Consider the following 232276-nt stretch of genomic DNA (forward strand, 5'->3'; position numbering starts at 1 on the left):
GTCTCAGTGTGAGTTATTGATGGTGCATCAATTTTATTGACTGGAAGTTTTAAAACATGGAAACCGTTTTGCGTCCGGACCGGTTGGATTTGGACCCTCAAGACCCTGATGCAGCTCTCGCTTTTGAACACTGGCTTGCATGCTTCCAATCGTACTTGGAGGAGGTTTGTGCAACTGAACCCGCCGTTATGCACAGAATTCTACTCTCGAGGGTCACCCCAAAAGTTTACTCCATTATCCGGGACCTGCCGACCTACGAAGGGGCACTGGACGCCCTCAAAAGACAGTACCTGTGGCTGGTGAACACCGTCTACGCAAGACATCGTCTAGCTACCCGGCGACAGCGGCCTGGCGAATCGTGCGCTGAGTTTCTCCGAGCACTACAGACACTCGTCCGAGCTTGCGACTGCAAGACGCTCACGGCAGAACAGCATGCGGAGCTGCTGGTGCGAGACGCTTTTGTGTCGGGACTGAGGTCAGTGTACATGTGCCAGCGGCTGCTGGAAAATGCCGACCTTACCTTAAGCTCGACGATGGAGACGGCCAACGCTCTGGAAGCTGCGCTGCACTACACCGACGCTGTCCAGTCGCGCGATTCCCCGCCGGTTCCGTGGACACCTCAGACCCCGCCGCCGCCGGCTCCCGGGAGCGAATTCGCCAACGCCGCTGCCAGTCGCGATTCCACGAGCTCCCCGAACCCGACCACAGCGGCAGCCCGTCGGAAGCCTGTGCTTTGTTCTTTCTGTGGCCATAAAAAACACCCTCGACAACGCTGTCCAGCGTGAGAAGCGACCTGCTCCAGCTGCAGAAAGCGGGGCCACTTCGCCAAGGTCTGTAAGTCTCAACCTTGAGCGGAGTGCAGCGCTGCGGGTGAAACGTGGGGGCCGCCATCTTGCATGCCCGGATGTGGGCGGCCATCTTTGTCGACGTCAGCATGCCCTGCCCCCGGCCCTCCGATGCTGACCGGGTCTCTGGCCACTGTAACTCTCGACCAAAGTGCCCCACACCAGCTTGCAAGGTCCATGATGGACATCCGGGTGGAGGGGCACAGGACTAGCTGCCTGTTTGACACGGGCAGCACTGGGAGTTTTATTCACCCGGACACAGTGCAACGCTGCAGACTCGCAACACGGCCGGTAAGTCGGAGGTTTCATTTGGCTTCTGGGTCGCAGTCCGCAGACATCCGGGCGGGTTGTGTAGCGACTTTGGTGGTGCAAGGCACAGAATATCGGAACTTTGAGCTGCTGGTCATGCCTAATCTGTGCGCACCTGTGCTATTGGGGCTGGACTTCCAGAGCCATCTCGAAAGTGTGACTATGGTGTATGACGGGCCCCTCCCACCACTCACTGTCAGGAATCCTCAGTTTTGTGGGACTTCTTCACATACCCCACTACTGACCACACACACACACGGGCACACACATCCCATCCAGAACCATGCCGACAGCTGCGCTACCGACACCACTTGCAGCCTCTCCACTCTCAAGGTCCCTCCCCCACCGCTGTTCGCCAACCTGACCCCCGACTGTAAGCCTGTGGCAACTAAAAGCAGGCGGTACAGCGCGGGGGACAGGGCCTTCATTCAGTCGGAGGTGCAGCGGCTGCTCAGGGAGGGGATCATTGAGCCAAGCACAAGCCCTTGGAGGGCCCAGGTGGTTGTTGTTCGGACTGGGCAGAAAAATAGGATGGTGGTGGACTATAGTCAAACCATCAATAGGTTCACGCAGCTTGACGCATACCCCCTACCCCGCATCGCGGATATGGTCAACCAGATTGCTCAGTACAAGGTGTACTCAACAATAGATCTGAAATCCGCTTATCACCAGCTCCCCATCTGCCCAGAGGACTGCCCCTACACCGCCTTCGAGGCGGGCGGCAGGCTCTATCACTTCTTGCGCGTCCCTTTCGGTGTCACGAATGGTGTCTCTGTCTTCCAGAGGGAAATGGACTGGATGGTGGACCAGTACCAACTGCAGGCCACATTTCCCTATCTGGATAACATCACCATCTGTGGTCACGACAGGCCAGATCACGACGCCAACCTCCAACGATTTCTCCAATTGGACGCAACTCTGAACCTTACTTATAACAGGGACAAGTGTGTGTTTGGAACCACCCGCCTTGCTATACTTGGGTATGTCGTGGAAAACGGGGTTATTGGCCCTGATCCCGAACGTGTGCGCCCCCTGTTAGAATTCCCTCTTCCCACCACTCTCAAGGCCCTCAGACGGTGCCTGGGTTTTTTTTCCTATTGCGCCCAATGGGTCCCCCATTACGCAGACAAGGCATGCCCCCTGGTCAAGTCTACCTCGTTTCCCCTCTCTGCTGAGGCCCGCGCGGCCTTCAGCTGCATTAAAGAGGACATTGCCAAAGCTATAATGCATGCGGTGGACGAGACCGCTCCCTTCCAAGTGGAGTGTGACGCCTCCGATTTTGCTCTGGCTGCTACCCTCAATCAGGAAGGCAGACCAGCAGCATTCTTTTTTCGCACCCTCCAAGGCTCCGAAATTCGGCACTCCGCGGTGGAGAAAGAAGCCCAGGCCATAGTGGAGGCTGTTAGGCACTGGAGGCACTATCTTGCTGGCAAAAGGTTCACCTTGCTGACCGACCAGCGCTCGGTTGCGTTCCTGTTCAGCAACCAACAGCGGGGCAAAATCAAAAATGATAAGATTTTGCGGTGGAGAATAGAACTCTCCACCTACACCTATGATATCCTGTACCGGCCTGGCAGACTCAATGAGCCCCCTGATGCCCTATCCCGGGGAACATGTGCTAGCACACAGCTCGATCAGCTGTACACCCTTCATGCACAACTTTGCCATCCGGGGGTCACCCGATTTTACCATTTTGTGAAAGCTCGGAACCTGCCATACTCCCTGGAGGACATCAGGACGATGACCAGGGACTGCCAAATTTGCGCTGAGTGCAAACTGCACTTCTACCGTCCTGACATGGCACAACTTGTCAAGGCCACCCGCCCTTTTGAACGACTGAGTGTTGACTTTAAGGGCCCCCTTCCCTCCACTGACCGCAATGTCTATTTTCTCAGTGTTATCGACGAGTACTCACGGTTCCCCTTTGCCATCCCCTGCCCCGACACCACTGCCACGTCCGTCATAAAAGCCCTGCGCCAGCTTTTCACTCTGTTCGGGTATCCCTGCTATATCCACAGCGATAGAGGGTCCTCCTTTATGAGTGAAGAGCTGCGCCAGTACTTGCTAGCTAGGGGCATTGCTACCAGTTGGACCACGAGTTATAATCCCCGGGGTAATGGCCAGGTGGAGCGGGAGAATGCCACAGTGTGGAAGGCCACACTTTTAGCCCTTAAGTCAAAAGGTTTGCTGGTCTGTCGATGGCAGGAGGTCCTCCCTGAGGCACTGCACTCTATCCGCTCTCTGTTATGTACGTCCACCAATGCCACCCCTCACGAACGCCTATTCTCTTTTCCCAGGAAGTCTGTCACTGGGACCACCCTACCAGTTTGGCTGACGTCCCCGGGGCCAGTGCTGCTCCGGAAACATGTGAGGAGCAATAAATACTCCCCGCTGGTAGAGAGGGTTCACCTTCTACATGCGAACCCCCAGTATGCTTACGTGGTCTTACCTGATGGGCGGGAGGACACGGTCTCCATCCGCGACCTGGCACCCGCAGGTGCAGCAGACCACTACCCTGAAGGCTCTCCGGTAACTATGAACCCTGCACCTGAGGTGACACCGTGCTCACCAGGCCCTACACAGACTCCTCACGACACTTATATACCGGGCGTTTCGTACGCATTTATACCAGGCGCCTCGCACATGCGTGAGGGATCACCGGCGCCTAGTGGGCAGGAACAAGCGCAACCTCCATCCCCTGTGCAATCACCAATGTCGTCGGCATCCATGCGATCACAGCCGGTGCTACGTAGATCGCAGCGACAGATTCAACCACCTGATAGACTTGACTTGTAAGAAACTTCGCCACATGGGGACTTTTTCAAACTAAGGGGGGGGGGTGAATGTGGTGAACTATGTGCCTGTCTGGACACGCCCCCTGCTGAATGCCCCTGTGGCTCCTCCCACAGGCCCCTGTATAAAGGCGATCTGAGGCCTGACGCTCGGCCTCAGTCTCCAGGACATAGTATGATGGACACTCACTCCTGGTTCCTTCTTCCAGTCAATAAAAGCCGATATCTCGCCTTACGTCTCACCTGGTGCCCCCGACCAGACAGTAACCACTGCTAAGTTTTAGCTATCAGAGAGTAGAAGGGTGAAGATGAACATGATTAAACTGTAATCAACCAGCAGGGAAGGAGGGAACAGGCATGTGAATGGCAAAGCCGCATTTCAATGACAGTTGGTCAAATTTCTGGAACAATCTCTGCTTATAGATTTGTGAGTAGCCATTTGGGATGATAGTGTAGATGTAGATACACAGAAAGATAGGACAGGTAAATGGCAAAGAAGGGGGGGGCAAAATACAGGGCATCTCTTCTGTCCTCTTTAATTAGATCCTCCTTTGAGTTTGGTCTTTCCTGGAACTAAGTTATTTTTGTGCAGGAGGACCAAGAGAGGGACTATTAGGGCATATTAAGGAGATGCAATATGGAAAATATTAATTCAACAGCAACCAACCTTCAGACCTGAATATGGATTGTAGTTTAAATTTCAAAAGCAGCTGCCGTTTGGAACAGGAAATATCCAATTGACTTGAGGTGTTTCTATGTGCATGAATGCAATCAACATGCTATTGCACCAATAAGACTCAAAGACCACAGTAATTAACACTCATTTTGGGTGTGTTGGTGGGAAGATCCAGGCATTTGAAAGTTGTGTGCATCTCAAAAGAAGCATTATGAAAGCATTGTAACTATAGACAACCATCATTACCTTTGTTCTTTAATATATAAAAATGCGCTGTAATGTTACATTGGAGAGTCTGTCACTCGACTCCAAAGACTATCAGCTTGTGTGTGTCACAAACAAATACTTTTATTTCTACCAGCTGAGTCTATCTGGTAACATGTACAATGCGTACAGCACCATCCAGCGTGTTGTATGTGTTGCTTTGACCACAGCATCTGCAGTGTACTTTGTGTTTATGAGTCTATCTGGTGACTTTGTTCACAGTTACAACAGCCACAAGTCTGGCAAGATGAACCAGCAAGACAGTGGTGACTGGAGTAGTGATGGTGAGAAAGCAGAGAACTAGGGCAAGTGGTTATGTAGAGTGAGGAAGCTGAGAACTAAGGTTAAAAAATACAGGTTTCTCATAAGTTTTGCTGGGTATTGCTTTAGATTGTAAATCTGTCTTCTCCTTAAAAAAAACTTGTCCATCACTGTTTCAGAACAAAGAATTTCACAATCATACCAGCTTTAGATATAGTGGAATATAGTAAATCCTGCAGAAACATTCATGCAAGTTGTTGTAAAGTTGAATTTGTGCCAAGAGAATGTTTTTCTTGAAAAGCATTATTTGGAATTGGGGAGCAATTCTCTTTGTTGAAGACATCATCGTTATGTGTGGATAGCTTTGTATTCTAAACTTATTTTGAAAACTTTATCTGGCTTTGTACAGCACTGGATTTCTGTAAAATTTAGGAATCAAGGAAAACACAGCATGGACATTCCAAATGTTTTTGTGGCATTTTCCAAACATAATTTCTTGATATATTTTTCCACCTTCAAGATTTTCATGGAGAAAAGATAAAGTTAGTCTTTGAGATAAGATCTGAAATAGCGAAAAGGCAGAGTCAATAATGTACTCGGTGAAGATAGGCTAAAAGGGAAAGAAACAGAGCTGATAAATGGGTTCAGAGTCAGTATTTCCCTGAAGAAAAAATGGTAGTTAATAGGGAAACTTGATTAACAGATGATATTGATTAGGGAACATAAGGAAGTCATGTTGCCACTGTACAAAACATTGATTAAACTGCATTCAGATTGTTTATTGTTCTAATCAATTCACCACTGGAATGATTTGGCAACAAAAGAGAAAATGCAGAGGAGATTCACTAGCATTTTGCCTGCAATGGAAAGGCGTAGTTAGGATTATCTGCAGGTGAATTTGTAGGGTTTTATGATGGGATAGATGGTAATCTCTTCCACAGTGTAGGGTGGTCTAAAACTAGGGGACACAGGTTTAGGGTGAAAGGGGAGAAATTTAAAGTAGAGGAGTAAGATTTCCCTAGCAGCTTGCTAGAGGAGATGGTGAAGACATATAGAGTACAAAGCATTTGGACAGGTACTTAAATAGGAAAGATATAGAGGTGTAGGGACCTAGTGTAAGCCACAGAGTTTGCCCCAGTTGGACAACATGGGCAAACTGGTCAAAAGGGCTTTTTACTGTGCTGTACATTTCTATGAGTCAAAACATTAAATTTAACAAAAGAGTTTGCTTTATGTCATATTACAAATTGACATGTGCCAGGTAACCAATAACTTATTATGCAAATAAAAAGTAAAGTAACACCTTAGTACATAATTCCATTGGTAAGATCATTAACTACATTGTGAAGGGTTGTAATCTCTGCCACAATGTCATTCCATCAAGATCTGAGATACACTTGAAGACCTGTTTGGCATTACAAGCTTGCAACTCCCACAAATATCAGAAGGAGTTACAGAAATTGAATTCTAGTTGGTTTCATTTCTTCTCTGGTACTGTCCTACAGTTTAGAGATCAAGCAAACAGAATATAAGTGTTATTCAACATTACTACCATCTTTGGAGACAAGAGACTGCAGATGCTGGAATTTGGAGCAACAGACAAAAGCTGGAGTAACTCAGCAGATCATCTAGAGAGGGAAATGGACAGACACTTTTTATTTGGTTTGAAGCCCTTCATTTGGACTGAATCATTTAACCCTTACTACAATCCTTCATTTTATCTTCATGTCAAGTTGATCAGAACATTGCTATGGAATAGGAGATCTGGTGATAGGTATTGTTATGAACACTAATCCTTGTCAAGAGGCTGAAGGAAACGTTCTGAAAGGGGTGAGGTTAGTAACCTTTAAGGCACTGTTTTGAAGCAAGGGTTTAAAATATCCACCTTTGACTTATAATTTTCCACTTGACATGAAGTTCCAAGCTTCAATCAAATAGATTGACTGAGGTATGTTTACCAGTCTTTCCATTCAAAAGGAATTCACTATATTCAGACCATTAAATGCTGCAGATATAGCAGACTGGATTCAGTCACTGATTTCTAAAGTTACTGGACAATCAACTGGCCATCTTGCATGCCACTGCAGAGATCAGTGCCGCCCCTCGACTGCTGCCTTCATTGGACTGAAGGAAAGTGATGTCACAGTAGGGTGCAAGTTCTCTAACCATCGCATGAAACCTGTGTTTGAAGCTGTGGAAAAAGTGAGACAAGAACATACCATTAATACTTCAGGGAAAAAAAAACATTTGAGTATGAAACTGCAAGCTTAGCTCTCACTGGGCATATAGATGGCTCACACATACAGTACAACAAATTTAATTCAATAATCATTCTAGAAAGAAATGAATCTTTACGCTCCCTCAGAAAGATTAGATATTGCAATATGTTGTAAACATTACCTTATCAATTCATACAAAATCCAGTCCAGTGAAAAGCAGAAAATCTTTCCCTGGGGCACTTGATTTTTTAGTAAATTAGATCTTTACTTTGGCTTTCAGACCAGTCCCTTTATTAAATATAGACCATAAGATATAGGAGCAGAATTAGGCTATCTGGCCCATCAAGTCTGCTCCACCAAACAATCATGGCTGATCCTTTTTTTTCTATCTCCTCAACCCCACTCCCCTGATTTCTCCCCATAACCTTTGTTGCTGTGCCCAATCAAGAACCAATCAATCTCTGCCTTAAATACATCCAATGACCTGGCCTCCACAACTGCATGTGGCAACAAATTCCACAAATTCACCACCCTTTGGCTAAAGAAATTTCTCTGCATCTGTTTTGAAAGGGTGCCCCTTTATCCTGAGGCTGTGCCCTCTTGTCCTAGACTCTCCCACCATGGGAAACATCCTTTCCACATCTACTCTGTCTAGGCCTTTCAACATTTGAAAGGTTTCAGTGAGATCCCCTGCACATCCTTCTGAATTCCAGTATGTTCTCTAACCATCACATGAAACCTGTTTGAAGCTGTGGAAAAAGTGAGACAAGAACATACTGTTAACACTTCAGAACCATCAAACCTTCCTTATATAACAATTTCATTCCTGGAATCTTCCTTGTGAATCTCCTCTGGACGCTCTCAAATGCCAGCATGTCTTTTCTAAGATGAGGGCCCAAAACTGTTCACAATATTAAAGGTGAGGCCTCACCAGTGCCTTATAAAGCCTCAGCATCACTTCCTTGCTCTTGTATTCTAAACCTCTTGAAATGTATGCTAACACGGCATTTGCTTTCCTCACCAGTGACTCAACCTGCAAGTTAACTTTCAGGGTGTTCTGCACAAGGACTCCTAAGTCCCTCTGTAACTCAGCTTCCCGGATTTTCTCTGTTCAGAAAATAGTCTGCATATTTACTTCTACTACCAAAGTGCATGGCCATGCATTTTCCAACATTGTATTTCATTTTCCACTTTCTTGCCCATTCTCCTAATCTGTCAAAGTCCTTCTGCATCCTACCTGTTTCCTCCACCAATCTTCGTATTATCTGCAAACCTGGCAACAAAGCCATCTATTCCATTACCTAAATAGTTTATATACAGCATAAAAAGAAGTATTGACCCCTGCAGAACACCACCAGTCACCTTCACCCAACCAGAAAAAGATCCTTTTATTCCCAGTCGCTGCCTCCTACTAATCAGCCAATGCTCTAACCATGTTAGTAACTTTCCTGTAATACTATGGGCTCTTAACTGGGTAAGCAGCCTCATGTGTGGCACCTTGTCAAAGGCCTTCTGAAAGTCCAAATATACAACATCCACTGCATCCCCTTTATCTATCCTACTTATAATCTCCTCAAAGAATTCCAACAGGTTTGTTAGACAGGATTTCCCTTGAAGGAAACCATGCTGACCATCTTGTCCTGTGTCACCAAGTACTCCCATCACCTCATCCTTAACAATTAGTTCTAACATCTTCCCACCACTGAGGTCAGGCTAATTGGTCTATAATTTCCTTTCTGCTGCCTTCCTCCTTTCTTAAATATATATACACTACGGATCAATATATACATGTTCTTTTTCAGATAAGTGTTAGCTCCACCCACGTGACTGCTCTGTATAGTAGCACAATTGTAGATACACAGAAATTAGCTAATGTGTTCACCATGGAAGTACAATTCAGTAATTCATATTAATTCACCAATGAGTTCCAATCCATGATCCACAACTGTAGGAACACAGAAAGGGAATCAGGAGTACGAAACACAAGCTACACATTATAGTGTCAGAGAACTACAGCCCAGAAACAGTCCCTTCAGCCAATCTAATCCATGCCAAACTGTTATTCTGCCTCAACCTCTCGACCTGCATTTGGACCCCTCTTCATACCCCTCCCATCCATGTACTTACCCAAACTTCTCTCAAATGTTGAAACTGAACCTACATTCACTACTTCTGCTGGCAGCTCACTTTACACTTGCACCACCTCAGAGTGAAGAAGTTCCTCCCTATATTCCCCTTAAATATTTCACCTTTCACCTTTAACCCATTACCTCTAGTTCTAGTGTCATTCTGCTTCAGTGGAAATGGCTTGCTTGAATTTATCTTATCCATACCTCATAATTTTGTATACTGTCAAATCTCCCCTCTTTCTCCTAAGCTCTAGGGAATAAAATCCTAACCTATTCAACCTTTCCCTATAACTTCGGTCCTCAAGTTCCTTCAACATCCTGATAAATTTTCTCTGTGATATCCTTCCTGTAGGAAGGTGACCAGCGTTGCACACAATACTCTAAATTTGGCCTCACCATAATCTTATACAACTTCTACATAATATCTCAACTCCTGTACTCAATAGTTTGATTTATAAAGGACCATGAACCAAAACAACACACACACACACACACACACACACACACACACACACAATGCTGGAGGGACTCAGCAGGTCAGGCAGCATCTACGGAATTGAATAAACAGTCATTGTTTTGGGCCGAGACCTCCTTCAGGACTGAGAAGGAAGAGGAGAGACACCAGAATAAATCACAGAGGGGGAGCAGTGAGAGGGTTTCACTGAACTCCCTTCGAAGAAAAGATATACATTTCTTTGGGGTAGACATCCCTTAGAAACTTCGCAGTGGAGTAGTAAATCATTAACTCGAGCAAGTCTGTAGATGCTGAAAATCCAAATCAACACACAAAATGCTGGCAGCAGACCAGCATTGTAAATATGTAAATAAATAAATAGTTGATGTTTCGGGCCAAGAAGCTTCTTCAAAATTGAGAAGTAAAGAGGAAGATACCAGGACTGAGAAGGGAGAAGACAGGACCAACCCAATAGCTCTCTTTACGATGATATCTATCTGTGTTACCACTTCCAAGTAATTATGGATCTTTATTTTCAAATTCCTCTGTTTTACCACACTCCCCAGTGTCTTGCCATTCATTGTGTAGTCCTGTGCTGGATTCCTCCCAAAGTGCAACACCTCATATTTGTCTGCATTAAATTCCATTTGCCATTTTCACCCCATTTTTCCAGCTGATCCAGGTTCCACTGCAAACTTTGATAGCCTTCCTCTCAGTCCACTACTCCACCAATACCTACTTTCTTAACCAGGGCCTCAAATTCCCTCAAAAATTAAGGTTCCCTAAAGTTCCATGCTGATACTCATTAAAAAAAACCCTGTTTATGTCCATGCACTGTGTCATAAGATCCTCACCATCAAGTTACCTGGAATAATGAGGTACAAAAATGCAGAAATATATTAGATGTTGTTTTGGAATGAAAGTAACCTCTAATGTCTCAATAATACACTATAGATCAGAATTTTGTGTTCTTTTTCTTTGAAAACTATTACTGTTACACTTGTGCAACATTTTGTTGGACTTTGTCTTTGTATTCTGCATGAAGGTCAGTGACCAGTGGTGTTCCTCAGGGATCTGTTCTGGGACCCCCTTCTCTTTGTGATTTTTATAAATGACCTGGATGAAGAAGTAGAAGGGTGGGTTAGTGAATTTGTTGATTACACAAAGGTTGGGGGTGTTGTGGATAGTCTGGAGGATTATCAGAGGTTACAACGGGACATCGTTAGGATGCAGAACCAGGCTCAGAAGTGGCAGATGGACTTCAACCCAGATAAATGTGAAGTGTGAAGTTCATTTTGGTAGGTCAAATTTGAAGGCAGAATATAATATTAGTGGTAAGACTCTTGGTAATGTGGAGGATCTGAGAGATCTTGGGGTCCATGTCCATTGGACATTCAAAGCTGCTGTGCAGGTTTGCAGTGTTATTAAGAAGGTGCATGGTGTGTTGGTATTCAGCAACCTTGGGACTGAGTTCAAAAGCCGTGAGGTAACGTTACACTTATATAAGACCTTGGTCTGACTCCACTTGGAGTACTGTGTTCAGTGCTGGTCACCTCACTGTAGGAAGGATGTGAATACTATCTAGAGAGTGCAGAGGAGATTTACAAGGATGTTGCCTGGATTGGAGGGCGTACCTTATGAGAACAGGTTGAGTCAACTTGGCCTTTACTCCTTGGAGCAATGGAGGATCAGAGGTGACTTGATAGAGGTGTATAAGATGATGAAAGGCATTGATCGTGTGGATAGTCAGAGGCTTTTTCCCCAGGGCTGAAATGGTTAATATGAGGGGGTCAGAGTTTTAAGGTGCTTGGAAATAGGTATTGAGGGGATGTCAGGGGTAAGTATTTTCACACAGAGAGTGGTGGGTGCATGGAATGCACTGCTGACGGTGGTGGTGGAAGTGGATCTTTTAAGAGCATCTTAGATGGGTACATGGAGCTTAGGAAAATAGAGGGCAATGCACTAGGGAAATTGTAGGCAGTTTCCAGAGTAGGTTTCATGGTCAGCACAACATTGTGGGCTGAAGGGCCTGTAATGTGATGTAGATTTCTATGTTCTATGTTCCATGCTTCTCCATACCTGATCTGGAACTGGAGATGCAGGACATGATCCTAACACAGTCATCCTACTTTTATGTGCTTATACTTAAAACTCCAAGATCACCATCCTCTTAAAATCACTTACTGAGGATGTAACTTGTAAACTGATCCATCAATTCCAACTGTGATCTTCATCATTCCTCTGTTCTTGTTCTCCCACATCCGATTTATGACACCTGCCAATCCAGCTGCACAAATGTGTGCTGCCCGTGTTGACACACTCGTGCATGCCAAATGGACAATATCACAGTCTACCTTGGAGGGCATCAAACCTAGTGTAGTCAGTATATTATAGATTTGCTTCTGGTCACCTGTATCACTTGAATAAAAGAAGAAAAAGTAAGACAATATTAAACTGTCTCAAACTGCTTGGTAGAAAACAGCTAACATATGATGTGAAGTGGAAAAGCAAATACCAGACTAACTACACAAAAGGTTATTCAGAAAGTTGATGCATCTTTGACTGACACTCTGGTACCGCAGTTCCAATTCTTAAGCTCAGATTTCCACAGCTAAATGTTTAACATGAAGATAGCAAAGTTGTGAATCTTTTCAATTGCTGATAGTGATTAACAATTGAAGCCAAAGTTCCTTGCTTAATTATTATTAAACTGGTTATGTGCAATTGCAGTGTAAAAAATAAATGTGCTCCAGTACAAAAGGGGAAATAATAAATGTAGGTCCTCTCCAAGGTACGATTTATGAGCACAGGCTTCCATAAATATAATTAAATTCAAACAAGAGTCAATCTTAAAAAGAAAACCTGACTACATATAATTTTCTTGCAGTAATCAGACACCATTGTATCTAAAGAATACAGTTTCAGCATGGAAGGCAACTTAAGAAATGTTATGGATTTTCTAGCCATTAATCATTCGACAAGCAGAAGAAGATAAATGGATTGAGTCCATCATTGGTAAACCAAAAATTGCAGTAATAGGATGAGGTTGTAAATCAATGTTCAATACCATGGAAATAATATCGAAAATATATTTTTAAAAGTGGACATGACCAAAACATATGAGTTAAAGATGCTATCTCAGAATGATATCTGTCACATATAGGATTTATATGGGAATAAAAATGAGCCAATTTATACTTGGACTTATGAGCCCTGTGCACAACTTTAAACTGTATTAATGAATGTTTAGCACATATAGATGATAAGTTAACTAACTGAAGAATTTTATCCCAATTCTCATTAGGGATAATAAAGTTAAGTTCTCTTTCCCAATCACTTTTAATCTTATAGAAGGCCTCTGAACGTATTTTCATAATTATATTGTAAAGTTTGTAATATTGTAATCTATTTTGTTGAATTGGAAAGAAATTAATCCCCCTACTGTATTTCATTGGCTTTCTCAAACTTTGTTATGTCTAAATTTGGAGAAAATTAGAAGAGTTGTATTTGACCCTTCTATTAATTTTGAAAAGACATGGCGACCATTTATTCAATATTTTCATATGATGTAATTTGACCCTGTTCCAATCCTATTCGTTTTTTCGGTTTTGATTATACATACGTTGAGAGGATCGGAGTTGGCGACACCGATGATTTTGTACTTTTTTAATAGATACTATAAACAGCCCATTATTTAATTTTTTTTTCCTTTTCTTTTTTTTCTCCTTTTTTCCCTCTTTATTAGCATTAGGTTGTTAGATTAGTTTTTCTTAGGGTTAATTTTTTTTCTTTTCTTTTGCTCTTTTCTGTTTTATATATATATGATATATCTAGATTTGTTCTGTTTATATGATATTTGTATCATCCATGATTTGGGAAGACTTAACTATATTGTAATTATTGCTTGTGTATCCCTTCATGTTCAGTGCAACTTTGTAAGTTTGTAATCCCACTATCTATGTATTAATCTTATCATGTTGATATAAATAATAATAATAATAGAGATTGAAAAAGAAATATTATGGAAACTGATAAGCAATGATTTCTATTGACATATACAACAAAACTCTATTAAGCAATATAACATCAACTGATAATTCAAACCCATCAAAACCATTGAGCATGGGGCACCCTGACTCTGTATCATAATACATAGGCAAGAGAAGGCAGTAAATGTTCATGCTGCTTGGCCCTCATCAATACCATTCATCACACACTGTGGAGATGAGATCACACAAAGAAAGATGAAGGATCTCAGGAAGTCAGACAGCATTTTATAGAAGGAATTGAACAGTCAACGTGTTGAGTTGAGATGCTTCATCTGGACTAAAAGATAGAGGGGAAATAGTAATCATAAATAGGTGGTAGGAAAGGATGGAGCAAGAACTGACAGGAGGTAGGTAGACTCAGGTAAGAAGGGGTGATAGACAGATGGGGAGGGAAGAGAGGGAATAGCAGCAAAAGCTATAAGATGATAAATGGAAGAAATGAATGATGATGAAGTTAGGAGAGGACAGTTTTGCATAGAATTGAGCAAGGGAAGGAGGTGAGAAGGACAGAGAGGAAGGGAACCAGTGGTCAGATGAGCAGATGGAGATGATGGAAGAGGTGAGAGAAACAGGAGCTAGGTGGAACAAGAGGAGATAGAATTGGCTCAGCCAAGGAGGAGTTTTGGCAATGTTCATGCTGCCAAATAGTAGACTAAGCCGAGGAACATTAGCTGCTGTTCCTGAAGGAGGTACAATTACCATATCAAATAATTTTATGTATGATCTGACAAATTTACAGATGTCCCTAAATAACCCATTTGTTATTTTAATTTTGACATCTGATATGCAACAAAGGTGCTGATATATTTTGGTTAATTTTATGGTACTGTAAACCAATGTAACTCTTGCCCCTAACGAGGATGTTTTTGCCAGAGTTTTAATATAGAATTCCTAACACCTTAATTTAGCCTATCACATACAAAAAATATCCTTTTTTTCTTTGCCAGTAAGGCTTTTCAGTTCTATTTCAAATACATCTCGTTCCTTTTTCAGCACTCTTAATCATCAATGGTTCTGACCTTGTGACACTCTACCTAACAGTAGTTCTTCAAATATATTTCAATTTGTTGGTAGTTCTTCAGCTTTATGCCTCCTATGATAAAACTACTACCACTGAAAGCTATGGAAGAGAAATCTGTCTTGGGTACCTGTGCTAGACTTGTGAACAAGTGTACTTACCCTTCAAACATTTGGCTTCACTGACTTCAATATTTGCATACAGTTTAGCACGGGCAACCAAAGATTTATTTCTACCCATGTCTCCCTCTGAAATACGTACAAGACAACAGACTGCAAATTCCTATGTAAAGATAAGAAATCTGCATTTGTTTTGGTTTCTGTGCTGTTTATTTACCCTCAGTGTCCTGCATTGAATAACATATTCATGTTAAATATTTTTTAATGTGCACATTCATGAAATAAATGTAAACAGCTGATTGAAAAAAAATTGAAAGTCTGAAAAAGTTTAGTGGTATCCAAAGCAAATAAACTGGCATATACCTCTGAAGTCATGTGATATAGTACCATAAAAATGTGGATCCAAGGCTTTTATTAATAGAATTTATTTAGTTTTTTGTGATTGCTAACACTGTTGGCACAAAGGGTATCAAAGCACTAGAAAGCTGAAGACATTATAGAATTCATTACATTTTTTTATTTTACCATCATGTTGAACTCATGGATGACAGAACATCAATATCACTGACATCAGCCACTACCAATATAATGCTGTTTTCCACTTATTGGGTGGAAGAAATAAAATTCTTAAAAAATGCAAAGGAAACAATCACCTGAGAAAAGCTGAAACAGAAAATATTGGAAATACACAGCATCTAAAAAGGGAAAGACTGAATAACATTTTGTACATTGAATACTAATCTGTCCTTCCTCCTTATAAATGGTGAAATGCCTGCCATGCATTTCTTGTATTCACAGTTTTAGATGCTGAAGAGAAAATTCCTTAATGTGTACCAATTACAAATTGTGGGACATTATAGTTAAAATTTTTAAAAATTCACACAGTGAAATAATATCTGGCAGTCCTTTTGTGTCAGAACCATTCAAAATACAAGTATAAAAAGGCTGTCAATTTATACAAGGGAAAGGCAGGATACATATCGTTCAATTATCTCTGTATTTCCAGGATTTTAAACCATGAGGGGAGTAGAAACGCACACCTCTTACACCCTGTTCACAAACAGTTAAGGTGTTCTGTACCTTTCTATTTGTGAGAGGAATCTTGTTTCAAAGCTCCCTCGTGTTTTTAGCTGCTCAGATGCCTCTCCATTGAAGAGCAGGTTTTGATTTACCAGCTTCAGTAACACAAGTCGTGTAAGCTCACCCATATACTTCCCACCAACAATCTTCTCATATCTAATTAAGAAAAAGGACACATTTAATCTTTGTGCAGTAAAATCTATGTGCTTTCCAAGCTCCAATAGTATCTTGAAGTATTTATTCTGTAACAGGGATAATCAATAATACATAAAGCTTCAATTAAGATATCCTAATAATTACTTAGTTTTTTATATTCATATTAATTATGTTTATTTGTGACTGTGCTTTCCTAATGCATACTGCCAAAATTCTGTTCTCCAGTGTTGCTGTTGAGATCTTTCATTGCAATATATTGTTGCCATGCTAATTTCATCTTCCTACACCGCCATGCTGTTCTCCCGACCTAGATGATAACTCTCACCTTCCTCCTGAGATCCCAATCATCACAGAAGCCAGTCTTAAAACAATTTAATTCAGTCCATGTGATACATCTGAGAAGCTAAATACAGCAAGTCCTTGCTGTGGTATCAAAGACCTACACTCCAAATCTAGCCAGGCCATTCTGGTACAAATTACATCACCTGAGTCTAAATATGGCATTGCAACATGGAAAGAATGTATAGGATCAGTTCACAAAAAGCAGGACAAATTTAATCAGGCTACTTATCTTCCAATCAATTTTCTGTAGACATCAACAAAGTAATGAAAAACATCACTGACGCTGCTATCAAACCACACTTACACAGTTTGGGTATCATGAGTGTCATCCTGCTCCAGTGTCAAAGAGGGATGGCCTTTGACACTGAGAAACATTTGACCAGTACAGCACCAAGAGAGTCTGGTAAAACAGAATCACTGGCTGGAGTCATATCTTACTCAAAGAAAAATAGTTGTGATGATTGTAAGTTAATTATCCAAGTCCCATGACACCTCATCAGGAGGTTCTGAGGCCCAACCACCTTCACTATTCACCTGTGTGCAGCAAGAATAGTTTGTTAGAAGAGCTACCAACAAACAATTATCTCTTTATTTCCAGTGTTTTCTGTTTTAAACCATGTGAAGAGTGGAAATGTACACTTCATATTCTGTTCACAAACAGTTAAGGTGTTCTGTACCTTTCTATTTGTGAGAGAAATCCCTCATGTTTTAGCTGCTCAGATGTCTCTGCACTGAAGAGCAGGTTTTGATTTCCCAGACAACTTAGGTGGCAAGCAACATTCAGAAGTGCCATTCAGTGACAAACTCCAACACAGAGTCTAACCACTGACCCTTGATATTAAATTACATTATGTTCACTGAGGACCATCAACGTCCTGGGATTATGTTTGACCAGAAGTTCAAAGTGAAGCTATACGGAGTGCTGTAGCTTCAACAGCAGGATTGAGGGACCGCCTCCTGACATCACAAAGTCTCTCCACCCTCCAGGATTATGATGGAAAAGTATTCAATTGCCTGGATAAGTGCAGCTCCAGTTAATGAAGCTGAATGAAGCAGCTGGCTCAATTGTATCCCACCTACCTAAATATTCAATCTCATCTACAGAGGCTACAGTTTGTTCTATTTACAAATTGATCTCCTAGCCTATACCAATATCAACTCCAAATCCTTGACTTCTAGCACTAAGAAGGACAAAGGCTGGGTTAACATAGAATTATGGACATAAAAATGTACTAGATAAATCTGATGGGAATTCTTTGTGATTGATATGATGAAACCAAAGGAAAGTATAATAGATTTTCAAAAGGCATCTGATAAGGTAACAGCACAAAATAAGCATTCACTCGATTGTTGTAATCCTCTAGCACAAATTGTGGATAGGTTAATCAAAAGAAAGCAGCAGGACAAAATGGGCCATTTTCAGGTTGCCAGGCCAACTGTTTTACAATCCATATTAATAACTTATATGAAGAGACCAGGTGTAATTAACTCAGACCTGCTGACAATACAAAGCTGGAGGGGAAAAAAGAGGCTGCAAAACAAAGGAGAGTATGCAACCACATAGCAGATGAAGACTTAAATGGAGAAATCATGCATTTTCAAGGGAAGATTAAAAAACTGTTTAAATCATGAAAATTTATCAAGTATTGTTTTTCAAATGTATGTTAATATCGGCGGCATCGTGTAAATACATGAACTTCACATAAAGATTCAGGAAACGGGAAATAAATAATATATTAACCTTTGATGTAAAGGGGCCGAGTGAAAAAGAAAGTACTTTGCAATTATACAAGAGTTTGGTGTCACTGCAACCTGCAGCAGTTTTATTCTCTTTTCTCCAAATGATCCACTTGCCTTGGAAGCAGTGCCACTGGATTGACAGGATTGATTGGGTTGAGGGGATTCTGAAAAGCAAGAGCCACCATTTTCTGTAATAGAAAGAAAAAACTAACAATAAAGTAGATGTTGGGGAAAATAGATGCTGGGAGGCTGTTTCCCATGGTGAAGAGTCTGGAAAGAGCATAGTCTCAGGATAAGGGGATAACCATTTTGAAATTAGATGCAATTTCTTCACTCTTAAGATATTTTTGAATCTTTAGAATTGGCTGTTCTATAGGGTTATAGATACATAATTATCGAGACTATACAAGGCTAAGATCAATAGACCTTTAGAAGGGACTTTTGGAATTTGATAAAGCCAGGAGATTCTACAGATGGTGGAAATTCAGAGCAGAGCTGGAGAAATTCAGCAGGTTAGGCACCATCTACGGAAATGAAAAAACAGATGAGGTTTTGGGCCAAGAAAACCTTTCATCACGCCAGGTGAGGGGCCTTGGCCCAAAAGAACAAGTGTTTATTCATTTCTATAGATGCTGCCTGACCTGCTGAGTTCCTACAGCATTTTGTGATTTTTAGAATATGAAATGAGATCGAGAACCAATCATGACCTTGGTGAATGATCCAGCAAGCAAAGGAATCAAATGGCCTGTCTACAAAACTCAGCATACAATCCGTCCACACTCCTTACATTAGGAAATACACTTCATGTTGTGCCATTTAATACAATGTAGGGATCCTGCTGCCCTATGACATAAAGTGTAACACATTATGTGAGCATCGTTGCATTTGTTTAAAATGCTTTGTATCAATACATATTGATCTTTTAACTGCTGTATTACCTTGCAGGAGAAATTAACATTTTAGAATTGGACACTGACCAACTTTAAACTGCTGAGGCTGTGACACGGTCCTCCCAGTTGCTGGGAATTCAAAGCCATTGAACAGCTAATGAACTTTGACTGCAGCATTACAAGACGAAATTGTAAACAATTTAATTCAGATCCTGTCCATCATATGAGGCAATATCAGCCATTAGCTGAATGGGTAATAGCAGTTGCTGTAGGTCAGTTTGGACTGATGGGCACAAGCTGCGTAATGGCACATCATTACTCCCATACAATTAAGATTTATTGTTGAATTATGGAACAGGGCACACTTTAAACACCAGAACAACAACCTGCAGCAGTAATACAAAGGAGGGAGAAGACTATTGTTTTAGAAACGTCTGTTTTGTGTTGCAGATGTAAAGGTAGCTTAGCTAAACCATTCAAAACATCACAAAAAGATGATAGCATGATCGCCATCTGCATCTAAAAGTGTTAATTTAAAGTTGTTTGAACAAGGAGTAAAAATTCCTTTTTAGATTACTTATGAAAAGTATTTGTAATGATGTTAGCAGTGAACTTCTTATCCAAGTTCCCTCTACTGAATATACCTTCCTGAGTGGAAACATAGTTTGCTATTCTTTTATCACAGGTGGAACAAAATATTGGTCTTGCCTACTTCATATAGTAATTCGAGCACCATCATTGCAAACACTGCAGCAATTCAAGAAGAATCCTTATGGCCATGTCAGCACAACTAGGGATCAGGAATAACTGTGCTCAATCAAAGCGAAACAGATGTATTCCAATCCCAGTAATTACATTTGTGACATGCTCCATATCACCCAGAACCTCAGGATTTTGCGATGATGCAACTATACACATTAATATTAACGGAATATTATACTTACAGCTGATACCCTGGGTTGACAGACGTTTCGTCAACAATGCAGTCATATTCCAGGCGGAACTCCTCAAGCTCGCCCGTGTCCCCAAACCCTCCCAGTTCTGTGTTCACACACATTCTTCCTTCTTCTCCTTCCACTAACTCCACATTTTTCATTTCCTCCATGTAGCATGCATTACAGCCAGTGCCTGGAAACACAAAAACAGCTACATTACCAAATCAAAATGGATTTAGCCAGCCCTGTAATTCATTTATTTATTAAGAGTAGGCCCTTCCGGCCCTTTGAGCTGCATTATCCAGTAATCCCCCGATTTTAACCCTAGCCTAATCAGGACAATTTACAAAGACTCAATTAACAGACCAGCTGGTACGTCTTTGAACTGTGGGAGGAAACCGGAACACCCGATGGAAACCCACACTGTCATCGAAAACCTACAGCACAATACAGGCCCTTCGGCCCACAAGGTTGTGCCATACATGTCCCTACCCTAGAAATTACTAGGCTATAGAAACATACAAAAAAGTCATAGGGAGAACATACAAACTCCTTACAGACAGCAAGAGAATTGAACACTGCTTGCTGGTATTGTAAAGTTTTGGGCTAACCACTAACCACTGTGCTGCAAAAGAAAAAGCTATTTATTTTACTTGAGGATATTTTCTGGAGAAAAGCAAAAAGAAAACTATAGACAACACACACTGTAGATGCAGTTTAAGGAAATCTTTAATTTGATCTCAGCCAATACTTGAAGTCGAAGATGATTTCCTCCTATTACAATTGTACCCTATGTGTCCTAAGTAGGATCTAAATGGAACAAGTGGAGTTAGAGAGGGAAGATGGATCAGTTAGTAAGATTATTTCATACTTTTTCTGCCATTTAGACATAGCTTTCATGTGGTCCTGACAGAGAAACACTAAGTGTAAACACCTTCCTGATATTCCACCAGTTTGAGGAATTTTGTGCCAGGTAGCTGTTTCACAAAGTCTTGAGATTTCTCCCTCTCCTCTGAACAAACTGATTCTTCTCTCTCTGGATGCCCTCTGTTGGTCAGGCACATTGTGTCCTAGATGTCTGCATGATATGCAAGCTAAGGTAACACGATATGGAGAGCAAACTGTTACCCATTCAGCAGACCCCACCCCCATCCACACAAATGATGAACCCAAAGGTATGGTAGAGACCGATACAATTTGGCACCATTCGTATCGCAGGAGTTGCCAGTCAGCATTGAATTCAACATAAGACTGCCTTAGGGACTTATGCTCTGGAATTTTCCTTGGGGTTTACTCCAAAGCTGTCCCCATGATTGGGTATAGTCACAAGGAAGGGGAGTTTTGAGATCAGAGTTTTCCTTCTCATAAATGAGCTGCCAATCATGGCTGATGAGCCCCATGCACCCGAAGGCACCAGTAACCCATCTTTGCCCCTTCTCCTTTCAGTAGAAACAATTCTGCCAGGCTTAGTAGTTAAGCCACACATGAAGGCCAAGAGCTGGACTTGGTTGTCAGAGACTATTTGAGGCACACACCATTGGGAGCATTTAATAGATAGTGGGAACTTATTCTGCACTCCTCCCCCCAGCTATAACAGCTTTGAAGATTCCTATGGCCTATGCAACTAGATTACACACATTATCTGAACTCTGAATTCACAAGATATTGACTGAGAGGCATGTACTAACAACTAAGCTGAGCTGACATTTTCTGACAGTCAGTTACCACTGTCATACACTGAATATGAGGCGCACTCTACTGGTTTCATCATTAAATCATGTTTGTATAAGGTGCATACTGAACAGCTTTTATAGCAATTATGCAATAATTGGAGGTTGTTGGTACAAAAATGCCTCGCTGGCTGTGGACTATTTCAGCATTGTAGTACTTATCGAATGGTAATCTCTCTATGGGTTTAACTGATAGCTGCAACTATGTAAGTTTTACTCTTGCAGTTTATAACAACTACCTGAATCTTTTCAAGAGCTTGTTTTATGATATTCACTCACTGATGGTGGTTACTTACATAAATTCCAGAACCTTTACTATCCGCTCTTCCATTTGGTGTTACACTGCAGCACCATGGCAACGTAAATTTCTTGTGCTATGGGGCACATCGCTATTTGACAGTCTTTTCTTTACTTCTGCTCAGTACACACTTGAGTAATCACAATTGATACTGGAAACTCATGCCGATGACCTCAGACATGATAGCACAGGTACAGATATAGCTGTTACATCACACTGCCAGAAACCCAGCTTTGATACTGACCTCCAGTGCTGTGTGTGTGGAGTTGTCATGTCCTCACTATGACTGTGCAGGTTTCTTCCACTTGGTCTTGTTTCCTCCCACATCCCAATCATGTACTGGTTGCCGGGTTAAAGAACTACTGTGAATACCTCCACTGTGGATGGCAGTAGGAGTATCAGGGTGTGATGGGTATGTGATAGAGAACTGGCTACAAGAAAGTAAACTTAAGAATTGGATGTAAGGATTGTTCTAAAAGCCAGCAGAATCTGGATGGGGCCTCTACGCTGTGAAAAAGACAAAAGGAATCTGCAAGCAACATACACAAAATGTCAGAGGAACTCAGCAAGCCAGGCAGCACCTATGGAAAGGAGTACAGTCGACATTTCAGGCTGAGACCCTTCAGCAGGACTGGGAAAAAAGATGAGAAGTCAGAGTAAGAAGGTGGGGGGAGTGGAGGAAGAACCACAAGGCGATAGGTGAAACCATAAGGGGGAGGGGTGAAGTAAAGAACTGGGAAATTGATTAGTGAAAGAGATACTGGGCTGGAGAAGGGGTAATCTGATAGGAGAGGACAGAAGGCCATGGAAGAAAAGAGGGAGGTGATGGGCAAGTAAGGAGATAATGTGATAGAAAGAAATGGGAATGGGGAACAGTGAGGGTGGGGGTGGGGGAGGCTTTACTAGAAGTTCAAGAAATCTATGTTCATGCCATCAGGTTGGAGGCTATCTAGACAGATATAAAATGGTGTTCCTCCAACTTGAGTGTGGCCTCATTGTGACAGTAGAGGAGGCCTTAGATTTGTATTCTAGTGGAACGCAGCAAGCCAGGCAGCATCTATAGGAAGAAGTACAGTCATCGTTTCAGGCTGAGACCCTTCATGAAAAGTCAACTGTACTTCTTCCTATAGATGCTGCCTGTCCTGCTGTGTTCCACCAGCACTTTGTGTCTGTTGCTTGAATTTCCAGCAGCTGCAGAGTTCCTCATATTTGTATTCTATCTGGGTAGCCTCCAATCTGATGGCATGAACACTGATTTCTCGAACTTCCGGTCAAGAACCCAATCCCCTTCACCATTCTCCATTCCCATTTTCCTCTCTCACTTTCACTCCTTACCTTTTACTTCCCCCTGGTGCTCCTCCCCCCTTTTCTTTCTTTCATGGCCTTCTGTGCTCTCCAAACAGATTCCCCCTTCTCCAGCCCTGTATCACTTTCACCAATCAACTTCCCAGCTCTTTACTTCACCCCTCTCCCTTCCGGTTTCACCTATCACCTTGTGGTTCATCCTCCCTGTCCTCCTTTCCAGTCCTGATGAAGGGTCTCGGCCCCAACTGTACACCTTTCAATAGATGCTCCCTGGCTTGCTGAGTCCCTCAGCAAGCCCTCTTGTGTGTGTTGCTTGGATTTCCAGCATCTGCAGATTTTACCTTCTTTGTGAAAGGAATCTGTCATCAACTTTTCTACTCCTTGCTTTTGCCTTGGGGTGTATAATGGTCTTTTCCCAAATTTGTACAAGATTTCACTCCCAATACATTTCTAAATCTAGTATGCTTCAATTGAAGCAGTTAGTTTCCTTACCTACTATCATTCCAACCTCACAGCTGTGGTCTTCGTAGTAACAAGAAATCATTGTTGCAACTGTGTCATTCACCATGGCAACCACGTCCATTTCAAAATCCTACAACGCAAGAAAAGTTTATACTCTCCAATTTAATTTATTTAAATATAGGAGATTGAGTAATATATGTATTATAAGTGGAAAAAGGTTTATGTTAGATTAGAAGATTACATATCAGGAACCAGAGTTCGATATTGCACTGAACAATCCAGTTGCCACCAGAGAGAGGAAACATTAACTTCCCAACTCAGTTCAAAAGGTGAATATTTGTATAGTAAAAGCATTCTTCAAATCTAAGTTATTTTAGTCATGATAATATGATAAATTAAGTATTGCTCATAGTTGGAAAACAGACCTTTCAATATTAAATCAGTGCTACAGTGCTAATTTCCAAGTTCAAGATGTGGGAAAAAATTCATTTATTTATTTTTACTGAGATATAGCACACAGAAAGCCCTTCTGGGCCTTCAAGCCAGCAATCCCCCAATTTAATCCTAGTCTACTCATGGGACAATTTACAATTAACCTACCAACCAGTACATCTTGGGGCTGTGTGAGGCAACCAGAGCACTCAGAAGAAACCCACACACGTTCATGGGCAGAACTTACAAACTCCTTACAGGCAGCAGCAAGATGTGGCTTTGGATAATTGATATTCTAGTGCCATTGGTGTAGATGTATCTTTGCAGACCGAATTTTTATGCCACTGAGAATGAAACATATTTCATATATCTTGAAAAAGATATACAAGAACATAAGAAATAAGAGCAGGAATAGGCCATCCATTCTAAGTGTCCTCACACATTCTGGTGCCAACATAGCATTCTCCACAATGTTCAAAACAACACAAGCAGCAAACACAGATTCTGCAGATACTGGAAATCCAGAAGAACACAGATACAATGCTGGGGGAACTCAGCAGCTCAGGCAACATCAATAGTGAGGAGTAAGATTCGATGTTTAGAGTATCTTGTATGTGCAACAGCAAAACAAGCCCCCTTCCTCCCACCCACTCACACACACCGATAGTCCTCCATCCTCAGAAGAGGCCGCCTCCAGGCCTCTAGTCCGCAGTGAATTTGTGGACTCACAAGCATCAGTCTGACTACTACAGTGGTCTAGCAGACCCAAGACTTCGGCCATCGGGGCTTGACATCCAAATAACCTACAGGCTTTGATTTTCAGTATCAACCCCAGAACTCTCTGGTATTGGGACCTCAAGCTCACAGGCTCAAACACCGGACTGGCTGATAACAGAATCCTCACTGACTCATGTACCTCGGGGACCCTCTGACTTTGGGGGAGTCACTGATCGGTGCAATACTTTCCCTAAATCTGCAAACAAGTCCCTTGTTTTCTCTCTCCCCACATTCTTAAATAGTGCTATCACACTACACAGTCTCCAGTCCACCGGTACAATACTTTCTCAGCTCTGATTATTCAAGGATTCAGCCTCTACACCTTCCAGGGCAAGGAATTCCAAAGGCTCACAACAATTTGAGAGAATAAATCCTTCCTCATTTCAATAATAAATGTGTGCTCCTTATTCTGAGACCTTTGTTCCTTGGCTCTCCTACAAGGGAAAACATTCTCCTAGCATTTACTCCATTATCTCAGAGAATTTTGTATATCCAATATAAGACGATCTTCATACTCAGGGGATAGTTGGGATTTGGTACTGCCAGGAAGGACAGAGTCAATCAGGGATTTCATAAGGGAATGGGGTAGGCTCTCAAAGGAAAATTATTTTAAGAATTCAGGACAGGGAAATGTAGTAGAGGAGTTTCTTACTCAGCAGTTGACACGGACTTCTTGGCAAAATGGCCTCTGTTTGTCCATAATTATTCTATAAAGTATCTTAATTTATTTATAAACAGTAACTGATCACAACATTGTATAACAGGATGCTCAGAATTCCCAACTCACCCCTCTCCTTTTAATTGCATCACGAAGCAGTCCTACCACATTGTTTCCCTCAGCTCCTGATGCCTTAAATCCTTTGGTCCAATTCAGAAGGATCCCCTGTAAAGAAAGGGAAGTGTGAAAACAATGCATTATTCTGCACAAGAAAATCCAAGTCATCTGTTCGGATGGCTATACATGGTCTTTTCATTTGAGACTGCAGGCATATTGCCAACTATTATGGACTGGTAAATGGATCCAAAGGGAGAAAACTTAAAGCACCTTCCTAACCAAATGAAACTTGCATTCCCTTTGATGTGAATGTATTTAAAGGCAGATCCCAGAGGTGAAATCACAATTTTATGAATAATCAGAACCTTTGCGGATAAAGGAAGTTGTTAAAGATTGCAGTGCTACAGGCCATACCAGTCCCACTAATGATATCCATGAAGTCTCTCACCTTGTCAATATCTTCATGTCGGACTGGGAATGAAAATGTAAATCCAAGAGGCAACTTCTTGTCTTTCATGTTGTATTGATCCAGGAATTTGGAAATACACTCAGCAATGTAATCAAAGAGCTAACAAGAACATGCAAGCAATGTTAGTAAGAATGATTATAATCACAGAAAACCCAATTGATACAGAAGCACTGAAATAAAATTAAGAACCAGTTGCCTCAGAAAAATTTTGATCCATCTATCATTCCTATCAATCTGAAGCAATAAGTTTGTAAAACCCTTACAATTTCTGCTGTGTCTGTCATAACATCAGTGGGAATGGAATACATTTGGTTGTTGGTAGCAATTTTCCAACTTTTAGTTTCATCTTCTTCTACTTTCACCAACATCACACGGAAATTTGTGCCTCCTAGATCCAGTGCCAGGAAATCACCCACCTCTAGAAGACAAGGTAATAACATGTCATACAAGTATGTATATGGACACATTTTAAAGAAAAATCAATGTTAATCAAAGGTTAAAAATATTCACTTTCAGGCCCAAAGTTCAACTTTGTGAGATTCCTGAACAGAAGGCTTACAAGCTAAAGGGAGGTAGACTTAAAGTGTTCTCACCATTATGTCTTCTTTGTTCCCCTGTGTGATGTTTCATCCTTAGTGATTCAAACCACATCTCAAAAAATTTTGCTATCTGCCCTCCATCTTCACTTCCTTTCTATCCGCACTCAACCATCTGAATAATCCAAAGCATATGATCAAATAACCTGCTGGCCTTGATACTTATCATAAATCATGCCATCTCTAGTCTTTGCATCACACTCCACCTTCTTCCTTCTGCCTCCTTCTTCATACCCCTCCTTCCTTGCACCACCTCTCTTCTTTACGTATCTGTCCCTGGGAAAAGCTTCCTCCCATTTCAACAAATGTAAAATTTTGCAGATTCCATAGATCTGAAATGAAATTTGAAAATGCTAGAAATATTCACGAACAACAAACAATGGGAAGAGAAGCTTAGTTCATAAGCCAGGTTGGTGTTCTTTCATCTAATAAGTTGTAAACAAATCAAGTTTTAAGGTGCAGAGAAAGGATGCGAGAAGGATAGGGAGATTGAGTGAAAGAGGATGCTGAGGCTACTGAAAAACTACGGTAAAAGGAGATGAATGAAGTGAATGAGCAAGAGGAGGATGTAAAGAGGTCTCTAGAAGATACAGACATGCTAAGTGAATAAGGCAGAACATTTCAGATAAAATATACAAAACCATTTATCTACATGATGAGGTGAGATTAAATAGGCCAGGATTGTGTTCTCCAATATTCATAAAAATAATAGGTGATTTCTTTGGAAATGACAGAATGTTTCAGGATACTAGAATCAGAACCACAGTTTCAGAATTACTTTGGACCAATATAGGAGAAATTTCTGCACTAAGAATGAGTGAAGAACCTTTGCAGTTCTCTACCCCAGAGGACAGTTGCAAAATAATAAGTTTCATGACATATCAGTGATATTAAACCTGATTTTGATTCAGTTAAGATTTGGTGATCAAGTTCATCCAAAACAGAGATCAACAGATTTCTAGCTGTTAAAGGAACCATTGGATGTAGGGATACTGCAGGAGCATGATGCAGGGGTTAGAAGGTTAACCATCCATGGCTCAAAGAGCCATATGCCTTACTCTTGCTCCTAGTTCTGATGTTATCTCAGTAATCTTATTAGGAGGGAGCAGAAAAAATAAACAGTGAAAATGTAAGATACAAGACTGGAGTAGCCATAATTGCCAAGTGGGAAAATGAGATCCTATTCCTGATGCTTATGATTAGCTTCATTGATAAACTGTAGGAGGACAAAGTCAGAGAGATCAGAGTGGGAGTAAGATGCATAATTAAATAGATGGAAAACTGAAAGATCACATTCATTTACGTGAATTCATTCACTCGTTCTCATCCTCACCAACTCACTCACTTGAAACATGGCTGCATAAGTTAATAGTTTATCCTCCTTTATATCATGATTCTGAGCACCTAGACAACAGCAAAACATACATCAGACTGTTTATTGATTACAGTTCAGCATTCAATTCCATCATCCCCTCAGTATTCATCACCAAGATCCTAACCTGGCCCTTTGTACTCTCCTCTGCAACTGGTTCCTCGACTTCCTGACCGGGAGATAACAAGAGGTATGGATCAGTAATAACATCTCCTCCTCATTGACAATCAACACAGGCACACATTAAGGATGCACCAAATGACATGAATAAATTTGAAGATGACACCACATTTGTTGCTAAAATCACGGATGGTGACATACAAGAGTAATTATAATTGCTGGTTGAATGGTATCGTAACAACAACCTCACACTCAACGTCAGCAAGACCAAAGAACTGATTGTGGATTTTAGGAAACGGAAGTCAGGAGAACACATACCAGTCCTCACTGAGTGGAAAGGGTGAGCAGATTCAAGTTCCTAGGTGTCAGCGTCTAAGGCCCAACATCTTTATGCAATGCAATCATGAAGAAAGCATGCTAAAGTTCAAAATAAATTTATTATCAAAGTGCATATATGTCACCATATACAAGTTTAAGATTAATTTTCTTGCCGGCATACTCAGCAAGTCCAATAACCATAATAAATCAATGAAAACTGTTCAACCAGAGTACAGAAGACAATAAATTATGCAAATAGAAAAAAAAAGTAAATAAACAAACAATAAATATTGAGAACATGAGACGAAGAGTCCTTGAAAGTGAGTCAGTTGGTTGTGGGAACATTTCAATGATGGAACAAGTGAAGCTGAGTATTAATAACACTTCATTAATAATAATCAATGCTAACAATGGAGTGCAGCGGGGGCGGAGGCAGAGGACAGATGAAAAAATAATTGAGGAAAGTGAAGGCGAGCGGTGGCGGAAGAGGAGATGGAGTGAAGGGATGGTCGAGGCAAATGAAAACGGAGGTGGAGTGGAAGCAGAGTCAAGGCAGAGTCATAATGCCCCTGACAGCGAGGAAAGTCCCGATACCTGATCAATTTAAGTACCAGGCTGGATTGGAAAGGTGAGAAATGGGTCGAATCATGACAGTGAGGTTCAAGCCCTAGTGCGGTCCGAGAGCGAGGAACAATCCGATGTCTGGAGGACTTAAGTGCTGGGCCAGATTGAAAAAGTCCGGGTGCCAGACTGGAGACAAGGGCCTGTTCAGCTTGCTGCTCCACTACATGGAGCTACATTTACTGAGCTCCACACTGAACTGAAGGTGTAGCCTGCTCTGGCTACAGTGATGCCTGGCTTCGCGTCTGTGGTCTTGTAACATTTACCTGGTATTGCCATGAACTGAGGCTGTAGCTTGCTCTGGCTACAGTGATGCCTGGCTTCGCATCTGTGGTCTTGTAACATTTACCTGGTTTTGCCATGAACCGAGGCTGTAGCTTGCTCTGGCTACAGTGATGCCTGTCTTCGCGTCTGTGGTCTTGTAACATTTACCTGGTTTTGCCATGAACCGAGGCTGTAGCCTGCTCTGGCTACAGTGATGCCTGGCTTCATGTCTTTTGAAAAACTTCATTTCTGAAGCTGTTTGCTTACTTTTATTGTTTATACAATTCGTTTCTCTCTCTCTCTCTCTCTCTCTACACACACATTTGGTGTTTGATGGTCTTTTTTAAAAATCGCTTCTTTTGAAGTTTATTTGTTTTGTGGCTGTCTGTAAGGAGACACGTTTCAAGGTTGTATAATGTATACATACTTTGATAATAAATGTACTTCGAAATGTGCTTAGCCACCCAGTCATAAGCGTAAAATGAGTAAAGCAGGGGACTAAGCACACATACACCTGTGCTGATGGAGATTGTGGAGGAGATGTTGTTGACAATCCGAACAGACTGAGGTCTGCAAGTGAGGAAATCCAGGATCCAATTGAGCAAGGAGGTATTGAGGCCAAGGTCTTGAAGTTTATTGATTAGTTTTGTGGGGATGATGGTATTCATTGCTGAGCTGTATTCAATAAAGAGCATCCTGATGCATGCACCTTTGCTGTCAAGATGTTCCAGGGTTGAGTCAAGAGGTAATGAGGTGGCATCTGCTGTGGACCTGCTGCTCTGGTAAACAAATTGGAAGGGATCCAAGTCATCTTTCAGTCGGGAGTTGATACGTTTCATCGCCAACCTCTCAAAACACTTCACCACTGTGTGTTTAAGTGCAACTGAATGATAGTCACTGAGGCAGATCACCACACTTGGGCACTGATATAACTGAAGCATGCTTGAAGCATTTGGGTACCATACACTGCTGAAGTGAGAGGCTAAAGATCTTAGTGAACACTCCAGTTGATTGATACAGGTCCTTAGCACTTGGCCAGGTACCCCATATAGGTTGGATGCTTTTTGTGGGTTCATTCTCCTAAAGGCTGCTTACACATCAGCCTCAAAGACTGAAATCAAAGGATCATTAGAGGATTTGGGAGTTTGTAATGGTTCCTCCATGATTGACAGTCAAAGTGAGCATAGCCAGCGGCTGTACTTCATTAGAATTTGAGATTTGATGTGTCACCAATGACTCTTGTAAATTTCTATAGATGTAGGGTGGACAGCAATGACAGGTTGCATCACAGTTTGGTATGGAATCTCCATGGCATAAGATTGAAAAAGGGTACAGAGGGTCGTAGTCAGCTCTATCATGGGCACAACCTTCCCCACCATTAAGGACATCATCAACAACAACAAACTTCATGTCATATATAACAGTGATAATAAACCTAATTCTGATTCATTGTCTGAAGATGGTGCAGTACAGCAAAGGCAGGTTGGTAAAGGACTTTTAACCTGCAGATGTTGAAAACAAGGCCTAATCTCTCATTTGTTTCACTGAATGAGTTGACAATGACTTCGCGATCAGCTTCTGACTATGCAATTTCAGATGTCCACTACACACTGCAACTGAACTAATAAGGTTGGGGAGATTCTGGTTGTAAAGTATAGGCACCATTAATGCTGCAGAAAAGTTTTACTCCAGTAGGAAGGTCTTTGGATGTGAAGTGTAACATCAAGGAAAGAAATGAAAATAAAGAATGAGAGCAGTCGTACAGTTTGTTTGATAATGGTCTTTACTGCAATTGCTTGTTGTGATTCAGATCAATTCCAATATATGTTTGTATATGTGGCTGGTCAGCTTTGTTCTTGTCTCCAGAGCTAGGCTTATTCAAAAAAACTGCAACCTGTTCCCCCAATTGCCATATCCTGCTCAGCCAATATTGCTACTTGCTGTCCTATACTAGCTCCTGTTAAGCCACATTACATTTTAAATTTTTTTTATCCCTGTTTTCTGATCCTCCTTCTCATTTGAATCTGCTTCAACCTTATAATCACTGAGAATTCAAGTTTCTTGCTCATCCCCAAATTTAATTGTTCCACCATTTGTACAATTCTTTCACCTCTGAAATTTCCTCCCTGGACATTACTCCCTTCTTATTCTTTTTCCTCCTTTACAACTCCTTAAAAACTTTCACCAAACCAGCTACCCAGATACAGGCAGAGCCTAAAACACAATGCTTCAGAGATGAGGACAACTAAGAGGTGGTCATGGGAGGCAGAGGAATGATTACAGGATGCTTTGAGTCAGTGGACTGGGTGTTCAAGCACTCATCTAGAGATCTGAATGAACACGCCATGGTTGTAATGCACTTCATTAAAACAGCTGTAAATGAACATGTTTCCACTAAATTATTCAGTCTTCCCCAATCAGACCCCCTAGATGAACCAAGAGATCCTAAATTTGCTGAGAGCCAGATCGAAGGCATTCAAGTCTGGAGGCCAAGAAAGCTACAAGAGGTGGATTTATGATCTTCAGAGAGCCATCTCATGGGCGAAGTGGTGATCTTGGATCAAACTGGTATCAAAGAGGGATACTTGACAACTGTGGCAGTGTTTGAATGCTACATGGGAGACAGCAGGGATGTGTTTCTAGATAAACTCAATGCCTGCTATGCTTGCTTTGACCATCAAAACATGGAGGAATCATCACAAACCCTTTGATCCTTTGATCAAAGATCCTTTGATCTCAGTGTCTGAAGCTGATATGTGGGCTGCCTTCAGGAGGGCAAATCCAAGGAAGTGACCAGACTAGATGGGGTACCTGGCACATACTAAAGACCTGTGCTCACCAACTAGTTGGTGGGTTTACTGAAATCTTTAACCTTTCACTTGGGCAGTGTCTGGTACCCACCTGTTTCAAGCAGGCTTCAATTATACCAGAGTCCCAGAAGAGTGTGGTGATCTGTCTGGATGAGTATCACTTACATTCATAGTGATATATGAATTGAAAGGATGTTGAAATATTTCAGCTCCTGCCTGAGAGGCGACTAGGATCCACTACAATTTGCATACCAGAGCAACTCGTCCACAGCAGATTGGCTCTTCATTCAATGCTGGACAGCAAAGATGTGTACATCAGGGTACTCTTAATCAACTACAGTTCAGCATTTAATACCATCAGCCCCTCAAAACTAATCAATAAGCTCCAAGACTTTTGTCTCAATACCTCCGTTTTCAATTGGATCCTGGATGTTCTCATTTGGAGACCCCAGTCAGTCTGGATTGGCAACAACATCTCTCCACAGGTGCACCAAAGGGCTATGTGCTTAGCTCCCTGTTCTACACTTATAACTATATGACTAAGCATAGCTCTAACAATATATTCAACTTTGCTGATGACACCACTATTGTGAGCCGAATCTAAGGTGGTGATGAATCAGCATACAGGAGGGAGATTGAAAATTTCTGGCTGCTACTATTTCAGAGGACCTGTCCTGGACCCAGCACATAAGTGCAATTGTGAAGAAAGCATGGCAGTGCCTCTACCTCCTTAAGAGTCTGCAGAGATTCGGCATGACATTTAAAACTTCAACAAACTTCTACAGATATGTAGTGGAGAGTGTATTGATTGGCTGCATCACAGCCTAGTATGGAATGGCCAATGCCTTTGAATGGAAAATCCTACGAAAGGCCCAGTGCATGACAGGATTTGGCCTGGTACAAGACAGGTAAAACCCTCCCAACCATTCAGCACATCTTCATGAAATGCTGTCATAGGAAAGCAGCATCCATCATCAGAGATCCTCATCACCAGGCCATGCTCTTTTCTTGCTGCTGCCATCAGGTAGAAGATAAAAGAGCTCAGGAATCACGCTATTATGCTCAAGAACAATTAATACCCCACAACCATGAGGCTCTTGAACAAAGGGGATAACTGCACTCACTTACCCATCTACTGAGATGTTTCCACAACCGGTTATTTCACTTTAAGAGATCTTTATCTTGTTATTTCATGTTCTTACTATTTCATTCTATTTATTTATATTTGCATTTGCACAGTATGTTGTCTTCTGCACTCTACTTGATCTTTTATTGATCCTGTCATAGTTACTATTCTATAGATTTGCTGCATATGCCCACAGGAAACTGAATCTCCAGGTTCACATACAGGAGCAGAATTAGGCCATTTGGTTCTGCAATTTCATCATGGCTGATCCAATTTTCCTCACCCCCAATCTCCTGCCTTCTCCCTGTATCCCTTCATGACCTGACCACTCAAGAATCTATCAATCCTTGCCTTAAATATAAATAAATATACATAAAGACTTGGCATCCACAGAGCCTATGGCAAAGAATTCCACAGATTCACCACTTTCTGGCTAAAGAAATTCCTCCTCATCTCCATTCTAAAAGAACACCCTTCTATTATGAGGCTGCGTCCTCTGATCTTAGACTCTCCCACCATTTAGGAAATATTCTACTCTTTCATCATTCAAAAGATTTCAATGAGGTCAGCCTTCATTCTTCTGAATTCCAGTGAATACAGGCTCAGAGCCATTAAACACTCTTCAAATGACAAGCCATTCAATCCTGGGATCATTTTTGTGAACTTCCTTTGAACCCTCTCCAGTTTCAGTGTATCCTTTCTAAGATAAGGGGTCCAAAACTGCTCACAATACTCCAAGTGAGACCTCACCAGTGCTTTATGAAGCCTCAGCATTATATCCTTGCTTTTATATTCTAGTCTTCTTGAAATAAATGCTAATATTGCACTTGTCTTCCTCAACACAGACTCAACCAGCAAATTAACCTTGGGGAATCCTGCACAAAGACTCCCAAGTCTCTTTATACCTCAGATTTTGTATTTCCTCTACATTTAGTGAATAATCAGCCTTTTCATTTCTTCGATCAAAGTGCATGACAATATACTTCCCATCACTGTATTCCATCTGCCATTTCTTTGCCCATTCTCCTAACCTGTCTAAATTCTTCTGATGCCCCTCTACTTCCTTAAAACTACCTGCTCCTCCACCAAGCTTTATATCATCTGCAAACTTTGCAACAAAGGCATCAATTTCATCATCCAAATCATTGACATATAACGTTAAAAGAATCATTCCAAACGCAGGCTCCTGTGAAACACCACTAGTCACCAGCATCCAACCAGAAAAGGCTCCCTTTAATCCCACTCTCTGCCTCCTGACAATCAGCCACTGCTTTATCCATGCTAGGATCTTCAAGTCAAGTCACTTTTTATTGTCATTTCGACCGTAACTGCTGGTACAGTACACAGTAAAAATGAGACAATGGTGCTACATGAAACAACACAAAAAAAACTACACTGGACTACAGACCTGCCCAGGACTGCATAAAGTGCACAAAACAGTGCAGGCATTACAATAAATAATAAACAAGACAATAGGCACAGTAGAGGGCAGTAAGTTGGTGTCAGTCCAGACTCTGGGTATTGAGGAGTCTAATGGCTTGAGGGAAGAAACTGTTACACAGTCTGGTTGTGAGAGCCCGAATGCTTCGGTGCCTTTTCCCAGATGGCAGGAGGGAGAAGAGTTTGTATGAGGGGTTTGTGGGGTCCTTCATAATGCTGTTTGCTTTGTGGATGCAGCGTGTGGTGTAAATGTCTGTAATGGTGGGAAAAGAGACCCTGATGATCTTCTCAGCTGACCTCACTATCCACTGCAGGGTCTTGTGATCCGAGATGGTGCAATTTCCAAACCAGGCAGTGATGCAGCTGCTCAGGACACTCTCAATACAACCCCTGTAGAATGTGATGAGGATGGGGGGGGGGGTGGGAAATGCACCTCCCTCAGCCTTCACAGAAAGTAGAGACGCTGCTGGGCTTTCTTTGCTGTGGAGCTGGTGTTGAGGTACCAGGTGAGATTCTCCGCCAGGTGAACACCAAGAAATTTGGTGCTCTTAACAATCTCTACCAAGGAGCCGTCGATGTTCAGTGGAGAGTGGTTGCTCCGTGCCCTCCTGAAGTCAACAACCACCTCTTTTGTTTTGTTCACATTCAGAGACAAGTTGTTGGCTATGCACCAGTCTGTTAGCCACTGCACCTCCTCTCTGTATGCTGACTCGTCGTTCTTGCTGATGAGACCCACCATGGTCGTGTCATTGGCAAACTTGTGGTTCGAGCTGTGTGTTGCAACACAGTCGTGGGTCAGCAGAGTGGCCCTGGGGGGCCCCCGTGCTCAGTGTGATGGTGTTGGAGATGCTGCTTCTGATCTGAACTGACTGAGGTCTCCCAGTCAGTAAGTCTAGGATCCAGTTGCAGAGGGAGATGTTCAGGCCCAATAGGCTCAGCTTTCCAGTCAGTTTCTGAGGAATGATTGTGTTGAATGCTGAAATGTAATACCAAGGGCTCGCAGCTTGTTAAGCAGCCTCATGTGTGGCACTTTGTCAAAGGCCTTCTGAAAATCCAAGTACAGAACATCAACCGATCCTCTTTTGTCTATCCTACTTGTTATTTCTTCAAAGAATACCAACAGATTCCTCAGGCAAGATTTTCACTTGAGGAAACCTTGCTAACCACGGCCTATTTTATCATGTGCCTCCAAGTACCCTGAGACCTCATCCTTAATAATCAACTCCAACATCTTCCCAACCACTGAGATCAGACTATCTGGCCTATAGTTTCCTTTCCTCTGCCTCTCTCCCTTCTTGAGTGGAGTGACATTTGCAATTTTCCAGTCTTCCAGAATCATTCCAGACTTCCAGAACCATTCCAGAATCTAGTGATTCTTGAAAGATCATTACTAATGCCTCCACAATCTCTTCAGCTACCTCTTTCAGAATCCTGAGGTGTTCACCATCTGGTCCAGGTGACTTATTTACCTTCAGACCTTTCAGTTTCCCTAAAAACCTTCTCTCTATTAATGGTAACTTCACACACTTCATGATCCTTGACACTTAAAACTTCCATCATATTTCTAGTGTCTTCCACAGTGAAGAATGATGCAACAAACTTATTCAGTTCATCTACCTTCATTATCCCCCATTACTACCTCTCTAGCATAGTTTTCCAGCCGTCCAATATCCACTTACACCTCTTTATAACACTTTATGTGTCTGAAGAAACTTTTGGTATCTTCATTAATATTATTGGCTAGCTTACTTTCATATTCCATCTTTACCCTCTTAATGACATTTTTAGTTGCCTTCTGTTGTTTTTTAAAACTCTATCTAAAAGTTGAACAAAAAGTTTGGACAATCAGTGCAATCTTTTAGTAACCCACTCCATTTGTCATTTAATTGAGACTCCAACAGCTCTCTTAGTAGTCCTGTTGAACAACAGGATGTTTCTCCCTGCTAGCATGGTTGATTTTAATCTGGCTATCATCAAATTCCCCATCGTGGGAGAGTACCAATATCAGTACTATTACTGTGCAACACACACAAAACCTGGAGGGAACTCAGCAAATCAGGCACCATCTATGGAGGGGAATGTGATCCGATTTGATTCCGGGTTTATTAACTTTTTAACAAAAGCAACATTTTGAAAGTACTTCTATTTACAGAGATATACTCAGTGGTCACTTTATTGGGTACAGGAGTGGAACCCGGTGTGGTCTTTTGAGGCTGTAGCCCATTCACTTCAAGGTTCAATGTGTTGGCATTCCGAGATACTCTTTTGCACACTACTGTTGTAACACACAATTATTTGAGTTACTGTCACTTTTCTGTCAGCTTGAACCAGTCTCCTCTGACCGCTCTCATTTACAAGGTGCTTTCGCCAACAGGACTGCTGTTTTTTTAATGTTTTTTGCACCATATTCTGTAAACTTTAGAGACAGTTGTATAGGAAAAGCCCAGGAGATTAGCAGTTTTTGAGAAACTCAAACCATCCGTCTGGTACCAATAAACATTGCACCATCAAAGTCACTTAGATCTTAATTCTCAATTCTGATGTTTGATCTGAACAAAATTTAAGCCTCTTGACCATGTCAGCATGTTTTGATGCACTGAATTGCTGATTTATGATTGGCTGATTACATATTTGCATTAATGAGCGGGTGTAAAGATTATACCTAATAAGGTGGCCACTGAGTGCATATTAAAATGACCATTTATATAAAAATCCTGTTCATCGAATTGGTGATCATTAGACCATTTTGACTCTCAGCTTATTTAAAAATTACCACTTAGTTTTCAATGCATTGCATATTTTTTCCTATAATATTTTCCAACCATTTTTTAACCAGCAATTGCAACATTGAATAGAAATTTGGATAGGTACATCAACATGAGTATGGAAGGCTATGTTCTGAGTATAGGTAGATGGGGCTAGGCAGCAAGGACTCGATGTGCTGATGGGCTTGTTTCTGTGCTGTAGTGCTCTATGACTCAATAACCATCCTTGTTATCTGTACCTTAATTCTGGGCTCTGATGAATTCCTAATTTTAAGAAATCTATCATTACCATTTTTGCCTGTCCTTCAAGTACTAGAGTCCATTCCGTCAATTTCTCTGCCTCACAACCCGGACCTTTCAGATAATTCTTAAAACCTACAGCTTTAACCCTGTCCAAATACTTTATCATGGGCTTGGAGTTATATTTTGTATGATATACACTCCTGTGTATCACCTCAAGAAATTAAAGGGAACACATAAATATATTTTGTTGTTAATTGGCTATGAAATGTATTTGGACACTCAATACAGTACAAGTTAAAAAAGTCATGGCAAGTAATGCACCATCAATAACTCTCGGATATGGGAGGCGAACGACAGGGGGGAGCAGTGCCTCCAATCGCCTTTATACAGGGGTCTGTGGGAGGAACCACAGGAGCAGTCAGCAGGGCAGGGGCGTGTCCAGACAGGTATATGTAGTTCACCACAGCAAGTTCAATAATGCATTTGGCATATAAGGAAATTGGGAGTATGAGGGGAAAATAGTCAATATTTTGACTTCCAAAATGTTCATTCCTCTAATCTTAAAGGGCTATGGAATTATCAACATTATCAGGTAGCTCCCTTTGGTAGTGAAAACAACAAGCTGTGTAAAGACAGGTGTCATAACCAGGTTCAAATTCCTTATGGCAGATTTTATACTGCATTTATTGGACATATCTATCTTATTATTTTTAGAATGTGTTGACACATAGTTATTCAGGATATTAGTTTTTCTACCTGAGCCATCTGGAGTTGAACGTACATAAGTAGGTAACATCTTCACACTGGCTGTATTATGAGTTTCCAACTTAAGGCCTTTCTCCATCTCCTGCTGTATTCGCCGTTTCACTTCCAAGAGCTCTTCTTTCCGGAGATGAAACTCTGATAAAGTCTGCTGTACCTATTAAGTTAAAAACACCACAGAACATATGAGGGAGAGGTATCTACAGGTTTATACATATGGTTATGTATAGGGCACACTCTATGATTCATATGTGTTGTAATCGTAGTAATTACGGGTAAGTTTTCCACTAAAATTTCTATTTCTTTATTGCTTTAAGGTGAAGTTGGGGAGGGGGGATGTTTAAAGGAGATGTGCAGGACAAGTTTTTTTTCTACAGAGAATGGTAGGCTCCTGGACTGTGTAGCCGGGGATGGTGGTGGAAGCATAAATATTAGTGGTGTTTAAGAGGCTTTTAGTTAGAAATATGAATGTGTAGTGAATGGAAGCATATGGATCAAGTGCAGGGAAAGGAATTGGTTAATTTGGCATTTTTTTTCAGAACAGATATCATGCGCTAAAAGGCCTATTCTTGAGCTGTACTGTTTTATGTTCTATATTCCTCACTCACAGCTCCATATATTTCCCCATTTCAAATATTTATCTACTCTTTCATTAAAAGGAGAAATGAACATAATGTCAACAACTTTCTTTGGTAAATACTGCATATGGTATGCTTAAGATCAACATGCATTACTAGTTAATTAGAAACATAGAAAACCTACAGCACAATACAGGCCCTTTGGCCCACAAAGTTGTGCTGAACATGTCCCTACCTTAGAAATTACTAGGGTTACCCATAGCCCTCTATTTTTCTAAGCTCCATGTACCTATCCAAAAGTCTCTTAAAAGGCCCTATCGTATCCGCCTCCACCACCGTTGCCGGTAGTCAATTCCACGCACTCACCACTCTCCGTGAGTAAAAAAACTTACCCCAACATCTCCTCTGTACCTACTCCCAAGTACCTTAAACCTGGGCCCTCTTGTGGCAGCTATTTCAAGGGAAAAAGCCTATGACTATCCACACTATATAATAGCCAATTAACATGATATTTATTGCATATGTGCAGAAATAATTTGAAAGTAGGTATATGCTAGTATGCATTGTATATAGAGGTGATAAGTACAATCAGGATTTGTGAGGTATATCACGTGTGCTGTATATGTGACAATGGTTATTTATTGTCTGGATAAAGTATGTGGTAAAAAGCAACATTTGGATTCATTAATGCCAGATAAGCACAAGATGAAATGTATTTTAGAAGCGATTTGTTCACTTGAGTTGAGATGGAATTCTAAAGCAGCACTTGGGCATGAATATTGGTTCTGATCTAATCCCTGGTCAATATAAAAGCAAGCTTGGAATGAATATAATTTATACTGACTGTATTATTTCAAATCAAATTGGATATGAAAAATTGGGTGGCAAACCTTTACTTTTGACCTTAGGGTGCAGATTCAATTACCAGACTAAGATTCAGATTCATTTATTTATCGCATGTACATCAAAACATACAATGAAATGTCCCGTTTGCATGAACATAACCTAAGGATACATTGGTAGTAGCCCGCAAGTGTCGCTACACATTCTGGCACTAACACCACATGCCCACAACGTTCAGCAAAATACTAGAAGCAACGACGACTGCTACCCACTTACACACATAGATAGGCCCCATGGACGAGGACCAGTGACATTCCTCCCACATATAAACAGCCCTCTGAGCCAAGGGCTTTGATTTCTGGATGCCAACTTCAGTCTTCGACCTTCAAGCTTCAACCACTGAACTTGCAGATTCCTGGATTCACCCACCAGCTTCAAACTCTGGGTATTGCCTCCAGAAATTGACTTCTGGACAAGGTATTTGCCTTTCAGGCTTTGATCTCTGTAGTTGCACAGACTTCTGACTCTGGGGCTTAACAACCTAGGGATCACCAGTCCTTGTGCCTCCTGCCCAGATGGACCTCTGACAATGGGACTCAATGACCTGGGGGGAGGATGTCACTGGCCCTCATCCTCAGGGCCTGCTGACCTGACCTGGCCCTTGACTGCAGAGCGGTCTGACCGGGACAGTGACCATCGGTTCCTGCCCCTGACTATTCATTTACTCTCCCAGACCTCTAACTAACCCTCATCCCTGTCCGTAAACCCTAATCTGACCATTAATCCCCTGTCCACAAAAACCATCTCTTTGAACTTAAAAATTAAGTCTGAGGCATAATTTTGACAGACTAAGACCGGTCTTTTGAGTATGAATTTACCCTCTCCTGCGAAGGGAAGATGTTGTTCCTCAAAGGACCCTAATGCAGATCCTAATCAGGGCTGCAGTGGTTTGGGGGAGCAACTCAGCATGACATTCTCAAGGACAATTAGAAACAGACAGTAAATGCTGGCCTTACCACTGCACCCACATTCTACACACACAGACACACACAGTTCATTGTGAGACATCCAGACCAGTACATCTTGTCCCAGTTAAACAGCTGCCCCAATTAGCCAAAGTTTCATGGAAATAGTTAAAAATGTATTGTTACGTACTCGTGACGCATGACAGTGGTACCCTTGTCACGTGACTGGGGTTGAAGCTATACTGGACTTGAGGTAATGGTCTTGTGATGGTGGAGTGACGTCATTTTCCCGCCAGCAGAGATCATGTGACAGGTTTTTTTTCAGGTTATAAAAGGAAGACCCCACGCTGTGAGGAGGGGCAGTTCGTGGCTGGATTTGCCAAGTTGACTTCATGCCACTGTTTGATTTAAGTGATGACGCAGTTTAGTTGAAAAATGAAGTTTTTATCTAATGCCTAAAGTTTAAAAGGTCATTGCCAGCAGGTTCTTTACAATTCTGTTAGTTCAAGAAATTAGTGGAGAGTGAAGATCGAAGTTTGGGAGTTAAAGATCGAGGAGACTCGCTTTCTACGGTGAAATGGGTTTCGACCTTTGTTTGATCTTTATTTGGAAGGATTTTGTTGGTTATCTTCGTGTTAATCCCTGGGTTTACCAGAAAGGATTGAGGATAGTGAGGAAGGAAAGGTCAGTGCCTTTAAGCCGTTTCTTTCATAAATTCTTCGTGGGAAATTCAACATCGGGGATTGAAGCCAAGCGACGTGAAAGAGAATTTACATCGTCTTATAAAGTCTCTCCTTTTAAATGGACTGTGAGCATATCGAACTTTTGGCAATACCACTTTAAAGAACTGTTTTTGCAATATCGCTTTAAGAACTGTTTGGGCTGCCGCACAGCAGCTGTTTCCGGTTACGTTAACCGGGGGGGGGGGGGGGGGGTTGTTTTCTGTGTTTAATAAACGTGTTGTTTGTTATAAAAAACCCTTGCTGAACTCATATATTTATTGTTGCCTGAATACGTAACAATATAAAAAAGACAAACGAGTAACAAATTATATATTTATATGAAAATAAATAAAAATTAGAACACTACCAATATTACTACAGTACTATAAAACTGAGTATTAGTTCCTAATAGATACCGACAATTAATTCATCCTGTGCACACAAAAAACAAAGTCAGCGCAGACACCTACTGCAGATAATGGACTGCCTTCAAACAACGCTATTGACAACTGCATCCTCCAAAGCTATAACTTCAATGTAACATTTAAGATGATTGTCGATACCTTCAAATTCTTCGTAGTTCTTAAGTTGTTGAAGTAGGGAAATCGTTTCATTTTCACTCCCGGCCGTTTCTGGCATCTCCAAACCTGAGAGCTTGAAACCGCAGTGAGCAAAACAGTTTAGAATTGTCTTACTGCTTATTTCTTGGCAACTATCAGTGACAAAAATCATTGTTTTGTTTTAAAAACACAAACACATCAACTGACACTATCTAAAACCTCTTTGCTCTAAGTACTGTGTAGCATCTGACGGCTACACAAGTGAATGTGACTGACACTAGTTAGAAACTGTTTACTGATAGTCGCCTGTCCCAATTCACTACGCAGCACAGTGTCCCAAATAAACAAAGGGAATCCCGGCAAGTTTCTTGATTAGATTTTGTTCTTTAAGAGTTGTCCCAAATAAGTGGCTGCCCTGATTAACTGATGGCCCAATTAAGCAGAATCCACTGTATTTAGGTTATTCAATCAGTACTATTGACAACAACAAGGCGCCAATTTGGAAATGTCAACAGCACAAGGTCAGCACTTTGAAAAGGACATTAATCTGCAAACAATATTTGTTAATAATCACAGAAATTTATTTATGTATTTAGTATGACTGTTCACCACCTTATTGTATTATCCAATTTTTCTCCCATAGTTACAGTAACTCTGTATCACATGCCCTGTGAAATGATGTCACAAATTCACTATCTCCAAACCTACCTGTAAAAACACAAGATCTGAGATTTTCATTATGATTGGCCACTGTTAATCAAAATAACAGAGATTCCTAGAAATCAATTGCTCAATTCCCCACAGTGGAATTATATTTACACATAACTTCTTGGTACACATCTGTTTGTTCCATGGGTAGGCATTATCTATCTGCAACTTGTCACTACACAGGACCCCAAGTTTGAGGTACACACATTCTGAAAACCACTATAGCACGGGTGATGGGTGAAATCTTCTTGTTGATTCACAAGAGTAGATAATAGCAATGATTCAGCACTGTAGTCTCGTTATTATGTAATACTCTCAAATTTTGGAAATAAATTTACTGTGTGGAAAAGAATATTATGGTGAAGAATGAGTAGAGTAGGTAACAATATTGTGGTCAGAGTCATGGAGTAACACAGTACAGAAACAGGCTCTCTTGCTCACTGTGTCCAGGCCAACTATCATCTATACTATGGAGATACAAGGGTGTTACATTCAATTCATTTCTGGTCACTCCTTTATAGGAAGGATGTGGAGGCTTTGGTGAAGATGCAGAAGAGGTTTACCAGCATTCTGTCTGGATCAGAGAGCATATGCTATGGGCAGAGGTTGGACAAGCTTGTGTTTTTCCATCCGGAACAGCAGAGGCTGAGGGGAGATTTGATAGAAGTTTATAAGAGTACAAGAGGCATAGATAAGTAGATAGCCAGTATCTTTTTCCTAGGATCAAAACTTATAATGCTAGAGTGCATTCGTGTAGCAGTTAGCACAGCACCAATACAGCCTGGGGAGTCCCAGAGTTCGGAGTTCAATTCTGGTGCCATTCTGTAAGGAGTATGTCCTCCCCATGGAATGCATGAGTTTCCTCTGGGTCCTCAGGATTCCTCACACAATCTACAGACATACCAGGCAGGTTAGTTGGTCATTGTAAATTGTCCCGTGATTAGGCTAGGGTTAATCATTAGGGTTTGTTGGGAGTTGCTGGAGCAGTGCAGCTTGAAGGGTAGCTTGTAGCTGTATCACTAAATGAATGAATAAATAACTTCAGGTGAGAGGGAGCAAGTTAACAGGAGATATATTGCTCAGGTCTTGTACACACAGAGTGGTGGGTGCCTGGAATGTTTGCCACAGATGGTAAATATGATAGAGGCATTTAAGAGGCTCTTTAGATAGGCACAGGAATGTGCAGAATGATTACGGACATTGTGTAGGCAGAAGGGATTAGTTTAGTTAAGTATTTAATTACAAGTTTAATTAGTTTTGTACAACATCATTGGCTGAAGGGCCTGTTTCTCTTCTATGTTCTAAGAAACTGCAGGTGCTGGAATAAGATCATAAGATACAGAAGCAGAATTAGGCCAATTGCTCCATCAAGTCTGCTCATGGCTGATCCATTTTTCCTCTCAGCCCCAATCTCCTGCCTTCCCCCTGTATACCAATCAAGAATCTATCAACCTCAGCCTTAAATATACATACAAAAAGACCTGACCTCCACAGCTGCCTGTGGCAAAAAACTCCACAGATTCACCGCTCTCTGGCTAAAGAAATTCCTCATCATCTGCATTCTAAAAGGAGACACCGGTACAAAAAAATGCTGGAGAAGTTCAGCAGGTCTGGCAGCATCTGTGGTGGGAAAGGAATTGCTAATGAAAGGGTTGAGATGCTGCATTTCCCAGTGTAGGGTCTCAAACTGAATCATCAACAATTGCTTGCCCCCACAAATGCTGCTCCAGCAGTTTGTCGTTAGCTCCTATCTACACCCATTCCACTTATCAGCATTTGATCTGTAGACTCCTATGCTTTGATGATTTAATTGCTCCTCCAGATACTTCATATATGTATGAGACCTGCTCAGGCAGTGCATTCCAGATTCCAACCATCCTCTGGGTGAAAAGGTTCTTCCTCAAATTCCTCCATGTCCCTTATGCTAAACCTATGCCCTCTAGCTCTGCCTTGGATTTACTCCAATGATTGAAACTCCACAATTCACAGGGACAGACTATTCCAAAAACTTACTACGTCTGGATCAAATTCCTCCTCATTTCCAGACTGAACATGTGACTCCCTAGTTCTAGATTCTTCTGCAGAGGAAATATCCTCTTGGCATCCATGTGCTCAAAATCATACATGTTTCGGTAAGATCACCTCTGAGTCTTCTAAATTCAAATCAGTTACTCACCTTCTGTTCCCATGACTGCCCTTCAACTCAAGAATCAAACTGTGACCCTTCACTAAAGAGCCTCCAATGCAAGAAACTGAATCTCTGTACAATACACCAGGTGGTGAAAGACTGAACTTTACTACATTAATTGGTTTACCATATTGGAAATACAGCAAGATATCATAACTACAGCGACTTACTACATCAGTACATCAGTGTTGTTACTTTGTTATGTGAGATTTCTGCCAACGTTTTTGCCTTTGCTTCAAAAAAATGATATGAAAAATCTTTCACAGTGCCTTTCATGACTCTAGACAAAATTCTGTTTATTGTAGATATTATAGGATTGCATTAAGTGTACAAAAACAAATTAAAACCTAGTGCATGCAGGATACATACTGAGTTGCAACTATTCATAGATATCAGTAACAAATTTGCATGCCGCTTTATGTCTCTTCGAATCAGATATTACCTATGGGTTCCTTGTTACAATTATATAGTCTAAATACTACATTTATCAAACTTAAAAGTGTTATTAGGTTCAATATCACAATATTAGAGCATTACTATAGAAATGAAATTGTTACCTTACACAACGGTCAAAGCTGCAGGAGATTTAATTTATTTATAAAACCTGCAAGTGGTACATACTAATGTTGGTACAGTAATAGCGTTTCACCAGTCCTCTTTCATCTGTCATGAATCTTTAATTGATGCATAATTTCTAATCCCACGATAAAATTCAGACACTATTGTAAAGTATGGTGTATAAGCAAAGGCCTAAAGATGTTTGTCACCTCTTTGCACCAATGAATCATATGAGCCCTGCCACAAATCTAATAAATGGTCCCAGAGATTTTACACCACCTGGTGAAAAGGAAATTGAAAATTGCTATCAGTTCAATCCTTTGAATCTGAAGCATGGTGTAGGGAGATATTAGCATCTACTTGATATATACTGGTACAAACAACACAAGCAGAATGAATATGGGGAGTTAGGAAAGAGATTAAAAAGTAGGACTTCGAAGGGAGTGATCTCTGAATTACAAGTGCTTGTGAAGGCAGAAATAGAAAGATAGTCCATATGAATGTGTGGCTGAGAAGCTGATACAGGATGCAGGGATTCAGATCTTGAATCATTGGGGCCTCTTCTGGGGCAGAGGTAACCTGTAGAAACAAGAGACAGCATGTACTTAAACTGGAAGGGAACCAGTTTGTTAGTTTAAACTAGTTTGTTAGGTTTATTAGTTTAAACTAGTCTGGCAGGGAGCTGGGACCCTGACCAATAATGGGGTGTGGTGAACTACATATACCTGTCTGGACATGCCCCTCTGCTGACTGCTCCTGTGGCTCCTCCCACAGACCCCTGTATAAAGGCGAGGTTTATACAGGATGTTGCGAGGTTGTTTCTTGCAGCTAATAAAAGCCTATCTTTTGCCTCCCATCTCCGAGAGTTATTGATGGTGCATCATGGGGCAGATGAGAAATTGGGAGTAAGTACTGTCAGCCAAAGCAAGTTTAGTAGACAAATAGCCAGGGACACAGCAATGAGAGATGAAAGGCTTTAAACTACACTTATTTTAATACAAGAGGTTTAACAGGTAAGGAAGTCAAATTCAGGTTGTGCATTTGCTCTAGGAACTGCCATAACAGAAACAAGGCCAAGAGAAGGCACCGCAGGCAGTTCAATGTTCTAGGATACTGTAGGTACAGGCTACAGACATGATGAAGCACCACACTCAAAATTCTGGAGGAACTAAGTAGACCAGGCAGCATCTATGGAAAAAAGTACAGGCCCATCGGCAGGACTGGAGGAAAAGGCTGAGGAGTAGATTTGAAAGGTGGGGGAGGGGAGAAAGAAATGCCAGGTGATAGGTGAAATTTGGAGGGAGGGCCGATGAAGCAAAGAGCTAAGAAGTTGATTGGTGAACGAGACAGAAGTCCATGGAAGAAGGAAGAAAGAAGAAATGGGGGGAGACGCGGTTTGGAACACCAGAGGAAGGCGATGGGTGGGCAAGGAGATAACATGTGAGAGGAACAAGGGGATCAGAAATGATGAAGGGGGGGTGGTTGGAGGCATTACTGTAAGTTTGAGAAATTAATGTTCATGCCATTAAGTTGGAAACTACCATAACAGAATATAAGGTGTTGTTCCTCCAACTTAAGTGTGGCCTTATCCCCACACTGTAGGAGGCCATGGATGAATATATCAGAATGGGAAGTGGAATTAAAATGGGTGGCCACTGGGACATCATGCTTGGTCTGCCAGACGGAGCATAGATGCTCGGTGAAGCAATTTCCCAATCTACGTCCGGTCTCACAAGAGGTCACACCGGGAGCACTGAACACAGCATATGACCCCAACAGACTCACAGGTGAAGTGTTGCCTTGCTTGAAAGGACTGTTAGGGCCCTGAATGGTAGTGAGGGAGGAGGTGTAGGGGCAGGTAAAGTTCTTGTTCTGCTTGCAAAGATAATTATCATTCCCTTGTCCATTCATTCCTCCTCACTGATCTCCCTCCTGGCAATCATCCTTACAAGCGAAACAAATGCTTCACCTTCTCAAAAACCTCTTCTCAAACAGTCTTCTGTCTCTTTCATCAATGAACTTCCTAGCTCTTTGCTTCATCTCTACCCCTCCAAGTTTCACCTATCACCTAGTGCTTCTCCCTCCCCTCCCCCCAGCCTTTCAAATCTACTCCTCAGCTATTTTTCTCCAGTCCTACTGAAGCGTTTCGGCCCAAAACGTTGACTGTACTTTTTTCCATAGATGCTGCCTGGCCTGCTGAGTTCCTCCAGCATTTTGTGTGTGTTGCTCAGATAGACAGTATCTACAGATTTTCTCTTGATTGTGCAGCATGATGAAGTCCAGGTTAGAGATGAAGGGGAGTTGCCTCTTTGACAAGGGAAGACATAATAAGTTCTTAGAGAGAATATTCTTAAGGGATTGTCCAGTGATGCTACATCAGTAAAACCTAGAAACAATTAGAGCATATGACTTTTATGGGACTGCATTATAGAACTCTCAGTAGTCTGTGCAAATTAGGACAGCAGATATGTAGAGAGGTTGCAGATAATTGAAAGAATAATAGGATAGCGGAATAGGAACTAGAACTCTAGGGTTGAAGATAGGGCAGTTGATATATTAGTCGATGCATTATGTAGTGAGACTGTGAGGAAGAACAGGCAGAAGAGAGGGCAGAATTAGTCAGTGGGATGAGTTGGTGTAACGTGTGAGCAAAATAGAAAAGGGTGACAAAACAGAACTAAAGGTGTTATATTTGAATGCATGTAGTATACGGAATAAGACAGATGATCATGTAGAGATTGTTAGGTATGATGTTGTGGGTATAGAGTCAGTCCTCCTTATCCGCGGGTTCCGCATGTGCGGATTCAACCAACCGTGAATCGGGAAAACCCAGAAGTTGAGCATTGTTTGCCTCAAACTTGTTCATTTGCTGCTTGTGTTGTGAGCGAGAGGAAGTAAGGCTAGTAAGGAATGGCTGGCTAGCTATGTAAAGCACTACAGCCTCAAGAACTTAAAGATCACAGGAGAATCAGGATCGGTTGATGCCAAGGTGGCATCAGCATTCCCAGAAGAGTACGATGGTTGCATCTGTACTGAACGTGTACAGACTTCTTTTTCTTGTCATTATTCCCTAAACAATACAGTATAACTATTTATATAGCATTTACATTGTATTAGGTATTATAAGTAATCTAGAGATGATTTAAAGTATACGGGAGAATGTGCGTAGGTTATATGCCATTTTACATAAGGGTCTTGAGCATCCGTGTTTTTTGGTATCTGCGGGAGTCCCGGAACCAATCCCCCACAGATAAGGAGGGCCGACTGTACTAGAGTCATGTTTGGAAGAAAATCATGGTGGTGAGCTTTAACATCAAAGCATACACATTGTATCGAAAGGACAGGCAGAGGGGGTGGAGTGGTTCTGTTGGTAAAAAGATTAAATCAAATCATTAGAAGGAAGTGCATAGGATTGGAAGATGGAGAATCATTGCGGGTGGAGTTGAGAAACTGCAAGGGTAAAAAGACCCTGATGGGAGTTATATGCAGGCCTCCAAACAATAGCCAGAATGTAGGATATGAATTACAATAAGAGGTAGAAAAGCGTGTAATGAGGCCAATTTTACAACTGTCTTGGGGGATTTCAAAATGCAGGTAAACTAGGGAAAAGAGGTTGGTGCCGGATCCCAAGAGAGGCAATTTGTAGAATATGTATGAATGGCTTTTTAGAGCAGCTTCACTAGCGGAAGGACAATTCTGAATTGAATGTTGTGTAATGAAACAGATTTGACTAGAGTGCTTAAGGCAAAGGAATCATCATAATATGATAGAATTCACCCCACAGTTTGAAAAGGAGGAGTTAAAATCCGATGTATCAGTATTACAGTGGAGTAAAAGGAATTACAGGGGCATGAAAGAGGAGCCTGTCAAAGTTGATTGGAAAGGAACACTACCAGGGAGGATGGCAGAACAGCAATGGTTGGAGTTTCTGGGGCAGTTCTGGTGCAGAATATATGCATCCCAAAGATGAAGAAGCATTCCAAAGGAACGGCTGATAAGGGAAGTCAAAGACAGCATAAAAGCAAAAGAGAGGGCATATAATATAGCAAAGTTAGTGGGAGGTTAGAAGAATGGGAAGCTGTTAAAAACCAACAAAGGCAACAAAAAGCCATAAGGAGAAAAGAGATAAAATATGAAGGGAAGCTAGTCGATAATATAAAAGAAGATACCAAGGGTTTTTGGTATCAGGGTTCTGAAAGAGGTAGCTGAAGAGATTTTGGAGACATTAGTAATGATCTTTCAAGAGGTACTTGCGGTGAACTACATATACCCGTCTGGACACACCACCCTGCTGACTGCTCCTGTGGCTCCTCCCACAGACCCCTGTATAAAGGCGATTGGAGGCACTGCTCCCCCTTCAGTCTCCAGGATGTTGTGTGGTGGGCTCTTGCTGCTGACGGTGCTTTCTTCCAGCTAATAAAAGCCTACCTTGACTCACGTCTCTGAGAGTTATTGATGGTACATCAATTTTATTAGCTGCAATTTTAAAACATGTAAAGTATTTTACATCTGGAAAAATTGGACATTGATCCTCAAGCCCCAGAAGCAGCTATTGCCTTTGAACTCTGGCTTGCATGCTTCCAATCATACTTGGAAGGGATTCCCGTGACTGAGCCTGCTATCATGCACAAAATCCTCCTCTCCAGAGTCAGTCCGAAGGTATACCCCCTTATCAGGGACCTGCCAACCTACCAAGGGGCACTGGACGCCCTCAAAAGACAGTACCTGCGGACGGTGAACACCGTCTACGCAAGACAATGCTTAGCGATGCGGCGGCAGCGGGCCGGAGATTCGAGCGCTGAGTTTGTCCAGGCCCTACAGACACTCGTGCAGGCCTACGACTGCAGGCGACTGATGGCGGAACAGCATGCGGAGCTCCTGGTACGAGACGCCTTCATTATGGGGATCAGGTCAGTGTAAGTGCGCCAGCGGCTGCTGGAAAACGCCGATCTTACCTTACGCTTGGCAATCGAGCTGGCAGACACGCTGGAGGCTGCTTTGCACAACGCTGATGCTGTCCAGCCGCACGATCTCCCGCTGACCCCATGGATGCTGCAGACCCCGCCACCCGGCCAATCGACCTCAGCTGCGGCCACTCACGAGTCCGCGCAGTGTTACTTCTGCGGACTCGAAAAGCACCCCCGAAAATGCTGCCCAGCTTGAGAAGCTACCTGCTCCAGCTGCAGAAAGAAGGGCCATTTCGCCAAGGTCTGTAAGTCTAAACCACGAGCGGGGATGAGCAGTGCCTTGTGCGAGGCATGGGGGTGGCCATCTTGGTTGCCGCCATCTTGCCTGCCCGCCTTGTGCGAGACATGGGGGCGGCCATCTTTGTCGGCGCCACCTCGCCCCGCCTCCAACCCATGGGTGCTTACCGGGCATCAAGACGGCAATTCAACTCTGGCCTCCGTAACCCTCGACCAAAGCACCCCACACCAGCTTGCAAGGTCAATGATGGACATCCTGGTGGAGGGGCACAGGACTAGCTGCCTGTTTGACACGGGCAGCACTGAGAGTTTTATTCACCCGGACATGGTGCAACGCTGCGGACTTGTGACACAGCCGGTAAGCCAGAGGGTCACCATGGCTTCTGGGTCGCATTCCACAGACACCCGGGGGGGCTGTGTAGCGACATTGGTGGTGCAGGGCACAAAATATTGGGACCTTGCGCTACTGGTCATGCCTCAACTGTGCATGCCTGTGCTATTGGGGCTGGACTTCCAGAGCCACCTAAAAAGTGTGACTATGGCATATGACGGGCCCCTCCCACCACTCACTGTCAGGAATCCTCAGTTTTGTGGGACTTCGTCATATACCCCGCTACTGACCACACACACACACCAAACCACACATCCTACCCAGCACCATGCCGACAGCCGCACTACTGACACTACTTGCAGCCTCTCCACCCTCAAGATCCCTCCCCCACTGCTATTCGCTAATCTGACCCCCGACTGTAAACCTGTGGCAACTAAAAGCAGGAGGTACAGCACGGGGGACAGGGCCTTCATTCAGTCGGAGGTGCAGCGGGTGCTCAGGGAGGGGATCATTGAGTAAAGCACAAGTCCTTGGAGGGCCCAGGTGGTCGTTGTTCGGACAGGGCAAAAAATAGGATGGCCATGGACGATAGCCAGACCATTAATAGGTTCACGCAGCTTGACGCGTACCCACTACCCCGCATCGTGGATATGGTCAACCAGATAGCTCAGTACAAGGTGTACTCGACCATAGATCTGAAATTTGCTTACCACCAGCTCCCCATCCGCCCGGAGGACCGCCCCTACACTGCCTTTGAGGCACGCGGCAGTCTCTATCACTTCCAGCGCGTCCCCTTCAGTGTCACGAATGGTGTCTCTGTCTTCCAGAGGGAAATGGACTGAAGGCCACATTTCCATATCTGGATAGCATCACCATCTGCGGTCACGACTGGCCGGATCACAACACCAACCTCCAACGATTTTTCCAAGAGGCCAAAGCTCTGAACCTTACCTATAACAGGGACAAGTGTCTGTTCGGAACCACCCAACTCGCTATCCTTGGGTATGTCGTGGAGAACGGGGTCATTGGCCCTGATCCTGACCGTATGCGCCCCCTGTTAGAACTCCCTCTTCCCACCACCCTCAGAGCCCTCAGACGGTACCTGGGCTTCTTTTCCTATTACGCCCAATGGGTCCCTCATTACGCAGACAAGGCCTGCCCCCTGGTCAAGTCCACCACATTTCCCCTCTCTGTTGAGGCCCGCACGGCCTTCAGCCGCATTAAAGGGAACATTGCCAAAGCAACGATGCATGCGGTGGACGAGACCATTCCCTTCCAAGTAGAGAGTGACACCTCCGACTTCACGCTGGCTGCTATCCTCAATCAGGCAGGAAGGCCAGTAGCATTCTTCTCTCGCACCCTTCAAGGCCCTGAAATTCGGCACTCCGCGGTGGAGAAAGAAGCCCAGGCCATAGTGGAAGCTATTAGGCACTGGAGGCACTATCTCGCCGGCAAAAAGTTCACCTTGCTGACTGACCAGCAATCAGTTGCGTTCATGTTTAGCAACCAACAGTGGGGCAAAATCAAAAATGATAAAAATTTTGCAGTGGAGAACAGAACTCTCCACCTACAACTATGATATCATGTACCAGCCTGGAAGGCTCAATGAGCCCCCTGATGCCCTATCAGGGGGTTAGAGTGTGCCAGCACGCAGCTCAACCAGCTATATGCCCTCCATGCAGATCTTTGCCACCCGGGGGTCACCCGATTTTACCATTTCGTGAAAGCCTAGAACCTGCCGTACTCCCTTGCCTTACATCCAGGACGATGGCCAGGGACTGCCAAGTCTGCGCTGAGTGCAAACCGCACTTCTACCGTCCTGAAAAGGCGCAACTTATCAAGGCCACCCGCCCCTTTGAGCGACTGAATGTTGACTTTAAGAGCCCCCTTCCCTCCACTGACCACAATGTCTACTTTCCCAACATTATCGACAAGTATTTGCAGTTCCTCTTTGCCATCCCCTGCCCCAACACCACTGCCTCGTCTGTCATAAAAGCCCTGTGCCAGCTCTTCACTCTGTTCGGATATCCCTGCTGTATCCACAGTGATAGAGGGTCCTCCTTTATGAGTGACGAGCTGCGCCAGTACCTGCTGGCTAGGGGCATTGCTAATTGAAGGACCACAAGCTATAATCCCTGGGGAAATGGACAGGTGGAGAGGGCGAATGCCACAGTGTGCAAGGCCACACTTTTAGCTCTTAAGTCAAAGGGGATGCTAGTCTCTCGATGGCAGGAGGTCCTCCCCAAGGCACTCCACTCCATCCGCTCTCTGTTATGTACGTCCACCAATGCCACCCCTCATGAGTGACTCTTTTCTTTTCCCAGGAAGTCTGCCACTGGGACCACCCTACCGACTTGGCTGACGTCCCCAGGGCCAGTGCTACTCCGGAAACATGCGCGGAGCAATAAATACTCCCCGCTGGTCGAGAGGGTTCACCTACTACATGCGAATCCCCAGTATGCCTACGTGGTCTTACCTGATGGGCGGGAGGACACGGTCTCTGTCCGCGACCTGGCGCCCACAGGAGCAGCAGACCACTACCCCGAACACTTCACGGTAACTACGAACCCTGTACCCACCGAGGTGTATACCCACCTGACACCATGCTCACCAAGCCCTACACAGACTCCTCACAACACTCCCATACCAGGCGCCTCGCACACGCATAAGGGATCACTGACACCTAATGGGCTGACACCTCAAGTCAGGCCAGAACCAGCACAACCACTGTCTCCGGTGCAATCACCGCCAGTGCTACGTAGATCGCAGCGACAGATTCTACCACCTGATAGACTTAACCTGTAAATATACTTGTAAGAAACCTCGCCCCACGGGGACTCTCTTTTAAAACAAAGGGGGGGTGAATGTGGTGAACTACATATACCTGTCTGGACACGCCCCCCCCCCCCGCTGACTACTCCTGTGGCTCCTCCCACAGACCCCAGTATAAAGGCAATTGGAGGCACTGTTCCTCCCTCAGTCTCCAGGATGTTGTGTGGTGGGCTCTTGCTGCTGACACTGCTGACGGTGCTTTCTTCCAGCTAATAAAAGCCTGCCTTGACTCACGTCTCTGAGAGTTATTGATGGTGCATCAGTACTAGATCCTGGAATGATTGCAGAGGACAGGAAAATTGCAAATGTCACTCCACTCTTCTAGAAGAGAAGGAGAAAAACAAAAGGAAACTATTGGCCAAATAGCCTGACTTCAGTGTTTGGGAAGAGTTGAAGTCCATTATTAAATATGAGATTTCATGATACTTGGAGGCACATGATAAAGCCGGTCAAAGTTGGCAAGGTTTCCTTAAGGGGAAATCTTGCTAACAAATCTGTTGGAATTGTTTGAAGAAATATCAGGCAGCAGATGAGAATGAGTAGATATTGGTCACTCAAATTTTCAGAAGGCCTTTGACAAGTTGCTGCACATGAGACTGCTTTATAAAATAAGAGCTCATGGTATTACAGGAACGATAATAGCATAGACTGAAGATTGGCTGACTGGCAGGAAGTAAAGAGTGAGAATAAAGGGGTCCTAGTCTGGTCAATTGCCAATGGCTAGTGGTGTTTCACAGAGGTTAGTATTAGGACTGCTTCTTTTCACATTTGGATTTGGATGACAGAATTGAAGACTTTTGGCCAAGTTGCAGATGATATGAAGGTAGGTGGAGGGTCAGGTCGTGTTGAGGAAGCAGAGCATCTGCAAAGGGATAGATTGGGAGCCTGCCCTACTGAGATCCTCCAGCATTTTGTGCGTGTTGCTTAGGCAAAGAAGTGACAGGTGGAATAAAATGTAGGGAAGTGTATGGTCATGCATTTTGATGGAAGGAATAAATGAATAAACTATTTTCTAAATAGGGAGAAAATTAAAAAATCAGAGGTACAAAGGGAATTGGGAGTCCTCGTGCATGATTTCCTATACGTTAACTTGCAGATTGAGTTGGTGGTAAAGAAAGCAAATGCAATGGTAGCATTCATTTCGGGAGGACTAGAATATAACAGCAAGGATGTGCTGCTAAGGTTTTATAAGACCACAAGACATAGGTGCAGAATTAGGCCATTTGGCCCATTGAATCTGCTCCACCATTTCATCAGGATTTCTTCAATTTTCCTCTCTGCCCCAATCTCCTGTCTTCTATCCATATCCCTTCATGCCCTGACCAATCAAGAATCTATCAACCTCTATGTTAAATATACATAAAGACTTGGCCTCCACAACTGCCTGTGGCAAAGAATTCCACAGATTCTCCACTTTCTGGCTAAAAGAATTCCTCCTCATCTCCATTCTAAAAAAGACACTCTATTCTGAGCATGTCCTCTAGTCTTAGACTCTCCCAACAGAGGAAACACCTTTTCCACATCCACTCTATCAAGGCCTATCACAATTTGATAGGTTTCAATGAGGTCACCCTTCATTCTTCTGAATTCTAGTGAATACAGGCTCTTCATATGACAAGATATTAGATCCTGGAATCATTTTTGTGAACCTCCTTTGAACCCTCTCCAGTTTCAGCAGATCCATTCTAAGGGCCCAAAACCGCTCACAATACTCCAAGTGAGGCCTCACCAGTGTTTTATAAAGTCTCAACATTATATCCTTGCTTTTATACTCTAGTCTTCTTGGATTGAATGCTAACATCACATTTGCCTTCCTCACCACAGACTCAACCTGCAAATTAAATTTAGGGAATCCTGCACAAGGACTCCCAAGTCCCTTTGTGCCTCGGTTTTTTGCATTATAATGGGGTGGCAGAACTCATTGAAACCTACCAAATATTGAAAGTCCTAGATACAGTGATGTGGAAAGGGTGTTTTCTATAGTGGGTGAGTAGGACCAGAATAGAGGGATGTCCATTTAGAACAGAAATGAGAAAGAATTTCTTCAGCCAGAGAGCGTTGAATCTGTGAAATTCATTGCTACGGACTGTGGAGGCCAAGACATTGAGTATATTTAAAGCAGGGGCTAATAGGTCCTTGATTCGTCTTGGCATCAAAGTTTACGGGCAGAAGACAGGAAATAGGGTTGAGAGGAATAATAAATCAGCCATGATGGAATGACAGAGTAGAAATAATGGGCCAAATGTCCTTATTCTGCTCCGATGTCTTATGATGCTTTTCGGGATAGATTCTACCTTCCTTAATATTGATTGGGCCACCCATTGTGCAAAGGACTTGGATTGATGAAATTTGTTAAATGGCTCCAAAGAAATTTCCTTTAATTGATGTATAGTGGGTTCTATTAGAGAGGGTGCCACAGCAGACCTCCTCTTAGGGAATGAAATAGGGCAAATGACTTAAGTGTCAGTGGGGGAGAACTTTGGGACCATAGTTACATTAGTTTTTAAGTAGTTGTGGAGAAAGATAAGACAAGTTCACAGGTTACGTTCTGAAACTGGGCAGGGCCAATTTTGAACAGGATCTTCTGGGGGAGAGACTCTTTGTGGGGTAAAGGGGCAACTGGCAAGTGGGAAGTTTAGGGAACCCTGGCTGTCACAATATGGTGAGACTCTGGTTAGAAAAAGGAAAGAGGCATATTTCCGATTTAAGCAATCAAGACCAAGCAAATCCTTTGAAGTGCATAGAGGGAAATCTAGAGGGCAATTGCAGAGCACAAGTGGATCTGGCAGGTTAGATTAAGGAAAATCCCAAGATTCTTCAGGTATACTAAGAGAAAAGAACAGAATAAGTCCCCTTAAAGATCAGCATAGTTACCTACCTGTTAATACATAGAAGATGAATGAGATTTTTGCAAGTTTTCTCTCAGTTTTTACAGTGGAGAATATCATGAATGCTAAGGAATTGAGGCGAGTTAAGATTTCTTAGACTTCCTCTCTGAATTAACAGGGAGGAGGTATTGGTGGCATCAAAGCACATTAAAGTGGATAGATCCCCAGAGCCTGACAGAGTGCATCCTCAGACCTTGCAAGAAGCCAGGGAAGCCTACGCAGAGACATTTGTTTCATCTTTATCACAGGCGATACTACAGAAGACTTGGAGAGTAGCTAATTTTGTACCATTATTTAAGAAGAGCAGCGAAGGCAAGCCAGGGAACTAGGCTGGTGAACCTGTAGCAGTGGATAAGTTACTGCAACCATCATGCTCCACCATTCCAGCATGGCTGATTTATTATCCCTCATTCTCCTGTCTTCTCCTTGTAATCTTTGGCACCCTTACTAATCAAGAACCTATCAACCTCCACTTTAAATATACCCAATGACTTGGCCTGCGCAACCATCTGTGACACTGAATTCCACAAATTCATCACGCTCTGGCTAAAGAAATTCCTCCTCACCTCTGTTCTAAAGGGATCTCAGTCCTTCTATTCTGAGGCTATGCCCTCTGGTCCCAAACTCTCCCACTATAGAAAACATCCTCTCTGTCCACTCTAGCTAGGCCTTTCCATAATTGATAGGTTTCAGTGAGAAACCCCCCCCCCTTTCGAAATTCCAGCAAGTTTAAGCCCAAGCCATCAAATAAACCTCTTGTGTTGACCCTTTCATTCCCAGGATAATTCTCATGAACCTCCCCTGGTCACAGCCCATCCTTTCTTAGGTAAGGGGCTTAAAACCGCCCACAATGCTCCAAGAGCAGTCTGACCAAAGCCTTATAAAGCTTCAGCATTATATCCTTGCTTTTATAATCTAGTTATCTCAAACATTGCATTTGCCTTCCTTACCATGGACTCAACCTGCAAGCTAACATTTAGAAAATCGTGCACAAGGACTCCCAAGTCCCCTTGCACCTCTAATTTTTGATCTTACACCCCAGTTATAAAAGAGCCAATCCCTCTACCAAAGTACATGACCATGCACTTCCCTACACTGTCTTCCATCTGCCATTTACTTGCCTATTCTCCTATTCCTTCTACGTCCTCCTGCAGACTCTCTGCTTCTTCATTATTATCTGCACCTCCACCTACCTTTGTATCATCAACAAATATCATTGACATATGTGAAAAGAAATTATCACAATAGCACTAGTATCACCACTAGTCACCAGCAGTTAACCACTAAAGGACTCCTTTATTCCCACTCTTTGCCTCCAGCCAGTCAGCTCATCTTCTTTGCATACTAGTACCTTACCTATCATACCATGACTCTAATCTTGTTTACCAGCCTTGGGTGTGGCATCTTATCAAAGGGTTCTGAAAATCTAAGTAAACAACATCCACTGTCTCTCCTTTGTTGACTCTGTCTATTATTTCCTCGAAGAATTCCAACAGATTTGTCAGGCAAGATTGCCCCTGATTCCAGCTTATCTTATCATGTGCCTCCAAGCATCCGAAAACCTCATCATCAATAATGGACTATTACTAACCACTGAAGTCAGGCTAACTGGCCTATAATTTCCTGTCATCTGCCTCCCTCCCTTCTTAAAAAGAGTAGAGTGACATTTGCAAATCTCCAGTCCTCCAGAACCATTCCAGAATCTAATGATTCTTGAAATATCATTACAATGCCTCCACAATCTCTTCAACTACCTCTTTCAGAACCCTGAGGTGCAGTCTATCTGGCCCAGGTGACTAATTCTACTTTCTGACCTTTCAGTTTCCAAGCACCTTCTTCTTAGTAATAGTAACTGACATCTGTACCATTCTGCCTCCTGGTCACACACGAATCACTAGCATACTGCTGTTGTCTTCCACAGTGAAGACTGACACAAAATACTAAGAGTTGCCCACTATTTCTTTATCCCCCTTTAGTACCTCTATAGTGTTATTTGTCCAGCGGTCTAATATCCACTCGTCTCTCTTTTACTCTTTACTATACGTATCTGAGGAAAAAACTTTGTTATCCTCTTTCATATTATTGGCTAGCTTACCTTCATATTTCATCTTTTTTCTCCTTATAGATTTTTTAGTTGCCTTCTGTTGGTTTTTAAAAGCTACCATCTAATTGTTGCTATTTTGTATGCCCTCTCTTTTGCTTTTATACTGTCTTTGACTTTCCATGTCAGTAACAATTGTTACTATCTATCCTGCACCTTTTGAACTGCTCCTGGAAACTCCAGCCATTTCTGCTCTACCGTCAACCCTGCTAGTGTTTCCTTCCAATCAACTTTGACCAACTCCTCTCTCATGCCTCCATAGTTCCCTTTATTCCACTGTAATACTGAGAATAATACTGCCTCCCAAGGCTTCCTTTATCTTCAGCGTACTTATCAAATCTGTTATATTACACAACATGCAATAGACAATAGACAGTAGGGGCAGGAGTAGACCATTCGGCCCTTCTAGCCAGCACCGCCATTCACTGTGATCGTGGTTGATCATACACAATCAGTACCCCGTTCCTGCCCTCTCCCCATATCCCTTGACCCCGCTATCTATAAGAGCTCTATCTAACTCTTTCTTGAATGCATCCAGAGACTTGGCCTCCACTGCCTTCTGGGCAATCCAGAATTGCCTTTCCCCTTGTGAGCTTAATCACAAGCCGCTCTAAAATTCCATCTCATAGGCATTCTAAAAAATTTGTCCCTTGAGAGCCAGCACTAACCTGATTTTTCCAATTTACCTGCATATTGAAATGCCCATGCCTATTGCAACATTGCCATTTTTACAAGCCTTTTCCTTATGCCATTGTAATTTATGCCCCATATCCTGACTATTGTTCAGAGCCCTGTATATAACTCACAGAGAGTCTTTTTACCCTTTCAGTTCCTTAACACTATCTCACAAAGATTCAACATCTTCCAATCCTATGTCTAAGGCTTTAATTTCATTTTTTTTTACCAACAGAGACATCCCACTCCTTCTGCCTACCTGCCTGTCCTTTTGATACATGTATATCCTTAGTTCCCAACTATGATCTTCTTTCAGCCATGGCACAGTGATGCCCATAACATCATGCCTGCCAAATTCTAACTGTGCTACAAGATCATCTACCTTATTCTGTATACTGTGTGCAATCAAATACAACACCTTCAGTCCAGTAGCCATCAATTTCAATCCCCCCCCACCCCCATGTTACAGGAAATTAAAATTCTTGTCTCTTTCTACATTTATTGTCTTTTTATTTATTCTGGAGACTTTCATAACCTCTACTGCACTCTTATTCCCTTTTAACTTATCCTGACTTTTTTGAACCATTGAACCACTATTTAGTTTAAAGACACACTTTAACCCAACCCACTGACTGCAATTTTGCTCTAGCATCTGTCTATCCTTCCTCACAGTCTAACTACATATTGCATTTACCTGTTCTAGCAATCCTGCCTGTAAGGATATTGTTCCCCTTAGAATTCTTTCATACCTTCCCCAGACAAGATCCCAATGATCCAGAAATCTGAAACTTTGCCCCCTGCAATCAATTCCTCAGGCATGCATTCATCTGCCAAATCATCCTATTCTTACCCTCACTGGCCCACGTGGCACAGGCAGTGACCCGGAGATTACTATCCTTGAGATCCTGCTTTTCAGCTTTCTGCCTAACTCCCTATATTCTCTCTTCAGGACCTCGTCCCTTTTCCTACCTATGTCATTGTTACTAACGTGTACCATGACTTCTGGATGTTCACTTTCTCCCTTTAGAATGCTGTGGACCCGAACCAAGATATCCCTGAACTTGGCACCTGGAAGGCAATTCACCATATGGGTATCTCTTTTACTTCCAGAGAATCCCCCGTCTGCTCCTCTAACTCCCTATCACTACTGCACTCCTCTTCTGTTTCCTTCTGAGCTACAGAGCCAGACTCAGCGCCACAGACCTGGTTGCTGCAGCTTTTTCCTGGTAGGTTCTCAGCAACAGTATCCAAAACTGTATGCTTATTGTTGAGGGAAACAGCCACAGAGGCACTCTGCACTGCCTGTCTATTTCCTTTCCCTCTAATAACAGTCACCCAGCTATCTGCCTCCTGTAACTCAAGGATGACCATCTCCTTGTAACTTCTGTCTATCACCTCCTCATTCTCCCATGAGTTGAAGGCTCTCCAACAGCAGCTGCAGTTTCATAACAAAGTTTGTAGTGCACTGCAACACTTCATACAGATGTACTGTAGTTATCAGGGAGAGTGGAGATCTCCCAATGTTCTCATTAAGAAATTGCCACTGACACTGGACCCATGCTCACCACACTAGCTATGTACCAACAGGCAAACAAAGGTAGAAACTTACCAGAAACTTATCTAGAGCCTTCACTCTTCTCGCTTAATTCTCTTAAGCAAAAGCCTGAAACTAACCACTCTAATACAAACCCACTCACACAATGGCTGCTTCCACAGTGAATGGAAGAGCCCAGGAGAACGTGTGGAACGAGGGAGCGAGAAGTACAAATACATAGCTCGCTGCAAGTGGTTTCACAGGTAGTCAGGGTGGTGAAGAAGGCTATTTCACTGGTCTTCATCAGTCTGAGCAGTGAGCATAGGAACTGAGATGTTATCTGGTAGCAATACAAAATGTTGGTGAGACTACACTTGAAGTACTGTGTATGGTTTTGATCTTCCTACCAGAGGAAGGATATTATTAAGCTGGAAAGAGTGCAAAGAAGATTTAGATGATCAGATAAGGGGCCCAATGAGTTGCTCTGCCACTTGAATCATGGCTGATTTTTTTTTTAGAAGAATGTTGCCAGGGTTCTGGAGCCTGAGTTACAGAGATGTCAAGCAGGGTAGTACTTTATTCCTTGGACTGTAGGAGAATCAGGACATTATACAAGTGTATAAAAAATGAGGCTTGGATAGGATGAACATACACAGTCTTTTTTCCCCAAGGGGAAGAGAACATAAAACTAGAGGGGAGGACGTTAAGAAAAGAATAAAAAGACTTAAAAGAGACCTGTGGGGACTTCATGCACTGGGTGGTGCATATATGAGATGAGTTACCAGAGAAAATAGTTGAGGAAGGTATAGTAACTACTTTTAAAAGCCATGACTGAATTGGCAGAGCAACTCAATGGGCTGAATGGCCTATTATTTTATCATCTAGATCAGGGTTTCTCAAATGGAGTTCCATGGAAGGCCAGGGTTCTGCAAGTGATCATGATACAAAAAAAAATAAACATCGTTTTTTGAACTTAGTGCAACAAGTGATGCTAGTGCTCGCAGTGGTGGGCAGTGACCGAGTAGCCCATTAGCAATCTCGTTAGAGATCTCTCAGACAATCATGGCGGTGTGCAGTAGGACCATTTTTATTTGGTAGAGTCCATTCTCAATTTTTGATGTGAGATAGGGAGGCCATTCATAAATGGTGAGTCACATATCGCATGGAGGGGAGGATGGTAAGCTGATAATTGGTGAGCACTGTATTGCATGGAGGGGAAATCAGTAGGCTGATAACTGGTGAGCACTGTATTGCACAGAGGGGAGGATGGTAGGTTGATGAGGACCGTGAAGTGTATTTTCTGAGCAAAGAATGGACTCACCCAACTTGGGCTGTGTTGTCAGCTCCCTCCTCCAACTTTCCCTTATATACCGCCGACTGACATATGGGAGCAAACAAACTCTACCGGTGTAGGAGAAAATTGGAGGGAAGTTTTCATTATAAAGGAATTTTAGAGTGCCACAGTTCAGCTGCTGACCTGCCGCTTTGCTGTTGTTGTAAATGTTGCAAAAGGTGGATTGTGTAGCTTAGAAGTGAATTGCATTGTGAAGTTTATGTATTTTTTGTGGTTTTCTCATTTAGTTATTTATTATGCTGTTCATATATGCAACAATGGACACAAAAAAGTCTATCTTTACAATGAAAGCCACTTATCAATGGGTTTTTCATGTACTGGTGATCCAAGTTGTCCTGTTCTATTGTGCCTAGTCTCCGGCAAACAAGTTACTAATGCAGCAGTTGCTCCAGCAAAACTGAAAAGACACAACTACAAATCACAGCCATGTGACATGTAAAAGTACTGATTATTTTAAACAGCTATTGGAATCTCAAAACTAACAGAGTAAAGCTTTTGTTAATAAAGTCACAGTCAGTAAAATATTCAGGAAGCAAGTTACCGGTATTTAGGAGCAGAACTTAATACCCGGAAAAGGAAAAGTCACACAGTTGGTGAGAACCTAATAATGCCACATGTAAAATGATAGTGGGTAAATTGCTAGGGCAAGATGCAGTATGAGAAATTGAAAAGGTTTCACTCTCAAACAGTATAGTAAGCTGAAATATTGATCACATGTCACATGATGCTAAAGAGGTTTTGTGTGATAAACTTAAAAACTACAGTTTCTCTATCCAGGTTGATGAGTCAACAGATTTTACCAATAAATGTCATGTTGTAGCATTTGCAAGATTTGTAAATGATGGTGAAGTTCAAGAAAACTTTTTCTGTTGCTAAGAACTGCCTATAACAAGCAAAGGCCAAGATATATCTAATGTTTGGTATTCATATCTGGAAACAAAAGGTCTGTCTTGAAGAAACTGTGTTGGCATCTGTACTGATGGTGTCCTATCAATGGTTGGCTCCATGAGAGGTTTCATTTCTCTTGTAAAAAAAACAAAATCCTGATGTCGTCACAATACACTGCTTCAACATTGCAAATGTTTTCATGCTGTAAATAGCATTAATTAAAATTAATTTACAACCTTTATTTAGCTTAAATCTACCAAGCCTACCTTTAGAAAAATTAAATCCCATTTTGGCTCAAGCTAGTTATTTAACAGAAATTTGGTATGTTTGTCTTATGAGTTTTTAAAATTTATAAAAGGGAAAGAAAGAGATTAATTTCAAGAAAGGTAAGCAAAGCTTATCGACCTGCTTGTTTCAAAAAAAGGTTGACTAAAAATTATTCTCTACTCAAAAGAGTATTGACAATTACTTTTGGATTATTATATCTACAGTTTACTCATCACGCTAACATACCGAGAGCAGTAGATATAATTTTTTTTATGCAGGGGTTCCCTGAGACCTGAAAATTATTTCAAGGGTTCCTCCCAGGGCAAAAGAATTGAGAAAGGCTGGTCCAGATCTTCTTTGCACTCTTTCCTATCAAGTATATTGATTAGAAGAGTTTACAGCGGGGGTTCTGAACCTTGGATCCACTGTTCGCTTGCTTAATGGGCAATGGCCCTGGCTTAGAGGGATATGGGTCAAACACTAGCTAATGTAAACTTGGTCAGCATGGACAAATTAGGTTGAAGAGAATCTGTTTCCATGCAGTATTACTCCATGGCTTCATAAGCAGCCATCAGAATTGACAGGCATATCGTGGCTGAATAAACTTAGCAATATTAAAGTTGCTGAAGTTATAAAGTAGACAACAGCTGGAAGAAATTTAGAAGCGCTTTTTAAAATATAAGGGTGACAGGAATACTGTACTGTTCCATAAATCATTAGCTTATAATAGTGTTTACACCGTCATATTTGCAGGGAAGTTACTAAGTGCAATTAGCAATGTGGCCAAGGTTACTTTGCCTTTCTCAGGTTAATATATTACAGAGGTCTGACAAATTATGTAATAAAGTGTTTTCAATTTAATCTTCTTCCCAAAATCCTGGTTAAATACACTAACTTATTAAGAGGATTTTGTCAGTCTTCATTTATTTTGAAATCACATCATTTGTTACAAAATGTCATCTGACATGTGGAATAAATGACCTCAATCAAGGAGTATGTATTCATGAAATATCTTTGCCAAAGTTTATTTTAATGTGATTTCCACTAATCAGAATTACTATGTAAAATTGTACACATAAAATTTGTAACATTTCTCAAGAAAAATTTCTTAAGTATATCTGTTTAATTAAAAGATTGTAGTACATTCCAGAACTTTGATCCAACATAATGATTGAAAAGAAATCCAGATGTTATTTACAGACAAATTTTGAAATACTGGTGTTCACATGCACCTGTCATTCCTGACCTTTTAGGATAGATCAGAGATATTTGGGAAATTCTATCAAAGGAGCATTAGAGAGTTGCTCTATGCATCTCTGACAATACAGAGATAACAGCAGTTGTGGGAATGAACTCGTGAATGGAATAGAATAGGATGTAGAGAGCATTCCATCTTTCAAAATAGTGCAACGTACAGGAATTGAGTAATCATATTGCAGAACAGTCCGTCTGACTTGCCCATCTAGCCAAGGTACAGTATATTACTCATACATTAAGTTCCTGGACAGCTGTACTCCTTGGTATGAAGATTTTGTATTTGATCACTGTAAGATTTCAGGAATCAGAACTCCTTTTCTTGCAATTGGTTATTCTGTGTCGCATAAATTACTTGACCCTCATCAGCGTAAACTTTAACATTGCCAAGGTCATGCCATTTATCAGTAAGGATTTTTCCATTATTTAATGAATTGCAAACTGAACAATGCAATCACCAGCAGATGTCTTCAGTTCAGGCTGTAAAATGGAGGACAGTTCACCAAGGAGCAAATATAGTTGGTTGCACCTAGGGCACAATCAAAAGAAGACCACTGATATCCTGTGTCTAAGATGAGTATCTAACAATTATTTTTATTTAAGTAACTCAATAGTGCTATTGTCTATCTTTCACCAACTTGTGATTGAAAGCAGATTTATGATGCAGTAACTGAACAGGATTTGTCCTGCATTTTCTTTTCTTCAAAGGAAATAAATATCAAATGGAGTGAATCAAATTAGCCAAAGGTTGGTATCTGTGAATGTGGATATCGCAGAAGTAGTCAAAGATAGGCTCCACAAAGCCTTCTCTTCCAGTTAGTTAGTTATTTAATTTTCAACAAGCCTTCTGGACTGGATATTATAGAAGCAGTGCTAATGTTTTTGAGCTGATTTAATGACCGTGTGGGATCTGCTAGCTCTGAATATAGCATGCTGCTTTCTCTGATTAGCATTCTCGGTCCTACGCTTAGCTTCATCATGTTAGCTCATTTTTAAACACATATCTAGTGTTCTTTTGCTCTGTTCAGAGGGTTGGTTTCCTGGCTTGTTGGTAGTGGTAGAGAGAGACAAGTGGCAGACCATGAAATTATAAAATTTACTCAAAGGATAATCTATCTTTTATTTGAACTGTCAGATCTGATTCCATTCCATTCAGAACAGAAAATGTGCACAACAGCAGCTCTCCTCAGAGTGGAAATGAGTCTTCCTTTCACAAGTACAGAGTTGTAGTGATACCCTCAACGGCAGATCAATCTGCATCCAGGGATAAGGTTAGAAAACAGTTTGACCCTCGTTTTGGCTTCCCATCACTTGCCACACATCTCCTCTTTCAGATCATGGAATTTCATGCAGATTAGAGTGAGATGTTTCACTTTGGGAGGCCAAACCAGTGTAGGACTTACACAGTGCATGGTTGGGCACTGAGGAATGCAGTAGGACAAAGGGATTTGAGAATACAGATTCATTATTCATTCCTTGAAAGTGGCATCACAGGCTGTATAGAGAGCTTTTGGCACAGGAGGGTTGGGATGTTATGTAAAAGTTGTATAAGACATTGGTGAGGTCAAATTTGGAGCTTTGTGTGCAGTTTTTGTTACCTACCTGCAGGAAAGAAATTAATGAGATTGAAAGAGTACAGAGAAGATTTACAAGGATGTTGTCAGGACTTCAGGGCCTCAGTTATAGGGAAAGGGTGAATAAGTTAGGATTTTATTCCCTGGAGCATAGGAGAATGACAGAAACTTTGACAGAGGTGTACAAAATTATGAGGGTTATTGATAGGATAAATGCAAGCAGGCTTTTCCACCAAGATTGGGTGAAACTAGAACTAATAAGTTAAGGGTGAATGGTGAAATGTTTAAGGGGAATCTGAGAGAGAACGTCATCACTCAGAGGGTAGTGCGAATGTTGAATGCGCTTCCGGGGAAGTAATGGATTTCAACATTGAACAGAAGTTTGGAAAAGTAATGAACAGAGGGGGTATGGAAGGGTCCAGAATGGAGGTCAATGAGTCTGGGTAGAATAACAGGTCATATAGACTAGATGGGTCAAAGGCCCTGTTTCTGTGCTGTAGGACTCTTACAGCTGTATGCCTTAAAGCTTTCTCTCATGGTTCCTCAAACTAACCATCTAAGACATATCCAAACTGTTTGCAACCTTAGTGTTATACTTGACCCCCAAAATTAGTTTAACATTCATACCATTGCTTTGGGAATCTCAGAGCTGCCCAACTATTTTATTTATTCCTCCCTCCTCTATTAAGATCCCCAGCTACGTCTTTGTTGTTTTACAATTTCAATGATATGGCTCCCCTCAATATAGTCACTGTAAATATCCCTATATTACAAGACTATTAATTCATTGCCCTGTTCTTATTCACCTGCACTGGCTGGTTTATTACCATAGAGAGCTGTCGTGACCAAGTACACCTAAAACAGAGGTTGTTAGGTTCTTGGTTAGTCAGGGTGTCAAAGGTTATGGAGAGAAAGCAAGAGGAACAAGAGGGACAATAAATTAACCATGTAGAATGGAGGAACAGATTTGACAGGCCAAATGGCTTAAATCTGCCCCTATGTCTCATGCTCATATGGCTACCCGATTCAAAAATATCTGATATTTAAAACTCTCATCCATGCTTTCAAATAACTAATAGCCTCCTCCTCCCTATTCAGTATTCTCCACTCTTACAACTCTAAGGTATCTGCATTCCAGATTCTTGGTCATCCTAAAATTTAAAATTGCTCTCCCACTAATGGCCAACTGCTGAAAGCCTAACCTTTGAGAAGTCTCCCTCAAAAACCACTGTGTCTACTTGCCCTCCTTCAAAGCTACCTCACTGAGCAAGCTTTTGGTTAGCTACCCCAATATCCCACCAAATAAAATAAAATGCTCGAAACAGGTGTTCAGCAGGTGAAGCCACTTCTGTGGGAACAGAAGCAGAATTAACGCTTCAGACTAACCTGAAACATTGGCTGTGTTTCTCTTCTCACAGACATGGCCTGGCCTGCTGAGCTTTGTTAGCATTTTGCTCTTTTTTATTTTAGATTTTCAGCATTGCATTTCAATATCTCACATACTGTAGCACATTACCTTGACAATGGCGCTGTTAAGCATTTTGCTGCATCGGAAGTTTAAATAATTGCATGGTCCCAGTCTTGCGCATGCTACAACCCCATTCGATGTGTGGATGGGCCTTCTGCCAACTTCCTCAAACTATAGGATATCCTCACTAGACCTTGCTTTCTTCTGTCTAATGTCATCTTCACTAACTCAATGTCAATTTGGCTGATTACACACTTTGAGCTACCCTAATGTATAAAAGGTACAATGTAAGATGTAAACTAATTGTTGCCTCTTATATTCAGTAAAGAATTTTGACCTTAATGCTTTCTTATAAACTTTAAAGATCAGAGGTTGGTGAATCTATGGAATGAACTGCCAGAGGGAGTGACTGAGACAGGTGCAATAACAACCTTAAAAAGTCATTCGGTAAAGTATTTGAATAGGAGGATTTAAGGGGTTATGGCCAAATTTGGACAAATGGGTCTAGCATAGTTGGCACTACTGCCAGCATGGACGAGTGGGCCAGAAGGGCCTTTTTCCTTTGTGTAACTCTATGACTCTCAGTTATTCTGCTGCATTCCTGCTCTACCACTCTGTTATCATTTTTGTCTGGCTCTTTCATCTTCAGTCAGAATTTTATACAGACCCCACTATTACAGAAATTGGTGCACAACTATGTACTGAGCTTAAAAATATAAAAATTGTACACTGACATAATGTAATATGCATTGTGTGCCCCATATGAAATACATTTTGTTAAATACAGTTCTCAAAAGTGGGCGATTTAATTTACCAGATTATTGTGCAGATAGTGAAGAGAACTCATTCTCTTATGATCAACCCTATTATGAGATCCACCTGTCATTTTGAAAGACCAAACTTGCAAGCTAAATTTATAATTTTACAGCACAACCTGCTTATCAGGAACACGAGGGAAGATAACGGTTTGAATTTAAGTAGGCACTTTAGAGGGAAGGGGTGAAAGTCTTGGGCAGATTTCCAGCACACTGATTTAAAATTGTTCCTGGTACTCTTTACAAGAGCAATTTTTATCTTTTCTGAAAATACATATAACATCATTAAAGAATCATGTCCTCTTGTTTTAATTACAGCTCCTTTCCGAAACTGAAATAGATGTTTATAATTTAACACGGAATAAAGTACTTCCACTTCAATTTAAGTTTTTGAAACTAAGCTAGGTTTAAAAAAGAATTTATTATTATCCCCTTCATCACGGTGATTTTCCTGAAGTGGAATAGTTTTGAGATTCTCCACTCCAGTTTTCATTTTGACATTCTTTAAAATAAATAAAGCACTTCCAAAAAGACTGTACGTTTTGATCATTTCACAACGAAGCGAACGGTCAGAGATTCATTTCTACCTCAGTCCCGCTGGCGGCCAGTGATCTCTCAGCAAACTTGAATAACTCAGTTTCAAAGTTAACACTCCCGTGTATAATATACAACGTGAGAAGATGCGATTTACCTTCTGCATCCTTCCGTGGTCTATCCTGGCTCTGTTGCTCGGCATAGGCATTGTTTGGTGTCACTCAGCCCCTCTCACATCTGAGATATTTTTTTAATTGTTACTTCTTTTTCCCCGTGTTTCCAATGTATTTTATCCCTGCCAATCCAATGAGAACACCCCTTTCCCTTCGTGGCGGAGGTGAGATGGTTTACTACTACCCTGGGGAACTGCTCCTTTCCTTCTAGTGAGGCGGCTGCTGCTTAAGTACCTTCTGTCGCCCGTTTCCATGGAAACGGGGCCCACCGCACTGTCCTGAAACCCGGGGCTCCTCCCACGAAAGGATCCCAAGTGCCAGGAGGAGCCTCAGGGAGCTTCCCGTAATCAACCCACGCGGAAGGCCAGTGCCACTTCTGCTGTCCAGCCCACTATTCCGTGCTGACAAATACGAGCGGGCATTTCTAGTAACAAGCAATGCTGCCTCTGCTTAATAATCACCTGCAAACACTGCCGGTCTGCATTAACAAACTTACTCAGATTAAGAAGCTTGTCACACTAATAGAACGGCAAGTTAGCAGTATTATCCCATCTCCCAGTTTAAAGATGAACAGAAAAAGTACTGGTTACTATGTCACAGTCTTGCTGATACTTTCAGAAGAGGGAATCTCCAACTCAAATTATTGTATTTTTGTCTCCATACTTACCCAGACATCAGCACCAAAATTTAAAGAGTACAGAAGATGGCACAGGAAAGTGAAACTTTCATGTTAAACCGAAACCTCAGGTGGAAAAGATTTCTGCATTCAAGTGTGAGGCATTGCACTTTGGGAGGACAGAGTAGGGCAGTGAACAGTAGGGCACTGAGGAGGGCATTAGAAAAGAGTGATCCGAGAATACAGATCTATATTTTCCTGAAAGAGGTGTCACAGGTAGATTGGGTCATAAAGAGACCTTTTTGCACATTAGCCCTCATAAGCAAGTTGTTGAAGTTGTATAAACCAGTTGGTGAGGCCTAATTTGGAGCATTATAAACTCCAGTCACCCACAGGAAAGATACATAGAAAGTTTACAAGAATGTGGCTAGGTCTTGAGGGCATCAGTTGTAGAAAAAGAGTGAATAAATTAGGATTTTATTCCCTAAAACATAGGAGAATGAGGGAAGATTTGATATTTATACAAAATTGAGGGGTATATAAATGCAAGATAAATGCAAGCAGACTTTTCAGCTGAGACTGGGTGGGACTAAAACTAAAGGTCATGGGTCAAGCGTGAAAGATGAAATATTTAAGGGAACAGGAGAGACTTCTTCACTCAAGTTGTGTGGAACGAGCTGCCAATAGAGGTGCTGGGTGTGGGTTTGATTTCAACATTTAAGAGAAGTTTGCTAAAGTTCATGGATAGGAAAGATATGGTGGGCAATGGTACAGTGACAATGGTTGATGAGACTAGGCAGAATAAAAGTTCAGCATGAACTAAGTAGGTTGAAGGGCCTGTTTCTGTGCTGCAGTGCTCTATGATTCTGACTCTAAAAGATACCCCAGAACTATCTGAAAAGCTGCAGAATTCTAGTGACCTGATCAATATTGACTGTACTAATCCTGGTTGTGAGATAGTTTCCCAATCAAGAGTTTACATGTCCACTGGAGTTCCATTTTGTTAGAATATATTCCAACAAAAATATTAATGTTATCTCTGCCACACTTACAAGTTAGTGAGCAAGCTAATCCAGTCAGTGGCCACTTTATTAGGTACAGGAGTGGAATCCAGTGTGATATTCTGCTGCAGTAGTCCATCCACTTCAAGGTTCGACATGTCATGCCCTTCTCCACACTGTTATTTGAAAGTGTGTTCTATTGGAGTTACTGACACCTTCATGTCAGTCTGATTCTCCTCAGACTGCTCTCATTAACAAGGTGTTTAGAAACAGAAAATCTACAGCACAATACAGGCCCTTCGGCCCACAAAGCTGTGCAGAACGTGTCCTTACCTTAGAAACTACCTAGGGTTACCCATAGCCCTCTATTTTTCTAAGCTCCATGCACTTGTGCAGGAGTCTCTTAAAAGGCCCTATCGTATCACCTCCACCACCGTCACCGGCAACCCATTCCACGATTGATGAAGGCCAATGCATCGTATGCTTTCTGAGTTTTGCCCACAAAATTGCCACTCATTGGCTGTTTGTTGTTTCTCACACCATTCTCTGTAAACTCTAGAGACTATTGCATGTGAAAATCCTAGATCAGTTTCTGAGATACGCAAACACCCCATTTGGGACCAACAATCATTCCACAGTTGAAGCCACTTAGATCACATTTCTTCCCCATGCTGATATTTGGTCTGAACAACTGAACCTCTTGACCATGTCTGCATGCTTTTACGCACTGAGTTGGCTAATTAGATTTTGCATTAACAAACAAGTGTATCTAATAAAGTGGCAACTGAGTGCAAGTTCTGCTCATTAATATTGGGACATAATATTATGTGATCTAATTCGATGACTAAAGCAGTCCTCCTATGATCTTTTGACTGCTTGTGGCTTTGTTCTTATTTTGCCTCTGGCGGACACAGCTAAATCAAAATGTGATCTACTTTTACAGCATAGCATATAGAAACGATTAAAATTTAAATACACTCTCAGAATCTTTGTAGCTTGCAAATATGTCTTATGTTAACATACATCAAAATCGTGATATAGCTTCTCAAATTGGTTGTACTCATCATGATTTTTTGTGAAACACTGTGCTGTAAATTGCTGTTTTCCCCTCCCCAAAGCTCAAAACATGCACCAAAGACTGACATGTTGAAATACATAGCTTTCAGAACAACAACTTTCTAAAATGCATATTAAGAATCAACACATTGTTCTGTTGACATTTATTTATATATTACTGATAAGTTAAATTTTAAACCAGAGGATTGATTATACACAGAATTGTGGAATGCATGGAATATAACAATTTAAACTTTACTTAAAGCATCTAATAAAACAATTTATACATCTTACTGAGCAAATCCAAGAGATAAATCAGAGTAGCTACATGACAGTCAGACCAACACTATCTGTATTCATAAGGGCTTTAATAGAACAGCACCATTAATACACAACAACTTTCAGGTAGTATGAGCACAGAAATAAAGACAATAGTCAATGTGTCTCACAGGCAATGTAAAAGGCCTGCATTTTCCACACAAGCAAAGTACTGAGATAAATACATTGGAGACAGATGACATTACACTCCAATTGGCTTGAAACACCTGCAACTGATGAGAATCCAAATACCCCATCCCTGACCTGGTCCAGATAAAGACAGAATTGTTCAGCCAGATGGAACGGAAGGCATCTTCCCTTTACATTTTAAATGACATTTTAAAAATATCATACTTAAAACAAATGAGACAAACATATGTAAACAGTCAAAATTTTAAACGGAAACTCACAGTGTCAGTTCAAACCCCCAGCACAAAAACAAGACCTGAGGCGAATATTGAAATAATTGCAAACTCTAGCCAGCCCAACAAAATTCACCAGCTGATAGTATCTTACCATGTTACTGCAGCAACTCATCAACACTGTGGTGAGAAGTGCGCCTCTGAAGCATTCTACAGCTTTTGTCAGAATTGCAAATGATAGTTTTAAATTCAGAATAATTGATCAATATACAAAAAAAAGACTTGCTATACTCTAAGTCGGGGAGTTGCCTTATCTTTAATCCAAATAAACTAAACAAGCAATTTGGACAGGGTCACTCCCTGCTTATATCAAGTAGTATTAGAAAAGTTTGCTGCTAAGTAAACATTAAGTAACATCTATTTCAAAATTCTATCACATAGCTTATCAACCCCAGAAACAACGGCGGAGATTAGAGCACAGGACAGCTCAAGCATGAGATTGTCATGAGAATGTTAGGAATTTGAACAACACATTTTAATTGTTGTATTTACTGGATTATCACTATTTGCAGGATGACAAACTAACACACAATAGCAATACAAGATGCAAATTATCATTTAGGGTATCAACTTGCGAGACAGACGAAATTTGTGTCCTTCACAGATCTGTAGTACAACTGCAAATGTCTATCGCCCTCAAAATAGTTTCTCTGTAATCTTTATGAATCTCAATTTGTGCAGCAAGTGCAACCCTACTTGTGGGCTCCTAATCCAGAATCAGCAGAAACCTAAACCAGGTGGTTCTAATTGTGTTCCACTTGAATGATCACAAAATAAAACACCAACACAGACAAATGTTCACCTTGTTCAAATATAACCTTCCAAGTTTATACACAAGTGAAAATAAATAAGTTACATAACAAAATAAAGAGCACACCAACACACAGTGAGAAGTTAATGCTTTCCACCAGAGTCCCTAGGGTAGAACTCAGCCAAGATAGTCTGTGGGATTCGTTTTAGCATTTCCTTGGGGAAGATACGCAGTAGCTGCCAGCCGATGTCCAGGGTCTCAAACACAGTGCGGTTTTCATAAGCACCTGAAGAAATAAAATCACAAAACTAAAGGACAGCTAATGGACAGACAACACTTTCCAAGGTTTTTAGGATACACAGTTCAAAGGTTTGAAGTTATCAGAATACAACGGTGGTGCGGTGTACAGTCAAGATGATTTTTTTTAATGCCCAAGATTACAAGAAGATCTAAATGTACTGCAGAAGAGGATCACAGAACGGTAAATGGAATTTTACTCAGAAAAGAGGGAGATAAGTTAACCAATAACAGGATTTTAAAAGTAAATGGTAGGCCCCACAGAATGCTGACAAGCAGAAATCTATTGGCACAAAAAATAGTTCATTGAAAGTGTAGACAGGTTGGTGAAGGCACTTGACACACTTGCCTTATCAGTCGGTGCATTGCGTACAGAAGTTGGAATGTCCCGCAATCCCACCCCCTCCCACAGTATAAAAGCACACAGGGTAGGTTAAATGATCATTGTAAATTGTCTCATGATTGGATTAGGATTAAATCACGGTTGTGGGGTGTGCTGGGCCTAAACTAAATAAACAGAATACTCCCTAGGACTTACATCCTAGTCTCATCAATACTCCCAAAATGCAACACCTCATATTTATCAGGATTAAGCTCCATTGCCATTTTTTGGCCCATTTCATCAACATATCAGTATCACCCTGTAGCCAAAGACAACCCTCAATATTGTCCACTGCTCCATTAATCTTCATGCCATCTGTGAAAATTTGTTGATTATTCCCTTTACATCCACATCTTTCAGGTGTATTACAAATAGCAAGGGTCCCAGCACCGATTCCTAAGAATGCTATTAGTCACTGGTATCTAATCGCAAATATACCTGTCCCCTATTGCCATACCAGTTTTGTATCCAATTTCCTAACTTACCCTGGCATTGGCATTATACCTTTGGATAAGTTCCCATCTGCGACCTTGTTGAACTCTTTACCAAAGTTCTTATAAACCACATTCTACTGCATTGCCTTTCTTGAAAAGGAGGACTATCCCTTAGTCATCTGGTACTTCATTTACATCCAAAGATGTAAAGATCTCAGATCTCTAGTAATCTCTTAATCTCCCATAGTAGCCTGGGACAACTTCGTATGACTCTGAGATTTATCTACACTTAAGCCTTCCTATTTATGAAGACTTACACTCAACATTTCCTCTTTTTTTAAAAACAGCTGCATGGACCAACCAAATTCCTATGAGCAGGATTTTTTTTTAAATATATAAACACAGCCTAAAACTGTGCAGCATAATGTTTTTGTTAAATGCGTTGGTTGTCGTTTAGCAGGCCAGTGGTTTATTAGCAATGAGCTACCAACTTCCATTCTGTGTTACCATTTGTAACAGTGCTGTAATTTGAAACACTGAAAATGTAAATAAGTTGAAGCTCTAAAATGTTTCAAAGTAAAGGTTGTGGTACATTTATAAGATATAGGAGCAGAATTAGGCCATTTGGCCCATCAGAGCTGCTTTGCCATTTGATCATAATTAGATCCCTTCTCATCTCAGCCTCAGGCTCCTGCCTTCTCCCCATAACCCCTCATGCCCTGACTAATTAAGGGTCTATCAGCCTCTGCCTTAAATATACCCGATGACATAACCTCCACTCCCATCTGCAGCAATGAATTCCACAGATTCACCACCCTCTGGTAAAAGAAATTCCTCATCTCCATTCTAAATGATTTAGGACTATGTTCAGTAACACAATTAATTACAGGGTATTTCATAATTACAGTGCCTATAAAAAGTATTCATCCTCCCCCCCCCCCCCCCGAAGTTTTCATGTTTTATTGTTTTAGAACATTGAATCACAGTGGATTTAATTTGGTTTTATTTGACACTGATCAATAGAAAAAAAAGGGACTCTTTCATGTCAAAGTGAAAACAGAACTCTACAAAATAAACTAAACTAATGACAAATATAAAACACAAAATAACTGTTTGCGTAAGTATTCACTCCCTTCAAGTTAGTATATAGTTCTGAGTCTCTGTGGCTAGTTCTCTTATCAGCATTGCACATCTGGACACTGCAGTTTTTCCCCATTCTTCTTTACAGTACTGCTCAGGCTCTGTCAGACTGCATGGGGATCGTGAATGAACAGCCTATTTCAAGTCCAGCCACAAATTCTTAATTAGATCGAGGACATCTCTGGCTTGGCCACTCCAGGACACTAAGTTTGTTGTTTTTAAGCCGTTTCTGTGTAGTTTTGGCTTTATGCTTGGGGTCATTGTCTTGCCAGAAAACAAATCTTCTCCCAAGTCGCAGTTCTCTTGCAGACTGCATCGGGCTTTCCTCCAGGATTTCCCTGCATTTTGCTGCATTCATTTTACCCTCTACCCGATTCAATGTTGTAAAACAATAAAACATGAAAACTTCCAAGGGTGAATACTTTTTATAGGCACTATATATTAACATAGATTTCAAAACATTATATAAAGAAAATTCCAGCTGCACAACAAAAAAAAAGCTCTGTGTGCAAGAGCATTTCAGTTACTGTGTGACTACACAGCTTAGAGGGGACAGTGCTTACACGAGAATTTCACCCTCCCCTCCACTAAATACTCCAAGTACAAAGTCTGCTTCCTTTGTGAATACCAATGAAAAGTATTTGTTTAGGTCCTCACTCAGACCTTTTGGCTCATGTGCTGAACATCCTCGTTACTCCTACTGGGCCTGGATCTGTGCTTTTTGTCCTTTTATATAAAGAAAGCTGTTAGACTTAATCCTATATGTTAATAATATTTGTGACCCCACTATGCCTTCCTAATTTTTTTTAAGCATTTTCCTATACTTGCTATTTATACAACTGACCTCCCCAAAATATACCTTTTTATTCTTTCTATCCAACCGTCAGTGTCCTGTGGGGTGGGGGCATGGCTTATCCTGTTTGTGGAAAGTAATCTTCGTCATGATTGGTTAGTTTAGAACTGCAGCTGCTTTTCCCATTGGTTAGTTGCCTGGTGTCCAGTTTCGAATATCCTACATATATAGAGAGCATATGTGGCAGGCTCGATCTCTTTTCTTTTGGTTAAGGCAAACGGTGCACATAACCATTGGGAAGACGAGCACTTTTAGCACATTTGTTGAGTATTCAACTTTGTAGTTTCTGTCACTTGGTGAACATGAATGTTTGGTCAAATTTTTACTGTTTGTAAATAAACGATTAATACATTTATTCGCAGTCAGTGTTTTTTGTCTCACTTGCCAGACCCGCGATCCTGATTCAACATTACACCTTGACATCCAGTATTCCCTGTACTTGTTACCCTTGATTTTCATCCTTACAGAAGCATGGCCTTGAACTCATGCTACTTCTTTGAATGCTTCCCGTTCTACAAGCCTGACTTAGCTGCAAGTAGATTCTCCCAAGCTAGCTTTTCCAGACACAATCTTATTTTAATAACATTGGCTTTCCCCAAATTTAAGATCTTTGCTCCTAACTTTCTCCATAACCACTTTGAAAAATACAGAGTTATGGTCACAACACTTAAAATATTCCCCCTCTGACACTCTGTCCACTTGACTGACTACATTTCCCAAGACAAATACCTGTAATGCTTCTTCTCTCAATCATCTATCTACATACCATGATAAAATGCTCTCTTGGATACACCTCAAAAATTCCACCCTTTTACACCAAGGCAATCTCAGTTTATATTTGGAAATCCCCTATCATGCTTTAAAATAAATAGGAATATAATCTATCTCTGCTAATTGCCTACATATCTTTGCCTCTGTTTCCTGTTGACGGTTGTGAGATCCTTAATAAACTCCTACTAAATACTGATACCTTTTCTGTTCCTAATCTATACCCACGTGGCCTCATTTCAAGTCGTCTAGGAGATCCTTTCTTAAAACCGAAATAATGCGTTCATTTACAAACAGTGCAATGCCCCCTCTTCTGCAGCCTCCCATCTAACTTGAAAATTCCCAGGATGCAGAGTTGCTAGTCCTGCCCGTTTTTCAACCACTCCTGCCCATTTCCTCACACACCCCTAAGAGACGTATGAGGTTGTGGGTAAATTGCCCCAGCTGTGCAGGTGAGTGGTAGAATTTGGGGATGGGGATGTCTTGGGAGTGGATAAGAAAGTGGAAATAATAGAAGTAGGTCTCATGCCCTGGATACTAAAATATCAGAGTAGGTTTAGTGGCCCAAAAAGCCTGGTTCCATGCTGTGTAACTCTATGACACAGTATCCAACATCCCATCTGTCATTTAACAGTAAAGTGATTCTCCCACTGAGGCATGAGATTGAAATACCACATGTACTGGGTTTCCAAATACACTGGCTCATACACAGCTTTATTAAAAGCTTAAAATGCTCATTTGAACTATGCTTTTTTTTTTGGGGGGGGGGGGGGAACAATGGAACTATTGCTTGTTATGGCCGGAAAATGAGCCCGTAGAACTCTGCTGTTTCATTGAAAAAAAACCTGGAGCACCTTCCCAACTCTGATTTTGAATGAAACTTTACCCTGAGCAATAAAGTTCTTCTCGAATTTCTGAAGGAATTCCAGAAATAGTAGGTCATCAGGAGTAAGAGCTTCCTCCCCAACCACAGCTTTCATGGCTTGGACATCCTTACCAATAGCATAGCACGCATACTGCAAAGAGAAAAACATTGGTGTGTTTCATCAGAATGCCAAGGTACCATCAACAAAGTTGAACATCTTGGGTACACATTATTCTTTGATCACTACAGCTTTATTACCCATCCATTATAATGCAAATTCAATGAAATCAAATACTGAAAGTGGAGTACAATAGTATGGCCAATTCCCAAGCCAATTTTTGTAATAGTAACCAAAAATATAAGGAAGAAATAATTAATCAGAAACTCAACACAATAAGTTCAGGCCTCAATGCTCTCAGATTCTAAGTCAATTTCCAGAAGGTTCAAACTTTGAGTTTACTGACAAGACCAGCTACTTCCAACTCTCAAAATAATGTTGTTTGACCTTATCCTCACTGATCCAGAATTACTCATGCGTGTTGTCATTATTACCACAAAAACCTTCCTTTTCCACTCAGGGTTAATATCCACTGAAAATGTTAACACTTATAACCTGAAGAAAGGAAAGGAAATACACTGATCCTTATCAGTCTGTACTGGTTTGCAATTGCAAAACTGTCATTCTCAAATACAGTTCATGGCCTTCTCTATGTACGTGATGAGGCCACGCTCAGGTTGGAGGAGTAACACCTTATATTCCTTCTGGGTAGCCTCCAACCTGATGGCATGAAGATCCATTTCTCAAACTTCTGGTAATTGCCCCTCCCCCAACTCTCCTCCACCATTCCCCTCTCTCACCTTATCTCATTACCTGCCCCTCAGCTCCCTCTGGTGCTCCTCCCCCTTCCCGTTCTTCCATGGCCTTCTGTCTTTTATCAGACTCTCCCTTCTCCAGCCTTGTATCTCTTTCATCTCCCAGCTCTTTACTTCATCCCTCTCTCTCTGCCAGTTTCACCTATCACTTTGTACTATCACTTCCTTGAGCTTCTTCCTCTTCCCCTCCCCCACCTACTTAGTCTGACTTCTAATCTCTTTTTTTCAGTTCTGACAAAGGGCCTCAGCCTGAAACGTTGACTGTTTACTCTTTTCCATAGATGCTGCCTGGCCTGCTAAATTCGTTTAGCACTGTGTGTGTTACTTTGGTTTCCAGCCTCTGCAGATTTTCACTTGCTTGTGATTCTCAAATACAACCCTGTAGCAGTGTGCTACACGCAGCGCTAAAATTACGACACGGAGTCGGTAACTGCAGTCGAAGGAAAAAACTTTATTCGAAAACTTCAGCCTCACTTTTAAGCCTCTGTCAACCGGCCCCCCATGGCGCAGAGGCTCCAAAGCTCTGTGCTCACAAACCCCCGTAGGCTATCTAATTGTGAGTCGGTTCGGATACGCTAGGAAATGGGTCGCCACAACCCCACCTCAATCCTCAGGTCTGCACTTCCCTGATAATTCAGACCCTATAAATGCTATACAACATCCCAAATTAATTATTTTCTTTCCCCCTCTCTCTGCTTAATCTTCCCTCCATTTTTGCTGAAGAATTTTAAAGCACTTTCACCCGACACTCTTGAACTCCCATCTCCACGCTGTGTTGCTACGTCTCTCAATAGACGCAAATTCCTTTTAATTTCTCAAGACTGCCCTGTGCTTTCCTCGGTTTACTCTTGCAGTAACAAATAGCTTGATTAATTATTATGCGCATGATAGCACTTTTTAGAAAAGGTAAAGGCCTATTTAGATCACTTACGTAGATTTAACTTGATCTATGATAAATTGAATCGTGGTTGCAGGAATTTGGGCAGAAAATGAAAAGAATTCAGCTACCACAAAATAATAAATTCCCAGGTACCCCACTTAATTGTAGGTTCATGCAAGGTATTAGAACTATGTTATTAGAATTACTACTCAAAATCTAAGCATTGATGAAATTGAGGCTTGCAAAAATGACATTGATTGTTATACAAGAGCACTATTGAGAATGAAACAAGTTCAGCTATCTAACAGGCTGTCCTGAAATGGCTTAACAAGTGACAACTGTTCCTCACCAGCTGGTTGGAAACATCCGCATGATCCTTCCGTGTCATTCCCTCTCCAATAGCAGACTTCATCAACCTCGACAGTGACGGAAGCACATTAATTGGTGGATAGATCTATGGGAAAGCAGCACAAAACAATAATAAAGACATAAATATGGAAGTGCTTAAACCAGAAGGGCTGCCTTACTGGAAGAGAGTCACAAAAATAAAAAAAAAGCCTAGAGGTGTTACAAATACTCAGCAGATCAGGCAGCATCTGTGGGAAAAGAAACAGAGTTAATGTTTCAGATCAAAGTCTTAACATCAGAACTGGAAAGGAGACAAAAGAACTTGCAAGTTGCAGGGAGAGGTGGGTTGTCTCTAATAAGTAAAAGGAAGGGGATAAGCTGTAGTCATAGAACATAGCACAGAAACCAGCCCCTTGGCCCATTTTGTCAATGTCTGCCTCATCCCATGAACCACAAACGTCCATACCTCTGCCATCCATGCACCTATCCAAAACTCTCAAGTGTTGAAATCGAGCCCACATCCACCATTTCCACTGGCTGCTTGTTAGATCCACCCCCCTTCATATTCCCCTTAAACATTTCACCTTTCACCTTAACCCATGAGTTCTAGTCTCACCCAACCTCAGTGGAGATCTGCCATCTGCCGAGAGCCAGATCAGAGGCATTCAAGTTTGGTGAACAAGAAAGTTACAAGAGGTCCAGGTACAATCTCTGGAAAGCCATCCCAGGGGCAAAGTGGCAATTCGGACTAAACTTGAATCAACAAAGGATGATCAACAGTTGTAGCAGAGCTTGAATACTATTACCTCTTATAAAGTTTAATCAAGGGACAACAGGGCTTTGCTTCCAGATTAGCTCTGTGCTTGCCATGACCATCAAAACATGGAGAAACCATTACGAACACCCACAGCCCATGAAGATCCTGTGATTTCAATCTCTGAGGCCGAAGTACAAACAGCCTTCAGGAGGGTGAACCCAGGAGGGTACCTGGCCAAGAACTAAAGACCTGTGCTGTTCAGCTGACTAGAGTGTTCAGTGAGAGATCTTTAATTTCTTGCTTCAGCAGTCAAAAGTATCCACCTGCTTCAAGCAGGCTTCGATTACCTTGGTGTCAAAGAATGTGATAACCTGTCTCAATGACCATCTTCCAGTGCCACTTGCATCCACAGTGATGAAGTGTTTTGAAAGGTTGGTGAGGAAACACACCAACTCCTGCCTGAGAAGCAACTTGGATCCACTCCAATTTGCCTACTGGAGCAACAGGTCCACAGCAGATGTCATCTCATTGGCTCTTCATTCAACCGTTGAACATCTGGACAGCAAAGATGCATACATCAGGTTGCTCTTTATTGACAACAGCTCAGCATTCAAAACCTTCATCCCCACAAAACTAATCAATAAACTTCAAGACCTTGGCCTCAATACCTCTTTGTGCAATTGGATCCTGGATTTCCTCACTGCAAACTCCAGTCAGTCTAGATTGGCAATATTTCGCCACGATTTCCATTAGTGCAGGTGCACCACAAGGCTTAGACCCCTGATCTATTCACTTTATACTTAAGACTGTGTGGCTAAGTACAGCTCCAATGCCATATTCAAATTTGATGATGACACCACGGTCGTAGGTGATGAACATAGGAGAGAGACTGAAAATCTGGCTGAGTGGTGTCATTACTCAATGTCAGCAAGACCAAGGAGTTGATTATTGACTTCAGAAGAAGGAAACCAGAGCTCCATGAGCCAGTCCTCATCTGAGGATCACCGGTGGAGAGGGTCAGCAAATTTAAATTTCTCGGTGTTCTCACTTCAGAGGACCTGTCCTGGGCCCAGCACTCAAGTGCCATTATGAAGAAAGCACTGCTGCACTTCTAATACCTTAGGAGTTTGCAAAGATTCATCATGACATCTAAAACTTCTATAGATGTGTGGTGGAGAGTATATGACTGGCTGCATCATAGCCTGGTAAGGAAAATCCAATGTCCTTGAACAGAAAATCCTACAAAAAGTAGTAAATATCTGGACCATCTTGGGTTAAGTCCTTTCCACCACTGAGCACTCAAAGTACTGTTACAGGAAAGCAGCATCCATTATCAGGGGCCCACAGCACTCAGGACATGCTCTCTTCTTGCAGCTCAGGAAGGTGGCAAGAAGCCTCGGGACTCACGGCACCAGGTTCAGGAACAGTTATTACCCCTCAATCATCAGGCTCTTGAACCAAAGGGATAACTTCACATGCTCCATCGTTGGACAGTTGTTCAATTGTCATTGAACAACAATGACAGTTATTGACATTGAACTGTCAATAACCTTTGGACTCACTTTCAAGGACTCGATATTTATTGCTTATTTATTTATTATTTCTTTCTTTCTGTATTGCAGTTTGTTGTCTTTGGCACACTGGTCTTTCATTGAATTCTGTTATGGTTATTATTCTATTATGGATTTATCGAGTATGCCCGCAAGAAATTAATCTCAGGGTTGTATATGGTAGCATCAATGTAATATGATAATACATTTTCTTTGAACTTTGGGGAAAAAAAGCCTGCTTACTTTTACCCTATTTATACCTCTCAATTTTATACAACTCTATCAACTCTCCCCTATTCTCCTATGCTCCAGGGAATAACCTTGTAAACAAGATCATCTGGTCAGTGAGTGAATGGGGACATTTAGAGAGTGATTAGATACTAAAAGGTGTGGTAGTTGCAAAATGAAGAGCAGAAAGTTACAAGTAGGTGACTTCTTTATCAAATATTTTATGCCAACTTAGCCCATTACTTCTTGGTGCAGAACTTGAGACTCCATTAGAGAAAACTGTCAATTATAACATTGTGGCGACCCACTTCCTAGCGCACTCGAACTGGCTCACAAATAGCCAGCGCGCCGGCACAAAGGCCAGACCCAAAAGGGCGCCAGGCCTGCTTCACCAACAAAGGGAAAAGTCTGCTGGGGATTGTGAGTACGTGCCCCTACAGCATCCGCGCCCGGGGAGGACAGGATCAGGGAGGCTTTAAAGCAAGGCTGTGAAGTTCGAATAAAATCTTCTTTAACTGCGGTTTACTGACTCCGTGTCGTTATTTTAGCGCTGTGTGTAGCACACCACTACAATTGGTGACCCCGATGGTCCAAACGATTTTTGGACCGGAGATGACCGACGCCGCATCTGTTCATGCGGTTTCGTTGAAACTGCCAAGCTTCTGGATGCTGCAACCACACCTTTGGTTCCAGCAAGCAGAAGCCCAATTCCACATTCGGCAAATAACCTCAGAGGGCACACGTTACTACTAAGTGGTGAGCTCCCTCGACCAGGACACAGCGGCCCAGGTTCAGGAGTTCATCTCCCCCAGCGGATGGCAAGTACACGGAATTCAAAGCCCTGCTCATAAGGACTTTCGGACTCTCACGGCGTGAGCGGGCTGCCCGTTTACTGCACCTGGATGGCTTGGGAGACAGACCTCCATCGGCTTTAATGAATGAGATGTTGTCTCTGGCCGGCAGACACAACACCTGCCTCATGTTTGAGCAGGCATTCCTGGAGCAGCTGCCTGAGGACATACGCCTGCTGCTGTCCGACGCGGATTTCAGCGACCCCCTGGAAGGTGGCCGCCCGGGCGGACTTGCTGTGGAACGCCAAGAAGGTGAGTGGGGCATCCATCGCACAGATCACCAGGCCATGCTCCCAGCAGCAAACCAGACCAGGCCCGGCCACAGAGCCTGCTAACCCCAGAGGCAGGGATGGGGAGCCCAACGAACAATGGTGTTTCTACCACCAGCAGTGGGGCGCAGAAGCCCGCCGCTGTAGCCCGCCCTGCAAGTTCCCGGGAAACGCCAAGGCCAGCCACCGCTGATGGCTACGGCCGCTGGCCATCGGGATAGCCTCCTGTATATGTGGGACAAGAGGTCGGGATGCCGTTCTTTGGTCGACACTGGTGCCGAGATCAGCGTCTTACCTCCGACGAGTCACAACACCCACGACAGGGCACTGGGTGCCCCCCGAGGGCTGTGAACGGCAGCACAGTAAGGACCTATGGCACCCGTACGGTGCATACCCGTACCCGTTCGGCTCCAGCCGGTTCATGTGGGACTTCACACTGGTCGCCGTAGCCCAACCGCTTCTGGGTGCGGATTTTTTGCGGACTTACAGCCTGTTGGTCGACCTGCCAAGGCAGAGGCTGGTCCACGCCGAGACCTTTCAGACGTTCTCCCTGGGAGAAGCCCAGTTGCCAGCCCCACACCTCGGCTCCATCACGCTGTCCGACAACGACTTCACCAGAGTCCTGGTGGATTTCCCATCAGTTCTGACACTGCAGTTCATGACAGCAAATGCCCTGACATGGCGTACAGCACCACATCCCGACCCAGGGACCACCCCTCCATGCCCGTGCTCGAAGGCTTCCCCCGGACAAGCCCCGACTGGCGAAGGAGGAGTTCAAGAGGATGGAGGAATTGGGGATCATCCGACGGTCCGACAGCCCACGGGCCTCCCCCCTGCACATGGTGCCCAAAGCGACAGGGGGCTGGAGACCATGCGGCGACTACCACAGGCTGAACAAGGCTACCACACCGGACCGCTACCCTGTGCTGCACGTTCAGGACTTTGCAGCAAACCTGCACGGCGCACAGATCTTCTCCAAGGTGGACCTCGTCCGGGGATACCATCAAATCCCGATGCATCCGGACGACGTCCCGAAAACGGCTCTCATCACCCCTTTCAGCCTTTTCGAGTTCCTCTGCATGCCGTTCAGCCTGAAGGATGCCACACAGATGTTCCAGCGGTTAATGGACGTGGTGGGACTCGACCTGGACTTCGCATTCATCTATTTGGACTACATCCTCATAGCCAGCAGCAGTCATCAGGAGCATCTGTCCCACCTCCATCAACTCTACGCCCGACTGAGTGAGTACGGTCTAACAATCAACCCAGCCAAATGCCAGTTCAGGCTTGGCACCACAGGATTACTAAAGACGGGGCAACCCTTCCACCCGCTAAGGTAGACACGGTCCACCATTTCCCCCGACCCAACACAATCAAAGGCCTTCAGGAATTCGTAGGTATGGTCAATTTCTACCACCACTTCCGCCCTTCAGCTGCCCGAATCATGCGCCCTCTGTTCGCCCTGATGTCGGGTTACCTGGGACGAGGAGTCCGCCGCCGCTTTCATTAAAACGAAAGAAGCCTTGGTGAATGCCACGATGCTAGTGCACCCAGAATGGACGTCCCTACCGCCCTCACAATGAATGCATCTAACACGGCAGTCGGTGGGGTGCTGGAGCAACTCATCGCGGGTCGCTGGCAACCCCTGGCGTTTTTCAGCAAACACCTGCGGCCACCCGAGCTCAAATACAGTGCTTTCGACCAGGAACTGTTGGTGCCAAAACTAGCAATCCGGCATTTCCGGTACTTCCTAGAAGGTCGGCCCTTCACCTCGTTCACGGACCACAAGCCGCTTACCTTTACGTTCACGAAGGTGTCCGATCCCTGGTCGTCCCACCAGCAGCGCCATCTGTCCTACATCTCTGAATACACGAGGGATGTCCGGCATGTCTCGGGTAAGGACAATGTCGTGGTGGACGCACTCTCTCGCCCAAACATTCATGCCCTTTCCCAAGGGGTTGACTTTGAGGCGCTGGCAGAGGCGCAGCAGGCAGACGAGGAGATCCTGAGTTACAGAACCGCAGTCTCCGGTTTGCAGCTCCAGGACCTCCCCGTAGGCCAGGGTGAGAGGACCCTACTCTGTGACGTTGCCGCCGGCCAGCCCCGTCCCGTCGTCCCGGCACCTTGGCGGCTACGCATTTTCGACTCCATTCATAACTTAGCGCACCCCTCCATCAGGACAACTGTTCGGATGGTCTCCAGCAGATTTGTTTGGCATGGACTCCGCAAACAGGTCAGTGAATGGGTCAGAACGTGCATGCACAGCCAGACGGCCAAGGTGCAGCGGCACACCAAAGCTCTGCCGCAGCAGTTCCACCCCACCCACCAGCGTTTCGACCACATTTATGTGGATATCATGGGCCCCCTGCCAGTGTCGCGTGGAGCGCGGCTCCTCCTGACTATTGTAGACCGGTTCACAAGATGGCCAGAGGCGATCCCGCTCACCGACACCACCTCTGAATCTTGTGCCTGGGCACTGATCACCATCTGGGTGTCCCGCTTTGGTGTACCGGCCCACATTACCTCCGACAGAGGCCCCAGTTCACCTCCAGCCTCTGGTCAGCTATGGCCAGCCTGTTGGGGACACAGCTGCACCACACCACTGCCTACCACCCACAGTCGAACGGGCTAGTGGAGCGTTTCCACCGTCACCTAAAGTCGGCTCTCATGGCCCGTCTGCGAGGAGCTAACTGGGTGGACGAGCTTCCCTGGATCCTACTCGGCATCCGCATGGTGCCCAAAGACTATCTGCACGCCTCGTCGGCCGGGTTGGTGTATGGCGCACCCCTGGTCGTCCCTGGGGAGTTCATACCAGCCCCAAGGGGGCAAGAGGAAGAACCCGCAGCAGTCCTGGGCAGACTACGTGACAGGCTCGTTGACCTGGCCCCCATACCCACTTCGCAGCATGGGCAGAACCCAACCTGCGTACCCAAAGACCTGCAGAACTGTAAGTTTGTGTTTGTACGAAGGGGCGGGCATCGGCCACCGCTGCAACGGCCCTACGAGGGGCCGTTTACGGTGCTCAGGAACAACTGGTCCACGTTCATGCTGGACGTTGTGGGGAGAGAGGAGGTTTTCACGGTGGACCGTCTCAAACCGGCCCATGTGGACTTGGTGCAACCGGTCGAGTTTCCGGCACCGCAGTGCAGAGGCCGACCTCCCAAACAGGGTCTGGCCCAGACTGTGGACATTGGGGGGTGTATCGCCGGTTCTGGGGGGGGGGGGTTACGTGGCGACCCACTTCCTAGTGCACTCGAACCGGCTCACAAATAGCCAGCGCGCCGGCACAAAAGCCAGTCCCAAAAGGGCGCCAGGTCTGCTTCACCAACAAAGGGAAAAGCCTGCGGGGGATTGTGAGTACGTGCCCCTACAGCATCCACGCCCGGGGAGAGCAGGATCAGGGAGGCTTTAAATCAAGGCTGTGAAGTTCGAATAAAATCTTCTTTAACTGCGGTTTACCAACTCCGTGTCATTATTTTAGCGCTGCGTGTAGCGCACCGCTACAACATTTTGTTTTGAAAGTGAGAGCTCTCACTGGGTGCTTGTGACTGCATAAAAGAGCTAAAAACTTACTTGTCTGTTGTGCAACTGACGGTCTACATAGATCTGTCCTTCGGTGATATAGCCAGTCAGATCAGGAATGGGGTGAGTGATATCTATCAAATAGGAGAAAAAGCATTGAAATCCATTACCACCAGCATCATACATTGTTAGATAAATCCTTCGTTATTGCAATTTTTTTAAAAACTGGATCCAATTAGATATATTTTTGGATAGTTTTCTTGGCCATAGCCAGTAGAGCGTATTTTCTCACCCGTAGCACCAGTTTATACAGTGTTGAACCAGCAGGTAATTAATCAATTTAATTAGTATGCAGTAAGTGCCCCTCTGCTTTGTCAGGAAGGCAAATATTTATTGTTTACTGGAACTCGTATTCACATTTGTGTTAGCCTGCAATTTCACAAAGTAACTGGTAATCCTGGGGATACTGCTCTACATTTAACATGCCTAAGCTCCCAGACTGAGTCACAGGGGAGTCATACTTCAGGAAACAACTATTTCACCACGGGGACAAGATCTACTAACAATCCAAACAGTAGAATTCTTTCCAAAGACCAAGCACTCCAATAATTCAACAGCTAAGATAGACTAAGACCCGCTATTTTGAGAATATCCTGAGAGAAAAGATTACAGAATAACTTTCTGATGTCATTTATAGGGAACTACGGAAAGTTTTTGCTAATGTTTTTACGCAAAAGAAAAAAAAATCAATAATAAATGTCCTTCTTCCTCTCTGTTACTTATCCTACAATTTAATCTGTGAGTTGAACAATATTACTCAACTACCTGACTCACTCAAAAGTTAATCAGTTTCTTTAATTTCCTTTTGCCTGCTTCCTTTTGGTCCAACTTCCTGGCTTTCTAAAATCTACCTAGTCACCAGACTTTACAAGAGACAGTGATAGTAATCATCTTCACTCTGATTTGCTCACCATCGTTAGGCATAGTCAGGATGGGGATCTGCGTGATAGAACCATTCCTACCCTCGACACGCCCAGCTCTCTCATAAATGGTAGCCAGATCAGTATACATGTAACCAGGAAAACCACGACGTCCAGGCACTTCCTCCCGAGCCGCTGAAACCTGCCATGATTACACAACAGGACAATATATTCTTGGCATGCCCAGCAGTGGGCAAACGTACAAAAGTATAACATATTGTCAGCAACATTTATTGTAGTGACTTGGAGTACAACAGAAAAGACACTACAGCTCTCTTCAATTTTATATATATAATACATTAAGTATAATATTTATAAATGATCATTTAACTCCTGGAATACAGCTTTGTAAATATAGCCAAATATATGTAAATATTTGTAAATATAATCCCCTTTGTAATTAATTAACTGTCCACAGATGCAATAATGTATATTACCTTACTGACTCACCCAATTTGCAGATGTAGAAAATTGAATATTTTCAATGAATTCATAAGAATAAATACCTCCTCTCTCTATAAGCTCCAACAATATGGTAGGTTTTGAACAGAATAAACCAAAATGAAGACAAAAAAACATTTAAGACAGGTGAGAGAAATGATAAGAGAAGCACATATCTGGGGAAGGATACAATATCATCTCAAAGGCACTGGACATAGCTCAGAGCTCAGTGCAGTCTATCGTCAAAAAGTGAAAAAAAAAAGCCACACCGTCTACATCAGGCCATCCCTCTAAACCTAGTCGCCAGAGAAGAATGCAACTTGTAAGACAGGTTATTGCGATGCCAACAGTCACTCTGAGTGAGCAGCAGAAGTCAGCGGCTGCAACTGGAGACTAAGTTCATCACTCCATAATCTCCAAGGCCTTGAACAAAAAGGGTATTTATGGACAAGTGGCAAGGAAGAAGCCCTGGCTTTAAAAAATGTACATCCTTGTCCATCAAGAGTTTACAAAGAGTCACTTAGAAGATGAAATAAAGATGTGGAAGAAGGTCTAGTGGTCAAGTGGGACCAAAGTGTAGCCTCAACGCTAAGCGATGAGTATAGCACAAATCTAATATAGCACATCAGCCAGGTCACACCATCCCTACTGTAAAATATGGTGGAGGTAGCCTCATGCTATGGGGATGCTTTTCACAGCAGGGACTGGAAATCTGGTCAGGATTGATGGGAAAATGAATGCCACTAAATACAGAGAGATCTTGGATAAAAACCTGCTAGCCTCTGCCAGGAAGCTTAATCTGGGGATAAGTTCATCTTTCAGCAGGACAACAACTCAAAGCACACAGCCATAGCAACGATGGATTGGTTTCAAATGAAGAAAATTAATTTTGTTGATTACCCCAGTCAAGTCCTTTACCCAATCAAATATCTCTGATACAGCACATCATCAGAAAAAGAGTACTAGCTATATTAGCTGCAATAGGTGGCTCAACTAGCTACTGCGCAGTTTTTGAATTTTGAGTCTGTCATGCTTTACAATTTTCCTTGTTTTTGGGCTTTATTGTGAAAAAAGGAGCATGTATTTCAAATAAAAATTCTCAGTTAAAATGATCAAAATCCCTGGTTGTAATACTCAATTATGTGAACAAAAGGGGGCTGAATACTTCTACAAAGGACTGGATTAAAAAAAAATTGTCATGCTAAACGTATATAACTACTAGTTTGATATTAGATATCAGTAACTTTCAAAAGTGGACTGGATATTGAGGAAAAACCTAAAACATGAACCTGGATTGCTCTTCAAAGGAACTATCAAAGACTTGATAATGCAGATATCCACATCCTCATGAGCAAAATCCTAAACCTAATATGCAAAACTAAATCAATACAATTCTGTGTATGCATTCTTCATCTGCAGAGGCACACAATGTCAATAAATAACATGGGCTACCTAAAAATCGCTGTTTCACAATATTGCAGCTTTTCAAAAACCTTTTAATATTATGTGGCATTCTTAGAAAGTTTATTAAAGTTTGTCTGAACTTACCTCTCGAAGCGCCTCAGCATAAGAGCTCATGTCAGTCAGAATAACCAGCACATGCTTCTCACACTGGTATGCCAGAAACTCAGCGGTTGTTAGCGCAAGTCGTGGAGTGATAATACGCTCAATACTACGGGAGACAAGTCAATAGTTCACTTTGGAGTTATCAATGTTTCAGTAAATCAAATGGCCAAGCCAGACGATAAACTTATCCAAATATCTTCAGCTTTACTCTCACCAAGATGACTTCAGATTGGCCCTTATCAGTTTAACTCCCTAATTTACAATATACATTTGCAAAAAAAACTTTGTGAACCCTTTGCAATTATCTGGTTTTCTGCATTAATTACTTATAAAATGTGGTTTGGTCTTCATCCAAGTCACAATAATAGACAAACACAATCTGCCTAAATAACACACAAACAATTGTCCTTCTCATCAATACTGAGTATACCACTTAAACAATCATAGGCTAGTTTCAAAAAAGTATGTGAGCCTCTGGGGTAATGCCTTCTGCAAGAAGTATTTGGAGTTAGGTGTTCCAATCAATGACATGAGATTGGAAGTGTGGGTTGGAGAGGTGCCCTGCCCTATAAACAAAAAAGACACACTAAGTCAGGTTACTGACAGAGCCTGCTCTTCTCAAGAAAGATCACAATTCCTCTTTAGATTAAAGGTTCATCTTTTTTCTTTTTAAATACTACAATCCCTTACTTTCAGCTTTTTTTTCCTGGTTAAGTTTTATGGGTTTTTTTGTGAAATACATTATAGTTTAGGTAGTAGGCATTATACTTCTTTAAACTTACAGCTCTGTGGTGATGAAAGCTTTGATTAACTTTTTTTTACATCGTAATGGTTGGATTGGAATTTTGTAGTGGGAGCGTGGTAAGGATACTAACTTTATATGATTTCATTTTGGGTGCTTTTTCTGTATTGTTATGAATTATATAAATCTCCATTTTATTGGTTTTTTTTCTGTTGTAGTATAGAAACTTATTAAAAAACTAATAAAAAGAAAGAAAGAAAGAAAGATCTGTACGTGCACCAGGCCTCGATCAAAACAACTTTCACAGGACCTTGGAAGAAGAATTGTAGAGATGCATGAAGCTGGAAAAAACTACAAAAAGTATTTCTAAAGACCTTAGTGTTCATCAGCCCACAGTAAGAGAAAATATCTACTGTAGATTCCGGACTACAGAGCGCACCTGATTAAAAGCCGCACGCTCTAATTTTAGAAAGAAAATCAATTTTGTACTTGTACAGGCCGCACCGGATTTTAAGCCGCAGGTGTCCCACGTTGTAATATGAGATATTTACACAGAAAGATATTACACATGAGGATTTTTTAACTTTTAATTAAATCCGTATGGTAACATAAACAAATACATATTGCAAATGCTTTTTTTCGAACCGTGCCTGTAACACAGCTACTTTTAAATATACATACGTATTGGTAACACACAAATTACGTTGCGTATACTATTTTACTGAACAGTGCACGAACAACATTCCAATATCTCCTAACGACTGGTAAAAAAAAATATATATACTGCAGCCTACCAGGAAAAGTTATTGATCGCCTTCTTCATCTTCCTCCTGCGCACTAAAACCATCAAAGTCCTTCAGTGTCCGAATTGAACAACCTCAGGATCTCGTCATTCACTTCAGTCTCTTCGTTGTCGCTCTCACTTGAGCGCATGCGATCCTCTTCATCACGCAGCAGTCCAGCCTTTCGAAACCCGCTGGTGATGGTGGAAGTTGTGACATGGCTCCACGCATTTAGGATCTACTGGCAGACTTGAGTTAAAGATGCTCTTCGCATGCGTCCTGTTTTGGTAAAGGATTTCTCGCCGCTTGTCATCCAAGCCTCCCACTCAACGCGCAGCGCCACTTTAAATGCCCGGTTCACGCTGATGTCCAGTGGCTGCAAATACTTCGTGCTGCCCCCAGGAATCACAGCTGGAATTGAGTTTGTACTCTTGATGGCAGCTTTCACTGAACTTTCATTGTCAGCCGCTTAAAAATCACCATCAGTGGAAGCTTTAATCCGGATGCTGTGCAGCTCAGAACACAAGTAAAATGCGTTCTCTCATGGCCACTTGTTTTCAGTGTGATGGACGAGTCACCTTTTTTATTAACAGTCCGAGTGAGAGGCAGGTCAAACGTCAAAGGTACTTCATCCATATTTAAGATTTCATCTGGCCCGATGGAATTCTCCGCTATCTTTGTTTGAGTGAATGTGCGGAAGTTAGCAAGTTTTTCCTCGTGGTCGGGAGGGAGCTGCTGACACAGAGTCGTGCGTACCCTGACGGACAGGCCTTTTCGTCTCATAAATCTAAAACACCACGATGGCCCATCTCTAAAATCTTCGATTTTCATTTTGGTGGCGATTGCTTTAGCCTTCAGTCTGATCTGCACGGTGGAAACACTGCGGCCGCCTGCTCTCTGTGTGTTAACCCAGTCTTCAAGAAAGTTTTCAAGTTCGGGCCATCTGCTATGATTACCTCTGAAAGCTTTTGTCGTCTTTTTGCATTGACTCAGTTCTTCACGCTGGCGTCTCCACCGTCTCAACATCGATTCATTTATGCCAAGATTATGTGCAGCAGCACAATTTCCTTCTTCAACCGCCAGATTGATCGCCTTTAAAAGCTGCATCATATGCTTTTCTTCGAGTGTTTTCCATGTTGGTGAGGGTGAGTACAAATGACTGATTTACAATAATTTAATTGTGAAAGTGCGCTTGATTTATCGTACAATTTCATTGGACCTCTGTGAACTACTCATCAATTTTATTGGTCTACTGTTACGAGGCAAAATGTTTTTGGCGGCATGAAAAAAAAACATGCATTAGCCGCAGCGTAGTACAGGCCGCAGTGTTGCCGCAGTGTTCAAAGCGTGGGAAAAAAGTAGCGGCTTATAGTCCGGAATTTACGGTACAAATGGAGGAAATTCAGTATTGTTGCTACTCTCCCTGGGAGTGGGTGTCTTGCTAAGATCACATTAAGAGAACAATGTACGATACTGAAGGAGGTGATAAAGAATCCAAAGGTAACAGCAAAAGACCTGCAGAAGTCCCTAGAACTTACTAAAGTCTCTATTCATGTGTTCACTATAAGAAAACCCCTGAACAAGAATGGTGTTCAAGAAAGGACACCACAAAGGAAACCACTGCTGCACATCTCAAGTTTGCAAAAGACCACCTGGATGTTCCACAACACCTCTGGGACAATGTTCTGTGGACAGATGAGACAAAAGTTGAATTTCTTGGCAGAAATGCTCACCGCTGCGTTTGGAGGAAAAAGGGCACTGCACACGAACACCAAAACCTCATCCCAACTGTGAAGCATGGTGAAACGAACATCAAGGTTTGGGGTTGCTCTGCTACCTCAGGGTCTGGACAGCTTACAATCATCGAGGGAACAATTCAAAATTTCATCAAGACATTTTACAGTAGAATGTCAGAGTAGCAGTCTGTCACCTGAAGCATAGGAGAAGTTGGATGATGCAACGATACAAAGATCCAAAACACAAGAGTAGATCAACAACAGAATGGTTTAAAAAGAAAATTCATATTTTGATGGACCAAGTCAAAGTCCAGAACTTAATGCAATTGAGACGCTGTGGCATTACCTAAAGACAGCTGTTCATGTAAGGTATCCCAGAAATATCGATGAACTGGAACAGTATTGTATGGAGGAATGCTCTAAAATTCCTCCTCGCCACTGTGCAAGTTTGGTCAGCAGCTACAGGAAATATTTGGTGGAGGTTATTGCTGCTAAAGGAGGTTCTACCAGTTATTAAATACAAAGGTTCACATACTTTCTCTAGCCTGGACTGTGGATAATTAAATAATGTATTCAATAAAGACATGAAAAGTACAATTGCTTGTGTGTTATTAGTTTAGGCAGATTGTGTTTGTTTATTATTGTGACTTAGATGAAGATCTGACCACATTTTATGAATAATTAATGCAGAAAACCAGGTAATTGCAAAGGGTTTACAAACTTTTTCTTTCAACTGTTAAATCTCATCATCTTCAAATATCAATTAAATCACCTCCAACTAAAAAATATTGCCTCAGGGAATCTAAGGTTCTGCTGGGTACAATCACAGTACTTACATTTTCTACTTCAAGCTATTGTAAAATAAAATGAAATGTAATAACTTTCTTCCAAACTTACGTTGGGTCATTAGCCAAATTCAGGAACAGGCACACATTATCCATTGAACCATTCTCCTCAAAGTCTGACTTGAAGAACCTGGCTGTCTCCATGTTTACCTAGAAGGAGTAAGTTGTCAAAAATCTCAATTACACAGTCTTTCTCCAAATAAGTTAACTAAATTATGCACACGTTATACATTCAGTGGCCACTTCATTAGGTGCTCCTGCTCATTAATGCAAATATCTAATCAGCAAATCATATGGCAGCAACTTAGCACACAAAAGGATACAGACAGTCAAGAGGATCAGCTGGCATTCAAGCCGAACATCAGAATGGGGAAAGAATGTAAGTGATTTTGACCATGGAGTGCTTGGTGATGCCAGACCAACAGAAGGGTGGTTCGAATATCTCCAAAAATGTTGATCGCCTGAGATTTTCACACACAACAGTCTCTAGAATTTACAGAGAGTGGTGCAAAAACAAACAAACAAAAAAAACTGCCAGTTCTGTGGGCAAAAACACCTTATTAATGAAAGAGGCCAGACTGGTTCAAGCTAACAGGAAGGGGACTGTAACTCAAATATCCACGTGTTACAACAGTGATCTGCAAAAGAGCATTTCTGAACACACGCCAAACCCTGAAGTGAATGAGCTACAGCCTCAGAAGACCACACTGGGTTCCACTCCTGTACCTAAAAAAATGCCCACTGAGTGCATGTTACTTTCCATATTCACTGTACACAGTAAAGTCGGCCCTCCTTATCCGCGATTCCACATGCATGAATTCAACCAACCGCGAAACGCGAAAACCCAGAAGTGCTCTTCCAGCACTTGTTGTTCGAGCATGTACAGACTTTTTTTTCTTGTCATTATTCCCTAAACAATGCAGTATAACAACTATTTTACATAGCACTTACATTGTATTAGGTATTACAAGTAATCTAGAGATGATTTAAAGTATACGGGAGGATGTGTGTGGCTTTTCGTGGATTGGGATCGAAAAAATTGGAAGTTTTCTTACTAAGTCAGTTACTTAGCGTCAGTTAGTCAAATGTTTGTCTTAGGATATAGTATATATTTTATCTTTCTATGCACATAAAACACTTAAGAACCTATGTTTCAGCGCCGGGTTCAATCTAGTGACAGATCGTTCCTGATTGCGCTCTCCACCGTGCCGGGTTGATGTGGAGGATCAAAAACCCAAAACCCAATAATTAAACCACTGCGTTGCTTCGTAATAATTGTAGCTTTCATTGGGGCAGAGCCTTTCTCACTTTATCCTTTAAAATTGTTCTGATCGTTGACTGGCGTAGCCTAACGCTTTTCCAATGATCGATGGCGTTTCACCTCTTTCCGATCACTTTATTATTTCCACTTTATTTTCAATCAAGATCGTGAGTACTTTCATGAACAGAAACACTGCGGATTCAGAGCTCTGACACCAGGTCCTAACGTCCACCACACTGAGGCAGATTAAATAAGGTCTGGGCTTCCGTTGGGTCCTAAAGTCCACTGCATTGACACAGGTTGAATAAGGACTTGAGCATCCACGAATTTTGGTATCCGCGAGGGGTCCCGGAACCAATCCCCCGCGGATAAGAAGGGCCGACTGTACATTGTAGTACTGAAAGAGCCAGTGCTCTCATCCAGTTTGTACACAGATTCTGGGTAAGGAATACTTTTAACACCTAGAAACTAGAATCTGGAGCAGCCCACTAAACACAGCAGGATCTCAGTTGGTGAGGCAGCATCTATTCAGGGGAATGAGCAGTCGACATTTCAGATCAAAGCTCTTCATTTGGATTCAAAAGATAGCCTATACATAGTGGTGAAGGATTAAATGGTTGTCAATTGAAGAACATTTGATGGCTCTGGGCCTGTATTTACAAGAATTCAGAAGAATGAGGGGCGACCTCATTGAAACCTATCGAATGGTGAATGGCCGTTATAGAGTGGATGTGGAAGGATGCTTCCTCTGGTGAGGGAGTCTAAGGTCATAGGAGTTAGCCTCAGAATAGAGGGGCACCCCTTTAGAACAGAAATGAGGAGGAACTTATTTAGCCAGAGAGTGGTGTATCTGTATTCTTTGCCACAACCAGCTTTGGAGGCCAAGTCTTTATGTATATTTAAGGCAAATGTTGGCAGATTCTTGAGTGGTCAGGTCATGAAGGGATATGGGGAGAAGGCAAGAGATTGGGGCTGAGAGGAAAATTGGATCAGCCATGATGAAATGGCAGAACAGACTCGACTGGCCAAATGGCCCAATTCTGCTCCTTTCTCTTATGGTCTTACAGAAGGGATGGAGCAAGAACTGGCAGGCAATAGGTGGATCCAAGAGAGGGAGGCAAAAGGGAAGTGAAGGTGAAAGTGTCCAAGGGTGGAAGATGTTGGAATCTTATAGGTGAGCAAGGTGGAGCATGGAATAAAGGGATGGAAGTGGGGAGGAGAACCTGTGGGATGCGAGTGTGAGTTAGGTGCAGAGGAACGATGTAATGAGGGGCAGGTGGACCAGGAGCAGCAATTAATGAATTCAATGTTCATGACACCAGTTTGGAGTCTACTCAGACCTGTTGTTTTAATATGCGTTTAGTCCTGAGTTGGCAGAAGAGGACAGCAAAGACATAAAATGTCAGTATGTGAATAGAAAGGAGAAGTAACATTGCACACAACCCAGGAGATCCAGACAGTCATAGCAGGTGGAATGAAACGGGATGTACCCCAGGCTACTGTGGGAAGTGAGGGATGAGACCTCTGAGCCTCTGACAATGATCTGTGTATCATCAACGGGGACAGGAGAAATTCCAGAGGATTGGAGGGTTACGGATGTTGTTCCCGTATTCTAAAAAGGGAATAGAGATAACCCAGGAAATATTAGACCAGTGAGTCTTACCCTCAGTAAGTTGATGGAGACTATCCTGAGAGGCAGGACTTATGCACATTTGGAGAGGCATAATATGATTAGCAATAGTCAGCATGGCTTTGTCAAAGGCAGATTGTGCCTTACGAGCCTGATTGAATTTTTTGAGGATGTGATAAAACATATTGATAAAGGTAGAGCCATAGATGTAGTGAATATGGATTTTGGCAAGGCATTTGATAAGGTACCCCATGCGAAGTTTATTGAGAAAGTAAGGAGGCATGGGATCCAAGGGGATATTGCTTTGTGGATCCAGAACTGGCTTGCCCACAGAAGGCAAAGAGTGGTTGTAGACGGGTCATATTCTGCATGGAGGCCAGTGACCAGTGGTGTGCTTCAGGGATCTGTTCTGAAACCCCTACTCTTTGTGATTTTTATAAATGACCTAGATGAGGAAGTGGAGGGATGGGTTAGTAAATTTGCTGATGACACAAAGGTTGATGGTGCTGTGGATAGTGTGGAGGGTTGTCAGAGGTTACAGTGGGACATTGATAGGATGCAAAACTGGGCTGAGAAGTGGCAGATGGAGTTCAACCCAGATAAGTGTGAGGTGGTTAATTTTGATAGGTCAAAAATGATGGCAGAATATAGCATTAATGGTAAGACTCTTGGCAGTGTGGAGGATCAGAGGGATCTTATAGTCCGAATCCATAAGACACTCAAAGCTGCTGCGCAGGTTGACTCTGTGGTTAAGAAGACATACAGTGCATTGGCCTTCATCAACCGTGGGATTGAATTTAAGAGCCAAGAGGTAATATTGCAACTATATAGGACCCTGGTCAGACCCCACTTGTAGTACTGTGTTCAATTCAGGTCGCCTCGCTACAGGATGGACATGGAAACCATGGAAAGGGTGCAGAGGAGATTTACAAGAACGTTGCCTGGATTGGGAAGCATGCCTTATGAAAACAGGTTGAGTGAACTCAGCCTTTTCTCCTTGGAGCGACGGAGGATGAGAGGTGACCTGATAGAGGCGTATGAGAAAATGAGGTGTTATTTGTGTGGATAGTCAGAGGATTTTCCCCAGGGCTGAAATGGCTAGCACGAGAGGGAATAGGTTTAATGTGGTTGGAAGTAGGTACAGAGGAGATGTCAGGGTTAAGTTTTTTTTTCCTTTTTTTAAAAAAAAATGCAGAGTGGTGAGTACATGGAATGAGCTGCCAGCGGCAGTGGTGGAGGCGGAAACAATAGGGTCTTTTAAGAGACTCCTGAATGGGTACATGGAGCTTAGAAAAATAGAGGGCTATGGGTAACCCTAGGTAGTTCTAATGTAAGGACGTGTTCGGCACAACTTTGTGGGCCGAAGGGGCAGTATTGTGTTGTAGGTTTTCTATGTTTCTTTGAAAGTGCTCAGTGAAGCGATTGCCCAATCTGCAGCCAGTATGTAAATTATACAGAGGAGGTCACATCAAGAGCACCAGATGTAGTAAGTAATGTCTGAGAATTCATATGCACAAGATTGCCTCACTTAGACAGGCTGTTTAGTGCCCTGGATGGTGTCAAGGGAAGTGATGAGAGGCAGCTACACAACTTTTGAAATTACAGGGAAGGGTGCTTAGGGAGAGAGGCAAACGGGTGCAGAAGAATGAGCAGACCAGGGAGTCACAGAGAGAGTGATCTTTGTGGAAGGATAAGAGAAGATGCAGCTGGTGGTGGAACTCTGTTGTCAATGGTAGAATGTACAAAGAATGACACATTGGCCGCATAGGCTGGTGGTGTAGCAGGTGAGGACAAGGAGATCTTCATCCCTGTTCTTCCTGTGGGGGGGGTGGAGGGGGGGGAAGAAATGAAGCAAGTCAGATATGCAGAAACTAAAGGACTCCTGCAATTACAGTGAGGGTGGTGTGGGGAGGAGGGTGCAACTTCCAAAAAAAATGACTTCTCAGATGTCACGGGAAGAAAGCATCTTGAGAACACATGCGGCAAATGAACAAACTGACATAGTGCCCTTGCTAGTGACTGAGTGGGCAATGGTGGAAATCAACTAGTTGTGAAAGTCAGTAGGTGTGTAGTAGGTTTTAGTGCAGAAATTATCTCCCAAAATGGAAACAGCAAGGTCGAGAAAGGAGAGAGAGATGAAGATAGACTGATGAATTTGAGGGTGGATAGACGCTGGCAGTGAAGTTGATAAAATTGATAAGTTACACGTGGGTGTAGAAAGTATCGTCATCTATGTAATGGAAGAGAGTTTGGGAGAGGTATTGTGGTAGGTCTGGAATATAGACTGCTCCACAGGGCCAAAACTGGGCCCCATGCGAGTTGCCATGGCTACACCTTCAGTGTGGAGAAAGCAGGATAAGTCAAAAGAGAAGAGAGGATTTGGTGCAGTGGAACTAGTTGGGTCAGTTTTCTAGACAGAAACAGGGAGCCCTGAGGCCTTCCTGATGGAATAAGAAGTGTACAGAAACTAGATTTCCATAATGAAAAATGAGGCAGTGCGGCAGGAAAATGAAAATTGTTGACGAGGTGGAGAGCCTGCGAAGTATCACAAATATAGTTGGTTCTGGACTAAAAAGATCAGAATGGAGTCACATAGGATGAGTTAAGTAGGAAGAAGTGGACCTACTGGGGCAGTAGTACTTAACACAATAAAGGAATGGGTGCTACTCCCAAACCTATCAACAGAGTAACAGGGCTGAGGATGGGGCAGTTGGTGTAGAACTAGATGCAGTATGAAGTGAGACAGCGAGTAAGGATGGGCAGATGATAGGGCTGAACTGCAGTCAGTGAGATGAGTTAAAGTGCAACAGGTCAAAATCAAAAAGGGTGATGAACACAGGACTGAAGGTGTTATATTTCAATGCACACAGCAGACAGAATAACGTAGACGATCTTGTAAGAGTTAGAGATCAGCAGGGTATGATGTTGTGTACAACTCTGAGTCGTGGCTGAAAGAAGATCATAGTTGGAAACTATGATCCAAGGATACACATTGTATCGAAAGGACAGGCAGGTGGGCAGAGGGAGTGGTGAGGCTGTGCTGGTAAAATGTGAAGTCAAATCCTTAGAAAGAGATGATAAGAGGGTCAGAAGATATAGATCCTCTTGGGCAGACTTAAGAAACTACAAGCATAAAAAGATCCTGACGGATGTTACAGTGCCTATAAAAAGTACTCACCCCCCTTGAGAAAGTTTTGATGTTTTATTGTTTTACATTGAATCACAGTGGATTTGATTTCGCTTTTTTGACACTGATCAGCAGAAAAAGATTCTTTCATGTCTAAGTAAACATAGAAACACAGAAATCTACAGCACAATACTGGCCCTTCAGCCCATAAATCTGTGCTGAACATGTCCTTACCTTAGAAATTACCTAGGGTTTACCACAGCCCTCTATTTTTCTGAGCTCCATGTACCTATCCAGGAGTCTCTTAAAAGACCCTATCATCTTCGTCTCCACCACCAATGCCCATTCCATGCACTCAGCACTCTCTGCACAAAAATCTACCCGACATCACCTCTGTACCTACTTCCAAGCACCTTAAAACTATGCCCTCTCGTGCTAGCCATTTCAGCCCTGGAGAAAAGCCAGGGTCCTATATAGCTGCAACATTACCTTTCGGCTCTTAAACTCAATCCCACGGTTGACGAAAGCCAATGCATCATTGCAAAGCCAATGCCATCCCCTGTCGTTCCAAGGAGAAAAAGGCCAAGTTCACTCAACCTATTCTCATAAGGCATACTCCACAATCCAGGCAACATCCTTGTAAATCTCCTCTGCACCCTTTCCATGGTTTCCACGTCCTTCCTGTAGCGAGGCGACCTGAATTGAGCACAGTACTACAAGTGGGGTCTGACCAGGGTCCTATATAGCTGCAGTATTACCTCTTGGCTCTTACAACAGAGTCAACCTGCACAGCATCTTTGAGTGTCCTATGGACTAGGACCCTAAGATCCCTTTGATCCTCCACACTGCCAAGAGTCTTACCATTAATACTATATTCTGCCATCATATTTTAGCTAACAAAATGAACCACCTCACACTTATCTGGGTTGAACACCATCTGCTACTTCTCAGCCCAGTTTTGCATTCTATCCATGTCCTGCTGTAGCCACTGACAGCCCTCCACACTATCCATTAACACTCCCAACCTTTGTGCCATCAGCAAATTTACTAACCCATCCTTCCACTTCTTCATCTAGGTCATTTCTAAAAATCACGAAGAGAAGGGGTCCCTGTGGCACATCACTGGTCACTGACCTCCATGCAGAATATAACCCACCTACAACCACTCTATGCCTTTTGTGGGCAAGCCAGTTCTGGATCCACAAAGCATGGATCCCCTTGGAGCCCATGCCTCCTTACTTTCTCAATAAACCTTGCATGGGGTACCTTATCAAATGCCTTTCTGAAATCCATATACACAACATCTACTGCTCTACCTCCATCAACATATTCAGTCACAACACAGTAAAAACAGATCCCTACAAAGTGATCCTTATTAATTATAAATATAAAATACAAAATAATTGATTGCATAAGTATTCATTCCCCCCCCCCCCTTTAATATGACACACCAAATCAACTCTGGTGCAGCCAACTGGTTTTAGAAGTCACATAATTAGTTAAACAGAGATCTGATTTGGAGACCCGTGTGCAGTCAAGGTGTTTCAATTGGTAGCAGTAAAAATACACCTATATCTGGAAGGTCCAAATGCTGGTGAATCAGTATCCTGGAAAAAACTATACCATGAAGACAAAACAACTTTCCAAGCAACTCCACAAAAAGGTTATTGAAAAGCTCAAATCAGGAGATGGATACAAGAAAATTTCCAAGTCACTTAATATCCAGTTAAGTCAGTCATCAAAAAACGAAAAGAATATGGACAAGCTATACTTCTGCCTTGAGCAGGCCATCATCAACTGAATGACTGTGCACGAAAGGGACCATGAGGGGGCCACCAGGAAACCTATGACAACTTTGGAGGAGTTACTAGCTTCAGTGGCTGAGATATGAGGGAGTGTGCATACAAAAACTGTTGATCAAGTGCTTCACCAGTCACAGCTTTATGGGACAGTGGCAAGGAGAAAGCCACTGTTGAAAAATCTCACATGAAATCTCAGCTAGAGTGATCATATCATGATAGAATTCACCCTGCAGTTTGAGAAGAAGCTAAAATAGAATGCATCAGTATTACAATGGAGCTAAAGGAAATACAGAGGCATGAGAGAGGAGCTCGTCAAAGTTGATTGGAAGAAAACACCAACAGGGATGACAGCAGAACAACAATGGCTGGTATTTCTGGGGGATGTTTGGAAGGCACAGGAAAGATACATCCCAAAGATGAAGAAGTTTTCTAAAGGGGGGATGGGGTGGCTGTGCCTTAAGTCAAAAACAGCATAAAAGCAAAAGAGAGGGCATATAATATAGCAAAAATAATGGGAAGTTAGGGAATTGAGAAGTTTTTAAAAACCAACAGAAGGCATGTAAATAAATCGTAAGGAGAGAAAAGATTAAACATAAAGGTAAACAGGCCAATCATATAAAGGGAATACAATTTTTTTTTCCAGATATATAAAGGGTAGAATAGAGACCGCTGGAAAATTATGCTGGACAGGTAGTAATGGGGGACAAAAAGTGGCAGACAAATTTAAGTATTTTGTCAGTCTTCATTGTGGAAGACACTAGAAGAATGCCAGAAATATGAGTGTCAGGGGGCAGAAGTGAGTGTCATTGGGAAGCCAAAAAGTCTAAAGGTAGATAAGTCACCTGAACTAGATGGATTCTGAAAGAATCCCCAGGATTCTGAAAGAGTTAGCTGAAGAGATTGCAGAGGCATTAACAATGATCTCTCAAGAATCACTACATTCTGGAACAGTCCGGAGAATAGAAAAATTACCAATGTCTCTTTTAAAAAGGGTGGGGGGGGGGGGGAGTGAAGAAAGGAAATTATAGGCCAGTTTGCCTGACTTCAGTGCATGAAAAGATGTTGGAGTCTATTATTAAGGATGAGGTTTCAGGGTACTTGGAGGCAGATGACAAAATAGGTCAGAGTCAGCATTATTTATCTAAAGGGGAAATCTTGCCTGACAAATCTGTTGAAATTCTTTGAGGAAATAACAAGCAGGATAGGCAATGGAGAGTCAGTGGTTAGTGTTTATTTGGATTTTCAAAGGGCTTTGACAAGTTGCCACATACAAGGCTGCTTAACAAGAGCCTATGATATTACAGGAAAGGTACTAGCATAGATAGAGGATTGGCTGACTGTTAGGAGGCAAAGAATGGGATTAAAGGGGGCCTGTTCTGGTTAGCTGCCGGTGACTAAGGGTGTGCACTTGGGTTGATATTGGGAACACTTTTTTTTCTCATTACCTGTCCATAATTTGGATGAAGGGATTGATGGCTTTGTGGCCAAGTTTGCAGACAATATGAAGATAGGTGGAGGGACAGATAGTGTTGAGGAAGCAATGTGTCTGCAGAAGCACTTAGACAGATTGGCAGAATGAACAAATAAGAGGCAAATGGAACATATTGTAGGGAAGTGTACGGCTCTGCACCGTGGCAGAAGGAATAAGGGCATGGACTATTTTCTAAATGAGGGGAAAATTCAAAAATCAGAGGTGTAAAAAGACTTGGGAGGCCCTATGCAGGATTCCCCAAAGGTTAATTTGCAGGTTGAGTAGGTGACAAATGCAATGTTAGCATTCATTTCAATAGGACTAGAATATAAAAACAAGGAGGTAATACCTTATATCCTATCTGGATAGCCTCCAACCTGGTGGTATAAATATCAATTTCTCCTTCCTATGTAAAAAAATGCTGCCCAAATGCTACAACTGCCCGTTCACCTCCTCCCTCACCTCTGCTCAGGGCCATAAAAAGTCCTTCCAGGTGAGACAACACTTCATCTGCAAATCTGTTGGGGTCATCTATTACATCAGGTGCACCCAAAGCACCTCCTCTACATACGGTGAGACACGTCATAAAATGGGAGACTGCTTCATCAAGTACCTCCACTCCACCTGCCAAAAGCAAAACTTCCCAGTGGCCAGACATTTTAACTTTGATTCCCATTCTGATGTGTTAGTCCACGGCCTCCTCTAGTGCCATGATGAGGCCACTCTCAGGGCAGAGAAACAATGTCTCGCATTTTGTCTGGGTAGCCTCCATCCTGATGGACTGAATATTGATATCTCCATCCAAGTAAAAAAATATGTAAACTTCTCTCCGCCCTCCGTTTTTCGATTCCCCACTCTGGCCTCTTACCTCTTCTCACCTGCCTATCAACTCCTCCTGGTGCCCCTCTTCCTTCCCTTTCTCCTCTTCAGCCCATTACCTTTCCCAACTACCTGGCTTCACCTATCACCTTCTGTCTATCCTCCTTCCCATCACCCCTTCCTTTCCAGTCCTGAAGAAGTGTCTCAGTCTGAAACATTCACTGTTTGTTCATTACAATAGATGCTGCCTAACCTGCTGAGCTACTCCAGTATTTTGTGTGTGTTCATGGATGCCTGAGGTAGAGTAGATTACTCTATTTGTACTCTATTTGACACTATTGTCAACATTGTTGTCTCTGGGACAAGACTGAACTAATCTCTAGACTTCACCATGTTTGTATTTAGGGGCATATTTAATGCACCTTGTTTGTTTCCATGGAAACAACAGACTATTCCAGCCCTACCTTACACACCCCAACTTTCTTTAGACCAGCTTTCCGAAAACAGTGGATTTAGAAGGTGATATCGCGGTGAACACTTACACCCATTGCAGCAAACACGATGGCAAAGTTCTCTTCACTGTAATCTAGAACATCTTTGGATTTCCTTACGAGACCAGCTTGTCGACAGATCTGAGCAGCAATCTGTTCACAGACAAATCAGGAATACACCAGTGTTAAATGTGCTGCAATCATCAGTGAGCATTCTAACAGGAGCTGGAGAATGGAAATTTGCATTTTCAATGTACTCATTTGCAATGTCCATGCTAAGTCTGTACTGTCAGCACAGTGTTACAATCATTGTATAGCAACTACAAATAGATTTGCACATAAAGATTGTCACTCAATATTTTCCTCTGGTTGCTTTGTGAGGAAACAGCAGGCTACTACGTACTTCATTGTGCGGTAAACCAGCCGCCGAAAAGATGGGTATTTTCTGTCCTCGAGCAATGCTGTTCATGCCATCGATAGCAGAGATACCAGTCTGAATCATCTCCTCAGGGTAGATCCGACACTGAGGATTTATGGGCTGACCTACAAAATGTCAACAGTGTTAAAATGCAATTAAATGTCAGCAGGTACAAGACTTGAGCACAGATTCTGCTGCTGTCGGTATCTTGCCGCTTAAGCAATGCTGGTAGCTCAGTTAACATGTGATCCTGAGCACACCATTGTTAAATGAATCAGATATGTAGAGGTGCACTACTGACAACAGTATTTTCCTACCTACAAACCACACATGAAAGCATTCCACACAAGAGGTATTACAATACTGTTTAGTAAATAGTAATGTGTACTTACAAAAATAAACTCAATAACATCAGGACAGCAAGAATAGGAGACTAAATATTATGGGGAAATACACCAGGTTGTGGCTGTTTTTGAAGGAGGAGATCATAGAATACCGCTCTGTAGCGACAGTTACTGGCCAGCACAATTTTCTTAACTAAGGAGCTGCACTCCCAATCAGGGACATTTTCCAATAATTGGGCTGTCTTTCTACAAAATTAATTACTGCATTCTCATTGGCCAAGCACTAATTACTAGCTAAAGAGAGTACTTGCAACTACACATGTTTTGATTATTTTCATCTTCTTGTCTTCACCCCACCCTCCCAAGGTGCCCAGCTATTCCTCTGCTCTAGCTTCATCACTTACATCAACGGCAGCCATTTAGGTCAATGCTGATATACTTGCAAATAAGCTTCTATTACAAGCTGTACTTTGCTTGACACGGATCTGTAGTCCAGTCCAAAACTAATGACGTGTATTGTGAAATGTTGCTTGAAGGATAAAAATCCTACTTCCTCTTCTGTCCCCAGTTCAAATGAACTAGATTGTAATGTGTGTAATTGTCTAAGAAGTACTCTCATTGGGAATTTTCATATTGCATTTGTATTGGTCAGTTGTCAAATTACAGTCGGCCCTCCTTACCCGCAGGAGACTGGTTCCAGGACCCTCGCGGATACCAAAATTCGCAGATGCTCAAGTCCTTATTTAACATGAATCAGTGCGGTGGTTTTTAGGACCCAGCGGAACCCCTGACTTTATTTAACCTGAGGACATTAGGACCTGATGGCGAAGCTCTGAATCCGCAGTGTTTCTGTTCACGAAAATAATCACGATTGCGATTGAAAATAAGGTGGAAGTAATAAAGCAATCAGAAAGAGGTGAGACACCATCGGTCATTGGAAAAGCATTAGGCTACAATCGGTCAACGATCGGAACAATTTTAATGGAGAATGTGAAAGGCCCTGCCCCAATGAAAGCTACGATTATTACTAGGCAACGCACTGGTTAAATTATTGAAATACGTATGTTTCTTAAGTGTTTTATATGCATAGAAAGGTAAAATATGTACTATATACTAAGAAAAGCGTTTGCTGAAGCTAAATGATACCAGATGTACCTGTTCCGACTTCAAATCCGACTTAAAGACGGACTCAGGAATGGAACTCATTTATAACCCGGGGACTGCCTGTACTCTTAAGTCATTTCTAGATTACTTATAATACCTAATGCTATGTAAACAGTTGTTGTACTGTATTGTTTAGAGAATAATGACAAGAAAAGGTTGTCTGTACATGCTCAAACGATGAGTGCTGGAGAGAGAACTTCCAGGTTTTCCCGATCCGCGGTTGGCCGAATCCGCGCACACAGAATCTGGGGATAAGGAGGGCCAACTGTACATGCTATCTATTGACCAAGTATCTCAACATTTAAACACTGGTGGATGAGATGGCAGAAAATTATCAATTGTTAAGCTGTTGAGATAAATTTTATCTATTGTGTTTTGTAAGCAAGCTCTTTTCCTCTGGGGCCAAGCAGCATGATACATGGTGAAGGCAATGGTGCCATTGGGCCCAAATGAACAGCAGGACTAATAATGTAAGGTCATTCAAATTGGTGGGAAAAAGAAGCATATTGTTAAAATTGTAAAAGTTTTAAAGGAAAGTTTCAGAAGGAAGTGGGTGCTTTTATAAGGGGATCACAAAGTTAACAAGCAATAGGTTGCTTTGCACTGCAAGAGAATTTGAGTACATGACACTGCAATTTTATATGGTCCCAGTGAGCATATGTAATACTCTAATGACATGTATTAAGTGCTGCTTGAAGGGTAAAAACCTCCCTCCTCTTCTGCCCCCAGTTAAATGAACCAGATTGCAGTACGTTTTATTGTTCAAGTGATAGTGTTGTGCCCTCACTGGGAATTTTCATACTGCATTTGCATTGGCCAGTTGTCAAATGACATGCTATTCATTGGCTGACTATCTCAACGTTTAAGCATTGGTGGATGAGACGGCAGAATACGAATCCATTTTCTTTACTTAACAGATACATTTGAGATGGAGGACAGTAAAAAAGTATCACATTGATATTGGACTTGATGGGGGGGGGGGGGGGAGGAGGGAATGGGATTTGTGTAGAAGGCTGGGATGATCTGTTCTGCAAAGAGAAATTAAGAATGAGCAAACACTGTCCTGTCCTGAGTTTAGAAAAATTAGAGATGATCCCACATAAATATTTCAAATTCTTAAATGCTTAACAGGTTGATATTTTACCTTGCTGGGTTGTCTAGAGCCAGGGTTCAAAAGTAGCACAAGCCATTTGAGGATTCAGAGTTTGGGTGAAGACATTCATTGAAATACTTTCATATAACTATAATAGATACAAGTGTAAAATTTAGAACAGAAATGTGCTCATACCCATAATGTCTAAGTAATCCTCAGCAAGGACAGTGGGACCTCTATCTATTGGTTTTCCAGATCCGTTAAAAACACGACCTGGAACAAAAGCAAATTTTTTTTTAAAAATTTCTCCACAAAGCAAGGCACGCTGGATATTATCAAATACATCTAGGTGATAGACAGTAACATGTACTGACATCATAGGTATAAAGAATGGTCAATTTGGCATTAACTTCAAATCCAATCTACTTGCCAGCTGCAATGAGTATAGGCTGCCCTTAGCTAATTTTAAACAGCAGTGATTTAACAATGTCTCCTTTTTTTTCTTAACCATGGCTTTTCTTCCAGCACAGTTAACATGAAGGGTCTCATTTCTGCCACTTCCTTTCCCTGCACTTCTCTCAGCTCTCTGCCACTGAAGAGCAGAGAAACTTTCCCGTTTCCTTACCTTTCACTACCAGTATCCATATTCAATAGATCGATGAGATGGCATCAGACACATCTTCCCCTCCTATTTCAACACTCAGAACCGTCTGTTCCCAAATTACTACCTGGTTTCTTCATTCACCTCTTGTAATCCCTTTCCCAAGGCACCTTCCCATGCAACCACAGGCAGTACAACACCCAAAGTATTACTTATTCTATCATCTAGCAAATGAAATAACTCTGAAATGAAGCAGCAATTCACTTGCACTTCTTGTAAGTTAACACACTACACTGGGTTGCAGAAGGAGGTACAGAGGCCCAGGTTTTGGAACTCATTGATTAATAGTGAGGGTATGATGGTGTTGAATACTGAGCTGTAATCAAAGAACAGAAGCTTGATATAGGAATTGCTGTTGTCTAGGTAGTTCATGGCCACGTAGAGAGCCAGTAAGACTGCATCCACCATAGACCTATTGCAGCTACAGGCAAATTGCAGCAGGTCCAGGTCCTTGCTGAGGCAGGAGATGGTTCTGGTGATGACAAAATTCTCAAAAGCACTGCCTAATCAACTAAGTATTCTCAGCAGTTTTTTTTCTAGTTTCAGTATGCGCATTTATTATAATGTTTGATCATATGATTATCTTTGACTGGGGGCATAGTGGAGAGCAAGGAAGGCTATCAAAGCTTGCAGCGGGACATTAGAAAAATCGGCTGAAAAATGGCAGATGGAATTTAATGCACGCAAGTGTAAGAAATTGCATTTTGGGAGGACAGACTAGGGTAGGGCTTATATGGTGACTGGTAAGAGCACTGAGGAGTGCAGTAGAATACAGGTTCGTAATTCTTTGAAAGTAGCATCACAGGTTGATAGGGTCATAAAGAGAGCTTTTGGCACATTTACCTTCATAAATCAAAGTACTGAGTACAGGAGTTGGGATGTTATGTTGAAGTTGTATAAAACATTGGTGAGGCCTAATTTGAAGTACTGTGTGCAGTTCTGGGTCACCACCCTACAGGAAAGTTATCAATAAGATTGAAAGTGTGGAGAGAAAATTTACAAGGATGTTGCTGGGACTTGACCTGAATTATAATGAAAGGTAAAATAGGTTAGGACTTTATTCCCTGGAGCATAGGACATTGAGAGGAGATTTGATAGAGTAAAGATAGGGTAAATGCAAGCAGGCTTTTTCCACTGAGGTTGGGTAAGAACTAGAGGTCATGGGTTAAGGGTGAAAGGCAAAATGTTCAGGAGGAACATGAAGGGAACTTCTTCACTCAGAGGGTGAAGGATGTTGTATATTTAATATTTCAGGAACATTTGAATAATATTGTAAATATTGTTTGATCAAGCATTTTTGTTCATTTAAATAATTTATTACAGGTTATACGTAAAAATAAGTGAATTGCATATGTCATGATGCTATCACATGATATGTGTGCACTTCGCTTAAAGTAAGCACAAAGTTAGACTCACATTTCGGACTCCCATGTCTTCCTTTGAATTAGTTTAACATTTTGAAGTTACAAAGCATAACAGTGGCAAAGAGGTATTTTTAAAATGAACCAGAGATGGCTACTGACCTGTTGAAGCGCAACAGAATGTTCAAGTTTTTAAAAAGTGCAATGAGGAATGGTAAGTAAAAAACAGTACAAGTGTACAGACAGTTGAGTTTTAAAAAAGAGGCAGAAAATGGAAGAATTCTTAAGTTCATACACAGTGAATACTTGGTGATGATAATCATTAAAAAAGCAGAATTAGCTGGCTACATCAGAAAGATTAATGCATTTGATTACACAACAGAAAATTACTGAGCAAATTGAACAGCATTTTAAAGTAAATGAAATAGGCAATGAGAAATAAGTGCCAATTTTGTTGAATGCATTGGGTTTAAAAGCATACAGTGTGCTTCAAAGTTTAACTGCTCCAACCAAACCAGTTGAAATAAGCTTTGTTGATATTGCTGAAGTAATGGAAGAATATTTAGAACTGAAACCATTATTGATTGCAGAATGTTTAGGTTTCATAAGCGAAATCAAAAGGAAGGAAAGTCAATTTCAGCTTAAGTGGCTGTATTGAAGAGATTAGCTGAGTATTGTCAGTTCAGTAATGGGGTTAATGATGCATTGAGAGATCGTTTAGTTTCTGGAATCTTACAAGATAGAATTCAAAAACGGCTCCTAACAGAAGCACAGTTTACATTTAAAAGAGCAGTTGAAATAGTTATATGAATGGATACAACAGACTGAGACACAATTGAGTTGCAGTCAGGAATGAAAGTGAGCAAGAGCACAATTGCAACATCTAAACAGAAACCAGTCTGACTGAACAAATTGTGTTACCATTGTGGCAGGGGATCACATACACCAGACCAAAGGTGAAACTTGCAGAAAATGCGGCAAAGTAGGACACATACAAAGAGCATGTCAGGCAGACAAAAATAAATTGGACTGCACAGAGAAGATAAAAAGTCAAGTTGCAGTTTCAAAAGGAACACTAATCTGCATGCTGTTGATGAAAAATCTGATAATGAAGACAGCGACACAGAACTGGCTAGCTTTGAGATTTTCAAAATGAAATCTAACAATAGATAAGCAACATGGTTTATGCCAGAAGTTTATAGCAAATTAATTAAAATGGAATTGGACATTGAATCGGCCGTTTCTGCCATTCCACAAAATGAGTCTGAACTGCATTTCTAAGATACTGAACTGAGGCCTGCAGATAGCCAACTAAGATCTTATACTGGAGAAAAATAAATCCTATGGGAATGACATTAGTATCAGTGAAATACAACAACCAACAAGCCACATTGGGCTTGTATGTGGTAAAAATAAATGGGCCAGCATTGGAATTCTATCCACAAATTGCATGCCACATCCCCTGCAATAAAGTCAACTGAAAGCAAATTAAAAGAGGAATTGGATAATGCCATAATTGTATCCATGCTCTACATCATGAACCATTGCTCAGAGGAATAACAGGTGCAACTTCTATGACTCTGATTGGAAAGCATGTTGGACCAAGGAAGGTCTATGCTGCCCAGTGGAAGCATGAAAGTGACAAAAAGCATTGGTCTGACAACAATTTTTATAGACAACATATCTGAGACAGTCTCTGAAAATCAGGCAGTTACTTGCGAAATGTGGCTCTGTTTTAAGCTGGAAAAGAGTTCAAGGAATTTCAAAAAAGTTGCAAGCATTCAGCTTTTGTGAGTATAAAGAACCAAAATCTACTCTGTGAGCATCAAGGTTATTGCATGAACTTAAACTGGGAGACAAAAAGCTGCTGGTAAAAGTGGATGCAAAGACCAAAGCCAAGCTGGATGAATGGAAGGCCAAAATGAAAGGAGCCAATGGAGATACGAAAACAGAGGATTTGTCAGATGATGTTGTGGTTGAAGAAATCAAGGAGAGATCAGATTGTACAGAAGGTAATAGAAGGATTAATAAGAGAATACTCCAGTGAACTAAATGAAACTACCGAAGATCGAGATGCACAAACTAGAAAAAGGAAGAAGAAAGGTGCCCAGAGCTGTCAAATTCAGTCTCCTACAACTCCTTAACTTAGTAGTTAACTCCTACAACTCAGCCCCAAGTCTTACCTACCAAGCAGAGTGATCCCCCGGTCAAGAAAGATGTTATCCCACAAGAGTAAGAAGGCCCCAACAGTGATTAAATCTTTAGGCCTGAATGGGCATGAAGTGAAACAGGAGAAGGCAAGAGATTGGGGCTGAGAGGGAAATTGTTCAGCCATGATGAAACTGCAGAGCAGATTCAATGGGTCAAATAACCTAACTCTGTTCCTATGTCTTATGGTCTTCCACAATACGACTATTTAAAATTTGACTAAACTGTGGATACCTGTATAGTAGTGGCATTATATAGTATACTGCGTATATAGTTGAGATGCATTGTCTATTGAGTTAAGCAGAAAGTAGTGTTGTGTATTTAATATTTTAGTATTTTTGAATAATCTTGTAAATATTATTTAAGCATTTACATTCATTTAAATAATTATACTGAATTGCATACATCATAAGGGAAGTCATGTTTGACAAATTTGTTGGAGTTCTTTGAGGACATAACATATAGGGTAGATAAAGGGGAACCAGTGGATGTGGTGTATTTGGACTTCCAAAAGGCATTTGACAAGGTGCCACACCAAAGATTATTACTTAAAGTAAAAAATCATGGGATTAGGGGTAATATTCTGGCATGGGTGGAGGATTGGCTCTCTAACAGTAAACAGAGAGTTGGGATAAATGGTTTATTCTCGGACTGGCAGTTGGTGACTAGTGGTGTTCCGCAGGGGTCAGTGTTGGGACCCCAACTCTTTACAATCTATATTAATGATTTGGAGAAAGGGACTAAGTGCAATGTATCTAAGTTTGCTGATGACACAAAGATGGGAGGGAGTGTAATGAGTGCGGAGGACATTGAAACCCTGCAGGGGGACATAGATAGACTGAGTGATTGGGTAGACATTTGGCAGATGAAATATAATACTGACAAGTGTGAGGTCTTGCACTTTGGCAGGAAAAATAATAGAGCAAGTTATTATCTAAATGGAGAGAAACTGTAAAGTGCTTCTGTGCAAAGGGATCTGGGGGTCCTGGTGCAGGAAACACAAAAAGTTAGTATGCAAGTGCAGCAGGTGGTCAAGAAGGCCAATGGAATGCTGGCTTTTATTGCTAGGGGGATGGAGTATAAGAACAGGGAGGTCTTACTGCAGTTGTACTGGGTATTGGTGAGACCACACCTAGAGTACTGCGTGCAGTTCTGGTATCCATATTTAAGAAAGGACATACTGGCTCTCGAGGCAGTGCAGAGAAGGTTCACTAGGTTAATTCCGGGGATGGGTGGGTTGATGTATGATGAGAGGTTGAGTAGATTGGGACTCTACTCATTGGAGTTGCGAAGAATGAGAGGCGATCTTATTGAAACATATAAGATTGTGAAGGGGCTTGATCGGGTGGATGCGGGGAGAATGTTCCCAATGATGGGTGAAACTAGGACTAGGGGGCATAATCTTAAAATAAGGGGATGCCGTTCCAGGACTGAGATGAGGAGAAATTTCTTCACTCAGAGGGTAGTGGGGCTGTGGAATTTACTGCCCCAGAGAGCTGTGGAAGTTACTACACTCAATAAAGTCAAAACGGAGATAGACATTTTCCTGGATAAAAATGGCATTAGGGGATATGGTGAACGAGCAGGTAAGTGGACATGAGGCTAGGTTTAGATCAGCCATGTGATCTCCTGGGCCAGTTTTCGATAGCATGGATGGGTTGGAGAGGAATTTTCCAGATTTTTTCTCCTCAATTGGCAAATCGTATTCCCCCCCCCCCCCCCGGGTGATCACATGGGTTTGGGCGGGATGAATAATAAAATAAAATGGGCGGCATGGTGCCCTGTTGGTTGGCACTGTTGCCTTCTGGGATTCGGTGATAACGAGAGTTAAGATTGGATCAGCCATGATCTTGTTGAATGGTGGAGCAGGCTTGAGGGGCCGATTGGCCTACTCCTGCTCCTATCTCTTATGTTCTTATGTTATAACACTAGCACAAGATACATACGCTCCTCAAACATAGTTAGACTCGTATTTCAGCCACCTGCATCTTCCTTTGAATTTGCTTAACGTTTTGAAGCTAAAAAACACAACAGTGAGAGTGTGAAACAAGCTGCCAGTGGAAGTGATGGTTGCAGGTTTAATTTTAACATGCAATGGATGGGAGGGGTATGATAGGCTATGGCCCAGGTGCAGATCGATGGGATTAGACAGAATAATATTTGACACAAGCCAGATGGGTAAACGTGCTTGTTTCTGTTCTGTAGTATGCTATGACTCAATATGCACCAGCCCAACACAAGCTTCTCCTCAATCTGTACAGATAGCTGGATCCATTTTGTTAGATGCAGGTCAGAATTTGAGAAAGCATTTTTTCCTAACACTGGTGACCAAAATGCTAAATGTTCTATATTCACAACCTGCACAAAAGTCACCATAAGGTAATAAACTCATTCAAATTCACAGTAAACAGTTTCTACTTTTGTTTTTTTTAAAATGAGGAAACAAGCTAATGATAAAAAAGCTGAATATAAATTTGAATTTATATATACCTCTCTAATATTTTAAGAGAATAAGTTGTTTTTCACATTCCAAATAAAAAGATATTGTCAGACTGCTTGTAACCAGAATTTGTGGCTGATTTTTTGACATCAAGTGTCCGAGCTTCATTTCAGAAACCGTCTAGACTAACTGGTAGCCTGTATTGGGGACAGTTCATAACCATACATGCACAGATAAAGAACAGAAAGCTGAATGCATCATCAATACCAATAGAGCTTTCCCAAGATCACATCTGCACAGACATTCACTTCCAACTTTGATTAAAAGCAATGACAACTTATAAATACAGATCATGCCAAAAATCAACATATTAATGACATTCCAATTTTGGGACTAACATTTCTATAAAGTTACACTTACCAAGCATATCTTCAGACACTGGGGTACGGAGGATATCTCCAGTAAATTCACAACTTGTTTTCTTCGCATCAATACCAGAAGTACCTTCAAACACCTTTTAAAAGGGAATGGAAAGGAGAGTGTACTGGTATCGGTATGCCTCACATTTCACAGACTCACTGGATATGATTTTTTGCCAATGGAAGATATTACTGATTTGCATTATATTACCTTGAACAAAGAAAAATGATACAACTGACATCACCAGGAACACATATTTTAATACAATTTTGCAGGAGGAAAAAAAAAGACCTCAGCTATTTCAATATCAAAATATATCAAGAGAATAGACAGACACCTTTGCCCGAAGCAGAAATGGCTAACATGAAGTGGCATAATTTTAAAATAATTGGACGCAAGTATAGAGTAAGTCCTTTTTTTAAAAACATAGAAGGTGTTGACTGTGTGGAATGTCCTGCCAGGGGTGGTGGTGGAGGCAAGTACATTAGTGGTATTTAAGCAAATCTTAGATAGACAAATGTTTAAAAAAAAGGAGGGTGATGCAGGAGCCAAAGAGCCTGTAACTATGCTATCATACTCTATGTATACAGTATAGGTTTGGCAGAAAGAAAGATAAAACCATGTAAGAAGAATTATTGTTTAGAGATCAGTAGCAGAAATTAAACTACAAAGACAATGTTAGTCAGTCAACTTGAGGAAAACAAAATTAATTCTTTTCCCCTTTTTTAGAACCAGAAGCCTAAACTTCTTTCAAAAGCTGAACAAGCTTGTGTATATGCTCACTGTTATATTCCCAAATAATAATCTGGTGTCTTAATGCTCCCCTTTAAATTGGTTATAGAGGAAATCAATGAATTGTCTTTACCTGAACTACTGCTTTCGAACCACTGACTTCCAGTACCTGCCCGCTGCGCTTGGTACCATCAGGAAGTGTGAGATGCACAATCTCAGCATACCTGGGAAACTGGAGGAAAATTAAATTACAAACAGCCTTCCGACAATTCTTTACATGGAACCGTTTTACAGAACTGTTTTCCTTCTAGTCAGGGGGCACAGCCTCAGAATAGAACAGAGATAAGGAGGAAGTTCCTCAGTATATTTAAACGCAGACATTCATAGGTTCTTGATTAGTAGGGGCATCAAAGGCTATGGGGAGAAGGAAAGAGACTGGGGTTGTAAAGGAAAATATCAGTCACATGCAAATGGTGGAGCACACTCAATAGGTCAAATGGCTTAATTCTGCTGCTATACATCTTATATACAACCTCATCCAGTATTATAGTATCAAAGAAAGCTCACCAAATGATTCTTTCTAATAAGATAAACATTGTCAATTAACATGAATATGCAAATTTCTAATATAGCAAAGTGAGTCTCAAGCACACAAGATTATTAATCAAGTCCGCTAAATGATTACTTTTGCAACTAAACTACTGCACTTTCACGCTGTTGAATCACCAAAGAGCTCATTTTGACCCTCAAAGGAGCATTCGTATTTGATTTTACAGTATACTATAGCTTTCTTATTGCAAACCTGCAAATTAGTTATTTTCAAGTACAGATTAATTACCATTAACAAGTTCTTGCACACTACACTTCAACCATCCACTCAGCCTGCAGATTAAATATTAAAAACATCTTTATAACATGAATTTCCTCACACTGACCAACCTATTTGCTCACTATTAAATTCTGTATCTCACTCTTGGGCCTCTCCTTAATCTTCTGTGTTCAAAGTCAACCAATCCCCATTTTTTTTAAAGCACTAACACAGAACTAATGATCTTCACAACATATATCACCCTACTTCAAGTATTCAACATTCTTGGAAAGTATCTACAATCTTAATTTCTTCCCAGCACACCCGTATCCCCCTCCCCCCCACACACATGGCAGCTATAGTAATGATTGAGTTAAGTTAACTTAACCCACCCCCCACAACCTCTGGATGCATCTTGTGTTTATCTGCTTGCCACATTACCAGTCACTAACCTCATCCAGTATTAGAGTAACTTGAAATCTTACCACTTTGGTTTCTGCTGCAGTCATGATGTAGCACAGAAACAGGTACCACCGTACACATGTCAATCTTTTTGCACATCTACACTAACCCCAATGGTACACTAACTTCAATCCCTTGACTATACAAGTTCCTGCTTAAACATTTCTTAATTGTAATAATTGTAACTGATTCCAGTATTTCTTCTGACAGCAAATTTCAGCCATCAACTATTCTGTGTAAAAATTGAGCCCATCATCAGGAAGCACTGTCACAGGAAAGCAGCATCTATCATCAAGGACCCCCACCACCCAGGCCATGTTCACTTCTAGCTACTGCCATCGGGCAGGAGATATAGGAGTCTCAGTTCCTGCACCACCAGATTCAGGAAAAGAGCTTCAACCTTCAGGCTCTTGAACCAACCCAACACTGAATGGGCTCTACGTACTCATTTTCAAGGATTCTTCATCTCATTTTCTTGATATGCATTGCTTGTTTTATGTTTCTTTGTATTTACTGTGAATGCCCACAAGAAATTGAATCTCAGGGCTGTATATGGTGACATAAATGTACTTTGAACTTTGGAACTTTGAACAAATCTCCGTTGAAGCTCCTTCCTCTCACCTTAAATCAATGTCATTATGATAGAATAGATAATCAACATTTTTTCCCCAACTATACCTCTCAATTTCACGTACTTCTATCAGGTCACCCATCAGTCTGTCTTGCTCCAGAGAAAGCAATCCAAGTTTGTCCCATTTCGCTTTATAGGTAGCACTTTCTAATCCAGGCAATATCCTGGTGAATCTCTTCTGTACCCTCTAGAGCCTGATCACATCCTTCCTATAGTGTGGCAGGTAGAACTACACACAGTTTACCAAGTGTGCTTAATCAGTTTTTTGTAAAGTTTCAATATAACATCCCAACTTTTATATTTTATACAGTGAGACAATATATGGAGAAAAGGATGTGGAACTTTTGACACCTTCATACTTTCTTGACCATTTTGGCAGTACATCTAAAATGGAAAGGTTGCTGACATTTAGTTGGAAGTAACAGAACAGATTAACCGCAGAAGTCAAATGTGCCTCTTCACCTCAGCACCGATGAGTTTGTAATTATACAATCTCACATGGAAACAGAAAACGCAAGGAAACATTGGAATCAACAGAACAGAGTTTGTAAAAGCAGTGGTTGAGAGGGGCAAGTGGAAAGAGAAAGGATTTGAAGTAAAAAATATTTTAAGTTGGACACAAAGTTGAATAAACATAAATCAACTAACAGTAAAACAGCACTTCAAGTTTCAGAAAACAATGTTATTGAAAAGGGAAATTTTATTCATCAGATCATCTCTCAATTATGAAAACATACATAGCAGTTGGACAGCTTCTGGTGTTTGAAGGGGACCAAGATTGAGAGTTCTCAGGCAAAAATTAATTCTAAAAGATTTTAGGCAAAGATCAAAACAAAATGCAGTAACACCCAGATCTCAATTAGTGATTAAAGTGTACCATTAGAGCAGAGCATGCTGACAGAGATTTAAGAACAGGACATGTATGGGATTAGGCTCATTGCTCACGTGAAGGATAAAACACAGGATAAGGTAAAAATCTCCATTGAAATATTTATGTAAATCTACAAAGAGAACATTAAACTCAGTACCTTTACTTGATCCAGGATTACAAGCGGCCCATTAACACCAGAAACCGTTTTATAAGCTGCAAAGTAGAAAACTTGATTAGTTCTTCTGTTAAATATTGCAAGATCCAGAATTTAGTTGTGGGGTGACAAAGTACATTTTGATACCATTTCTGCAATCTAAAATTATCACAGGTAGGATTAAAAGATTTACAAAACCTCTAAAAGATTGTTTACAAACTGTGCATGTAATACTGCACCATTGCATTATTTTATGGTTGCTACAGTATATAGAGATAGGTTATCAACAGTCAGAATTTATTTTTAATTTGGTGACTTGCATCAGAATTTGTTTGGAACATTAGAGTGATGTTAATGCGAGTGCAACAAAGACAACTGACTGTCAGTAATCATTTAATAACATGGAAAGGAATACAAACTTGAGGGCTCCACATTGGCTTGAAATTCTGGCTTTGTTCCACTGTGACTGCATTAAATACAAAAGTCAACTTTACAGAAAAGCTGTGATCAAACTGCAGTACACACTGTTGTGAAGGTTGATAGGTTCTTGATTAGTCAAGGTGTCAAATATTATGAGGAGAAAGCAAGAGAATGGGACTGAGAAGAATGATAAATCAACCATTCATTCATTCATTCATCAGGCAGATCAGCCTCAATGGGCCAAATAGCCGAATTCTTCTTCTATGTCTTATGGTCACACAAAAATGTTTCCTGTTTAGTCAGGTTTTTTTTAAACATTTGGGTAAACAGCTCTGATTATTTACGTTAAGATTCCTTGACATAATTCACAGGAAAAATTTTGGAAAAATATTAAAATTATTCATATTTGCTTTGGGGTGACAGAAGTGCAGCAACATGAACAACCAATTGTACAAAGAGATGCCTGCTTTTTGAAAAGATACAGCAAGATATGATAAATACGTTTAGTACAACTTGATTCTATTGCTAGTGGTAGAAGAAAACACTGCAACAACTCAGAATTAAGACGCTGAATGAACAGTAGAAGTCAGAGACGTGGAGAGCAAATTATATTGGGACAATTCCCACAGGAATGATTATCCCCATCATGTTCTAGCAAAGCCAAATTTGTTTCAATATTGTATTCATACGAATTTATATAGGCTTTGCTTCTGACAAAGATAGGATGGCATGTACAACGCACATACAGAAGAGTCTGTTTACTTCACTCTGTCCTTTATGAAATATATGGTATATTTTTTTTCGAAAACCACCCCAACTTTTATTCATTTTGATGATTAAACGGATGGTCACACATGCGTGACAATATGTGACATTTGGCAAGTAGATGCCCGCACCCTTCATATCCACCTCTGTTATAACCTGGCTTACCCATCTCCCAAATTCTACCAAAACTCAACATAGTGTAAAACACACAAAAAGATAACGGCGAACTCCTGACTCTATCAAAGATGCTGCCTGGTCTGCTGAATATTTCCAGTTGCCTTTTGCTGCAGTGAGTGGGTGCTCGTTTACTGAAGGTACTGCAGAGGGTGCAAGGGACTACGCGCCTGGGGGAACCATCACCTCCCCTATCCGTTTATTGCCTAGAGGACACTACAAGATAAAACTGTTTATCAAGCTTCCTATTCTGGGAGTAGATGCAGATCCATACAGTGGCTCCAGAGCGGATTCCCCTTCAACGGTCCCTGACTGGAAACGCCAAGTGCCTACCCGCTGTCTATCCCTCCCCCCTCCACACTGTGCAACTCACTCAGCCTTGGCTGCGACATGTAGTCCCGGCTGACGGCCTGAGCGTGCTCCCGGGAGGCCATCACGTCGCCCATGGCTCCATTCACCATCCGACCGACCGCTTTCAACGCCATTTTGTCCCTTTCCCCAGGAACCGCACACCGCGCATGCTCCCTTGTCTTACGTCCTCCCGGGCCACCCCCCCCCCCCCCTACGCCAACCTGCCGCGACGACAGAGCCGAGTGCGCAGGCGCAGCTGCAGGGTACGCCTGCAATCGTTGGCGCGCATGTGCAGTCTGCTTTCCCAGGTGCTGAAAACTTGTCTGAAAACTGTGAATGCAGACACAGACAGGGACTGATGCCCTGTAGGAAACGCACCGACAGTAGTTGTCTTAGATTTCTTCACTGTAGAGCGCAGCATTTTATTGTAGACAGTGTACCTGGAATTAAGATTCCGAAACTATTGCGATGAATGATTTTTTTTATCTCAAATGTTAATCCTATTTCCCTTTCCCCAGATGGTTACTGATCTAAGTGCTTCAGGCATTTTTCTGTTTCTGCTTCAGATTACTAACGTATTTTTTAAATTTCTCATAGAATTATGAAATGAAAAATAATTTAAGATATATTTGATTCAGTAATGTTTTTAAGAAAGAGAATCTGTCACGTTACCCAATCTTTCCATCTGTGACCTGAAACACAAAGGTGTCGTGAATTCTTAACTACTAACCGAAATGGCTTTGCGCAAATTGGGTGTACAATAAATACTGCCCTCAACAGCCTTTCCTGAGAAAATTTAGTTAAGCTGAAAAGGTGCCTGAGCTAAACACAATGTGCTGTAGATGGATTATAATCCAATAATTTAAAATGACCTGTTTTCACAAAAATTACACTGCTCTTTTTCCTAAATTCCATTTAACCTGCTGCTCTGAAGTATATATTTTATATATAATGATAGGCCATTTGGTTGTTTGAATTCAATTTATTTCAACTTTTAACTAGCACCAACAATCTTATATACAAGTAAAGCAGTTTTTGTTACAGTTCTATGCTCTTGTCATTTATTATTCTCCACTGAAAATGATATTCATATTTCTTATTTGATTGTTCATCAACTTATTTTAAAATTCATTTGAAATACAATACAACAAAATAAAATAAAGATTAAAACTAGCTTTATTTGTCACGTGTATGTATAGAACATCAAAACATTGAAACATGCAGATAAATAGATTTTTTTTGCTTCTGATGATTAAGTTGGGGGGCAGCCACGAGTGTTGACATGGTTCTTGTGCCAAAGCCCACAACTTACCACACTCCCTGTACATCTTTGGAATACGGTGGGGTGGGGAGACGGAAGCATCAGGAGGAAACCCAGGTAGTCACCAGGAGAACAAACAGAAGGAGGAATCAAAATTCAATCAATGATCCTTGACCCTGTAATGTAGTGTTCCCAAATTATGTTGAGCAATCCCCTTTTGAGGCGAGTTACTAGAGATTCATAAGGTTTTAATGCTATCACAAAGTAAGTTAGAAGGCTCATTAAAATGAAATAAAAACATAAGAAATAGAAGCAGGATTATGCCACTCAGTCCCTTGAATCTGCTTTATCATTTAGCAAGACCAAAGTTAATCCTTTCTCTCAGTTACCATTTCCCATTATCCCTTGATTATATTAATAGCCACTAATCTATCGCTATGCACATGATATCTGAAAGACAATCTGTGAAACTTTGCATTAGAATCAATTTTTAAAGTTACTGAAAAACAAAAACAAAATGGCAACTCTGCAAAAAAATTGCAGTTAATTAATAATCAAAACTTTGCTCTTACAGTTGCTCTGGATTAACTGCATTAAAGCAATAAATGGCCATGAGATGGCAGCAACAACTGTGAATGCCTATATTGCTATTAAAGAAATTATAAAGTGGATTTACACAAAGAGCATACTTGTTTAACTATAATACAACATTTTAGTAATGTTGCAGTCAGTAATGTTATTCATTTGCAAACATTCCACTTCTGTCACTTCTAAATTTAATGCACATCTAGATTGCCGTGTAACAGCTGTTAATTTTGCAAGGCAGTGGAAACATTTTTGAAATTGTTCATTAATTTTGTCATGTTGCAACACAGCAAGGTTCTGGATGTCACATAATTATACATTATAGAGCACTGTCTCTTCAAGTTTTCCAGCTTACAGATTTCTTTCTCCAGAGTCAGAATCAGGTTTATTATCACCAGCATGTGACATGAAATTTGTTAACTTAGCAGTTCAATGCAATACATAGTATAGAAGAAAAAATATAAAATAATAATAAATAAATCTTATTCCATATACTTTATTCAGCATATGTATATTAAATAGATTAAAAAATCATGCAAAAACAGAAATACTATGTATTAAAAAAGTGAGGTATTGTCCAAGGGTTCAATGTCCATTTAGGAATCAGATGGCAGAGTAGAAGAAGCTGTTCCTGAATCACTGAGTGTGTACCTTCAAGCTTCTGTACCTCCTACCTGATGGTACAGTGAGAAAAGGGCATGCCCTGGGTGCTGGAGGTCCTTAATAATGGACACTGAGACACTAATCCCTGAAGATATCCTGGGTACTTTGTAGGCCAGTACCCAAGATGGAGCTGACTAAATTTACAGCCCTCCAAAGCTCTTTCAGTCCTGTGCAGTAGCACCCCCTACCCCATTCCAGACAGTGATACAGCCTGTCAGAATGCTCTCCATGGTACATCTATAGGTTATTGAGTGTATTTGTTGACATGTCAAATCTTTTCAAAACCTTAATGAAGAATAGCCGCTGTCTTGCCTTCTTTATAACTCCATCGATATGTTGGGGCCAGGTTAGATCCTCAGGGATCTTGATACCCAGGAACTTGAAACTGCTCACTCTCTCCACTTCTGATTCCTCTCTGAGGATTGGTATGTGTTCCTTCATCTTACCTTTCCAAGAGTCCACAATCAGCTCTTTCATCTTACTGACGTTGAGTGCCAGGAGTGCCAGAATACCACAGATCTAGCTTTCAGCAGATGATGGTTTATCCATGGCCTTTGGTTTGGGAATGTACAGTAAGTCTTTGTAGGCACACATTCACCCACACATGAAGGCAGTAACAATTGCAGCATTCTCATCCAGGTTCGAAGATGAATCCCTGAATACAGTCCAGTACACCAATTCAAAGCAGTCCTGTAGGCGCTTCTGTGCTTCCCTTGTCCATACCTTCTTGTCCTCACTACTGGTGCTTTGTCACATGGTGTGAGCAGAATCATCTGCAGCTTCACGTGAAAAAGTCTAAGGAGCTGGTGGTGGGCCTGAGGAGGGCTAAGGCACCAGTGACCCCTCTTTCTATCCAAGGGGTCAGTGTGAATATGGTGGAGGATTACAAATACCTGGGGGTATGAATTGACAATAAACTGGACTGGTCAAAGAACACTGAGGCTGTCTACAAGAAGGGTCAGAGCCATCTCTATTTCCTGAGGAGACTGAGGTCCCTTGAAATCTGCCAAACTATGCTGAGGATGTTCTACGAGTCTGTGGTGGCCAGTGCTGTCATGTTTGCTGTTGTGTGCTGGGGCAGCAGGCTGAGGGTAGCAGATACCAACACAATCAACAAACTCATTCGTAAGGCCAGTGATGTTGTTGGGGTGGAACTGGACTCTCTGACGGTGGTGTCTGAAAAGAGGATGCTGTCCAAGTTGCATGCCATCTTGGACAATGTCTCCCATCCACTCCATAATGTACTGGTTAGGCACAGGAGTTCATTCAACCAGAGACTCATTCCACCGAGATGTAACACTGAGCGTCATAGGAAGTTATTCCTGCCTGTGGCCATCAAACTTTACAACTCCTCCCTCGGAGTGTCAGACACCCTGAGCCAATTGGCTGGTCCTGGACTTATTTCAACTTGGCATGATTAACTTATTATTATTTATTTATGGTTTTATATTGCTATATTTCTACACTATTTTTGGTTGGGTAAGGAGCCAGGACACTTCCTTGGAACGCAGGGCCGGGATGCTTGCCAAGAATACCCGTCAAAGAAAACTGCCAAGGATTCAGATGGGGACAATCCAGCATGAGATGAGGAATCTCCAACACTGGGCTATACAAGATACATGGACAGGCATGGGTTGCAGGCAAGGCTTCAGAAGGAAAGGAAGGGAACAGTCCAGCCACCTGAAGCTGAATCCTGAAGCTATTTATGGAGCCAGCCCAAAACAAGAATCAGGTGCCTCAATTAAGGCACCCATTGGAACCAGGGAAAACAGGAAAACCTGGAATAAGGATTGATAAGGGATAAACCTGGGATAAGCAAACCTCAAACCGGAATGCAGACTTCACGGACTGGACCATAACATTCACAAGTGATGGAGTTCTCAAAGGTCTGGAAACCAGATTTATTGAGAATGCTAAGACATTCAGAAAGTAAGTTAGGAAGAGGATATTAGGAGGTCACAGAAGAACACAGGTAGTTAACTGAGTGGACAAAGAGCTGAGTATACTGTGAGAAAATGTGGAATTCTTTTTGGCAGGAAAATAATATAAAGCATGTCAGTTTTCAGCACTTTGAGATCAGTATTAGGTAATGGTTTGTTGTTTTCACGTTACCAAGATACAGGGGGAAAAAAAACTTGTTGCTTGTTTACAAACCAGGCAGTGTCCCGTGCATTAGTTTGTAAAGACAGCAAATAATTAGAAAAGCTGGATGAATTAAGTTTGAATTTAGGTAGGCTTCATTTCAATTATATGGGGCATTAGTGAAACTATTTTTTAAGTACTGTCGACTATACTTGTCTCCTTATTTAAGAGAAGATGTTAATGTACTGGAAGCAGTTCAGAAAAGGTTTAGTAGAATATTTGTTATGGATGAATTGCTTTATTAGTAAAATTTGTAGAGGCCAGGCTTCTCTCTGCTAGAATTCAAAGAAGAGAAAGTTGACTTGATAGAGCCTGAGGGATCTTGACGGGCTGGGTGTTTAGAACTGAGAGAATCTGGAAACCGGAGTCAGTATTTAAAAATAAGCACTCACACTTCTTAAGTGAAGGAAAAATGTTTCTCTTCAAGGGTCTTTAATCTTTAGAACTCTCCTTCTGATGAAAGTGGAAGCAGAGCCTTTGACCATTTCTAAGGCAGAGGGAGGTTTATTTCTTTTATTACTGATAGGCAAGGGCCAAAACATTAATGGGGGGGGGGGGTAAGTGGAAATGCAAAGTTGAAGTTACCACCAGATAAGTCATGATTATGTGGCCAAGTGGCCACCCCAGCTCCAGACTGGAATGTTAGTAGGTAAGCAGCTGGGAGCTCCCAGGATGCACAACACAAGCTGCAACCCATCAGCTCTGAAAGCAGTGACCAGAACAGTAGGGTGACGATGGGAAGACTGCAACCTGCAAGGTTTGAGTATGGTTAAGGACTGACTCTGTGGTAAGTCAGTAAGATGAGCGTCAGGTACAAAAAGAGAAGATATATCCGGGAAAACAGTTTTCTCCAAGAGATCCGGGTGAGCAAAATGAGTAGGAAATTGAACAGTAAGGTTTTGAAGTCATTTTCATCCAGAGAGGATTAAATGCTTTTAGCTCATTGTCAATTGTTCCTGCTCGGCTCTGTGGCACGTGCTGAAGAGTTTGTTTTATCAAGTCAGGTCACTTTTTATTGTCATTTTGACCCTAACTGCTGGTACAGCACACAGTAAAAATGAGACAACGTTTTTCAGGACCATGGTGCTACATGAAACAGTACAAAAACTACACTGAACAACGGGAAACAACACAAAAACTACACTAGACTACAGACCTACCCAGGACTGCATAAAGCGCTCAAAACAGTGCAGGCATTACAATAAATAATAAACAAGACAATAGGCACAGTAGAGGGCAGTAAGTTGGTGTCGGTTCAGACTCTGGGTATTGAGGAGTCTGATAGCTTGGGGGGAAGAAACTGTTACATAGTCTGGTCGTGAGAGCCTGAATGCTTCGGAGCCTTTTCCCAGATGGCAGGAGGGAGAAGAGTTTGTATGAGGGGTGTGTGGGGTCCTTCATAATGCTGTTTGCTTTGTGGATGGAGCGTATAGTGTAAATGTCCGTGATGGCAGGAAGAGAGACCCCGATGATCATCTCAACTGATCTCACTATCCACTGCAGGGTCTCGTGATCCAAGTTGGTGCAATTTCCGAACTAGGCAGTGAAGCAGCTGCTCAGGATGCTCTCAATACAACCCCCATAGAATATGATGGGGGGGGGAGATGGACTTTCCTTCAGCCTGATCTGCTAAAGATTTCAAAGTTTGCCACTAGGGTTCCTTGTTTTAGATTGTTTCATTAGGAACAATCCCTTCCCCACTCATCTTATATACTTCAGCCATGGTTCTCTAATTCTTCTGAACTCTAGGGGGTACATCACAACAAAAGGCTGGAGGAACTCAGCAGCTCAGGCAGCGTCGATGGTGGGAAATGAACAGACTACGTTTCGGTACAAGGCCCTTTAACAGGACTGGAAGAGATGATGGCAAGAGGAGGAGGAGGGGAAGGGATGTCCTGGAATAGAAGGCCTCATTCTGAGAACTGATACAATGGAGACAGAGGTACTGTGAGGAGGGAATAGCATCCCAGCAAGGTACTATCATCCATGGAGCCTTCACCCATATCTCCTCCATTTTTGAACACATCTGCTCTCACCCCATTCTACCACCCCCTCCCAGATGTAACGGGGATAGGGTTTCCCTTGTCCTCACCTACAAACCTACCAGCATCCATATCCAACACACTTTCCAGCACCACGTTCTCTGCAACCTCCCTGCCCACTCACCCCTGCCCAGTGATCACTTCTCACACACTTGTCTTGCAACTGTGCAAAGCGTCAAGTCCATCTGACCCTTCCCCTCCTCCCTCAACACCCTTCCAGGTGAGATACCACTTCACACGTCAATCCTTTGGTGTCACTTATTGTATCTGGTGCTTGTAGTGTATCCTCATCTAAATCAGTGAGACCCCAAAGCAGATGGGGGTGGTGGTCACTTCTTTGACTCTGCCTGCTGCAACATCCAGGATCCTCCACTAATTCCACTTTGCATTCCCACACTGACATGTCCACCCACAGCAGCCTCTACTGCCAGGTTGAAGCCCGGCACAGATTAACGATGCAGCACCTCATATTTAGTTCTTGGTAGTCTCCAGCCTGACAGCAACAGCAATGGTTTCCATAATGTCCAGTGGACATACCCCTCCATTCTCCTATCCCCCACCTTTGATTTCTCTTATCCCTCTGATCCCATTACCCCTTCCTCACCTTCACAACCTGCCCATCACCCACACCTTTCCCCTTCTGGTTCCCCACCTTCTTCCCTTTATTCCTCTTCTGTCAGAGTCTTTCTTCAGCTCTTTGTCCCTTCCACCTATCATCTGCCAGCTTCTCTCATCGTTCCCATTCCTCGCCCTTCCCCACCTACCTACCTTCCCCTTCTCACTTGTATCCACCTATCACCTGTCAAATTGTGCTCCTCTCCCTGCCCCCCCCCCACCCTTTTACTCAGGCTTCTGTCCTCTTCCTTTCCAGATCGGATGGAGGATCTCAGCCTGTGCATTTCCCTCTGCAGATGCTGCCTGACCTGCTGAGTTCCTCCAGCATTTTGTTTCTGTTGCTCCAGATTTCCAGGATCAGCAGTCTCTCCCGTGTTCCTAGCCTATCCAGGTCAAAGGAAGGGATGGGAATGGGACTTAAAAGATTACGGAAAACCAGACAGAGGAATTGGTGAAAGAACAATGTTACAATATACCGAGAGAGAATAACTGAAAACTGGAGTTGCAGACAGTAAGGTACCTCACATAGTTTATCTTGAGATAGAAGATATAATGTCATGTGAAATTATTGAAAGAGGATGTAAGGAGAGACTATTAACACTGAGGAACTCTTGACAGGAGAGGACGGTAGACCAGGGAATAAAGGGAGAAAGGTGGGGAACCAGAAGGAGAAAGTGGTGGCTGATGGGCGGATCATGAAGTACAGCACAGAAACAGGCCCTTTGGCCCATCTAGTCCATGCCAAAACCATTTAACCTGCCTTCTCCCACCGATCTGCACCATGACCATAGTCCTCCATATCCCTACTATCCAAGTACTTTATCCAAACTTCTCTTAAATGTTGAAATTGGGCTCACATGCACCACTTGTGCTGGAAGCTCTTACACACTCTCTTGACCCTCTGAGTGAAGAAGTTTCCCCTCATGTCCTCCTTAAACTTCTCACCTTTCACCCAAAACCACTTGGTTTCCTTGGCTGCGTGAGTCTAGGGAATACACACTCTGGGCCCAACAAACCTGTGAGATTGAGACAGCTCTCCCACCCCAAACCACAGTTTGTGTGGATGCCGTGTAATCCACTACCCTGTTACAACACAGCGCCAAAAAATGATTGAAGGAATGATATTTATGAATCTTCACTGAAGGGTTAGTACAGAAAAAAAACAAAAGGGGCGCACTGTAATTAAACAGTCAAATGTGCTCAAGTTGGAGCTCATCTCTTCCGAAGGTCATACATATTCACTGAGCCTCAGTGAACCCCGGCACTTTGCTCCATCGAATCACGGTCCCCCACCAGGTTGAATCCTATAACTGGTTCTCTCCAGCGTCCCCACCCTTCATCTCCTGCTGAACAAAAGGACCCGGCTCACACCGGTGTCAGGCACACAACACGAAAACACACTCCCTCGGTGGACGGCTCACATCCCAAAGCAGCTGACTCTCCACTACATAGGGCATAGCCGCCCAGCCAATCTATGCTTCCCAGGTAGCCCCCAAATCTCTGACCATAACCAAACACTGCTGCTAGCGGCGAAACTTTTCCTAGGGTATTAAACTCCCCCCCCACCCAAAATTAGTCGTGTCCTCATGGTGGAGAGATTTGTCACCCCTTCTTACAAAGCACAAAGTCTAACCCAGTGTAAATGGCAGTGACATATCTCACCAAGGGGTAAGTGCCACACTCTGTTCCAGGTACGACATAGACTGGTCTGTCTGGGAGTTTCTTGACTCTTTGAGACCTCCTTACCCAATCATCTACTTCTTCAGCTTCAGACACTTCCTGTCTGCCTGGGGCCCCTCCCTGTCCATTACTCGTGCCTCCTGACAACTCAGGTCTCCCTGTCACTTGCCTGAGCTCACTCTCGTGCCCAGTTACTTTAGAGTCCAGCCTCCCGTCATTGTCTAACCACTAACCTGCCTGCCCTCTGCTAGTTCCCCCCATTTCACCTGCCTCAGCGTGAGAAGAGTTGGGAATCTCTTCATCAGTTTGGGAGTTTGAGAAGGACAGCGTATACCACACCCCCATTTCCTCATCCTCCGAGTCTGTATCACATTCAGGAGTGGGGTCCTGTCCAAACCTTCCTGCTGCTTGTCCTTCAGTTCCCCCACGTCACCGTGGAGTCCTCTTACTAGGTGTATGGTCCAGGTCAGGCTCTGGGTCAACAGGTATCTCTTGTCCCAGAGGTAGGTGGTAGTTCTGATGGAGAGTCTTGACAGATTCTTTCCCATCATTTGGTTTCACCTGGAAAACTGGTACGGTTGACATCTGACTCTCCACTATATACGGCGTAGCTACCCAACAGTCAGCCAGCTTGTGCTTCCCAGGTAGCCCCAAATTACTTATGAGGACTTGGTCTCCAGGCATTAGTTGGGAGGACCTAACCTCTGATTTCCTTGATTCTGCTTGGTAGTCGAGACCTCGGCTAGTTCATAAGCCTTTTTGCAGCTCCCTTCTCATATCAGACACATACTTCAGTTAAGTCTTCTGTAATAGATCTTCCCCACCAGTCCCAAATCAGAGGTCAATGGGCAACCTCACTTCACACCCAAACATCAGGTAATAGGGCGAGTACCCAGAAACTTCATTCTGTGTACAGTTGTAGCAATGGACTAGATTGTCCTTCTTATTGACTCCACTAGTTCTTTTTACTGATCTCCAACGTTCCAAGCATGTCCGACTGAACCTCTTGGACTGGGGATCACCTCAACTTCTCGACTCCTAGCATGCTCAGTAACACATGTATGAGCCAACTCTCGAAATCCCTGCCCTGATCGCTAAGTACCCATCTCTGGAGGCCATAATAAATTAAATACTTCTCCCATAACATTTTGGCCAGGGTGGACACCCTCTGATCCTTAGTAGGGAAGGCTTGCGCATATCTGGTGTAGTAATCTGTAATAACAATGACATTCGCCATGGTGCTGGCATCACGATTTCCTATTGATAGGAAATCCATACACACCAGATCTAATGGCCCCGCACTGTCGCAGGCAATATCTTCCCCCGTATGTGTCGAATGCACGACTCCGGCTTCATTCAGGGCCAGTAGAACTGATCTCTGAGCAACCCATAGGTCTTGTTAACCCCCAAATGACTGGAATCTTCATGAAGCAATTTCAACACAATCCTCCGATACTCCTCAGGCAGAACCAGCTGTGAATGCTGAGGCTTGCCTGGAGGCGATGTGACCCAGTATATAATCTGGTTACCCAACTCCAGTCTGGGCCATTCTCTCAATAGTAGAGGCACCGCTTGGGCCGTGCCCCCTTCCGCGACCGCTGACCAAGTGGGGCCTATGCACGGGTCATCTCGCTGAGCGGCTGCCACTTCCTGAGGACTCGACTCCAGCAACTGGCTTGTCTTCAGAGCAGCCAGGTTGCAGTGAGCCTGTACAATGCGCCATCAGAAGCTTCCAAATGATCAACCACGATCTTGCCCTTGCCTTTCCCCTGCCTTCCCCAAGACGGAAATCTGGCCCAAGGCTCTCACTCCTAGGGCAGGAATGCTCTCCCACTCTCCGTCGCTGTCCAGTCCTTCATGTGCACGTCGGGACAACGCATCCGCATCAATGTTCCAGCTGCCCAACCAGTACTTCAGGCTGAAATCATAGGCAGACAACTCCACCGACAACCGATGGCCTGTGGCATCCAATTTCGCCAAGGTCAGGATATAAGTTAGTGAGTTGTTGTCCGTCCTCACCTTGAGCTTGGCACTTAGCTTATCCACCGCAGTCCACTTTCATGCCAGGAACTCCAACTTGTGCATGGAGTAGTTTCGTTCAGAGGGTGACAGGCTCTGGCTGACAAATGTAACAGGTCTCAACCCAGCGCCCTGATCCCGATATAAAATGCCCCCTAAGCACTCTCTGCGGGCACCTGTATCCAGTACGTATGGTAATCGGGGGTCTGCAAAAAGCCAGCACAGGCGCTTTCATCAACAGCTCCTTCAGCGACTGAAACACCTCTTCACATTTCACATCCCATCTGAGTCCAAAAGGCTCTGAAGGGCTAAGATAATCTTTAGCATCCTCGCCTTTCGTCCTTCCTTTCTTCCGCAAGGGAGGGTAACTGCACAGAAGCTGATTTAAAGAATGACTCACTTTCGCATAGTCCTTCATGAATCTCCAATGGTAACTACAGAATCCAAGGAATGAGCGCAAAGTGCTTACAGTCCATGGCCTTGGCCATGTGGTCACTACCTCGATCTTAGACGGATCCGTAGTTACTCCATTCTATGATCCTATGTGCCCAACACAGTTGATAAACGTCTTGCAGAACTGGCATTTGTCCAGGGAAAGTTTTAACCCTTCAGCTTTCAGGCGGCCCAGCACCTTCAGTAGCCTCACTTTATGTTCCTCCAAGGTGGATCCAAACACTATGAGGTCATCCAAATACACCAATTCCTCAAGCAAGTTCATATCCCCCACCGTCTTCTCCATGACCAGCTGGAAAGTCGCAGGGGCTCCCAATATACCCTGGGGCCTTTCGAACTGGAAGAAACCCAGGGGACATATAAATTCCATTCTCTCTTTGTCCGCCTTACTCACAAGGATCTGGTAATATCCACTCCTCAAGTCCAGCACACTGAACCACTTCATACCACTCAGACAGGCCAACGCATCTTCGATCCTTGGGACCATATACTGGTCAGGGATTGTACAGAGTCCACACACATCCTTACCTTCCCACTCTTCTGCTTTCAATACTTTGATTTATGTGTCAAAAGCTCTCTTTATGACCCTTTCAACGAACTATGAACATGTATTCCCAGATCATTTTGTCCCTTTGTCTGTGAATGAGGTAGGGAACCAGGAAGAAGAAGGTGTGGGTGATGGGCCGGTCTTGGAGGAAGGATCATTGCCCCAAATGTTGACTGTTTTTCTCTTTCCACAGATGCTGCTTAACTCAATGAGTTCTTCCAGCATTTTTGTCTTTGTTCAGTAAAGGAACAGGCCCTTCAGCCCACAATATCTGCACCAACATGATGCCAAATCTCTTCTGCCTGCACATGATCCATATCCCCCCCCCCATTTCCTGTCTATTCATGTGTCTATCTAACAGCTTCTTAAAGTCTACTACCATATCTGCTTCCGTCACTTCCGCCACTCTCCCCGAGCCCATTCCAGGCACCCACCACTCTGTGTAAAAAAACTTTGCTCTGCACATCTGATTTAACTTTTCCCCCTTCACTGGTAATGCATGCCATCTAGTACTTGCTATTTCTATACTCTGAGGACAAAGATTCCAAGCCTCTCATAATTTTGTGAACTTTGATCGAGCCTCCCCTCAGCCCAAGCTTCAGAGAAAATAACCCAAGTTTGTCCAACCTCTCCCTCAGCATCCTGGAAAAATCCCTTGTTCCAAATCTTTCCTATAACAATTATTTCATTCTCCTTTACACTTGTGTACTGCAAATAACATTAGGCAATCTCTAATCTTGAATCTTAATAGGGTAATTGGAATTGTAGACAGTATTTCCAGTGTGGTCTGACCAGCATTTTTAATCCTGTAGCTGTGACATGACTTCATTACTTTTAGATTCGATGCCCCTACCAATGAAGGCACGAATCTCATATGCCTTCTCTACCATTCAATTTGCATGGCTACTTTAATTGAGCTATGAACTTGGACCTCTGTACATCAGTGCTGCTAAGAGCCCTGCTGTTAGCTGCATATTTTCCCCTTGCACTAGACCTTCCAAGGCACAATACCTCATACTCACTCAGATTTCTGTTCTGGCCGAGATAGTGGCAGTCAGACGCTGAGCGGACAGAGCAGACACCTCCTCATTAATGAACAGAACCACCTCTAACAGTAGCCAAGAGCGACAGATAGAAACACCACAATGTCCTTTTTCAGCTTTTAAAGATTAGGAAGTAGTCTGTATGTAGAAGAAAATTGTCGTACCCTTCGGTCTAATTCTATTGAGGCAGCATGGTAGTATAGTGGTAAATGTAACGCTATTGCGGCAACCTGGGTTTAGTTCCCAGGTTTAGCTGTCGGTAAGGAGGTTGTATGCTCTCCTTGTGACCATGTGGATTTCCTCCGGGCGCTCCGGTTTCCTCCCACATTCCAAGGATGTACAGGTTAGTGGGTTAATTGGACATGGGCGTAATCAGCCAGAAGAGCCTGTAACCGTGCTGTCTCCCTAAATAAATAAAATTTTAAAATAGAAGTGGTCGGGGTATTTTTTGTAATACCCTGGTAGATAGTTCAAAATTTCCACCTGCCTTGAGTACGTTACTAAGACAGCCTGGTTTCCTTGGCTACATAAGTGTGGGGAAGACACTCTCAAGTCCTGTCAAACCTGTGAGATTGAGACAGCACGATTCCACCCCGGTTTGTGTGGATGCTGTGCAATCTGCTACCCTGTTACAATTCAGTGTCAAAAAATAACAGACAGCACACTGCCTACGATTAAAAGAATTATATTTATGAATCTTAACTGAACTAAAGGGTCGGTAAAGAATAACAGAAAGAAAAGGGCCCATTCTAATTAAATAGTCAAAGGTGTTTGGCTTGCAGCTCATCTTGAACTTCTCTGTGACTCACGCGCTGGGTCCTCAGTCGACGTGAACGCACACACGACCTTACAAACGTTTGTAACCCCCTGGGTCGCCTCAGGCTCACTCAGCTCATTCTTGTCTAGGGGGAGCAGCCTTCGGCCCCGCCAAACTGGGTAATCAGCTGGTGTGGATGCTGTGTGATGTCCCCGCCTCGCCCAAAACCAGACAGTACACCATATGCGATTAAATGAGTACAATTTATAAAGGTTACTATAACTAAGTGATTAATAACGATACAGTATATATGAAGAGAAAATTAAAGAAAAGGCACCAAACTTATCAAAGTCCAAACCACTTCGTGCACAACCGTTGGAGCTCAATTACTGAAGTCTTCTGGCCACCATTCGATCCCCTCCAAACTCCTCGACTTGCAGCTCAGGATCCTCCGAACTCCTCGACTCTCCAAACAGCTCAGGACCCTCCGAGTGGTCAACCAAGCACATCTAGCTTCACCCCCCCCCCCTCCTCGGAGAATCTCCCGGCCTCGGACCCCCCTTTGGGGTCCGATCCTCGCCCAGCTTAGAGCATTGCGTCCTCTCTCTCGACCCCCTCGCGCCGATCTGCCCAAAAGCCCGTCAACAAAAGCTTACAGACTCAGAAGAAAGAACATTAATCCCCATTTGGTTTACAAAGGAATACCATTCTCGTTATCAGTAAATTAGCATTCCTTCTAGTTAACAAAAGGAAACCCTTTCCCAACAGTAACAAAGAAAAAAAAGAAACCCCCTTTACACGTTGCTCGCAGTCCATCTTGAACAAATGGGTCTCCCACCGGACCGTATGCTACCACTGGCTCTCCGCAGCGTCTTCACTCTTCATCTCCCCAAGCCCAACCTTAGTGTCCCTCACCAGAGAGACCTCCCCTTAATCCGACCATCCGAGCTGGATGGCAGACACTTCTCCTCACCTCTTACCTTCAATGGTAACCCAAACAAGCTGCTCTAACCGAACTGCCAAAATGAAATACGTACAGCATAACAGTAACCGTATGAAGCAGGGTGTCACATTACCATCACACATCCATGATCAACTGTGTTGTTACCTCCTTTATTCCACAATTCATACTAAATCAAATCTAATTCAATAGTTCAATTGTTCCCTTTAATATCAGAGAACATATATAACGCACAACCTGAAATTCTTACTCTCCGCAGACTTCCTCGAAACAGAAGAAAAAGCCCCCCAAAGAAAGAATGACAAAAAAGTCACTAGAACCCCAAAGCCCCCTGCCCCCTCCCACACACAAATAGCAGCTGGCAATATCAACCCTCCCCCCCCCCACTTATTCTAGCAGAAAGCATCAGCATAACTGTCTGAATTAAAAATAATATACCCGCCCACTCATGCTCAATGGCTTAACGACATCATGGCCTGTTTGGACCTCGAAAAAATTCATTATTCAGTTCTCAACTCGGATCTAAAGTTCCATAAGGTCTGGGGACCTTTTATCGAGTACTTTCATAACCTTCCTCTTGACTAGAGTTTTTTTTTTCTTTTCGGTCCCTTGCTTTCAGCTCCTTTTTTTTTCTGGTAGAAGGCATTATTATCCTCTGTTGCTGAGTGTATTCACAGTCTGGGAGTTTGGCTGTCCTGACTTATACTCTCTATATTGTGTTCTGGTTGGTCTGGAGTTGCTGTTGTTTTTTTCTTGTGTTGTGGGGCTTGGGGAGGACACTAAGCTTACTTGTCTTTAATTTAGGTGCTTTTTTCTTGCTAAATTCTCTTCCTTTGTAGCATATTGTTATTGTATGCTTAATTTTGCACTGTTTTAATGTTCCTCATTGGGATTTGGGGTTTTTAATTTGTAAAATGTTTTGAAAAACTAATTTTTTAAAAAAATAAATAAATAAATAGATAGATAATATACAGTAGGTTATCAAAAATTCTCTATTTTGGAAGTTGCAGTCTTCAAATAATCAGTGGAAGATCAGAAGTTATAAGGTAAATAGGTTTGAACACAGGTTATCTTGTTGAGCAAAGTAATTACATCAATGTTAAACTTCCCTTGTTCTGCCCAAAGGACAGCTCGCACCTGACTCATTTCCTCTTGCAATGACGCAGTGAAGATTGGACTTTTTGACTATGTTTGTTTGGAATCCTTAATTGTAATCTACTCATAAAGACACAGCTCTTTACTGATCTTTTCATACCCATCTGCTGTTGAAATAGCAGAGACCGTAAACTGGAGCTGACACCATCCGACAAACCTTCAGAGCACTGCGTAGAGTGGAGCTGGTGAGTGCAGGACTATTAAATGACACTGTTTTGCTAGTTAAATGTGAAAAGGTAAAAAATTCTTAAAAATATGATTCAAATGGCAACATTTAAGTTGGATTTTATCAGAGTGAATTATTGCAGTTGGGAAAATACATTCCGAAAGAGTGATAGAAGCAGATTCTAAAATAACTTTGAAAATAATTAGTTTATATAGATGGAAGGAAAAATTAGGGATTTGGAGAAAGACTGGAAAACAAATAGTTCTTTTATGGTACAATGAGCCGAACTTCAGTAGCCCTGTGTAATAACATTCTATCACTATCTTAGCCTCTGTTTTAGACTGCAACTCCGTAAGAGGTGATAAACATTTACTCCGAGAATATGATTTTCCTTAGCGAGGATGTTTCATGTTCGCTAATATTTCAGTATTCTATTTCCTCAGGCTGCTACCCTTTTATTCTCATTTCCAGCTTATCTCTTGCTTTAGCCACATCTGTTCCACACAGAACAAGTGAAACCCATTTCCATAAACTTCCAATGCCCATCTAGTAAGGTAAACGTCCTTAAATCCTGAGCACTTTATACCACGGATTCTTCAGCAACAGTCTGAAGATATAATTACCTTATAATTAGATCAACGTTTTGCAAAAGGAAAGCATTTCAGGATGTATATTGTATACATTTTTCTGATATTAAATTGGACCTTTGAACCTTGTCACCAAGATCAGGTGGCATTAAAGTCCTCCTCACAAGCCAGCTACAAATACTAGATTAGGAAAAAACTGTTCTATGAACTAATCAAGTGATAACCTGACACAGTCACGCCTACAGCACCATACCTTACGACCAACTCCTGGTACATCCAGCTCCACCAGAGATGGAGACAGGGTAAACAGCCGAGAGGCAGTATCCAGCATGCACCTCACACCTGATGCCAATTCATGGACAAGAAAACATGGACAAGAAAATCACTTCCTATTTATTATATATTTTCTTCCTTTAACTTCCTGCTCCTCCACGTTGAAACACACTTGGGGGAATCATTAGCAGTATCAAGGACACAACATGTAGGGTACGCTTCAGAGCCGAGGCTGGCTTCTTCAACTGAGCAACAGACTGAGAACACAATGAGAGATAAATACTCCTGACCTCAGCTGTACTAGCTTATCGATCTACAGCAGCACAGGTGGGAAAGATGAGCACACAGCCAGTGTCAGGACGAAGACATTGTGCAGCACTACCATCAGATTCAATGTAATCACAAAGTACACTGTGGATGCTGGGGTCAAATCAACACGTACAGAAGCTGGACTGCTCATTTCAATGATGCTGCCTGACCTGCTGAGCTCACTCAGCTTCTGGACGTGTTGATACACTAAATGTAATGAACTGACGGATCTGACAACTGAAAACCAACCAGCCGGGAGGCACCTTGACCGTCAACAACAGCAGAGCAGTGTTTTCAGCACAATCAGCAAACTCCTGTGTTCCTGTTAGAAATAACCCAGCCTATCCAATCTGTGCTTATAAGCTCCCCGCTCCAAGTAACATCCAGCTGAATCTCCCCTGCACTCTTACAATTGCTACCTCACCCTTCCTGTAGTGTGGTGACCAGACCTGTACAATGTTTTGTACAGTGGCAATGTGACAACCCAACCCTCGGGATATGAAGGCAAAAATACCAAATGCTTCCTTCACTACCCTATCCCCTCGTGTCACCATTTTCAGGGATCTATAGACAGGGCCCTCATTCCTGAGGTTACCACCAATCACTGTCTGTGTCCAAATAGTACTTGATGTCCCCAACTCCTCACACTTAAATTCCAGATGCCACTGCTTTGCCCAACTTTCCAGCTGACCCCTCTCTGTCCTTTCGCAACCTTCTTCACTGCCTGTCTCAGCCATTCCAGTAACTGCAAAGCGCAAGTCTCCATTTCACAAACAAAAGAAAATCCGCAGAGGCTGGAAATCCGAGCCACACGCACACACAAAATGCTGGAGGAACTCAGCGGGCCAGACAGCCTCTATGGAAAAGAGTAAACAGTCGATGGTTCAGGCAGAGACCCCTCACCGGGACTGGCGAAAAAAACGACGAGAAGTTCGAGTGACTACCCCCACCCCCCTGACCTTCTTACTCCGACTTTTCATCTTTGTTCTCTAGTCCCGATGAAGGGTCTTGGCCTGAAATGTCAGCTGTTAACTCTTTTCCATAGATTGATTTGGGCTTTATTTCAGAGTTCCAGCATTAACAGATTTCCTTTTTGATTGCAAATGGGTCCTGATATTCTATACTTCATAATTACCATTATCCTGTTGTACTTAATGTTGCTAGTTAGGTGCCAGTATCTGATAAGCAACATTTTGACACGTTTCAGGTTTTCTAAAGAGGTGATCAAATCTCCTGCCCTGCGCCAATATGGTGACATGGTTGCAAGAGCTGAGAACATGGCAATGGCTCAAGAAGGCAAGGCAATCCAAGAAGATGGTGCTGGTTATTGTTTATATAGCCCTCTTTCTGGACTATACTCTGCTAACTGTTGTTGGTAAGTTCTGGTTTGACTTTATCTGGGGAATGTCAACATCACATTTTGTGTTCAGCCGGAGGAGGAATAGTGAAGTGGGCCTGAGGTTTTCCAGCACTAAGTGGTCAGGTGAATTTATTGTCATAGTCACAAGTCTGCCAGTCGGTTCAAGGACCAAATGGTTGAAGGAAAATAGCCATTCTTGACCTGGTGGCGTGGGACTTCAGGATTCTGTAAATCGCGCCCTATAGTATTTGCAAAAAGATAGCTTGGTCTGAATGACGGGTTTTCCTTAATGATCGATGTTGCCTTCAAGAAGCAGAGCCTCGTGTAGATAGTTCTGATGGTCAGGAATAACGTGTGTGTGATTAGCCAGATCCACTACTCTCTGCAGCTTCTTGAGTTCCTGCACAATCAAATTGCAAACCAGACCATGATGCAACCAGGATGTGTGTTATATATGTGTATATAGGATATATATATATATATATATATATATATATATATATATCCTATATACACATATATAACACATATGTATATGTATACGTGTGTGTGTGTGTGTGTGTGTGTGTGTGTGTGTGTGTGTGTGTGTGTGTGTGTGGGTGTGTGTGGGTGTGTGTGTGTGTGGGTGTGTGTGTGTGTGTGTGTGGGTGTGTGTGTGTGTGTGTGTGTGGGTGTGTGTGTGTGTGTTTGTGTCATCCACAAACCTATAAACTGTAACTCCTACATTCATAAACCTACTAGGGATACAAAAGTAACATTTTAACACCTGTGAATAATTGAGAGCTTTTTTAAAATTTTATGGTTTTTTCCAAGAAACAATGCTGAGCCGATTAAGAATTCAATCCGCTATCTTCCCCTGGATCCCATTGAATCTAACTTTCTAGCCTGCCATGAAGGATCATGCCAAATAGGTTATTAAAGTTCACACGGACAACATCCACTGTCTTCTACCTTTTTGTTCGTCTCCTTGGAAACCTCCAGGAGATTTGTCGGACATGACTCCCCATGCAGAAAGCCACGGTGGCTGCCCTGTCTCTCCGAGAGCTGATAGATCCTGTCCGTTAGAATCCCCTGCAGCAACGTACCCACCACTGATGTCAGACTCACTGGCCTGCTTCTTTTTAAACATCATACCATATTGCCATTCTCTGGCCATTCAGAACCTCACCCTTGCCTAAAGATGAAGGAAAAGCTCTACAACGGCCCATGCACTTCCCACTCTAGCCTCCCACAAGAGTGCAACGACTCAGGCCCTGGGATTTATCCACCTGAATACAGTTTAAGGCCTTCATTACCTCCTCTCCGCTACTCCAGCTGTGGTCCAATTCACTACCGCTCATACCCCCCATTTCCTTACCTTCAATCATTTTCTCCACAGTAACAACTGAAGAGAATTATTCATTAGAAACCTGGCCCCATTTCCTTTGGTTCCATACACAGATAGCCAAGCTAATCTTGAGCGATCTTTACACATTCTCCAAGGCTTAAATTCCTTGGCTTAGCTTGTGTCAGAATCTGATCATCACCATAACTTTACTCAGAAAGAGAGCTTGAGGGAAACTTTGGTTAAAGTCTACATCCTCCAAAACCTGAAGCTGTCTTACGTAGAGAAATTTATGGTATTTAGTCATTTTCCCTCTTATGTCTATAATACACTTTTAGATATATCCAGTGAAAATTGTCTCCAAAAGGCATCCCATAACTATTGCAAAAAGCCATTGGTTAAAGTTGTATTCCAAAGTTTCAGAATGCTGAAAAACTTTCTCAGGTAATATCAAAAATGAGTCCTGCATGTAAATGGCAGCTTTCATGAACTTGAGGTGTCTCACAATCTTATTTCAAAAGGAAAAAGTTAAGACTGTTTAACTTGTAATTCTGTAGCCAGAGGATTGTTTAATGTGTGTTTACAGGACTGAACTGGTTCTCTTTCAGTGCCCATTATCCCCAGTTATTTGTATGAAAAGCATCAAGCCAAACTTAATACTTCAGCACCACTGGAGCTGCCACCTACACCTGCCCCCCTCGTTCCCCATTCCAATGAGACGGATCTTGCCCTTGGAAAGATTGAGAATGAAGGTTTGGAATGGGGGAACACTACACAGGGAATCGCTCTCGACTCAAAGCCAGCTACTGAAGCAGCCCGGTGCAACAGGAATGAATCGTTTCTTGCGGAGGAAAATGTCCACATTGGATTGTTGTTTGCTTCCAAGGCCATTGTTCAGCTCCTGGTAAATCCGTTTGTGGGGGTACTGACTAACAGGTAAACATGAAAGCATCTGAACCGGCAGCAGGGTGGTTCTCTAAAAACACTGCTGTGCTGTACGATGATCTGGTATCCCTTTATGTTGTTCCATGGATCCTCAAAACTGGGCTTCAGATCTCAGTGTCCCACGCAGCAGGTTATCAGTACAGTCAAAATGATGTGTTTGAAGCATCCACTTAGCCTCACTTGCCAAAATAAGCAGCCAGTCCTGACTGAAACGCAGCTGTCCTTGCCTGTGTGGAAGCGGCTGGTGTACAATTGCCACACAGAGAATTCACAGTGTGCTAAGTTATACCTGTGCTTGGGTTCTCTGAATCAGAATCAAATTTATTGTCATTGAATAAGTCACAAAATTTGTTGTTTTATGGCAGCAGATGTAACAAATCACTTTAAGTTATATACATACATATATATATATATATGTGTGTGTGTGTGTGTGTGTGTGTGTGTGTGTGTGTGTGTGTATATTATACACACACATATATATATGTATATATACATATTATATAAATTATGTGTAGATAGTGCTAAAGAATAAATTCATAATGCAAATACAGCGCAGGGCGTTTTGCTGAAGATTGCAAGTTATGTCACTCTTTACTTGACCATTCCTCAGTAGATGGAAAATTCTAGAAATGACTCAGCGAATCAGCAAGCTGCTCCAGCTAGATTGGAAACGGACAGTCCCGAAACGTTGACTGTTCGCTTCCACGGATGCTGCCCGACCTGCTGAGTCCCTCCAGTGTGTTGTACCAGTTGATTTGATCCCAGCATCTGCAGTACTTTGTGTCCAGCTAGTTTGCAACCTGATTTCTGTCCAGGTGATTTAGGTGAAAAGCTGAAATAAGGGTTGCAATTCCCTTCTTTCTGCTTTACAAGTCACGTTGGTGCACCTCCAAAACCTGAAGCAACTTCATCATTATGGAGTCAGAAATTTAAAAAGGTCTCCGCATTAAACAAACTGGTCAATTTGCTCAGTGAAGATAGCAAAGTTCATGGATTTGTACAGTACGGGAACAGGTCCTACGGTTGTTTCTCACAGCTCTTCTTACTTCATATAAAGTGCCTTTACTCACATTCCTGCAGAGTCCGAATATCCGATCTTCATTGTAGTCACTTATAACAGCAATAAAGTCTTCAACATAGGTAACAGTGTGGATTCTCCCTGATACTGAAATTCTTATAATTCTCTGAATAAACTAATTTCCTTTCTTTCAGAATTGGATATCATACTCCAATGTTCACTGGCCTTGTGATATTGTTTGTGTCAACAATAAGTGAGTAGCCTCTTACTTCAGTAAGTGTTAGGCATGGGATATTGTAGGGTGGTGAAGACGTGGCCAGTACTCGACACTCACTGTACAGGAGAGTACACAACCGGATCTTGAGATTAAGGAGGATGCTTTAAATAAATTAATAACTTGTGGAATGAATGGAAAATCAGGCAGGGGACAAGATAGTAACAGTCTCCAAGGTATCATTTCTAAGGGTTGTCGGAGCTTCTCAGTACTGATGTCAAAGGATGTACGTTAGCGGACAACACAATGGCAGAAGTAAGGCAGGGCGGGGAGTCTGGCAGGGGACAGAACAATGTTAGTTTTTGCCACTGTTGAGTTCATGTTCTCCTTGCTGTAAAAATGAGCTATGATGTGGGGGATAAGTTGCAGTTTAAAAGCTCTTTCATATTCCAATTCTTAATACATGAAAATTGCATGTTTTCTTGGCAGTGTATGCTTTCTCGAACACCTACAGCCAGCTATTCTTCGCTCGAGCACTTCAAGGGATCGGCTCGTCGTGTTCCTCTGTCGCAGGTACTTTTCTCAACATAGGTGAACTCGAGACGAAGTCAGTTGCAGGAAGAGAAGAACCGACCGCAGGGAAGTAACTGGACAATTCAGAGTCTGGGCTTCAGAGGCTGAACATTGCAGAGGGAAGAAATGACCCACAGGTTTAACAATTTTCAAGGTCTTACTAAAATTAAAGTGGCAGACTGTCAAAAGAAGTGATCACATTTCAGTTTGGAGACCTTGGAATCAAAATAATGTAGAATAGAAGGAAGCTACATTGAAGCATTCACCTAACCAAGAACGTCAACAATATAGTTGAAAGCTAGTCTCAGATATAGAAGCAGTTTTAAAAGTTTGAGATTTAGTATAAAAGATAAGAAATGTGTGGTTTGTGAACAGAATCTCACATTCTTGGAAATAGGGATGGTTAGGATGTAGTAGTTAGGATTATAACTGGACCTAAAAGTAATTGTTTAGAATTATGTAACAGAGGAAGACGCCCTTCAACCCAGCTCACCCATTCCAATCAAAATGTCTATGTGATCTAGTTCCATTTGACCCAAACCCCTCTAAACCTTCCCTATCCATAAGTATGTCTAACTGTCCCTTAAACATTGTAATTGTACCCACTTCTACAGCTTTCTCTGGCAGCTCGTTCCATACACCCACACACTCTGTTTCCTCTCATCTCCCTTTTAAATCTTTCCCCTCTGACCTTCAACTGACATTCTCTAATTCTAGACCCACCCACCCTGGGTAAAAGACTGTGACCATTCACCTTATCTTTGGCCCCCATAATTGTCTAGACCTCTAGATCACCCTTCAGCCTCCCACACTCTAGGGATAACCTGCTCCCTATAACAGATGTTCTCCAGTCCCAACAACATCCTTGTGAATCCTTCCTGCACCATTTCCAGTGTAATGACATCCTTCCTTTAACTAGGCAAACAGAGCTATATAATATACTCCTGGTGTAGTCTGATACAGTTGCAACATGATATCCCATCTTCTGTACTGAGCCTGAGCAATGAAAATGAGCATGCCAAATGCCTTCTCCATCTGTCCACCTGGCACTATTTTCAGGTAACTATGCCCCCCCAGGTCTCCCTGTTCTACAACGCTCTCTGGTGGATGATCTTCTGCCTTTAAGCCTGATCGTATACTTCAGGATTGCAGGCACTGAAGGAAGTTGCTGAATGTGAAGATGCATTCGGGCAAAAGGTGTCACTAGGTTTGGACACGGCCCAAGTGCGGAGTGAGAGACACTGAAGCAGGTTGATAGTTCACAGTTTTAATGCAAACAGTGTTAAAGGGAAAACAAGATAATAAACACTAGGCCAAACAGGGCCGTTAACTAAAACACTCAAATGGGAAACAAAGCCTACACGGCCGCCAAAAAGAACAAGGAATAAAACGAATACCACTAGTCTTCAGAGTCAGTTGACTCGACAGTCCAGTTTCTCAGGCAAGGCAGAACAGAGATAACGAAGTGTAGTTACGTCCTGGGTGCAAGTTTCGACAAACACTACGGTGGAAGGAATGGAGTTAAATACCATCACAACGAAATAATAGTTGGCTGACACGTGCGTATTCACAAACACAATTGCCGAATCTGCAGTGCGGCCGAATCCGTGGTTATGACAAAAGGTAGACATGGGGGTTGGTTATTGAGTAAAGAGTTTCTGAAAAGGAAGAGTAATTATGAACAGTAAAAGCAACTACAAGGTGAGCCAACAGCCACATCAGGGTTGGAATAATTTGAGGTATCAGGTCCATAATTTGGCGGGACGCAAAGTTCAGACGCCATTGACACCAGATTTGTCCAGAGGGAATCCAGGGGATTGTTGTCCTTGGAGCAGAGGGTCAGTGAAATTGACTGGAAAAATGGTTGATGGGCTGGGGAGAAAGTAGGGTTGGCGAATGTAAAAGAATGGTGTTAGAACGTAGAACAGTTCAGCACACAGACAGACCGTTTGGCCCACATCGGTGCTGAGCATGAGGTCAAGTTAAACTAATCCTGTACGTAATCCATATCCCACCATTCCATCCTTATCCTTTGGTCTATCTCGAACCCTTTGATTGCCACCATTGTGTCCACTTCCATTAACACTGTTGACCACCACTTTCAAATCACCTACCACATTCTGAGTGTTAAAAAAGAAACTTGCCCCACACGTCCTGTTTAAACATTCCCCCCCCCCCACCTCACATTAAAGTGATGCCCTCCAGTATTCAAAGTCTTTACCCTGGGGAAAAGGTGACGGTGGTCTACCCTATCTATGCTTCTTACAATTTTATAAACTCTGTTGACAGTCTAGTGAAAAGAATACAAATTTGTCCAACCTCTCATTATAGCTTCCCTCTCCAGAGGCTCCACATCCTTCCTGTCATGGGGCTCCAAGTGCAGCCTTGCTGAAGTTTTATACAACTGCTTCATGACCTCCTGACTCTTACAGTAAACTTTACGCCCCTTGTGATGAAGGCAAGCATGCCATGTGCATTCTTTACCATTCTATCCACTTGCGCAGCCACTGCCAGAGAGGTGAACTATCATCACCACTACCCTTTGGTCTAATCTTTGTAAAGATTAGAGTTCAAATTAGTTAGGTTATCTTCGCACCGCCAGGTTCTGGAACAGTTGTTACCTCTCAACCATCAGTCCCTTGAGCCAAGGGGATAACTTCACTCACCCCATCACTGAAATGTTCCCACAATCAAAGGGCTCACATTCAAGGATACGTCATCTCATGTTCTTAATATTCATTGCTTATTTATTATTATAATTATTATTTTATTTTGTATTTGCACAGTTTGTTGGCTTTTGCACACTGGTTGTTCGTCCCACCTGTTTGGTGTGATCGTTCATTGATTCCATTGTGTTTCTTTGAGTTATTGAGTATGCCTGCAAGAAATAAATCTCAGGGTTGTATACAGTGACATATATATACTTTGATAGTAAATTTACCTTGAACTCCTTTCGATCATAATATACCTCTCATCTGCCCGATTTTGCATGAATTAAACGTGACGTAAAAGTATTCAAACGGTGAACAAAACCAGATGGTTCTGTCCACCCCAACTCGGCCCACTTCAGCCAGCAAGGTTTGGTCAGTGGTCCCAAATAATCAAAGCCTTGAAATGTAACGGGTCGGTGGTGATTCACCAAAACTTTAATGTGGACAGGCAGACTGAGAACGCTGTCCCATCAGGAGTCATTCCACTGCATCTCTTTGAGGATTAAAGTTGTGTAACTGATGTTTTCTTTCCTTGTAGGTCTGGGAATGTTGGCCAGTATTTATACCGATGACAAGGAAAGAGGCAAAGCCATGGGAATAGCACTGGGAGGTGTGGCATTGGGGGTCCTCAGTAAGTAACTCACATCTTGAAGCCGGACTCAATTGTACATGGTTGCATTTCTAGGAACTAAAAAGATAGAATATTATGACGTGCTTCCTTGTAGGATGCACAATAAAAAGGCACAACTTCAGGATGGATGGATAATGGCTGTGGAATAAGGGAAGGGGAGTTAGGAAGAGGAAGGGGAGAGGAGAGAAGGTGGGGTGAGAGGAATGGCTGGGGAGAGAGGTGTAGCAGGGTGGACAAGCAAAAGGGGGAGTGCAGAGCTGGAGAGGAAGGGAAAGGGGAGGAAGGATGGAAAGCTATTGAAGGAAGCACAGGGAAAGGGAGGAGGGAGGAGAAATGGCAAGAAGGGAGACGTTGAGAGGAAGATCAAGAAAAGGATGGAGAAGGGGCAGGGAAAGAGGAATAAAAAGAGAGGGTGAGAAATCTGGAGAGAAGTATGAAGGAGGAGGGAGGAAGGAGGGTGGCTTTCCCCACATGGTGCAATTATTTCCCGACGCATAAGGTGATAATAAATCTGATTCTGTTCAATACAACTTAGAGGGACAGAAAGAGAGCTCAGAAGGGAAACCATGAGGCTGCCGGCCTGCATGGCACTCATGCATTTCCCAGAGTACTTTGCACACAACCACGCCAGCTTCCAGAATTTTGACTCTCCGGAGCGCGGCTAGCTGCCGCGGCCCCTTGGGTTGTCCTGCTAATTGACTGCCATGTTTTGGCAGCAGATTTTCAGTATTTCAGGAGCACCTGAACAGTGATTCAGTGCTCAATCATAAGCTCAATGTGGATAATCATGTAGTGACTTGTTCAATGATCAGTTCTTGTTTCAGTCTTGTGCTGTGTCTCGATCCTTGTGGTGAACTAGGTATACCTGTCTGGACACACCGGCCCCTCTGCTGACTGCTCCTGTGGCTCCTCCCACAGACCCCTGTATAAAGGCGATTGGAGGCACTGCTCCTCCCTCAGTCTCCGAGATGCCGTGCTCCGTTTTGCTGCTAGTTAAAGCCTATCGTTCGCTTCCAGTCTCCGAGAGTTGTTGATGGTGCATCAATCCTCCAGCACTGGGTCCTAACCATCCATGTTCAGGTCTCTTGTCACACAATAAGGGTACAAACAGAATAAAGTGAATGGCCTTTTTAATGCTCTTATTCCTAGAGCTGCTTTCCTGTCTAGATGTGGATTCACCAGTTATTTCATTGCTTGCAGTTGGGGCACCTTTTGGGAGTGTGATGTACGAATTCGTAGGAAGATCATCTCCTTTCCTGACTTTGGCTGCTTTGACTTTACTCAACGGAGGTCAGTATAATTTTGTTAAATTCTAGAGGGACCTGATTTATGAGGAAGCTTAGTGGACAAAATGGCTCCTACTAAATGTTCCTCTCCACCTGATAGGTGGAGGTCACCTGCCCCGCAACCTATTTCCTTCACTCCTCTCTGCATCATCCTTGCAGGAGGCAGCTCGGGCCTAGCCTGGACCAGAATTTGATCCAGTTTCTACATCTAATGGGGATTCTTCACAATCCCTTTTCAAAATTCTAATTTTCAACTGGTCAGCTAGGATTCTGTAGGCAATTTCAGAGTAAACACAGAGCCTGCCATGTTTAGCTATCTTTGTACTGCATTTGACTTTGTGCACCTCTCAAAACATAAATAGTACACACAGAATGTAGGACATGCAACAGTACAGCACAGGACTAGGCCATTCAGCCCATCATGTCTGCATTGACCATGATGCCAACCTAACTCATCCCACCTATCTGCATATGGTCCATAATCTATTCCCTACCTCTTCAAAATAGGTTGAGTAAAATATGATTAGTGTTGCTGTTCCCACTGCACTTACACTAGAAGCATAGAAAAACTACAGCACAATACAGGCCCTTTGGCCACAATGCTGTGCCGAACATGTACTTACTTTAGAAATTACCTAGGGTTACCCATAGTCCTCTATCTTTCCAAGCTCCACGTACAAACAAAACAAAAACTGGATCCATTCACAGACAGCTTTTCCACGCATAAGGTTTTGTCAATTACATAAATATTTGTTTATTTATTGAGATTCAGCACAGGATAGGCCCTTCTGGTCCTTCAAACTGTACCACCCAGCCACCCCCAGTTTAGCCCAGGCCTAATCACAGGACAATTAACCTATCAACCGGTACATCTTTGGACTGTGGGAGGAAACCAGAGCACCCGGAAGAAACCCACGCAGTCACGGGGAGAACGTACAGACTCTTTACAGAATTGAATCCGGGTTGATTCCCGCAGCTGCCTGTAAGGAGTTTGTAAATATGAGAACGTACGGAGAAATTGATACGATTAGACAAGTGCATTCAGAGGATCTTGGTTCTGACTCTGAAGAATAATCTCTTACACTGGTCGCTCCCATGGGAGATTCCATGGGAAGCTCTTTGTGACACAACTAGCCAGGTTCAGCTCTGGGCAATGAGATCAGGCAGTGCCCTGTACAGAGTCCATCCCCTATCTCTGTTGGGCCACCAGAACTGTCAGGTCCACACTGGTCAGGGACAGAGGACTGACAGCAAGTCAGCTCCTCTTGTCCTGAAGGAGTAATATAAAGGTTTCAGAAAGGTCCAAAGATGCATTATTGTCAAAGTAAGTATGCTTTGGGGATGTCAGAGGTAAGTTTTTTTTACACAGAGTGGTGAGTGTGTGGAATGGACTGCCAGCGATGGTGGTAGAGGCGGATACAACAGGGTCTTTTTAGAGACTCTTAGGTACATGGAGCTTCGAAAAATAGAGGGCTATGTGGCAGGGAAATTTTAAGCAGTTTCTAGAGTAGGTTACATGGTTGGCACCACATTGTGGGCCGAAGGGCCTGTAATGTGTTGTAGAGTTCTATTTTCTATGTTCAGTATGCAAATCTGAGATTCGTCTTCTCCCGATGGCCATGAGACAAAGAATAACCATGGAAACTATTCAAAGAAAAACATCAACCCCCAGCTTCTCACAAAAAAATCTGGCAAGTGGCCACACGATCTTCCAGATGATATAACGGAAGATGTAAAGTATTACTTACTTCCAAATTGGCCGGGCTGTTGTCGGGCCACTGCACGTCAGCTGCATTTTGCTGTAGCCAGTTGGTTGTACTCTGTGAATCTGAAGGAGGTGACTGGACACAAACATTATATTCAGCATGAATTCAGACACCTTGGAGCAACGTGTCTATTCAGAGGAACGTGGAAATGATACTGCACAGACTGCCTGCAGCTCATATCCAATATACAACTTCAAATTTACAAAATTAATTTCAAGGACAATCATCAGAAGAGATAAAGGCATATTCATCGTACATCGAAGTGATTGTAGTTTAAGAGCTTATCACAAATAATTCATTTTAACTAACAACTCATTTTAAATAACATGCTCAGTGTGGTAACTTGGTGAATCTGCTCATTCACTTTAAAACTGACTTCCTGAATTCTGGTACCATGTTTTTAGTTCTCCAGCTCTGTGTTCTTCAGCCCGCCATGCCTGCACCCGAGGTAAGTAACCAGTCTTTTTTCTACCTCGTCAGCAATCTATACTTTCACTGAATCACTGCAGCAATTTGCACTGGAATACCCACCTGGACTGGAAAAGCGTCCAAAGGTGATTCATATGGCCTGCTCTGACAATATTATAGTGTGGAGACAGGCCTTTCGGCCCATTGCATCCATGTTAACCATGGACCTTCCCGAGGTTGCACTTGGTCCCTATCTTTTTAAATCTTTCCGATCCATGTCCTTTAAAAGTTGTTCTTGTACTACCCCTACCACTTCCCTTGGCAACTCATTCAGTAAACCCACCAGCCTCTGAGGGAAAAAGTTGCCCCTCAGTACTATGTTTTGTAACTCCAAAAACCAATTGAAAGAAAAGTATGGGAACCCAGGGAAATGTGTGTAATTTATTTTACTTTATTTTAACTTGGTGAGGCACGCACATGTGACTGGTGGCGTAATGACATAGGCCATTCACGTACTTTTGCATATAACCTGTATTAAATAATGTAAGCAAAGATCACTTAATCAAACAATATATTTACAATATTACTCAATATTGCTGAAATATTAATTACACAACATTCCTCCCTGTTTAACTATAAACTCCAGTTCAATATAGAATGAATCTCAAATCAAAAATGTAACATATTGCTCTGTAGTTATTATATATATATATATATATATATATGTGTGTGTGTGTGTGTGTGTGTGTGTGTGTGTGTGTGTGTGTGTATGTGTGTGTATATATGTGTATATGTGTGTGTGTGTATACTATGTACTATACTCAGCATGCTATATAATACAATTACTATATGGACATCCACAGCATAGCAAACTTTAAATTGACCCATTCAGGCCTATAGATTTGATCGCTATTGAGGATTAGATGGGACAACATCTTTCCTGACAAGGGTTTGGCAGGTGAGACTTGCGGCTGTGAATCAGCTTCAGGTCTGGAGCCTCCGTGGTGGTTGCAGGAGTCGAATCTGCAACTGCAGGAAGTAGCTCTGACAGTTCTGGACACTTTTTTCCCCTCTAACAATCGACTTTGTTTTTCTCAGCCAACCGATGTGTCATCCCCTCTGTGTAGGAGGGTGGTCCAATTCTGTCCTTAATTTTTCCGAGTACTGACGTTTGATCAAGTCTGTAGTCCCTCGCCAGGACTGCTTTCCCAGGAGTGATACATCGAACCTCCTAGTTTGAGGAACCCTCAGTTTGTCTCAGCTGTTTTCCTCCAGACTCCTGAGATTGGGTTTGAGCGCAGGGACGACCCAGGAACAGCATGAACAGGGTAGCGAGTTGTTGGTTGTGGAGTGTGCTGCACGGAGGAGATTGGAGAGCTTCTGATTCAGTGTCAGTGTGGTGTGTTCTGCTGACATTGCTTACAGTGTGTTATTCAAACTCTGGACAAACCTTTCTGCCCACTTACTTCTAGCTGGGTGGTACGGTGCAGATGCCTTCTATTCATTTTCAGGAACGACTGAAACTGTTCCGCAACAAGTGCATTGTCACTGACTACGTGTTGTGGAACACCAGTCCTTAGGAAGGGACTTCCCAACAGTGTGTGAGGTCTAGCGGAGGCTATTGGGGACATTTCTGGCCACTTTGCAGCTGTATCCACTGCTGCCACAAAATTTGTGCCCAGGAAGTTTCTCCTTGGAGCAACGGAGGATGAGAGGTGACCTGATAGAGGCGTATAAGATGATGAGAGGCATTGATTGTGTGGATAGTCAGAGGCTCCTTACCAGGGCTGAAATGGCTAACACGAGAGGGCACAGGTTTAAGGTGCTCAGAAGTAAGTGCGGAGGAGATGTCAGGGGTAAGTTTTTTACTTGGAGAGTGGTGAGTGTGTGGAATGGGCTGCTGGCGACGGTGGTTGAGGCGGATATGATAGGGTCTTTTAAGAGACTCCTGGACAGGTACATGGAGCTCAGTATAGGTTTGGCAGGAACCTGTTTAGTAATTGAGAAATCCTAAAAAAAAAGACCACAGCTGTGATACATCCTTTGACCTTGGGGCATCCACCACTGCTGAATTTTCTCAGCACACTTGTGTAAATTCTTGCGTGTCAATGGTGTGACCACTGTAAGTGATGCTTGGTTTAAAGAATTCACCCTTGTTGTATCGTGCTCTGAACTTCTAATCTTTTTAACGCTGTTTTGAGATTTTTTTAGATGCTTCTAGTCATCCCCACTGATGACATTGATGTCACTCAGGTAACGCTGAGTGCCTGGGCTGTCTTGAGCACCTAGTCATTGTATTCTGCCGGAGTGCATGTGCAGATGCTTCTCCAAAAAGAAATGCAAGGCTATCCTCTATCCTGGGCAGAAGGCATTGACCTACTTTCAATACTGAGTTGGTGATAACCTTACAAACACCACAGGTCCTGACAAACCCATTCTTCTTGGCTACTGGGACCCGTAGGCTCCACTTAACCTTGGAAAGGATCCCTTCAGCCTCCAGGCAAACTAGCTCACTGGGTACTTTATCACAGATGGTATAGGAACCTGACGGGCTTTGTAAAACTTTGGTGTGGCATTTTAATTTTACATTATTTTACCCTTGATATGTTTGAGTTTTCTAATGTCATCCTTGAACACTGCCTTAATTTGCTTTCAGTTGACTTTATTGCACGAAAATGGTTGATGGATCTCCAATCAAGTTGCCTTTGTCTCAGCCATTCACAGCCCCGCAATGCTGGTCCCACTGGTTTTATCACATACAAGCCTGAAGTGACTTGATGGTTGTTGTTGTTACGACACGCACTCGACCGTGCCCGCCTCCAGGGTTTAGCTGCTCTAACTCTCCAGAATATGGATAGTTGGCAAGGTTCAATTTAAAGATCAAGACCCACCCCACTAATCGGTGACCAAGTTTCGGCACTGGGGTTTTAATATTTAAGGGCACCTGAACCGAGTTTCAGTGCTTAATCATTAGCTCAACTTTGGATTCTCTTCCAGCGTCTAGTTTAGAACCCTGTCTTCATTTCAGTCTCATTATGTCTCGACTCTAGTCTCAGACACTCCAGCACTTGGGTCATCCTCACCTAAGTCCCTTCTCATAGTTGTAGTTCACTGTTCAAAATGTAATTCCCAAAGGAGATTTTTTCCTCCAGTATAAGATTTTAGTTGGATACTTACTGGCTTCGGTTCAGTATCTTTGAAATGACATTCAAACTCACATTGTGGAACGACTGAAGCAGCTGGGTCAGTGTCCAATTCCATTTTAATTAATGCACTGTTCACTTCTGGTGGAAGCCAAATTCCTTTGTTTCCTGTTAGTTTTCACAATGTAAATCTCAAGGCTACTCAGTTCTGTGTCACTCTCGCCATTATCAGAATTTTGAAACAGCAACTCGACTTTCTATCTTTTTCTCTTTGCTTTGTGGTCCAGTTATTTTTGTCTGCCCAACATGCTTTTTGTAGGTGTCCTACCTTGTAGCCTTTTCTGGAAGTTTTGCCTTTAAATTTGCATTGGTCTGGTGTACGTAACACAATTTGTTTGGCCAGGCAGGTTTCTGTTTCAACATTGCAAATTTGTTCACGCTCACTTTCATTCCCGACTGCAGCTCAATTGTGTCTCTGGCTGCAGTTTCCATTAAGTATAGCTATTTCAACTGCTCTTTTAAATGTAAGCTAGGTTTCTGTTAGGAGCCATTTTTGAATGCTTTCTTGTAAGGTTCCACAAACTAAACAATCTCTGGTGTATCTTTAAGCCAAGACTATTTCTTCAATTTAGCCATGTAAACTTAAATGGACTCCCTGCATTTTGATTCCACTCTTGAAACCTAAAGTATACTGCAGTCAACAGTGGCTTTGGTTCTAAATGTTCCTGCATTATGTTCACAATATCAGCAATTGAAAGCTCATTTTGGCTGGTTTAGTTGGAGCAGTCATTCTAAGCAAACAGTCTGCTCTTCAATCAATGGCGCTCAGCAAAACTGACACTCCTTTCACATTGACTGTTCCATTTATTTTAAAATACTGCTCTATTTATTCAGTGCACAACACCCAGTTATCTGTGTGCAAACGAATGCACCTATCTTTCTGACGTAGTAGCCATTTCTGCCTTCTATGTATTTATTATTATATCACCTGATTCTCTGTGTTTATGAACCCATGGATTTTATCTAGTTTTTTGCCTTTTTTTACCTCAACTGTTTCTCTTCCTGTTCTGAAGAAACTTGTGCAGCACTTTTTTTTAAACTTGAAAGTTTTGCTGCGCTTCAGACAGGTAGTTACTCATCTCAGGTTTGTCTTACAAGTTCCTCATTGCCACTGTTATGTTTCATAACTCCAGAAACTAAATGAAAGAAAAACATGGGAGCCCACATTTCATTTACTACTTTTTTCCTTAACGAGGCATGCACATATGACATGGTGGCATAATGACGTATGCCATTTACATACTTCTTACATTTAACCTGTAATGAATTATGTAAACAAACAAAGAATGCTTAATCATATGATCTGTTTACAATATTATTCAAATATTGCAGAAATATTAAATACGCTACACTCAGGAACCTTTAAACCCTTCCCGTTACTTTAAACCTGGGTCCTCTGGTTTTAGATTCCGCTATCCTGGAATAAAAACTGTGGCAATCCATTTTATCTGATCTCTGCATTGTTTTTATAAACCTTTATAAGTCACCCCCTCCCCAGCCTCCCTCCCTCCAGGGAAAACAGTCCCAGCCTATCCAGTCAGTCCTTAGAACTCAAACCCACCAATCCCAGCAACAGCATTATGAATTTTGGCTCCACCCTCTCAAGCGTGGTTACATCCCTCCGATAGAGTGGATCAGAACTGCACACTATTCCAGATGCAGTCTCATCAGTGTTCTGTGCAGTTGTAACATGAAATCCCAAACTTTGTACATCTGGTGATAGGAAGCATGTCTTGTGCCTCCTTCACCACCCTGTATATGGTGCGGAAGTCTGAGTATATATAGTAGGCTGCCCAAGACATTTGCACAGTACTTTAGTAATTTTATTTTTTGCACTGTATGCTTGCTGCAAAAAAGTAACAAAGTTCATGAGACATGAAAATCCTGATTCTGATATGGAGAGTGGGATGTGGACAGGGGAAGGGAGAGGGGAGGGACTGGAAAGCACCAGAGGGACATTCTGTAATAATCAATAACCCAAGTGTTTGGAATCAAATGCCCTTGTCTCGTCTCTCAGGGCTGGATGTCTGGACCTGCGCCTGTCTCTGCCACCTGTCCCACACCCCTCCACCCTTGCCATTCCCTACATCTATCGCTCCTGCTAGATTTAGAAACTCGCTCTCTGCATGATAAATACACTACTATACAAAAGTCTTAGGCACCATAGCTATATACAGTGCCTATAAAAAGTATTCACTTTAACACGAAAGAGTCTTTTTCTGTTGATCAGTGTTAAAAAAGCCAAATTAAATGCACTGATACAATGTTGTGAAACAATAAATCATGAAACCTTCCAAGGGGGTGAATACCTTTTATAGGCACTGTACATGTGCCCAAGACTTTTGCACAGTACTATTTGTCACTGCTTTCTGGAAACTATGTACTTGTACCCCTTGGTCTCTGTCTTACAACACTCCCAGAGCCCTGTCTGTCACCAGGTTCAGACATGGCCCAAGTGCGGAATGAGAGACACTGAAGCAGGTCGATAGATCACAGACTTTAAAGCAAACAGTGTTAAAGGGAGAAGAAAACAATAAACTCTAGGCCAAACAGGGCCATTAACTAAAACTCTCAAATGGAAAACGAAGTCGACACTGCGGCTGAAAAGAACAACTAAGATTTAAACGAATACCGTTAGTCTTCAGAGTCAGTTGACTCGACAGTCCAATTTCTGAGGCAAGGCGAAGTACAAGCAGGCAGCGAAGTGTTGCTGTGTCCAAGTCTGGACAAATACTACAATGGAATGAATGGAGTTAGATACTATCACAATTAAATAATCATTAGCTGACATGTGAAAGCTCACGAGCGCAACTCCATATCTGCTGCGCTGCCGAATCCACGGTGTGACACTGTCATATCCTGATTTAGGATCTGGCAAGTGTGGATTGGGACAGGCAAAGGTGTACTTGGTAAGTGGGGGGGGGGGCCTTCAAAAGTGAAATTCTGAGAGTACAAAGCTCGTATGTGCCTGTCAAGGTGCATAGAAGGTTTAGGAGAGTAGTTACGGAGGATAGGAAATGCAAGAGAAACACTTAAGAAAGAAATCAGGAGGGCTAAAAGAAGGCATGAAGCTGCTCTAGCAGACAAGGTGAAGGAGAATCATAAAAGATTCTATAGATATGTTAAGAGCAAAAGGGTTACAAGGGACAAAATTGGTACCCGGAAGATCAGAATGGTAATCTATGTATGGAGACAAAAGAGATGGGGAGATCTTAATTTTTTGCATCTGTATTTACTCAATAGATGGACACAGTCTATAGAAGTGAGGCAAAGCAGCATCAACTTTATTAACCCTGTACAGATTACAGAAGAGGAGGTGTTTACAGTTTTAGGGGAGATTAGGGTGGATAAAGTGTTCCCTCGGACCTTGTGGGAGGCAAGTGCAGAAATTGCAGGAGGCCTAGCAGAGATATTTAACTCATCCTTGGCGACAGGTGAGGTACCGGAGAACTGGGGGGTAGTCAATGTTGTTCCATTGCTTAGAAATGGCTCTAAGAATAAGCCAGGAAATTATAGGCCAGTCTCCTGATGTCAGTAGTGGGAAATGTATTGGTAGGTATTCTAAAGGACTGGATATGAGTATGGGAATTGACATGGACTGATTAGGGAGAGTCAGCTTGGCTTCATGTTTGGTAGATCGTGCCTAACCAATCTTATAGACTTTTTTGAGGAAGTTACCAGAAAAGTGGATGAAGGCAAGGCAGGGGATGTTGTCTACGTGGATTTTAGCAACACATTTGACAAGGTTCTGTCTGGGAAATTGGTCAAAAAGCTTCTGTCGCTCAGTATTCAAGATGTACTAAATTGGGTTAGACATTGGCTTTGTGGGAGAAGCCAGAGAGTGGTTGTAGATGATTGAGCCTCTGACTGGAGGCCTGTGACTAGTGGAGTGCCACAGGGATCAGTGCTGAGTTTGGTTGTTTGTCATCTATATCAATGATCTGGATGATAACGCGGTTAATTGGAAAGACTATCAGAGCTTACAGTGGGATCTGGACCTGCTGGAAAAATGTGCTGAAAAATAACAGATGGAATTTAAAGCAGACAAATGTCAGCTGTTGCACTTTGGGAGGACCAGCTGGAGTAGATTTTACGCAGTGAATGTTAAGGCACTGAGGAGTGTTGTAGAACAAAGGGACCTGGGAATATAGGTCCATAATTCATTGAAAGTGGCTTCACAGGTTGATAAGGACGTAAAGAAAGCTTTTGGCACATTGGCCTTCGTAAATCAAAGAACTGAGTACAGGAGATGGGATGTTCTGTTGAAGTTGTATAAGACATTGGTGAGGCCTAATTTGGAGTATTGTGTGCAGTTTTGATCACCTACCTACAGGAAAGATGTAAATAAGATTGAAACAGTACAGAGAAAATTTACAAATATGTTGCCAGGACTGTAGGACCTGAATTATAAGGAAAGATTTAATAGCTTAGGACATTATTCCTTAGAATGTAGATGATTGAGAGGAGATTTAATGGAGCTGTACAAAATTCTGAGGGGTATAAATAGGATAAATGCAAGCAGGCATTTTCCCCTTGGGTTGGGTGAGACTCTAACCATACATCATGGGTTAAGGGTGAAAGGTGAATTGTTTAAGGGGAACATGAGGGAAACTTCTTCACTCATAGGGTCGTGGGAGTGTGGAATGAGCTGCTAGCATAAGTGGTGCATGCAAGCTCGATTTCAATGTTTAAGAGAAGTTTGGATGGGTACGTGGATGGTAGAGGTATGGAGGGCTATGGTCCTGGTACAGGTTGATGGGAGTGGACAGTTTAAATGGTTTGGCATGGACTAGGTGGCTGAAGGGCATGTTTCTCTGCTGTACTTCTCTTTGACTCTAATTTCCATCTTCCATTGCTTTTCCAACTTTCCCGGTTGATTTAGATCCTAGTGTAGGCTTCGCTGTGCACCGCACCACCATTTTTGGTGGTATCCACAGACTTACTTATCGCGCCCACCTAATTTTCATCCAAGTGTGATAAATCTTCAACCACCATCAACAATATCTTCAAAAGGAAATGCCTCAAGGGAGTGTCATCCAGTATGAAGGACCCTCACCTTCCAGGATATGCCACCTTCTTATTAAGTTTCTGTCCAATGCCATCATGCGCTAATCTATTAGGACAAAGAAGCCAAAAGAATGATAAATGAGGTAGTTATTAAGGAGTGAGAGAGCAGTGGAGTTGTACAGTGGTTTAGTGACATAATTTCAGAGCTGAACAGATGACAGTGCTTCTACCAATGGGAATGTGAAGAAAATCAGAAATCCACAATAAACTAGAAGTGGAGGAATATTCTTTGAGCTTACTGTGGGAAAGACTGCAGAAAGAGGAATGGGAGAGGGGTGCAGGGAATAGAACGCATGCTGTACAGGTGAGTTTGGAGGCATTCTTCAAAAAATAAATGTACCACAGCTTCTACTTTGAAACATTTCAAAGCTTCAACGTATTTACATTGAGATTCAACTGACATTTACACTGTCAGTGCTTCAAGTTGCAGCACTGTTACAAATTGTAACAATATACACAGAATGGAAGTCGGTAACTCATTGTTAATGCATGCCGATGCCATCTATTATTTTAGCCTTTGTGCCTTTCTGTAGATCTGACTGCCTAACATAGTTGTGAGTTGTGGTTTGTGTTTGTTTGATGTGAAAAATTCTATACTTTGACTCTTTCGGTAATAAAAAAAATCATAATCTATTAAGAATTTTTAATTTAAAAATTGTTAGAAAAAGGTAAAAAAAACTGTTACTTAAAACAACATCTTAACCAGAGAATTCATGTAGATGCAGTTACCAAATTATGCAACCAGAACAACCCCTTCAATTAATAAACAAAATCAAAAATATGGGATTTTTAACTTTTCATTCTAAATATTCATAGTATGCATATTACAAAAAAATGTTAAGTGCCGTGCAGTTTTCAAGCCATGTAAAAGTATCTTGCTCAAAGCAATGGTTGGTCCATGTGACTGTTTAAAAAAATATATAACCAGAATATTACTGCTAATTGTCACTCTGTTTTGTGTCTTGGAGTTTTACATTGCAGCTTTTCTCATTGATATTTCTGTCCTATGGTTGCAGAATCAGAAAGGCTCATCACTCCTTACACTGCTAAGAGACCCCTACATTCTGATTGCTACTGGTAAGCCAATCTCTTCTTTGTGCATGTACCGGACAGCTGAGATTTTTTACAACTTCATCAGTTTCTTTTAAGTGCATGCTACCTTTTTCCATCTGTTGGGTGGTTATCAATTTACAGGAACCCTAGTTTCCAAGATACTGTGTTGCCACATCTGTTCAGTAATAAAGCACAAATGCTAATCTAAAAAACAACAGCAGGGTCCTTGCATACGGAAGGAAGCACATTTGTTTATACCTGTGTCAGACCAGACCGACACATTATACACGGAGCTTTCAGAGACTGTAGTGTTTAAAATAACAAAAATGACAGTGCAATGATGACCTGCTTGTTCCAAGTTCTGTTGGAGGAAGAAATTACCAGGTAGATAGAGGAAAAGGTTCAAGAAAATACTCAAAGCCTCTCTGAATACATAACAACACCACTGACTCCTGGGAATCTCTGACCCATGACTGCTCAAGATGGGGTACAGAGCATTGGGGACGGTATAGTCTTGCAACAGGAGCTTGCACAACTATGAAAGGAGCAAACCACCACAAAACCTACCCCTACCTACAGTTTATGAGCACTGAAACACTTTCACACAAACTGTTGCATCCATATTAGGAGAAAGTGAAGGAACTAGTCTAGTTTCTGCCATGTTCTGCACTTGTATAATTTCAGCCCAAATTAGTTGCAAAAATTCATGTAAGATGGTGTTTTGTTCTCTCGAGGATCCTTGTGTTTCTCGAACATGGCCATTGCTATGCAGGAGCAGGCACTGCCGATCTGGATGATGAAGACCATGTGTTCACCCAAGCTGCATCTGGGTATGAGATTGTTAACACTATTTGTTCTAAAAGCAGACTTGGTAACATATCAGCTGGAGTTGCACAGTCAGTTTCCTCCAACTTTCTCATCTAGATTAACCCAGGTTTGTTACTCTTGACAGGTCTGGTCTTCTTACCATCCACCATTGCCTACATGCTGGGCACTAATCTCTTCGGAGTCCTTGCCAACAAAATGGGCAGGTAGGAACAACATGAGAAGTCTCTCCAACTAGGTGAGGCATTCTTTTACACTATAGTAGGTAGCAATCAATAACTTGTCCAATACCAGATATGTATAACAGCTATATTTAAGATGCTAGATTCACTACAAGCAGGTTTTCCCAACCTTATTAATGCCATGGACCCTACTGAGGTTAGGAACCCCTGACTACAAATGAATGGACTTCAAAAAGTATTTGAATACTTATGATGCACTTTGAGGTATCCTGAAATTGGAAAGACATTATATAAATTTAAGTAACATCTTGATAATTTTGCCAAATCACCAACAGAACTATGTAATGTGGACAAGCTTGCTTGAAGGCATTACTCCTACATTTCTCTTCACTAGAATCTAGTGTGCACTAATAGATCACTTTTGTGTGTGGTACCTGCAGCTGTCATTTCAGAATCAGGTTTATTATCACTGGCAGGTGTCATTAAATTTGTTAGCTTAGCAGCAGCAGCTCAATGCAATACATAATATAGGAGAAAAAAAAACAAAAAAAATAAATACCTAGATCAATTACAGTATACACATATTGAACAGATTAAAACTCATGCAAAAAAACAGAAATAATATATATTTTAAAAGTGAGGTGGTGTCCAAGGAATCATTGTCCATTTAGGAATCGGATAGCAGAGGGGAAGAAACTGTTCCTGAATTGCCGAGTGTGTGCCTTCAGGCTTCTGTACCTCCTACCTGATGGTAACAGTGAGAAAGGGGCATACCCTGGGTGCTGGGGATCCTTAATAATGGACACTGCCTTTCTGAGACACCGCTCCTTGAAGATGTCCTGGGTACTTTGTAGGCTAGCACCCATTATTTGCTGTTAAAATTATATGAACATGAGTGAAACTGCTGGTTGGTGGTGTAGTGGTATCCCACCGGACTTCGAGGAGAGCGGTCCCTTGGTCAAATCTGACTCCCTCCTGGCGCGCTTTCCACCCATGCAAGAATGCTAAAGAAATGGCAAAACATGCCCCATGGTGTGAAAAGGAACAACAAGCAATGAGGTGTGGGTAAAACAGAGGCAGGAAAGAAATCAAGAAGGGGGAAATCAAGGAGGGACAGGTTAAACAGAGCAGCAGTTGACGTTTCAGGCTGAGACCTTTCTTCAGGAATTCAAGCCATTTATGATGTTAGGTTTCACCTAGTAGGAAGCAAAGACCTGTAAACCCCACCAGAGCTGACGTGTACCCGATTCCACATCTAACTTCAATTGGAATTGTTTTCTCGCTCTTAAAATAGCCTTCTGTAGGGTGTGCCTGGAAATCTTGCCTGGTTCCAGACCACCAGTCTTGGATCAGCAGACTACGAATCTCCTGGTTCAGCCACAGCTTTTGGCTTGGCTACGTTCGCTATGTTTTCGAAGGCACACGTTCACCCATGTAGGTCTTGGTGAGGTCTCAGATACAAATAAACGATTACTTCAATTCAAAACAATCCCAGTGATTTTCTTTTTAAAAACTGGCACACAGAGTGATGGTTTTATGTCATTCATAGATGTATGAAGGTTGCAGACCAATCAAGAATGGGTTTTGCATTCTCATTTTCTCTGATGAGCTGATGTTGATGTAAGTATGTCTTTACATTCTTCTCTCTGTATGCAAAGGTGGCTGTGCTCCCTGACTGGAATGGTGATTTTGGGGATCAGTATGATCTTAGTAAGATGATCATTTCACTTATTTTTAGTACTTCATTCAAATTTAAACTCTTACTGGGTGCTTCCTTTCCTTGATACTAACACAAGTACCTTCTGTGTCCTAGCTTCCGTTTGCCACGAACATTTTTGAGCTGATAGCACCTGGCTCTGGAGCAGGCTTCTCAATAGGTCAGTTGGACAAGAATTCTGAATACATTTGTAACTAGGATCAGATGAGAGGCAGGGTCAGATACTCTCCAAACCCCAGTATGCGGCGTGATTTGTGGCTCCAAGGTGAACTAAAACTATTATGGTTTCAGCTTGTGTTGTAAAGGGAAGGTGTAAAAAAAAAAGAGCACACATTTCTCAAAAACCAAAGCTATCACATGTCCAACGAATTAATTCAATGTGATTCCTAGCACAGTCTATTTCAACCGTCAACAATGTCATGTATGAAGTGCAGAGCTGAAACAATTCCAAGCCCCTCCTGAACAATGACTGTCTACAGAGGGGCGTAGATGAAGGGCTGACACCATCCCACACACAAGGGTTGGGTTAAGGCTGTTTGCTTTATGAGGCAAAAGTCCTCCGCTTTGTACTTGCCGTTGTAAGGGTTTTCCATTACTGTGAAACCAAAGAGAGGGCTGTCTTCAAATCAGATCTAGGATTTGGAAAATATTTCTGTTACCTTAACTCTGAGAGAACCTTTTGATACGAGCAGGGATGATCGATTCTTCGATGATTCCCATAATGGGCCACCTGGTGGATATTCGACATGTCTCAGTATATGGAAGCGTCTTTGCCATCGCTGATGTGGCCCTTTGTATGGGATTTGCTATTGGTGAGTCAATATCTACATTTCTTTGGGAGTACAGCTCAGCAGGAGGTCATTTATCCAATTACAACTATGTTGGTTAAAGATGAAGTTATTTAAGTTACTCCCTTGGTTTGTAAACAAGTCCTCGCTCTTTTCAAAGAGCTGGTTCGGCCTATAAACTCTTGCTATCATCAGCTGTATAGTGTTAACTATTCTGAAATGTTTCTCCTGCCTCCCCACCATCCCAAACTTCACTCCTGTGGTTTCCCTTTCCCAACCAACGGAGTTACTCTATCCTTGCCTCTTGACCTCGTGGATTGTTACTTATACTTCAGGCTGAAACGGAGGTATTGCCTCGGATACCAGTTGAAATTGTAGCACATACCCAAGGCATGCTTACTAACCCAACACAAGGACTGCTTAAGGTCCACCAGCCAAACCCGTATAAGAGGAATGCTTTGCTAGAAATGTACTGAGGCAATTTTAACATGTTTTCAATTAAAAACTGCATTTCTCAATTGCAAGCACTACTCACTGCAGTACATTTACTCCTTCTCCAAGGAGATACCATAGTATTCATAAATCACACAACAATTTATAAAGTACCACCGAGAAGAACATGAGCAGGAGGTGCAGGCAAACTCCAAGCTGCAAGCTATCCTACTTGGGAATATATAGCAATTGCCTTGTCTTTGGGTCTAAACCCTAGAACTCCCAATATATTATGAGACTACCTTAACTAAAAGTCTCCTCTGGGATCTTACAGCTTTCTAGAATTCATAATACAGTCAGCCCTATGTATCCATGGGGGTTTGGTTCCGGGTCCCCATCGCGGATACCAAAATTCACGGATGCTCAAGTCCCTTCTATAAAATGGCGTAGTATTTGCATATAACCTACGCACATCCTCCAGTATACTTTAAATCATCTCTAGATTACTTATAATACCTAATACAATGTAAATGCTATGTAAATAGTTGTTATACTGTATTGTTTAGGGAATAATGAAAGAAAAAAAAAGTCTGTACATGCTCGTAGCTCTTCCGCAAACACCGAGCAGCGAGATTGGTGAAAAGTGAAAATAGCGTTCAGTGTTTGTTTTGCGGTGAGCCGTTATCGAGGCCGACAGTATTAAGGCAACTTCCCCATTCAAACACAAGAATGCTTTGATATTTATTCTGAATTTGGTGGATAGGTGCTGTTGAGTAATTTAACTTGACGACTGTTACTATTGCATCCTAAAGATTAATAACTTTTTGTTTGCTAACTAGGGCCTTCACTTGGAGGTGCTGTAGTCAAAGCAATTGGATTCAAATGGTTAATGCTCATCATCGGAGTCATCAACATATGCTATTCTCCACTCTGTATCATCCTGAGGAAGCCACCGGTCAATGAGGAGAAAATGGTAAGAGATTTTTTTTAAATATCACTGGAAAGAAAGCGGCCCAATGTATCATCCACATAGCACGGTTCTTGCACATTTTATGTTTGTAGATGTATTTAGTTTACGGTGAGGGGGAGGGTGATGCTTGAAGGATAACCCTGGGAGGGGTGTTGAGGAGTGGGAAGGGAGAGAGAAGCTGAAGAAGGAATCAAGTGAGGAATGAGCAGAGGAGCTATTGATGAAGTCAAGTTTTAGTGAAGAGAATAGGAGGCACCTGGGGAGAAGGTTTGTGAGGAAGGAGGCATTGTGCTCTGAGCTCTGCAGCGAGGTGAGGTAGAGTGATCTCTCACTCAGTAAAGGGAAATGGTAAATGCTTTGGACTCCTTGGCAGCAGACGAGAAATGGACAAGCCTCTATAATGATGGGAACTAGAAATTCCAGCTTGTGCAGGACATGTTTGCAGAAGAATTCTGGACAAATATTAGCAAAACATGCAGTACATGCTAATTCTGTCACCTGCAGGGCAACTATGTTCACGTGTAGAAGGAGCCAAAGCACATTCTGAAGGTGCATTAAGTAGTAACTGGTGAAATTCAACCACGTAACGTGCAATGCTGAGCTGCAGAATGGAATTTGTAGCCCACTATCAGGCTGGCCCATTACTCTTCCTACGACTTGTTGCATTTGTTACGTTACATTCTGAAAGAATTTAATTGTCTGTGAAATGCTTGGGGAAATCTGGATAGAAATATCATCGTTATTGCTGAGAAGGAGTAAATCCAGGGGATTGTAGTGATTGAATTGCTCTGTGTGTGGGGACATTGGCATATTACTACCGAAAGAGCCTTACTTTGCTTTTTTTTAATAGTGTTACCAATTTATTTGAAATAGGATTAATTATGTCATCAAACCATCGGGTGAAGAGGTGTCAAGTACTTGTTTGCTAATGTTGGACAACACTTAAAAGCTAATCCTTTTGCTTTCATTTATAGATTATTTTGAACCACGATGATGCAGCAAATGCCAGTTTTTATACTTCTGAGAGGTTTGGGCAAGAACTCCTGAGGACAGAAGCCAGCAATAAAGAAATGGGGAGCACAGGATGAATCCAGAACTGTGGGTGACAGACTGACAGTCAGACCAAGGCTGAAACATTCTTCTGCCATGGATGCCAATTAAACCGTGCCAGGGAGCTGTTCAAGTGACCAATGTCTATGACAGACCACAATGTGGCTTCACAGATAACCATTTTACTTAAAAGATAATGATAGTGGAACAGTCTAGTGAAATAGTGCAAAGGACCAAAGCGCACAAACAGGTTGTAGCCTTATCCTTCCCCAGATCTCTTCATCCAACCCCATCAACTCCTCCTTCCACTCATTTCCCTTCCATTTGTTCATCCAGATTTAATAAAATGGCCTTATACTATTCACCTTAACCAATTCCTATGGTAGTAACCTCCATAATCTCTAAACTCTTCTTGCAGAAGAGTTTTTCTGAAGTTCTTTATTTCTTTTTATTTAGAGATATAGTACAGAAGAGGACCTTCCAGCCCTTCAAACCACGCCACCCAGTAACGCCCGATTTAACCTGAGCCTAATCACGGGACAATTTACAATGACCAATTAACTGGTACATCTTTGGACTGTGGGAGGGAGCCAGAGCACCCAGAGAAAACCTCAGCATTCCATCGGAATTGAACTCTGAACTCCGTCATGAGCCGAAATGTTATCGCGCTAACTGCTACGCCTCTGCGGCGCTCATTTTGGTTCATCGGTAATGATGAAATTAACCCTGCTCCAGTTTAGGGCCATAACCTGTGGACCTGGACCCCAAGATCTCTCTGATCCTCCATACTGCCAAGCGTCTTACCATTAATACTATACTCTGTCTTCAAATTTGACCTACCAAAATGAACCACTTCACAATTATCTGGGTTGAACTCCATCTGCCACTTCTCAGCCCAGTTCTGCGTCTTATTGATGTCCCACTGTAACCTCTGACCCTCCTCCAGGCTACCCACAACACCCCCAACATCAGCAAACTTATTAACCCACCCTTCTACTTCTTCATCCAACTCATTTACAACAATCACAAAGAGGAGGGTTCCCTTTGTTGGGCATGTTTCACAAATTCCTCCCCATTCAAGACCAGTCAATAACAGTCTCTAAATGCCTGCTCCTCAAGTTCACGCTGACTATTGGGAGGGTGGGGTGTCTAAAATAAAGCCCAATTAGAGTGACCCTCCACTTCTTGTTTCTGAGATCTACCCATATTGGCTCACTGGTCAATCCCCCAAGAACATCACGTCACATTGTCTATCTATCTTCCTCCCCGCCCATCTCCCCCACCACTTTCCTTCTCTCCCTCTCCTCTCTCTCAGCTGGAATTGGGGAAGATGTACCTCACCACTAGTGGCACTAAAAACCTAGACTGTGCACTCTACCTTTGAATTTGTTTCTATGGACTTGCAGTGCGAAAGTGTGAAGAGCACAAACTGGCGGCTACAACTCTTTAGTTATGACGCAGGGTGGCTTTCAGTGTGGTGTGTTAGACATTGTGATCCAAACCTTTCTGGATTTAACTGCTGTGTAAATAAACATTGCATCTGAATCACAGGATAGAATCTCAGGATTCTGTACCCATCATTCACTGTCTTCCCCTTTGTACTGTTGGATTCTAAACTACGGAACTCGGTTCGCCCACTCTTTACTGTGTCATTTTCACAAGATATGTTTTGAGACTCAGCATTGAATTTACATTCCACTTTCCAGTCCTTGATTAAGAGTTAATGTAGCTGATCGAGATCCATCTGCCTTGCCAATAAGCACATACATTAAAAATGGAGCAGGATTATTTACCTTCGACTTCTCCAGGAAACTTGACTCCATCTGTGAAATAAAGTGCAGAAAAGATAACTTGTGTTTATCCCCTTGCACCCATGGGAACAATATTTGAAAGGAAGCAGAGTTGTACACAAAGAAGTTTAAAGGAAAACCTGGCCAGAAATAATGACTGATAAGGGCATATTTTTGCAGCTGGACCAATCCCACGTTCATGATCATTGAATTCACTCAGCTTCTGGAACTGGTCAAACTGAACATAATTAAGGAAGGCAAATAAAGGCTTTGGTTTGTACAGGTAGACCTTCATTAAAATTCTGTAGCACTTCCTTTCACAAATTGATACTCACAAGAGACAGAGGAAGAGGAACTCACAAGAGGAACGCTCCAGGATCAACTGCAAAAGCCAGCACGCTAAGTGCCTTTTTCAGCACCTACTTCACAAGCTATACGCTTGTCAAAAAGGTTGTTGCCACGCATCTAGTGTGGTAGGTAGTGCTGGTCACTCTCACTTTCAGCTTCCACCGCTGGCTAGCAGTATCACAAAAAGGAGAGCTGACCGTGTAAGTCTCTCCCCGCCAGTACATGGCCTCCCCAACAACAAGCCTCATGTAGTGGCTCATTGCTGGACACACAGAAACTGAACTTTTTTCAAACTCAGGCTGAACTACAGAGGACGGGATGGAGGTCTGGCCCCTGCACATGTAGCACACAGGCCTACCAGTGTGTGGACAGGCCCTGGTGCTCATGAACCAGATCCCCAGCTGTGAGTAAATAGCCGCACTGCCTTGTGGCCAGCCTCGGGAGAGACGAAGTCTACGGGAGCAAATCCGGAGTGGAGCCACTAAGGCGGCTGGACATCATTGAACATCTTCCCGGCAGCTCCTGCAGCCAAGCTGGTGCCACACACACATTGCTTCATAAGCTTTCCTTTGGCCTACACTGGTGAGGCCGAGAGGGGGGTCTTGACAATTGGGCATCTCAGGATCTCCACACCTTCCACCCAGGCTTGTGATGGATTGTCCTTCGAGACAGACGGATGCCAACCAACCAAAACTCTTATTCCTCGGTCCCTTTGCTCCCATACACTGCCTGGTGCCCTACCTCTCACAGCATGAGTCCTACTCTGTTTTTGCTTTCCAAAATGTATAACCTCACACTTCCTGAGACCAATAAAGTTTTCCAAAGGGTTTCAGCCTTTAACCTCGACTGTACGCTTTTCCCAGATCCTGCCTGGCCAGCTGAGTTCCTCCAGCATTTTGTGTGTTGCCCATTACAATTTGACTTGCATCCTATGTTAGCCCTCAATGAATCCCAGAAGTCTGCAGGGAAAGGTTACAGCAGCCTGACTGCCAACAAAGCTCCTTACAACAGACCAATAACCTGAACTGGTTTGTTGCCCCCCGGGTGCCAGGGTCCAGGACATCTCAGATCAAGTCCTCAGCTTTCTTAAATGGGAAGGTGAGCAGTCAGAGGTTGTGGCCCATGTAGGTATCAATGACATGGGTAGGAAGAGGGATGAGTTCTGGGAGTTAGGTGCTCAGTTAAAGGACCAGACCCCTAGGGTTATGATCTCAGGATTGCTACTCGTGCCAAGCGAGGCTAGAACTAGGAAGATTGTACAGCTTAACACATGACTATGGAGTTGGTGTAGGAGGGAGGGTGTCAGATTTTTGGGACATTGGGCTCTCTTCCAGGGAAGGTGGGACCTGTGCAGAAGAGGCTGAACTGGAGGGGGACTAATATCCTGGCGGGAAGGTTTGCTAGTAATGCATGGGGGACTGGCTTAAATTAGAGTTGCTGGGGGAGGTGGGAACCAGAGCGCCAGAACAGACAGTAGAGAGGTTGTGGAGACAGATGTTCGGATCTCAGACAAAATCAGGAAGCAAAAGGTTGAAATTGGTGTGACTAATATTCTGAGCTGCATTTGTTTCAATGCAGGAAGTATTGTAGGGAATGCAGATGAGCTCAGGGCACGGATCAACACATGGAATTACGGTATTGCGGCCATTAGTGAGACTTGGTTGCGGGAGGGGTATGACTGGCAGCTCAGTATTCCGGGGTTCTGTTGTGAACCACAAGGTGAAGACAGGGTGAAGGAGAATCCTAAGGGATTCTACAGACATGTTCAGAGCAAAAGGATTTCAAGGGACAAAATTAGTCCTCTGGAAGATCAGAATGGTAATCCGTGTGTGGAGCCAAAATAGATGAGGGAGATCTTAAATGGATATTTTCATCTGTATTTTCTCGGGAGACAGGGACAACAGATATAGAGACTATAGAAATGAGGCAAAGCAGCAGCAAGGTTGTGAACCCTGTACAGATTACAGAGGAGGAGGTATCAGGGTGTACAACTCCCCAGGGCCCAACAAGGTGTTCCCTCAGTCCCTGTGGGAGGCAAGTGCAGAAAATGCAGTGTACCTGGCAGAGATCGTTAAATCATCCTTAGCGACAGGTGAGGTATCAGAGGACTGGGGGACAGTTAATGTTTTTTTTTGAAAACTTTTTTTATTGCATTTTTCGGGACAGCTAATGTTGTTCAGCCGTTTAAGAAAGGCTCTAAGAATAAATCAGGACATTAGAGCCTGGCATCAGTAACGGGAAAGTTATTGGAAGGTATCCTAAGGGACCGAATATATGTGTACTTGGATACATAGAGATTGATTAAAGGTCGCATGGCTTAGTGTGTGGTACATGTCTAACCAATCTTATAGAGTTTTTTCAGGATGTTACAAGGAAAGTTGATGAAGGCAAGGCAGTGGGTGTTGTCTACATGGACTTTAGCAAGGCATTTGACAAGGTCCTGCATGGGAGGTTGGTCAAGACTGTTTCAGTTGCTTGGTATTCAAGATGAGATAGTAAATTGGATTAGACACTGGCTTCGTGGGAGAAGCCAGAGAGTGGTAGAAGATGGTTGTCTCTCTGACTGGAGGTCTGTGACTAGTGGTATGCCGCAAGGATTGGTACTGGATCCATTGTTGTTTGTCTTCTATATTGATGATCTGGATGATAATGTGGTTAACTGGATCAGCAAATTTGTGGATGACACCTAAATAGGGGTTGCAATGGACAGCAAGGAATACTATCAAAACTTGTAGTGAGATCTGGACCAGCTGGAATAACTGGGAGAAAAATAGCAGAAGGAATTTAATACAGACAGTGTGAGGTGTTGCACTTTGGGGGGGGACCAACCAGGGTAGGTCTTACACAGTGAACAGTAGGGCACCAAGGAGTGTGGTAGAATGAAGGGATCTGGGAGTACAGGTCATTTCAATAATTTATTGAAAGTGGCTTCACAGGTGGATAGGGTTGTAAAGAAAGCTTTCAGCAAGTATTGAGCACAAAAATTGGCATGTTATGTTGAAGTTGTACAAAGCATTGGTGAGGTCTAATTTGGAGGACTGTGTGTAGTTTCAGTCATATACCTACGGGAAAGGATTCAAAGTAGAGTTTTCATCAAAGAATGTATGCAGTATACAACCGTGAGATTTATCTTCCCCACGGACAGCCATGAAACAAAGAAGAACCATTGAAGCTGTTCAAAGAAAAACATCGAAACCCTCCAAAAAAAAATCAATTGCTTAAACAACGAACCAGAATATAAAACACAAAATCAAAAGGCGTATTTCATTTCAGCAGGTCAAAGAATTGCCCAGAATTAGTGACAAAAAAAGGAGTGACCAGAAAAGAAAATGCAACATAAACGTGAATTAAAGTCCAATCTACAAACCGCATCAATTAAACCTTGCTCCAACGCCATCCTCGAGAGAGAGAGAAAGAGAGAAAGAATGAGAGACAGAGAGTGTGAGAGAGAATTCCCTCAGGAGAGGAGAGACCACCTTCCTCCAGCAGCAGTGAGTGAGTGAGAGGCCTATAGATGGCGCTGAACACTCACTTGCCTCTTCAACTGCCTCGATGATTTCCATCTTCAAGATTGGCAAGAGATGGAGTCCATCAAGGGCACACGCCTCATCTCCAAGATCCCTGGCCTTTATGCCACATGCTTTGCACACAGCCTTGTGTAACCCTTTCTTACAGAAATACACCACAAAAACAGGCCCTTCAGCCCATCTAGTCCATGACAAAACCATTTAAACTGCCTAAACCCCCATTGACCTGCACTGGGACCATCCCTATGATCCAAGTACCTATCCAAACTTCTCTTAAATGTTGAAGTCGAGTTCACGTGCATTCCACACTCTCATGACCCACTCCCAGTGAGTGAAAAAGTTTCCCCTCATGTTCCCCTTAAACTTCTCACCTTGCATCCTTTCTTTCCAACCAGAGTCACAGCACCTGTTTGTCCTCTGTTGGGCAGAGGTTAATGGTGTTGGGCATGGAGACAGTTGTGGCATCATCCAGTACCTTTCTTAATTGGCTTTCGTATGGCTTCATTACAGGGGATGTGGCATACAAATGGTCGAATGGATTGCCAATCAAGTTGGAGTTGCCTCAGCTATTCATGTCCCCACAGTGCGGGTCCTCCTGTTTTTACCACATACAAACAGGTTGGTTGCTGTATTTCATGCCACAGAAGTCATTCCCATAGGAGTTAACTTTTCATCAGTATAAGATCTTAGTTAGATATCTGTAGTTCAGTATCTTCGAAATGCCATTCAAACTCAATTTGTGGAATGACTGAAACAGTTGAATGAGTGTCCGATTCCATTTTAATTAATTCGCTGTTCACTTCTGGTGTAATCCATATTTTTTGTCTATTGCTAATTTTCACACTGTTAATCTCAAGGCCAGCCAGACCTTATCATTATCAGATTTTTCATCATCAATCTGCAGGTTAGTGCTCTTTTTGAAACTGCAACTTGACCTTTTAGCTTTTTCTCTTTCTTGAGCAGTCCATTTATTTTTGTCTGCCCAACGTACCCTTTGTCAGGTCCTGCTTTGGTGCTTTTTCTGCAAGTTTCACCCTAAATCTGCATTTGTTTGTGTACGTGAGACACAACGGTAACAACGGTAACGGTCAGCCAGGCCGGTTTTCATTTAGACGATGCGATTTTGTTCATGCTTGTTTTCATCCCTGACTGCAAATCAATTTCGTCACTGTCTGCGGTTTCCAGTGAAACAGCAATTTCAACTGCTTCTCAGGATATAAGTCGTGCTTCAGTTAGGAGCCATTTTTGAATGTTTTCATTTAAGATTTCATAAATAAACAATCGTTAAGCTCATCATTGAACTGACAATGCTTGGGCAATCTTTTCAAGTCAAGCACATATGCCACAATGGGTTCCACTTCTTTTTGATTCCCCGTATGAAACCTAAAGTGTTCTGCAATCAACAATGGCTTCGAAATGTTCCTGCATCACTTTTACAATAGCAGCAAAGCTTGTTTCTGCTGGTTTAGTGGGAGCAGTTAAATTTCAAAGCAAACTGTGTGCCTTTAATCCGAATGAACTCAGCAAAATTGCAACTCGCTTCTCATTGATTATTGCATTTACTTCAAACTATTGCTCCAATAGCTCAGTAACATGAGCTATTACACGTTGTCTAATTGAACTCATCAATATTTCCAATGTAGCCAGCCATTTCTGATTTTTAATGATTATTATCAACAGGTACTCACTCTTTATGAGCCCGTGAATTCTTCTGTTTTCTGGCTTTTGGAAAAAAAGCTTGACTGTGCCTTTCCTTCTGAAGAACAGGTGCTGCTCTGTTCTGCCGTTCCTCGCTAAGTTATTTTTTTGAGTTCAAACATCTCGCTCCACATTAACAGGTTGGTAGCTGATGCACCATCAATAACTCTCTCTGAGACGTAAAGGCGAGATATCGGCTTTTGTTGACTGGAAGAAGGAACAAGCAGTGGTTGACCACCATACTACATCCTGGAGACTGAGGCCAGGCTCAGGCCCCAATCGCCTTTATACCGAGGTCTGTGGGAGGAGCCACAGGAGCAGTCAGTAGGGGGGCGTGTCCAGACAGGTATATGTAGTTCACCACATTCACCCCCCCTTTGTTTTAAAAGAGTCCCCATGTGGCGAAGTTTCTTACGTATATTTATAGGTTAAGTCTATCAGGTGGTCGAATCTGTCGCTGCGATCTACGTAGCACCGGCTGTGATTGCACAGGTGCCGGTGGTGGTGCTTGCACCGGAGACGATGGTTGTGCTGGTTCCGGCCTAACTGGAGATGTCAGCCCACTAGGCATAAATGATCCCTCACGCGTGTGCGAGGCGCCTGGTATATACGTGTACGAAACACCTGGTATATGAGTGTCATGAGGAGTCTGTGTAGGGCCTGGTGTGCGCGGTGTCACCTCAGGTACAGGGTTCATAGTTACCGGGGAGTGTTCGGGGTAGTGGTCCGCTGCTCCTGTGGGCGCCAGGTCGCGGACGGAGACCGTGTCGTCCCGCCCATCAGGTAAGACCACGTAGGCATACTGGGGATTCGCATGTAGAAGGTGAACCCTCTCGACCAGCAGGGAGTATTTATTGCTCCTCACATGTCTCCAGAGCAGCACTGGCCCTGGGGAGCCGGTAGGGTGGTCCCAGTGGCAGACTTCCTGGGAAAAGAGAATCGGCGTGTCCAGTCAGGTATATGTAGTTCACCACAGTAACCATGTCAGGTTCGTTTTTAAAATACCTCGTTGCCAATGTTACGTTTTGTAGCTTCAAAGCATCGAATTAATTCAGACGAAGACACAAGCAGTCCGAAAATATGGGTGTAACTTTGAGTTTACTTTCAGCGAGGAGCACACTTATCACGTGAAGCTGTGTGCAATTAACGTATTCTGACATAAAGCCCATAATCAATGATTTAAACAAAAAAGAATGCTCAATCTAACAATATATTTAAATACAAGATTACTCAAACATTACTGAAATATTAACTGCACAACAGGAAGGACCCAATGTTTGGACAATGTACGGCTAGGTTGCAAAGTTCGCGGAGTTGGGACCGGAGGCGAGGGGCGGGCCGGTTCGCCTCACTGCTGTGCGACGTTTACTCGGCTCTGTGCTGATCTGAGGCTGTGGCTTCATGTTGTGCACGGATTCGCCGTGGTAAACTTCAGTTCTGAATGCATGATTTGTTCCTTTTTCTCTCTGTGCATTGGGTGTTTCTTTTTTTAATGAGTTTTATTGGGTTTCTTTGCTTTGTGGCTGCGTGTAAGGAGACAAATCTCAAAGCTGTATGTAGTGTACATACTTGGATAATGAATGTATTTTGAACTTCCCTATCTGTTCCTCTATCTCCTGCTGGCTATTGGGAGGCCGATAGCATAGTCCCATCACAAAGACTGCTCCGTACTTGATCCTGAGCCCTACCCGTATTGCCTCAGTGGATATGACTTCCAGAAAGTCCTTCCAGGGACAGGTTCCACTGACTGCAGGATCTGGAACAAAATCTGGCAGCTTATTCACACACTCCTTTCAAAAATATTAAAGAACCCCTTTGTTGTCCGCCACTGAATGCACAGAGAGCTTCCTGGGCAGCAGGTGAACAAATATTGCAAAAGATGAGGATGTTTGTGTGGCTAATGAAAGGCGTACAGCAGGACTGACCTTTCATCGGCCTGGATTTAACGCTCGCCTGCGTCACTGGCGTCTGGTTGAAACAGTGATAAGGAAAACTTCTCCATCGCTGGTTACATTGTGTACACTGGGCTTTGTGGATAATCTGCAGTTATTACACTTCCGGGTATTTAATCAGACAGGGCTGTGATAACACAAAGTGTTGTTGCCATCCTGATGAAGGTTCAGTCCAAATGAAGGAGGTTGGCCGAAAATGTTGATTATTCATTCCCCTCCATGGATGCTTCCCGGCCCACTGAACTCCGCTGGGTCGTTGCAGGCTTGGTTAGACTTCAGAAGCCTAAAGTCACCGACAGCAGTGGGAAAATGTACATCATCTTTCGTGAGTTCAGGGCCCACCAAAGGGCCAGTTAAGTACCTGCCCAGGCTCCACACTCTTGGACCATAGAATCAGAATCAGAATCAGACTTTAATCGCCAAGTACCTGTGCACATACAAGGAATTTACTTCCGGCAGATGTTGTCTCTCTGCTCATAACAATAATAATGATAAATATAAATGAAAATATAGATTATACATACAGGTAGTGCAATCCAAGTAATAGTTAGCCGACAGTTAACCAGCAGTTAACTGTTCAGCAAAGTGACCGCAGTAAGGAAAAAACTTCTCCAGTGCCTATTTGTCTTAGTCTGGAGGGATCTGAAGCGCCTACCAGACGGAAGCAGTTCAAACAGTCCGTGCGCAGGATGGAAGGAGTCCTTTATGATGTTCCCCGCCCTCTTCTTCAACCTGGAAGAGTACAGGTCCACAATAGAGGGCAGGGAGGCTGCAATGATGCGCTCGGCAGTCCTCACTGTGCGCTGTAGTCTGGTTCTATCCCGCTTGGTGGCGGCTCCAAACCACACAGTGACGGAGGTGCACAGGACAGACTCAATGACTGCAGTGTAGAACTGCAGCAGCAATTCCTGAGGCAGACCATATTTCCTCAAGAGCCGCAGGAAGTACATCCGCTGCTGGGCCTTCTTCAGGATGGAGCTGATGTTCTGCTCCCACTTCAGATCCTGAGAGATGGTGGTTCCCAGGAACCTGAAGTTCTCCACGGTGGACACAGGGCTGCTGAGGACTGTGAGGGGGCACATAACGGGGGGATGTCTCCTGAAATCCACTATCATCTCCTTTGTCTTGAGCGTGTTCAGCTCCAGATTGTTCCGACTGCACCAGAGCGCCAGTTGGTCCACCTGCTGTCGATATGCAGACTCATCACTGTTCTGGATGAGTCCGATGGCGGTGGTGTTGTCTGCAAACTTCAAAAGCTTCACATAGGGGTTGGAAGAGGTGCATAGGGAACATAACACACAATTTGTGATATTTCAGAAACAGCAAAGAGATCGGGACAAGATGACTCTTCAAGGGATAAACTTTGTCAAGACATCAAAGAAAATAACATCACTGCGCTTCAAAAGAGCTCGGCGGGATCTGAGCGAGCAAGTGAGACCTCAGGCAAAAGAAAGCACCTCAGGTAGTTCACGCCTCCGAAATGTGCTCCCAACAGTTCAACGGTTCCATTTTATGTCAGAGAACAACCTGAAATTCTTGCCCTTCACAGACATCCACGAAAATGAGTGACAGCTAAAATATTAGAAGCCCAAAGCTTCCCTCCCCCCACGCACAAGAAGCAGAAAAGCACCGACCCACCCTCTCCCCCACTTACTTCAGCACCCTCCCCTCACCGGGCAAGCAACAGCATCGACCCACCCTCTCCCCCACAAGAGCATCAGCACCCTCCCCTCACCGGGCAAGCAACAGCAAAGCCCCCAAGAGGGACCGTGGTCTGCAGTACAACAAAAACTAATCCTTCACCCCGACAATTCGACGTACCACAGGTGCGCTCTCTCGCTCTCTCCCTCTCTCTCTCTCTCTGATAAAGGGACAGAAAGGTGTCGCTCAGCAAGAGGGGAGACATGAACAAAGCAACTCACTGATCTTCGGTGTAAACTTTCGTATTCAAATCCAGGAGCACGGAGTCACACCCTTAATGGGAGGCAGGGTGGCTTAGCAGCGAGCATGACGCTTTACAGTACCAGCAACCTGGGTTCAGTTCCCGCTGCTGCCCGTGAGGAACTTGTACGTTCTCCCCGCAACGCGTGGGTTTCCTCCGGGTGCTCCGGTTTCCTCCCACAGTCTGGCAATGTGCCGGCTGGAAGGTTAACTGGTCATTGTAAGCTGTCCTGTGGTTAGGTGAGGGGTAAATCGGGGGTCACAACTCAAAGAGCCAGAACGGCCTATTCTGCACTGTATCTCAATAAATAAATAAAACACGCAGTGCACGATTGGGAAATTGAGGCTTCCTGTTCATCAGCAGGTGTAGCCTCGATAATGAGTGTGAGTTTATTTGTTCTCACCCTCACTCATTTCCCTTTCTTTCCTCACCATTCCAAACTTCGTTCCAAGTTTCACCATTCCCCGGTATTATCTTTCATTGCTGGTGCTGTGTTGGTGGGGGCCAAGAGTCACCTCACAGCCAGGGTGGAGCTTCCTTGAACGATTTTCTTTATCGAGCACCTCAAGCAATGATCTGAGATGTTGAGTTTACAATCCACGGAGTACCAGTTTAGCCTAAACTGAAGGAATATCTAGAACCTTAAAACTGGAGCTGGGCTCTTAGTTCTATCAGCAAGCATGCTTTAAGAGTCATGGAGCAGATAGCTCGGAAACAAGTTCTTCCGACCTAATGAGACCATCTAATCCAACACTGATCCCAATTGATTCTCCCCAGAATCAAGTTTATTATCACCGGGATGTGACATGAAATTTGTAAACTTAGCAGCAGCAGTTCAATGCAATACATAATACAGCAGAGAGAAAAAAATAATAATAAGTAAAATAATAATAATAGCAATAAATTAATAACAGTACTAAAATAAATAGTAATAATAGTCGATTACATATATTGAATGGATTGTTTGAAATGTGCAAAAACAGAAATACTGTCTATTAAAAAAAAGTGAGGTAGTGTTCACGGGTTCAATGTCCATTTAGGAATTGGATGCCAGAGGGGAAGAAGCTGTTCCTGAATTGCTTTCAGGCCTTCAGGCTTCTGTACCTCCTTCCTGATGGTAACAGTGAGAAAGGGGCATGCCCTGGGTGCTGGAGGTCCTTAATAATGGATGCTGCCTTTCTGAGACACCGCTCCCTAAAGGTGTCCTGGGTACTTTGTAGGCTAGTACCCAAGATGGAGCTGACTAGATTTACAACCCTCTGCAGCTTCTTTTGGTCCCTCTGACACTGACAGTGATGCAGCCTGTCAAAATGCTCTCCACAGTATAACTATAGAAGTTCTTGTGTGTATTTGTTGACATGCCAAATCTCTTCAAACTCTTAATGAAGTATAGCCGCTGTCTTGCCTTCTTTATAACTGCATCGATATGTTGGGACCAGATTAGATCCTCAGAGATTTTGACACCCAGGAACTTAAAACTGCTCACTCTTTGATGCACCATCAATAACTCACTCTGAGACGTAAGGCGAGATATCGGCTTTTATTGACTGGAAGAAGGAACAAGCAGTGAGTGACCACCATACTACATCCTGGAGACTGAGAGGCCGAGCTCAGGCCTCAATCGCCTTTATACCGGGGTCTGTGGGAGGAGCCACAGGAGCAGTCAGCAGGGGGCGTGTCCAGACAGGTATATGTAGTTCACCACATTCACCACCCCCCCCCTTTGTTTTTAAAAAAGAGTCCCCATGTGGCGAAGTTTCTTACAAGTATATTTACAGGTTAAGTCTATCAGGTGGTCGAATATGTCGCTGCGATCTACGTAGCACCGGCTGTGATTGCACAGGTGCCGGTGGTGATTGCACTGGAGACGGTGGTTGTGCTGGCTCCGGTCTGACTTGAGGTGTCAGCCCACTAGGCGTCAGTGATCCCTCACGCGTGTGCGAGGCGCCTGGTATATACGCGTACGAGACGCCCGGTATATGAGTGTCGTGAGGAGTCTGTGTAGGGCTTGGTGTGCGCAGTGTCACCTCAGGTACAGGGTTCATAGTTACCGTGGAGAGTTCGGGGTAGTGGTCTGCTGCTCCTGCGGGCGCCATGTCACGGACGGAGACCGTGTCCTCCTGCCTATCAGGTAAGACTACGTAAGCATACTGGGGGTTCGCATGTAGAAGGTGAACCGTCTCAACCAGCGGGGAGTATTTATTGTTCCTCACATGTCTCCGGAGCAGCACTGGCCCTGGGGACGTCAGCCAAATTGGTAGGGTGGTCCCAGTGACAGACTTCCTGGGAAAAGAAAATAGGCGCTCGTGAGGGGTGGCATTGGTGGACGTACATAACAGGGAGTGGGTAGAGTGGAGTGCCTCAGGGAGGACCTCCTGCCATCGAGAGACCGGCAACCCTTTTGACTCAAGGGCTAAAAGTGTGGCCTTCCACACTGTGGCATTCTCCCTCTCCACCTGTCCATTTCCCCGGGGATTATAACTCGTGGTCCGACTAGTAGCAATGCCCCTAGCTAGCAGGTACCGGCACAGCTCATCACTCATAAAGGAGGACCCTCTATCACTGTGGATATAGCAGGGATACCCGAACAGAGTGAAGAGCTGGTGCAGGGCTTTTATGACGGACGTGGCAGTGGTGTCGGGGCAGGGGATGGCAAAGGGGAACCGCGAGTACTCGTTGATAATATTGAGAAAATAGACATTGCGGTCAGTGGAGGGAAGGGGGCCCTTAAAGTCAACACTCAATCGCTCAAAGGGGCGGGTGGCCTTGACAAGTTGCGCCGTTTCAGGACGGTAGAAGTACGGTTTGCACTCAGCGCAAATTTGGCAGTCCCTGGTCATCGTCCTGATGTCCTCCAGGGAATACGTCAGGTTCCGGTCTTTCACGAAATGGTAAAATCGGGTGACCCCAGGGTGGCAAAGATCTGCATGGAGGCCGTATAGCTGGTCGAGCTGTGCGCTGGCACACACTCCCCGGGATAGGGCATCAGGGGGCTCATTGAGCCTTCCAGGCCGGTACAGGATATCATAGTTGTAGGTGGAGAGTTCTATTCTCCACCGCAAAATTTTATCATTTTTGATTTTGCCCCGATGTTGGTTGCTGAACATGAATGCAGCTGAGCGCTGGTTGGTCAACAAGGTGAACCTTTTGCCGGCGAGATAGTTCCTCCAGTGCCTAATAGCTTCCACTATGGCCTGGGCTTCTTTCTCCACCGCAGAGTGCCGAATTTCAGAGCCTTGAAGGGTGCGAGAAAAGAATGCTACTGGCCTGCCTTCCTGATTGAGGATAGCAGCCAGCGCGAAATCGGAGGCGTCACTCTCTACTTGGAAGGGAATGGTCTCGTCCACCGCATGCATCGCTGCTTTGGCAATGTCCCCTTTAATGCGGCTGAAGGCCGCGCGGGCCTCGGCAGAGAGGGGAAACGAGGTAGACTTGACCAGAGGGCGGGCCTTGTCTGCGTAATGGGGGACCCATTGGGCGTAATAGGAAAAAAAACCCAGGCACCGTCTGAGGGCTTTGAGAGTGGTGGGAAGAGGGAGTTCTATCAGGGGGCGCATACGGTCAGGATCAGGGCCAATGACCCAGTTCTCCACGACATACCCAAGGATAGCGAGTCGGGTGGTTCTGAACACACACTTGTCCCTGTTATAAGTAAGGTTCAGAGCTTTGGCCACTTGGAAAAATCGTTGGAGGTTGGCGTTGTGATCCGGCCAGTCGCGACCACAGCAGGGGGCGTGTCCAGACAGGTATATGTAGTTCACCACACTCTCTCCACTCCTAATCCCTCTATGAGGATTGGTATGTGTTCCTTCGTCTTACCCTTCCTGAAGTCCACAATCAGCTCTTTCATCTTACTGACATTGAGTGCCAGGTTGTTGCTGCGGCACCATTCCACTAGTTGGCATATCTCACTCCTGTACGCCCTCTCGTCACCACCTGAGATTCTACCAACAATGGTTGTATCGTCAGTAAATTTATAGATGGAAGTTGAGCTATGCCTAGCCACCCATGGTCACAGATTGTACCACTCTTCCACATTCACAAGAGAATTTACTGTGGCCAATTACAAGGTTCAAAGGTTCATTTTATTCTCAAAGCATGCATTTAAAATACAGCTCTGATATTTGTCTTCTCCCAATAGCCAGGAAATACAAAAAAAAAACTACGGTTGTTGAAAGAAAATGCATCAAAACTCGCAAACCCTAAAAAACTCCCCCTCCCTCACAGAGGACAATAACATCAAACCCCAAACCCTCCCTCACACAAAAACTAACATACTGTCCACCCGCCAGTCGACCAACCCTTAGGTGTTTGGAATTAAACAACCACACCATACATGTTCGGAACATGGGAGGAGATGGAGGTAAGTGGAAGATCTCTGGACTGTGAAGCAGAGGTGATTCTAATTGCACCACCACACTTTGCTGAGATACAGAAGGAAAGGAAATGCTTGTGCAAGGGGTCCAGCAACAAGTTCTGTGCTCGTGACAAAATGATTCTCTCAAAGCAGCTCCAGCACTGAGGACGTCTTCAAGGAACAATGCCTCAGAAAGGTGGCATCCTTTTTAAAGATGCCCATCACCCAGGACGTGCCCTTTTCTCATTGCTACATCAAGGAGGAGGAACAGAAGCCTGAAGACACACACTCAACTTTTCAGGAACAGCTTCTTCCCCTCCGCCATCAGATTTCTGTATGGACAATGAGCCCATGTATAATACCTCACTATTTCTTCTCGCTCTCTTTTTGCACTGTTATTTAATTTATTAAATACGTCTTGTTTAATCTATAGTTATCATTATTATGTATTTCAATGAAGTGGTGCCACAAAATTATAGGCCAGAGAGATATGCTTGATCTCTACTAAGCAGAAGAGTTGGCTGACACTGCCACCTAGTGGTGGGTATAGTGGTGAACACCGGTTCAGGCTGCGATCGAGGCTTGACCGTGCAGGTGACACTCCTGTCCTGGTAACTCCTGTCCTCACTCCTGTCCTCAGATGGAGTGAGGAGTCTGAGTGTACCCAGGATCTACACACTGAAAATGAGTCAGTCCCAACTGGTGCTACGGCGAAAGCTAGGAAAAGTACATATCTAAACAAACTTCTTTCCTTTCTGACAGAAACTGGCAACCAAACTGAATCCACCTTGTTTTAGGGTAAATTTTCTAACAGGTCTCATCAGCCCATTAAGCAGCCCCAACCCAATGAGACTCACTTCTCATCTCTGTGTTCTCCCTCTTGGTTCCATTTGACACCTTCCCTAATGTCGACCATCAGTCCATATGGCATAGGAGCAGAATGAGGCCATTCAGCCCATTGAGTCTGCTCCGGACATTCCATCATGGCTGATGTATTAAACCTTTCAACCCCATTCTGCCGCCTTCTCCCCATAATCTTTGATGACCTAACTAATCAAGAACATGTCAAAATCAACTCTAAATATATCCAATGACTTTGCCTCCACAGCTGTCTGTGACAATGAATTCCATATTTGCACCACCATCTGGCTAAAAAGATTCCTCCTCATCTCTGATATCCTTCTATTCTGAGTGCCCACTGATCCTGGACTCCCCCACTGCTGGAAACATCCTCTCCATGTCTACTGTAACTAGGTTTTCCAATATTAGATGGGATGCAATGACATTCCCCTAAACTCCAGCGAGTACAGACCCTAAGCCATCAAGCGCTCCTCAAATGTTAACCCTTTCATTCCCTGGATCCTTCTCATGAACCTCCTCTGGACCCTCTCCGGTCCCAGCGCATCCTATCTCAGATAACAGACCCAAAACTGCGCACAATTCTCCAAGTGTGGTCTGGCCGATGCCTTGTCCAGCTTTTATATTCTAGTCCTCTCAGAATGGACACTTGCATTGTGTTTGGCTTCCTTACCACCGACTCAACCTTTAGGGAATCTCGCACGAGGACTCCCAAGTCCCTTTGCATTTCTGATTTCTAGATTTTCTCCCCATTTTGAAAATAGTCTACACCTTTATTCCTTCTACCAAAGTACACTTTCCTACCCTTTATTTCATCTGGGACTTCTTTGCCCATTCTCCTAATCTGCCCAAGTCCTTCTGCAGACTCCCTGCTTCCTCTATACTGCCTGCCCCTCCACCTATCTTCGTATCATCCTCAAACTGAACCACAAAGCCAACACTTCCACCATCCAGATCATTGTCGTACAATGGACAAAGAAGCAGTCCCAGCACCAACCCCCCGTGGACCATCCCTAGTCAGCTGGCAGCCAAACAGAAATGGCCCCTTTGGTTCCTTGCCTCCCGCCAGTCAGCCAATCTTCTATCCATGCTAATATTTTCCCTATAATGCCATGGGCTAACATAGCTGAGTCCAACGTTTGATCAATCTCAGTCTTTGGAGCTGAAGACTTCAGATTTGCGTTGACCTTTGACCGAAAAGAGGATATGCAGGAGTTCCGGTCAAGATGGCGCCTGTGTACAACGCTCCTTCAGTCAACGTCTTCTGGATAGATCATGAAACCAGATATTTAACTTCTTTTATGCCTCTTACGTTTGTTTTTCATCTTGGATGTGATTCTGTTGGAGCCTGTGGTTTACTGCTTGGACGTCGTTTGGGTGTGCCAGCGCTCAGCACTCTCTGAGAGGATTCTGGGAGTCAGAGGCAGCGTGCGTGGACCTCGTGGCGGGCAGGCTAAGGTTTGGCTCCATTTCACCGATTAAACCTATTATAGCGACGAGGAAGGTTGAAACATCGATGCAAATGCAGAAACTGAGCACCGGCTACTTGCCTTTTGATCGCTGAGGATGCCTCTGCTGTGCTAAAGGAGAAGGGAAAGCCCGCCCATCATGCCCGGAGATTGTCACCCAGGCTTTCTGCATTGTGGATGTGGACTGGGGACTATAGACTTTTATTGATCTTACAGTTTTTTCAGTATTCTGTGTGTAACCCCCTGGGTCGCCTCAGGCTCGCTCAGCTCGTTCTCGTCTAGGGGGAGCAGCCTTCGGCCCCGCCAAACTGGGTAATCAGCTGGTGTGGATGCTGTGTGATGTCCCCGCCTCGCCCAAAAACAGACAGTACACCATATGCGATTAAATGAGTACAATTTATAAAGGTTACTATAACTAAGTGATTAATAACGATACAGTATATATGAAGGAAAAAAAATAAAGAAAAGGCGCCAAACTTATCAAAGTCCAAACCACTTCGTGCACAGCCGTTGGAGCTCAATTACTGAAGTCTTCTGGCCGCCATTCGATCCCCTCCGAACTCCTCGACTCGCAGCTCAGGACCCTCCAAAGTGGTCAATCAAGCACATCTAGCTTCATCTCCTCTCCTCGGGGTACCTCCTGGCCTCAGACCCCTGCTTGCAGTCCGTTCCTCGCCCAGTTTATGTCCTCTCTCTCTCACCCCCTCACGCCAATCTGCCCAAAAGCCCGCCAACATTAGCTTACAGACTCAGAAGAGAGAACAACATTAATCCCAGTTGGTTTACAAAGGAATACAATTCTCATTATCAGTAAATTTTAACCCAAACAAACTTCCAGCACTCTCCCGCAACAAAGAAGCATTCCTGCTTTTAACAAAACAAAGAAGCCATTTTGATCGACACACCAGTAACAAGGAAAAAGAAGAAACCCCCTTTACACGTGTTTTTTGCTCAACCTTTTTGTGCGGAGTAGGGGGATTTGGGGGTTGTAGTGCCTGTTCCGTTTTTCTGTGCGGGGACGAGGGTTTTTGAGGTTGATGGTCACGCTGGCGTTCTTTTCTCTCTTGGTTTCGTGGCTGTCTGGAGAAGAAGAGTTTCAGAGTTGTACACTTTGATAACAAATGAAACTTCAAATAAGCGTTTGGGAAACTACTTCTCCGACAGGACTACTAAAGGACCATGTCTAATTTTAAAGTTCTAATTACTCGTCATCGGAGGGAATTTTCTGGGCATTTTAAGTAACTTGATCAGGTTCACCTCTCGGTGAATCCGGATTGTTTATTGTTATTCATCAGTAATCGAGCGTTTTCATCAACTGTAAAGAAGGTTGTTACTCCAGATGCAATGCAGCATACAAAACAATAAGCACAATGAACACAATAAATATAAATAAATAAGATGAGGTTATATACATAGATGTGCAATACAGGGTGAATTCAGACAGGGTAACTGGCCAAGTACTAAAATCCTGTACCAATCTACTGAGGGCCAGATTAGAGGCTTTCAGGTCTGCTGACCAAGAAAGTTACAAGAGGTCCAGGTACAATCTCCAGAAAGCCATCCCAGGGGCAAAGTGGCAATTCCAGACTAAACGTGAATCAATGAAGCATCTCCTTGTGCAAGGGCTTGAATGCTATCTCCCCTTACAAAGCAAAAACAAGCGACATAGGTGCTAAAGGGGCTTCGCTTCCAGATGAGCTCAATGTCTTCCATGCACGCTTTGACCGTCAAAACATGGAGAGACCATCTCGAACTCCCACAGCCCCAATGACCTGGTGATTTCAGTCTCTGAGGCTGACGTGAGAGCGTACTTCAGGAGGGTGAACCCACGGAAAACATCCGGCCCAGACGGGGTACCTGGCTGAGCACTGAAGATCAGTGCTGATCAACTGGCTGGAATGTTCATCGGCAGTCTGAGGTACCCACCTGCTTCAAGCAGTCTTCAAATATACTGGTGCCTAAGGAAAACGTAGTGACCTATCTCAGAGACTATCACCCATTGGCACTTACATCCATATAGATGAAGAGTTTTGAGAGGTTGGTGATTAAACATCAACTCCTGCCTGAGAAGCAACTTGAATCTGCTCCAGTTTGCCCACCGGAGTAATAGGTCTACAGCAGATGCCATCTCATCGGCTCTTCACTCAACCCTGGAACATCTGGACAGCAAAGATGCATACCTCAGGTTGCTCTTTATCAACAACAGCTCAGTATTCAATACCATCATCCCCTCAAAACTAATCAATAAGCTTCAAGACCTTGTCATCAATACCTCCTTGTGCAATTGGATCCTGGGTTTTCTCACTTGTAGACCCCAGTCAGCTTTGATTGACTCCTCCATGATCTCCAACAGCACAAGTGCACCACAAGGCCGTGTGCTTAGCCCCTGCTCTACTTGCTTTATGCCTATGACTGTTAGGGTAAGCACAGATCCAATGCCATATTTTAGTTTGTTAACGACATCACTGCCATAGGCCAAATCAAAGGTGATGATGACTCACCATATTGGAGGGGGATTGAAAATTTGGCTGAGTGGTGTCATAACAACAACTGCTCACTCAACGTCAGCAAGACTGAAGAGCTGATTATCGAGTTCAGGAGGAGGAACCCAAAGGTCCGCCAGCCAGTCCTCATCAGAGGATCAGAGGTGGAGAGGGTCAGGCACTTTAAATTCCCTGGTGTTATTATTTTGGATGACCTGTCCTGGGCCCAGCACATAAGTACCATTATGAAGAAAGCACAGCAATGCTTCTACTTAGGAGTTTGCAAAGATTTGGCATGACATCTAAAACTTTGACAAACTTCTATTGATGTGTGGTGGAGAGTATACTGACTGGCTGCATCACGGCCTGGTATGGAAATGGTATGGTCCTTTAATGGAAAATCCTCCAAAAAGTAGTGGATATGGTCCAGTACAACATGGTTAAAGCCCTCCCCACCATTAAGCACTTCCACACAGAAGAACTGTCACAGGAAAGCAGCATCCATCATCAGGGACCCCCACCACCCAGGACATGTTCTCTTCTCACTGCTGCCATCAGGAAGAAGGTATAGAAACCTTGGGACTCACAGCCCATGTTCAGGAACAGTTATTACCCCCCAAACATTAGATTCTTGGACAAAAGGGGGTAACTTCATTCGACTTTACTTGCCCCCATCACTAAACTGTTCCCACAGCCTGTGGGCTCACTTTCAAGGACCCATCGTCTCATGTTCTCGATATCTATTGCTTATTTATTATTACTAGTTTTTTTTGTATTTGTGCAGTTTGTTGTCTTTTGCACACGCTGGTTGAACGCCCAATTTGGTGCGGTCACTCAATGATTCTGTTATGGTTATTATTCTATGGATTTATTGAGTAATTGAATCTCAGGGTTGTATATATACTTCAATAATGAATTTACTTTGAACTTTGATTGCAAGTACACGAGTTCTACATTCAGAACTATTCACACATGACTTTACACATTTACACATGCGCCATCCACCTGCCTGTTTAAGGTCCGGAACTACAATTCCGCGTCACAGTTGTCCGGACGCCTGAGAGGCGGTGACACCGAGCGCGTTGGCGGGGTTTTACTCCACATCCGGCTGGCGTCGGAGCAGGCCGGCATTTCCGTTGGAGCGGTGTTCTGACCGGAAGTACACTCCGCGCCGCGGGGGAGGAGGTGAGGGGTTGTTTACGTCGGGGGCGGGAGGGCCTCAGCCCGAGGATTCCGGGGCCGGGGCGCCGGGCGTTCATCGGCGGGCTCAGGCCGGATCGGTGCCTCCTCATCCCCGGGGGATTGGGTGCGGTGCAGAGGTGGGGTCCTGGAGCAGGACTCCGGGCTACCACCTCCCTCGCCCAACCCTGGATCCGGCTCGGCCGAACGAGAGGCTGTAACGGGCCAGGGATCCGGGGGAAGGGGGCCGTCAGGGGCGGTCGCAGGAAAATGCACCGTCCGACAGAGAACTGGAGAAGATGGCATCGCCGTGCATCCGCGTCCAGAAGGGGACAGATTGTGCTGTTTCTCTCCAGAGACGATCACTGGAGTTCGTGCATTCATTGAACAGAAAACAAATCCAGCACTTCGGCCCACGGTGCTGCACCGACCAATCTAAACCTACTCTATAACACTTACTTTTCTTCCATCTAAAAATTTAAATGTCCCTATTCTATCGGCCTCCACCAGCGCCGTGGCAGTGTATTCTAGACACCCACTACCCTCTGTGTATAAAGATATATACCTCTGACATCTCCCCTAAACTTTCCTCCACTCGTCTTAAACGGATGTCCTCTGGTATTGGCCATTGTTGCCTTGGAGGAGTGGGGAAGGGCACTGGCTGTTCACTCTGTCCGTGCCCCTCATCATCTTATGCATCCCATCACCCCAAAGAGAAAAGCACTAGCTCACTCGACCTCTCCTCCTATAACGTGCCCGGTAATCCAGGCAGCAACCTGGTAAATACACTCTGCTGTTGCTAAATCTCCCACATGCTTCCCAGTGATGATTCAGAGGAGATTTGTGAGGATGTTGTTCAGAGAAAAGCTGCATTTCTCTTTAGAAATGAGGTAAGCAGAATTGAACACGATACTCTTAATTGTGGTCTGACCAGAACCTCGCAGCTCTCGATCTCAATCCTCCGCCTCGTGAAGGCTGACGCTCCATAATCTGTTTTATTGAATATATCCAGGATTTATTTAACACTACGGTACCTTAAACAATATGGAGGATGGAAAGCAGGAGATGCGTCAAGAGAAATAACATTTTCTAAATGCATCAAGTCCCTTGTCTTAAGTTCTGGAGATCTCACCATACAGTCTGGTCAAATAATACTTCAGAAAATGTAGGTTATCAACATACAGAAAGTATATTCAATGTGTTAATTTTCATGTAATGTGACATTTGTAGATTGGCTTCTCAGCCTCACTTGCCACTAGGGCATTTTAAGTACAAATGCTGAGATTTGAAAATTCTACATTTTATTTTTGCTGAACTCTATGTTGATTTAAGTAAATCAAGACAACTTCTGTTTTAAAAAAAACCCTGTAAACTGGCTTTTTAAGACCATTCTGTACAGTGATGAGAACAAATTTCTTCACACACAGGATGGTGAATCTGAAATTCCATATGACATAGGAGCAGAATTTGGCCCATCAAGTTTCCTCCATCTTTCAATCTTGGCTGATAAATTTTCCCTCTCAACCCAATTCTCCTGTCTTCCCTAGAGAGGTAGTTACACCCAAGGTGCAGGACACAGGAAACTGGGTGACAGTAGAGAAGGGAAACGGGGGTAAACAGCCAGTGCAGATTACCCCTGTGTTCATCCTTCTCAACAACAGGAACCCAACAATCACTGACTGGCTTAGAAGGGAAGTGTAAGGGATCCGGTATAAAAGGTGTTGTTCCTCCAAACTTGACCATTCATCCCCCCCCCCCCCCCCAATCCCTTCCCACCGATCTCCCTCCTGGCACTTATCCTTGTAAATGGAACAAGTGCTACACCTTCCCTTACACTTCCTCCCCCACCACCATTCAGGGCCCCAGACAGTCCTTCCAGGTGAGGCAACACTTCACCTGTGAGTCGGCTGGTGTGGTATATGGTGGGTGCTCCCAGTGTGGCCTTTTATATATCGGTGAGACCCGACGCAGACTGGGAGACCATTTTGCTGTCCGCCAGAGAAAGCAGGATTTCCCAGTGGCCACACATTTTAATTCCACATCCCATTCCCATTCTGATAATGTCTGTCTATGACCTCCTCTACTGTCGAGATGAAGCCACACTCAGGTTGGAGGAACAACACCTTGTATAGCGGCTGGGTAGCCTCCAACCTGATGGCATGAACATTGACTTCTCTAACTTCCGTTAATGCCCCTCCCCTTCTTACCCCATCCCTGATATATTTAGTTTTTTTTCTCCCTCTGCCCATCACTCTGCCTGTTCTCCATCTCCCTTTGGTGCTCCCCTCCCCCTTTCTTTCTCCCTCGGCCTCCCATCCCATGACCCTTTCTGTTCTCTAGCTCTGTATCCCTTTTAATCACCTTTCCAGCTCTTAACTTCATCCCACCCCCTCCGGTCTTCTCCTATCATTTTGCATTTTCCCCTCCCCCTCCTACTTTCAAATCTCTTACTATCTTTCCTTTCAGTTAGTCCTGATGAAGGGTCTCAGCCCGAAATGTCGACAGCGCTTCTCCCTATAGATGCTGCCTGGCCTGCTGTTTTCCACCAGCATTTTATGTTTGTTGCTTGAATTTCCAGCATCTGCAGATTTCCTCGTGTTTGCCTATAATTTCCTGGTTTGTTCTCAGAGCCTTTCTTAAACAGCGGAACAACATTGGCTATCCTCAATCTTCCAAAATGTCACCTGATTTAAATATTTCTGCTATGGCTCTTGCATCTACTGCACTTGCCTCTCACGGGGTCCAAGGGAACACCTTATAAGGCACTGGGGATTTGTCCATCCCAATTTGCCCCGAGCCAGCAAGCACCTTCTCCACTGTAATCTGTATCAGGTCCATGACTTTGCAGTTGCTTTGCCTCACTTCCATACGCTGTGTCTGTCTCCCCAGTAAATACAGATGCAAAAAAAAAATTAAGATCTCCCCATCTCTTTTAGCTCCACAAATGATTACCATTCTGATCTTCCAGAGGGCCAATTTTGTCCCTTGCAATCCCTTTGCTCTTAATGTCCGTAGAAGCCCTTAAGAATCTGCTATAGCAATCCCATGCCTCTTTTAACCCTCCTGATATCTTTAAGTGTTCTCTTGTATTTCTTGTACTCCAAGTTGTTCCAACCTGCCTATAGCTGCTATGCATCTCCTTTTTCTCTTAACTCAGATCTCGGTACCTCTTGAAAACCAAGGTTCCCTGAACTTGTTATCTTTACCTTTTCATCTGACGGGCACATACAAACTTTGTACTCTCAAAATTTCACCTCTGAATGTCTCCCACTTACCAAATACACCTTTGACAGAAAACAGCCTGTCCCAATCCACACTTGTCAGATCCATGAAAATGAGCCTTTCTCCAATTTAGAATCCCAACCGGCAGACCAGACCTATCCTTTTCTATTACGATCTTGAAACTAATGGCATTGTGGTCACTAGATGCGAAGTGTTCCCCTACACAAACTTCTGTCCCCTGCCCTGTCTCATTCCCTAAAAGCAGATCAAGTATTGCACACTCTCTCTTTGGGACATCTACGTACTGATGAAGGAAACTTTCCTGAGCACATTTGACAAGCTCTACCCCATCTAGTCTTTTTACAGTATGGGAGTTCCAGTCGATATGTGGAAAGTTTAAAATCACCTACTATCAGAATCTCATGTTTCTTTCAACAGTCTGCAATCTCTCTACAAATTTGTTCCTCTAAATCTGGCAGACTGTTAGGTGGTCTGTAATACAGCCCCATTAATGTGGTCACACCTTTCTTCTTCCTCAGATCCACCCATAAAGCCTCACTAGCTGAGTTCTCCAGTCTGTCCCGACTGAGCACTGCCATGGCTTTTTCTGCTGACTAGTAATGCCACCCCTCCCCATTTAATCACACCCGCTCTATCATGTCTAAAATAATGGAACCCTGGAATATTGAGCTGACAGTCCTGCAAGTCTCACTAATGGCTGTTCCATGTTTCCAAGTGTTGATCCGTGCCCTGAGCTCATCTGCCTTTCCCACAAAACTTCTTGCAATGAAATATACGTAGCTCAGAACATCAGTCACGCCATGCTCAACCTTTTGCTTCCTGACTTTGAGGTCCGAACATCTGTCTCCACAATCTCTCCACTATCTGTTCTGACACTTGGGTTCCCATTCCTCTACAACTTTAGTTGAACCCAACCCCCCCCCCCCATGCAGCACCAGCAAACCTTCCCAGTAGGATATTAGTCCCCCTCCATGTGCAAACCATCTCTTCTGTACAGGGGCTACCTCCTCTGGAAGAGAGCTTAATAGTCCAAAAATCTGATGCCCTCCCTCCTATACCAACTGCTTAGCCATGTGTTAAACTGTATGATCTTCCTAGTTCTGGCTTTGTTAGCACGTGGCACGGGTAACAATCCTGAGATCACAACCCTGGAGGTTCTGTCCTTTAACTCAGCACCTAACTCCCTGAATTCACTTTGCAGAACCTCGTCCCTCTTCCTGCAAATGTCATCAGTACCTACATGGACCACGACCTCTGGCTGCTCACCCTCCCACTTATGAATGCTGAGGACTCGATATGAGATGTCCTGGACCCTGACATCCAGAGGGTATAAGGGATTCTCGGCTATAGATTCTCAGCGCTTCTCCCTATAGATGCTGCCAGGAAATTATAAGTCAGTGAGCCTGACATAAGTAGTGGGAAAGTCATTGGAAGGTATTCTGCAGGACCAAATATATGAGTATTTGCATACATACGGACTGATTAGGGATAGTGAACATGGCTTTGTGAGTGTTACTTATGTCTAACCAACCTTACAGAGTTTTTTTGAGGAAGTTACCTGGAAAGTGGATGAAGGCAAGGAAGTGGATGTTGTCTACATGGACATTAGCATCATATTTGACAAGATCCTGCATGGGACATTGGTTAAGAAGGTTCCGTCTCTCGGCATTGAAGATGAGGTCATAATTTGGATTGGACTTTGGCTTTGTGGGAATGGCAGTAGATGGTTGCCTCTCTGACTGGAGGTCTGTGCCACAAGAATTGGTGCTGACTCCATTGTTGTTTGTCTTCTATATAACAATCTGGATGATAGTTTTGTTAACTGGATTGGCAAATTTGCATATGATACCAAGATTGGGGATGTAGTGGATAGTGAGGAAGACTTTCAGAGCTTGCAGAGGGATCTAGCTTAATGCAGTCAAGTGTGAGGTGTTGCACTTTGGGAGGACCAACCAGAGTAGGTCTTACACAGTGAGGAGTGCAGTGGGACAAAGGGATCTGGGTCCATAATTCATTCAACATGACACTACAGGTAGATAGGTTGTAAAGGAAGCTTTTGGCACTTTGACCTTCCAAAATCAATGTATTGACTACAGGAGTTGAGATGTTAAGTTGATGTTGGTGATGCCTGTTTTGGAGTATTGTGTGCAGTTTTGGTCACCTGCCTACAGGAAAGATGTAAACAAGGTTGAAAGTATACAGAGAAAATTTACAAGGATGTTGCTGAGACTGGATGATCTGAGTTATAAGGAAAGATTAGAACTTTCTTCCTTAGAATGTAGAAGATTCATGGGGAGAGTTGACAGAGGTATACACAATTATGAGTGGTATAGATAGGGTAAATGCAAGCAGGCTTTTCCCACTGAAGTTGGGTGAGAGTGGAACAAGCTGCCAGCACAAGTGATGGATGCAATTTTGTTTTCATCCTCTAAGAGAAGTTGGATAGCTTTGAGAATGGAGGGCTAAGGTCTGGTGCAGGTCAATGGGCCTGATTCTGTGCTGTAGTTTTATATGACTCCCTGGAACCTTCGACACCCTTGTTAACCAAGATGCCCGCTGGCTAAAGAAATCCCTCCTCATCTCTATCCTAAAGGGATGTCCTATTCTGAGGTGATGCCTTCTGGTCAGAGACTCTCCCACTAATGGAAACATATACTCTATTTCAACTTTTGAATATTCGGTACATTTCAATGAGATTCCCCCTTCATTCTAAACTCCAGCAAGTACAGGCCCAGAGGCAATAAATGTTAACCCTTTCATTTCTGGGATAATTCTTGTGAACCTCTGTTGGACTCTTCACAATGCCAGCTCATCATTCCTTGGGTATGGGACGCAAAACTGCTCAGAGTACTCCAAGTCTGGTTTGACCAGTGCCTTATGAAGTCTCAACATTACATTCTTGCTTTAATGTTCTTGTCCTCTTGAAATGAATGCTAACATTACACTTGCCTTCCTTACCACTGACTCAACCTGCAAGTTAACCTTTAGGAAATCCTTTACAAGGACTCACAAGCCCCTTTGCAGCTCCAATTTTTGAATTTGCTCCAGTTCAGAAAATATTTTGACTTTACTCCTTCCAAAATGCAAGACCATACATTTACCTACACTGCATTCCATCTGCAGCTTCTTTGCCCATACGCCTACGTCCTTCCGCAGAATCCCTGCTTCCTCAACACTACCTTCCCCTCCACCTGTCTTTGTATCATCCTCAAACTTCACCACAAAGCCATCAATTCCATCATCTAAATCATTAACATATATCATGAAAAGTAGTAGATCCAACACTGACCCCTGTGGAACTCCACTAGTCACCAGTAGCCAACCAGAAGAGGATTTCCTCACTTTGCATCGTTCAGTCAGCCAATCTATCTATGCTAGCATCTTTCCTGCAATATCAGGGTCTCTTAGCAGCCTTATGTGTGGCACCTTGTCAAAGGCCTTCTGAAAATCCAAGTAAATAGCATCTATTGACTCTCCTTTGTCTATCCTGCCTGCTAGTTCCTCAAAGAATTCCAACGGATTTAGAACCATAGAACAGTACACACAGAAACAGGCCCTTTGGCCCCTCTTGGCTGTGCTGGACCATTTTTCTGCCTAGTCCCACTGACCTGCTATATCCCTCCATACCCCTCTCATCCGTGTACCTGTCCAAGTTTTTTTTTAAATGTTAAAAGTGAGCCCGCATTTACCACTTCATCTGGCAGCTCATTCCACACTCCCACCACTCTCTGTGTGAAGAAGCCCCCCTCAATGTTCCCTTTAAACTTTTCCCCCTTCATCCTTAACCCATGTCCTCTGGTTTTTTTTCTGGATTTGTAAGACAATGTTTCCTCTTAAGGAAACCATGCCAGCTTTGGCCTATGTTATTGTGTGCCTCCAGGTACCCCAAAACCTTATCCTTAATAATGATCTTGCCAACCATTGAAGTCAGGCTAATTGGCCAAAATTTCTGTGTTTTGCCTCCCTCCCTTCTTAAAGAATGGAGCATTTGGAATTTTCCAGTCCTCTGGAACTGTTCCAGAATCTAGTGATTCTTGAATGATCACTACTAATGCCTCCACAATCTCTTGAACTACCTCTTTCAGAATTCTGGGTCTGTGGAAGAGTGCAGGGGGGGATCTCATTGAAACCTACCGAACGTTATAAGGACTAGAAGGTGTGGATGTGGAGAGGATGTTTCCTATGATGGAGGTATCTGGAACTAGAGGGCAGAGCCTCAGAATTGAGGGGTATCTCTTTAGACCAGAGGATTTTGTTTTAGCCAGAGAGTAGTGAATCTGTGGAATGCTCTACCACAGACTGCAGTGGAAGCCAAGTTCGTGCGTATATTTAAGGCGGAAGTTGATAGTTTTCTGATCAGGCAGGGCATCAAAGGGTATGGTGTATGGGGTTGAGTGGGATCCGGGATCAGCCGTGATAGAATGGTTGAACAGACTCAGCAGGCTGAATGGCTTAATTCTGCTCCTATGTCTTATGGTCTGTTACCCCAACTGGTCCACATGACATCTCCCTTCAGACAATTTACTACTCAGAAGGCAAACAACAGGAAATCTGCAACAACACACACAAAATGCTAGTAGAACACAGCACGCTAGGCAGCATCAATAGGGAGAAGCGCTGTCGTCGTTTCGGGCCGAGACCCTTCGTCAGGACTAACCAAAAGGAAAGATAGTAAGACCTAAAGCAGGTCTGGGTCAAAATATGATCAAAAAGTTGAAAGGCCGAAGGAATTATAGATGGGGAGCAGCGAGAGAGGGTTTCACTGAACTCCCGTCGAAGAGAAGATTTAAACTTCTTCAGTGTAGGCATCACTGGCAGAGGCTTCGCAGTAGTGAATTTAAAGAGCAAACACGAGGAAATCTGCAGATGCTGGAAATTCAAACAACAAGACACACAAAATGCAGGTAGAACACAGCATATGAACAACTGAAAATCTAAAGGGCAATAAAGGATCAGTTGTGGATAATGTGAAGGATTTGCTTTTACATGCTGATCCGCTCTGGCTTCTCAACAATTACTGTCAAAGTGAAACTGTGAGTATTGTTCAAATGTACGTGGACCTGACAGTGCTTTCTCCCTATAGATGCTGCCTAGCCTGCTGTGTTCTACCAGCATTTTGTGTGTGTTACTACTCAAAAGGCCTGTTATAATTCGATACACAAAAGGGCTGTTGTGGCTTGTTTGTTTAGTATATAGGAGATTGTGAGGTGTTTAAATCTTACGGATTTCTAAAGGATATGGGTTATACAGAAAGGTGCTGTCAAGGTAGAAGATGAGTCGTGATCCTATCCAAGGGCGGAGCAGGGGCCAAATGGTCTCTTAGTTCTATTTGTTTTTCAGTGATCTATTCATCTAAAATAGTGTCTGTAAACACTTTGATAAACCGCTACATTTTGCAGAGTTGTTCAGCCGATAAGTTGAGACATTGCTGTAATTGTATCCTTGTACTGTGTCCTCTCCTCGTTACACTGCATCGGCCACAAAAATAGAATCATGTTTTCTTTTCCCCAGATTAAATATGAGTTTCTGATTCCAACTCAAAAGAAGATAACATGGAAGATCCTTCAGAAATCATTCAGAAACTGCAACTTGCAGGCAAAAACAGGACAAAACAAGAGGAGTATTACCAAGTTATGAAAGTTCCTATTGGAGAGGTTCTGAAAAAGATTCTGGAGGACTTGTCAACTGAAAATCTAAGGGGCGATAAAGGATCAGTTGTGGATAATGTGAAGGATTTGCTTTTACATGCTGATCCGCTCTGGCTTCTCAACAATTACTGTCAAAGTGAAACTGTGAGTATTGTTCAAATGTACGTGGACCTGACGGTGCTTTTGACCCAGTACTCAGCGTTGCCACAGTGTGAGTCCGACGTCGGGGAGCTGCCTGACAGTGCCTATTGCACAGTCCCTGGGAGGGCCCACAGCGTGGCGGAGGTATTTCAGATTCTTCTCAGTAAACTGTCAGTAAGGCCGGTGCAAGCGATGTCCAGCTCTGCTGCCGGAGTTCCACCCAGCTCTGTTTTGAATGGCATCTCCCCACATCTGGTCATTTTCTGCGCCACACACTGCCAAGAGATGCCATGGACCAGCGCCGCGTCTCGGCTGGCTGCAGACGAGCTGCTGGCCGCCACAGTGCAGGCATCCAGGTGCAAGACTCTTGTGGAATTCCTGTGTGGGTCACAGGAGGAAGGCGGGGGAGCTCTGGGTGCTGTGCTACATCTGATGAAGCCACAAATGAGCAAGTGAGTCCATTTTACATACCTCAGCGAGTGGTCAGCGGTCTCTAATAAACTTTGTAACTGCTCTCAGCTGGTAGGTAATTCACCCATCTACAGGTAGTTGCCAGCAAGGTGAGAGATTCCATGTTGTATCTCCAAGCTTGTACTGCTGGCAGGAACTGCACACACCACTCTTTCCCAGCTGCTGGATCTCACCTACGGGTGTGTCATGTCACTGCACTCTTCTTTGCTTTTTTTCATTTTTTTTAACAGAGTGCTAGTAACTGTTTTGTGTGTGTGCAAATCTCTACAGAAACACCTGGAAGTTGAATCCAGCCACAAAACACGTATTTCGGTGGCTGCTGCAGAGGGTGAGGAGGCCTTGGCTGGCTGAGCACCTGGACACAGTGCTGCCACCGTCCCTCCTCTTCTCAGACGACTACAGGACAGAGAATAAGATTCTGGGTGTGAGGTGTCTCCAGCACGTCATTGACAATGTGGTACGTGGAGGCCAGAGAGTGGGGCTCGAATGGGAATTGCGGGAAGGGGTGGGGGACATTGCAGAGGAGTCTGAGGAAAAGAAAATTCTGTAGAAGGTGAAACATGGCAGCATCAAGTGCCACACTATCTTCCAGGTATTAAACTGAAGCTCCTGTTCTCTGAACGAATCTGGTAATGATTCATACAGCAGAGTCCTACTCGTATTCCTGCCAGAGTTTGTATTCGCAGTTTGTGGGACCTTCTGCAAACTCTTTATCTGCATTGCAGTGACTGCAATTGGATGTGGAGCATTGGATTGTATTAAAATGCTTCACAAATGTGTTATTTGAAACCTAACTGAAGGATTGCCTCTTACTTCAACATTGATATTCAAATCACCTACTTGCTGTCTAACATTAAACGAGAAATGCAATTGGCTTACACTTGGTTGGATAAGGTGGCTAGTTGTTCTAATGCACAGTAAACATGAATTTATACTGGAGAGAGAGGGACTGTCGATTCGATTAAAATGGACATTGTTAGCCCCTGTAGCTTTCTTGCTCGTATTTCATTCTATTTTGAAAGTGTGTCTGTGTACCTAACATTTTTGTGTTCTCTTTCAGCCTGCTGCAGAGCTCTTGCAGTATAACCGAGCACAGGTCGTGTACCATGCTCTCTTCACTCACCTGTACACTCCTGAAGCCTCACTCATTCAGGTGAATAAAGTCACTCCTGAACACTATCCCTCTTGTAATGGCCGGAACAGGACATTTGTTCAACTTGGCCTGTCCTACCTCTCAAGAAAAATGATCGCATCAGACCCATTTCCCCCTGTAGTCCATTCTCCTTCTTCTGTCTATCAACTCCCGATTTCTCTCTCTCACCACTTAGCTACACTCAGGAGTGATTTGCAGTGACTGATTAACCTAAGGTCTTCAATGTGGGAGGAATCCAGGGAAACCCAGGAGGTCACAAGCGCCACTTAAGACAGCGGTATCAGGGTCGATTCCAGGTCTCTGAGCGCTATTTGTGGCATCACCTTCACATTAACATAGCAGCCTCATGAATTGCAAATTCCTATAATATCCAGATACAAAAACTATTTTGAAGGCCATATTACCCATTGAGTCAATGCTGGCTCTCAGAGCAATCCAATCAATCTATTATTCCCACTTTTTTTTAAACCCATCTCGTATCTTTCAAAAATGCTCATCAAGTCTGCCCCTATTCTACCACACATTTACTCCAGTGATAATTTATTGCAATTCCCCTACCAACTAGCAGGCCTTTGGGACATAGCAGGAAACACATGCAGCCACGGGCAAACCCTGATCAGGACTGACTGTGTCAACAGAACTTGGGGCAGTACCCCGTCTCTTGTATCACTTCGCCCCTCATTGTGCCTGTGTACTTGTGATTGTTTACCTACAGTGTTTGTTAGGCAGAGTGACTGAAAGTGGAGTCTTACCTGTTTTAGCAGTCCATCTAATTAGTTGCCATTCTTTTAGGTACATCTGCTCATTAATGTGAGTTTCTCATCAGCCAATCACATGCAAGGAAAATTTACTATCAAAGTGCGTATATGTCACTATATACAAGATTCATTTTCTTGTGGGCATACTCAGTAAATACAAAAAAATGATAGAATCAATGAAAAAACACACAAGACACACCCTAATGTGCAAAATGGTTCCCAGGAGTGCATGCTTGACAAATTGAGAGATTAGACTCTTGCAGAACTCAGCAGAGTTTAGAACCAGAGGTCACAATCTCAAGAAGCTTATCATTTTGGACAGATAAGATTTTTTTTCAAGAGGATGATGGAAGAAAATGAAGTGCAGGTTCAGGCAGGGTCACTGAGAATGAAATAACAGCTCAATTGGCAAGAGTAGACTAGCCTAGCTGATAGCTCCTAAAATAAACCCAAATTTGATCTGACCTTCCTGTATACAATGCATTTCAACAACACATTCCCCACCTCTTGTCCAAATTCAGACTTCCTGCATGAAAACGTAGCAACCTAGAACCTTAATTCTGCTTCTCTGTCGACATTCCAGTATTTCCTCGTTTTTTATTGGAGCTTGTACATCAAACTCGACAATTCTTACCCCGTCACCCCCACCCAGAGAGTATGAGGTGAACCATAACTAATCCCTTCTCTGTTTTAGACTGTGCTATCCTGTTTACTCGACCTTCTCCCAGTTATAGAGAAGCCACACGTCACCCGAGGACAACAGAGAGCAAATCACTATGACAAAGTATTCTGCCTGATACTTAGCCATATGGAGGTTGAAGACAAGATCCCACTTCGAAGAGTATATGCCAAGCACCTGCCTGTCTTCATTGAAAGGTCAGAATGCTGTTTATTGTCAAAATTAGCATTTGGGTTCAGTGTTCCCTCCAATTTGTAATGACCAGTGTGCGCAAAAAAACCAAGTTTGTTGTTCATTGTTTAAAAGAAATCAAATTATACACATCAATGTGTATTAAATGAACTAATTCTTTTGGATTTCACACCCTTTGCTTCTTTGGAATTCGACATAGTGAATCAATAATTTCTTCATTAAATCAGTATAAATAAGCCAGTTCTAAAATCTGCAGAGTAATCATCACAGACTCTGTGTTATCAACACCGTCCGCATCCGAAACAGGAAAGGGGAATGTGACTGTGTATGGTTGTGAAATACACTTAGCATGCCAGAGGCAACCTTTTGTGCGCAGTTTAAATTCCTCTGTGCGCTAGTAGGAGGATGCGTGCAAGCGAGAGGGAACATTGTTTGGGTTGCAGACTCTGTGGAGTCAGTTGCATCGATATGGAAACTCACCTGTTCCCAGCCCAAACCCTGATTACCAGAAGCTTCATAGATTTCTCAGTGTGATTCTGACCGGTGGACATCAGAGGCTTCAGACAACACTTTTACTTTTGTGATCTTATTGCAAAATGCAGGCTTTTGCTGGTAAATGGAGAAACTAGAAAGCTGGGCTCATCCCTCAACCAAACGGCCACTACAAAAACTGTTCCAAATCTAAAACAGCAATCCTGTTTGAAATTGCCACTTGACAGAAGTGGCCTGGAAAATGATCACATTTTTATACGATGATCGTTTTTTTATTGTGTACATTTACAATAATGTACTTTGTTTTATCTGGAGCCAATCTTGGATCACAGACAGAAAACTGTGTACATATAGAATGCAGACACCTCTTGCTATCGCCATCACTTTATGAAATGAGACAAACAGGATATGCATCACTAAACCCTGATTTGCTTTTGTTGCCAGGCTCGGTATTCTGGTTGTTCGGCATTTGAAACGGTTACAGAGGGTGATTCTTGGATATCTGGAGGTGTATGATGGACCTGAGGAAACAGCGAGGCTCTGTGTTCTGCAGGCATTCCAGAACATGATCCAACAGGCTTGGCCCAGGTACCACTAAACTAAGGAGAATCCACAACATTAGGGTAGATTTGAGACTGTTAATTTTCACCAATCTTTCTGGGTTTTTTTGTTATTCAACAGGATGTCCATGAGGCTGGAAGTTTTGCTTAAATCCTTACTTAAATTCATATATGACGTGGCAACTGATCAGAGCCCAACACCACCCCGGGTGAGGGAGGAGCTGTTACACGATGCCACCCAATGCTTGATTCTGCTCAATCGCTGTTGTGAACGCAAAGTGACGGTAAGCCTGTGCCCACTGATCACCCAGCACTTGGGAGGCGGCAGGGTGGAGTCTTAACTAAAATTTCCTGAACTAATGCTTCAAAACATTAACTGTCATCCCTTCCGCACTCAGCTGTACCTCAGTTGGACCATTCTGTCTGATTCAGACAGTTGCAGTCCAAGTCTGGGCACCAAAATTAAGTTAGATACCGCAGCAGAATACCTGGGGGAAGTGCTGTCTTTCAAAATCAGAATTTTGTGAAGTGTATTTTGCAACAGTACAGTGCAAAGGCAATTTACAAAATAGTACAAAAACAGGAATAATGAGGTGGTGTTCAGAAATCTTTAAATAATGTCCATCAGCCCCCTCGGGTGAATGTAAAAGAAGCTGACAAGGTTCCACATGGTAGGCTTATTCAGAAAGTCAGAAGGCATGGAATCCAGGGAAGTTTGGCCAGGTGGATTCAGAACTGGCTTGCCTGCAGAAGGCAGAGGGTCATGGTGGAGGGAGTACATTCAGATTGGAGGGTTGTGACTAGTGTCCCACGAGGATCGGTTCTGGGACCTCCACTTTTCGTGATTTTTATGAACGACCTGGATGTGGAGGTAGAAGGGTGGGTTGACAAGTTTGCAGACGACACAAAGGTTGGTGTTAGAGCAACACATACAACAAGCTGGAGGAACTCAGCAGGTCAGGCAGCATCCATGGAAACAAGCAGTCAACGTTTTGGGCCGAAACCCTTCGTCAGGACTGAAGAGCAAGGGGGTGGGGGCCTATAAAGAAGGTGGGGGGAGGATGGGAAGGAGAAGGCTGGTAGGTGTCAGGTTAAGAACCAGTAAGAGGAAAGATCAGGGGGTGGGGGAGGGGATAGGCAGGAAAGGTAAAGAAGGAATGTAAGGGGAAAGCACTGTGTAGTAGAAGGCGGCAGAATCCTGAGAAGTGATAGGCAGCTGGAGGAGGAGGCAGAGTGAAACTGGGAAGGGGGAACGGAGAGGGAGGGAGTTACCGGAAGTTGGAGAATTCGATGTTCATGCCAAGGGGCTGGAGACTACCCAGACAGTATATGAGGTGTTGCTCCTCCAGCCTTATTTATGGCAGTAGAGGAGGCCATGTATGGACATATCCAAATGAGAATATGAAGCAGAATTGAAGTGGGTGGCAACCAGGAGATCCCATCTGTTGTGGCGGAGCGGTGGTGCTCGATAAAGCGGTTCCCCAATTTGCGTCGGGTCTTGCCAATGTAGATGAGGCCGCACCGGATGCAATAGATTACCCCAACAGACTCACACATGAAGTGCGGCCTCACCTGGAAGGACTGTTTGGGGCCCTGAATGGTAGTAAGAGAGGAGGTGTAGCAATTACCCTTGCAGGGCTAAGTGCCAGGTGGGAGATCCGTGGGGAGGGACATGCGGATTAGGGAGTTGCGGAGGGAACAATCCCTGTGGAAAGAGGGAAAGATGTGCTTAGTGGTGGGGTCCTGTTGAAGGTGGCGGAAGTTGCAGAGGATAATATGCTGAATCCGGAGGCTGGTGAGGACAAGGAGAACTCGGTCCCTGTTGTGGTGACAGGAGGCTGGGGTGAGGGCCGAAGTGCAGGAAATGGAGGAGATGCGGGTGAGGGCACCATTGATATTGGCAAAAGGGAAACCACGATCCTTGAATTTGAGATGTCCTTGAAAGGAAAGCCTCATCCTGGGAGCAGGTGCAGCAGAGACGGAGGAACTCTGAATAGGGAATAACATTTTTACATTTGGCAGGGTGGGAAGAGGTATAGTCGAGGCAGTTATGAGAGTCAGTGGGTTTATAAAAATACGTCTCCAGAGATGGAGACCAAGAGAGCAAAAAAGGGGAGAGAAGTGTCCGTGATGGACCAAGTGAATTTGAGGGCTGGGTGGAAGGTTGGTGGTGGTGTGGATAGTGTAGAGGATTGTCGAAGATTGCAGAGAGACATTGATATGATGCAGAAGTGGTCTGAGAAGTGGCAGATGGAGTTCAACCCGGAGAAATGTGAGGTGGTATACTTTGGAAGGACAACAAGGCGGAGTACAAAGTAAATGGCAGGATACTTGGTAGTGTGGAGGAGCAGAGGGATCTGGGGTTAGATGTCCACTGATCCCCAAAAGTTGCCTCACAGGTAGATAGGGTAGTTAAGAAAGCTTATGGGGTGTTAGCTTTCATAAGTCTAGCGATAGAGTTTGAGTCGCAAGGTAATGATGCAGCTCTATAAAACTCTGGTTAGGCCACACTTGGAGTACTGTGTCCTGTTCTGGTCGCCTCACTATAGGAAGGATGTGGAAGCATTGGAAAGGGTACAGAAGAGATTTACGAGATGATGCCTGATTTAGAGAGTATGGATTATGATCAGAGATTAAGGGAGCTAGGGCTTTACTCTATGGAGAGGAGGAGGATGAGAGGAGACAAGATATTAAGAGGAATAGACAGAGTGGACAGCCAGCGTCTCTTCCCCAGGGCACCACTGCTCAATACAAGAGGATATGGCCTTAAGGTAAGGGGTGGAAAGTTCAAGGGGGACATTAGAGGAAGGTTGTTTACTCAGAGAGTGGTTGGTGCGTGGAATGCACTGCCTGAGTCAGTGGTGGAGGCAGATACACTAGTGAAATTTAAGAGACTTACTAGACAGGTATATGGAGGAATTTAAGGTGGGGGGTTATATGGGAGGCAGGGTTTAGGGGTTGGCACAACATTGTGGGCCTAAGGGCCTGTACTATTCTATGTTATAAGTTCATGACATCACAAATGCAGTTTTTTTTAATTACAACATTGACAAAACCAATTCTCATAAATGAACTTTTTTTTTACCAGATACATTTTTATTCAGAGATAATTACTGTATTAGCAAAATACTTTAAAATTAAAATAACTGCATTGGTTTCAGAGCCAGGGGTTTAGTTTTCTGATTGTGCCTTTGTAACAATTGCCAACAAACTGCAATCCTTAGTTTCCACTCTAGAGGCCAATGGAAACGAAATCCAAAGCAGGTTTTAAGAAAGCTTAGATCAAAGTTCTTACACACGAAGGATAGCTAAGATGCTATTTGATTTCACCAGGCAACCTGTACCTGAGCCATTGCCGCAGGGATAATGGTCCTTTATCTCGTTTGTGCTCTTCAGGTTCTCCTGGAAGGAGTGCGGCAGAATTGTGAAAACGTGACCGTGCTGGAGTGTCTGCAACGGGTTCAGCAAGACATGTAACAAGTATTGCAAATGTATCTGTACAGGACTGTAATAAACAGGCAAAACTTTGTGGTCATTGTCCAGCTCGTTTCAGATACTGGAATTTACCCTGCAATGGTCACTATGGATGGTTTGTATTCACTCACTTCTGCTCAGGAAACCTTGGCTCAGTGTCAGCACTCATTCTCAAATGACGTTACAGGGTAGCGTACAAAAACTTCCTCACTCGGATACTAAAACAGGAGACTTGGTCAAATGGGTAAAAGCTTTTGCAAGTCATTCCATAACTTAATTAGGCAGATGAAGGCATGTCCAACAAAAGGGTAAAGCAAACGGGAGTGCTGAGATCTCGGCATTCAAAGGGCTGTGGTTTTCAGCCAGACAATTAAGACAAGCCAAACTGCTGAGAAGCTCCAGCGTGAATATTTGTGGAACTATAAGACAGTCTCTTCAGGCCCTATGCTTGGAAAGCATTGTTAATTCATGGAAGAACATCAATGCTGAATACTGAAAGATTCCTACCTCCCAATGTAATTGCACTACATAAGAAATAGCAGAAGTAGGCCATCGGGCCTGTCGAGCCTGATCCGCCATTCAATAAGATCATGGACTCATCTCCACCTACCCATAACCCTTAATTCCCCTATTATTCAAAAATCTATCCAGCCTTGTCTGAAATATATTTACTGAGGTAGACGCCACTGCTTCACTGGGCAAAAAATTCCGCAGATGCACCACTCTTTGGGAAAAGCAGTTCTTCCTCATCTCCATCCTAAATTTACTCTCTTCCCACCCACCCCCCCCAAAAAAGCTTCAGGCTATGTCCCCCATTTTTAGTCTCACCAACATGTGGAAACAACCTCCCTGCCTCTATCTTATCTAACCCTTTCATAAGTTTCTATAGGATCTCCTCTCATTCTTCTGAATTCTAGCAAATACAGTTCAATCTCTCCTCAGTCTAACCCCCCTCATCTCTGGAATAAACCTGGTGAACCTCCTCTGCACCACCTCCAAAGCCAATATATCCTTTCTCAAGTAAGGAAACCAGAACTGTACGCAATACTCCAAGTGCGGCCTCACCAGTACCCTGTACAGTTGCAACATAACCTCCCTGATCTTAAATTCAATCCCTCTAGCAATGAAAGTCAACACTCCATTTGCCGTCTTGATAGCCTGCTGTACCTGCAAACCAACCTTTTGCAATTCGTGCACAAGCACTCCCAAGCATGGTAACTCTGGGGGGGGGGGGGGAGACAGCCTCACAGCTTCCAATATCAGAAAGCTATTCTGAGAGCATTAGCAAGATAGTCAGAGAAAATGTTCCAACACCACACTTACTGTGCACATGCAAATGTAGCTATCCAAACAACTACTTAAATATCTGGGGCAAACACTCAACTGGTCAGTATACTGCAGAGTGTAACTCATACATCTCTACCATCTGAACACCTTGCCATTAACTACAAGTCAGGAATGTGACAGAATACTCGCTGTGATGAATGCAGTTCCAACACCAACAGCACTGCAGCAGTTTCAGGATTCACCACAGCCTTCGCTCAGGCAAACAGGGTTGCGCAATAAATGCTGATCTTGCAAATGATACACGGATTCTAAAAACTAAGTAAGAAAAGTTCCTAAGATAAACACACAGGAGGGAATCAACCTGAAGCTGTGTGACAATGGGGAATCTTTTTTCTAAAGGACAACAAGGACTGAAGGAATTCTCTAAACATCCATTTAACTGTGCAGTTACATACCAGCCAACCTTATCTGTTATCGTAGCCGCTGACACCAGCTGAGTATATCAAGATAAGTGTGTAATACTGTCAATTACTGATAATTGCAGTCTGGAAACTGTATTACAATTAGTGGAAAATCTTTCTGCAGTTAGGTAATTCACTCGCATTTTTATTCATAATTTTATACAAATGTCAAAACAAAAACCAATCTGAGTCACATTGCAAGGAGACAAAATAGTTCCAGCTTTCCTTAGCCAAGGCCTGTTGAAGCAGCAATAATGCTGCAGTAATGAGGAGGCCATTCCGTATACTTTGCTTAAAATATCTGTACATTGTACTTAGTGTCCGCATTTCACTAGAAGCAAGACCGGTGCTTCTGATGAGGTGGTCACGTACTCATGGCTTTGACCGCTGGTTCTGTCTCCTGCTCATACTCAATTTCTACATATGGCCGCTTTTTTCGGATAGGCCCTTTCACCGGAGTCTTGCCCTTCAATTTGGAGGCTTCTACCTCCATTTCCTGCTCATCGCTGGATTGCTCTGATCCCTCCTCATCTTCGCTGTCCTCTAGTTTGTCCATGGCCTGTAATGCATGAAAGACCAGCTTCAGTTACATCTGCACTACTATGTTCTGCACTCATACACAACCCAGCCCCAGCCAGTGTCTGATATGAAGTGGTCCAGACTTTTAACAGTTTTACTTTTATTTCAAAGGTGCTGCCTCATGTTGGGATAAACTTTCCTAAGCTAATCTCTCCAGCTCCTTCATGCAATTACTCCTCACACATAAACAAAATATGAGGCTACCGAAGCATATGACAGTGGATCATCCTGCCCATTCATCCACTTGTCAATGGTCCCATCAGGTGGCAATCATATGTAGGATGCAGGCAAAGTTAAATATTTAGTTAACGTTGAAGGGAGAACAACTTGGCTAATTATGAACTGCTCTGGAATGTGCAGAGTGCAGCCTGTCAATGTATTTTACGTCAAAATAAATCTGACCAATAGAACATTGAGGGGTGGAAATTGTTATGTTGGCACTTAGTGGTAAATTAAACTAGACAAATGCATCTCATTTGGGATATTGGGGAATTAATTCAGAAAGAACGGGCACTCCACCCATACCCACATGCCAAAATTCAATTCCACCCAAGATCACCACTAAATCATTACCTCAAAGTCACTCAGGTCACTCTCGTCCAGTTGGTCATCCTCCACATATTCCACCTGGCCAACATCCTGCACAGGAGAGAGGGCCAAATATTGTCAGTAGTTCCACAAAACCCTCCAATTCCTGATCTGGAAGAGTGATTTTTTAAAAGCTCTGGATACATCACAGGAAACAGAGAAACAAAGAAAACCTACAGCACAATACAGGCCATTCGGCCCACAAAGTTGTGCTGAACATGTCCCAACTTTAGATATTGCTAGGCTTACCCATCGCCCTCTATTTTTCTAAGCTCCATGTAGCTATCCAAAAGTCTCCTCCCGCCACAGGAAATAACAGCTGCAAATTCCTTACAAAATGCAGGTAAATCTACATCCCACATATATCTAATTCACATCAACTAACTTTAAGTACAAAATGGTGCAGCCACCCTTACAGAATGCTGATATGAATTCTTCTGTGCAAAGTCGAGTTTATGTTCAGACTCCCTGAAGACTTGGCCTACCAACCCCCCACCAGGTGTGTGCCGCATCCCTTACCCACTCTCTACATTAATACCCATTGCCCCAATGTTCCCTGTTGGAGTTGTTCACTGAAGACTTTCACTGGTTTCTCTTGAATCAAAGTTGATAATGGACCTATACTTAAAGATGATGCTGGTTCATCCAAGGGTAGGGTGCTTGCTCACCCACACAATACACTTTAGCAAAGAAAGCACTGGGGAAAAGAAACATTAGCTGTCCACTCTAACTATGCCTCTCATAATCTTACACGCCTGTATCAAGTCACCTCTCATCCTTCTTAGCTCTAAAGGGAAAAGCCCTAGCTCACTCAACCTTTCCTCCTAAGACCTGTACTCTAATCCAGGAAGCATCCTGGTAAATCTCCTCTGTACCCTCCTTGTTTCCATATCCTTTCAATAATGAGGTCTAACAAGAGTTTTATAAAGCTGCAATATTACCTCACGGCTTTTGAGCTCCATCCTCTGACTTGCGAAAGCCAACACCCCATACACCTTCTTAACCACCCTACCAACTTGCACAGTAACTTTGAGGGATCTGTGGACTTGGACCCCAAGATCCCTCTGTTTCTCCACAATACCAAGAATCCTGGCATTAACCCTGTACTATAACAGATATCACCAGAGCAACCTCCAACTTCTATCCAAGTCAACAGGATCAGACACTAGAACAGAGGAGGTTGTACTCTAGTCAACTAATCTCCATACTTACTTCATCATCTTCCTCCGAAGAATCAGACTCACTCTCTGCATCTTGTTTCTCCAATGCTTTATCAAAAGCATGAACAGGAAAATTGTAGATGTCTTCATACTAATGAGAGAAAAAAGCATTAGCAACTTATCAAATGGGGAAAGAAAACTTCACATGTGGATCCCCAGATTTTCTTCTCCCTCATACAAATTGTGGCACACTGAGGGAATGAGAAAGAAACCAGCAGATCAATCAATACATTTCCCTAATATTCCATCGCAAGGTATGAGTATCCTATCATGTTCCTGCTCTAGGTAAAAGGACAATTATCTTGTTGGAATTTAAAAACCTAAGACCTTAAAAGCAGCCACTCACCGTCCCCTGCTTCAGTCGCTCCAGTAATTCCTTCTCAATGGCATTATCTAGTTGAGCTGCAATCAGAGCCTTTTCCTGCAAGACACCAATCAGGCTTATTACACTTCAACCTCTAGCAAAGAAACCAGCCACCACAATCAACAATGTGCACTGATAACTAGGAGAGCCGAGCATCTTGACTCAATTCAAACCAGGGATGGATGTCGAGGCACTGGCCAAGCCACAGAAGGAAACAGGACATCACAGGACAGAGAATCTGGAGATTGTTCTCCTTAGAGGATAGAAATCGAAGTGGAAATGCAATGAATGATTTTCACAAGAGTAAATTAGGAGAGCTCATTTGCAGTGGCAGGTACAGGAGTGATCAGGACACAGGTTTAAGACCAGAGTTTATAGGGTTGAGTGCAGAAGATAATCTGTGTTATGATTTGGGTGCCGTAAGTTAGTGAAAACAGTCAGAAAAAAAGTTTGGTAAAGAACTGGATACTATAACATTTTTTTTATAAAATCAAGGCTATGAAGAATAATCAAGGGGAAAGGGCATGCGATTAATGTGATGATATGTGGTTGATTTGATGTAAAATTCTACATCACGCTGTGCCCACAATATAACGACAAACATACTTTGGCTCCTTAAGATTGTTACCGTTGGGGATGATAGTGGGGACAAATTTCCACTATCTTTTAAATACTCCCAATGGGAGTCTCAAATAGCCTCTGGCAACCAAGTCCAGCTCCTGACCTTCACAGGTGGCTTAGATACTAAACCCAGTGGAACCATTTCTACCGACAGGAGAAGGGGCAAAGGTGGGTTATTGGCGCCAGCCGTTTTGGGCTCATCAGCCGTAGTCAGCAGCTCATCGAGAAGGAAAACTCAGATCTCAAACCTCCGCTGTCTTGCAGCTATACCCATTCACGGGGAGGGCTTCGGGAGTAAACCCCCAGGGAAAAATCCCTGATGCAGTCCTACGTTGAGCTCCACACTGACTGGCAACTCCTGCAACGCCAATGTTGCCAAACTATATCGGTCTCTGCCATTCCTTTGGATACATCAGCTGCGTGGAGAGGGGGAGCCTGCTACATGTTCAACAGCTTGCTCTCCATATCTTGCTGCCCTGGCTTGGGTATCGTGTAGACAGCTGGGAGGCAACATCCATGGTCAGCCTTCGCTGTGCCATACCAGTGACATTAGTTTTACATTAGATGGAGTTTGAAGACCAAACTGTCAGGAATTAACAGACAAAGACACATCACTATATTCATCCAGCTCACGTGACAGTACACAAGTATTATTACCTCTCTTCGCTTCTCTCGGCGTTCAACTTTCTTGCTTAAAGGTACCAACTTCCTCCTTAAGAAACAAAAGTTTTCAGTTAGGTGAAGAGAAGCTTCCTATGAACAGATCCTACCCCATCCTTTAGTGAATGGCACCGTGGAACACCAGCTGCTCACCACAGTGTGCCTTTTGCAGTAATTCTGAAAATATTCTGGGTTTACATCACTGGAGGGTTCTTAACCTTTAAACATCAGCTGCACGAACGGTTTGGTTGTACTCAAGATTAAAATTAGTTCTAGTAAGCAGAATCCAACGTGGGCTAAACAGTTACAACATCAAGTTCTTTACAAGGTGAAAAAATGTGGAAGCACGCTCAAACAGCCTGACATTGTAGATCCCAGTTCCCATCTCTGATCTTCAAAGGACTCCACTTGCCCCACACCCAGAAGCACAGCTCAAATTCTGATGAACCAGACACCAGACTTGATTAGGAGTTACTTACTGCCTCTTGAGAGTCAGTTTACGGATGCGGATCAAGTATTGGGTGATCTTGGTGAAACGCTGCTTGCACTTGTGCCTGATGAAGCGGGGCCAATAGATGAGGTGCTCATCGATCTGCTCCAGAGCTTTCTCATAATTTTTACTCAGCTTTACCTACAAAATATCGAGCAAAAAACTGATTAATCTTGTCCGTTAGACAAAGGGCTGCTGTTTATTGACTACAGCTCAGCTTCCAACAGAATCATACCCTCAGTTCTAATCAACAGCCTCCAAAACCTGGGCTTCTGTTTTTCCCTCTGTAACTGGATTCTTGGCTTCCTCACCGGGAGAACAGAGTCTGTGTAGATCGGAAACAGCATCTCCTCTTTGCTGACAATCAACATGGGCGCACCTCAAGGATATGTGCCTAGCCCACTGCTCCAATCTCTACACGTCCATGACTGTGTGGCTAGCCACAGCTCAGATGCCATCTATAAATTTGCCCGATGACACAACTACTGTTGGTGACAAGGTGGTGTACAGGCAGACCATCTGGTGGTGTCGCAACAACGACCCTGCACTCAGTGTCAGTAAGACCGTGGCATTGATTGTGAACTTCAGGAAGGGGAAGTCAAGGGAACACACACACCAGTCCTCATCGAGGGATCAGAAGTGGAAAGGGTGAGCAGTTTTAAGTTCCTGGGTTTCAACATTTCTGAGAATAAACTCTTCTTGAGCTTCTAGCCAGGTACAGGTATCGAAATCCAGACTGCTGGATCCAGAAGCTTCTACCTCAGGCACCAGTACCAGCAAGACTTTACGGGTCCCCTAAGATACACGAGGATGCTTTCCCCTGAAGTCAGTGCAATAGATTATCTGACTTACTAACTCACTAAGCATTTAACATGAACTCGACCGACTCTGTACAAACGATAGTACAAACTAGTAGATGATCAGCCATGATCTCAAAATGGTGGTGCAGGCTCGAAGGCCCGAATGGTCTACTTCTGCACCTATTGTCTATTGAGAACCAACATCCAGCTGACCCCAGAGGATATGATAGTCAGTTGTGTACTGTTCATGAGACTTCCCATTAGGGCAACTTGGCCCTCCTGTGCTCAAGATTTGATAAAGATACCATTGACCTTTTGGAACACGCCCTTCCACTGTAAGGGAAACCACTATGAACAAACAGACCAAGAGGCCGTGGGATTGCTCTTGTCATCAGCTATTGCTAATTTCCACATGGAGGACTTTCTGGAGAGGGCTCCGAGTTCATCACCCTTACACCCCAGATGCATCTTCAGATACATCGATGACACTTCGCAGTGTGGCCTCATGGACTCCAGGCATGAAACTAAAGAGGAACTCTTTGGCCTTGAAACTAAGCGGCATGTGTGACGTAAATCTAAACCTGCGCATCAGTCAGGTAACATCATCACTACTGTAAAGTATGGTGGAGGTAGCATGCTATGGTCATGCTTTTCAGCAACAGGGACTGGATAACCAGTCAGGGTTGACGGGATACAAGTGATCCTGGATAATAACCTCCGCCCCTGCCCTTTCTCTGTTATACTTTGCTCTGCCTTGTTACTGTTTTCACTCTGTACTATCTCTGTGCATTGTGTAATGATTTAATTTCTATGAACAGTCTGCAAGAAAGACTTTGATACACATGACAAGAATAAACCAATTCTAACTGCATCATGTTACTTACAGTTAAGATGCTGGTTTTCACGTCATACATGTAATATTCTCCATGAGTATGTACCTTATCCACTGGAGGTATTTACTAACCCTCCCCCCCCACTTCTACCCTCTTTATAACACAAGCATCAGGGTATTAAGGATTTGTCAGGGTCAGGATAGTGAGCAACAAGCCAGGATAAATTTTACATCACAATGCATTTCACACACAGGTAACCTAATGGGATAGAAGGAACCAGCACTTAATATTCAAAGGAGAACAAGATTCTCACCCGCTCCCACATCCGAGCTGGAAAGGCTGCTCGCTCTATTGCCTTCATGTACAGAAAACATTGACCTGAAGGACGGAAAACATCAGGTTTAACCTGCGACCGAAGAGCAAACACATTCACACCTCATATTAATCCCGACGAAAGGAGATGGACCACAACCCCAGCAGGAGGAAAAATTCACAATCTGAATTCAGAAATGGACAAAACGATAGGCAAACTCATACAGAAATACCAACTGCACCTAGTTTCCCTTGGACACAGGGTATAGGACACAGCAGCTTCTTTACATTGTGCGTTATACAAAACTGTTCAAGTTAGTTACGATTTGACTAGATTTACTGATAATTACATTACTAGCTCATGCTGTTGTTCATGAATAGTTTCGAGCTCTTTCTCCTTTATCAATCATATTAATGCAAGTGTTCACATCTGAAGTACAGTGACTGAAATGAGGCTGAGGATTTGCACTACAGAAAAGAGAGGTTTGGTCAACGGGTCAGTTGTCTTACCTTTCTCTTCCTTGATAGTTGCATACTGACTATTGGCGAGTGGGCAGGATGAACGATTACACAGACCCGTGATATTGTACTCATTGCGACAGAAACTCTGAGTTTTGGCTCTGCAAACAAAATAAGTAAAGTTAGAAGAAACTACAAAGTGCGTCACCTTTGCTTTTATGAATGAGGCAAAACATGGCAATTGAGTTCAATGTAGATAACTGGGAAGTGAGGCAGTCTGGACTATGGAAAGGGAGTACATTAATTAATAACAAACAAGAGAACATCGGCAGATGATAGAAATCCAAGCAACACACACAAAATGCTGGGGGAACTCAGCAGGCCAAGAAGCATCTATGGAAAAGAGTGCATTCGATGTTTTGGGCCAAGACCCTTCAGCAGGACTAGAGAAGAAGAGATGAGGAGTCAGAGTTAATAATTAATATAATTTTGACAACGTATTTAAAAGGAGACATCTCACTTTATATACAGGCAAATCCAAAGATGATAAAATAGATTCACATAAATGTTATTTTACGTGACACAGAACATGAAAACAAAACAGTGATTCACTTGTTAAGACAGAACTGCAGTAACTATTCACAACTCTGCTTGCCACGGTTCAGGAAATTGGGAAAGATGCTGGAAACATGAGCAGATGTTGAAAAAATTTGGACAGAGCATGGAAATTTTAAACTGCCTGACAGAAAATGGTGAGTTAACCAGGATCTTTTCAGCTCAGTGACCAGTTACATGGAATGCCTTAGGGATCAGTTCTAAGGCCTGAACTACTTACAACACTTAACCAATATAGTTCTGCTGCAGTCAAATTTGCCAATGACACAAAGGTGGGTGGGTTGGCAAGTTGTGATGGCACAGGGAGACGTAAACAGGATAAGACATTGTTGGTTGGAATATAATACGAGGTTAATATAGAAAGGAAGAATGAAAGCAATTTTTATTTAAATAGCGTTGTGATTAAAAAAAAAGTTTGAAAGTCTGGGAGCATGGAACACAAAAACATTCCATTAACTTATTACAGCAAATGATAAGTTAACGGAGCACTCCTTTATTGCAAGGAGTATAAAGATGGAGAGTCTTTTATGCAATTTTACAAAGCACCAGTGAAGTCGCAACTGAAGTACTGTGGAAAACTATCATCTCCACGTTGACGGAATAGCATTGGAGATGGTGCACAGTGAGCAGGTTGCATCTGCACATAATGGACTGCAGAAGAAAGAAGGGTAGCCTTTTGGGAAGAAGATTGTGAGAAGGACTGACTGGGTGGATGCTGAGAAGGCAATTTCACCAATGGGGTTATCAAGGATTAGGATTAATACCTGCAGATTAAGGCTTGTCAATCATGAACTTTTGGAATTCCTTCTTTTTGAAAGCTGTGGATACATTCACAGCAAAGAGTCACAGGCATTTAAACAAAGGAGAACAGGGAAATGGTCAAATCACAAACAAGAGAAAATCTGCAGGTGCTGGAAATCAAAGTAACACACACTAAACACTGAAGGAACTTAGAAGGTCGGGCAGCATCTATGGAAAAGAGTAAACAGCTAAAGCGTCAGGCCGAGACCCTTCATCAGGACTGGCAGGAAAGTGGTGTTGAGACCAAGATTTGACTGGCCATGATCTTACTTAATGGTGCTGACTGTACTATTCCTGCTCTTATTATTGATACTTCACAGAGATTTTAAGATATGGAGTTCTAATATAGGTATTATTGCTGGGAAACTGACCAATAATAGGGATTACAGATTCAATGGGATGCGACTTGGAAAGATAAGAAGAAATCTTTTCACTCAGTTATCTGGATCTAGAACCTAAAAGTGTGGTGAAATGTGATCTGAACAGGTAATTGAGGACAAGGAATGCACAGCATTAGAGACGAAAAAGCAAGGATTTAGGACTAAATCTGACCACTTCCTCCTTCAATCACTTTGGACACATTCAGCTGAAATTGTGTCTTACCAGGTCTAATTCCACCTGGCTTTGTTTTACTGAGGACGTGCCATGGCTGACTGAGTACATTCCCACAGTAACTGATCTGATAAATACAGTTACATGAATTAAGAGAGTAAGAGTAGATGCAGGGCTTGAAACTATGTGTCAACAGGCTCAATAAACCCATTAGAAAGGCTGGCTCTGTTATAACTGGACACGCTGGAGGCTGTGGTAGAACAAAGGACCCTCCGGAAAATCCCGGCAATTCTAGACAACGTTTCTCACCGTCTGCCTGCCACTTTGGCTGAACAGAGGAGCACTTTTAGTAATATACTTGGACTGCTTTACTCCAAAGAGCGCTACCTGAGGCCATTCTTACCCTCGGCCATTAGGCTCGATAATGAGTCAAACTATAGCTGGTGAAGTGATGACCCCCTCCTGTTAAGACTGTTTGAGGTAACAATTTTTATTCTTTCTTATTCCTCTTCTAATATTTGTATATCTGTGCATTTGTAATGTTACTGTGACTGTAATTTCCTTTGGGATCACTAAAGTATCTATCTATATAAAGTATATAAATGGAATCTAAAGTATCTATAAAGTATAATGAACAAAAGTTAGTAGAGGTAAGCTACCGTAAGCTACACAGAACTGTGCAGTACAACAGAAGGACCTTTGGCTCACAACGCTGTGTCAAACTAAATGCCTAACTAAACTAATCCCTTCTGTCCACACAATGTCCAAGCCACTCAATTCTCTGCACTTCCATATCTGCCTCCATTACAACTCTGAGCAGCACATTCCCCAGGTGGCCACCACTCCTTGTGTAAAAGAAACGTGGCCCATGCATCTCCTTTGAACTTATACCCGGTGCCTTAAATACATGCTCCCTAGTATTAAGACATTTCAACCCTGGGAAAAAGATCTTAGCTGGCTCTCTTTTGCCTCTCATAATCTTATAAACTTCCATCAGGTCTCCCCTCAGCCTCTGCTGCTCCAGAGAAAACAACACGTTGGTCCAAACTCTCCTTATAGCACCTGTCCTCTATTTTGTCTATTCCCAGGACCAAAATGCGCGGTCCGTGGGCACAATGAAGACGTAGATCTTGCTGCTAAATCAATATTAATTCCATCTGTCAAAGAACGGGGACCAATTCTTGCTCAGCAGCTGGGAATTGACACTACCATCATTTTTATGCCACAATCATTCATTTTTTTCTGGATTTCCCAACTTACCTGACTTTGTAGGAACAAAACTGTCTGTTTCCAATAAGATCCCAGATCACCTGGAAAAGAGAGACTTGTTTATAACCCATTTCACTCCATCTTCAGCTCTCACAAACAGAATAAAAACAGAAGGCAAAATACCAAAACTACAACCATCACTTAAAACACAAACAAGACAAAATCTGAGGACGCTGGAAATCCGAGCAACACACACAAAATGCTGGAGGAACTCAGCAGGCCAGGCAGCATCTAGGAAAAGTGTACAGTCGACATTTCAGGCTTTTCCTAGATTTCCAAGATTGGACTCAGAAGCCACTTGAGATCCCATAAATAGATCAGTAGAACGAAGACCATCATCTTCGACCTCAAGGGATAGCCACGACGAGAAGCCTGGCCTGTCCAATTCCTCCAGCACTTTGTGTGCGTTCATTAAAACAGAAACTCAGTGGATAAATCATTGCGGTTATATCAAGTGAAATCCTGAATATTCGTGCCTTCTTGAATGTAGGATTGAGATGATCTGGGGGGCATTATTGCTTTAAGACTGTGTTTGAAATCTTATTGGTTAAACAATACACATTAACATTTCAGTTGAATTCAAATGTTTGTGCTGATGCACCACGTCATAAAGGGTTAAAACACGTTGGGCAGTGATCGGTGAAGTAGAGTCTCCAGCACTGTCAGAATTTGTGCAGGATGATTCGTGGCCTCAGACGGTTTGACACCATGTACAGCAACAACACAAGAGGTACAGGATTGTTGTCTTCTCAGACAGTCCCTCAGGATCCAGCATAATTCGTTTCCACTCCCGTTCTGTGCTGACCAATGTGGGACTTGTAACACAGAGGGGGCAAAAGGTGCTTGCTAAGACAGGTGAATGAGCAGTTTCTGAGGTGGTGCTCTGCTTCTTCTAAGTTTAGCACTGGATTTCCTGTACCCAGAGGTACTTAGAGCCACACTAAATGCTCCTTTTCCATCCTTGTTAGTACTTTCAAAGACCTCGAGAAAATTCTCGTAAATGTTTCTGTAGAATGACTAATCTCTTCCTGTGGCAGGGTTTGGAAAAGAATAACTGTTTCTGAAATCCCTCATTGAGCACGGGGCCAAATCATCCCACCTCAGTCCTGGGGACAATGGTTTAACAGAGGGCACTCGGCAATGGTTCCGTTATCCTTCTAATGGATTTTTCACATACATTGTTGGTGGCACCTCTCCAGTGCTTTGAACTATCTGCTGGAGGCTCTTCAAGTCCCAGAAGCAAGGATCAGTGCTGACCAGTCCGACTCATATATACTCAATGGCCAAAAGCTGTGCAAGTGGAGATTCACATCCTGCGAGAGGAGCGCAAAGTTTGCAAAGAGACCCAGTGGTTCTCTGTGAACCTCCACTATTGGAGGGCAGCAGCATACAACGGGATCCTCGCTTTTCAGGCGCTGAGTGTCAGGTAAACGGGCTTCCCTGAACTCAAGGATTTCCAACCTTTTTTATGCCATGGGCCCCTACCATTAACCAAGGGGTCTGTGAACTGCAGGTTAGGAACCCCTGCATTAACAGGTGAATGACAATGGAACTAACTCTCTGAATGTTTGCAAACATAAGTTCACGTACAGTACGCATGGACTTACGGACAACAGTCAAAGCGAATGGCCATGCATTTCATCGCAGTACTCATGATCTTGTACTGCGTTCAGTGTACATATACTCTCTCTTAATGACCAAAAAGAAAGAAAAAAGAACTACAGCTGGAACTCTGAATTTAAAAAAAAAACACCAGTACAGTATATACTCAACAGGTCAGGCAGCGTTTGTGGAGAGACTGCAGAGGCTCGGGGTGTAGAGTGTAGAAGAGTGGGCTGAACTGGAGAGGATGTCACTGTAGTATAGCGGCTAGCGCGATGCTACTACAGCGGGGAGGGGGGGGGGGGGCGTCGGTGTTCGGAGTTCAATACCGGCACCCTGTGGAATGCGTGGGTTTTATCCGAGTCCAAAGATGTAACGGGTAGGCTAACGTCATTGTAAATTGATCCGTGATTAGGTAGGGTTGAGATCGGGTTGGTCGGGGGTTGCTGGGCAGTGCGACTCGAAGGGGCCTATTCCGCGCTGCATCTCTATAAAAATAATAAAATGATTAGACTTAGAATCTGTTTGTCTGGAGCGCCAGAGACAGGGACAATTTAGTATTATATTGAAGGCACAGATAGGGTAGATAGTCCCCATGTTCTCCTAGGATAGAAATGTTAAATACTAAAGGTCTGAACGGGCAGCTGGTGGAAACAGACACAATATTGAACAGCAGAGATGGAGGGATATAGACTTTGTGCAGATCAAACTGGCAATGAGGCTGAAGGGCTTGTTCCTGTGCTGTAACCCTCGAGGTCACAGGGAAAACGTGCCAACTCCACACAAACAGCACCTGGATCTCTGGCATTGTAAGGCTGTGGCTCTACTCGATCTAATGAACGATTACGACATGAAACACAGCCTGTCTCTTCCCCACTACACGAAACCCGCTGAGATCCTCCCAGATCTACTGGTTTTATTACAATGCCAACGATGGCCGGGGAGACCAGGGCCGTTCACTATCACCCAACCCCCGCCCCGCCCCGCCCCTCCCCGATCACAGGCTATCCTGACTCCGGCTTGCCGAGCTCCTTTCCCCCCCGGCCGCCGGCCACTCACATCGTCGTGCTGCATCGTGTCTCGTTACCGGGCCCGGAGGCGCTCACACACGTTGTCTCAGACGGCTGCCATCTTCGGCACGCTCGGACCCTCGCGAGAGCCGGGCGCCGCCGATACGTCACCCTTACGTAATGCCGCCTGCTGGCCGCCCGGGGGCGCTGCAGCCGGCGCAGGGCGGCTGAAATTTTCCTGAAGGTGTTGGAAACCTGAAACCAAATTAGGAGGCTCATGGATTTAACACAACTGCCTCTTTCCACAAACTCCGTCTGGTCTTTTATTTTTCTTTTAACCTTTAATGGCAGTAGGCAGTCCAACGTAAAGGTAAATTACCACCAACGACTGCACTGGGGTGTGGTGCAGAGAATTGGGGGAAAAACCTCTACTACTTTTTTAAAATGAAAGCTAAAATTACCCCAAAAAAACCATTAGATTGTAAATAGCTCAACCTTAAATTGTATTAAGGCATGTTTAGCATAAATAGAAGAAGAATTGACTAATTGTAAAATTTTCTCCCACTGCTCAGTGGGTATAAGACAATGAAGTTCTTTTTCCCATTCCTTCTTAATTTTTTTTGATACTTCTGGCTGTATTTTCATGATCATATTATAAATGGTGGCTACTAAACCCTTCCGGCAAGGATTCAGAGCTAAAAAACAATTCCGTAATGTCCATTGGACATAATTTCAGAAAAAACTGTAACGTTATTCAAGCAATTTCTAACTTGCAAGTATCTAAAAAAATGAGTTTTAGGCAAATTATATTTATTAGATAGCTGTTCAAAGGACATAAAACTATTGTCTAAAAAAGATCATGAAAACATTTAAGGTTGTACATAGGGCTCACATGTCTAAGGATAAACTTGCTCGATTTTATTCTTATGTTAATCCAACCTGTGACAGATGTCATTCTGAATTGACCCACATGTTTTGGTCTTGCCCCTGCTTGCAAAATTATTGGAAAGATATTTTTGGTATTATTTCAAAAGTTCTGAATATTAAATTGCAACCGCATCCTATTCCTGCAATTTTCGGTTTACCAATGGTGGATAATAGTTGTTTATCCCCCTCAGCCCGGCGGATGTTCGCATTTGTTACGTTAATGGCTAGAAGATCTATCCTATTGAATTGGAAAGAAATTAATCTTCCAACCATATTTCAGTGGTTTTCTCAAACTATTTCTTATTTGAGTTTAGAAAAAATTAGAAGTGTTGTTTTTGACACTTCAATTAACTTTGAAGAAACTTGGAGACCATTTATTCAACATTTTCATATGAGCTAAACTGACTTTTCCTAAACCTTACTTTTATTATCCTTAATTATTTGGATGGAGGTACAGAGTTATTGATGCTGCTGTGTATATTTGACATAATGCAGTGGCCCATATTGGTTAGGTTTTTTACTTCAAGGGTTTTTTTTCCCTATTTACTCCTTTTTTCGTAATTACTATGAGTTTGGGAGGTTATATATGGATTATCATTTATTTGTATTTATACTCTAACCTATTAATTATGTATTCTCAAACTCTCTGTATCTTTGTTTCTCTTAAGTTTGTTTAAAATTAATAAAAAGATATAAAAAGAAAGATTGTAAATAGCTCGCCTGGTCTCCCCACTGGTCCTAACAATTTATATTTGTTCTTTGTTATTAATGTCTAATTATTTAATAGTTGCGCATTTATATGTGTGTTTAAAACGCTTTCAGTCACACACAGCAGTTCTATAACACAGTTCTGTGGGTGTCAGAAATACTAGAAAATTCAACGCTGGGCAACTATGGAAATAACAGGGCTGTTAAACCTCATCAGATGATGCTTATCTGAAAAGCAGCCTACAGTGCTGCTTCAATAACTTTTTTATTACTCCTGTGTATACATGCAACTATCTAACAATTACAGCACGGAAACATGCCATCTCGGCCCTTCTAGTCTGTGCCGAACGCCTACTCTCAACTAGTCCTACTGACCCGCACTCAGCCCGTAATCCTCCATTCCTTTCCTGTCCATATACCTATCCACTTTTACTTTAAATGACAATACCAAACCTGCCTCTACCACTTCTACTGGAAACTCGTTCCACACAGCTACCACTCACTGAGTAAAGAAGTTCACTAGAATCTGTGTATCATTTGCAAGATCAGCATTTATTGCACAACCCTGTTTGCCTGAGCGAAGGCTGTGGTGAATCCTGAAACCGCTGCAGTGCTGTTGGTGTTGGAACTGCATTCATCACAGAGAGTATTCTGTCACATTCCTGACTTGTAGTTAATGGCAAGGTGTTCAGATGGTAGAGATGTATGAGTTACACGCTGCAGTATACTGACCAGTTGAGTGTTTGCCCCAGATGTTGATGATATGGACCTTGGCAATTAAATTGACATTTAAGTAGTTGTTTGGATAGTTACATTTGCATGTGCACAGTAAGTGCGGTGTTGGAACATTTTCTACGCTCCAAAGAATAAAGACCTAACTTGTTCAACCTTTCTCTGTAACTTAGGTGCTGAAACCCAGGTAAGATTCTAGTAAATCTCCTCTGTACTCTCTCTAATTTGTTGACATCTTTCCTATAATTCGGTGACCAGAACTGTACACAATATTCCAAATTTGGCCTTGTACAATTTTAACATTACATCCCAACTCCTATACTCAGTGCTCTGATTTATAAAGGTCAACATACCAAAAGCTTTCTTCTCCACATGAGATTCCACCTTCAGGGAACTATGCACCATTATTCCTCGATCACTCTGTTCTACTGCATCCCTCAGTGCCCTCCCATTTACCATGTATGTCCTATTTGGATTATTCCCACCAAAATGTAGCACCTCACACTTATCAGCATTAAACTCCATCTGCCATTGTTCAGTCCACTCTTCTAACTGGCCTAAATCTCTCTACAAGCTTTGAAACCCTACTTTGAAATCCACAATGCCACCTATCTTAGTATCATCTGCATACTTACTAATCCAATTTACCGCCCGTGGCGGTTCCACACTCAACCTGATGGGGCAAGGGTGGTCATTGGGGTGAGGGAAACACTGGGTTCATTTTTGCCCCTGTTGTCCAAGGAAGCATGCACCATGGTCACTTCGTCTTGGATCCCCCGATGAGCAGGAGCACCTCACACCTGATGGCCAGCTTCTTCCCCAATTATTGAGAGGGCCCTCCCCACAGTCCCTAATCCCATTTTGCTTCTCCCGTCCACTTCAGCTAATTCTCGTCATCCACCTCAGCCCTTTCTCCGAGTCCGGTGTGGCTGGCTGAGAAAGGTAAATGCTGAAGAAACAGCAAGGTTGCTGCCCAATGGCCACAGGGACCAAAACCACCTCAGCTCTTCTGAGCCAGTTCCTCAGCACCTTTAGGTGATCAGATCTGGCGGTGAAGAGGGGTGAGTCACTCAATTGGTCGGGCTAGTTCTCAAAGAGCATGGCCTCTCTCTTTGTGGACTTAACCCTGACCACTGATGACAACTCAAGGACACTGACAAAGATCACTTTTCCCTTCAGTGAGTTTGGCGGGGGGGGTTGGTGGGCATAAAAATTGACTGAGAAAAGGGATATAAAGATCTGGTGATCCCATCCACTGCCACCAAACTCATTGTTCCCTTCTACCTCCTACCCAAGATCTGCAAACCTGACTGACGGGTAGGCCTATCGTCTCTGCCTGCTCCTGCCCCACAGAACTCGTGTCCCCATTCCTCGACTCCATTCTATCCCCTTTCCCACCTACATCTACGACACTTGTCAAGCTCTTAGTCTGCTCAGTAACTTTCAATTCCCTGGCCCTGACCGCCTCATTTTCACCATGGATGTCCAGTCCGTATACACCTCTATCACCTCTATTAAAAAGCCTTCTTTCTCAACCACAGGAACCGACCAGTTCCTCTCCTCGGTCTGGCAGAACTGGTCCTCACCCTCAACGATTTCTTCTTCGGCTCCTCCCGCTTTCTCCAGACTCAAGGACGTTGCCCTCACCCACACCTAGACCATCTTCATACCGTCTTAACAGGGATAGAGTTCCTTCTCCCAACCTATGACCCCACGGGCACCCGCATGACCTTTTTGTTGGCTAGGTAGAACGGTCTATGTTCCAAGCCTTCTCCAGTACCGCTCTCCCGCCTTTCCTGCGCTACATTGAGGTGCAGGTTCATTTTCCTCCAACCTCCACCCTGCCCTTAAATTCACTCGGTCCATTTCTGACACCTTTCTCGATCTCTCTGTCTCCAGCTCTGGAGACAAACTGTTTACTGACGACTTTTATGAACCTATTAATTCCCACAGCTATCTTGACGATACCTCTTTCCACTCCGACTCCTGTAAAAATGCCATTCCCTTCTCTCCGCTCCTTCCTCTTCACCACATCAGTTCCCAGGATGAAGCTTTCCTGTCCAGGGCATCAGAGAAAGGGAAGAATGGAGCTACCCTACCCTGCCCATGCGTTCTGCTCCTTGACCGCTCATCCCCCTCACTAATCTCCCTCCTGGCACTCATGCCTGTAAGCAGCCAAAGAGCTACCCCAGCCTATTCAACTCCTCCCTCACCTCCACCCGGGGCCCCGATCCGCATGAGGCAACACTTCATCTGCAAATCTGCTCGAGTTGTCTGTTGCTCTCAACGAGGCCTCTTCTACAGTGGTGAGACCCGTCGTCGATCGAGGGAATCGCTTTGTGGAGCACCATCGGTAAGAAAAGAATGTCCCAGTGGTCGATCATTTTAATTCCGATTCCCGTTCCCCTTCTGACGTGCCAGTCCAAGGCCTCCTTTTGCGCCGCGATGAGGCCACCCTCAGGGCAGAGGATCAACATCATGCATTCCACCTGGGTAGCCTCCAACCGATTACTGTTTCCATTCAAAAATATCTTCCCACCTCTTACCTTTTCGCACCTTGGGTTCCCTCTGCCCTCCCTTTCTCCCACGGTTAGATTCCTTCCTCCCCAGCCCTTCCCACCCACCTGCCTTCCAGCTAGCCTCCTTCTCCCCGCCCCTTCCCCACTTTATTCTGGCATCTTCCAGCTTCCTTCTAGGGAAGGGTTTCGAAGGGCCGGAAGCTATCATTTCCATAGATGCTGTCTGGCCTCCAGCGCTCTTTGTGTGTCACTGAACATCAAAAACTGAATCAGACCATAAAAAATATCCTCCTTGCAATCAAACGAGGGCCACCTACAGCAAGCAGTGGCAACTACAATACCAAAGTTCAGTACGAAAGATACCTACACAACCGCTTCACGCGAAACTTGAGGATAAAGCCCCAGCTAGCAGGATATGTAGAAAAAAGAAAGGACCAGGGTAATTTCTGTATCGAGTACATGTTCGGCACAGCACCAGGTTTCCTAGGTTTAAGGAACACCACCAACCACCAAACGTTGCTTAGAAATAAACCAATTGAAGCGGTGCCAAGCACCGGAAAGGTCCCTCCGGAACGGGGGTAAAGTCAGAAGGGTAATGTGCCAACGCGTAACAAGTAGAGCGGGAGGCACATCTCACGCATGCGCGTGAAATCCCCATTCATCATCTTTCTGAACCAGAAGGATCAGCGATTGCTGCCGCGGAGATGGAACGTGTTCGAAAAAGAACCCGTTTACGGTTGAGGTGACCCTAACAGTTTCAACCACGAGGACGTGCATTTTCGCAAACTGTTAATTTTTTTATGGGCAGTGCGTGCGCTGGTCTGGCTATTTCTGTTCTTTCTAATCGGCTAAAGGAAGGTCAGTTTACAAGTATGCAAATAAGGCAAGCGCAATATCGTGTGGTCCAATGACAAGCGTCTTACGGAGGAGTACGTACAGATGCCCGGCAATTCAAAAAAACGGCAGCGGCATTTACATAGCGCCTGTAATCAGACAAGGTTAATTGGCGTCTGTTGGTCCATCAGTATACTAAGGAAATTTTATTATGATACGTTAACCATTTTTACAGATGGATGAAAAGATAATCTAACTGGGAATGTTGGCGTGTGCCTGAACTACGGGTAACAATGTCTCGCTAACCTTACGTCGGAACTGGCTGCCATCAATCACTTTGGGCTTACAGTGGGTGGGGGAAAATTTGTCCTTGCAAAGTTGTAATTTGTTCAGATTCCTTTTCAATTTTGATGAGTCTTAAACCAGGTCATGCTAGCTGTCGGTCAGATTTCCTGCTGCAAGCTGATCAGACATTATTTCATATTCAAAGTGTTGGGTTTACGTGTCTCTTCTTGTGGGTTCCTGCACACAGGTGTTGAGGGGAGCGGGTTAAAAAAAAGCTGTTCAAAGTTCAACAGTGGACATAGACCTTGCACTTAGCAAATCAGAAGCTAAAGGGTTAAGAATTTAGAGGTTATGGCAAGAGTTGTGGGATAATAGGCACCTTTACAGAATACACTGGGTTTATAAAAGAAGGGGGTAAAACAAGAAGGGAAGGAATTATATTGACGCGACAGAATTGGGCTTAATTATTCCTCTTACCTTGTTGGAAAATGTTCTGGGTCATGTAGATTTTGTGTGAATACAGTGTGAATGAATATAATCTCATTACAATTTTTGGGGGTTGATAGTTTTAATTTAAAAACTTCATTAAGTTATGGGAGTTGCTTAGATTTAATTCATGGTATTGTCTTTCAGTACTTACAATCTATATGGATTTTTGAGGTAATTTGGCTTTCATTTGAACCTGCAGCAGATATTGGGGTCATTGGGGTCTCTCTTCCCGCCATTACGGACATTTACACCACACGCTGCTTCCGCAAAGGAAACAGCATTATGAAGGACCTCACACACCCCTCATACAAACTCTTCTCCCTCCTGCCGTCTGGAGAAAGGCTCCGAAGCATTCGGGCTTTCACGACCAGACTATATAACAGTTTCTTCCCCCAAGCTATCAGACTCCTCAATACCCAGAGCCTGAACTGACACCTTACTGCCCTATTGTCTTGTTTATTATTTATTGTAATGCCTGCACTGTTTTGTGCACTTTATGTAGTCCTGGGTAGGTCTGTAGTCTAGTGTAATTTTTTTTCACTGTGTTGTTTTTTACATAGTTCAGTCTAGTTTTTGTACTGTGTCATGTAACACCATGGTCCTGAAAAACGTTGTCTCATTTTTACTATGTACTGTACCAGCAATTATGGTCGAAATGACAATAAAAGTGACTTGACTTGAAAAGGAAGTAGTACGGCTTTTATTTCCCAATTCTGTACACCACACTCCAGTCCAGTTGGTGGCAGTACTGCACCAACTGCCATTAAAAGTATAACGAAGAAGGTGAAAAGATCATCTTGTATAAGGGGGATTTAGAGGCCTTTGGCCACCAAATTTGAACAGATTGGGAGCATTACACCAGCTCTGGGTTTGAAGAGGGTTTGACAGACCATGGTGAGAATGGTCATGAGTAGGTGAGAATATTGGCTTTCAGCTAGTGGTACATTCTAAAAGTTAAAAAGAAGAGATGCTGAAATTACTCAGCAGCAGTGTGGAGTTTGTCCAGTCCCCTGTAACAATGTCGTTCCCGCTGGTGGTCTGTGTTCTTCCCATATCTCTATATGCAGGTCAATTGGGACAATCGGGTTGGGACTGGATATCAAGAGCGGGGAATTTCTAGAAAGCCTGTGAAATGGCTTTTTAGGGAAGTTCGTGGTTGAACCCACTATGGGATCAGCTATTCTAGATTGGGTATTGTGCAATGAACCAAAATTGATGGAGAGCTTAAGGTCAAGAAACTCTTAGGGACATGTGATCATAATATAATAGAACTTATCCTACAATTTGACAGGGAGAAGCTAAAGTCAGATGTATTTCAGTAGAGTAAAGGGAATTACAGAGCTACCAAAGAGAAGCTGGCCAAAATTGATTGGAAAAGAACACTGGCAGGGGTGATGGCAGAGCAGCAATGGCTGGAATTTCAAGAAGCAATTCAGATGGCACACGATATATACAAACCAAAGAGGAAGAAGTATTCTAAAGGAAAGATGACACAACCGTGACTAACAAGAGAAGTCAAAGCCAACATAAAAGCCAAAGAGAGCATATAAAAGAGCAAAGATTAGTGGAAAGTCAGAGGACTGGGAAGCTTTTAAAAACCAACAGAAGGCAACAAAAAGTCATAAAGAAGGAACAGATGGAATATGAATGTGTTAAAGAAGATATCAAAAGTTTCTTCAGATTAATAAAGTGCAAGAGTGGATATTGGACTACTAGAAAATTATGCTGGAGAGGTAGTAATGGGGGCAAGGAAATGGCAGACGAACTGAATAAGTGTTTTGTATCCATCTTCACTGTGGAAAACACTAGCAGTACACTGGAAGTTCCAGGTGTCAGAGGTCATGAAGTGTGTGAAGTTAGCATTACTAGAGAGAAGGTTCTTGGGAAACTGAAAGGTCTGAAGATGGATAAGTCACCTTGACAAGCAGGATAGACAAGGGAAAATTGGTGGAAGTTTTGTGTTTGGATTTTCAGAAGACCTTTGACAATATGCCACACATGAGGCTGCTTAACAAGTTAAGAGCCCATGGTATTACAGGAAAGATACTAGCATGGTTAAGTAGTGGCAAGAGGCAAAGAGTGGGAATAAAAGGAGCATTTGCTGGTTGGCGGCCGGTGACTGGTGGTGTTCCACAGGGGTCTGTGTTGGGACCGCTTCTTTTTACATTATATGTCAATGACTTGGTTGATGGAATTGATGGCTTTGTGGCCAAGTTTGCGCAAGATACAAAGATAGGCGGAAGGGCAGGTAGTTTTAAGGAAGCAGAGAGGCTACAAAAGGATTTAGATTAGGGAAATGGGCAAAGAAGTGTCGGATGTTAGGAAGTGTATGGTCATGCACTTCAGTAGAAGAAATAGAAGGTAAACTATTTTCTAAGTGGAGAGAAAATTCAAAAATCTGAGGAGCAAAGGGACTTGGCAGTCCTTGTACAGGAACCTTGTTTCAGGTTGAGTTGGTGTTGAGGAAGGCAAATGCAATGTTAGCATTCGTTTCAAGGGGACTAGAATATAAAAGCAAGGATGTAATGTTGAAACTCTATAAAGCATTAGTGAGGCCTCACTTGGAGTATTGTGAACAGTTTTAGGCCCCTTTTCTAAGGAAGGATGTGCTGACATTGGAAAGAGTTCAAAGCGGTTTCACAAAAATTATTTTGGCATTGAAAGGCTTGTCATATGAAGAGCTCTTGATGGCTCTGGGCCTCTACTCCCTGGAACTCAGGAGAATGAGGAGTGACCTCATTGAAACTGATCAAATGTTGCCTTGATAGAGAAGATGTGGAGATGATGTTTCCTATGGTGGGAGAGTCTAAGACCAGAGGACACAGTGTCAGAATAGAGGGGCTTTCTTTTAGAACAGAGATGAGGAATTTCTTTAGCCAGAGGGTGGGGAATCTGTGGAATTCGTTGCTGTGAAGGCCAAGTCATTGGGTATATTTAAGACAGAGGTTGATAGATTCTTGCTCATGGTCAGAGCATGAAGGAATACCGAACGAAGGAAGGTAAGACATTGGGACTGAGAGTGAAAATGGTAGGCCATAATGAAATGGCGGAGCAGACTCAATGGGCCATATGGCCCAATTCTGCTCCTAAATCTTATGGTCTTATATCTCAAAGACATATATGCAAACAAGGTTGAAAGAGTACAGAGATAATTTACAAGAATGTCGCTGGATCTGGATGTAGAGGACCTGTGTTATAAGGAAAGATTGAATAGGTTAGGGTTTTATTCCTTGGAATGTAGAAGATTGAGAGGAGATTTGAAAGAGGTATACATAATTATGAGGGGTATTGACAGGGTAAATGTAAGCAAGCTTTTTTACACTGAGGTTGGGCGGGACTACAACTCATGGGTTAAGGGTGAAAGGTGAAAAGTTTAAGGAGAATATGAGGGGAAACTCCTTCACTCAGAGGGTTGTGAGAGTGTGAAGTGAGCTGCCAGCACAAGTGGTGCATGCGAGTTTGATGTCAATTTTCAAGAAAGGTTTCGATAGGTACACGGGTGGTAGGGGTGTGGAGGGCTATGGTCGATGGGAATGTACAGTTTAAATGGTCCAGCATGTACTTGATGGGCTGAAGGGCCTGTTTCTGTGTTTTACTTCTCTATGACTCTATTAGAGAAATAGGCGGAGTCTTTTTCCCAGGCTGGTTTTGTCAAAAACTAGGAGGGATCACTTTATGATGAGAGGGGGGCAAGTTTAAAGGAGATGTGCACATCAAGATTTAAGTTTAAGTACCTGGGACACACTGCTAGGTGAACTGGTGGCATCAGGTACATTTTAGAGGCTGTCAAACAGGCATGCAGGGAATTGAGGGATGTCGAGTATGGGCAGGTAGCTGTCCAGTTTAAATTGGTATTTAAACTCTTCCTGTTCTCTACCGTTCTAAGTTCTGTCAAAGATAACATTGGTAGAAGTGGTTCCCATGAAAACTCAGTTCAATCCTCACACCCTCCATGGTGGTGTACAGCTATCTATGTGTGATCATCTCAAAACCTGTAAGGTGCTGTGGGCCAGCAGGAAGCGTGAAAAAGTGTACTCACTCTCCCAAACAGTCATCCTTGGTTCATTGAGGGTCACAGAAGGTCATGGCAAGACCAGAAATGGGCACACGTGGAAAAACAATGAGATGTGGCCGAGCGGAGCTGCAACACGGGACTCCATGCAAGCTAAGAACCAGATAAAAGAACATGCAATTGACAGTGTTGAATGATCTCAAAACCAACAGATCATATCAAGACTCTATGTTTGTATTGCATGCAGTAACAGGAGGAGGTAGACAATAAACAGTACAGCACAGGAATTGTAATGTCGACCCTGAAGCACTTACTGTCATGTTCTGACAAATGGGCGACCCACCTTGGCTTCCTCCTGAGATCTTCATCACCTCTGAAGCTAGTCTTTAGTGAACTTGATTCACTCCACATGGTTTCCAGAATTGGCTGAGAGCACTGGATACACAAAGGCTACAGGACATGGTGGCATCTCATCCATAGCAGAAAAGACCTGGGCTCCAGAACTAGCTGCACATCCGGACAGGCAGTTCCAGTAGTTACAACACTAGCATCTACACAATGTGGAAAATTGCCCAGGTATGGCCTATTTACATAGAGAAGGACACGGCCAGTATGGCTAATTACCACCCATTCAGAAGGTTCACAACCATCAGTTAAACATATCTAAATGCCTTCAACAGTGGTATCGAATATTCTCCAACAATCTCTTACCCATGGCCGGTTTGGGTTTTGCCAGGAGCACAAAGCTCCAGATCTTTTTTACAGTCTTGGAAGCTTTAAATTCCTTGATGTTAACATACCAGAGCACCTGTTTTGGGACCAGCATGTAAGTGTCACCACAAAGATGGCATGACAGCGCCTCTAACTTGTTAGAAATTTGCATAGATTTGGCATGTCACCAAAAACTTAGAGAAACTTCTATAGCTGCACCGTGGAGAGTATCCTAACTGGTTGCATCACAGCCTGGTATGGAAATGTCAATGCCCAGGAATGGAAAGAAGACTACAGAAAGCGGTAGATACAGTTTATTCATCACAGACAAGAACTTGCCCATCATTGAGTAATTCACATAGAACACTGCCACAAGAAAGTAGCATTAAAGACCCTCACCATCCAGGCCATGCCCTCTTCTCACGGCTACCAATGGGAAGGACGTACAGGAGCCCTGTGTCACATAGGTTCAGGAACAGTTATTACCCTACAACCATTAGGCTCCGGAACCAGAGTGGATAACTTCTACTACCACTACTCTGAGCTGACTCCACGACCTACAGACTCACTTTCACGGACTCTTTACAACTTCCAGTATTATTTTTTTTAATTTTCAGATTTTTATTTGCACATTGGTTGTTTGGTCATTTTTAACCGGTGTACGTATAGTTTTTCATGAAAATCTATTGTTTTCTTTTTTCCCTGCAAATGCCTGCAAGAAAGCGAGTCTGAAGTTTGCATATGGTGAAATACGTACTTTGATTCTGAATTTACTTTGAACGTTGAACTTTGAAATACAGACCAAAGAACTGAACTGCAGAATGATCCCATTTAAATTATGGAAGGAGTGTTGGTAAAACTGGAAGTCAATGGGTGTCAAAGGAAAGACACCCCAAATGGCGGAGTTATATCTCACATAAAGAACGGTTATGACTGCTGGAGGTCAGTTATCGCTCTCTCAGGATATTGCTGCAGAAGTCCTCCAGGGAAGATCCTCGGCCCAACTATTTTCACCTGCTTCATAAAGACCTTTCTGCTGTAAGCTCAGAAATGGGGCTGTTAGCTCATGACTGCACCCTGCTCGATTCCAGTCTCAACTCTGCACACCAGCTGCAAGTGGCAAGGTCTAGGTATTTGTGCCAGACACTCTCCATCTCCAAAGAGAGAGAGTCTGACCACTTATCCTTGACACCCAGTGCCTTTACCATCATGTAATCCCTCACTACAACATCCTGGGTGGTCACCTGTTAAGAAACTCCACTGGACACGTCTAACCAAACACAAGAGCAGATCAGAAGCAGAGAATCTTGAGGTGAGCAACACACCTTCAGAAGCCCAAGCCTTTCCACCAGCTTCTGACAGCCACAAGTCTCCAAAGTACAAGTCAGTATTTCTGTCTACTCACCGACGCCTCCAACTTTCGACAAGCTTGACTTTACCCTGGACAGAGAAGCTCACTTAATGACTACCGCATCCATCGCTGGCATCATTCACTGTAGACACTGCGTGCCATTGACGCAACCTGTACCGTTTACAGAATGTACCAGTTGCTTGGCTAGGCTACTCCAATAGTTGCCCCTAAACCCACCACCTCCGTCTCCAAGAACAAAGGCAGTAAAAATGCGGGGACACCAGCTCTTGCAGGTTTCTCTCCAAGCTGCACACTGTCCTGACTTGGCAACATACTCACTGCTTTTTGGGTGTAAATGCTCACCCCCCCCCCCACCCAACAGCACTGTGGTTGTCCCTTCGCACTTGGCATTCAGCAGTGGCTCAAAGCTGGTCCGTGACCACCATAGCGTCAATGGGAGAAGGGGAAGGGGTTGCAGAGTAAACAGTGGCCAAGCTGTTGATACCCAGATCCTGAAGAAGAATAAACAACTATAAAATTGCCTGACCATAATCTTGTTCAAAGGTTCAAAGGTTAATTTATTATCAAAGTATACAACTCTGAAATTCTTGCTCTCCAGACAGCCACAAAACCAGGAGAGAAAAGAAAGGCAGCACGACCAT

General features: G+C 43.1%; 5 protein-coding genes and 1 non-coding gene across 11 annotated transcripts; 2 read left to right on the forward strand and 4 right to left on the reverse strand.

Moving 5' to 3' along the window:
• Positions 1-4856: 4856 nt before the first annotated feature.
• Positions 4857-70323, reverse strand: gck (glucokinase (hexokinase 4)). 4 transcript variants are annotated; one of them, XM_059966982.1, is made up of 10 exons: positions 69962-70323; positions 38958-39120; positions 26790-26944; positions 26506-26625; positions 26070-26165; positions 24104-24203; positions 20288-20471; positions 16216-16371; positions 12134-12367; positions 4857-7338 (listed from the first exon to the last, which is right to left on the reverse strand). In XM_059966982.1, the coding sequence occupies exons 1-10, from the start codon at positions 70010-70012 to the stop codon at positions 7206-7208; spliced, it is 1392 nt and encodes a 463-aa protein (XP_059822965.1). In that variant the 5' UTR covers positions 70013-70323; the 3' UTR covers positions 4857-7205. The 4 variants fall into 4 exon arrangements, with proteins under 4 accessions (XP_059822965.1, XP_059822974.1, XP_059822991.1 ...); XM_059966991.1 differs by lacking the exon at positions 16216-16371; XM_059967008.1 differs by lacking the exons at positions 4857-7338; positions 12134-12367 and adding an exon at positions 14825-15298.
• Positions 70324-73001: 2678 nt separating this feature from the next.
• On the reverse strand, positions 73002-121506 carry LOC132392729 (V-type proton ATPase subunit B, brain isoform-like). The gene is made up of 14 exons (XM_059967022.1): positions 121351-121506; positions 119622-119677; positions 116826-116924; positions 115961-116054; positions 109066-109143; positions 106255-106394; positions 105903-106004; positions 95303-95400; positions 91128-91251; positions 89130-89280; positions 88210-88292; positions 80983-81087; positions 78902-79031; positions 73002-74427 (listed from the first exon to the last, which is right to left on the reverse strand). The coding sequence occupies exons 1-14, from the start codon at positions 121460-121462 to the stop codon at positions 74285-74287; spliced, it is 1515 nt and encodes a 504-aa protein (XP_059823005.1). The 5' UTR covers positions 121463-121506; the 3' UTR covers positions 73002-74284.
• A 15854-nt stretch (positions 121507-137360) lies between these two features.
• LOC132393155 (chromaffin granule amine transporter-like) lies at positions 137361-167653 on the forward strand. The gene is made up of 16 exons (XM_059968082.1): positions 137361-137436; positions 139794-139961; positions 141879-142206; positions 143428-143486; positions 143937-144020; positions 147270-147362; positions 148563-148652; positions 150819-150862; positions 160109-160169; positions 160880-160975; positions 161098-161176; positions 162811-162862; positions 162966-163029; positions 163562-163681; positions 164929-165062; positions 166034-167653. Exons 2-16 carry the CDS (start codon positions 139835-139837, stop codon positions 166145-166147), a joined length of 1545 nt encoding a protein of 514 aa, XP_059824065.1. The 5' UTR covers positions 137361-137436; positions 139794-139834; the 3' UTR covers positions 166148-167653.
• Positions 167654-187582: 19929 nt separating this feature from the next.
• On the forward strand, positions 187583-204584 carry tti2 (TELO2 interacting protein 2). Of its 3 annotated transcripts, XM_059967044.1 has the most exons (9): positions 187739-188602; positions 188725-188877; positions 196467-197196; positions 197486-197672; positions 198276-198368; positions 199821-200002; positions 200934-201077; positions 201171-201333; positions 204446-204584. In XM_059967044.1, the coding sequence occupies exons 3-9, from the start codon at positions 196508-196510 to the stop codon at positions 204524-204526; spliced, it is 1539 nt and encodes a 512-aa protein (XP_059823027.1). In that variant the 5' UTR covers positions 187739-188602; positions 188725-188877; positions 196467-196507; the 3' UTR covers positions 204527-204584. The 3 variants fall into 3 exon arrangements, with proteins under 3 accessions (XP_059823018.1, XP_059823027.1, XP_059823035.1); XM_059967035.1 differs by lacking the exons at positions 187739-188602; positions 188725-188877 and adding an exon at positions 187583-187718; XM_059967052.1 differs by lacking the exon at positions 188725-188877.
• A 1811-nt stretch (positions 204585-206395) lies between these two features.
• On the reverse strand, positions 206396-219233 carry mak16 (MAK16 homolog (S. cerevisiae)). The gene is made up of 10 exons (XM_059967065.1): positions 219096-219233; positions 216426-216475; positions 213249-213358; positions 212740-212804; positions 210783-210934; positions 210301-210355; positions 209005-209079; positions 208651-208749; positions 207424-207489; positions 206396-206830 (listed from the first exon to the last, which is right to left on the reverse strand). The coding sequence occupies exons 1-10, from the start codon at positions 219108-219110 to the stop codon at positions 206636-206638; spliced, it is 882 nt and encodes a 293-aa protein (XP_059823048.1). The 5' UTR covers positions 219111-219233; the 3' UTR covers positions 206396-206635.
• A 5281-nt stretch (positions 219234-224514) lies between these two features.
• On the reverse strand, positions 224515-224616 carry LOC132402581 (small nucleolar RNA U13). The gene has a single exon (XR_009514966.1). It is a non-coding gene; the product is annotated as a small nucleolar RNA U13 (small nucleolar RNA).
• Between the last annotated feature and the right edge of the window lie 7660 nt (positions 224617-232276).

This window comes from Hypanus sabinus, chromosome 1 (assembly GCF_030144855.1).
Source record: "Hypanus sabinus isolate sHypSab1 chromosome 1, sHypSab1.hap1, whole genome shotgun sequence".
NCBI classification, from domain to species: Eukaryota; Metazoa; Chordata; class Chondrichthyes; order Myliobatiformes; family Dasyatidae; genus Hypanus; species Hypanus sabinus.

Coding starts and splice junctions, on each gene's coding strand:
- LOC132392729 (XM_059967022.1), bottom strand. CDS start 121,462: ATGGCGTTGAAAGCGGTCGGTCGGATGGTGAATGGAGCCATGGGCGAC. Junction 91,252..95,302: donor AATTTGGCTAATGACCCAAC/GTAAGTTTGGAA, acceptor TGTCTCCCGTAG/TATTGAGCGTATTATCACTC. Junction 81,088..88,209: donor GTCAGTTGCACAACAGACAA/GTAAGTTTTTAG, acceptor GCTTTCCCATAG/ATCTATCCACCAATTAATGT.
- tti2 (XM_059967035.1), top strand. CDS start 196,508: ATGGAAGATCCTTCAGAAATCATTCAGAAACTGCAACTTGCAGGCAAA. Junction 197,197..197,485: donor ATGAAGCCACAAATGAGCAA/GTGAGTCCATTT, acceptor AAATCTCTACAG/AAACACCTGGAAGTTGAATC. Junction 197,673..198,275: donor AGCACGTCATTGACAATGTG/GTACGTGGAGGC, acceptor GTTCTCTTTCAG/CCTGCTGCAGAGCTCTTGCA.
- gck (XM_059966982.1), bottom strand. CDS start 70,012: ATGCCTATGCCGAGCAACAGAGCCAGGATAGACCACGGAAGGATGCAG. Junction 20,472..24,103: donor TGAGGTTGGAATGATAGTAG/GTAAGGAAACTA, acceptor TTGTGTTTCCAG/GCACTGGCTGTAATGCATGC. Junction 7,339..12,133: donor GTTTACAAGTTACATCCTCA/GTAAGTGATTTT, acceptor CTTTTTCCACAG/CTTCAAACACAGGTTTCATG.
- LOC132393155 (XM_059968082.1), top strand. CDS start 139,835: ATGGTGACATGGTTGCAAGAGCTGAGAACATGGCAATGGCTCAAGAAG. Junction 142,207..143,427: donor GTGGGGGTACTGACTAACAG/GTAAACATGAAA, acceptor CCTTTCTTTCAG/AATTGGATATCATACTCCAA. Junction 162,863..162,965: donor TGGGGATCAGTATGATCTTA/GTAAGATGATCA, acceptor TCTGTGTCCTAG/CTTCCGTTTGCCACGAACAT.
- mak16 (XM_059967065.1), bottom strand. Junction 213,359..216,425: donor TTTTGTTCCTACAAAGTCAG/GTAAGTTGGGAA, acceptor TTTTGTTTGCAG/AGCCAAAACTCAGAGTTTCT. Junction 210,356..210,782: donor AAACTGACTCTCAAGAGGCA/GTAAGTAACTCC, acceptor TTGTTTCTTAAG/GAGGAAGTTGGTACCTTTAA.